Raw genomic sequence first — 213,721 nt, 5'->3', positions numbered from 1 at the left:
GGCTGTTATTCCTACCCCCTGGGTCACACAAGGTAGCAGTGACATGATGGAAGAACTTGGGCTCTGTCACAGCAGCTCATCTGTCACTGCCCCGCTGAGACCTGCAGCAGAGCTGGTGTCATTCTGTTTGGTGCAGAGGGGGATGGTCCCAGTGCTGCTCCACTGCCCACAGCAGGAGCTGTTTCTCATTAGGAAAGTGAAATGCTTTTTTCCACACTGCCAAAGGCCATCTGTCTATTTATTTGTTGTTGTCCACCCTGCTGGGAGCCAGTGCAGGTGTCCGTCCCTCCACGTTACTGTAAGCAGAGCTTTGTGCTTTGCCCTCTGCTACCAGTGCCTTTGGCATGGGCAGGACGTGGTGGCTGCAGCTGTGTGAGCTGGCACCTCTGCAGGTCCTGAGCAAAGCCATTCGGGTAATGTCTCTTCTTCCATGAAGACTGCTACAGGCTGACTTGGGAAGTGCTTGCCAAGAGATGCTGATCCTTCAGCAATTCCTGTTTTCTTTGGTCCCAACAGGAGGCTGCCAAGAGAAATGGACTTGACCAACACCTGAAGGGGCTGCTTTACCAGCTCTGAAGAAGTATCCCCCCTGCTGTGCTCCCAAAGCATGAGAAGGACTCTAATGCTATTCTGAGCCTTGCAAACACAGGTGTTGAGTTTTACTTCCACTCTGCTCCCTACTTGCTGGTCCATGTCTCTATGGGTGAGCAAGCAAAGAGCTGCCAGCAGACTGCACTGACAGGCAGAGCTGTGTGCATTCCTGCCCACACTATCTCAGGTTTGTTTGGGCTGGGCCAGGTAGGTGTGCCCAGGGGAGCTCCGGGGCTGTACCCGAGTGGCAGATTGCAGAGAGAAAGTGCTGCATTGTTCTCTGCCTGGAGTCACCTTGCCTGAACCCGGCTCTGAAGCTGGCAGAGGGGGATGTGAAGAGCTATGGTAAATGTTAAGGAGTAATTCTAACATGTATCAGGGAATGTCCAACATAGCACTGAACTTCTGAAGATGGATATTTTGGCTTGTTGTTCCCAGCACTGCGGAAGAGCAGTTTGCGTAGCTGCTGTGTCTGGTTGAGCCCATTGCTGTGGGCAGAGCAGCAAAGAGAGGGTTGCTATTGGACTTCTTCCTTCACTTCTTACTTCTTGAAGCCATGATTGCAGAGCAGATTCAATTTTTTTTTAATGTCAGAAGAAAGGCCTAAAGGCACTAGTTAGTACTGTTTAGTATTTGGCAAACCATGCTGGATTAGGGCAGGGTGAACAGTAGGAGAAATATTAGAAGTGAATTCTAATCTTGCCTTTTATATGGATTACAAGTTCTCTCACTACGGACTCATATTCCAAACTGGAGACAAGCAGCCCCTTGTGATTGCTGGTGAAATCCAGCACCAGGAGGGAGAATGGAGCAGCAGTCAGCTGGGGAGACAGTGCCTTCACAGGAGCTCCTCAGCTCAGTCCTGGTGCAAGTATAGGTCCCTGGTCACAAATCTCTGTGGTGGGTGTTTGACTCAAGGCCTGTCTTCTGAAACCTTTCCTCAGTGCTCCCAAGCTTCCCTCCTTGGCCATGAGCCAAGGAATTGGGCAAATCAACCGACAGAGCGTTTGTTTTTCCACCAGCTGTGTAAATTGTGCTGGTGTTATCAGTGAAACCAGGTCTGCTCATGGCCTCCTGCTCTGCAGGCGGTGGAGGGCTCTGATGTCCTGCTCCTGAGCTTTTTGAGGGTGAGGGAATGCCTTGCACAAGCTTCCAGAGCACCAAACACAAGGTGAGCACTCTGTGACTGCTTCCAAAGACAAGCTGGCCCTACCACAGCTGTGTATTTGGACTTGTAGCAGATGTGAAAGGGGTGGGACGTTATAACTTTGTGGTGGTGCAGCCAGAACTGCTGAGCTTTCCAGTGGTCCTGGCCTTGCTCTGAAATAAGGACAGGAAAATGCTGTTGTTTTGAAGGTGCTGTTTATCTGGTTAAAGTTTTGCTCTGGTCAAGTGGGATGTAACGAGGCTGGAGCAGTTTTGAAGAAGGTCCAGGTCTGGATTTTTGCTCAGATCTGGAGGAAAAGATCTATATCTTTTGATGGTTGGTTTAGTTCTGCTCATAGCCCCATAGAGGATTTACCCGTGGGAGATTCTGCCCTGTGCTGTTCTTCATAATCAACAACCATCCTTGATGTACACCCTGATAAGGCTCCAGGAATCCACTCACTCTGCTGTGATAAAACTACCTGTGCTGGTGCTCCAGCCCTGCACACCTGGGCACAGCCCTGGGAGCATGCTCTGCCTCTCTTGTGTGCTGGATTTGGCTCACACCCAGCTCTGTCTCTCTTTTGCTTCTCCCATCCTCACAAAACCAAACGCAATCTGCTCGTGTGTGTGCTTCAAGAGCCCTGCCAGGAACAAAGAGAAGTCCAAATATTTGTGTTGGGCTGTTACTCTTTCCATTCAGGTGATAAATGAGAGACTGCAGCAGAGTCTTTTTGTGCTCTGTGGGATTTCCACTGTACTGGCTCCAGCTTCACAACCTCACCAAGATGAAACACCTACAATCAACAGCTGGGTTTTAACTTGAAGGAAAATGACTGAGTGTGATTGAAATATGGCCTTTAAAAAAACCCCCACCAAAACCCCAAACAAAAACCCACAAACAAACCAACCACAAAAAAAACTGAGAAAAATCATCAGAGCTTCCCTGTGTCAGATGAGAAGTGCCTGGTCTCTGTGTGCAGATTCTTGCAGAACAGCATTTTCACTCTGAACTCTGGAGCTTGGTTGGTGATTTCTGTCCCAGTGCCTGGGACACAAGCTGTCAGTCTGCACGCAAATATTTCAGAGCTGCCTTCCTCTGCAAAGTTCCAAGCTTAAAGCCATGTGGAGCCCTGAATTTCCTTGGGACTGAACCTCCTTGGCTGAGATGACCAAAGGGATGAAGATGTTTGCTAACAAATCCTGAACTTCTGGGAAGCTGCTGGGCTTCAGTGCTTGGTAAACCCAGGAAGAGAATGTTGAGACAGCTCCAGGTGTGAGCTAGCTCAGGACACAAGCTGGTCTGGTGTCACTGGGCCTGTTAAAAACTCAGGATGAAGGAAGGAAAGGCACAGTCCAGCCTTGTGGGATTTCACATACCAACATGCCAGACAAATTCTGTTTGCCTTCTCAAGCAAATTTGGTGTTCTCTGCTAGTGCCACCATGAGTTTTCTCACTCAGAAGTTTCTTACCAGGAATTCATTAGCCCTGAAACTTTAAGGGTTGACTCTTCAAACATAAATACTCCCTATAATTACCTTCTCTTTGTGCTGTACTTTGGATGATATCTTTAGTGTTTCATTTTACACAGCAGACAGTACTAATATTATAACATCAAGTTAAATCTCATCTACTTTAGGCAACTGAAAAGCTATCAAAAGTGACAGGAGCTTCAGAAAAAAAAACTAATTTCAGAAAAAAACTAATGTCAGAAATCTTTCTGGCTTCATTTTTTATCCTATTTGTTACACACAGCAGAGACAAGAAGCACTGTTTGAGTCTGCTTCAGCTGCTGTTTCCAGGAAGGATCCATTTTGGCAGACTCTTTAAGCTCCTTCCTTCTTACTTAGTTCGCTTCTGAGATCATGTAAGAGCCGAGGAACCTCCTAGTAGCCTGTTTCTCTAAGTGCTCTGTCCTGTTTTGCGTCTGGACTCAGGCTGGCACTTGACAGTTATGCCTACCTGGACTGTAATAAAGTATGTATTAAACTGTAGATGTTCCAGGCAGAGAGTAGAAGGTGGATAGAATCTATATTGTCCACATAGATCTGCCTCAATTCAATTTGTTACCACAGCCTGACCCTAACCTTCACTGACTGACACCTTTGAGGAGTGGGTAGCAAAGAGATAAATCCTTTGCTGCCCTTGAGTCTTCATCACTGGCAGCTGGGAGAGTTCAAGGGTACAAGGAGAGACCTTTGCTAAACATATTTATTTTTTTAGATAAATGAAATATAGGTCTCAAACCCTTTGCCAAGGCTATGTGTGCATCACTGTTTAAAAACTGTTGATTGATAACAGTTCTTGAAATCAGCACAAGGAATTCTGTTGGAAATTTTCTGGAAAATAGATGTACAGAGCAAACCTGTTACAGCCAAGTGCATGATAAGAGGTATTACTCTTTAATGAAATTAGAGGGTAAACAGCAAAGAGGCCTTGACTTTTTTTTTTGGGGGGGGGGGGGGGTAACAGGGGAAAAAAAAAAGCAGATGGAGTGCAAGCCAGCAATGTATAAGATGGTCACTTTATGTAGTTACAGAATAGGTTTAATACTGCCTTAAATCATTCCTCATTGTGAATGTGAAACCTGTTCTCATTACTTATCTTCTCCTGAAACTTTTCATCTCTCCTCCCCTGCTATAAGCAATCAGGCAGGGATTCTGGCATCCTTGTCCACCAGCCCAGTGTTTCTTCATTCCCACTTGCAACCCGTGGCACTCCAGTGAGGAGGCATTTGTATGGAAACAGCCTAACACTGACAGGTCTGTTCTGAACGGCTGAGGGAGCTTTGCTACAGAAAAGCAATGGGTGACAAGCCGAAATCTGGGATGTGGGGTGCTGCTCAGGAGCTGTCAGCTGGGATGCTCAGTAACTCATGCTGTGATGCAGTGATGCCCTCACATGGCCCATGCCAAGCTGCTGGCCAGGGCCAGGCAGGACATTTCCTGTGTGATGCAGACAGCTGTGCCTCCTGGGTCATGGGGAACTGGCCAAACGATGACATGGGGGACACTTGATTTGCCATGTAACAGCAGACCCTCTGTGATTCAGATAAGAGCACACTTATGCTGTTAAAATGATAAAATTTGCTCCAGGACCTATTTGTGCATAGTCTTTCTACAGGAATCCAACCACAAGAATTTCTCTGATTAAATTAGGCAGGTTGGCTCGATGTAGGTGGGTCTGTGGGTGGCAGTTCTCATCCTCAGTGACAGAGCTGACTTGCAGTGCCTGGCAATGTTTGTGTTTCCATTGTTTCTGCTGTATTTTCTCTTTTAATATATATATTTCTTTAAGTGCTCTTGGGGCATCCTGTTTAAATGTGGGAGACCTTCCTCTGAAGATCACTGTCAGAAAAAACGAAACCTCCCATCTCCAAAGGCCTGTTCCTCCCCGCTCTCCCTCACCTGGGAGGATCAGAATGAACAAGCAGGCATGACAGGGAATGAGTGTGCACCTTGCTATGGCTGTTCCTACCCATGTCCATTGGCTTTTCTCTGTGTCAGAGTCACAGGGGACAGCTCTTCTGTGCCTTACACACAGGCTGTGCTCACCCAGGTATCAGCAGATTTCTTCCTTATCATGGCCTCAATTTCATGTCCTGTGACACATTAAATTGATGTCACAATGCTTACACATGTCTTTCAAGTTGATTCTCCTCCTAAGCATGTTGGCTGGCATTAGCCAGCTCCTCTGGTGTCAAGTCAGTGTAATTAGAATTGTTTCATCTGGCTGAGGGAGGCCCCAAGCTCCTAAATGGGTGCTACAGTGAATTGAGAATGGTTGAGTAAGGTCTGGAAACATACAGCCTGAGGATGATGAAGCACTTGGAGTTTTTCATGAAAGACATTATATTAATTTAAAAGATTAAGACTGTTGACAGAAAAATCTGATTCTCAATGTAAAATCTGAAATCTAAAGCAAGTTGTGCCAAGCACAAATCCTTGTCTTGCAAACCACAGGATAATGTCAATAAAAATAAACACGTTTTCTTAAAACAAGTAGTTCCAGTGTTCCTCTCTTTCCCCTAGCTGCCATTTAAACTCTATTCTTTTGCCTTTTGATTTCCCCTCTTTATCCATCATATATAGCTTCTGAAGGAGAAAATCTTAAACATACAATCAGTATTGCTGGAATGATACAATATGTTATTTAAACCAAAGAGACTGTGATGTTTTGAATGCAAAATGTACTACATTGCTCCCCAGGCTTAGGTCTGTAGTATTATGTCTGCACAAGAGAACTCAAGCAGGCCTTTAGGGTCCTGGATATGGGAAGGGTCAGGCTGAGACTGAATGCCAAATTAAAATTATGGGGCATTATCTATCTCCTGTAAGTCCCACAGTGGACAAGCTTTCCAAGATCAATTCCTTTGTGTTCCTCAGGAATTTAAATGTTTAACTAGCACAGTCCCAGGCTTTCCTATGGTCTCTGTTAATGCAGTTGATCACTGGCCCCACAATATTTAATGTATTTCATCCTCTCTACTCTGCAATTCCACTCACCCTGTTTTACAGAGGGACAGAGGTATGGAGGGGTTAGAGAAGTCTGTGCTTGACTTAATTTTGATTATGTTGTTGCTGATGAAGAGGTGCCCAGAGTTTCCCAGGAAATTAATTGCAAAGCAGGGAGAACAAATGCACCCAGGACTTTGGAAATGTGTGTTCAAACTCCCCTTCCATGCCCTGTCCATGGGGTCAGACTATTCTTTTTATAGTGTTAAGCAATTTCATAACCTTTTGGCAGAAGCGGAGACAGATAACCTTGTTTACTGTATTTTATCTCATGGTTCATTTGTGGCTCCATTCTGGTTTCCATGTATTTGTCTGATTTTGTTTATCTGCACTAGAATGGAAGGGAACTGCAATTAAATACAAGTGGTATTAATAGCTTGTTGCATGTGGTTCTGCTTTCTGTAACTGGATTATACTAATGTTGCTATTCAAGCCTCGAAGCTGCAAAAAATGTCCCATCCTAATTACATAACCCCAGCTGAGGTCCCTTGGTAATAGGTGAGTGCATAAAACTCTTCCTGACGAGTTTCTCACGAGTCAGAGGATGTTGGTATCCTGCTTATTATGCCATGTTAATTTTAAAAGCTCTTGTCAACCAATAACCCAATAACTTTTCTTCCCTCTGGGTTTTGTTAGGTTAATCCATGAGTCATGGAATATTTGACGATGAATTTGTGACTCATGGGAAAGCACCACAGCCATCACAGTCCTGGATGATCTTGCTGCCCAGTACTGCCAGGTCAAGTGTCTTCCCAATGCTTGGATGTACATCACAAATGCATCTTGAAACATTTCAGAGTATCAATAAACCCGAAATCCTCTACTGGGAAATACTAGTGTTAACCTGGCCTATTAGCAGAACAATTCTTGTGGCCTGTACCCAGCCCTGGGGAGAGCATTGGTGATGGGCAGAGAATTCAAAGAACCAGGGTCAGCCTTTTTTCTCTTGCTTTTATTCAGATATTTGCTTTTATTAGTGATGGTATCTTGTTGCATTTGACAAGGGACGAATGACAAATGCTGAGCCGTGTACATTTCTGATCTTTAATTAGGCATAGCCATCACTGAATTAGTTGCTACCAAAATCAAAGTAGTACAGAAATAATGATGAGAAATTAGGTCTTCAAAGGCCTTGTCATTTACACAGATGAGGGAAAGGGAGAGATAGCAGTCTAGGGGACTGAAATACCAAAATACTTCTCAGAAATGCATCTCTGATTTGTCAGGCAAGAGCTCAACAGCTAGAGATCTTCAGTCCCAGGCAAGTGCTTCACCTAAAGTGCATTTCTGGGAAATTGCTCTGTGAATTTGTGGAGATGACAAGAGCTCAGGTGTGCCAAAAAAATAAAAATAAAAATTAAAACCGAGTTATTTATTATCACCTTGCCCTTAGGTCTTCCTCTTTGCTTTGGGGTTATAAGTGCTGGAGTATAGATATGGGTGGGTGGGTCTGATGTCTTAGCAGAGCAGTTGTTTATATATATATATTTTTTTTTTTTTTTTAAATGATTTTGAAAGCACTAAAAACCCAGGAAACCTTTCTGATGCTCGACTGAGAACTTTTCTTGCATGCCACTAATTGCTGCAGGCTTTCATGTGGGAGAATTGTCTCTCCAGTTTTCTAGAAATACACAAAGACAAGGAATCATTGCTTTGGAGCGTTTGCAACACGGGGACAGATCCCAGCTGCTGCACCCAGCGGTCGCCAGGCTCACTACAGGGAGCTTCTGTGCTGCCTTTCATGTTCCTGTGAGCAGCCTGTCCTTGTCAGTTGAGAAAACTGGTAACAGGTCCAGAGGAAGAGCCTGCATTTTTCTTTTTTCAAGTGATTTTTCTTTGTATCCATAGGAGTGGTACTAGGATGATAACTTTCAAGGCCTGTTTTTGGAGTAACTCCTCATCTCGGGCTTTTAGGGAAACTTTCAGCCTCTGCCCGAAACCAAAACACTGAAAACAAACCACAGAACGGGGGAGAGAGCTGGGCATGACACAATTTGCTTGTCCAAGGACACAGTTTGTCCTCAACTGTGTCATTCCTGCCAGATGTTTGCCCAACCTGCCCCAGGAAGGCTCTAGCAGTGATCTGGGCAGCCCACTCCCCTCCTGAGCCCATCAGCAGGGGGAGAGATCTCCTTCATGACTAGCGAAGGTTCTTATGCCTCGTCCTATCTCCTGTGGCCATTCCTCGCTGTTATTTACACGTCTGTAAATAAAGGAAGCTATCATTTCTGCCCAGGCTTTACACTGGATGAGTAAGGCCTTGGCTGGAACAATGCCTACCTAAAATTGTATGTGCTACTGGTCTGCTTGAAAACAGAGACACCTCCGAGCCAGTTAGTCATAAAGAGGAAAGTTTATTAACAGTCCCTTCCCAAGGCAAAGCTGGAAGCTTGCTGGAAGCAGTTAGGAATCCCAAATGAGCTGGTCCCAGGAGTGAGGTGCTCCTGGCCATGCCTCCCTTCTCCTGGGGCAGCAGTGCTGATGCACCAAACCCCAGAAAGAGCCCAGCTGCAAATAAAGTGCCTGAGAATCCTACTTTTAAACTGGTGCATGTCCTGGACCTCCCAGGTTCATGACAGAGAGGAAGAAATAAGCGGCTTCTACAAGCCTGCATTCTTCTGTGGCTCTTTGCCATAATCCAGCAGTGAAATGGGGTTAAACCTGCTCTTAAATGGGCACCTCTTAGAGAAGGAAAAACAACAAGGCCTCTGATTCATAACAGGACAGATACAGGTTTCTCTGGGAAGTCACTGCAGACTTGTAATATTTTAGATTTCATTGGTGATTTTTGTCTCAAGGCTGCTTTTGAGAAGGACAGAGGCACCTGAGGTGACAAATGTGAATTCACTGTCCACCTGGATTGCTTTGGAAAGACTTTATTGCGCTGAAAGGTTCTTTCTGACCATGAATTTCAGCTCTCTCCTGGAGAAGGAGATGGTCCTTAAACCTGGAGGCTTCCCCTGTATTAATCATGCAGAGGCCACCAAAGCAAGGGCTAGAGCTGGAGCGTGTTGGAGCTGTTCCAGAGGATCCTGTTGACTTGAATGGACATTGGAGGGGATCCCAGAGCACAGGCTAAAGTGAGGCCCATGTCCCTCCCTGAACAAACCTTGCCTTCACCAGGACTGACACGAGGGACCCTATGGATGGCACACACCAAAGTGTGTGGGTAGCTGTGGAGGGAAGCTGAGAGTGGTGAGAGTGGGTCTGTTCCCAAGCAGGACAGAGACAACATCTTGTAAAGAACTGCACGATGAAACCTGCTGATTTATGGACAAGCAGTACTTGTTCTGGCAAAAAATAGCTTCCAATTAGCCTGAAAACAGACTGCTCTGGGTAGATTTGCAGACTCTTATTTATTGGCAAACTTCATTTTAATATAATCAGCCGCTTGACAGGCAGGTTAGGTAATGATCCTTGATGTGAGCACTAACAGATTTGAACACTGAGCACAGCCTTTAGTACCCAGAGCCCTCTGCCAGTACCTGAAATGCATTTGATATTAAAATGCCATGGGAACCCAGGAAGCCCCTTGCCAGAGCACCTTGGTGAGTACATTAAAACGCCACCTTCAATAATTCATAATGTCTGCTCAGTAAGCTGGTGTGTATGTGCGGGGAGGGGGGTAATAAAACATCTCAGACCTGGCCTGCCAGGATAATTCAGTGGCTAGTTAAATCTCTCAGCACTATTAATCAATAAAGTGGCTCACAGCATAAATGAATCCAGCATGTAATATGACAGGGCTGTGGAAGCCCATGGAAAGCGACTCTTCCTCTCCTGTGTGTGGTGCTAAGTGCCATACTGCTCCAGCAGTTATTTGAATAACCTCAATGCTCTAATACTTCAAATATTCAGACCTTCCATCTGTGTTATCTCATGTTTGAATGTCACCTAAATGTTTTAAACTCTGCTCTGTGTGGGATGCAGGGAGCTGGCTGTGAAAGTTAGGGAGCAGATTGCAGACTTCATCACTTAATTGAGTGTCTCGTTTCACTGATCAAGAGCTGATGTTTTGAGTGGAGGACCACTCCTTTCCTAAGACAAAAGCATTTTACCAGAGCTGGACTGCTCTTTCTGCAGATCCCTGGTGAGGTAGGAACAAATACTCTTGACACAACTTCTACTGCTGCTGTAAATCTGCAGGTGTTTTCCGGGCTCCAAATTAATCTACTCCTTCAGCCTCTGCAGGAATGCAGCACAACAAAGCAGTGTTCAAAACTCGCTTATCCTGGTGGATTTGGGGCAATTGTACTGTAATCTCTGTCTTATCCTTACTGTAACTGAGCCAGAATCCAGCCTACTAGCAGACATCAGAAACCTGTATGATTAAACAACATGATTTTAATTTTCCATTAAACTCAGCCTGTAGCTTCCCTTCTATTCATTAATGCCAGGCTAATATTTACTTTTACGATTTACAGATATTTGTAGACCTTCCACATATTTCTTCCACCAAACTGATCTTCAGCCAAGCACTGAATATTCTGTACCTTCACTCCTTCCTGATGAATCTGGCAAAAATTCCAGCTTTCAGGTTAGTGTTGGCTCTGCCCAGATACTGGCGATTGTGCTCAGCTATTAGGATGTTTGTGGAAAGCGGATGTGTAGCTGCCTTAACATGCCTGAATTTGCATAAGATTTTGAATCCACATGAATACAGTGTCTGCTTTTCAACCAGATGTACTCTGAAACTCAAACTCTGATCTTTCCTTCTGTGCTACTCTGTCCATCTTCTTTGGCTGTGAAGTATCCAGAATAAGTTTCAAGCACACATTTCTGTGAAGAAAATAATTACCGAGCAGCAGCACTACCTACAACTGAGCTACAGCACATGTTAAAGCTCATCTTCAGGCTTCAGCGCTCATTTCACACAAAGAGGAGATGTGGGACCAATTATAAGGCTCAGCCCATGTGCAGTAACATGTTCAGTCACATCTTGCTCATGCACCCAGGCTTCATAGTCCAGCACTTCCTCCAGAAATATTGATTTGCTGTCCTGGCCCTTAGTGCTTGTGTCCCTGGGGCAGTCGCTGTAATGAAAAGATTACACAGGAAGGCCTTGGAGATTCCCTCTGCATCGAGCAGAACTTTGATCTCAAAACAGAGACACACAGCAAGGGAAAGAACTTGTTCTTTGTGATTGTATCTGGGCAAGGATTCCCCCACGCCTTTCAGACACAGTGGTTCAATGGGTGGCTGCTGGAAGGCTTCCGATCTCTCACTGGGCAGTGTGGGGAACACCTGGCTGGAGCTGCTGAACTAGAAAAGCAAAGACAGCATCTTAGGAAAAGCTGTCTGGTCCACAGCAGATGCTTATATTAAGAAGCTGGAACTGCCTACAGAGGCATCATAAAAAGATAGAAATTTCCTACTGGAAATCTTTATTCTGTCTTTATTATAAATTGATACTCTTGAGTTTGCTTATGTAATTCCCTCACACTTCTGTAGCTTTAACCAATTCCCCAGCTCAGAGACAATTACATTGTGCCTCTGCAGCCAAGAGCTAAGGATGGCTCTCTTGGATTACAGGAGGTAGAAACAGCCATATTTATGACTCCTGATTAAAACATGGTATTGGAAACGAGTATTACTTGAGGATATCAGGATATCATTTGACCATCGTTTTTCTTTACATTTAAATTAGAAAAAAGAATAAAGTTGCATTAAATTAAAAAGAGAATTTCAAGACAATATTCCAAGGCTTCCCACAGTGGGTGTATTGTATGCTTATATTATTCTCCACCCATTGTAAATCTCAGCAGTAGATCTTCCCCTACTGATGTTTTGCATTAGTAAATTGAACTCTCTACTCTGTCCCCTCAAAGATTAATGCCTCCATCTGAAGAAGTAATTGAATACGTGCTGGCAGTAGTGCTTTCATGATTAGCAAATGGGAGGCTGCAGGAGGAGAACAGAATTTGCATGTGTTGGATGTTGGCCTAAACATACTCTCACTGAATTCTGGACATCAGGGAAGAATTGATAGAGCACAAGCTTTTAATCAGCAAACCACGGGGAAAAAAAAAATTGAAGAATCCTACATTTGATTAAAAAGCTTTTCAGCCCTCTTTGTTCCAAAATGCATAAATGTGTCTCCAAACATCTCAAACCCATATTTGCTGTCAAGGGGCATTACATTTTATTAGTGGTCCTGGGGGAAGTTTCTAAATTTTTGTAGAAGTCTGAAATACTTTCACCAACTTCGTTTTTTTTGAAGATATACACTTGAAAGACGTTTAACTGCTACAAATGTTAAACTGATAGTTCAAAGTGAGTGTGATGCCTCATGTGCCCATGGCATCCGGTACAACTTGGTCCTGATCCTTGTACAGACCTTTCTTCTGCTACCTTGAAGTTCCTTTTACTCACTAGAAAGCTACCCAGTGAGCCTGCTTAAAAACAAAACAAATTTGCCTACAACAAAACCAAAATGTCAGCAGAGAGGAGGCTGACTTTGCCACCTGGCTCTGTAAACAGCTGCATGCAAAGAGCTACCTTAGGACCCACGTTTAGTCAAATCTAACTTACGTTTAACTTTTTTTTTTCCACAACCAACAGCATGTGAAGAAACAAATAAGCACACTCAGTACAGAACAAAGGACATTCATCACTGGGATATTTTGGCCTCTAATTGAACAACAGTCATATCAACTTCCTCCTTCACCCAGCACCAGGACTGTGTATCTTTGCTGTGCTGGAGAAGGCAGAAACACCTGTGGGCACTGGAGATTTTACCACAGTTCTTGCAAGAGTGCACTTGCTAACCAGAGTGCTCTGGCTGCTTTCCAGCCAAGGCAGAGACAAGATTTTGCCTGCCTAGAAATCGTCTAAGTAGTTTCAAAACATTTTCTTCACTTCCTGCCTTAAACTTTTGCAACTATTACCTTCTGCATTAGAGACAGTGGCTTTTAACAACTGGTGAAATTAATTCCTGTGTCTGTCATTTGCCAAGTACCTTTTTTTTTGTTTTGAAAGTTTGATGATGTTTGACATTTTTACTGGTTTCAGTGTTACTATTTTAATTAACCCCCTATGATCACTGACAAAAGCCTGAAATTGTGGATGTGTGGATGACACAGAAGTGTGAAAGAAAACAAGTGGCTAAGTATATTGTTTGCTTTTTTTAAGCAGTTTTAAAATTAACTTCTGCTGAAATCACGACGGTGCTCTAGTCTTGTTTTGATTTAAAGGCTACTTCAAGAGAGGCAATTTTCAGATTCCCTCTGATCCTTGTCATGTTCACAGTTCCCAAAAAGCACTAAACTGCTGGAATTTGAGATGCCAATCACTACCAGTCAGGCGCTGCTACTTCTATATTGGCATTTAGTACACACTGTCATTTTTCCACTAAAATTTTAAGTGGAGGAAGGTACCTGAACACCAGTTATGAAGGAACCAAGGACAACAGACTACAGGCCAGATATCATATCAGTCAGCTACTGCCTTTGTGTAGATAACACGTCCTGACGCTGTGAAGTGCTGCTTGTGCCTAACTTCTGCCGAGAATGGTGATAACTTCAGCCACCCAGTGTCACGACACCGAGCACGCTCTGTGCTGGGTGTCTGCGGAGCCGCTGGCATCACCCAGGCAGCGCGTGTTTGGAATTGCAGTGCTGGCACAGGTCGATACACAGGTCGATACCGTGCAGTTGTGTAAAAACCAAATTTCAGACTGAGCGCGTGAGCGGCAGTGCTGCCCACGAGGCACGTTGTTTTCTCTGCAATTGGAATATGACGTCGTGATAAGTTTACAAACAGGAGCGACTGCGCAAGTGGTGTGGACGCTACCAGGGCTGGTGGGTTTGAGCAGCCTGGAGCAGAGGATGGGGCAAATGTGCGAGAGGTGCCTGCCACGGAGGGAATGACCTGTGAGCCCACACCCACGGGGCAGAGCTTGTGGGTCACTGTGCAGCAAGAGACTGGTGATGGACAAACTGCTCACCAGGCTCAAGCCAGGAAAGGTTTCTTATCGCAACATTGATTCCATGCCCAGCTTTGGAGCAGGACACTGAGAAGTGTGCATCAGAGGAGAGCTCCATGGAGGCACCCTCAGGGACTTCTGGAGGCCCAGTTGGCTCCCCACAGAGGAGCCGTGGTCCGCTGGCACAGAAGCGTGTGGAGAAGGGCCAGAGCCTGTGGAGGAGGAGGTGGGCTATGCTGGGGGAAAGGAAGGGGGGCTGGAGGTGCTGGGACCAGGTCCACTTGGACACTTTGGAGCTCCTGGGGTGAACTTGACCTGAACAGACCCATTTGTTTAGTTGCTGGAAACATCACTTGGTCTGTTCAGCCGGGAGGAGATGGACAGGAGACCTTATTGTGGTGTACAACTTTGGGGTTGTGAAGGGAAATGAAAGGGCAGGCACTGATCTCTGCTCTGTGGTGACCAGTGACAGAACCCCAGGGGATGGCCTAAAGCTGTGTCAGGGGAGTTCAGATTGGATATTAGGACAATGTTCTTTCCTAGAGGGTGGCTGGGCACTGGAACAGGCTGTCCAGAGAAGTGGTGACAACCGAGCCTGACAGAGTTCAAGAAGCATTTGGACAATGCTCTCAGGCATGTGCTGGGATTCCTGGGGCTGTGCTGTGCAGGGCCAGGAGCCGCACTTCGATATCGTTGTGTGTCCCTTCCAACTCAGAACATCCCATGATTCTGTGACTTCCCAAAGGCTCGGGCGGGTGGTTGGCAGGAGCCCTCCCGGCCCAGCCTCGGCCAGCGGCGCGGGGGCAGCGGGAGCGCGGCGCTGACTCAGGCGGGCGGCAGGCGGCGCCTTTAAATGTGCCGGGCCCGGCCGCTCCGCCTCAGGTACCGTCGCCGCCGCCGCCGCCGCTCTGCCTGCCCGCCTGCCGCCTCCCCCGCCGCGCACCGCGCCTGCGCCGCCCGGCGCGCCCGCTCCGCTCCGCACAGCTTTGTCCGGGCCCGGCCGAGCGAGCGGCGGCTCCCGCGGCGCGACCCCGGCCCCGCGACCCCGGCCCCGCCAGCGCACACAGCCGGGGGCGCGGGCAGCCCTTAAGGTGGATCTCGGTTAAGGTGGAGCGCTGCCGTGAGGCGGACCGGGCGTTAAGGTGGATCGCGCTTAAGGTGGACTCTCGGCGAAGCCGCGCCTGCCGGCGGGGGGGCCGGGGTTCGGCATGGGGAGCCCCGCCTGAAGCGGGGCCCGAGGAGCCGCGCCGGCCCGGCCGGAGGAGGAGATGGGGGAGGCCCGCTACTGAGGAGCCAGCTTCGCCCCGGCCGCTGACAATGCCCGGCTCCCGGCCGCTCGGCAGGAAGAGGCAGCCCATGGACGAGGGCGAGGTGGGCAGCGCAGCCCGGCATGGAGCTGCCGGGGCCGGCGGGAGCGGGGCTGCTCTGGCTCCCGACCGCTCGGGGGGGGGCGGTGGCGGGGGTTGTCCCCGTCGTGTTTGGATTGGGAGAGGTTTAATTTTCTTTAAAGGCAGCTCCTTCATCACCGCCATCCTCCTCCTCCTCCTCCTCCTCCTCGTCCCTTTGCAGCTCTGAAGCCGTCCCGGCCGCAGCCTCCCCGCCGGCCCCCGGGATCCCCCGGCGCAGCGCCATGGAGACGGTGGGAAAGTTTGAGTTCAGTAGGAAGGACCTGATCGGGCACGGAGCCTTCGCCGTCGTCTTCAAAGGCAGGCACAAAGAGGTGAGAATCCCTGCTTCCCCCCCCCCCCCCGCCCCCCCCCGGGCCGCTTCTGATTTTCATGTATTTATTTATTTACTGGTTTGGGCCGAGCTGGGGGCAGCGCGCCCCGGTCACTGCATCCCCGCCGGTTGCGGCGGCTGTTGCCAGCCTGGGCATCGCCTCGGGCTCGGGGTGCTTATTGTTATTTATTATTGTTCTCCTTGGAGTTTCTTCGGGAGCAGGCGTGTGTCCCGGCAGGAGCCGGGCAGGTGGCTTCACCTTGGGGCTGGGAGGCCGTCAGCTGCCTGTGGGGTGCCCACAGATCCACCCAAAACCCGTCCTCACCTCCAAAACAAGGGAGAAAAAAATCCACACGCTGTCTATGAAAGGAGCTCTTTAGTTTGGTTGGGATTTTTTTTTTTTGGTGTATGTCTGTGAAGTCTTCTCCACCTAATTTTTCCAGGAGGAGGAGAAATCTCTTACTGATAAATAAAAGGAAACCAATTCGGCAGTGGATTTTCCATCATTAGTGCTTGGGATAAGCCACGGCTCCCACAGTGCATTTATTTCTAGTGATTAAATAAGAGGATAATCATTGTATAAAGTAGTAACAAAAACCCAAACCTTGGGCTTTTCTCCTTGGCCTGACAGGCATAATTCAGGAAAGGGCAAGTCTGAACAAGTAAGGGGAAGGCATTAGGATGTGAAGTGAGAGGCCTTTACCGGTGCTGCAAGACACTTCTTTCAGTAGTATTTGTAATCTGTTAAGAGGCGGCTTATCCTAATGTGAATGAACAGTGAAATTTACATTTATTTTGTATTACATATGCACTGTTTCAGAAACCTGAGCTGGAAGTAGCTGTGAAATGTATTAACAAGAAGAACCTTGCAAAGTCACAAACTCTGCTGGGCAAGGAAATAAAAATTCTTAAGGTAAAGGCAGACTGACTCGTTTTCTTCAGTCTTTGTTCTATATGCCCTTTGTTGTTCCTATCTTATGGTTTTTTTTTTTTTTTTTACTTGTTCTAGGAATTGAAACATGAAAACATTGTTGCCTTGTATGACTTCCAGGTAATTACATTCAATTATCTCAAAGCATTCTAAATTTGGAAAAGGTTAAATGGAGTTTGTGAAATTTCAGTTTTTAACAAATGTTTGTATTCAGATGTGAACTCTGGGGGGAAAAAAGTCTTCTGATAAGTTAGGGAAAGATAAACAAACACAGCAGATCATGTGTTAGTTGTTGGCTGGACCACACAACTCATGTGCAGTTGGGAGTTGGGGTGGGTGTTTCTCTTCCAGGATGTTACACAGTGAAATGCAGGGTGGTGAATATGTCTATGCTGGAAGCTCTTAAGTTCTCAAAATGTTAGAAATAAAATGAATAGTAGTTATTTTTGGCGTGCCCACCTTTTTATTTTCTTTTTCTGGTCTGGATACCCTCCCTGAGAAAATTTCTTTTTCCTAGGCCGTGTAAAAATAGTGTGAGCATGACTTTGTAGCATATGATTGTCTTCAGCTCCAGAGGATTTTAATTTGCATTTTTCTGTTGTCCTTGTGGCCGTCACTAAGTGTTAAAAATTGCAGCAGACATTTTCAGATTACTGTGGTTTCCCACAGTTGCTTTTTCCTTCAAAGTCAGCGCTGAAGATCTAGAGGGGCTTGTGAAACGCAAATTATCCAACGAGTGGTTTTTTGGGTTTTTTTTTGCTTTGATTATTTAGTTAAATCCTGCTGGGTAACGGGGCAAGTTTTCTTTGCCATTCGTGATGCTTTTTAAAAAATAACGCCGCAGGATGCAAAGCCCAGGATGGAACGCCTGTGCTGGGGGATGAGGGGCTGTGGTCCAGCCCGTGCCACGCGCAGGGCGAGTGACCGCTGCGTGATCGCTGCGTGACCGCGGCGCGGCCGGACCCTCGGCTGGCCCTGGCGTGGCTTATCGGGAGTGTCCTGCCCTGTCGCTGATATCACGCGTCCCGCAGGCCACCGTGTTTGTTGACATTTCCTCCTTCTCCCGTGGATTGGCTCCGGTGGCCTCCACGTCACCCCCGCAGTGAGTCCCAGCCCTGGTAGCGCGGTGCCTGTCAGCGGTGCCTGCTGGGTGCTGTAGTCTGCCGGTGTCACCCTGTGTTCTGCAGTCCCCTGCCCTGGCACACCCCTGGGTCCCTCCCTGCGGGACCAGGGGACTCTGGAGAGGTGCCTTGGAGAGTGTTTAATGCCTGGCGTTGTTTTGGCAAGAGGGGGATGTCAGGCTGCTCTGGCGGGGAGCAGGATTGCTGCTTGGGAATATCCTGTGGATAGCTGTGCATTGCTGCTGAGCCAGCCTTCAGTGCTGATCGGGCAAAGCAGTGGCTACCTTTGGGCTGATGAGTGTTGCAGAGTGATGGGAAAGCTTCCTATGGGCACAGGCCACTTGGGGCATTACATTTCATGGTTTGGTTTTTTTTTCATTCTCTGTACCTTCTAAATTTACTTAATAACTTTTCACTTGAGAGAGTGAGTGGCTGCTCCTGTGCTTTATAGTTTGCATTTGTATGAAGCATTTATGCTGCTGGGTTTACTTACTGAGATCTTTCAAAACTTGTGTTAGATTCCTCTCCCTGCTTCAAATTACTGCTGAGTAGGAAGCAACTCAAAGACATTTCTGCAAAAGGAGCAATTTCATCACTGTTACAATTACAGCAATATGTTTTTCTCTTTTTGTGATGAGCTTTATTAAATTCTGTGTTTAGCAGTTTGGTGAGATTTTAGCTAGAAGCTGTGTAAGATACTACAAAGCAGGAACCTGAGATGGTCCCGGGCTCAAGGCATGCCCCGGTTTATATTTAGTTACTAGCTTTGTCACAGAGTCCTTGTATAACCTGGGTAATTTGATTTCTCAGAGAAAATGAGGTTATTTAGGAGGCATTGGGTGTGGACTCTCCGCTGGTGTGAGGTGATCTGTCACCAGACAGTCTGATGTCTGAATGTTTGGCCTTGCTCTGTGTCTGCTTAGGAGTTGTGTGAGAGTAAATTAATCTGCAAAGGTAAAAGTGCAGGTCTGTGGAAGGCTGGCTTCTGTCCACCTTTCCTTACTTTGTGGAAAAGACTACTACTTACTCACATTGCTGCCCTGATACCAGATCAGTAGCTTCATTCATAGCTGCATGTGTATTTATCTTCAAAAATACCGTATTTGCAGTTACTTGAACCCTTACTTGTGGGCTTTCTAAAACAGAAGATGTTTATTCTTGTATTACAGCATAGAGCAAAAGGAAAAAAATACTTCCTGTAAAACTTATTGTTGCCCTGTAGCTTTGTCTGTCATTGCATTTTGTGTCCTGCCTTCCTCTGCACTGCCTGTCAACAGTGACTCTAACTTTTACTCGTGTGCTTCTTACACACAAGGAAATGGTTACCAAAACCACAGTGGCTGTAAGCAAATGATTACACCCAATGATGCTTTCATTTGCCTTTTCCTGGTTAAAAACTCATGTTAGCCAGACCTCTCACAACATGAGATTTTTGATGCAAGGCTAGATTTGCTGCAGACAAACACTTTTGCAGTACTGATGTTTAGTGCTGACAAGGAGCTCTCACCCTGGCACCCTTAATTTACCCTTCAAATCCAGGAAAATTGCTGTGTTCCTTCTCATTTCACAGATCTTTGTGATATTGGTTCATAAATAATGACAAAATAAGAAGCTTCCTAGGAATAAATGATTCTAGTGAATGTTTGATGCATAAAAGTGCAGTGGCTGGACTTTTATAGATCCCCTTGCTGGAGTCCTAAGAACAGCAAGGGTATGAGAATGGCTCACAAAATGAAATATGCATATGCCCATTATTATGTGCTCACATATTAATGAGAGGTGCTGTTAATAGTTTAGGAGCCTAATGCAAGAACCCCTGCTCAAAAAGAGGATAAATCTTACTGTATCACATTTCTGAAAGTGCTGTCTATTTAGTGTCTGTATGGAGTTGTGATGTGGGTTTTTCCTAGGCACAGGAGATGTTTGGCAGACAGTAAAAGCTGTATTCCACCATGTGTGGGGTGTATTAGTTGCTACTGAGCACTACCTGACCCCCTCAGCTGGCTTGCAGAGGGGCTGGAGCTGGGGTCCCCAGTCTGCAGCAGTCGAGGGGAGTACAGCACTCCAGAGGGACTTCTGGGTACTCTGAAAACAGCCAAATGAGCTCTTGTTCCTTAAGGTGGAAATTAATAACAACAAATCATGGTTTCTGCCAAAGGAGGACTTGGTATGGAAATGAGGTTTCTTGGAAGACGGGTCTCCATGAGTCTGAGGATCAGCTCAGCTCTTCATGCTCATTGATAAGGAAAGCTTAGCACATGTGGTCTGGTGTAGGGGGCTTGCTTTGGTTTCCTTTGTGTCTCAGGACATTAAATCTGTGATAAGAGACCACTTGATTATGTGAGGAGATTCAGTGGTAGGAAGGGAACCCTTGAATTTGTCAGATCCTGGGAGCACTGTGTGCCAGAAAACTTCTTCCAGCACTAGGAAGAAGTTCCTACAAATGTAGCTAAGGTCTTTGGGCAGTGGGAGATTCTGGGTGTCTTTCCCTGCCTGTTCTGTGCCAGCTGCCCCAGGCTGAATAGGTGTCAGCTGAAGATCTCATATGTGGCTGTGTTGGTGCTAGGGCAGAAAAATCTGTTAAATCTGGACTATCATGCTTTGAATATTAGAAAGCATTTTCCTGCATGAAATAGGAAGAAGGATTATTTTACTGACACGTTTTCCCTAGCTGTGTGCTGTGAGCTGAACTTACTTCTTAAAGCAGCCTGGCTATGATTTGATAGGCTTGAGTGGATATCAGGTGGCTTTTGTGTTGGATTTTTTTCCCCCCCAATTTCTGCATGGGTGGGATGGACTGGTTGCAGCAACACAGCTGTTAAGGTCACACAAGGCACTGTGCTGTGACGTTTCTGGCTCAGCCTATGTTACCTGAGGGTCTGCTTTCTACAGTTTGGTGACAAGTTGGCCTGTTATACTCACCAGTTTGGGATGAGCTGAGACAAATGCTTAACTCAGTCATGTAGTACAGACTCACCAAAAATATTTCTGCAGTGATGACTCTATCACCTGGAGACAAAGAACACAGAGTCCTTGCAGTGCAGTTTTTCTTGTGCGTATGGATTAAGGCATGGGTGGCAGAACAAACACTTCTCAGCTTAGTGATCAGTCAGTCACCCTGGACTGGTCTTGAGAGCCAGGTAATAACAGCCTTGTTGTGTTGCTGCTGTGTAGAAAGTCCTTGTGATCAATAGAGCCGTGGCTGCTGGGCTGTGATGTTGTGCTGTGCTGGCTGCACCATCACCCTTTATCTGACACAGAGCCCTTAGATGCTACTCTGCATCTTGTGTACGTGCCTCCCGCTGTCCCCCAGGACCCCTGGAGTTCCATGGACAGCAGTGTCCTTCCGTGTGCCCTCCAGCACCGCTCACCTCTCCAGCACTGCACTGATGAGCGTGATGCTGGATGAATCAGTGCTGCTGCAGGGTCACCTCATGCCTTGCCACCTCTCGTGCCACCTCATGCAGGATCTTCTGTTCCTCAGGCACTGCTGTTTACATGCCCTGTCTCGGGAGACAGGGCTCCACTGAGGCACTTGGAATGACTAAAGAGGCACTCTGTGTCTGGGAGATCGCTCTCCTGAGGTCAGGCTGCCTGCTTAAATTCTGTTTTAATTCCATCCCCAAGCGAAGCTGGCAGGTTGCCTGGTGAGTGGGTGTAAAGTGCAGCTCTCTGAACTGCCAAGCAATCCTCTTTCTGTTTGTGCTGCGGACAAGAATGGGATGTCTGCTATCCTGCTCCGTCAGCATCCTCACATCTGTTGAAGGGAATCACTCTTACTGAAGATTGGATCTGGCTTAATTTAGAGCTAGAAGGGGAAAGGATGAAAACCCAGCCACCCTCTGCCAGTAGTTTTGTAGGGTAATGCTTGAGAGTTTACTGGACCAGCATGGCCATAGTTGTGGAGAGTTGAAAGTTCTGTAGTGTCAAACTTTTATTTAATGCTGGCTTCCCCAGCCAAGTATCCCACTGTGCAGGTCACAGAAACATCCAGCAAATGTTGACCACTAAATATAGACCTCAGTCATGGGCTTTTTTTAGAGGGAGTTGTCTTGCTGCATTTCTGAAGTTCTGGTCACTGTTTTACTCATGCTGTGTGTAAAGCACATACCTGTGTTCCTCTCACATGATTAAGGTGTCATGGAAGAGCCGGCGATGTGGTGGTTAATGGCCACCAAAGCTCTTGTGGAAGGCAGCATTACTCAGACTGTAATGACAGATTAAGGAATGTTTCCCAGGAGTAATTGGAAACTGGAAGGCTGTTGTGTTCGCAGTTTGATAGCAAAGCTCTGGTAGCTGCTGTTTGTGCTGCTGCTCTTGAAGCTGCACCAGTGTTTCCACCATGACAATTTCCACCGTGTAAATCTTTATGATGACTGAACACATTTGGAGTGAGCAAAGCAAGGGAGGTGAAGATTTGGATGATGGATGGGAAGAGGTGTGTCCTAATCAGTGGCTGAGTGGGATTGAATTTGGTGGAAAACCACTGTTTGAATTTATTTAAAATACTTATAGGCTCAAACCAGAGCCTAATTAAAATATTTAATTTTGTGGCTGGATGGAAGTTGCCCCTGAACTGTGGAACTGCAGTAAAGCTGTGTGTCTCAAAAGCTCATCTTAGTGCTCAAGCTTCTGTAGAGAATTGAGGGTACAGTTCACTTTTGTGTGTCTTTCCTTTTCCTCTGGCATAAAAGTCACCTGCCTTCCCACCTGTTGATACCAACTGAAAAGCTTTGCACAGCAGGCAGACTGGCAAGCAGAGGGTTGGTGCTGGTGCTAGGAATCCAAGCTGGATGGCTCTGGTTTGCTTTGACAAAACACCTGGAGAAGCTGGTCTTTGGAAGGGGATGTGGGTCTTCCATGAGGCAAACTGCCTCCATCCCAGAAGTGAGATACAGTGGGAATGAGAAGCACAGGGGTGGTCAGCAGAGGTGTTGGTCTTTGCAAAGGCAAGGAGAGGTTTTTGGTTTGGTTTTGTTTTCAGGATAAGTATATATGGTTTTGCTTGATGTTTTTTGTTGGCTGAGTGGTGTTTTGTTTTTTTTTTTCCTGCTGTTACTTACGGAATAGCAAATGGCAAACTTGGTGGAAAATGAACATGAATGATGTGGTCTTCCAAGGCAGAGTTTCTCAGGTGCAGACCTAAGCATTCTTTGCTTAAGAGAAAGCATCTTAATTGTCTTCAGATGTTACATTTCCTGTCTGAGAAATGTAATAACAAATGTTCACAGCAGAATCCAAGGACAAACCCTGCCCATAGATAGCTTTGGAACCTTGCTGTGATTAGTATATAGCAAAGAGGCACTTTAATTGTGCATTGTCTCCTGCTCTATAACGTGCAGACCTTTAATACTACCATAAACGTAGAGATGCTGTCAAAATGCAAAGTGAGGATCTCAGAGCTGCATTTGTTTACTAAGCAAGGTTGTTTCAAGGGGGGCTGATAGAAGTGAATCAAATTGTGCATCACTGGTTGCTTGGGGCAATAATGTTCAGTCTGGCTGCAGGAGCACCTGGCTTGTCTCCTAGCATCAGAATAACAGGAAGAATTAGGTCAGCTGAGCTGGCATAGTAGGGATCAACCAGACAGTGTGGTTCTGGTGGGGGGAATGAAAGATGCATAATTTTAAGTCATTAGAGATCCCATTTAGCAAAGCATCTTACACATCTTCGGGACGGGGGAGCCTCCCAGCCAGCTCTGTGTGGGTGGGAGGCATTGGTGGCCTGGGGTGTGAGAGCTGCTGGTGTGATGGGGACCCCAGGGACCGCAGGGAGTGGTGCCAGGCAGGGCTGGGAGGCAGCCCAGGGGCTGTCAGGTGGGCTCTGCATGTCCCCGTGGGTGCTGTGTCACCTCATGTCCCTGTGGGTGCTGTGTCACCTCACCTGCGTGCACCCCAGCCATCGGGAGACTCTCTTTCTTCATTTGCATTCGATGCTCTTTTCATTTGGTTGGCAGTTGTAGCCAGCATACTAAATATGTTAAAAAGGGCTCATTTCTCTGTTGTTTAAATACTGCAGATTCGAGCTCATGTTTCTCTGGCTTCCAGTTACTGGATTTTTTCCCTTCTTAAATTAAGAGTGTTTTTAGTTGAAAGAAAACTCATGCTTTTTTTTCTTTATACTCCTTGTTTCCACACCTTTGTGGTAACAAGTGTGTTTGTTTTCTTAAATCTGGTGAATGAAGTATGAAATAAATAGATGGAAAAGAAGACTTGCAAAGGCCAGTCACTCAGGCAGCTGCCATAGAAAACCCCGGGGAGGTTGGACCTCTAATTTTCAGAGTTGCTTAAAAAAAGAAAAAGCCACAAAAAACCCCAAACCAAAACAACTCTTGCAGAGTATCAGATTTTGTTTGGTATATACCATTAAAAAACAAGCAATTCCCAACTTTATCGGTGGGAGTACATTAATCGAACTAAAATCAAGCCTCAGGACTTAGTCACTTTGCTTGTATTTGCACATATCTCAATAAATTAATGTGTCTCAATGAGTGTGATTAAAACTGAAATATCCACCTCAACCCACAGCTCTCCCCCCACTACCCCTGCTCATTGGGCAGGCTCATAAAATGCAGCTTTTATGTATTCCAGTACATGTGACTGAGCTTAAGGTAATGGGGAATTCAACCTTAAATGTTCAGTTTATAGTATGGCTGTGATACAGGAAGGAGATGAGGAATAAATACAAAAAAGCAAATCTGATCTTGATTATTTTTATCATTGTTGTTAGAATTCTGAAGTTTCCTCTCTTGATAGCATTAACGTAATGCATTGCCATTTGCACAGGAGCTTGCTTTTGTTTGAAAAAGCTTCTAGATATTAATCTGCCTGTTGGCAAAGGGGTAACTACTTCCTTCCACCCCATGTCAGAAAGCCCAAACTCTTCAGGATTCTGCTGCTCTTTTATCTTCTACATTCTCTTATCCTTGCTGCAGCTGCTGCAGACAGATGTGGCCTGCATTCTGTGGTCTTGGGGCAGTGGTGTCTCCCCAGGAGCTGGCTGGGGGGGCCCAGATGCTGTAGGGAGGTGCAGTGTTACCCCCAGAGCAACGTGACTGCTGTAAGAAGGGATTGCTTCTCAGTGTTCCAGCAGCACAAGTCTTAATTTGCTCTGATGTGCATGTTTTTGGTCTTGCCTCAAAGCTCTGTGACCTGTGAAACCCAGCACTTTGTTTCTGTACCCCATTAGGACATGAATCCCATACTTTGGTTTCTGTGGTTAGGCTCGGTGGCGGCTCCAGCTGTGACCTGCTGTAGTGTGCTGCTCTGCAGAGGCCCCATCTGCCTGTGAAGGAGAGTCAGGTTTTTTCTGTCTGAGCTCTCTGCAAGTGCTGTAGCCATCAGTCATCCAGCAAGTGCATTGGGTCTCAGGGCTTTGGTCGAGGCCAGCAGTGCGCTTTGTGAAGCCCAGCAGCAGGGCTGTGACCAGCACCACCACTGCCCCTGCCTGGGGGGATGGCTGGGGCTGGGCTGAAGGAACCTGCTGGAAGCTCATGTCCAGTGGAAGGGATGGTGAAGTTTCTTCAGATCATTGGAAGGCTGAGCTGCCTCACCAGCCGTGCTCCTGTCTGGCTGTGGTGGTATGAGCTGCCTGGCAAAGAGCAGCTCCATGGACATGACGTTGTCCTGTTTATTTTCGAATGTCATGGAGGCAGACTTTAGAACTGTTGCCAGGGGGATGGGAAATACTCTCCCTCCCTTCCTGAAGCCTGTGTGGTACCAGGGAATGGTTTTCCTGCTGTTTTTAATCTGCCCTGAAGTACAACCTGTCCTGAAACAACTCATCCGTTTTACAACGGAGAGTACGGTAGTGCCTGGAATGGGGCGATGCTGACCCTTGGCATCACTGTTCTTCCAGTTCTACAAAAATCTGCCTGCTGCATGGCCACCCATAAGCCATTTTTGTGCTGCAGGGCCTCCTGCTTGCTCCACATCCTAGAGCAAGCTGGCAGGTCAGAAGGAAGCAGAAAGCAGTCAAGGGCCAATGCAGAAGTTTGTGGGCCTCGCCAGGTCTTGTTTCTGATGCTTACTCCATGGGATCTACATTAAGAAATTAGAAGCCCTCATTATTTTGGAAAGTCACAGATGTGCTGACTGTGGAAATAATGCTTTCCAGTCAGCAGCAGCAGGTTTTACCATTCTTCATCTGAGTTAATTGTTGTTTCCTAAATTGGAAGCCTGCTCAAAATGTTTTTGAGTTCCTTATTGAGGAGGTTCAGGAGGAGTGAGGAGGATAACGAGGGCCAGAGAACAGAAACACAGGAGGCTCTGAGACCTGTTTTTCTTTTCACTTGGGGTCAAAAGGCATGTGAATATCTTCTAGCTATTTGCTTTAGATTGGTTTTCCAAAGGGTGAGCACTGATAGGTTTTCCCACACTTCTGATTGATGTTGCTATTGTCCCTTATCTTGCTTCCGTTCCAATAGTTGCATCAGAAGATAATTCTTGCACAGCATGACAGTTTTCCTTTCCCTCTTCAGAGCCTGCTCAAGCCAAGGTGTGGCCCACAGTGAAACAGTACTAAGAGATTTTACTTTTTAGAAAGCTTTTTCCCCTCTCCTGAGAACGGCAGGTTTTTTTCCAAACCCAGTTGGCTTGGGAGCCCCTGCCTGAGCTAGGGACCTTCCAGGTGCCATTGGCCTAAGAACTGGCTTCCGTAAAGCAAAGTTGTGTTTGTTACGGACTGTGTTCATGACTCCAGTGCCACTGTCAGAAAGCAGTGACTGGAGACCATAGGTCAGAAGGGCATTGGCTCCATGAGATCCTGCTGGTAAAACAGGAAGATGTGGTGTGCAGTGGTTCTGCTGCAGTGAGTGGGGGAAGTAGCAAAGAAAAAAGAAATGGAAAAGCTTAGCTTTCAGTTGGTGTTGAGTTATCTTCCACTGTCAGACCCTCAGCTTTATGTTATGCTTCTGTTGTGTTGATGCAGTTGGTTAAGTCCTGGCCCTGCTTGGAGAGATCCATGTGCAGCAAATTATCTTTGCTTGGCAGCATCTCTGGGTGCTGTTGGAGAGGTAGTATTGAGCAGCTCGTGGGAGATATCTCCTGAGAGGCACAAACCAGGAACCTCTGCCATCACAGGGATGGCAGCAAACATCCAGGAGAGTAATAGAAGTAGTTTTGAGACCTGAGTGCATATGGTTCCTCTGCGGTAGGCAACAGGAGCCTTGTCAGGCCCACAGTGCTCTCAGCACATGGGAGTAACCCTGGAGCTACCGTCATCTTCAGTGTTCCTCCTGCATCCCCCAGTTGCCCTAGAAAAGAGGCCTTGTGTGAGGTGGAAGTCATTCTTTGCTGGTTTTACCCCAGAGTCCTACACAGATTGGTGAGAACACTGCACTGCTGAGAGAATCTGGGGAGTGTTGTGTAATCACATTTCCAGTTTTTTCCGTCCTTGAGCACCTTTTTAAACTTGGTGGCAGGCTGAGTGCAGGGGTAGAGTGCAGAGGAGGATTTTTCTAAGGAAAATTCCTCTCTGAGACTTTTTAAGCTGTGGTAGGAGGATGACTAACTGTGGGTACACCCAGACATTTCCCTTTGGACACACCTAAACACACTCTTTCCAAGAAGAGGATCATGCCACCTTCCAGTATGGGTGGAGAGAAAATTTAAAGGGGGACAGGACTGTTGGGTATTAATGTCCATAATGCCATGTCTCCTGGTGTCACAGTGAGGAATTTTAACAGAGAAGAGTCTTGGGGTGATTTATGGTGTATTGCCAAATGAGGTTTCTTCATTTCTTTGTCCTCCATCAGCAGATGTGTGTTATTTGTAGACAGCAGTGGCTGTTGCCTATTTTTACACTCAATTAAATTGTAACTTCATCACTGGGGCCTCTGCTGCAAGAACAAGTCAGGCAATGATCCAGACTGATTAATTATCAGCGTAATGCCTTTGGCAGGGGCGTTTTGCTGCTATTGTGGGGCATGGTCAGGGTACTGCTGCCCTTTGTGATGACAGGAAAAGTTAGGGGGTTGTGTCTGTTGCTGTTCCCTTCATTGAGTTTGTTTAATGACAGGATTAGGCTTGGCTGCACGGATTGGCACATGTGAATAAGAGGTCCAAAGGAAATTATTGGTAGCACTTCTTGAACATAATCCTCTGCAGAAATACAGCAAACTGTAATACTTTTCTGGATGTGAAAACGAGTGGGTTGGGCATTTTGCTCTGGTTTTCAGAGAAACCGGTAGCTTGCAAATTTTGGCTTGCAGTATTTTTTTCCTTGTTTTGTTAATGAACAAATCATAGTGGAAGGATAAAAATGGACAAGAAGTAGTTTCTGCTGCTGAATCAGCTTGGAGAAGTCCACCAGCCTGTTTGAGAAACCAGAAGTGTCTTTAGACAGCTGAATCTATTTTAACCACAGTAAGCTCTACTGGCTTTTTCCAAACGAGAGCTTGTTTCTGGGACCCTTCTTGAAATAAATGTTTTGTTGGAAAAATTTTACAAATCTCTTTCTCGTAAGTGGGTTTTGAAATGCTGAAACTGCAAACGTGTAAGTTTGTTCTCCCGGCTACAGGCATCCGTGGTCTGAAAATACCCTTGCTAGATGTTCCTCTGCTGCTGTGGGTGCAGTAGGGAGGCCAGTTCTGCCTGGTGAGGCTGAATTTTCAGAGAGTGCTGTTGCCAGTGATGGCTGGGGGAGCCAGACTTCTCTCCTAGAAGCCTTTCAGGCATTGCCCTCTTATCACACCAACACAGAGTGGAGAGAGAAAATCACCAACCACCAAGGTCATGTTGTTGTTGGGGAAGTCAAGCAGAGCATCTCCCTTGCCTGTGCAGGTCCTTGTTTAACCTTGGTCGCTGCACACACTGGCTGCCAAAAATCAATGAGTTCCTCAATGATGTTTGTTTGCAGAGTCTTTAAATAATGTAGAGTGGAAAAACAACCAAACTGCACAGTGTACATTAGCTGTTGGCTAATAAATTATTACAAATATCTGCTGGACTTGGTTTGTGTAAGCTCTGGTTCCTCTTCGTTTTCTCTGTATGTAAAAATACACTGAGTTTCCCCAAACCCTGCTGGCACTATACATATTAAAGTGCAGAGTTACTGAGCTGCAATGATCACAGCACGTTTAGCCAAGAAGTGTCCATGAAAACTGCTTCTGTGGCAGTGATCAACTTGGTCTGGGCTGCAAAAACCACTTCAGACACTTCCTGTGTGCCCAGCAGTTGCCCTGTGATGGGTTCCCTGAGCAGCTGCACTGCACTTCTGGTGTATCTTGTATCTTCTGGTACATCTGGGGCTGGAGTTGCTGCAGAAGTGAAAGTCCTGGGTGTCTTTTATCAACCTTGGCTTTTTGCTGTTCCTCCTTAGGACAGCAGGAGCTGGTGGGCTTTGAATGCTCCTGAGAATCCTCCCTTAGTGCTTTGTCATGTGCAAAGCTTGTGATGATGCTTGGGGTTTTCTTCTTGCACTGCTTCCCTGGGCTGGTGCTTTTAACCACAGACTGGTTTCCCACTTCATCCCAAGTGTGTATGAAATTGATTGACTTAATGCGTGCTGCTCTCAAATGCAGAGGCTGAAAAACAAAGCCTGTTTAAAGAAGTGTTTGTCATGCAAGGAAGTGCAAGAAACACTTTCTTGAAATATCATAGAAAATTTCTTTTTGAACAAACAAGGGGACTTCAAAAGGCTCAGCTGGACTTGGCAGTGAGAACAGCTGTAAGAATCGAGAGTGGCCTCGGGCTCTGGTGGACACTGGAGCCCTCCAGGGAGGGTGGCCACTTCCCCTGCAGCTGTGGCTGAGTCTCTCAAGTCACAGGTAATTCAGCTTCCTCCTCTCTTCCTCCAACCAGTCTTCAGCAAACATCTGGAAACCCAGATTTCACATCGTGAGGTTAAAAGAGAGTGGAAGAGAAAGCGAGAGGTGCTGAGGACTCCAGGCATTGACAAAGGCAGGGAATTTGGTACAGGCTTGATGGGAAGCAGAGTCCTGTGGGCAGACCAGGGTGAAAGGGCAGGGAGCAGACAGTGCAGACTACTTGGAAACTTTACAGCTGGTAGGGTGGATGCTGGGGGTTTTGAAATGGTTTGGGTCAGAAGAGGAATCAGGTGCTCAGGTATCTACACAGCCTGTGAGTAAAGTGATGCTGCCCTGGAGCCCTGGAAATGGAATCTCTTGCTCTGCCTCTGCTTTCAGGACTTCTCCACTCACCCAGGCAGTTGCTTCATGTGAGTGTCCCCAGCTGGGCCTTTGAGTTTAGGAGTGACTTCTAGCTTACAGGTTTTATGTAGTAGGTCTGCTTCTGGCTGACTTCTGTTTCAACAACAGGATTTAGTCCTTTGGCCTCCTGGGCCTACCCAGGGTTGAAATATTTGGCTGTTTTCCTGTCTGTTCTCTGGCACTGGTTTGGTGGCTCTGCTAGACATGTGCCAGGCAGCCAGTGGTGTCACCACGTGCTGCACAGCCGCCAAAGTTCCTACTGTGGCTCTGTGGTGCTGTATTTTTGTGGGACACATCTCTGCACTATCCTGTGGCTTGTACCATGGATATATGCACGTTTCCCAAGGGCTGGGGAAGAGGGTCAGCTAAGGCAGGAGGTGAACTCCCAAGATGGTAAGAGCATCACAGTGTAGCACCTGTAGTGAACTTAGGAAGATGAGCATTTGGCCTGGACTTTGCTGGTGTTGACCCCTGTTAGAATCCAGAAAGCTTTAGCCACCTGATAATGGCACTGTTAAGGCATGTAGAAAACTTGGTTGGCAAGTGTTATGTTTTTTGTCTGAGATCTTTCCTTTTTGCCCTCCAATGGAAGGTGAGTCTCTTGGGCACTTTTCAGCTGCGGGGTTGAATTGCAAGTCCTGAAGTTGTGCTGCTCTTATCTTTCTGTTCAGCCTAGTGCTGCTCATGTGGGCACTGCTATAAAGGGCCAAGTTAAATGTGGAAATGATTAAGGCTCTAAGATAGCAGTGTGGCAGCATCTGTGTTGTGTGCCACTGTTAATCCCTGGAGCCCAAAAGGACATGGAGACCCAAGGCACAATACAGGAGATCAGCTTGGTTAAACAGATGCACACTCACAAACCAATAACATGCTTAAATACCTGGCATTTTCAAAGTAAGCAGTCTTCCAGGAATTAACCTAATAATGTTTTTACCCTTTCTTCAGTCTGACTCATAGCAGAGAACAGATGATCTGTTTAAAAGGTAATACAGCAATTAAATGTCTGAAATATTTCAGTGCATAAATCCCTTATTTTTCCATTTTCTATTTCCCCAGGAACTGGCAAACTCTGTCTACTTGGTTATGGAGGTGAGTGTGTCTTTTTCTTTCTTTTTTTTTTTTTACCTCCTTTCCCTCCCTCTTTATCTTTTTAAATTTTTTTCAACTTGTTTTAAGCAGATGAGCGTGTTTCACAAGTGGTGCTTTCTGCTGGCAGTCTCACCTGTGAGGCTTTACTAATCTAATCTGCAGCTCTGGCCTTGGAGAGTGTGGGTGCAGAGAGCAGCCAGGGGATTTTCCATCTTGCTGCTCTCAGAAGGTTGTGCAGGCACAGGCTTAAGCAGTCAGACACTGAACCTCAGGCGTCAAAGGGGTGCCAGGGGGGGAGTGTGTGTTACAGACATACACCAGAGAGAATGTTCTGGACACAGCTTACCTGCAAAGCCTCTGAATGTTTCACTTCCTCTGCAGTTTTCACTCTGAGGTCTTGTTGACTTTTCTTAATGATGTGGAACATTGATGTGAGGAGTTTCAGTTTTCAGCTGTGTCCACTCCCAGGCTTTTCTCAGCCAGCTTTCTGAGGTCTCCAGTGGTGACCCCTCTGCTTTGTTCTGGTTTTACCTTTCTCTCTGATGTGCTTGAACATGGTTGTGCACAAAAGCTGCTTAATGCTGGTGTATCATCGTGCAACATGACATTTAGGAGAAATAGGGCAGGAGAGAAACCCACAGGAATGGAGTTTTCCCTGCTAACTTTTGAATATGTATTTTGACGTGTGATAATTTATGTTTAAATACTGTGATAAGCCTGCCATCCTACTGAGGTTTACTGGTTCTCTTTTTAATCTTTGATTTGCCCTGTATTAACTGAGCTTTCTGTTGTGTTTGCAGTACTGTAATGGCGGTGACCTTGCAGACTATCTTCACAGTAAGTACAACAGCATGGAGAATATCCTCTGTGAGGTTCACCCTCTGTAATCATTGGAAAACTGAGAATCCATGACAATAAAAGCTGGTCTAGTAGTCCTTTCTATGTAGGTCAGTAGTGACTGTTGTCAGTAGTTACATATTTTAGTTACAATGGCCTTATAGGTTAAACATATTTCAACACTGCTAGGGACATGGTTTGTCTTTTTTTGGTCACTGGCAAAAAGCTATTTATACTCAAGCCTTGCAGTTCTGTAGTGTTGGATTAAAATAAGATCCCAAGAGTATATTCTCCAAGTTTACCCCTAAGGTGTTCCCACATCTAGGGCAGAACATATTTCCTATTTCAGCACATTGAGGATGGCTGTGGTGTAGTCAGCAGTGCTGGGAGGGTGTCGAAACCCACTAACTTTAGGGTCTTCTGGAGGATATAGCGCAGGTATCTGGGACTGTGGTGCCCTGAAGAACCTTTTGGTGAGACTCAGGGGTGTCTTTGCCTTCAAGGCAAATGAAATATGCTTTGCAGGTCATCCAGCTGTATTGCTAGGACTCAGGCAGTCCCCCAGGGTGTCTTTCAGTGCAGCACAGGACCTTGGCCTTTGTGAAAATCACCTTGCACCTCAGTACCTAGAACAGGTAGGGGGATAACATGTTTAACAGTATACTTAGCTGCACTCAGACACAGCCCTTATTTTTAATTTTTTTTTCCCCCTGACTGAATTTTGTCCCTTCAAGTAGTTTTCTGGTTGTTTTGCATGTTAACTAGAAGATTACTAAATGTGAAGAGACAATTTTAATCTTATTTCATGTGTGGCTCTGGGTCATGGTTAAACAAAGTTTGTTCAGATTAAAAGCTAGTCAGCTGAATAATACTTCAGGCTCCTTATTGAGGTATGTGATGCCTAGAAATGGCAAAAATTGAGGGATTAAAAGATAAATTTACATTTGCCCTACAGCTAGTGTTGGTGTCCCTAGAATGATAATTTGGAGCTTGATGCAACCATGTCACACTCTTCCTACAGGGTAATGAATTGTATTTGTGGACTTTAATTTTCAGAAAGGGTTTAGTACTTGAAGGAAAAAGAAAGAATATTCTGCCTTTCATGTGTTCTGTTTGTTTAAAGTGTGGGTGAGATAGAAGTGACAGGCATTTGTTTTTTAAAATCCAGGTTTAGTGTGCTTTGTCTTAGATAAGTGTTTTGCTTATGCTGTGCTCTAAAAGGAGCATCTTTGGTGCTGGCAGAATGCTCTTATGAACACCAGGGGAGGGTGGTTTTGTATTTGGTACCTTTTTTTTTTTTTAATGTGAATGCAAATTTTATAAGTAAAATGCTTTTAAAAAATAGTGAAACTTCGGTTTTACCAGTGCATGGGCTTTGAAAGCTACACTTTTTTTAGCTTTCATGCACGTGAAGTGAACCTTGATCTTAAAGCAGTGGGCTGTGCACTTTCATTGGCAAGGCTGTGTGTCTAATTAAGAAATTATAGAAACAAATGACATAAACAAGGATTTATAGAAAATATTTTGGTCTGTACTACTACTTCTGTGTGTACATTGTTGTCTTTTTCCTTCTGCATCTGCCCCCCCCCCCCCCCCCAAAAAAAAAACCTAAAACACACCTCAAGTAAAAAAATTGAAGCATGCAATTAGTTAGGCTGTTAATACAGCTCACTTCCTGGTTTATCACTTGGAATTACTCAGGAAGTTGGTGGCTAGTTTGAGAAAGTGATGATGAGTTGCATTTTCCAAATAAAATTCAGTTTTACCCCAGTTTTGTTTGTTTGAGTGTTACCTGGTGCAAGACTTGATCTTCTTTGCCTGAGTTCATTTAAGAAAGTTAACCTTTTGCTCTGTTTTTACCAATAAAATATTTTGGTTTGGCAACTGTAAAGATTATTGTGACTGGGAAGTTGGTGCTTAGTTTTATTTTAACTCTAAACACTTGTGTGCTGGTTGCCAGTGAAGAGAAACCAGCAGGCACTGATTTCTGGAGGGAGGAGTCAGTAAGGGACTACAGCAAGAAGGTTTAGTTACTCCCATCACTGCCAGAGATCAGGGTCTTCCAGATCCCAAAGCCTAAATAAGAGTGTCAGCTTTCTGCATCCCACCACATGCTCCTCTTCCAGCTTCTGCAGGTGTCCAGGGTGCTTTTGACAGGAATGATTTTTCTCTGAAAACTCATCTTGGAAAGTTTTGATTTCTTCAGTATTTGACTGGTACTCAGGAGGCTCATCTCTGTTGAGCAGTTATTGTGCTGCTTCAGTTATTTTGATAATTGTGTGATGGTGTTTAATTGCAACATCTTTCCCACTGACTCCTTGGACCTTTGTGCTGGTAGTTCCTGTAACACTTAAGCAAGCAGCGCATGCAAATCCCCTGGTTCTCACTGAATGAGTTGCTTGTAAGCTTCCAGATCCATTCTGCCCTCTAATTACAAGCATTAGGCAATATGGTAATTCCATGTTGAATCCAAAGGCACTCTAATTCTCCTTGTCTTCATGACTGGAGGACGTGCATAGGTGCACGTTGCAGTGCACTGTGTGTTTGGCTGGGTTATAGTGTTGGGCAGCCCCATCCCTGTGATACAGCCCAAAAGCTGTGTGTTTGGCTGGGTTATGGTGTTGGGCAGCCCCATCCCTGTGATACAGCCCAAAGCTGTGTGTTTGGCTGGGTTATAGTGTTGGGCAGCCCCATCCCTGTGATACAGCCCAAAGCTGTGTGTGTTTGGCTGGGTTATGGTGTTGGGCAGCCCCATCCCTGTGATACAGCCCAAAGCTGTGTGTGTTTGGCTGGGTTATGGTGTTGGGCAGCCCCATCCCTGTGATACAGCCCAAAGCTGTGTGTGTTTGGCTGGGTTATGGTGCTGGGCAGCCCCATCCCTGTGATACAACCCAAAGCTGTGTGTGTTTGGTTGGGTTATGGTGCTGGGCAGCCCCATGCCTGTGATACAACCCAAAGCTGTGTGTGTTTGGTTGGGTTATGGTGCTGGGCAGCCCCATCCCTGTGATACAGCCCAAAGCTGTGTGTGTTTGGCTGGGTTATGGTGTTGGGCAGCCCCATCCCTGTGATACAGCCCAAAGCTGTGTGTGTTTGGCTGGGTTATGGTGCTGGGCAGCCCCATCCCTGTGATACAACCCAAAGCTGTGTGTGTTTGGTTGGGTTATGGTGCTGGGCAGCCCCATGCCTGTGATACAACCCAGGGCTGTGTGTGTTCTGCTCAGCACAGCTGCTGTGGTGGTGTTGTCCTTTAGTGGTATAATGCAATTTCCCTTCTGGGAGATCTCTGGATGTTGCTTTCACTGGAGGCCATCGTGTATTGAGCTGAGAGTGGCAGATCTCTGCTCTGCGTGGTAGAGCTGTGGGAAGTGTTACAGAAGTGACTGGCCTCTGTACAGGAATAACTGGAATTCTGTGTCCTTGGGTACTCAGAAGGTCAGAGCAGGCAGGTCTGAAATTCCTTCTTAAATTCTGTGAGTTGTCATTGGCTCAGGCTGTTATGGACACTTTTTAAGAGCATATTTGTGACCTTTCTTAAAGCTGTTGCTTTCGTATCATAACAGGGCATTTCTTGGTTTGACCATGACACATGCAGGGAGCTTGGATCTTTCTAGTCTATCCCAAGTGGTGCAGGGACCCTGTTGCAAACCAAGGGTGTGAAGCATTGCTCTGTAGCTTTTCTCCCTCTACAGCCAGGTAATTAAGGTCTAGTCCTATCACAGATGTATCTGCATTAAGTCTTCTGACTTGTACAGAAGATTCCCAGGAGTGTCACTGACCATGCTCTGCATGGGTAGCAGTGGGGTAGGTACAAGCCAGGCCCCAAACAAGTCAGCTTGGTCTCAGACTTCAGTGTGACTTGGATTGGGCCCATGTTAGAGATACTTGTGACACCTGTGGGTAAGAGGAGATGTTCTTTTTCCTAAATAACTTTTCCAAAATGGTGTTGTAATATAACGTCAGTGGGTGTACTCCAGTACATCTACTCTTGGATCAGCTGACAAGGGCTGTTTACTGCAGTTTACCTGGCAGCCTCCTGCAGGTTGAACTTCTCAGAACAAGCTGACCAGGGCACTTCTTAGGTGCTTCATCCTTTTTCTCTGCCTTAAGAGCTCACAGCATGTGGGCCCCACACTGACCCAGAGCAAATATTTGCTCTGATCTACTGACCTGAGCAGCCCAAGGCAGTAAGCAGAGTGCCTCATCACTGAAGTGGAGCCCGTGAAAATAAACACAGGGATATTATTGCTTCTCAGTAATGGCAAAGTAGGGCTTGTGAAACAGCATCCTCTGCAAGAATGTGTTGCTCACCACAGACATCCACAGGGATGCCCAGACTTTAATGCAGGTTTAGTATTTTGCCAGCAGTTTTCTGGTGAAGATGAGAATATCCTCTTTTGACAGGGACTAGACTTACAAGATCCCTGTTTGGGATGCAGCAAGGGAGGAGCATTGTTTTGTTCTCCACTTGTTTGGGTTTTCTTTGGGTTTTTTGATGGCCCCTAAATTCTGGATCTTCTCCTTCCTCTGCTGTTGGTAGCTGGTCTGGGAGAACTTTTGCAGACTAATGTCCTGAAGTCATTGAAAATGTCAGTTATATTTATGTTCCTGTCCTTCAGTTGCAGATTGCTGCTGTCACACAGCAGACTGATGGGCTGAGTGTGAGAGATAAGGAGTTTTGTTTTCCAGTGTTACAGCCTGCTTGTTAATGGAGGGAGGTAAAAGGGTATTGCCTCTACCCTCCCCAAGGAACTGACTACTCCTTCTCTGTTCCTGAGGGCAGAGCCTCAGTTTCCCTGTCCTGCCTTCCTACCTGGATTTGTGAGATTTAATGCTTCCAGAGGATCCAGCAGACTTCTCTGTCTGATTTTGCTGCACTGCAGCATGGTAGCTCCACTCTGCTACTGCAGTTGCCCTGGGCAAATATGTCTGCAGGCCCAAGACACCAGTTCAGATTCTCTGTGCCAGGAAAACAGTTCTTCTGCAGGGCTGAGAACTTTGTACAGACTTCTGTGAAGTAGAAAAGCTTAAAGTCTGCAGAAACAGGTAGTTTAGAAGCCCTATTTTCTATGGATGAATGGATTTTTCTGATCTTGGTAGCAATGTTGTTGTTTTCAATATTATAAAGAGTTAGAATTCACATTAGGGAGGCTCAGCTGGTTTGCTGAGGGCTGATGGCTAGTGCTGTGTTAGCCTTATAGCCACCAAATTATCTAAAGGAGAGGGTAATGCCTTAGAGCCATGGCATGCTCTTGGGACTGCAGGTCAGGACAAGGCTCTCCACAGTTCCTCTGCTAGAGGCAGAGTGTGTTTAGCCAGGAGCTGGTAATTGCCTTCTGCCTTAATAATAAGAATTACCGAGTTTCAAGTCTTGCTTCATGTTTGAGGGAGGGTGATCAGCCTGTCCTTTCCTGGGCCTGAGCTGAATTGGGGAAACAAAACCTTTTGAATTTCTGCTGTTTTGTTTAAAGGTGGTGTTTTAACCATTCCTGAATAGATTTCCTTGAGTATAAATTGCAGAAATACTGCAGAGCCCTTTTGTTGGAGAGAATATTGAGCACAGCTAAGAGATGCTGGACTTTTAATAGACAGAAAATGGTATGGGACCGAGTACATTGAGATATTTCAGCAGGAGGTTGGGGAAAGCGTTGTTAAAGATGAGGCAGTGCTTTCTTCAGAAGATGCAAGTCCATTTTGAAGACTTGCATCTGAGCTGCCTCTTAATATCCTTAAAATCCCTTCACAGAATCTCCCCCTTTTGGAGAGGAGTCTCGTGAACTCCAGCTGAGAGCCAGTTCATGAGGAAAAAGGCTCAGTGAGGGGAGAGAAACTCTATATACATGTGCACTGCTCTCACGTGTTATGAGTCCAGGACCACCTGATAGCCATGGTGACACTTTAGCTGTGCTTGTACCTCCTAGAACAGTGAGGCTTGGGAGTGGTGGGAGTTTAGTTTCTATTCTAAGCACTGCTTAACTTATCTGTGTCCCTTGCTGCTTCCCATCCATGTATTTTAAAAGTTAGATTTTTAATTTCCTGTGTTGTGTTAAAGCTGTGTGCAACCTCAGCTGTGTTTTCATAAGGATTCCTCCCTTCTAGCTGACTGAGTAGAGTGGTGTTTTGAAGCTCCTGCCAGCCTGTTCTAATGTCTTACTAGAGAACAGCTGGGAAAACTCTAATGAAGTCCCAAGTAATTTACAGGGACCTTTTACAAAAGAAATTATTTTATTCAAGTGGAATGGTGCTTGCTTGAAGCCTGACTTGCTCAGTGACTGACAAGGAGGCAGGCTGGTAGCACTGTTGATCCTGGGGTATGTTCAGCAAGCTGTTCCCAGCTTTGGCAAGAGTTTCATATGTATAGCTCTTAAAATAACGAGAGCTGATGTCGCGTTGCTCTCATTAGAAGAGCCAGCTGAAAATGATTTTAATCCCTTCAATATTTATTTTCACACTACGGTCCCTGGGAAGCCTGTATCTCAGGAGAGGCCACTTCAGAGCTTCTATATTGGCAGATTTTGATCACTAATGTATTCTTTTAAAAAACTTGACTTGTGAAAGCATTTTGAAACATTCTTGTTGTATCTGTGGATGTAGTGTGGAGGGTGTCAGGTGATGGTTTGCAGGGGTCATTTGGTAGGGTCTGTTGTTAAGTATTGGACCATGGTTGACCTAAAGACCGGTTTTGGGATTAGAATTCTGGTTTGGTGGTGATGCACAAGGGTTAGGCCTAGACTTGGATTCATACCCCAAAGGTACAGATCCCTGCTGGATGTATGCCCTAACCTACTGTGAATTTAACCTATCAACCCTTCCCAGGTCCCACATGAGCCTTAATGACTCTTGCAGGCGTAAATCCTAATCCTAATTGCCTTTCCTCTTAGCTCCACCTTTAGGCCTAGTCTTTGTGATAAAGCTCTGACCTTGGGTATCCAGCTGCTGTTGACCATAGCTCACAGGCAGCCACAGCCATGCCTGGTGCTTGCCTGGATCTGCCTGGCAGCTCTTGCTGTGGGAAGCCCTAAACCTCAGCAGATGCCACTTTTGGACACAGTTAATAACCCAGATTCAGCACCCAGTGCTGCCCTGAGTTCACCATGAGAGACTCAAGGCTTACAACAGCCCTGACCACAGAATAAGCTGGGAATGCAAATGCTCTCCCTTGTTGCCTGTAGGAATCATTCAGAAATGGTGTGTGGGGAAAAGACATCGTATGTGGGAATAAAATGACAAATTACAGCTAATTGCTGTGAAACTCTGCCCTCTGGGCTCCTCAGAGAACTGGCATTGTAAGTTTTTCATCTGTGGTTGTTTTTTTCCCTCCTCCTCAGCTATGCGGACACTTAGTGAAGACACCATCAGGCTCTTTCTCCAGCAGATTGCAGGTGCCATGAAAATGCTGCACAGCAAGGGCATCATCCATCGGGACTTGAAGCCACAGAATATCCTTCTTTCCTATGCTGGAGGCAGGAAATCAAATCCCAACAACATTCGCATAAAGATCGGTAAGACCCTGCTCCAAACGTCACCCGAAGCACTCAGGAGTTTGGTAATGGATAAGTGGCAAACCTCAATCTTTCTTTGGGGAACTGTCTAGGAGGAGAAAAGCATTGCTCCACTTATTTTAAAAACACTCTAATGTTTTTCATCCTTAGTTCCTCTGCTAAATGTAGCCTTCAGCTGCCTCCAAGCAGTAGGAGCAAAAGCTTTCTGCTCTGCCAGGACGCAGATTTAACACAGAGGAACTGGGCAGGCCTTGCTCCGCTCCCAGTTGAATGGTGCCTCCCTCAGTAAAAACAAAACACCAGCCTGCCCTAATTGGCTTGTAATCTCCAGGCATACCAAGAAATAAGCAGAAGTTGTGACTTTAGTCTTCAGCTTTTAACAGTGATGAGGTTAAATATTGTTGTCCGAAGACCTGACTAGTCGCTCTCCTGGCTGGCCTCAGAGAGTGCAGTGGGTTGTCAGGCAGACCCAAAAGTGGGAGTTTTCCCAGTCTGAACCAGACAGGCTTCTCAGTTGCATCTTGAAGAAATTCACATTCTGCACATCAGGCAAGTGGGACCAGTAGTTGGGACAAGTGCTCCAGAAATCCAGTTACAGAGCACACATATTCCCTGCAGTCCCTCAAAAATAAGATGATATCACCCTCACACGTGAGCTTTTTGGTTACGTTACAACTCAGAGCTGAAGCTGACACCAATTAGGTAAAACTGTTCCTCACCTTAACCTTGTGCTTTCCTTCAGCTGGGAAATGAGGCCCAGTGGAAAAGCTTGAAATGTTGCTGCTTGTTTGACTGAAGCATTTTGATGTGTTCTTTGTTTTGGTTTGGGTTTTTTTTTGTCAAGTGCAGAGTAATTATCTGTGAGGAAGGGATTGGGAGCTGTAAACACAGGCAGGAGGGCTGTGGGCACAACTGCTCTTGGGTGTGATGTAACCTGCAACCCTCCTTCTGCTCCCTGAGGAGTACATGGTCCAGGGAGAATCTGGCTGTACCAGTTCATTAGTGACAGATGACAGTGTAAACAGCTGTGTCAGTGTCCTAGCCTGAAATATCTGGTAACCTTGAGAGAACATCTCAGTATCATACGATCAGATGCTGAGTAACCTGCAGAGGTAATTCGTCTTAGTATTCCTTGTTCCTGGCCCTTCTACTTGCTAAGTGAACTGTGGCTCAGTTTTCTGTCCTAGTGCTGGTATTGGCACTGTTGGTACCCTTCTGAAGGAACAGAACAAGACTCATTTTGGTAGGGCAGGTCTAGAAATGTGGGTAGTGGTGAGGAGTGGTTCCTCCTGGATGTGTTTCACATTACAGCCTTTTCAATGGAGGGGAACTTTCAGTTCCCCAAATGAAAGGCTGAGATCCCAGCAGATGAACTGGCTGGTTATGAACTGGCACATTCTCACTGAAGTCAAGAGAGCTTTCCCAGCTGACATCTCAGAGTGCAGGCAAATGGGTACTGATCCCTGAAAAAGGGATGGGAGTTTGTTCATCTGAGTACTGTGGGGGCTTGGTCTGTGCTTTCGTGGTGTCTGTACTATGCTTTAATAATTAGCACAAGGATGCTGCTGCTCAAGAAGAGCTGTCAAAGTCTTGCTAAGGTGGGATAGAGGCTGCAGGATGGATGAGAAAGGAAGGTAAAGTAAGAAGAATCAACTGGAGAAAGGTGCAGGCTCTCTAGAACTGGTGTCTGCTCCTGACCTACCTCTTTTTCTCTTTGTAGCTGATTTTGGGTTTGCCCGGTACCTGCAGAACAATATGATGGCAGCAACATTGTGTGGTTCACCCATGTACATGGTAAGTGTGATTTGCCTACAGGTTTTTCTGTGTTGTTCTTGCTTTGCCCCCCAAAAGGACGGCTTTGTTTTTCTCTAGTCTTTCCCCCAGAGGTGAAATTTTATTTACTTGTCAGAAACCAGCTGTTGCACAGGGAGATTGCTGAAGTTCTGGCTGCTGCTAATGTCGGACAGCAGGTGCCTGTGTTGCTATGTAACTTCCAGGTGAGATGTGGATAAACCATGCTTCCAGGATGACTGCTTAGACTGTGAAACTGATGTGTATAAGAAACCAAACTGATCCCTTTTGCCTTCTTTGTACTTCCCACTCTGGGGTCGGGTTGTGATGAGGTGATCTCTTATTTGTGCTCATGGCAGCAGTCAAGGTCTCGGTGTCACATCAAGTCAGTAAAAGGAAAAATGACAAAACTAGACAGAAATAAAAATGTCAAAGCCAGACATGTTCCTGGGGACGTGGGTGTCTGAGCTCAAAGTAAAAAGGTGATGTGAGTCAATTTCAGTTGAAGTTTTTACAGGTGTCCTGGGGCAGGAGGCACCTCATTTCAGACACAGTCTAATCCACTCTCAAGTTTTTTTGTCTGTAGTCTTGGGGCAGAGTTAGGCTGGACTGTGCTGCACTGCACAGGCATAGTGCCTTTGGTAGTTCCACAGTACTGACTCAAGCAAAACACACTTCCTCTCTCTTTCCTTTTTTATAAAGCCTGATGTTTATTTGAACTATGCTATATGTGAAGATGATGTAACTCTCCTCTCCTGTGAGAGTTTCCTGAATTGTCTATTTTTAGTGATACTTTTTCTTTCAGAGTCTCTTGTGAAAGTAATTGAAAACACCCAGCTTATTTTTTGAAAGGGCGGGAGGAAACTAGTGATGATATTTTTTCTATTTGTTTTTTATTTTTATTTTAAACAACACTGGATGTTACAAGAAATTCCGATGTTTCATATTGTTCTCTGTTTATTGATGGATTTGAAGGAAGATGGGAAGGGAGGGTTCAATTGGGATTTAGGGAGTGTTCTGAATTCTGTCCCTACTGCTATTGTTGGTCTTGTGCAGGAGCCCTGGGAACATCTGCTGGCAAGGCAGGACTTTATTCCCTGCTTTAGCTCACAGCCTATTGCTGCTTTGTTTTATTTTGCTCTTTTAAAAAAACAAAGGTGTTTTACCCCTACCAGAAGGAGCTTTCTGTCTGAACCCCAGTATGATCCATGCCACGGCAAAGACTTGAAATCTCCATGTGCAGTTCTTGTCCTACTTCCTTGGCTTTGTTTGGTGTCATGCCTGCTTCCCTTGGGGACAGACTGAGCTCCTGTCCACAACTTGTTTGTTGCCTTTTTTTTTTTTCCATTACGTGTGGCCTTTACTTCTAACAGAGCTGAAAAATTGATCCTGTTCCATGCTGGCAGCACTGCAATGAAATCTGTAGTTATAAACACGTGGGATTAGCCAGCCTGCCCTCCTGTCCCTCCTCTGCTGCTGCTCCTGAGGCTCTGCCTGCTGAGCCAGGGGCTCTGGGGGCTTGCACTGTCTCCAGCTTCTGGAACAAGCCTGGGAGGGAGCAGCTGAGGGCACAATGTGGGATTAGAAACCAGAGTCTGAGGCACAGCAGGGCTCAAGCTGTTGGACTGGAACACTGCCTTTGAACCCAAACTGTGACCTTGGCCCCAGGCCCTGGAGCTTAATTAATGTGCTGCCATCTTGGGCTAAATGAGGGAAGTGCCCAAGTGGTGCAGCTCAGGATAGAGGCTGGAATTTACCTGTGCTGTGGGAGCCTTTGCTGCTCTTGGTGCTGTTTGTTGCTTTGGTTGAGAAGATCTGTTTATGGTTTCAGTGGGGCTTCTTCTGGTGGATTCAGCAGAAAGTGGTATACTGGGAGAAGGGGAAGTACTGGGTTTGCCCAAAATACACAATATATACAAGGATGTATTTTTGTCTTCTGAATGAAAGTGTCTGCTTCCCCCACTTAAATAGGGAAGTGGCCCTTTCAATGTAGTGTTAACAGTCTTACTGGGAGTAAATCTTTCATGGTTATTGAGGAATCTAGCTCAAGAGATTTTAAAGCATAATAGTGACTTCTCTTTCTTGGAGTTGCTTAAAAAAACCCAAACCAAACTACTTCTTTTTATAAAAGAAGTTTCCCTTCTCTCCCCCAAAAGGCACCAGAAGTCATTATGTCACAACACTATGATGCCAAAGCTGACCTCTGGAGTATAGGAACCATCATTTATCAGTGTCTAACAGGAAAGGCTCCTTTTCAGGTGAGTTGCTTAGATTTGATGTTTATGACTCTCTTGCTTTATCTCTTTTTTTCCCTTTTAATCCAGTTACTCTAAGGCTTCTGTCATCTCTAATATCAGCTCACACAGATCCAGCCTCATGAAGGTCTGGCTGCCCAACACCTCAACAGTGTTGTGTTTTGTATGTTGTAATGCTGGATGTGTTACTAGAATATGACTCTTCTCTGGGCTGTATTTTATTGAAATGCATTTCCCAGTTATAAGAGCCAAGGGAAGGGTCTCTTACTGAGAAAATTACCATGAATCAGTTAAAGTAGTGGGGTTTTTTTTAGGCCTACACTTAGAAAATCAGTTTCTATTTACAACTGTAACCAGTGTACAATTTATAATTGTAATTCTTTTGCATATAGAAGGAGTGTAAGATTGCAATTACTATTACAATATTATACAATTACAATAATATTCAGGATGATTTGGTGGTAAGTAGTGTATTGCAGCTAAATCAACTTGGTTTTCAGAGCAGTTAAGTAGGATCTTTCATCTCACAGCAATCTCTTCCAGCCTGAAATGTTTATGTTCATCAGATCCAAACCCCTCCAAATATAACACAGCCCTGTAAAGCTCCACCCTGTACTTAATGCCATAACTTCTGGATGAGCTACAGCATATCCTTTGTGAACAGCATTCTCTGATTTTAGGTTTTTGAATGGTGGAGAATTCACCACGGCCTTATGCCTGTTGCTTCAGAATTACTTCACATATTTTTCATCATCCATAGCTGGAATTCATCTAGACTCAGTGTATTTTTCTCATTCCCAATCATTAGCCACACTGTGTGTTACTTTAGTTCTTCCATCTCTGAATGAGATCAGCACTCTCCCTTGAAATTACTATTTTAAGGTACTGTATTTATCAGATTTTTTTTCCCCTTGCTTTTTCTGGTCCTCTCTTCTTATGTCCTGGCATCTCTTTATCCTGATTCCCTAACAAAACAAAATGGAAAAAATCCCCAACAAACTCCAAAAATGAATAAAAAGGAAACAAAACCAAATAGCACAAAAGAAAGTCAGTTGGAGGGAGATCTATGCTCAGGTAATCAGGCAGATTTTATGAAGTGAAGGACTTTATGAGCTTTAGTTCCACAGCTCTTTAGGATTTCACACAAGACCTGGAATGTTTATGCAGTTACATCATCAGGGAGGATAAAGTGAGTTCTGAATCTGTTGCAGGCAAGAGTGGGCAAATACAAGAGTAAATGAATGGTATGTTTTGGTTTTGTCTAGAGCCAAGAACACTTTTTTCCTTCAGGGTAATTCTTCCGTGCTGCTATAAGAATCTTCCATTCCAGTGCTTTATATTCTGTCCACCAGCTTCCTCTGTACTTAGAACAAGACTTCATTTCCTTTGCATGTTTCTTTTTTCTAAACCCCCACAAAATGCACTGAAACTTCTGAATGACTTCTGTTTACTGGCTGCATCCACTTGTTGTCAGTGGTGGTATCTTTGTTTGAGAGGAGAAAATGACTGTTAGGATGAAAGAAAACAAATACTTGTGTGTTAAGAAGAAAATGGGGGAGGAGAAAGCAAGCTTCGACTGCATGCATAGGGGAGCCTGGCATGAATTCTCCATTATGTTTTGGTGCCTTTATACCTACTCATTCAAATTATTTCACTACTGTTTAATGTGGTGACTTTATCATAGGGGTTCTTTGATTGAAGCATGGGAATACCCTGCCTTGGAGTGGGCAGTGAAGGGACACTTCAGTCCTTACCCAGCATTTCCTGACCCATGCTTTGTGCTTGCCTCACTAAATGGCTCTTTCCCAAATATTTCTGTTGGGCTGGGAATGGGGGTTATTGGCTTCTCTGTTTCAGTTTTCCCCACACCCTTTCTTCTTTTGGAGGTCGTATTTGGAAGCAAAATGCCCGGCCCTGTTTGTGCCTGCAGTAGCAGCTGTGGATGTGTTTGATCAGGGAGAGAGAGGAGCTCAGCCCAGATGGTTCTTTGTGCCCCATCTATTTGTTTTGCCATTAGTGTCACAAATTGCCTTCCAGCTTGAGATCCAGGTGAAAGAAGCCTGTCTAGGGGAAGCTGGTTAAAGGTTAACTGGCTTTCTGTCTTTGTTGGCATGACTGTGTTGTAAGAATTTGCTAATGGTCACTGAGCAGCAAGAAGCTGTTGTTTACAGGGCTTTTAGGAGAAAAGAGAGGTAGTGAACAGAGGTGATTGGGACACCATGAATAGGAATGAGTGCTTTTGGGAGGGATGTCTCCGAATAGGTGGGAAGGAAACAGGCAGATTCTACGTGGTGCCACCAGCAGACCCAGTTGTACAGGGAAGCCAGGAACTGGATTTCTGAGTGAACCTCTTCGGGCTAAATCCTCACCGTGCCTTCCCTCCCAGGCTGGCAAAGACAGCCCCTCATCTCTGTCTAGCTGAGATTCCCATGGGAATCTGGAGCTTGGTGACATGAAATATGCTGTGTTTGGGTGCTGTAGCTGTCACTGCCTGAGCCAAGGAGGCACCTTCAGGTGCAAGCAAAAAGGACTCCAGTGTTATCTGCAGTGAGGAGGAATGAGCTGCCTAAAAATAAAATAGGGCTTCGGGGAAATGGGTTAGATGGAAAAAAGATCAAATGTGTGGAAAGGCTGAGGCAGCTGTCAATCCTGAAAGTGCTTGTAAATCAAGACAGAGATGTGTGTATGTGTGTGAATGTGATTTCTGGCTGTCTAGAGTTAAAATTAACTATAGATGGGTCACCCAAGGCAATTTCCCAGAGCTACTCCTGTCCCTTCCCTGCCTCACTGCACACAGACAAGAAAGAAGCTGCTGATGCTCAGATGTGAACAGTTGGTAGGATGGCTGGTGAAGCTTTCTTAAGGAGCTTTTTGTATTAAACATGCCCATAAACGAAACAGTGAGACTGCCATAGGGATGAGATTAATGGGATTCATAATCCCTATAAACAGATTTGCTGAGCGCTGTATTAATGTGGAATTGTTAATTTGCCTTGCCTAATAAGTGGTCTGCACTCACATCTCTGCATTTCTGTCGCTGAGGACAGGACATGAGCAGTGCATTTCCTGCTCCTGCTGACCAGAACTGGGAAGTGCCTTGGGAATGTAGTGGTTTGCTCTTGTCCTTACCTGAGCTGAAAAGATTGGGACCCCATGCCCACCATGAGGTGGTGCTGGCTGTGTAAACAAGTGACAACCAGAAGCAAAACTGGAGGCAAGAGAAGAAAGATTTACACAAGGTCTAAAACAATCCAGAACCAATCTAGTACTTGTCAGATGGTGTTCTAAATGTGATTAGTTAAATGACCTCAATCTCCTTTTTCTTTTTTTTTTTTTTTTTTTTTTTTCTGTGTGGGAGGACTCACACTGATATTTCTGCTGGCTTCTGTTGTGTGACCCCTTTTAAATCTGGGCAGCTCTTGGTAAGCAGACACCCCACTGAGCACGAGCAGGTTGTGTCAGAGCTGGCTCTGGCAGTGGGACATCAGATCCTGCTAAATACATGAAACCTGTTTGTCTGCTGTCTGAACCTTTGCATGAATCTTCCAGCTTTTGGTGACCACAGTGCCCTGTATCTGGGGGAGAGTGAGCCAGGGAATTGACAAGAGAATAAGTAAGTTTTTCTGCCTGGTCTGGCAGCTCTGAAAGAGTTAACCTGCCTGTTTATGTTCTCATCCCAGCTAGCTGTTAGGTGAAAAATTAATTTCTAAGTCTGGTGTACCAAGTTCACTGTTTTAATTCTGAGTTAATTCTGTCTGCATAAATACTAGGATTGTGTATCACTTACAGCAAGTGCTGTGTTGTGAAATGGGCCTTGAGGAGCACCAGGAAAGGGCAGATTTTATGCCAAGAATTTGAACCCCTGGTTTATTTGTTAGGCAGCCTGCTCTTTGTTTCCCAGACCTGTTCCTCTGGAGTGCCCTGTGTGCATGGGGACAGGAATTCCTGGCACTGGTGGGTTATTCTGCTGAGACTGGGTGCAGTGACTGACTTGTTGCTGTAGTCAATGAACCACTGGCTTTTGGACCAGTGTTTGTTGGTCTTATGGTGCTCTGTTGGTGGTAGAGAGAAATCCATAGACAGCAAAAGAAAAAGGTTCAGGGGGTGGGCTTTTTGTTTGCTTGTTTCTGGTTCTTGGGCTTTCAGGTCCGCTGAATGCCAGCCACTTAGTTGAGGGAGCCTGAAAATACCAGAAAGTATTTTCAGCAGTTTTTCAAGCTTTTCCCTAGAGCTGTGGAGCTAGAAACAACATTACTTACTTATTTTTTATTTCTGACATATCCGAATCCCCTTTCTGCACCTCTAAATCCCCAAGGAAAGGATTCAAAGAACAGGGCAGATACCATACACCTGCTATGGAGTGTTGAGTAGACAGGGCTGTTTAGGGAAGGTGTGAATGTCTCTGGCCTTCTGTCTGAATGTTGGACTTTTGCATCCAGCCGTTTCCCAAGCATGACAAATCCACTGCTGAGTGCTTTTGGAAACACCACCCTGCCTGCTTTTCACATGCAATTCACTTCCAGGCAGCCAGCACTGAAGGGGATTTGGCAGGGTTCTGCTGAATGCCTTTGTTGGCTCAACATATTTCCACTGCTGCTCAGGACGAAGTAACAGAGTGGCAAGATTGAATTTGTCCAATTGCCCCTATATATAGAAAGGGTAGACAAAACCAAAATGCAGCTGCTGCATACTGACATGAGAGGGGGACTGAGGGTGTGAACTGACCTGCTGGTGTGCCTCCCGGCCTTAGGGAAAGCTGAACTGTCCATTCTGCATCCCTGGTTCTGGCAGATGGGTACTGTCCCACAGATAGAAGTTGGCTCTGTGAACCTTGAATGGTCTGGTTGTTACATGCCTAAAGTGTGCTTTTTCTGGTGGTTTTCTTGGGCAGGGTGTATCTGCCTGGAAGGCAGATTGCAAGTTAAGTTCTTAGCTTCCTGGAAGAGGGAATTCAAGTGACATTTTTACTGTATTGCAAACATTTCTGGTTTGTTTTTTTTTTCCATGATTCTTAGAGAAGCACTATTTATTGAAAGGAGAGGTGAGCAAAGTGGCTGAGGGTCCTAGTGCTTTATGAATTGTATGATAACAAGAGAGCAGTGGACAAGTTACTTGGAGCAGAACTGTGTGACTCAGTCAATTAATAATGAAGTTACATGAAGATGCAGTTGGTTTTGCTAAATTAGTGGTGATCCATGGCTGTCTATGCTGGACACTCACTAGAATGACTCTGTTCCCCTGGTATCTGTACTGGAGACCAGCCTTGAATCACAGACTCTTGGGGACAGCCCAAATGAGGGAGTGTGGTCTGGGTGGGGAGGAGCCTGACAGCCTAGTATGGTCCGTGCACGACAAGTAGGGGTTGTACTGACACAGCAGAATGTGGAGGAACAGCATCCCTGCAGGGACATCTCTTGAATTTGTACAAAGAGGAGGGAAAGTTCATTGAGAATTTTGTTTCTGTCCGAGCCAGAGCTTAGAAACCTCTAATGAACTGGGCTTCATACATGTGCTGCTTTGAATATACTCTGTCTTTATTGCCAGGAAAATTTCTGACAAAACAGTGTTTGAAGTAGATCAGAGCTTCATTGTGTTTGTGAAACAATTGAGCTGTTGCAACAGGAAATGACCAGAGCAAACAACCAAGGCTTGTATCTCTCTGAAGTGAATGAGCCCTTCCCTTCCCGTTCTGGAGTTCTGCCCCTCCTTGTACATTGTGTCTGTCAGGAATATTTGTCTTCACTCTGGGCAATGTGGCCAGGCCATTTGGTGAAGGGTGTATGCTTGCCTCCCTAAAGTTTGCCAAATATTAATTTAATTACATTCCAAGATCTGCAAGGGGAAGGTGTAAAATGGGGTTTTCCTGAATCAAATTAAGTGGCAGCAATTGGAAATGGATGCAGCTTGGCATCTGTGTAACAAGGTGCTCTGCATTAATTTTGATGTTTTGTGCCTTCTCTTTGGGTGCCTGCTGTGTCTGTGAATGGCAGAGGGTGTATTATTACAGAAGAGACAACCAGGATGTCTTTATTTCCTTCCTTCAGGAATCCAGTAGCATTTATTAGTACAAATCAACAGGAGAGCTGTGCAGCTTGTGTTAGTACGGCTGTATAAAGAATACTGCCCTGATGAGTGCTGCACAAGTGTGTTGATACTATCAGTTTTTGAGGCTCTCCCTTTGGTTTCTCTTGAGGTTTTTTTACTGAGCTGCTAGTTATCCTTAATTTTCATCTTCAGCCAGAGTAAGTAGGTGATGTTGAAACAGCATCTTATGTGGCTGCTTTTCCAGCCATACTGTGTTAGTGGTATTTTGATGGCCATCTGCAGATTGGCCTGTCTGATTTGCCCTTTTAAGCATCTTAATTCACCTTAAATGCTTCTAATTTAGAAATAGAAGTAGGTGGAAAGCTCGAGGGGTTTTTGAGCCTGCCCTGAACATCAGGAGAAGCTGCCTGTTGCCTCCTCATCCACGCTTTCCTACACACTCTGCTGCACTAATAATTGATTGCAGATGAATCCCTCTGATCTTCCTGCCCTGTTTCTGTGCCTTCATGTCTTGTGTTGTGCCAGCCAGCCTGCTCTGCCTTTAGTAAAGAGACTTTGCCTAAGCAGAAAAGCTTGAGACACTAGGGCTAATTTACTGGCCTGTATTATTCATGGCATGAAAACAAATGGAGAATTTATGTTAGGGGATTTTTACATGTCTGCGCTTCTCTACTGGTGATTTTATTTTTAACCTCAGCTGTAAGCCTCTTGTGCCTAGCCCCCACCTTTTTTTTTTAATCCCATCTCTCAGAATTTGGAATCTTGTCATCAACATCCCCCGCAGTTGTGTATATTACTGCACAAATAAAATAGGAGCTGCGGCTTGAGATCATCTGGCTTCCTGGAATTAAAGTAGAAAATCCTAATTCAGTTGCTGTTTCTCCATGTTCCTAACCTCTTCACAGATCCCTTGCCCATCAGCAGGCTCCCTGCCCTTTTCTAAATGCCCTGCAGCATTAATCCGTGTTCTCAGCAGGATCTGCCATTCATCATTTGGGACTCCTCACGTCTACAATTATTTAGTCTCCTGGGTGAGGCTATTAGGCCAGCTCAAACCTGAGCATCAGAGCCCACTGCAGTGAAGCTCAGCCCTTGGAAGGGCAGAGCAGGACAGAACCAGGTCAGGGACAAAATGGCAGCAGGTTAAAATACTGTATATTTACTGTGGCACAGGGCTGGCTTTTCAATGTAAAGCAAGCTGCAGGTTCTCATTGTCTGTGCTGGTCCAGCAATTAAAAAGTGCCTCTGTTCTTCAGAGCTACTGTGAAATAGAAATGCTAATCCCTTTCCTTCATTGTCAACTGCTTCATGGACTGGTTTCTTTCTCCCCTACAGGCCAGCAGCCCACAGGATCTCCGCCTCTTCTATGAGAAAAACAAGATGCTGATGCCTAAGTAAGCATTTTTCCAGTGTCAATGTTTGTAGGCACTTGTTTACTCTGTGTTTACAACTGTCCTTGCATGCTCCTGGCTTGTCACTTGGGGAGGTGACTAAAATATTTGGCCACCTGCCTTTCCCTATTCCTTAAACCAGCAGTGACGTGGCCCGGAGAAAGTCCGACGGCACCAGATAGCCAGGGTTGGGGTGCTCTGTCTCTCTGCAGACACTGTTGTTCTCCTACATTGCAAAAATTCAGGAGTGTTAGTGGTTCCAAGAGCCAGCTAGAGGTCCTGTTCCACACGTGGCTCCCCTGAGGCTGAGAGCCTCGGGCAGAACTCACGACAATTCTGGGATCGTTTGAGCAGCCGAGCTGCAGCCTCTCCTTAACCTGCCATACCTGACTGCAGATCACATTCCCATTTCTCACGTGTCAGGGCAGCAACTGCTTGTGTCCATCCTGCTATTAGGGGGAAATACTATAACCTCCCTGGAAATGGACACTACTGCAGTTTCCAAGGAGAAGAGAACTGCTCTCGTCCCAACGGGGTGTATGTTACCTCTGCTCAGTGCTGTGATTTGTCAGGGTATTTTGGTTTTGTTGCTGTGGTCTTTCCTTTTGATCTCAGAGCTCTTAAAGCAGAAGCTCATGCCTGCTCTGAAAACCTCAGCCTGGTACAGAGACAGGACTGAAGTTCCAGATTATATATATGGCCTTTTTTAACCAGAAAGTTAGCTCCCAGGTGGCAGAGCTGCTAATGCAGCCACATATGCAGGAAGTTCATTGGGTTGCTGTATATGGATTTTTCTTTTCCCTTGTAAGTTCAGACAGCTCCAAGAGATAACTGGAAGGAACCATCAAGAAGCTGGAGTTCTTATCAATGACTTGTGATATGCAGTTAATTTCCCTTAAAGTACTTCTTCTTTTTGATTTGAGGAAAAGGCAGAAATTTCTATCAGGATTATCTCTGGGGCACTTGGCTTGAACTGGAGGGTGTGATGGAGTAAAGCACCCAAGAAGAAACAATTTAAAGCAAAACTAGGACTGCATAGTTGGAGCCAGTCTGTGTGAGCAGAAAGTAGAACTTCTGTTTTTCCTACACAGCCCAAAACATGGCTGCTCACCTTTGAGGTAGTCCTTCTTACTAAATGAGAAATCAATCCATAAAACGAGTAAGTTTTCTGGTGTCAGTCCTGCTGCCCTGCTGTTGTTTGGTTCATGGTGCAGGCGAGGGGAGAAATGAAACTCAGCTGTAAGAGGAGAGCATGTCTGTTCTTGTAGGGATTAGTCCTCCTCTGAGTCCTTCACGCAGCCTGCATTTGCCATTTTCACTTATCTGCGCTTTTGAACTACCAAACTCCTCCAAAATTCAGACCCGAGCCGATTGTTTCTGTCACTGTGGAAGTCAGATCTGAACTGGCCTTTGTGTAAATGGCAATTCCCTCTTTCCAAAGTCAGTTTGTCTCTAACATGGGCTGCAATCTGTGCAATTCCTGAGTAAACATGAATAAACTGCTTGAGAGCCCTGCTTGCACAGGATGAAACACAAAACTACTCCAGAGACCTCCTTCTCAGACTGCAGCAGTGCCAGGATTTGGTTTCATTTTCCTTGGGGCTGTGCAAGCTGGCACACACTTCCCTGCCATGGCCAGGGAAAGTGTTTTGGCTTGGGAATAGGGTGGGGAAGCCATCCCTGCCTGCACTGCCGCTGCTGGCAGCGGTGGAGATGCTGTTCTGAGCATTCTGGGGAGCCCATGGCAGGAGAAGCCCAAAGGCACCACAATTTTAATAGTGCTGATCTAAATCATTAACATTAATTGTGCTGGTTTGCATGGTGAAGTACATCCCAGGTCACGGGGGCAAGGAGGCAGATTTGTTGCTTATGTTCAAAAAGATGGCCTTAGAAAATAATACTGAAGAGTAGCAAAGCTTGATGCTTCAGGCTTGGGAGGTAAGAGGGGACAAACAGGCTGTTAATCTGCACCCTCTGCATCCTGTGCTGTGCCTCTGAAGTTCGTGACTATTTCTTGGTTTTAAAACCATACCAAGGTCAAAGTCATAGCTGGGAAATGGGCTCATTTTGGATGAGAGCTTTATGTGTCACAGATAAATAAATGATGATGATAACTTTGCAGGGCTGCAGGACTCCAGCACTAATGCATTTTTCAGGAGGCTGCTCACTGTGGTATCTTTGGGTTATTCCCTTACACAGTGTGCTTCCAAGGGATGCCTCTTTTGATGGAAAGCTCAACCTGAGTCTCAATGTAACTGCATTCCTTCCACAGTCCTGGTGGCCTCCTCCTGTGTCAACCTGAGAAGGTGCACAAAACCATTCTAGCACCAGGGATGGAAAAGAAACTCCTCCAGAATAAACAAGGATGAGGGATGCTTGCCATCACTCTCTATTTTAGGAATTGCTGGGTTCAAATTCCTGCCCCAGCAAGGCCTAGGGCTTCACAGAAAAATAACTGGGTCGTACTGAAATGTGTAAACACATACCTTGCCTCCCATCTCCTGTTTCACTGAACAGGAGTCTGGTAGTGCTAGCCTAGCACCTTTTTTTCCACCCACTATTTTTGGGCTAGCTTCTGTTTTACCCCTGTCTGTGGCAGGGTGTCTTGGTGGAGATGGTGTAGGAAGGGCTTTTTCTCCCAGTGTTGGTCAGGCTTGGCCTCAGGGGGGTGAGTGATGCCAGAGCCACGTGCAGAGCCACTGAGAGCTAAAATTACTGTGCTGGGCACACATGTCATTACCTCAGCTGACCCAGCATGGGGAGAGGGGAAAGCCTGGCAGAGCATGAGGGCCATGCTGGGAACAGCCATGATAAACAGAGTTAATACCGAGAGGAGCTGCAGCCACCCACGCTTCACTGGGAGAGCTCTGCCCCAGCCCAAAGCCCCCAGCAGCACTTCTGGGGATGGAGGGAAGTCAGTAGAGCTGAATCCACTTATGCAAGAGCTGAACTCTGCTTTCCCTGCCTTAATCTATTAATTTATTCCCTGCATTTTTCAATCTGCAGGGGTTATGAAGAGCTGCCCTGGCCTCTCCCCCTTCTGCTTGTGGGGCGAGGGAGAGCCCAGTGCTTTACCAGCTCTTTTGTGTTGTAAAGGTTGTTGAAAAGAATATTTTCTTACTAACTATGCTGAAAAGTGGGGTAATAACTGCACTTTTAGCTTGCTGAGGTGGCAGTTGCTCACGTCTTAGTGGCCTTTGATTAATATATGCTGTATATCAAGGAAGCAAATAGACAAAGGTTATTTGCTAGTCTTACAGAAGCTGCACTGAAAAATAAATGCCTTAATAAAATAGTAGTAATTGGCAATATATTTCACCACCAGCATCCTAATTGGAAGGTTCCCCCTGGAAACTGCTTTGTTCTAGTGATCTTGTTCCCATTAAGAGTAAGAAGGAGTGATTTTATTTATTAAGTGTGAAATACTGCAAGTGGAATGGGCTTAGCTTAGAACCAGAGGGATGGCACTGTGAAGGGAAGGGTCTGCAGGTGCTCATGGGAGAGGCCACTAAAGCAAAATTAGCTTTAGCTTGAACAATGGCAGCGAGGACTGAAAGCCAGAGATGCAAAATAGAGACATTTCTGATCAGCCTCCCTCCAGTGAGCTCCTGGTGTTCTGGCCCAGCAGGCACAGAGTGAGTTTGCATTTGCCAGTTACCTTCCTGAATATGTAAAAGCAGTTTAAGTAGACTGCAAGCCTCTCTTACTTTGCTTTTGTTTTCAATCCTAGCATCCCCAGGGAAACATCAAGCCACCTGAGGCAGCTCCTTCTGGGCCTTCTGCAGCGTAATCATAAGGACCGCATGGACTTTGGTAAGGCCTCCTTCCAGTTTGAGTTCTGCTCTCTGTCTCTGTGTCTTTTGGCTGTGCACAAGCCTCTCTACTTTTGGCTGGTGCTAGGAGAAGCATCCAGACACCTGGATTTCACCTGTGCCTGGAGGGTTGCATAATCTCAGGGGTTTTAGTTTATGTGCTAGAAAGGTCAGTGCTGATTTCAGTACAGTTTTGTAAACTAAGGAGGCTTGGCACACCTTCGTATGTGTTTTACTTGCATTCCCTGTCCTGGCTTCTGTTTTTATAATCTCTCTGAACTGTGGTTAAGTGTGCTGCTAGGTAAAATGTGTCTTGTGAATCTGTCTTTTTTGTCACAGCTTTTCTGTCACAGTTCCTTTCCAGAGCTGCAAGCTGCATTGATTTCCTGAATAATCTGGTCACTACCCTCTGTTTCTCAGGGTTTGCTGTGATAATCTGAGCTCAGGAGATGTAGCTGCCTGCAATCCCTTCCCTCCTCCAGTTTCTGTGGAGGGAAGCCTTCTCAGGGCTCAAGCTGGCAATCTCCAAGCCTTTGTCTCAGTCTCCTGACTTGGCTGACACAAGGATTTCCTTTTTTGTCTTAATTCCTTCTAAACTGAGATCAATCACTGTGAGCCCAGTGATTCTGACTTGGCAGCATCTTACAGATGTGTTTTAGCTGAGCTCAAAGGTCTGAAGAACCTCCTAGGAAAGCCATGCCCTGGAGGAAAGCAGACTGAGGTGGAGCCTTTCCTTGAGTCCCTGAAAGGACCAGATCATCTAAAGGCAAACACCTCCTGTGTGTTTTCAGGATGTTGCTTTTGAGTGAGACTTGGGGTAAAATAGTTTGATATTTCTGGGGTTTGAGGGTTGGTTTTCTGTTGGGTTTTTGTTTGCTTATCTGCTCAGGTGGGTTGTTTCCTGCTGGGCAGCACATGCTAGCTGATCAAGGGAAATTGTTTTGCATCCTCTGTTATTCTTTTGGATTAGAGATACCAGGAAAGCCTTTCTGGGGATGGTTAGCTGGGTAAGCAGCTGTGGATTAACTGAGGCTGATCACAGTTATCCAGTGATGAATGCAAAGGACTGGTTACTGGGGTGTGGAAGTGAGAGGATGGGCCTTTTGAAAAAGTGAACTGTTGAAGCTCCTGACAGACTGACTTGGATAGAATCACCTGGCAGGGTTATTCCCTGCAGATCTTGTACCTTGGCTGTGGATCTCTACCTCTCCTATCATGCTGCTGTGCATTTCAAAAGAAGGTATCTTTGAGGTTCTTGATTCCCCGCTGTCAGAAATTGTCTGGCAAACCTTTTTAGCCCACATAAGCTGTTTTTGTACTGCTTGGGAGTAGGCTGCATGAGTCCATGTCTAACACTTGGAAATTCGAGGTAGTAGATTTTGATATCACTCTGGACAACAGTTACAGCACATGTTGCAGTATTGAGATTATTCTTGCCCTTAATCATGGGCAATAAATTGGCATGTCCCCAGAGGAGAGGGTTTCCTGCTGCTCCTTGTTCCCTGAGACCTTCTGCCTGGAGATGTCACAGTGACCTCCACAGAGCTCCCCCAGAGCTTAGTTGAGTCATACAACAGCAACCATCAGCTTGAAATTTCATTTACTTGTTGTGTATCTCAGCTGCTTTTCTGCCAGGAACTGATGCTCTCTGCAATCTCAAGATTATCTAGAGGAAAACCAGGAGGGTTTCAAGTTGCAAGTTTCCTGCTGATGATTACAAGCTGGGTTGTTTAAATTTTGCTTTGCAAGCACAGCTAATAAGCAGTTTGGAGCGGGGAGGGAGAAAAGTGAAAGAAATCATCATTTCCACCCCCTCAGTTGAGTCAGCTTGGCTGAGGGATGGTACCCTCCTCTAGTGCAGCAGGCTGAAAAAGAAGCAGGAAACCCCAGCAGCTGAGCAGCTCCCACAGGATGGGGATGTTCTCCATCCACAGCAGATCTAATCTGTGAGATGCCAGCTTTCCCTGCCAAAGATTTCCATTCCTTGTCTTGGGCTAAGCTCCAGACCACTCCACTCTGGCTGCAGGACCCTGGCATGGCAGTGGCAAGGAGAGGCTGGGAAGACAGGGATTATTTAAAGTTAAAAAGCAGACAAACAAAAAACCCAGTTACTACTTTCTGGAAAGCTCAGTCGCCAAAGAGGAGCTTTTTACAGAAGAAGAAGTTTGTAAACCTTGGGTGTTGCAACAGGAAATCCATTCTGGGAAAGAAGCTGAAGCACAGTAATCAGTGTTGATCCATGGCTGACGCTCCCAAAAGGCTGAATTGCTGATTGTGATAGGAGAGGGCTCTGGCACAGAGCTGCAATGAATCAGAGAGGAAGGAGTTGGGAGAAGTGGCTATTTGTGAGGACATGCAAACATGTAGGGAGTCTTCAGCAAGCCAGGACAGAAGCTTTTCTTGGCCTGGATCTGTAGAATGAATTCCCATAATGAGGGGAGGAAGCAGCAGTTGTGTTTGATGTGAAAGGGAGGCAGTTCTGGGCTGTGGTTCTGGGGTGGCCCATTAAAAAATGCATTTCTGCCCTCAGTGCATGATGGATTTGAGTCTGTGTGTCATGGAAGATCACTCAGTGGAAGTCTTTTTGTCCATCATTCCTCTTCTGTGGAGTGAGTGGCAGTGCAGTGTGATAAATACAGCTTTCCTGGATCCCTACAGTTAGGGTGATTCACCATCCTGATCAGCCAGGCATCCAGTTAATTTCCCATCCTTTTTTCATGAGGAGGTCCTACATCCAGTCTCCAGCCTGTATTCTTGACCACTTCTATATTCAACCACAGTCAGCCAGCTTCTATGGTTGCATGGAAAAATCACTGTATGGCACTGTAACTTCCTGTGCTTTAGCTGCTTTGTAAATTTCTTACAGTCACTGAGTCATTGTTCCTGATTTTTTTCAGATGAATTTTTCCATCACCCATTCTTGGATGCAAGTGCCTCTATGAAAAAATGTAAGTATTGCATTTTTGATTAGAACTCTTTCTGAGCCATGGCCTGACTTCCTTTGCTGCTAGTTCAAACAGAAAGAAAAAGACTGCTTTATGTTTCCTTAGTTATTTAGGCAGGGATTCAGTGTTTGTTTCTGTGTCACGTCCAGATTTTGCCATCAAAATGTACTTAATTTTACTGGGTTATCTTCAAAGGGATGATTAGGGGGTTATTTAGGAACCTAAAGTAGAAGCAAATGTAGCTTTGAAATGTATTCAGCTGCTTTGTGTGAAGTGCTTGTAGGTACACAGGATTATGCATCATGGTCTTGCTTTTCATCCTCATCTGTAGGACCATTCAGGACAGTGAATGGTGGAAATTGGCACTCTTGGCCCTGCTTGCCACATTGGCTATGCAAAAGCCAAATTTTGTGGTTACCAAATCTTGTTGCATCATTTACCTCAAAGTTCTTGATAAATCTTGTTTTAGAAGGGTTATATTTGGTACTCTGTGGGAGCTGACCAAAACAAAGACAGATTTCCATTGAAAGTTCTCCCTTCCTCCTTTTGGTTCAAAACTTTTGAAAAGCTGCAGCCACACGTATTATGGTTCAGAGGTTTGTTTTCAGTGGAAAACAACTCAGAATTGCTTCTAGTGTTTGAGGCATCATAGTTCTCTGGCCAGGAAACTTGGGTTAGTGGAATTATGCATGGTTGTCTTCTCTGGAGGGATTCTCCTGGACCTTTAATCTCTTGAGTAAATGACAGTGCCAAGAACCTTCATCAGTGACTAATTAGGGGTGTCCAGTGCAAGGTCTTGGAGGAAACATGTCCAGCACAAACCCAGTTTCCCTCTTGGACATGTGCCATGGGTGGACACTCCTGGTCTGATATCCACATCACTCCTGACACTCTCTTGCTTTCCCACTGCTGGAGTGGGATGTCTCAGTTGTCCCTGATGAGATTTTACCTGTGCACTCAGGTGATCGTCCTGCGGGCAAGAAAAGACGCTTCTGGTTTAGGGGCGCTTTCAAAGCAGCCAAGGCCCTAAACCCACCTGTGCCAGCGGGATGTGGGGCCAGCCCTGGAACACAGGGCAGGAAAGGGCTCTGCCCATACAGGGCTGCTCCTAAGCCAGCCCAGCTCCTGGCACCCCCTGTCCTGCGGCTGTGTGGGAAAAGCCCTTCGGAGTCTGATCCCCCTGTGGGCAGAAGATCTCCCCCTCAGGATGTTCTTGTATGCCCACCAACTCATCTCCTACCTCCAGCCGTCCCGCTGCTTCACTGGCCAGGGGAGCAGAAAACCCCGGAAAAACAGGAGAGGGTTCTCCTGACTTGGCCCCAGTTCCCAACTTGTGCACACCTGCTGTGCAGGAACCAGAGGTGCCATTATGAGCAGGAGACTGTAGCTCAGCCTTTGCCCCCAGCTGCACCAAGGTTAATGGTGTGGGGTCAAGGACCAAGAAGAAAAGCACCTTTACAGGCGGGTAAGGCCTGTACAAACTCCAGACCTCTCTGTCGCCCCGCTGATCCTCACCTCCGGACGTACGTACACAGCCTGGAGTCCTCTCCAGGCAGGAGAGACTACTGCTGGCTTTGAAGACATGGGAGAAATACCTCCCCATTGCTGGAGATGTTCAAGTTGTGGTGCACAGAAATCTGCTAGTGGAGGAGAGAGTTCTTGTAGTCTGCTGTGAGGTCTCTGCTACTGCCAGACGCCAGTGATGGATTAGAGCCTCTGGGAGGTGTGGTGAAGAGCCTGGAGGAGAAAGGCTGCATGTGGTCTTTCTGATTTCTGAATAGGAGAGAGAAGAGCCAGTGTGTCAGCAAAGGTTGGGTTATGGTGATCTCCGTAAGAAAAACTCACCTGAGGTGCATGGAATGCTGCCTAGCATGGCACGGTGCCTGACCCTTGCTCAGCTGTAGCTGAAGTATGTCTTGGCAAGGCTGCAGTTCTCAGGGGGTGACTCTCCTGACTCCGTATGCAGAGCTAGCATGAGTCCAAAACCTTACTGTGCTTCTTCATCTCAGCGTGTGGCTCAGCATCATGAGTGTAGGAAACACCAAAGAGAAGAAGAGCTGCATCTGAACCATGGTGGTTGTGCTCAGACTGAATTAGAGCCCTCAGGCCTACAGTGGAGAACTGGGGAAGGAACAGTGTGCCTTGTCTTCTTGCTCTCCTTGAGAGCTTAAATAATAACCACTGACTAAGTCATTCACATCTGAGTTTTTTTAATATTATGTAACTTTGGAATTCTGGAAGACTGGTGAGTCCTCAGAAGTAGATCATTCTCCAGGTGGATAATTTTGAAGCTGCTAAGGCAGGGGGATCCCCTTTATTGAAGTACATCTGCATGTTTTTCGACATGCTTCAGCAAAATCAACATTTCTTTCAAAAATCTTTCAATAAGACATTTCTGACAAGCACCTCTTCACTGCTGTCTCAAGGGATGGTTGTTCTTGTGTCCCTCCTCTCATCTCCCTCCCTGGAGAGTGTGTTCAGGGCACTTGGGCTTTGTTAACTAAGATGGTGTACTTTATTTTTTTTTTGTTTATTTATAATTTATTTTATATTGTGGGTTTTGTACCTGTGACTAAGCATGTACTTTAGATGTGTAAAAATTAATTAATAAAGTCTTTAAAATGCTGTGTCTAGTCAGACTGTTGTCTGTCTGTAGCCAGGTCTGATCAGCATATGGTATGGGGCTGTGTGTTACAGTAATAACACACGAGAAGGCATAATTAGATGCTTGTGCAAGTCTTCTCTCAGTAAACACATTGTAATTGGTACCCCTGCAGAATATTTTGGAGGTTTTTCTGCTCCTGCCTTTAATGAATGGGGAGCTGCTGCCTCCTTGACTCTGAGTTAAGAGAGCATGAAAGGTGAGCAGTTATGGTTCAGAAGTGCACAGGTGGTTCAGTGTCTGAAATATCTGTCAGGCTTAGCTTGACTTTTGCCATCTTTATAATCTTACTGTACATTAAATAGGTTAAAATTAGGTTAAAATAGGTTAAAAATTAGCAAAAGATCCCCATGATTTCTGCATATAAAATATTTTAATGCTGCAGACTTTTAAACTCTAGAAAGCAGCTTATTTAGGCAAGTCCTTTCAGAGTTTGCACTCAAACTTTATTGCCTTGTCAGAGATTGCAATTAAAAAGCTTTTTGATTAGTGGTTTTGATTGAATCCAGATAATCAGAAAAGTGCATCTCTCTAGTGCATGTAGAACTCAGATTCCAAATAAAACTTCTGTAAAACTTGAGGGTTAGATATTTTTAGGATAACTGAGGCCCTGGTAGGATGATGTGTCAGAAGTTATTTTTACAAGTATAGGATCCAGTATCAGGATCCACACAGCTGGAGCACAGGCTTGCCTTTATGGCTCCCAGCTCTCCCATTTTGAAACCAGTTGGCATTGGTTACACAATGTGCAGGATGACTGTTTTGTTGCTGGAGCAAGTTGGAGAGGACAATTATGAAAACAGACTTATTTACATTACAATTACAATCCAGCAATTTCTGGATTTGGGTGGGGGCCTACAATTCATGTTAACATTCCCCACATTCAGACTCAACTGAAAACATGATGAGCCAAGTGTTTGCACCTTTTTAATTTTGAGCTGGGAGTGCCTGGGTGTGTGGAGGAGATGGAAGCAGGCATCTTGCTTTCAAGCTGGCCTACATGGCTGACACTGAAAACTGCCCCAACAGGGATGTGGAGGTCAGAGAGGGTTTGTCAGAGCCAAACCTCATGGTTCTACGTGCATCAAAGTCTGTTTGGAGTGTCAGGACCTTCTGAGTTGGAGCTCACAGCATTACAGTATGAATTTGGGAGTTCAAAGGGATTTAAATAAGAACAGTGATTAATAGAGGCTGTATCTAAAGGAGTGCTTCATGCAGCTGAGGTTGAGTTTCAGATGATAATGGCAAAGTTTGCCAGCTTGTCTTCCCTCTTGATTAATGAAAAGCTGTCTGAAGCAAATAGTCAAAAATAGAAAAGTCTCAATTCTAGCCAGGTTTAAATCAATAATCACAGAACCAAAATAGACTGGAGGGGACCTTGTGAGAGAACTGGAATGACTCTAACAAAAATACTAGTTCCAGGAAAAATGAATGGTGATGGAAGTCTTGCAGCAGGCATGTGTGTGGATACAGTAGAGAATTCACTTACCTTTTTTTAAAAGCACCCTTCCATAACAGGAAGGTCTGTCTGTACATGGGTGAATCGTTCTGCAGCAGCTGGCAGGATAAATAAGGGGGGGAGACCTTTCTTTCCCTCCTTTCTAGTATTAAATCTATAGGGAAGGTCCTAGGGATTGCTCTGCAGGCTCTGTGGGAGGACTGTGGAGATCAAAAGCAGTGTGTGATAGAGGCAGGACAGAGCTCTCCATTTTACAGGCAAGTTCTCAGGCCTCTGTGTGTGTTCCCTGAGCATGGGGAGGGGAAGCAACTGTGCTGCCTGTGGGCAGAGTAGCTCTCCGTGTGAAGCCCCTGACCAACCTCCCAGAACACCCATCCTCGGGATCCCTCCATCCCCTGCTCCTCACTGGAGCCGGGGCAGTGTGTTACAACAGCACAGCCCATCAGGGGCACTAAATCTAGTGCAGAATAGATGCAGAAGCTAGAAAGTGTGTCCAGCCCCCTGCAGCCATCCTGCTGTGGATTCCTACTTGTTAATGTTGCCAAAGGCTGGAGGAGATCACTGTGACACTGCTTAAACTGTTAAAGTGGTCAGTTACTTACATTAAAATATGTCTTTCAAGTCTACGCTGCTTTGGCTTCTTGTTCCTGTTGCTGGATCTTGTTACATCTCTCTCAGCTCGAGGAATTCAGTGTCTCAGTGACTGTTCTCTTTGTGATAAAAGGCTCTGGTCCAGTCATCCTTTAACCTTCTTTGATAGGCTGCATGGAAAGACTTCCTAAAGCCTTTTATTAAAAGGCATGTTTTCCCATTCTTTTATCATTAGAACACTGTTTCAACAGTTAATTGCAGAGAGATGGACTTTTATTCTTCTAGCCTGTTGAATAAAGTAAATACTTTGTAGTATGTATTGGGATTAATGACAGAAGTAGTTTTACTTCAGACAGAAGCATTCTTCTTCTAGGTGTTATTAATCTCCCTTGTATTGGGTATGGAGTCATTAGTACAGGTAGTGTAAATGTAGAAATTTGATAGAAGGTGCTAGTTCTCTGCCAGCAAAATGGAAGAGCAGCAAAGTGTTCTCTCCTCAACTAAGCATTGTCTCTGATCCCTATCTTAAGTCATTCAAATAGCAGAATGGTTCCAGTGTAAAATCTGACTTAAGGCTGCCTTGAAGTGGGGATTTTGGGCTCTTCTGCGCTGTTCAGTCTTATGCAGGTGGACTGGGGAATTTGAACCACTGACTACTTCAAAGTCCTTTGAAGAGCCATTATTACCTTTGACTGTCTCTCTGCTTGGCTGAGCTGAGCTCTTCTGTTATTTACTGAACCTCACTTGCATAAGTCATTGGAGTTAAATATTCTTTTCTCCTGTGATGCCTTAATCATCTTTTCTGCCTGAAGGTCAGTGCTAACCAGGCCTTTCAATGTAAGCTTTAGGCCTCTGTGAGGGTTACAAAGGCCAGTGCAACAATGAAGTGAATAAAATTGGCAGTTCCTATACTGAACAATAAAACATAAAAAGAAGGGACGCACGAATGGCCTGTGCCGTGGAAACAATTTCTGTACAAAGATATTAAATGACCAAAACACGTTTAACTTGCAGAAGTGACCAAGTTGAGCTAGAGGAAGCAATGCACTATTTCCTTGAGGAAACCCCCTTGAGGGTTTTTTGTTAGGTTTTGGGGTTTTGCTAGGAGTGTGTGGCCTGGGATGCCCCAGTGGCTGTTTGGACAGCAAATACATAGAGTTTGAGTAGGCATGTGTTTAACTTGGCACAGACCTCCCGGTATTTGATGTATGTGTGCCAAGGCACGAGGTCTCACGAAGAGGAATCTGTCAGGGTATGGTCTAGCTCCTGAATTCTGCTCCAGACATGAGCAACTCAGTTCACTTTTCTGTTTCTCTTTCCCTGCATTTGCAAAGATGCTTTGGAGGCTCTTTAGGACAAAAACCATCTTGCTGCCTGGGTAGGTCAGCTGTTGAGTGGGCGTCAGACTTTGGTCAGGAGTTCTGAGACCTGTGAGAGTGTGCACAGAGGAATGGATGGATGTGAATCACATAACTGAAGAGAATGCTGATTTTCTTTTGTTCTCCTTTAATTGACCACATATGATACATGAGCTACATGATGGTGCATGAGATAAACCTGATGGGAAAAGATGAAGAAGGCTTTTTATTATTGCTTGATCTTGGTTTAACCACTTCTTTTGGTTTTGTGTCTTGCTGGTTTTAGCTGCTTCCGTGCCAATGCCTTCTTACCCCAGTTCTGGCTCCGGTAGCTCCTCCAGCAGCTCTTCCACTTCCCACCTGGCATCACCTCCTGTAAGTACAGCTCAGAGGATACACTGTTTGTGTTAATGGTTTCCCTGCTTGAGTCTTTGAAATGAGGTTTCTGCTTTTGCTCTCTTCTGGTGCAAGTCATTGAACACTGTAATTCTGGTTGGGTTTGGTGCAGTGTTCTCTCCAGTTTAGAGTTTGGATCCTGAAGGTTGGCTTGCGTTTCCCCAAGATGTATTTCAGTGTGCCATTGCCTGTTGGATGAAAAGCCTTTATGAAGGGAGTTGGTATACACCACTAGCTTGTCTTGGCAGAGATGGGAAGCTCCTTGGAACCCAAACCAGTTGCTAATTCAGGGTATAGCTCTGCTTCCTTGGCTGCAGGTTCTGTGTTTTCAAGCAGTCTCTGCAGCCTGAGAGTATATCCAGCTTCCTTCTGACCAGCATGCCCAAGCACCACAGAGGGACATTCAGCAAAGCTGTTTTTGCTCAGACCAGACCTGCCACAGTCCAGTGGTCTCATGAAAGATGATCTGAACTGGTGGGTTTTCTCTCTGGTTACCTGAAATGATGAAAACCTTTCTGGAGGGTCACAATATTAACTGACCAGTGAAGTGACATTCCTCCAGCTCGCTGAACTGAAAGCTTGTTTTTGAAGGCTCTTGGTGAAAGCTGCCTTTGACTTTGAACTCAGGAATGCTGGTGGTGTGACCGGTAAGGGAAGGGAAAAGGATGGGATTTTTTCATCCCTGGCATGACTGCTTTTTTACTCTGTTCTCTGAGTTTCCCTGGGCCAGAGTATCTCAATTTGGTGTGGAAAAGGCTGAGAGGCTCCAGCAGAAGTTGATGTAGGTGCTCATGGTGTGAGCTGGACAGAGAGGACAGGTCTTCTCCCTTCTGAATGTTTCATAGCTGTGTCCCTGAGAGCTTCCTCCCTGCAGCCTGAAGTAGAGGGTGGTTGGCTGAGGCCCTCCTGGCCATAAGACTTCAGGAATGAGCAGATAGTGTGAAAAGCAGACTCACTCTCCTGAGCTTTCCTGGTCTGGGAAGCTTAAGGATGGTACAGAATCACTGCCAGACTGGGAGGGGGTCCCATGTTAGAGGTTTACTGCACCTCTCCTGCTCTGCCTTTGGAGGTTTTGCTGATGGAGGTGTGCTGGCTCAGTCTGGGAAAAATGCCGTGTCTGCAGGGCAGAGTTCGCAGATTGGGTGGAAAAGAGACAACTTTGACAGCTGAAAAATTCCTTCTGCTTGTGTGAACTGCGTGTGCAGCGAGAGGGAGTCCCCACTGGTGCAGCAGGAGAGTCTCTGGAGGGTGAACAAGGTCTTAATGAGGCCCAAGTGAAAGCTGCTTCAAGTCTTTCTCAGCCTGGAAATGCATTAGGATAAAGATTATGATCTGCTCTGTGGGCAGTTCAGCTGCCTTAAAGCTTTCTTAAACCATCCGGCCTCCTCCATCTGTCTGCAACTCAAGGGGATTTGTGGGGCTATTCATCATTTAGCTGAAGGAAGCAGGAAAACTGGACTTTTTAGGGGCTGTCCTGCCTCTGACAGCTGTGAGCTGTTTATCTGCTGAAAGTTTAGTCTCCTTTGGGCCTTTCTTTAGCTCCTTAGCAGCAGTACAGCAAAACAGGGTGGTCTTGAAAGTTCAGGAACACTTATCTCCATGTTACCAAGTGCTGCAAAAGCACAAATAGAGACCAGATGGTTCTATGTTTAGGAACAAAACAGAAAAAACATAACCCTAAAGAACAACCAAAAAGTATCTTTGAAAGCTCCTCCTGGATTTCCAGCCATAGTAAAGTGAGTTGGTAGAAAATGCGTGGTTGATGCAGAAAGCCTCAGCAGAGGTATGCAGTACCTCAAGTGAATTTTTCTTATCTGTGGAGCATCAGACACACTGGAAGTATGTTCTGTGTAACAAAAGATGCGCTGTTCTGACAGCGACATAAAAGGCTGTTCCTTTTCAGTAAACTAAACAGCTGCTTCTGGCAAACCATCAGCCCTGGTTTATCAGCAAAATGTTGTTTGTAGCCTTGTACAGCTCAGTTTAAAGGATGGAGCAGAATGATGAAGTAGCTGTGCTGAAGCCAGTGTTTGTTTTCTCCTTGAATTAGCAGTCCCTTGGAGAGATGCAGCAGCAGCTGCAGGAGAAGGCGCTGGCATCTCCTACCCAGGATTCTCCCGGGTTTCTGCATGGATCCAAGGACTCTGCGGGAAGCAGCAGCAAGAATTCCTCCTGTGACACAGATGACTTTGTCATGGTCCCAGCACAGTTCTCAAGTAAGGTGGTTTCTGAAAATGCTGGTGTTCTGAGCAGAGGGGGATGTGGATGTTAAGAACAGGTATTGGAAGGTTGAAAGAGTGATTAAAACTTTCTGTTTTGACTGAATAGCAGGAATGGTTTTGTTCTCGAGCTGGCAGAGACATCTGGCTCACTGGCTAGTTTCATAGGATATTTTGTAATTACCTTTAAAGACAGGATTTGAGAGTAAAGATTACTTGAAGACCTCGATAAGAGATTGAACCTGGAAATCCAACTGGAAAAGAAGATAAATAGGCTCACAGGGAAAAGTCTTTCTCTCACAGAAGCTTTTACCGTGTTATCCTGTCTTCAGTTTCACTCAGCATCACAGTCCAAGGCAAGATTTCAGCCAGCAAGCTGGATTTTACACTTGAAAAAAATTCCTGAGAGAAGCTAAAATATGTTGTTTTTTTCTTCAAACACTCTAAATTTCATCTTAGCACCTTTATGTGTTTATACTTTGATAGGACTTGCTTGAAAATACAGATGTACATAGAACCAGGGCCTCAGTTGAGTCACATGTCTAAGTATGTTCATGCACAAGTCCTTACTTAACCAGCAGAAGTACTTTGTTCAACCTTGCCCATGTGTGTGATGCTTTGCTGAGTTGGAACTTGGTGATAAAAGCTGTGATTCCTCCTTTCACAGTTGCACCACTTGTATTAAAACAGGAATTTGGAGGGATAGAACTGTAATCTCTGAAAGATCTCTGCAGTCCTTATGATAAGGAGGAGCTTGTGTTTCCCTGGAATCAGTGGTGGGGCCAGTATGCACTTGCCTGGTGCTGGTCATGTTCCCAGTGTTCAGATGTTTGTTGTGTATCCAGGTGCCAGCTCATTTGGCTGCCCTGGATTTTTGCCATGGAGGACAGGGATGTCCCAAAGCCCTACAAGCAGCATGTACCACTTCTACACAGCAGCCAGTGACTTGCACCAAGTGGACATGGACCTGTTGCCACAAATGATTCTGTCAGGTTTTGGCCCCTTTTCAAGAGGACTTGCTTTCAGCCTAAATTTTCCAAAACTTCAGGGTGTACGGGTCAGTAGCATGCACCATGAGCTTCAGCTTCAGCCCACGTGTTGCAAAACACTCACTTCAGGAACAAGCAGGGCTTGGGGGAGCAGGAAATTCTACACAAAATCTCAATTGCTATGAATGTATAAAGATTTTTAAGAATATTATCTTGAATTAATATTTTTTCTGCACTTCCTTGTCCCTCAGGTGATTTAACTGCTGAGGCTGCAGGAGGGAAACCAATCCAGGACAGCCTGATGTACAGTGGGTAAGACCACCAAGGCACCTGAAATGGTCCAGCCACTGGAGCCTACTGGGTGTTTGGGACTGTGGGGTTCTGGTGGATGGGAGGGAAGATGTCCCTGAGTTAGCCTTTTTTTCAGGGCTGTCACCTGCCTGGTTCTGACCATTTTCAGTTTCCTGTGGTGGGGGCAGCATGACAGTCTCCAGAGCTCCCACAGCTCTGTTGCTGTGTTTTGTAGGAGGGAAACAGGGTTGGTTCCCAGGCTCTGACAGCTGGGTTCTTTCTGTTTTCCTCAGGAGTTCCCTGGTGACTTCAGCAGGCTTGGAAAGCCAGGGAAGGACACCATCCCCATCACCCCCATACAGCAGTTCTCCAAGCCCATCCGGGTAAGAAAAACTGTTTGGTGGTGTGTGTGCAACACTGAATAATTGAACACCCATTGACTTCCAGGGGGGATTTTACTGCTGTTGGTGTGCTGGGCAAGATGTACGTCTCTCCTCTTAATTAAAGGGTAACAGGAAACACCCAGGAGAAACTCCCCAGCCTTGGGCACTGATCAGTCCCAACTACTGAGCCTGTCTCTCCTTCTTCTGGCTCTCAGGAGGGGCTAGGAGAGAATGCAGGAGAGCTGGAATTAACTCTGTTCCCTGAGGGGGCAGGGATTGTTCTCAAGCAGAAGGTAAATGTACTCCTCTGGCACACGTGTGCTGCTCATCCCCCCAGTGCTCAGCCCTCAGAGGAGGGGGGTATTCCAGCTAAAGACCCTTGTTTCTAATTCATGCAGTGAATTAGAGCACAACACTTCATCCAAGGCTGAAGTTATGATGGACTTGAGTTACTGGACAAATGTGGGGGAGTGTTGCTCATATTCCTTTGCTGTTGAAGGACAGATGAGGGCCTGCTTAGTTGTTTGTGGTTTGTTGGAAAGCTTCTTGCACTGTGTCTCTAAAGTAATGATGATACTGGACCTTGTTTACTAACGGGGGACGCAGTAGGAGGAACATGTGCGAACAGGCGTGGTCGTGGGTTTAATTCCGACTAAACCAGTTGCTCTAAACTCTGTTTTGGCCTTTAGAAACGTTGTAGGTGACAGCTGCCCACATGTAACAGCACCAGCTGCCCAGTGGGGCCAGACACTTTTGTGCTCTGAAGGTGTTAATGGTCTGTGGAAGGTCATCCCCTTGACTCTGGGCCCTGAATCTTTAGGGTAGGTGCTTAGCTTGCAGGGAACTGGTGGTGTTGCTTCCCATCTTGTTCTTGCCTGCTAGGGAAGCAGGACAGCTCTCATCTTCTGTTCTGTCAATATGGCACCTGTCGGGGGAGGACAGTTGAAGGGGATTTCATACTGGGAGATGGATGACCCTAAAATCTTTTTTAACAAGAAAATATAGTCCCAGGCTATGTGTTGAACACATTTGTCATGTGAACAGAGCCCAGAAAATGACAAAACATAGCCTCAAAGCATACAAATTTAACAGAGAATAATATAGCTCAGAGCCTCGCTGACGTGATCAGATTAATTGGCAAGCGTGTACCACAGTGTGGAGTTTAATTGCATGAGGCTTCTCATGCCATCGCCTGCTAAGCTTTTTAACAGCTTATTCCTTAACTGATTCCTTTGCATTCTGGAGATCAGTCTCTATTAAAGGATTTGGCCTTGCTTCTGGGCAGCAGTGTGGGGAAATTCATGGAAGCTGAGTACAAATGCTGCCCACTTCTCACTGTGCACCAAACTGGCCTCATCGTCTTCTATGGAATCCCAAGGTGGCCAGTCAATGCCAGAGGCTTTGGTCTAAACACATTTCTACTCTCACTGCCTTTCCTGCTCATTCCCAGCAGCTTCTGTGGAGCAGATTCCAAACCCTCTAGTGCTACTTCCCACTTTTATATCTGCACTGAAGAAACACTGAAAAGTTCCTTTCTGTGCTGTCCAGGATGGGGAATAAGACATCACTAATGAAAGATTAGAGCAGTTACTGTGAGTCCAGTGCTCTTTTATCTGTCCCCTGAAAATGCTCGGAACTGGTGCCACCCAGGAGTGCCCTCACTGGGTTTCAGTGCCCTTCCCTGTAGATGGCACGAGACCTGTTGGTTCAGGACTTGGCTCCACTAGTGCAGAGGACTCCTGGTTTTCCCTCTGCCTGCTCACTTGGAAGCAGCAGTTCTCCCTTTTGTGTGTGGCTCCAGGCTAGCAAGCAGTGCTGGCTGCACTCCAACTGGGACAGAAAGCAAGGGCTGTTTCAGAGTGGCCAGCAGTGGGTTTTCCACAGGATGTCATGGTACACTCTAGGACAACTCTCCTTGCTCTTAATTAAGAGATTAAGGACTGGGCAGCATTAAAATACGCTGATAATTGATCCTTTTCTTAATTTTTTTTTTAAACACTTCCTTGAAGATGCTTAGTAAATCTAATGGAAGGTAATTTCTTGGATGTACCCCACAGCAGTAGATTTAATACCGTTTTCAAAGAACTTTTAATTACTGCCAAGTAATTAAACTCCTTGTCCCAGCTTTATCTCTTGGATTTTGCAGATTTATGGTCAATTGCATTCTTTAGGGCTTGAGGCCAGTTAGCAGGTTTAGTGTATGTCACCTCATTTGGATCATTGCAATTTGCACCATGTGAAGGAAATAGCTCTTGGGGAGAGGGAGGATCCTTTTACCCAAGAACTTCTGTTCTGATAAAGAATTTTGATCAGATAGAAAAAATAGCATTTGAAATATATGTTCAAAGGGAGTCCAAGGCTTCACATGAGCCTTGTTGGTTAAAGCTTTGCTTGATTTATGTCTATCACAACACCATGTTTTATACTCATGGAAGGCAGAGACACCAAAGCCTCACCTTTTTGCTGAGCCACTGGAAACCTTGAATACCTTTATTTTATTATGTGTCAGTGAAGAATCAAGGCATCCATGCTGCCTTTTGGAGACAAGGCAGGAAATTAGGAGTCTGTTTTCTTGGAGAAATAAGAGCACACAAGGAAGAATATATGGAACTTTAAAAAGTTGAGAGAGGAATGAAAAGATTGGAATCATTTGATCATTCAGCCTTGATGAAAGATCTCTTCCAGTTATTAAGCTCTACTGTGATGGAGGAGTGTCTTCACATGCCCTGTGTGGAGATCTGCAGACACTTTCCTGCAGGTCAGCTTTGTTCTGTGCTGTCACCATAAACCGCAGAATGCTACGATCTTCCTCAAAACAGAAATCCTGGAAATGGGATGCTTTGACCTGCCAAATAAAACACAAACTCTTCTTTCTTCCCAAGTACACATGTGTGTTCTGGCTGAATTAAATATATCCTTTCATCTCATGTAAAATATTTCCATTCCAAGTGTTAGACCCGAAGGAGTGATGCTTCCAGCTTGTCAGGGGCAGACCAAGGTGTGTGTCCTCAACTGACAGTGAGGGAGACTGCAGAAGCCTTCATTACCAATAAGATCTTCCTGTAACTGTTCAACATCCCTGCAATTGGTGTTGGCAGTTGCAAATAGCATTGCCATGGCAATTAATCCGAGAATTCTGGGGCCTTTGGGAAAAGACTTTAGGTGCCTACTTAGTTAAATGTGGTATTTGCATGGGTTTTGTACAGTGTGGTTCGTGTGTAGCCTGGTGGACAGGCCAGGAGTAACCTGGGGGAGCAGGTATTGACATGAGCCAATTAACCTGCTTGGATGGAAGGAGCCTGAAATTTGCAGAATGGACTTGTCCCATTTTGTGTGTGATGTTCTATTTTGCCTTTGATGGGTACGTGGATACCAGCTCCTGTCCCTCAAATTTATTTTCTCCTGAGTTGCCTTCTCCACCCTGTAGCTGACTTGCCAATACTCTGATCTACGCCACTACATTCCCTCCGTGGTGTGAGACTTCCATGGAGATGCCGTGGCTGCACCAGTGCCTCTGCATGAGTCAGTCACAAGCAGCTCTTGTCAGCAAAGTCTGTGCCGGTGTCCTTTGTGAGCCACGTATGTTTAGCCCCTGCTCAGTGCTGTCTGCTTGGCTGTGGATCTGAGCTGGTGGAAACTAGGCCAGCCATGGCCTGAAATAGCAGGGCTCCAGCTTTCCTGCAGGGACGGGTGTACGTTTTAACATCAGGCTGGGGGTGGGAATGGTGCTGGAGGAAAGGTGCCTGTTTCCAGGAGATGTGTGGTGCCACTTGCCTTTGATACGACTTTGAACCACCTCCCAGTGCAAACCCACAGCCCCAGAGCAGCCCAGGGGACGCTCCCTGCGTGCAGTTGCTTCATGAAGATAAAATCTCCAATTACCTGGTTGAAGGCCCAGCCCTTACAGGAGGTTGTCTCTGTGTGTCTCCTTTCCACAGCCGGCCAGGGCAGTTTTCCAGCAGCAAGTACGGGCACTCCGTGCCCATCCCGGTCCCCACGCAAATCCACAACTACCGTCGGATCGAGCAGAACCTGCAGTCTCCCAATCCATACTCCTCTCCCCGGTAAGTGCTGGGGCTGGGACTAGGGGAACTGTAAATAAACTGCTTTATACTTTGCTCTCTGTACCTGTATAAATTTCCCTGTGTGTTGGGTTCTCCCCCTTGCTGTAGGGAGCCAGGGTGGTGTGTTTTGGGGTGTTTTTGTGGTGGTGGTGAGATTTATTTGTTAGCACTGTAAATTTTGCCTGTGTGTTTTATGTGAGAAAGCTCCTGTCAGCTCAGAGAGAAGGCTGAGCTACTTTGAGTCTGACAGCTTTTCCCATGCCAGCTATGGATTGGGTGTCCAAGTGTCCAAGCAGAGGGAACCATCCATCTGGCAGATGCCTTTATAAAAGGAAAATTTGAGATAAACAACTAAAATGGATGGGGCTACAGAACCTACCTGACTTTACCTTAATTGGTTCCGGTATCCAGTCATGCCGTAGATGATGTGTTGTGCACGAGCTGCATATTAATGTGGTTATGCAGCCAGGACTGAGTAAATCATGAGCAATTTATGCCCATGAGGGAGAGCATGTTTTCTGAAGGCTGTCAGGAAGACCCTGATGCCAAGTCTGCAGCAGACAGCTGACCTTCTGAGTTCAGAGGTGATGCCTGCTACATCCAAGACATGTAGGGCTTCTATCTCTTCTCACACATGATTTCTGGTTGGCAGCAGCAGCCCAGGTCACAGACTGATGGGAAGGAGATCAGTACAGGATCTTAAAGAGCTTGTGCAGCAGAAGCACTCAAATAGAAGTGTCTGGGATGTGTCATGTCTTTTTTTGGATGAGTTGTGTTGGTATCTGGATTAGTTAAAGTTTAGATTTTGAAAGTAGGGTAATACCTACATCAGCCTAAGTTTGGGCTTCAGCCAGCCTAATTCAGGATAAGGCTTATTTGAAGTGGACCCAGAAGCAGAGACATGATATGCTGATATATCAGGGACAGGGATTAGCAGAAGGATTGGTTTGTGCCACTTACTTCAATACTGTTTTATGTTCACTTCCTTGAGCGTGTGGCAGGTTTTGTGGTAAGCTCTGTCCTGTTTCCTTCGTGCCTTGTGTTTTTGACAGCAAAACTTGTGGATGCCATTGGTTTTAGACCTCACAAGAGACCTGGTTATCCCTGTGAGAAGGTGTTGTGCCAGGCCCAGACCTGGTGATGGGCTGCTGAGCTGAGGCTCACAGCCCACAGCTACAGTCAGGGAGCAAACTGCCATGTTTTGCTGCTTTTAGTCACCACTGTGTAATGCTGAGATTGGCATGTCCCTGCACAGGAACTCGAGGAATGGGCCCAATCAGGGTGACTCACAGGCTGCTTTTAGCATCTTCTCAGCATTTCTGGCGTCATGTTTTTTCTGCCCCAGGAAGCCATACTTGTCTCTGGCCATCACTTCCTCTAATCAGCAGGTTCAGTAGACACCCTTCAGGAATGGCAGGAGAAAACTCCACCAGGCATTTAGTGTGTGATTCCACTTTTCCATCAGGTGTATCCAACAGGCCATTGCTGCCAAGTGCCCAGTCATGTTTGCTGAGTCATTTGATTGCAAACCTTGACGTGCACTCTGATGTCTGAGAAATGTCCCCCTGTCACCTGACTGGCTGCTGTGTGCCTGTGTAACGTGGTGTGGTTGTGGACAGATGTGTGGCTTGGGGAGGTGCTAATTAGGTGTATGTACCTCTGGCCACATCACCTGTCCTGCTCATCTGCTGGCTTACCCCGGGTCTCGTAGGGTGACATTTGGCATTCCACATCTTCCAGCAGCAGCAGTCACCTGGCAGCTTTCTTCTGCAAGTTCCTGATAGATAAAATTCAGCCTTCTGCATGGCTCGTGGTCTGGAGAATTAAAAACATGGCGGGGCAATACTTTCTGCCACTGAAAATCTACGTATCTTCTCACCTTTCTCTTTGGAAATTCATTTTGCTTTAGGGCCAGGCACTTGATGAGCATTAGCCTCTGAATCTGGAGCAACCTGAAGAGAAGTGATTTTTAGGTTAAAATTTTCAACTATTTCCTTTTTTTCCAAGCATGTGATTATAGCATGGATTTACTTGGCTGTGGAATGTGGTAACACACTGAATAGGGGCAGGGAGGGTGGCAGATCAACTACCTCAACTATCTCAACTACTGAAATAGATTTTTTCCAAAATTTATTTATTTTTCTGAAATATGGCATAAAGTGAAATATACACCTAGAGGTGTTGCTGAGTAGTTCTGCTGACAGTTCATCAGGATGATTCTTCCATTCCTGGCACTGCTGAAACCCATATCCTTTGTTCCTTCTGTTCAGGTACATAAGGACAGCTAAATGCAGCATCCCTGGCAGAGGAGGCAGGATACCTTAGTGACAGCATCTTTCAGTGGCTCAAACATGGAGGGGGTTTTTTCAGCATAATCATTGATTCCTGTCCAGAAAACCACCTACTGGTTGAGACTAATGTTCTTTTAACAAGAGAAAAATGTTTCCAAATTGTGAATAGAATTAAGGACTTGATGAAAAGGCTGTGTTCTCATATAGAGGAGTGTAATGGGAATCTTGGTGAAGGAGCCTGCAGAGGCAGAATGGCATGGCAGTTTAGTTTGTGTTCTTAATGATGGTGAAAAGAGTAACATATTGAGAAATAATTAATATGCAATAATCCTGTCTCTCTCCAGACTGATGGTGTGGATGTACTCACTTTCCCACTAGTTTCCTCTTCTGTTTCATTTTAGCACTGAGTAATACTCAAGGTTCCGGCACGTGTGGGCTTTACAAATTTATTTTAACTCCCTGAGTTGAGGCTTCACAAGGAATCGAAGGCATTTAGACAGGCAATTCTGACTGTCCAGCCCAAAGACCCAAATTCCTCTGGGTAGTTGTGAAGTGTTTCAGATCTGACAGCCACTCACTGTTGTGTTTTGTTGTTTTGCCCTGTAGCTCCTGATTTGAGTCCAAGCTCTGTTGCAGAGCAGTGCCGTGGCACACTTCACCTCAGCACTGAGCACAGAGCTTTCTGCCTAAAGACTGCTCTGACTGAAGGGCAAGTGGCTCAGCACAGGAGGCATACTTGAATAAAGCCCTCTCAAGGCATTCTAGAGACACTGCCTACAATAAACATCTTGGACATGGCAAGATAGGAAACTGTGTCTTGTTCAGGATTGATGTAGATACCTGAAAGCATCTAAAGTTGCTCTGAAAAATGACTGTGCTGCTTACAGCTAAGCTAACCTTGATTGTTCTTTTTATTTGAATTGAAACTCTTGAGAACAAGGATTATCACCTTACTCTGTATTGGTGGAGTCCCAGAACAGTGGGATTTTGATCCAGGATGAACAGTCATGAAGCTGTGCTTTTGTGGGAGTAGCTCTGTGTGTGTTGGGTGATGCTGTTCTCCTTCCTCTTTGTACTGGCTCTTGAGTAACCTGTGTGCTGCTCTTGTTTCCTGTAAGGTCTGCTGCGGTCCGGAGGTCCAGCAGTACAAGTCCTCTTGGTTTTCCCAAAACTGGTGCTTCCCCTCCTTATCCTGGAGAGCATGGATCTGTGCCCAGCACTAAAAAGCTCTCCTTTGGTGGTGCCAAGCCGTTTATGCCATCACCACAAGGTAAGATGTCAGCTGGCACATTGCTGTCCTAACAAAATCACTTGCCTCTTTCCTGTAAAGAGAGGGGTTTGACCAGCTGTAGCTTCCAGGTAGGGGAGAGTTCAGGTTGTTGTGTTCCCCCGTGGTTCTTCTCCACAGATTATTTGGCAAGTGTTTTGGCCTCAGTAAAATGGAGAGAAAAATACCTGTTAGCCCCAGGAGAGGCAAGCTTTGCTTTGGTGCCTGCATCAAACATTTTGCTGCCCTCAGAAGAGGGCTTCTGTAAGTGCAAAGTATCTTTTTACTGGCTTGGGTTGGGGTTAGAACAAATGTAAGCCAATTATCATCAAAGCAAAATTCTTTGAAAGGGCTTTGAAAGGGCTTGAACTTCCAGACTGAAAAGTTTTGACTAAATATCTGGTAGCCCGATCTAGATGCTAAGAAGCAATTCAAGTGGAAAGGGACAAGAGAAAACCCAGTGTGCAGTGGATGCAGTTTGCTGTTTTCAGTAAAAGAACAGACGGATAGAATGAGCTGTTCTATATCCCTGGTGTCTCCAATCCTGTATTTGTTAGTCTCTGCTGTTGGCTAAATACAGAATATTCATATTCTATTCCTCTGAACTAATACCATTGCAAAGTCAGACTAAAACTTGCTAAACTAATACCAGGCAGAGTTTTCATTACCTCCTTTTACAGGAGTTGAGGATCTTCTCACGACACAGCTAGGGCTGAGAAGATGGAAGAGATAACTGGCATCTTGCTATAAACAGGTGGTGCATAGTGCTGTTCTTGCCTATGGAAACTTAATACTGAATGAACTTCTTTTTGTTGCATTCCCTCACAGTTGGAACAATCCCAGAGCAGCCCAGCCAGACTGTTACCCCATCTTCTCTTGGAGCAGAAGTGAGAAGCCGTGTTCCTGTTGCCGGTGCGTTGGTCCTTACCTTCCTTCATTATTCCTGTAGATAAAGCCAGAACTGTAGTCTCAGGGCATTCTAGGTTGGGTTGGTTGCTCCAGCAGCTTCTCTGGATGCTTGGCCAGCCAGGATCTCTGTGTGCTGGTGAGAGTTGGGGTTGATCCATTCAAATCCTGTCAGCCAGCATCTTCAGTGCTGACAGACCCTGTGCCGCAAAACCTCAAATTTGGGACTTTGACGCCAATGGATGGAATGGAGGAAAAGCATCTCCAGCACCCTCTCTGCTAAGCGGCCTCTTTGATGTGTAGTTTCCTTGCTGCTGAGCTCTCACAGTCATGGTCTGTGTCCCTGAAAGGGCAGCAATGAAGGAAAGAAGCTGCCCTTTTATTTCCCTGTTGTTCATATCTCATCCTCCCACAGACTCAAAACCTGACCAGGCCTGGCAGTGCTGTGGCTCTGCTCAGTGCCATCCTTAGCCATAGAAGGTTTTGATCTGCAGCTGTTTGAGCTGTGGATCCTGGGATCAGGCTGTCTCTCTCTCTGTTAGAACCAGACAGTGATGTGGTTTGTCACTCTGTGCCCTCCAGGTTCCTCGGTGCCCGAACAGTCTTCTCGAGGGATGGGCTCCCGGCTCCACAGTGCTCCCAACCTGTCGGATTTGCATTCCTGCAGGCAGAAGATAACCAAGCAGCACTCTGATCCTCTTGTTGCTCACTTTGGTCATACCCCAGTCAGCCAGCCTCTGCAGATTCATGGCCTGCAGCACTGCCGGCAGCTCCGATCCTCACCAAAGCTCTCCGAGTTCATGCAGAGAAGCCCTTTGCCAACGATAATGGGCTCCCCTACAAAGGTATACCTAGGAGTCTGCTTTTGGGCCTCTCACACCGTGATCTTCTGGGTGATGTGGGGATGAGCTGCTGCATGAGCAGATAACTCTGACCTGGATTTATCAGCACTTGCTTCTATCCTGTGAAGGCTGAGCAGTGATCTGTGTGAAATGGGGTGGTGTCCTACTTACCGTGGGCAGCTCTGCCCTGGCAGCAGCGCTCAGCAGCTGAGCAGAGCCTGGGCTTGGGAGCAGGCAGGGGAAGGAGCTGCCCCGATGGCCGGTGGGGACACGGTGCCCCAGCTGTGACACAGGCATGTGTCCAGCAGGAATCCCCAGCAGAGCCAGTGACAGCCCTGTGCCTCATGGAGAGCAGGCACTGGGACAGCATTTGCTCTGCTTGCAAAAGTCTCAGCAGTTTGTTGTCCTTTCCTTTTAGCCTTTCTGGGATTAGGGACAAATAACTGTTCAGGGTGATTTCTACCTTTATTTCAGGTAGGTTGTTAAGTAGTTTAATTTTGATAAACAAATAGGGACCAAGAGGAACCTTCCCCCTTAATTTTAAAGACAGATCTCTGTTCTTTCTGTTCTTCTTAGGCTGTGTCCCCATTTGAGTTCCCCAAAACCCCAAGTTCCCAGAATCTCCTCACCCTCTTGGCCCATCAGGGGGTCATGATGACTCCAACACGGAACAAGACCTTGCCAGATCTGAAGGAGATGGGTCATTTCCACTGCCAGCAAACTGGGTTGGGATTGAGGCCTGTGGAAGAGATCAAGGGCAGGTGAGCTGGCGTCTGCTTCATACAGTGATGCTTCACTCCTCAATACAGGACAGATGGGGAAAATTTCAAACCCCAGCTAATGCTGAAGTTGTGAGGCATCTGTAAACATTGTGTAGTTATCTGCTAGCCTTTGGATTGCAAACAGCTATGGTGCAGATTTTAAAAGTCTTCCTCTAGAGGGGCAGGCCATGGCCTGTATTTTTAAAAATGAAATATTATCTGCAGCTTCACACCATGTTTAGTGTGCAGAGTTTCATCAAGTGGGGATGCAGGATTTTGTTGCCAGACAAGCAGTCACTCAGATGCTTGGCTTCCTCTCCGTGGGGTCTGTCATGGAGGAGAGGCTGTTCTGGGTGTTCCTCCTACATCAAACAGTGGGCACAGGTCTTCAGAAGAGAGATCTGTTGGAAGGCCACATGCTGGCTGTCATGAGCACTGCAGGATAGAAAGTCACAGCTGCTGCTAAGTTTTTCTTACGTGCCTCTCTGCGCACTGCAGCTTTCCCCAGTGTTCTGGAGGAGTCTTCTGATACTAATTTTCATACCTTTCAACGAAAACAAATTGTGTTGTATTAATGTAGTGAGGACTTGCATTACTGCAGTTAGTCGTGATAGTTTTGTGCTTTCTACAAGTAGCTGGAGGTGCTCCAGATGCTCTGTTGAAAGAGTGGTTTTTTCAGCTCCAGACTGTTTACTGTGTTAAGTGGCTGTGGACCAGGAATGGCACAAAGAAATGAAGTTAGCTGACACCTTGCACCTATTGACTTTCAGCATGATGTTGTATGTACTCTTTTTAGATCTCTGAGCACAGGCAGGCTCACTGACCTGCTTCTGAAGGCAGCTTTTGGGGCACAGATCTCGGAAGCTGGCAGCAGCGACAGCCTGAACAATGAGAAGCCAATGGAAATTGCAGGTAGGTGGGGAGGCCAGGCAGATCTGGCAGGATGTTCTGGGTTGGGGTTTGCATACCCCCCTCCTGCAGATGGGAGGCTGCTTTGCTGGTGGCTCTTGGCACAGGAAGCGAGTGCCGTGTGTGAGGAGTGCAGTGGTGTTTGCTTTCCCCTGCTCTGTGGGCTGTGTGTGCTGTGTAACTGCTGGATAGTGGTGTGATTTTCGTAGGCAGGGCTTCCTCTTCTGGCTCGTTCTGAGTGTGATAACCTGTGGAAGTGGTGACGTGGTGCCAGGCGGCTTGAGTGTGAATGGCTCTGCAGGGGTGGGCGTTCTGGGCGTGCAGGTCAGGCAGCGAGGAGGGAGAGCAACTGCAGCAGTGGCTGGTGCTGCCCAGGCTCTGTGCTGTGGCCTGTGTTGCTGGGGATGCTTCACTGGCCTGTGCTGGTACCCACTGTGTCCCAGGAGAGTCTGCAGGAACACACCCGCTGGGCAAGGCACCCGTGCTCTGAGTAACCTTCCTGTAATGCCGGTCTGCACCTTTCAACTGTCTCCCCAGCTCCCTCAGGTGCTTACGGAGGGACCCTGCACTCTGGTGCCCGGGCTGGGGGCTCTGCCAGCCCATCCCCAGTGATTTTTACTGTCGGATCCCCTCCCAGTGGAACAACTCCCCCACAGACCACGAGGACCAGGATGTTTTCAGGTAAAGGGCCGATACCTGCCTGTTCCAGTGGGAATGCCTGGGGGCAGAGAGATGTGTTGTGTTCCTTGCTTCTGGGCACTGGTGATGGCAGAAGGCTGCTCAGAGCAATCTGTAGAGCTCAGCTGGTCTCAGCACCTTTGAGGTTCTTGTGCTGGCTCCTGCCAACCCCAGTTATTGCTGCTAGCTGTTTGCACTGGCATTAGTGCCAGAGAGTGGTTTCCCAGTTCTGTAAGAGACAGACAAACTTCTACTTTATTGCTGTCTGCTTCAGGAATAGTGCTGCAGCTGTTCACAGAACCACTGTTGCTGAGACGTCAACAAATGTAAAGATTGTGTTGTGTTCTGATTGTTCTCCCCATGGATTTTGGATGAGCTATAAAAGATGAGTGTGACTATCCATGCCCAACAATTTCAGTGCACAAGGACTGCTGGGAAAGGGCCAGGATGGCTCTGTGTGCAAAACTATTAGTGGTGTTACCTATGCTCTGAGCTGCTTAGGTAGGAGATGGGGAAATGCACTCCTGCTTGACAGATACTCCTTGTAAGACACCCACCAGTGCTCTGGCCTCGTCAGCCAGCAGTTGAGGCTGTGGTAATTGGCCCTTTTGGGATACAGTGGCTGGGAGTTGGAGTCTATGTTCAGTTTAAGAAAATATTTGGACACATTTTGATTTGCATATTTGGCTTGTTTGGTTTTTTGTCTTGGCTGTTCCTCATCTCAATGCACTTGACTCTATTGTTCTCAATTACTGCAGGGAAAGTTTGGATGTGACCATGAATAAGATGCTTGACTGGGATGGGGGGACATGTGGGCTCAGTTCCTGTGTATAACTTGCATTTCCATCCTAACTAAAACCACTCATGTCTTTGATTGTCTGGCAGGTTGGAACCACAGTTCTTTCTTTGTCTCATTTATTTGGAAGGGGAGCTTTAAGACTCTTAAAAAGCGTGTGAGGGGCCTGTCGCGCCGTGGGGTTACTGTCCTGGCTACAGCCTCCAGCTTCTCCTGCAATGTGATGGACAGAGGATTCAGGCTTCCTGTATTGCTTTTGCAGGAATAATGGCAATCTGGAAGCATATCCAGGCACCAGATTTTAGCAAGCTGATACTTGGGTGCTCAAGGATCTGCCCAACAGTCAGGATGTCAGATGGGAGGCCTGGAATAGGAGGCTGTTGAAAGTGAACCTACAACAGACACACAGCGTTAGATCAATGTGACCAAAGCAGTGCTGTAGGACAAGCTTTGTTTATTAGGCCTGTGAGGAACTCCTCATGTTATAATTAATGCATAAAGTTAATGGTGGAAAGGGGAGATTTGCAAGCTGAAGCTTTTCACCCCCAACTGCTTGGACAAGCCATGAGTAAGGACAGTTCTAAAGGCAGAGCCTTTCTGTGAGTCATCATAACAGTTTCTGCAAACAGTCTCTTGGAATTACAGGGCATCCAGAATGAAATGTTGTTAGGTCCTCTCCTCTTTCCTGTCTCTGAGAGAACTGGAAATACTCTGCCTGTCTTTGATGATCCACTTAGCTTTGAAGCATTGCTGCCAACATGGAGAAAGCTTTGGGAGGAAAGGAGGCTGTGCCTGTCTACAGATCAGTTGTGCATTATTATATTGCTGAACCTTTTGAAAGCAGGGTAGGGCAGTAAATTAAACTTGTGGTTAGAAGAGAAACATCTTTCTCCAAAGGACCAGTGACAGTGGAAAACACCACCTGGGTAGAATTAGCAGAGTGTTGGAGCTGGTATTGTCATCCCCCACAGACAGAGTGTTTCCCTCTGTGGCAGTGTGCCAGGGGTAGGAAGCCCTCTGGAAGTGGTGAATGTCCTGTGAATACTCTGAAACAAAAACTCCTTTGTGCTCCTAGGGCAGATTCAGTGGTCAAGAAGGGGAAAAACTGATGGTGAGGGAATTGTCTGATGGACACCACACCTACAGGGTCTCCAGAATCCTGGGATTAGGGTCTTGACTCAGCTGGTCACTCATTCTCTGCCCAGCCTCTTATTTATAAAGAGGGGAAAGCAGAAGAGCAAGGATGTAATGGAAAGCTCTCCTGGCTTGCATGCAGGATGTTCTAGAACCATCACTTATCAGAGTGCTCATTCAGTGACAGTGACAGCAAACAGGCAGGGAGCCAGGGTTCAAACTGTGCTGTTCCTTGGTGGGGGAGTTGGCTATGACAGTGTATGATGAAGATCAGCCCAAGATGTTGTGGCAGGATTCAGAAAGGGTTTAGCCAAAAAAAAGGGAAAATAATTTCTTCTGAATTGTCTCCATAAATTATCATCATTCTGGAAGGTGCTTTAAATCTGCCTGAGCTTGTAAGCTGGTTTGCCTGACCAGCTAAGGAGTTTATGGTGGGGAATGATTATTCTGCATCCAGAGTCCTTGCATCTTCCTCCAAAGTACCTCTTGCTGGCTTCTGTCCGACCCAGGATCCTGAATCCTACAGAATTGTCCTCTCTCCTGTGTGAGGAATGTCTACCTGTCCTGCCTTTAATACCTCCAGTTAATTCCTTTGTCTGTTTTTCTTCACAGTGGGGTCTTCCAGCTCTCTCAGTTCTGGAGGCTCCTTCAGCGGGAGGCACTTGGCAGTGGGAGCTGCTGCGGAGGCTCTGGAGGGCCCCTCGAGTCTCCGGTACACTTTTGCTGATCCCATCACTGCCAACCTGGAAGGTGCTGTTACATTTGAGGCACCAGAGCTGCCTGAAGAGACACTCATGGAGGTGGGTATATCCCAGGGGAAAAGCACAGGGGAATAAAAGTAAAGCAAATCCAGACAGCTCCATGCTTGTAGTCAACAGAGTTGCTTCCGAAGGTGGAGTAAACTGTTTCCAACAGAGCAAGGCCAATGCAGTGCTCAGAAAGCCCAGGGCATATTTAGCAGCAAGCCCTTTAGTCCATGAGACAGCACAGCCCGTGACTGAGGTTAAAATTCCCCATTTCCAAAGCTGACATTGCAGGTTGGAAGATCAGTTATCCAATGCATTCTGTATTAAGGGCTTCTGAAGCAAACCTGCCTGCTTTGGGCCTCTCCCTTTTTAAAGGCTCAGCTTTAGTACTGGCTGACCTGAGAGCATAAGTAGCTCAGTGTGTCAGGTGCCTGCCTGGTGCACTTGGGGAGTCGGCAGTGATATGGTCTCTGCTGAAAGGACCTGAAAACAAAGTAAACCTGACACTTCTGTTCCTACTGGGGGTGGGGGGACGCCGTGTTCTGCACCAGAACAGCTGAACCAGATTGTGAAACTGAAAGGCTGCCAGGCTCCCCTTCTCTGCAGGCTGAAGCAGAGCAAATGCTGTTATAGCTAGATATATTTGAAATGTAGGTCAGGCTGCCCATTTGCAGTGGAGGTGGGAGGCAGATCCAGTCACGCTTTTGGCTCTGATTGTGATACTTCTTTGGGCTGTCTGGGACTGGAGAAGACTCTTTGTGTCTGATACTTGCTGGTGCTGCTGAAAAGCCCAAGATACCAACAGAGATATGCATACTTCGTTTTAAGGATGTGGGTTTGCTCTTCTACTTCAGATTTTGTTGAGCTCATTTTTTCTGTCAGTTCTGCATTGGATTGCATTTATTGGCTTCATTACCTGTAAAGCCACAGGGCAAGGGCTTCCAGCAATGACGTGATCACAATAGCAGTCGGTTTAACTGAGCATCCTACCTGTGTGAGGTGACAGAAGTTTGGGGCCCCGCCAGGTGCCACCACTTCAGACACTGGTCTGCAGAGGAGTGTCCTAAGGAAGTATCAGTTGATCTTGGAATAGCACTCAGCTTCTCTGTCTGTAATGAGTCATTTGGCTTCAGTCCATCGTTTCTGTTGAGCACAGGAATCCATTTGCATGTCACAAAACCTTTACAGCAGATTTCAAGACCTGTTTGTGCTCTGTGGAGTTGGCCAGAATGCAAACCTGGCAGGTTTTCTGATTTCTGCTCATCTTTCAGGGCACTGAAGTCGTACTGTTTAAGTGCCCTTGTTTATCTTGAGCAGCGCTGTTGTGTTCAGATGGGTGGTTCTTCCATCTTTTGTAAAAGTTTCTTTAGGTGCAGACGAGGCACACTGGAGGCTGGGGTTTAGTTTCTTTTGCAGTGCTCTAAATACAGAGATGGCTGTGGAAGATTTGTGATGGCAAATGAGGCCATAAATGCCAGCACAGTTAACAGAAGCTGCCTGTAGGCAGAGGAAGGATTGCCTGTTGGTTAGAGATAGGAGGCTGAGACCTGCAAGATCTCAGCAGTTTCCTGCTCTGCCACAAACTTCTTGTATGACTTGGTAATTACTTAATCTCCAAGTTCCTCCTCTGCTTTTAAAGAAAATTGAGGAGGATGGAGATAACACTTCCTCACCGTACTGGACTGTCCAGGTAGCTAGGTAGTGGGAGGAGAGATTCATATTCCAGATAGTCAAAGCTGCCTGAGCAGCCAAGTGCCTGAGCCAGTAAAAGAAAGAAAGAAGCTCTCAGATCTTGAGCATGGGGGTTCTGTTAAATTCATGTAGAAAACATCCTTACCAGCCCCCTTTCAGAGAACTGAGCCTGTGAATCTTTGAAGACCAAGCAGGTTACCCACTTCTCAACAGAGTACAAACAATGGAGTTAGCATCTGATTCAGGCAGCAATTCACTTTGCAGACCCACAAGCATTCAGTTTTTCCACAAATACTAACTTCCCAGAACTGGTTGCAGTGACTTAAGCAATTCAGCTTCCCAGAAATGGGATAATCCCCTTTGATCTGTAATAGAAGGGGAAAAACTACTCTGAAATGACTGCAGCACTTGGTGTGAGCACTTCCCTCACCAGCTGGACAGGAGTTGCAGAGAAAAGGTTGTCCTAGCTCTCTTCTCAGAGAACCCCACTCAGGGCTCACTGCACTGAACTGGGGGGGGGATGAAGACTGGGATGTAGGGTGGGAGACACTTTGTTGGCAGTTTTCTATGGTGTAGGAGGTTGTCGCTCTCATGAAATCCACACTGGCATTGCTGTAGTGGGAACAAGAGCTGTGCCTGTGGTGCAGATGGTCTCTCCTCCTTCCTGCTGATTTCTGAAAGAATCCCACAGAGCTGGGATCCTTCTTGGGAAGGGAGCTTGTAATTTTAGAGTAAGTCTCACCAGGTTCTCCAGGGAGCTGTCTAGAAATTTCTGGCCTGGGGCTGTAGCTGGCTGCTGTTACTGTGAAAGAGGAACCAGTGCAGGCTCCAGGCTGAGTTTGGCCCAATGCAGAGGTGTAGCAGGGTCTGGGGGTGAGGTGTTGTTTCTGTGAGCTGGGGGTGGGTTGCTGGCACAGCTCAGGTGAGCAGCTTTCCCTGTAACCCCCCCTTGGCATCCCTTCAACAGCAAGAGCACACGGACATCCTGCGCAGCCTGCGCTTCACGCTGGCCTTCGTGCACTACGTGATGGAAATCGCTGCTCTGAAGGGCAGCTCCAGTGACATGAGCAGCTCAGTGACATCTGAGTACCAGCTCCAGGAGAGCGTGGTGGCCGACCAGATCAGCCTCCTGAGCCGGGAGTGGAGGTAAGGACGGGCAGAGCTGCCCAGCTCCCAGGGCTTCTGTCGCTCCCTCCCACCCCACACGTCCTTATGTACCCGCAGTCCTTGGGGACACGGAGCTGCTGTCACACTGATCTGTCTGCACTGCACTGCTTTCTTTGCAGCTATGCAGAGCAGCTCGTGTTGTACCTGAAAGTGGCGGAGCTGCTGTCCTCGGGGCTGCAGATGGCCATAGAGCAGATCAAAGCTGGCAAGCTGTGCCTCTCCTCCACCGTCAAGCAAGGTAAGAGGCTGCTGCACTCAGGGGGCAAAGGACTCACCTGGAATGGAAGTATTAAAAGTGTCACAGAGGGTATGGAGTGAGTGTGAACCCCACTGGGGTGGTGGGAGCTCATTTGTGATTGTCCCCTTGTGCAGCCAGATCTTTATTCACACTGAGAACGTTCCCCTCTTCACCTTGACTTTATGTCTCAGAGCTATTGTCGTGCTCCTGTGAGACTCTTCACTAATTGTGAGGGGGGGATGTATCTTATCTGATTCCTTGTATATCTCTGTCTCAGGTGCTTATTTGTACTTGATGTAAGCCCAGCTTAATTACACAGTGCATGTCCTAGGAAGTGCTTACTTGGCAAAAGAGACTTGTCCTGGCAGCGATGATTTTTCAAGTGAAACACAAACACAGGAAGTGAAGTACTGGTAATGCCAGAGTCACTTCTTTGCTGGTGTTACAGCCTTACATTTGCATCTGGCTGGCTGTGGTGAGAGCTGGCTGTGAGTCAGTGATCAGAAAAAATAATTTTAAAACTCCCATTGTAATATTACTGAGGGAGCTTTTTGAAGCACTTGAACTACTTGACCCACCAGCCACCTGGTGAGATTTGTCTTTGCAAGTATTTGTGCTGCCTTGGGATGGGGTGTAAAAAAATGGATGTTAAATATGATGAGCACACATACGTTGTAGCAAGCAGTGTGGAGCAAAATACACCAGATTTAGCTACACATCTTCCACAAGTTCAGGCTAACAGGAAAGTTGTCATAACCCAAATAAATCACTCATTTTCAGAGCAGATTGCAGCTTCTAGATTTGTAGTGTCATTTGTCCTTCAGTGTGTGGGAATTGGGCAAGGCTGGCTTGTCTTGTCTCATGCAGCGTGGGGATTTTCAAATGTGCATGTAGGAGTTAGTACTCATCAGATGTTGGTGGGAGTTTGTGTTCAGTACTCTGCGTAGATCATGCCATTTAGCTAGGGAGACTCAGCCGTGGCATCCCTTGCAGTTTTGGATTGTTATTTAATTGCTCAGAGTCATATTTGATTCCTGATTCTCTATTCCGTAACCTTCCTGTGCGAGCTGCCGTGGTCCAGGAAAGGAGTGGCCTTTCACAGGCATCCATGTCTTTTCTCAGTGGGACAGCAGAGTCCCAGGAGAGATTCCCTTGCTTAGTCAGTGCTGCTGATCCACACTCCAAGAGCTCCCACGTGTGAGCCAAGCACTCCTTCACAGCACATCATCACCCATCAAGCAGCAGAAGCTCTGTATCTGCTGCTGGTGGTGTGTGAGACATCCTGTACAGAGCAAACTGCTCCTGCCTTGTGACAGCTGAGGGAAACAAAAATAGACCTGGCCTCAGGTGAACCAGAGGTGTGTAGGAGTTGCCATGTGCAGGCTTATAACTGGTGAAGGTGACAGAGGAAAGGGAAAAAACCCTCTTGGTGCAGGGCTTTCCTGCCAGTCCCTTGGTTTTAACATAACCCTGTTGTCTCCAGGTTAATCCTTCAGGGTCCTGCACGTGGAGATGGGGAGGCACGGGGAGAGCTGGAAGTAGTGCCTAAAGCATTTCTTTCTTTTCCTGTAGTTGTGAAGAAGCTGAATGAGCTTTACAAATCCAGTGTATCCTCCTGCCACTGCCTCAACATGAGGCTGCAGAGATTCTTCTTGGACAAACAGAAGCTCATGGATCGGATCAACAGCATCACTGCAGAGAAGCTCATCTTCAGCTACGCTGTGCAAATGGTAAAAATCTCACAGTGCCTGGGACTGGGGTTAGCACAGAGCAGTGTTAGGCATTAATGGTTCCTGCTGGTGGCCTTAGCAGGTGGTTTCCCTCATGATGCTCCCCTCTGGAAGCTGGGCAAGTGGGCTGTCCACGCAGCTGAGGGGCCGTGCTGGGAAAGCTGGATCTGCTCTGGCAATAAGCTCTTGGCACTGGGTTGTTGCCCTCAGGTGCAGTCTGCAGCCCTGGATGAGATGTTCCACCACAGAGAGGACTGTGCACAGAGGTACCACAAGGCTCTGCTGCTCATGGAGGGGCTCTTGAACATCATCACTGAACAGGGGGACATAGAAAACATCAGTAAATGTGAGTATTTGGTGACTTCCTGGTTTTTTCCCCTAGAATGTGTGGGATTTTTAGCTGCATGATCAGAAACTTCAGGTCCCAGCACCATTTTTTTCCTTTGGCTACATCTTGGTGGACACAGCAGAGATCTCTCAGCTTGTTACAGCTCCTCACAGCCTCGCCTCCTGCTTTTCCAACAGAAAAACTTAGGAATGCAGGTCCCTGTTTCGAGCCACATTTTGAGAGCTTCCCATGCAGAGCAATTGCCAGCACTTTGTTGGAACTTTTGATGTGTGAAAGAACTCTCTGAAGGAAGTGGTTTGGCAGCAGCCGAGGCCTGGGGTTGGTTTCCAGCCGGAACCATCCCTTTGAACAGAGCACTTGGGAACATGAACCTGCAGTGGCTGCAGGGCAGAGATGGCTGGTCAGCACAGCAAGGGCTCCTTCCAGCACATGTCTGAACCAGGACTGCTCACCTGCCTGGCTCCCCAGCCCCGAGCCTGGCTGGGAAGGCAGCAGACACAAACTCTTCTCATCAGCAAGTGCTTGCTGTAGCAGCGAAAGCTGAGCTCTGACCTGTGTGCTGTCGTTGGGCCTCCTCTCCCAGGGACTCTGCTACTCTGAGCTGTCCCCTCCCATACTCTCCCGGTCCCCTGAGGGGTGCTACTCTCCATCTGGAGGGGAAAGGACTGACTACTCTGAGCGTGCTTTCCCTGCACTTATGGCTGGGGTTCAGTCACCTCTGTCGCCTCTCCCAGTGGACGGTGGGAAGAGGGGATGGAGAATGACCATCATCTATAGGGGCAGCTTGGCTTGGCCTGGGCTCTGCTGCACCACAGCTGTCCCAGCAGTGTCCCTGTGGCCACAGGGGGGGCCACAGCTGGCAGACCATGTGCCTGTCCCCTCTGCTGGCCACCCACTGCCTGCCTCGGGCCAGCATCCAGAGCACTGGACGGCTCTAGTTGTCTGTGGAGGCAGAGCTCTTGGATAGGTAATGAGGGAAGAGATCTCTGGCTCCCAGGCAGTCAGTTAATCATCACCAACTTTCACAGCTGACAGGAGGCTCACTGAAGGAGAGCAAAGGGAAATGGGGAGGTGGTGTGTGGTACTGGAGGGCTAACTGAATGAGGAATACTAAGTAGTTTCTCTTGTGCTGTTTCTTACCAAACCTAGATCCATCTTTTGATCCAGAGATACAGTTGATGCATGTAATAGATTGCTTTTCCCAGTTGTTATCCTGGTATTGCAAGTTCCAGCTTCCTGATTGAGCTGTTCTCTGATAGGCAGTAGTGGGTGTGTTTCATTTTAGATCTCAGGTCAATGATTACATATTTCTGAAAAGTAAAATGATGAACCTAGAAGTACAGCAAGTGTTCCTATGAGAGGTGTGAATTCCACCAAACATTTTGCTTTGAAAGATTCTTGGGCTCAGGTGAGGAGAACGTGGCACTGATGATGCTGAGTGGGCTATGTCCCAGTGTAAGCCAAGGCATATGACACTGGAGGCCCTGAGTCATTTTACCTACTGGCAAAAGCTGCTCCAATAACTGGAAGTGAATAAATTCTTCCTGATGATACCTCTGTTAGAACTGCTGCCTCCCAGCTTTCACTGTCAGATCTCTGACTGTTCAACCTTTTGACCTGTCCCTTCCCAGCAGGGTGTTCCTGGTCAGGTCATCACTGGCCTGATTGGTACCTGGTAATGACTCTCAAAGTGCTGCTTAGATTTGTTGAAATTCTACTGCCTGTTTTTCCTTCTTTGTTCAATCTCCAGTCATGATCTTTATACTGCCAGGAAAAAAAGAGAAGCTGATTGCTTGTGCTGTTTTTTTTCCTCAGGTAAGCTGTGCATCGAGCGCAGGCTGTCAGCTCTGCTGTCGGGGTTCTGTGCCTGATCTCAGTGGCGTTGTCCTTCACGCACCTCGCCCCAGCTGATCGTTTTATTCCTGACAGCCTGTGCTGTGGTGGGAAATGATTCTGGCGGTAGGACACCTGGAGGATGAACTGCTCACTGTTCTGTACTTGGACGTTTTGGGAAGTTGTTCCACAGACTCAGATTCCTTTGTGGGGACATGCGACTGCAGCAAGCACAAATACTTCCCTGCCCGAAGGCCTGAGCGAAGACATAGCTGATGTGGAAAGGTCTCCCTCGTTGTCAGAGGGGGTGAAGGATAGAAGTCTGCTTCTTCCCAGCACTTTGAAGGATAAGACTGCTGCCTATCCCTCTTGCTTAAGAACAGGGTATTCCAGTGCTGTGTCCATTGCAGGCAATGGATGTGCTGAAACTGCTGGCTTCAGTTGATGTCCGAGTGTGTCAGACATAAAGGCCAGTTTGTGTACTTTCCCCTTCCCAGCTGAGAGCCAGGCATCTTCAAGCTCCCTGGCAACTGGAGGCTCCTCTCCACTCTCTCCTTTGTCCTTTCTCCTTGTGTTTATGCCTTGGAGTGCTTGGAGAGGAGGGAGTTGGCATTGTGAAGTAGCTCCCACCTCTACAGACTTGCTGAGTGATGCAGAGGACATGCAGCTGCTGGGAAGCTTGGAAATCCCATGGCTGCTGTGAGGGCTCCCTGTCTGCCTGCCTGGATGGGCAAACAACACAGGGAAAGGGACTGTGCAGGCAAACAGGAGGACAACAGAAAGTGTCACACTCCTGTGTTCATAAGAAGCCAAAATGAATCTGTTCCTCCCTTGGTCCCCAGGCTCAGTGGGATCAATGTGAAAGACTCCTGGCTGTTGGGCTCGGCCTGTCAGCACGTACCTACCTGGAGGAAGCATTAGCGCTGTCCTGCTTTCAGCTGTTGGCTCAATAACCCCTTTCCTGGAGCCCCCCAAACTGAAAACACTAGCTTTGTGAATCAAAGGAGCACTTTACACACTATGGGAACTTTGAGAAGTTGACTTTGCATCACACAACAACCCAGGAACATCACGACTGTTAGGAATGCTGTTCTTTTTATTCCTTTCCTTGCTTCCTGGTTGTTTTATTGCACTACGTGTGTGCGTATATTAATATGTATTCCTAAGAGTGAATATATATTGATATTGATATGGTTTGTGTGTAACTGTACGTATTTAACTGTACTGTATCTCGTGAGTGTGAGGCAAAGAGCACTGCAGAGTCTGTGCTGTTCCTCCTCCACACCAGGCAAAGCTGACTTGCAGTCTGGCAGTACCAAGATTTGTTTTTTATTTAAATGTTCTTTTAAGGACAGTCATTACAAAGCTCCGTGCTTTTTAAGAGCTGAAGAACAGGCGTTAGGATCCCACACACTTGGAGATGCATTTTATAAGAAGTTTTATTTGCTGCTTTGTTTTTGTTTGTTGGGGGTTTTTTTTTATAAAGATATCTCGTCGCGTTCAGTTTTATGTTCAGCATTTCTTTCAAGGAGACTCTGTAGCCAAATGTGACTGCGGGTGTGAGTGGCTGGAGTTCTGGGTGAGGCTTCGGGTGCTGTGAGCATGTGTGTGAGAGGGGAGCTGCCTGCCTTCCATCTGTCTGTGAGAGCATGAGTGTGACGTTCCAGAGTTGTGGCAGTATTGTGGTAGCGCTGGGCAGAAAAGCATCTTTGAAAGCAACTCGAAACCTCAGGCTTAGTTTTTGGGGATCTAAAACTATTTTGCACATGGTGGTTAAGTCCTCATTGCTTTTTTTTTCCTCTCAAGATTGGCACGTTCAGTGTGATATTTTACAAGGGTTTCAGGAGCAACTTCATGGGCTTTGGAGCTGCCACCGCGTTTGGCAACATAGGTGTTTCTGTTCACAGAGCAGAAATGCCAATAAAGAAATACAAAAATATTTCCAATTGCCCTGACCAGGGAAGCTTAAGTGTAGCTTTCACAAATGCTTCAGTATTTGGCTCACAGTCTGCTGCTTCTGTGGCCGCATGTGCTTGTGCCTGGGAAAAAAAAAGGAAAAATAAAGAAGACAGAAACAACCAACCCCCCGCAGCCTGTTGTGGACAGAAACGCTGAGGAGACCCAGACTGCTTCTGAAAGGCTTTGGCCAGCTGTGCAAAGGGCTACGCTGCAGGCGGGAGCACTGGGAGGCAGCACGGAAGCACCAAGCCAGGACTGACTCTGCAATACCAACCCCTGCACCCCAGAGCCTCCCGGCACAGCCCCCAGGGGCTCCTGGCCAGGAGAGGCCCAGCCCGGGATCCACGTCTCTGCCCTAGTGAGCCGTGTGTGTGGCAAGCTCAGCACTAACCTTCCAGCTGTACTTAATTACTTGAATGTATCAAAATCGTCCACATTCAATGTATACAAGTATATATTGCTCCAAAAAAAAAAAAAATTGTGGTTTACAGACCTACAAGCAGTATATATGTATGTGTTTGTGTATATACATGCAAGGCTGTGTGTGTGTATGTGTGTGCATGGGTAGAGATACACACACAAACACAAACGTGTATATATATGTTTTTTCTCTCAATACTTGAAACTTAGCCACTGTGCTTGAATTAAAAAAAAAAGAAAAACTAAAAAACCATCAAAAAACCAACAAAAAACCCACACAAAATAACCCCAAAAATAGGGGAATTAAAAAAAAAAAGAAAAACAAAGAAAAATCTGACAGGTGATTTATTTTGCCATCACTTTGGTGACTTTCTTTTTTATCTAACTGCATGTAGCGTGAAACCAACTTTTTTGGTGAAAAATATTTATTGCTTTGTAGACAATAAGGTATGCAAAAAAAAGGAAAAAAAAAAAGAAAGAAAACACCCCAAAAACCAACCCCCAACCATTGCTGAAGTTGCTAGTGTAGTCCACCTGCTATTGTCATGGCTTTGTTGCTGTTGCAGCGTTTGTGTCTGGCGTCTTTAATAGATTTCAAGAAACCTCAGTCTAATTACACGTACCTTCAGGTTTGTGAGAGCGTATGATGATGTTCTTTATAAGGTAATGCTTGATACTTTGTCAACATTTTTTATTTGTGTTTTGTGTGACTTTTTTTTTGGCTTTAAATTGTACAACACCAATTTAAGACAATAAAATTGATTTGAAATTGTTAGTGGCCTGTTTTCAGTCCTTCATTCCAGTTCATGTGGCATCTGAGTTAGGTCTTTATAATGCGTGTGGTCCTACCAGCCTCGACTTTTGGGGCAAAAAAGGGCTGTTGCCCCCTTATCACAGCAGGTGAAGCTTGGGACAGAAAAGCTACCTTGCCTGAATCCACATGAAACCTGTGAATTTGGGAAAAGTTGAAGCCAATTGCTGGGTGGGAGCTGTAATTGCTGGTTTCTCTGTCCATATGACCTGTCCTCTCCTCCTGCAGTGGTTAGGAACTGTCACAAGTTGATTGCAGACCCCTCCCCAGCCAGTTGGATGCTTAAATTCCATCCATATTTCAGTACTTGCGGGATCATACTGTCCGAGTCGGCAGGCTTGTTGCTGAACAAGAAAGGGACTTGAAGTGTGATATCATCATGTGTTTGTACTCACTGCAGTTTTGTTTTTTGAACAGAGCAGGCTCATGGCTTAGAATTCTCTTGCCCACGTAGCTTTGCAGAAAGTCACTGAACATGGCAAAAGGGACAGTGAGGATGCTGAGAGTGTTGGTCCTGTGAAGGACGGGCCCCTGCTCTGTCTGGATTGGAATGCTCTAGGAGGAAAAGCTAAGCCCTGCATCTGGGGCTGGGGAGAGGTGCTGAATTTACCAGTCCAGTCCTTCCATTCTTGCAGAAATTTCAGCAACACAGCTGCAAACTTTCATGAGCCAAATACTGTAATTGCACCCAACATTTCCCAAAACTTGCTGAACTCTGTGTGTTACTGTTGCCCGTGAGCATCACTGGGGAAAGTCCTGCCCACCAGCCCCTGTGTGATGCAGCATCACCCCACAGTTACTGCACAGTGTTGTGGTTTTGTGAGAAAAAATCTTCTTTCAAAATCACCATTTACCAAGAGCTGGAATTGTTTGGTTTTTTTTCTTGCTCTGCCCTGTTTATAATGTCTGTTTCCTGCCCCTGCCTTTCCCACACCAGGGAATTGCTCTGTGAGAACAGTCCTGCCTGGAAATGCTGGGCTCTTTCTGATGCTGACTCACATGCAGGGACAGTCAGTCCCTTCTCCCTGCGGAGCTGCAGCACCATCAGTGCTGGAGACAACTCTGAGAAACTGGAGCTCTGTGTGGTGAAAATGCGGTGGTACAACCTGGGCAAGAACCCACGGCAGCCCTTGGAAAGCTGGTCAGAGCTAAATAATTAAAAATGCTGCTGTTGCTTAAAGTTTGACAGCTCAGCACACTTGGGTCTTTTTTGAGGGTTTGGGGAGTTTTCTTTGTTGTTTTTTTTTTTTTAACATTTTTTCCATTTTGTGGAAAACCCTCATGTATATTTGTTCCCTGCAGCATGGGATAGCAGTAGAATATATAAATGTAAAAGTTTCTGATGCTGGGGGTGAGGGAGAGGGTTTCTTTTGAAGCTGCCCATGAAGAATTTCAAAGGTTCAGGTGAAAACACTGTAGCCAAACAAAAGAGGGACCACTGTGTGTCACATGCCTGTGTGGATAGAGACATCTCTGCTGAATGCATGGGACTCTCACAGGCAGCAGAGCAGAGGGGGAAAGTGCTAGCAGGGAAAACTTCAACAACAGAAATACACAGTCTCTTCTAAAAGCACTGCACCATGGGACCTGGATAGTTCAAAAGCACCAGTGGAAATTGCACAACTTTCTAGATGTCGCCTGTGACGTCATGCTGCTGTTGATTCTAGGAGAAAACAAACCCGAGCAATTCTCCAGGGCGTTTGGCTTTGTTCCCGCATTTTATATTTAGTTGTTGGTAAGTACGTCAGCAAAAACACGCTCATTCAACTCTGAAAGACCAGAGGTGACAGTGACATCAAGGAAGCAGAAACGGGTGGGTGTGTGTGGAACCAGGGCGATACAAAGATCAGTTATTCCGCTTCCAGCTCTTTTAAAGCTTTATTTCACGAGGAGTTAACTCCTTCACAGCACATTTCAGCATTCTGGTGTTTAACTCGACGTTGGCTTCTCTGCAGTGGCCCACTGTGCCTGGTCACCTCACACTCCAGGGAGGGTTTTTGCTGAAGGAGGGGAAGGGTTGTGTGCAGGGAGACAATACCCTGGCGTCCCTCTGCAGGGCAGGAGCTAATGCTCTCCAGAGAAATGCTAGCAGTTGGATTTATTTAGATTTATTGCCATAAATGTAGCACTGAGCATGGGTGCCATTCCCTGGGTGAGGAATAGCACGTAGTGCAGAGATACAGACTTCCCTGGGACATTTCTTTCTAAAAACAGCCGTTTTAGGGACAATAGAGTCAGAACCACCCCCCCTCCTGGGAGCTGGAACCTGGCAAGGGATTTGAATGCTTTCAGAAAACATGTTAAATAGTGTATTTCTAAGAAGGAGCTGAAGCAAATGTCAAACACAGGTTTCCCCTTACCATGGACAGAAGATAACTGAGTTCCCAAATGTGCACAATTTTTCTTCATGTTTCCAGCTAATGCCCAATACACAACTGCCGGGGAGGAGCAGGATAAGGTGCTCTTTGTCCCTCGAGTTCAGCATGTCACCACTTCCCAACATGGATGTAAATGGCTTTTAACCACAACGTTTGGCATCTCCTGAACTTCTAGTGCTATGCAGCAAAGCCCTTAACTCACTAAAGATCAGTTTAGCAGTTTTTTCTCCCCTTTAACAGAAAAAAATTGGAAAAAAGTGTCTTTCAAAACACAGTGTTTCCTTGGAGCCTTTTTCATTGATTTAAAAGGAATTTTCTCTGTGAATTGAAAGCAAATCCTCTTGAAGTAAATCTCTCCTTTTTCAAAGCAGGCCTTGGGGAGGAAGATGAGGAAGTTGCTGGAGTGACATTGCCACAGCAGAGCAGGAACAGGCCGCTCAGGGAGGGGACAGCCCGCTGCAGTGGGGCCATGGGCCCTGCTCTGCCAGCCGGAGGGGACAGCCCGCAGTGTCCCCAGGCTGGGAGGAGTGGGAGCTGCGTGCCAGAGGTGCCTGGCAGGGGACAGCTGTGGAGCCAGGGCTGTGCGTGTTCCTAGGACAGGCAGGGAGGTGCCGGTTCGCGTTGCCAGAGCCCCATCTGCAGGCGGCCGCCGCCCGGGCACCCCGCGCAATTTGGGGTGAAGAGTGACACTGACATCGTTACGAGAATTAAATTAACTGCCTCAAAAAACATGCCAACCCCCCGTCCTGCAGCCATGCTGCTCCCCGCTCGACAAAGGTCACTTGTCTGTGAGGCCCCAGATGGTTGGTACGTAGAGAGTTTTGACGGTGCTGATTTTAGTGCCGAGCGAACTCGAGACCTCCTTGAGCGTCTGCCTTCCCATCCTTGAGAGTCTGACTCCCCCAGAACGCACCAGCAGCAGCAACTCTGACAAGTCACTTCGGTTTCTCCTTGCTTTTGTAGCAAGATAAAATAGATAAATCTTATATAGGTCTTTCAACATAAAATAGATAAGTCTGAAAAGGGAAGAGCCAGTATGTGCTGCGGCAGGTTAAGAGCACAGCTTGTGCTGCCTGCTTTGAAGCTTCTTGGCTGCTCACAGAATGGGTAAGGAACTGGGATACCAAAGCTTTTTCCCTCATGGGATATCCATGCAAGTCTTTCTCCTATCCCATCACTGTTTTCCATATTGCCTTCTTCCCTCTCTCAAAGTTACTGAAATGAGCCAAACTCAGAAATCAGGGCAGGGAAGGAGGAGGAAGGGATGTGGTGGACAGACAGTGCAATTGCATAAGCTCCACTTCCTAAGGAAATGAGGCAAAAAAAGATTCAGACACCCTGGTTGCACTGATAGAGAAATTTGTATTCCTGTTTCTTTTGGCAGCAGCACTACACTGTGACGGGCCATCTTTTATCACTTCTCTAAACAAAGTGCAGCTGGGACCCTGTGATAAATCTTCCCATTGCTCTATCCCGCTCCTGAAATAACTCAGAAGTGTCAGTTCAAAAAAGGACGTGCTGCATTTCTTCCCCTTATTAGCTGAAATAACAGGTCTGCGATAATCTGGCCAGCTTGGAAGTGTCAACCCTTCCATATTCCATCTGAATGGATAAATGGAGCTCTCCTACACTAACCTCGCAGCGTGCCAGGGAACCCACATCCTCACTGGATAGCTCCATCCTACAGAGCACTGGAGAAAAAACTATTCCAGGTGCATTTGGCTTTTTGGGAGGTACATGCTGTGGCTTGGTAAGGGCTCCTGTTGTGCTCAGCTTCCCCATGAAGTGCATCACTACAGATAAAACTTGCCGCACAAAACATGAGCACGAGGACTGCGTGAGCAAGCTGGCTGGAGGAAAAACTGAGGGGAAGTGGGAATAGAGAGGCCCATGCTCGACACTGGCATGAACAGAAGGTGTGTGGAAAAGGGATCCAATGTGAGATCCCTCTGGGAAGGGAACCGTGAGCTTTTTCTGCAGACCTGTGTACCCTGTGAATTGTTCCCTCCCCCTTGTCCTCCCCTCACCGGGACTGTAGTGCTGTCAGTGCCTGTTTGCCCACGGATAAGGAAAAACGGGTTGCTTTACTTACACAGCCACCACGTACCACCGGAATGTATTTGTTCGTTTGCCTTTTCCCCTGCTCTTCCTTGATTTAACAATCTGCCAGACTTTTTGCGTGAAAGCCCGTGTGCGGGAGGCGGGGCTGAGCAGGGCAATACCCCACCCTGGTCACTGCCAGCACTGGAGCAGGGCGAGCTCTCCCGGCTGGGAATCCCGGAGCAGACCTGGCTCTACACGCCATCCCTTTTTAGCTCCAGAGGGAGATCCGGGAAGGGCTCGGTTTGCTGTACGGAGCCCTCACGGCGCTGCCCTCACGGCGCTGCCCTTTTTAGCCTCAGAGGGAGATCCGGGAAGGGCTCGGTTTGCTGTACGGAGCCGTTCACGGCGCTGCCCCTCACGGCGCTGCCCCTCACGGCGGCGCCCCGCTGCCTTCGCCCTTCCCGCCGTGTCCCCGCGCGGCCGCCGTACCCGGCGCACGTGTGTGTCCCGCGCGGCGGCGTCGCTCCGCAGCGCCCGTGTAAGTGGCGGCGGCGGCGGGCGCGGGGCTGAGGGCGGCGGGCGCGGCCTCTCCCGCCCGGCGGATCCGGGGACGATGCTGCGGTGGGGGCTCAGGGTCGTGAGCTGCGGCCTCTCCGTCCCGGGGAGCGCGGCGTGCGCCGGGCCGTGGCGGCGGCAGCGCAGCGTGGGTACCGCTGGGCCCTGCCGCACCCCGCCCTGCTCTGGGAACGGGCCGGGCCGGGTGGGCCCATCGCCACTCGCCCTGCCGGCCTTCTCAGCCGGCCCGCCGGGTGTCCAGGCAGCGCAGGCCCTGCCTTCCTTCTCCAGGGAATGGTGACACGGTCTAGGGGGAGGGACAGTGGTGCTCGCCCTTCCTGCCTCCGACTTGCTCATGTGCTGTCCCTTTCTGGGCCCCGAGGGATGGAGCTGTCGCTTTCTGCCCGAGTTTCATGCCATTCATGCTCATCCCATCTGTGGTTGTTTTCCTGCAGGTTCTTAAAATGGCTGAGGATTTAAGAGCAGCGGTTTCCAGCCAGACAAAGAGACTCAACAGCAGCAGCGAGGTGATTCAAAGGCTGGAAGAAAACGGGCATCAAAACAAAAGGTTGAAGGGTAATGCGGATGAGGAAGATGCAGAGGATCAGAATAAGAAGTCACCCAAAAGGAAGATTGTGCTCTTGATGGCATATTCTGGGAAAGGCTACCATGGGATGCAAGTATGTAGTTTGGCAAAGCAACATATCCAGCTTATTTTTTGTTTTGGAGTCTGTTAGGTTTATAACTGCAGTCACAGTGCCTGGGTAGGGAAACAGTTGAGCATTTGCAGTGTGAAAAGCTGGGGCAGGAACAGTGTATGGATGGATTCAAATGGCTCGGTAGTAACTTAATTTTAAAAAGTCAATGGTGCATCTCTGATGATTGTAGGGACTGTGCTTTGTCATAGCACCAGACCTGCCCGTGCAGGGTGCTCTGTGACACAGAGCTGGCAGCGAGGGTGATCCTGCTCCATCTGCTGCTCCTCTCCACGTACTGCAAGCTCTATACACTTAAGGAATACTTTAGAAGCTCCAAGGAATGACTGACAATCTTGCACACAGACAGGGAAGGGAGCCTTTTCTGTTTGTACATCAAAGGAGTTTTGTTCACCAGCAGTAAAACCTCATGCTTACAGGCACATCAGGTGAACTGAGCAGAAGAACCCAATCTAATTTCTGGAAGCAGAATTTGCAAAGGCTGGGTTTGGAGCAGCAGCTGTTAACTTGCAGGCGCTGGGACAGTATTTCATTGGTGCTCTTTCATGCAGTTGAAGGAATTGTCAAAAAACTCTAGAAGTGTTGCACAGTGAAATCAGAAATGAGCCTTTATTTGCCGTAGCAGTAACAGCTAGATAAGGATGATGTTTTATTAACACTCCCTGGTAAAATACAGTTAGTTTTGTTAGAGAATGGCAGTGCTCTTTAGGCTGTGAAGGGAAGTCTTTTAAAGAATTTCACAACAATGTGTGATTAACAAATTTGCTGTCTTCAGTTATCCAATTACTACTATTTGTTCTATTCCTTATTTTTGCTACATATTTCCTCTTAGAGAAATGTGGGATCTTCACAGTTCAAGACAATTGAAGATGACTTAGTCTCTGCCCTTGTTCAGTCAGGATGCATCCCAGAAAACCACGGGGAAGATATGAAGAAGATGTCTTTCCAGCGGTGTGCTCGAACAGATAAGGTACATTGGGTAGGGGCTGTGCTCTCCTAAACTCTGGGGTTTGCACACCACTGCTACTGGGATGGACTGGTAAAGCATTGTCCAGAGGGAGATCCAGCAGCAAGTGCTACTCACAGTGAATGTGGCTTGATACTTCTCCTTTTGTCCACTGTTAAACTAAAGTACAAGCAAATAAACTTGTTATTCAGCTATTTCAATTCTGCAGGTGCTATCCCAGAGCTTCCAAAGTACGTAATTATGTGGGGTTTTGTGTTTTATGGTTTTTACAGGGTGTATCTGCAGCTGGGCAGATTGTATCACTGAAGGTCAGGCTAAGAGATGACATCTTAGAAAAGATCAATAATCATCTTCCTTCTCACATCAGAATTCTGGGTAAGAGTACTGAAATGGGCAGAGAAAATGTTTTCAAGAGAAGCTTTCTCCTGCAGAAGGTCTCTCCCTTACCATTATAATTTTACTTACAAGTGGTTTAGTTTAACATGCTTCTGTTAGCTTAAAATCGGTGTTCTCTTAAATCTATTTTTTGTTTGTGTTTTACTTAAAAAATATTCCTGTTGGTAGGAGTGAGATCACAATCAATCTGTAACCTACTGATTGAAAAACCTAATGTCACTTTTAATTCCAGGCCTGAAGAGAGTCACTGGGGGATTCAATTCCAAGAACAAATGTGATGCCAGAACCTACTCTTACATGCTGCCAACATTTGCCTTTGCCCATAAGGACCATGTTGTGCAGGAAGAGCTTTATCGGCTGGACACAGAGACCCTTGAAAGGGTCAATAAACTGCTGGCCTGCTACAAAGGGACACACAACTTCCACAACTTCACGTCCCAGAAGGGCCCCAGGGACCCCAGTGCCAAGCGGTACATCATGGAGATGTACTGTGGAGAGCCCTTTGTCAGGGAAAATACGGAATTTGCGGTGATCAAAGTGAAAGGTCAGAGTTTCATGATGCACCAGATCAGGAAGATGATTGGGCTGGTGATAGCAATTGTGAAAGGTTATGCTGCTGAGTCCATCATGGAACGCAGCTGGGGAGAGGAGAAGGTCGACGTCCCCAAAGCCCCAGGACTTGGGCTGGTTTTGGAGAAAGTACACTTTGAAAAATACAACAGGCGTTTTGGGAATGATGGGCTGCATGAGCCACTGGAGTGGACAGAGGAGGAGGAGAAGATTGCTATTTTCAAAGAGCAGTACATCTATCCTACCATTATCAACACGGAAAGGGAGGAGAAATCCATGGCAAACTGGCTAAATACCCTCCCCATTCACGACTTCAACTCGTCTGCTGTTGAGATGCAAACCAGCAACAAAAACTCAAAGGTAATGACTGAAGCCATTATTTTACAAATGGAAGCTGTCAAGTTGAAGAAACGTCTCTTCCCTTTGTAACGTTCTTGTTTTCCATGAATGTGCTGCGGAAGATGACAGTCATCTGGAGTGTGAAATGTGTATAATCTTTTCTGTCTTTGTGCACTTGATGAACTTGATGAGCAGTGGAATGAACTGTACAAAGAAGTGTTCTCACAGGGTTTTACTGGGAGCAGTTGATGAGGGAGGAAGGAAAGCTTTAAGCACAAACAATTTACATAATCATAAACTGGCAACAAATTATGGACACATTGCCAGCCTTTGGGGTCTAGGTTTCAGGATTCCTTTAAATACCTGATGGCTTTTTGTATTCTCTGATTTTGGGCTAATTCTCATTTTGTGTAATTCCCTGTTACCAGATAAGGTTTGGGATTAGGGAAATTTAGGACCAGCTCTTTTAAATAAATCTGCCATGAGCTTGTAATAGGGCCATTAGATCAGCTACTGAATAACTGGGATATTGTGAAATTGGATTTGTGGCAACAGCAGCTCCTGTGAGCTGTAAGGTGCAATACAACAAAGGTGTAGAATACACTTTCAGCAAAATGGAAATTTCAGTCAAAGGCTGGCATGTCCTTGAGGGATGAATGATGAGCAGGGCTAAAACTTCTTTGCAGTTGAACTCAGAAGAGAATAGTGACCTTTTTTCATATAACAGAGTCCTTAAAATTAGCTTTATTTTGTGTAGCAGGTGGAGAATATTAGGTTTAATGATGTCTCTGCCTTTTTTTTTTTGCTTGAGTTCAAGAGTTTCAACACATAACATAAAACTTACAGCCTTGTTGAATAGCACAAGCAGGATACCATGAATTTCTCAGGGTTATTTTTTCTGAGTTCTGGAGCAGTGGGAGGGGTGTTTGTGACAGGAGGTCACGGCAAAAGCCACGTTAGCTTGGTTAAATGAGACCCAAAGAGACCTTGTGGCTCGGAGTCCTTCACCTGGTGATGTTGGCAGCACTTGGTGCTGCCAGGTTCCCAATCCCTGACATGTTCCTGGCAGGATGCAGGTTCTGCTCCCTGCAGATAGACCTGACCAAGTTTGGGTTTGGCTTCACAGTTAGCACAAGCTGTGTGGGAAGGATAAATAAGGCATGATATGACAGACTCTGCTGAGATTTTGCAGGCTGTTTGCACTTCAGTGAGCTGTGCTTGCTGGTATGAAGTCAGCTGTGTGAGTGTCTTGGAATTTGTTTTGTAGTAAGATGTTAAACTGCCAGTGTTAAATTTGTGGGATTTGGTGTTTTCAGCAAGTGGTGGTGAGGGAAAGAAAAAGGAGTAACTAAAGACATGTGGTCTGTAGACATATACCATGCTAGCTTCTCTTTATAAAAATACTTTGATATCAGTCATATCAGTTAAAATACTTACTTAAAAAAATACATAAACCCCCCAAATTAATTGCACCATATTGACCTACTCCTGAAGGAGTGGCTCGCAGAGATCTCTGACTTCCAACTTCTTTGTAAGTTTCTAAGTTAGTAGTTTTTCTTTAGTACTACTTTGTGCAAGTGACTTCACTTTTAAACAAGTGTTAGTGAGCCTTGGCATATCTGCAATACAGGTTGGACATAAATTCTCTGCAGCAGACAAAATTCTCAAATCTGGCTTTAGACAATGTAAAAAAAGTTGCTTTTGAGGGACTTGCATAAAAAAACAGTTAACTTGTCTCACCTGCATTTATTTTAAATATCAGCATTTCACGTTGCTATCCCACTTTTATGTTTCCCACATACTGCAGGTTGTAATTATGGAGTTGTAAATTTAAGTGAGAAGAAATTTCCTCTGCTGGCAATTGTAATCCAATGTGCTTTTTTTGCTACAAGAAAGACCCATCTATTGTAGTAAATTTTTGGTGGCAAATTATGCTAAGACATGAAGTTGGGGTCCAGGACTATTTTCTTATACTTTTTGAGAGGTTTAAAGCCAGTATCTTTGGTTTAGGTTGGTCTGTGGATGTAAATGCAGTACTGATAAACCATTTCCCATTTTTCTTTGCAGAAGAGCAGCGATCCTGAAGGCAGTGATGGTTGTGGCGATGATTCTGACTGAGCCAGCAAGTGGCTGGATGTGGGACCCTTGCTGCTTGCACTTCCCTTTGTCTACAAAAAAGTGGCCTTTCTAAATCCAAGAATCCAGTGAAGCAGGAGTTTGGGTGCTTGCAGAACGAGAACTGGGTGCCCAGGAGAAATTGGGTGGGGAAGACAGTGCAGCAGAAAAACCAGAAGCTTTTTATACCACTGATCGATTCACCTGACTGATATACTTGAAAACTGTAGTGAGAAAGCAGCTTCCTAAAAGAATCTTGAAATGCAGGATATCTTAACTGCTATTTGAATAATGTTTTAATTATGCTTACTTGGAAAATAGTATTTTAAATATGTATCATCTCTACATAAAGGTGGGGCAAATCATTTTAATATACTCTTTTATTATTAAGTTACGACTTCATGAGCTTTTGGGGTTTTTTTTAATCATTTATCTTTACTTAAACTGAATCTCTAAGCACCATTAAGCTTATTTTCTATGTTATCCATGGTTTTCCTATGGAATAACATAAATGACCCTGAGATTAACTCAGTTAGTTAGAGTGTGGTGCTAAAAATGCCAGGGTTGTGGATTCAATCCCTTTATGGGCCATTCTCTTAGGAGTTGGACTCAGTGATTCTTGTGGGTCCCTTCCAACTCAGAATACTCTGTGATTTAGACACGATGGGTTAGGAGCTCATTATTGTGCTGACTGCTGTGAACTCTTTTGGTATTGAAACAAATTTCTGTGTTTTCTAGAGCTTTTCAGGTCGAAAAGATAAATGATTCCCTACTCCGTGAGAGGGCTTCAGTTTGGAATGGGCTGAACCATCCATTCCAAGATGAGACCTTTTTTGTGGAAGGTGTCATCCTCCCAGCATTGCCCTCGTGCTTGGGCAGGTTCAAGGATATAAATCCACAGCTCCATGTGTAGTTGGGCCTTCTCTGCCTGAGGTGTAACCCGGAAATCCTCTTGAGCCATCTGCAGGATCCAGAGTTGAATGGGCTTGGCATGTGTGAAAGAAATGGTGCTGAATTCTTCTGGGCTTTAATCAAGCCTGGATGTGTGAACTCTTCAATCCCATCAAGCTGCTCAGAATGAGGAACGTGTGCAATGATATGGGAAGCACATGTCTGAGCACTGCCATCCTCTGGGAATCGATTTTAATTTTCTGTGTTTCCAGGAATTGCGTACTCTGGAGTTCGTGCTCCTTTTTTCCATCAGTGGTTTAACTTCTTGTTTCCAACTCGCCGTGGAGGTGGCAGAAGAAATGACACCCTCCTGCCTCACCAGCCTGCAGAACACTACTGAAGGGTTGGAACAAGGCTCCAAGCATTTGGATATTGGCACAAAGGCTTGATACACTTCCCTAGCCGAGTCTGTGTGGAGACTTGCTTTGTAATATGGGACTTACTGAAAATGAGGAGCCAACTCTTCATTCTCACATTTAGTGGTATTTGGCCAAAGCCTTTAATTTTATGGTTCCTTCTGGAATTATTCTTTTGGTTTTGCAGGGGTTTTTTTTGGGTTGGTGAGGATTTTGGGGGATTTATTTGGGGCACAGCTGTCCTTTAAAAAAGGATTCCCATGTTCATTTGATCTGCATTTTCTTTAGAGCTTTATATTTTATCATGAAGGTGTTACTCGATTTTATGAGAGCAAGTGTGTAGAAGTGCTCTGGAGAGGGTCTCTGCCTGGATTTTTATTTATATCCCTTGCTGGTCCATAATATTGACCCACCCTGCATTATCTTCTATCCAAAGCTCCGTCTTTCTATGCCTTTCAATCTGAAAAAATATTACCTTTATCTGCTTCTAATAAAGGCACCAAAGCTGTGATATGCACCACAGTTGGAAACCAAGGAGAAAATTTATTTGGAGAGAGAAAAACCATTAACAACAACAGTAATAATAACTACTTAAAGGTCGCGGCTCCCCCCTCTGTGCGGGTGGGGAGTGCTCCCCCCCCCTTCCCGGTGAGAGGCGAATGGTATCGCCGAGCGCCCGGAGGGGCGGGGCCGCCCGAGGGCGGGGCGAGAGGCGGCCGTGAGGGGGCGCTGCGGCGGAGCGCGGCGGGGCCGGGGCGTGAGGGGAGCGCGGGGGCGGGCCCGGGGATCGGGGGGTGGCACGGGGGGTGCGGGTGGTACGGGGCGGCACAGGGTGTGCAGGCATGGTAGGGGTGTGCGGAGCGGGCCTGGGTGTGCAGAGCGGGTCAGAGCGTGCGGGGGTGGCACAGGGTGTGCGGGCATGGTAGGGGTGTGCGGAGCGGGTCAGAGCGTGCGGGGGTGGTGCGGGGACACTATGGGGGTGGTACATGGTGTGCGGAGCAGCTCAGCGTGTGCGGGGGTGGCACGGGGGAGTGCGGAGCGGGGACAGGGGACATCCGTCGGTGGCGGAAGGTTCGTGCCGGTGCGGAGAAACGCGACACGCAGCGATGAGAGGGGCCAGGGCACCGCGCTCCCGGTGCTGGCCGCGCTGCCGAGCCCCGCGTTAGCGCCTGCTCTGTGCCGAGGCAGCGCTGATAGCCCGCGTACCGGGCTGTAATGTCCTTTACAGCATGGAGCATCCCGCCCCTCTGCGTTATGAAACGGGAGCTCTGGACCTGGGAGGAGTGACACCAGACATCACCCTCCTGTCACAGCTTCCGTCATCTCCCGTGCGTGTGACAGAACCGGCCTCTCTCCGTGACTGCAGCCCATGAGTCCGTGGGATGGAGAAAGCCTAAAGCTTGACCATCCTGCATCTTCTTCAAAGTACAAACATGCCCAGTCCAGACTCAGGATGTGCTGCAGGAACTCTCCGTGTCTGACTGCTAGAGATAAAGCAACTGGAAAAATCTGTTGGGATGATAAAGAATTCAAGTGGTTAATTTGGGTTAAAAGGTCAGTCAACTCCCTTTATAGTTGTGCAGGAAGCAAATCTGCAACCATAAAACCCATTCCATAGGAAAATAAAGTGAATGTAAAATTTAAATCAGAGGTAAGAGTGGATAGAGCTTGGGAAGTGGTAGTCCAATGCGCCGTTTTATTGATAACGAGATACTTTATTAGGTTAACTTTATTTCAGTTCCAAAATAGTACTTCACAAAGAGACTCATAATTAGTTCTGACAGCAATTAAAAAAAAAGTCTCAAACTTCAAAATAATGCTGATACGTCTAGTGCATATATTAATGACTTATGATTAAGTGTAAGTTTTAAGCTTTGTAATTAAAGATAATGGCTTTAATGAGCTTTTCTGTAATTGTAGCCTTATATCTAATACCAATTGTTACATGTTTTAAAAACCCTCTGGAGAAACTCTTAGAGATCCTAGTAAGTGCTGCACATCTCATTTTCCATGCATTGGGTTTAAATTTGTACCCTCTGAGCCTAATTTGTTGCTTTTCTTAATTAATGTTGTTGCATGAAATTTTTCCCTTTTGGTCATTTGATACCCTGATAGAGATTGGTTGTGTAGTTGTCAACTTTCTGCAGGATGTTGTTAGCAAAGATCTTGTCAGGTTGAAGAGTGGATAAGTACATCCTAGACTGGCATCCTGATTGAGTCACATCTTCAGAGCTTTCAGACAGGTGTATTGGTGTGTGGTGCAAAGTTGATTTCACGAGCTATATAATAGGCTGTATTTCCACTTTCTTTGGTTCTCTCTGTCATTTCACTATTTTCTTTACTGAAATTGCAATTTTTAAAAGTCTCTCTGCAGGTGGAATGCCTCCTGTCCTTCAAGTGGCTCAGCAGATTAGCTAGGAGGAAAACCAACAGCAAAATGGACCAAATTTGTCAAGTTTGCTTAATTCCTTACCCAGTCCACACAGCAGGAACCCAGCTCTGCCTCAGCAGGTACAACCAGCAGGCTGGGATAAGAACCATGTTCGTGTGGTCCCAGCTCCAGTTCCCTCACCACAACAGGTATCACATTTGTATATCAGCTTGCATGGGGAGTGTTGACCTTTGTGTTTTGTGTGGAGACTTTGTGGAGGGCAGAAACTTTTACTTCAACCTGGGGAGAAAGGAGCAAATAATTCCAGTAGTTCTTGCAGATGACTTTGCCAAGCCTGATAATTCGCTCAGCTGGGTATGAATCTTTCTTTACAATAAAACTTTGTGTTCATTTAAATTTAGAATGCTCTGTGGATACCTGTGTCTCTCATTTGGTTTTAATTAGTGCTGCACACATACGTGATTTTTCTTGAAGAAAGGAAAGGGGTGAGAAGGAATCAGATATGTTCTCTAGGGAAGTAGCACTTGTTCTTGTAATGAAATCCTAGAAGGAGAATTAATTAAACAGAATCCATTATTCTAAATTTTTATGGGCCATTTTAGAATAAGGGGGGAGGGGGGAATGACAATGAAAATTTGTGCTGCTTGTGCTGACTTGCCAGCAGTTGCAGGGTGCTTACATGTGTTAATAAAAATGCCAGAAACTAAATGTATTTTTATATGAACTTTTTAGAGAATTTTGGCCATCTGCCATCATCATATTTAAATTCTGTGAAATTTCTCACTGAACCAGCCCTGCACTTCTGATGAGATCTAGGGGTGCTATATTTTAGGAGAAAAAACAAAAGTTCTCAGGATTGAGTACCACTGCATCCCAAGCTTCTCTACTGATTTTTCCTATTACTGCTGCCTCACAAAGTCCTCAGAGACTTTACATAAAGCTGCACAAAATGCATTATTCATTATCTTTTAATAAGGTGTGACTTCAAACACCGTGGAATGTTTCCAAGGACTGAATAATCATTTCTATTGATCATCCATGTAATGTTTTAACATTTTTCACAGTGTCTTGGTTTTGTCTTGTGCAGTAGGAAACATGTTTAATTATGTTTACTTAAAGGAAAATTAAATTCTTCAGTGAATATCAGCACTGAGGAAAGAAGGTTTATGGTCTCTGAAACAAACTCCATGTGGTCCCACAGCACAAATCACACCATGATTATCTTTTTGGAAGGAATGCAGTGCATGGCAACTGATTTTTTTTCAAGAAAGAAGATGAAAGATGGTAACTGCCAAGAGAGTAATGTGAAATTGATATTTTCAACCAGAAAAGGATGGGCAGCATTTTCGTGGTTAGGATATGATCACTGAGAATCTGAGAGTTTGGGGTTCCCTCTGCACTGTTTATAAACTTTAGACAGTACTCCTAAAGGGATTGTAATTATTTTCTTTCTTTAGAAATATGCTTTTTAGATAGAATTGAGTAAAACCTTAAAATAATTTTATGGTTTGATTTTAGGGTTAGTGTGTCAAGGTGAAAATAGATGGGTCTGGAATGCCAGTTCTACAAAGGCAAATGTTTTAATCAGAAGCATTGAATTATCTGCAGAGCTTGTCGTTTGAGGGTGCTGCCCTGTTCGTGACTCCTGGTAACATGAGCATAATGCTCTATTTCCATGGTGTGGGTTGTTGGAACCTTTTAAAGTAACGACAGCTGCTCTCTGCAAAGTCACATGACACCTGGCTCTTCCACGTTCCACTTTAATTCTGCCATCAGCTGTGAGCTTTTTAAACATTCTCAGATACTGTGGTATTATTACCATTATTTTTTTAAACTGCAGCTGAATAGTAATAAAATATTTCTTTACTTTGTGGTGGTTTTTTTTTTTTCTTTTACTATAACTTAAGCACACAGACTGGTCTCTCTTTGATGTGATTGGAATGGAAAACCAAATTACTTGCTACGAAGCACAAATGCTGCCAAAACTGAAGCTAACTGGAAAGTTTATTGAAGAGATCTACTGCTCCCCTTGATCATCCAGACTTAAGCCGGGGAAGCTCAAACTAAATAGGTATGTAGTGTTCAGGTGATTGATTTATTTTTTATTAATTTGTTTTTTTTAAGTAACAGGTGAAAACAGGTCATATTTGTGAGGACTGAGAGGATTCGTTCAGAATTATTTGTTTCTCTTGTTATCCTTTTTTCCCAAACTGATCACTGCCAAAGACTGTATGCCAGTCTTCTGAGGGAAAGAGGAGGGCTTCTTATTCCTTAATAGTTGTTTTCATTTATGAAGGCTCAGTTTTGATCTTTCCTGCCACGCTTAAGAATTGAAGTCACTTGTGGTTTTGATCAAACACTGAAAATTGCTTCTGGAGTAGAGTTTCCTAAGCAGAATAATTAAATCTTCTCCTTCTAGTTAATTTTAAGTTTAAGATGTACTTGCAAAACACTTAAAGAAGATTTTTGGGGGGCAGAGGGGAGGGCAGGGGGAGGAAAAGATGTTAAATTTTGAGCTTGTTTGTTTTTTGCTCTTGAGTCTTCCCTCAGAAGAGAAGTTGGGAGGGTCCAGTTTTGAGTCTTGGAGCAAACGTAATTCTGCTGTAGAGCAATGTAGAGTTAAATCTTACAATAAATTAGCCTGATGTAAGCAGAGTATGGTTAATGAAGCCCAAGACAGATTGTGTGACACGTGGCTGTGACAGATGACAAGGAGGATGTCCTGCACTAGTGTTATTAGGTTCTTCTGCCAGAAGGGAGCGTAATTAATGTAATTAAGGAATTTAAAGTGATAGCTGAAGTATATATGTAAAACAGAAAAAGAACTCATCCTTTTGCTGTTTAGACATCTTTGGGTTCCTGGAAATGATGCACGCAAAATAGTTATTGTGAAGTCAGCTCTTACAACTGCAGTGGTTTTGAAACCATACCCATAAATAAGGCTTTGCTCCGTTAAGAAGTTTGACCCTTATTAGCATCTTTTGGAGAGTTCTCTTGCTGTCTCCAGGCTCCAAAGATGATTAAGGGATATGGGAGTTCTGTTATGCCCCTTCCATGTAATCCTTCAGAGATGACTGGAGCATCAGAGCATTTGGTGTACTTGAATTTTACAGTATAGCGTGTTTCTTCTGCATGTTGAGAGAAGCAGAATCCCTCCTGCCATATGCTCTTCAGCTGGGTACCTCTTTCAGCTCAGATTACTCACTAAAAATAATATTTTTGCCAGTAGGCATAGAGTAGGAAAGCAGATTTATTTTTCATCACAATACCAAAGCTAACATTTGTCCTTGTATCGCAAGTGTCAGCTTTTCTCCTGCTCTCTTCTCTTTTCATAGTCATTCATAGAATTCTTGCATGAATTAAATTATCCTTATTTTCAACTTTGTTTTTTGCATAAGCTTTATCTGGTCACAATAGATTCAGAAAAGAATTTTGAATTTAAAGGATATCCCAGAAGAAAAAAAGACAGCTAAAGGAACACCTGGACAAACTATACTTCTGGAATGAGCGTCGTTGTTCCAGAACCCCCCTGTATGGCAGAGACCTGTTGGAAACTTGCTCTTGGATCAGTGAAAGAAAAATCTCTCAGCATTGTTCTGCCAGGATTAACAAGTGGTGCTGGACTGGCTTTGCAAATTGCCTTCCATGTTCCAGCACTTCAGAGGTTCTAAGGATCCATTGCAGGAGCTCATTTTGACACTGAAGCAGCAACAGATTGCCCTGAAGGATGTTATGACCAGGTAATTGAGACAAATCCATGTGCAGTCTTTGCATGGATTTGATGGGTGTGTGGTACCCTCCTAACAGGGTATTTAAGTGAACAACTGTAAAATGCTAAATGCTAGATAAGCTGTTTTGTTTTATCCTTTTTGCAGGCTACATTCCTTTATGCTGAACCTATCTCAGATGTATAATTTTGGATCATTCTAGGATCTGAAACTCTCAGTAGTTCCATGGCAACTGTTATTAGTTATGTAACAATTCTACTTTATTTTGACATATCTTGTATTTGTTGTGTTAATACTGACAAAAAACGTACGAAGTGTAGTAAGCTTATCTTGGTAACTTTAGGGATAGTGGCAATTTCCTCTTCAGTGTTTTTGCATTTATTTGATGTCAACATAAAACTTCATGTCCTGATTTACTTTTTACATTTAGCCAGGTGCTTTGTGCTGCTTTGCAAATATTACTGGTTTTGAATAGTTAATAGCCCAAGCAGTTAAAACTTAGTATAATGAAGTTTTGATTTGTTTTGCAGAGATCTGTGTGTGTTTCCAGCTGTAGCTGTTGCTCCTCTATGTTTGCATGGAGAAAATCCTCCTTACACATGTACCCATGGAATGAAACTCTTGCAGTTCAGTCTCAAGGAACAGAGATGGTGCAGCATGACTCAGGTATTAAACACCCACCACTGGTTACACCTGTGTGCAGGGGCTTTCTCTAGTTGTGAGTGTGACCTGCAGAACCTTCAGGTTCTCCTTTTTTAACTAGGCAAGCTGGAAACTCTGGCTGGCCTACTTTGGAAGCTGAAAGTGGAGGGAGAGCAGGTACTGATTTTGACACAGGTGATTGCAATGCTCGACATCCTGGAGCTTTTCCTGAACTTCCATCTCCTCATGTGAGTGAGAGTTAGTGAGTGGTGCTCACAGCTGGCATTATCTGGTAAGAGGATCTCTTACTCAAGCTAGGAGTGAAGAGATGCTCATAGTGGGAGGGAAAATGCTAAAGGAAAGTCTAATACATTTGCAAGATTCATTTGCATAATTTCTTTACTTATTGAAGCAAATTATGTATGTAGCTGCAGCACAAATATGTAATTATATATGAAATATGTCGGTCATATTACTATTTGATGAGGCATCTAGGGTGTTTCCAAGGAGTATGCCACTAGTTATCCTATATTTATGAGCAATTTGTGCTTCAAATGCAGATGTTTTATTTCACAATAGCCATTTGATTAATTGTTTTTGCTTTCATTATCTGTAGCTATTTACATTGTTAGTACTTTAAGTGTGGTTGGTGTTTTTATCTTGGCAGTTCCTCAGCCTTACTCCAGGGGCTTCTGTTTTTCATAGAGTGCCCTGGCATTGCCTGAGGATAAATTGAAAGTATGCTCCTTTCCCTCCCCAGTAAGATTCTCTATATCCTCTGGGGCCTACAATTTGAGCAAACATTGACAATATAGTTAAGTTTTTCTTACTTTTTGCTCCAAATTGCATTGTTATGCTTTCTGCCAGATGCAGTATAAAACACAAAAGAATACTTTGCCTTAAAGCAACACAAGGCAGCACAACAGAAGGAATTTGATTAGACAACAGACAAGAAAAATGATGGAGCGCTACAGGAATAACAACTCAGGTGTGCTTAGTCATAGGACATGATGTGATTACTGTAATAGATCTCTAGATTTTTATCTAGCTGACTGCTCCATAAATTAATAGCTTTAATTGTAGACAGATTAATTATGAATTGTGTAGATCTGTAATGTGGGCAGTCAGATAACTTAAAATGTTTGCATGCTTAATGTAGGTTGGGGAAGTAACAAGAAAGCAATTTTTCCAACCTTCTCACTCTGTTAAGAAAAAGTTTATTTAGAGATGTATCCTTTATTAATGTGAATTTGTACCTAAGTTGCTTGTTTCCCCATTTTAGGAATTCATTAAAAACTTCAACCAAGGCAAGTGAGTCTTCTGTGCTGTCCTTTCTTCCCACACTCCTTCCACAGGTGTCAGTCACACAGATGTGATTATTGTTGTCTTCTGTGACATTGATTTAGATCTGCTGATGGACACAAAGACTAAGGGATGGTGTGACAAAATTGCAACAGGCAGAGATACCCACATTTACAGGTGACTTTCATGCTAAGAAATAGTTACTGGTGTATTAAAATCAAAAATAGAGAGAAGATGGTTTGGGGTGAAACTAGGATTTTGGGTTGAGGTCATCCTTCTAGTTTAAGTAACTTGGTCTTTTAAGATCCCTTCAAAGATTATATAATATTTCTTCCCTTCAGACTAGAGGGAAAATGAAAATCATGTCCTTTCCACACTGCCTCTTCTGTTCGTGTCTTTCCCTCCCACTTCCATCTAAGAAACCATCTGGACTTCTGTGTTAGGACAGCCAAAATAAACGTGGGTGTTTTCAGCTCTTGGTAAACAAGAAATGTCATTCTTGATTATCACTGGATTTCAGATCCACCAGTGATGAGATGCTGTTTGTGTAGTTCTAAGATGTACTTGAAAGCTTCTCCTGAGTGACTGTTTCTTTTCTTGGAAGGATGTCCTGAGAGCACAAGGAATGTAATGGGTTTCTTTGTCTTGCAGGCTTGTAAGTGGTAATTCTGTTGAAGAGAGGCTGTTGAAAAAGAGTATTGAACATCTGATTCAAGAACTGGCTGCTCACTGAGGTGATTGTTCCACAGACTTTTTGTCTCAGGTACTGTAACATTAAGAATGTGAGCAGTTGTTATTTAATGATACATAAAAAATAAGTGTTTTACTTGATCTGAGTCAGAATTTTGAACAAGTAGTGGTGTATTTGCTTCTAGGCTTGTTTGGGAACCAGTGATATATGTTCACAGTTAAATTCAGTAGAAATCCTGAACTGTCAGCTCATATAGAAAATCAGAAGGTAACAATATCTAGTAATAAAAGTTTGCTTGTTCCAATGATAAAGTTACCCTTTAATGATATTGTTTTAATCATTCAGAAGCAACATCTCCTGCAGCAAAAGCTGTCAAATACATCTGCAATCTGACTTTTCTAAACTTGATTTTAGGATGACTAAAATTTTTTTGACATCATGTCTTATCTTATTGAATACTTCAAAACATGTTTCCATAAGGTTCTTTGCTTTGCATATGGAAAAGAGGATTCTGTAAGAGAGACTGTCTGAGCTAAGAAATGCTGTAGATTGAGAGTTGTATGACACAGGAAACACCATGGCTCCTACTCAGTCAGAACAGCTGGCCAGCTTGGTGGACCAGGTATGGGGATTTCTCTGTTTTTATGTAAACCTTTAGAAAAATTTGGTATTTACTTTCCTGTACATCAAGTGGCTTCTGTAAAGTACCTTGTTTCCGATCCATTTACATCAAACAGTTCTGTGCAAATTTAAATACTGAAACACTCATGGCAGGTAATTTGAGCTTGTCGATAGATCTGTTCTTGTCCTGAAACATTTAAGTTATCAAATGCTCTCTTGAGGGTTGTGAAGTGCTTTGAACCAAATTGTATCTTGTGTTGTAAAACTGTTTCACAGTCCTGTGCTTTGCCAGGTATTTGCATTTTTTTCTTAAAGGTCTTGGATCATGTCAGAGATGTGGTTAACTCTTGTAACTATGTTTATCACTCTCCAAAGCAAAATCGTTACATAAAAACCATTGCAGGTCTGGAGGGAAAGATGAGTTGAAGTTGAAACATGCTTGCATTGTGAGGACTTGGGGGCTTCTGGGGTCTTTTATTTATTAATTTTTAAAATTCCTCATTGCTTTACAGTACTACACGAGTGTTTCTAAGCAGAAACATAACCATATTTTAGAATTTTGAATAGCTTGCTATACAAGCAAATGTTAGTAAATACCTTTTCCTGACAGTATGACTAATATAGCTTTTATTTATTACATTTCCATACGCTTAGGAATATAAATTTCCCCAATGTTATGACAATATTACCTTGGATGTATCATTTTGCACTACCAGTATGTTAAAAGTAAGGGAGGGGAGCTGTTTATTTTAAATGGCAGGATATGAATTGTCTTCAGTCAAGACTATTGATAACTATGAATTTTGAGACAGGGCATTTTTGATTATGTATTTTTGGTACCTAAGCCTTCACTTTGTATTTATTCCAGAACACAGGTGGTCATCCTCTTCGTGTTAGACAAGCCTATGCTAAAGACCAGAATTCTGAGCATACTCAAATCTATATGAATCACTTTGAGTTGATGACAATGACTACTAGAAAAAGAAGTTCCTCAAATAGGTTTCTGTAGGTTTAATTCTACTGTCAATAATTTTTCCCAGATTTAATAGTAAATCACTTTGGTGGCCTGATTGGTGAATTTTTTTTCTCTTAAGCGTGAATATATTTCGTGGGGGCCTTTCTCTTGTCAAAGGCTCTGTGATGACCTTTAGCCTTAAGGTAAAATAGTGTGTTTACTATCCAAGAATCAGATCCGTGCTCGTGCTGATGTAAAGAAAAGCTTTAAGATGTCCGTGCTCTGAGCCTCCCTGCAGGCACTGACAGACCCCATGGTCCCCTCTCAGCTGCCTCTTCTCGAGGCAGAATAGCCCCAGCTCCTTCAGCCTTTCCCCGTAAGAGAGATGCTCCAGCCCCTTCATCACCTTTGTTTCCCTCGGCTGGCCCCGCTCCAGGCGCTCCCAGTCTCTCCTGTCCTGAGGAGTACAAGCCCCGCGAGCTGCAAGTGTGGATTTTTACACCGTGTCTTGAAGAGAAGCGTCAGCCCCGCTCCCTGCGCGGACATAAACTACCCTTCACTCGGTCCTTGCCCGCCCTTGCCTCACTACAACAAATATAACTTAGAACCCGTTCCTATCGCGACAGGACCCGCGGGCAGCCTCCCCGCTGTGCGCAGGCGCGGCGCTGGCGCAGGCGCGGCGCGGCCGGTGGGTGTTGGCGCAGGCGCGGCGGGACGCGGTTTGTCTCCTGCCGGCGCTGGTAGCGGCGCCCCCGCCCGCGCTTCCTGCCCGCAGCGAATGGAACCCGCGGCGCCCGCGGTAAGTGCGGCCCGCGGGGCCCGCCCGGGCCCGGCTGCGCGCCCCGCTCCGCCCCGCGCGGCCCCCGGCAGCCCCGCCGCCGCACCGGGGGCGGCCGCGGAGGGAAGGGCCCGCCCGGCGCGAGGCGGGGGACGCGGGACGGGCAGGGCCGGGCCGGGGGAGCGCGGCCCCGACGGGGGGAGCCCCGGGCGGGGGGAGTCCTCGCGGAGCGGCGGCGGAGAGGCCGGGGTTCGCCCCTGGCCCGGGCGGGCCCACCGCCCTGCTCGCACACAAAAGGCGATCCCTGCTTCGGGACCTCCCTTATCGGCCTGTAATTAATTAAGTGTTTTCACTGGAGCCGTAAGTGTTAGTGAGGTGCGAGTAATTAAAATAATAAGACCTTGTTGCTGGTGGTATCGTTTGAATCTTAATTATTTGGTATCGGCGCTGTGAAATAACCACAATACCTCGAAGAATTGCAGTATTGTTAAATCTTTTGGAAAAGGGGCCTGTAAGGAGTGCAGTTTTTTCCCCTTCCCGCTCTGCTCAGGGAGCTCGCTTAGGTTTGAGCTCCCGGCAGTGGGAGAGGCGAGCCCCGCCGGGATGAGCCCCAGGGCAGGAGAGGCGGAACCGGCCCGGCGGGGTCGTTGTGCCGGCTGCGCTCCCAGGACCCCCGGCACGGCAGCTCCCGGGCTTTCGGCCCCCTGTCGTTGCTGGCACGTGTGTGACAGCGCTGCTTTGCTCCACCTTCCCGGACAGTCGCCTCTTTCCCGGTGCAAGGAAGGGAAAATCTCCATCCCCAGGGCTTGGGCGGATTGCTGCAGATAGCGCAGGACAGGGCAGCGGAGGAGCGGGAGAGCCGGCAGCACCCGCTGCATCCCGAGCTTCCCAGTAGTGCTGCCGTGCCGGTGTGCTGCTGCCTGTTGCCACTTGCGACCAACTTGGAGTTAGGAACGCAAAGGAGTGGCAGCATGTTTGTGTATGTTTGGCCTGAAATGCTAAAAATGAAAGTGTTGTTTTCAAAATAGGAGAGATTTTGGAAGGAGCAAAACCCCATCAGGTTTCGTTTTCTCTTGCTGCTGTTTCTGTGTGAATCCCAGCCCTGAATCTACCTGTCAGTGCATGTCATTGGAATTTTTGTCTGTGATTGAAATACAAAACCAGAACGTTTTTGGATTTCTGGGTAGCTTGACTCAATAAACAGCATTTTAAATAAAATGCAGATTTAGTTAATTTTCATCTCTTTATGTGTTCTGAAGGAAGGAGAAGGGAAAGTTAAGCATCAAGTACAGTAGTTTTACATACATTTAGATGATTTGGCCTTCAGTAGCTAGAACAATAAAGTTGAATAGTCTGTCCATATTCATGTTTTTGGTTACTGCTGAAACAATGGACTATATGTTTTAAGCTCTTACGTTTACAAGAACTTTGTATTAAGAGTTAAAGACACCAAAGTGCTGGGAATAATGAACCCAAAAAAAAGAGTAGGTGTCTTTTATACTGGAGACTGTCATTTCTTGAAGTTCTACGGCAAGGCAAGAAGTCCTGTTTGGATTTTTTTATTCTTTGAAGTCATTCTACCTAGCTAAGGGGAGCATAGCATTTATAAAACTATTCAGTAGTGTTATTAACTAGAGAAATTTATGAGGGTTTAAGTGAGCCTTTGTTGTGCTGAGGGTTTTGGATAATTTGAATCATTTTAAGCAACTGCAAAACCAGGATAACAGAGTTCTTACAATAAGGTAATCTTTCTAGTTGTAACTAAATAGTTTCAGTTGCAGAAGAGTTTTTACCTTCCCTGAATTTCTGTTTTTATGTATTTCTTTAGAGCATACTGTAAAACCTTAGATCAGTGAGAATGCACCATGGCAATGGTCCTCAGAATGCCCAGCGCCAGCTCCAGAGATCCAGGTCCTTCACAGGCAGCGAGGGAGAAGAACAACAGGCAAATTTACCCCAGTCCCCCGCAGCCTCTTTTGCGCCTTCTGCAAGTCCCTCTGCGCCGCAGTCCCCCAGTTACCAAATCCAGCAGTTTATCATGAGCCGGAGCCCGGTGGCCGGGCAGAATGTGAACATCACCCTGCAGAATGTGGGCCCGGTGGCCTCGGGCAACCAGCAGATAACGCTCACCCCACTGCCACTTCCAAACCCGACGTCTCCGAGCTTTCAGTTCAGCCCCCAGCAGAGGCGCTTTGAGCATGGATCCCCCTCGTACATCCAAGTCACCTCCCCACTGCCTCAGCAAGTGCAGTCCCAGAGCCCCACCCAGCCTAACCCGGTGCCGGTGCAGACGCTGCCCAACGTCCGGGCGGGCACTCCCGGGCCTGGCCTGGGGATGTGCAGCCAGAGCCCGACCAGAGGATTTGTGGATGCGAGCGTGCTCGTGAGACAGATCAGCCTGAGTCCTTCCAACGGCGGGCACTTTGTGTACCAGGAAGGACCGGGAATTGCACAAATTGCTCAAGGAGCTGCTGCACAAGTGCAGCTTCCATCGTCTGGGACGCCTGCCACGGTGAGGGAGCGCAGGCTTTCGCAGCCTCACTCGCAGTCTGGGGGCACCATCCACCACCTTGGGCCTCAGAGCCCCGTGGCCAGCGGGGCAAATATGCAATCTTTGACTAGCCCGGGCCACATCACAACAACGAGCTTGCCACCCCAAATCAGCAATATTATCCAGGGGCAACTTATGCAACAGCAGCAGCAAGTGCTTCAAGGGCAGCAGCTGAGTAGACCCATTGGATTTGACAGGACTTCTGGTGGATTGATAGCAGGAGTTGGAGGACCGAGTGCGTTTGGAATGACATCACCTCCTCCTCCCACAAGTCCTTCACGGGCCACTGTGCCACAGGGGCTGTCGAGTCTTCCTCTCACTCCTACAGCTAACACAGCAGTGAAAAAACAACCTAAAAAGTTGGAGGAGATTCCTCCTGCCAACCAAGAAACTGCTCAAATGAGAAAACTCTGTTTGGATCATCACCACAAGCAGATGGAAATTCTTAAGGAAACTTTTAAAGAATGTTTGATTGAACTGTTTTTCCTGCAACATCTTCAAGGGAATATGATGGACTTTTTAGCTTTTAAGAAGAAACATTGTGTTCCTCTGCAAGCATACCTGAGGCAAAATGACTTGGATCTCGAGGAGGAAGAAGAGGAAGAGCAATCTGAGGTCATCAATGATGAGGTAAGAAACTTTTTTGGAATAAAATCGTAGATGAAGTTGTAGCACTGGGATTGTGGAGTATTAAAAAATGTGATAGCACATGAAAAATAATTTCTTCTTGATGAAGTATGGCAGTTTTGCATAAAATAGTTGGCCTGAGAGAATGAACTTCTGCTGGGTAGTGTGATTTGATGGGTCAGTTTGAGTGTGCTGTTAGACTTAGGAATTTAAAATAAAAGAATAAGAAGTGAAAGGAGCTTTCACTGTCCTAGTTGCACACAAAGATGGTATTAGTGTGGAAATGGTTTTAAGCTCTTGGAATGGTTATAACTAGGAATTATAGTTTCAATTTCACTTAACTAGACTTGGACAAACAAAAAAGAATGAGCAAAAGCATTACAAGAGGTTAGCCTGACTCATTTGACTTCTAACCATAGATGTTACTGAAGTTCAGTGTTGCTGCAGCCAACAGAAGGTGTGAATTAGTCTAATTAGTGAGAGAGAACATGTGTAAAGGTCCACAGATACGCTTTAGGTTATTTAGGCTGCCCTGGAGCTCTGTGTATGCGTTGCTGTCTAAAGGATTAACAGCCAGCACTTAACAGACTGGACATTGACAAGTTCACTTTGTTCCTTATGCAAAGGTTTAAATTACTAACTAGCTTGAATTCACTGTTTATTAATGGCAAAGAACTTGAAAGAAGCTTGCCACAAACAGGTGCTGTGCAGCTTTTCCTGCACCTTTGTACCCATCCGTGGGTGCTGGAGCACTGGCCTGATGCAGAGCCTGCCCACAAGCCAACATGGCAAGTGGTTGCAGCAGGGTAGATAGAACTTCAGCCCCTGCACCACTTGGCACTCATAAATATCCTCTAAAATTTGTGAAAATATCTATGGATATGTAGTTGCCAGTTTGTAGAAGAACCAATACTATGTAAAGAACCTTGTGTTGCTTTGAATATCTTTTGGAAATGAGTGCCTTCGGTGAAATTTGATGACTCTTAGGTATGAATCACTAGCAATCATCTTAAACCCCAATTCAGTTGGAATTTGTGGGAAATTTTAACACAATAATGGCTGAAGTTTATTTTATTCATTGCTTTGTTGTCTAAACTTCTTACTTAGGAAAGATTTATTTCTGCTTGTGACAGTTATTGACAATTTTGAAGGAATAATTTCTTTATATAGTAACATAAAAGCTAGCCTGTTACTGTAATTTATTGACAATGGATATTCAGTATTTTTGTTTCACCTAGTTTGTGTTTTGTCAAATTGTTTAGGTGTTCTTGTTGGGTTGCGTGTTTGTCAGCTGAAATAACCAGGTATTTGTAACTACCATCTGCACACTTGGAGGGATCTTTAGTGGGTGTAAACTGTACAGGTTCATTGAAGTCAGTGGTGCTGCTACACTTTAAATGAGTTGAGGCTCTACCCCTCTGTGTTTCGGGTTGAGAATTTGCTGTACTTCGCTGCCTTCTCGTGGTGGATCCTCTTTTGTTTGTGGAAGCTGCTTGTCCCTGTAACTGCTGGAGAATTTTGCAGAGTGCAACAGCAAAAGCCTTAATGTGTTTTCAAGTGATGAATTCTTCTGAAAGATTAAGACATCTTTTGAGTATGTTCTTTGTATTTTTTTGTCGTCTTCTGTTTTATTTCCCCCTCCCCCTCTTTATCACTTTCTGCTAAAGCAACATGCTTCATCTCTTGCCTGGAAGGTTGATCTCTTTGGGAATTCAAGGGGAGAGTGAATGGTGGCTGTGCTCATTGCTTAAGTAAATGTTGAAGCTCTCTTACGTTCAAACTGTCTGTCATGCTAATTTGTTGTCCGTTAGCAGCAGCAATCATTAAATTTAAAACACACTTTTATGTTAACTGGATTTAAGAAAACATTTCCAGTGATGAGAAGTCACAATAAACAGTCAAGGCTGTGCTCTGTTCTGCTATAAAAAGTAAGACAGAACTCTAAAAATGGGCTGTGCTCGAAGCAAGCTGCACTGATGGTGGTTTAGTTATTATCCCCTCTTCAGTGAGGTGCCATCAGTACCAAAGGAGTGTGTTGAACAGTTAAAAAAAAAGAAAAACTTTTAAAAAGAAAATGATTCTCCCTTCTTTTTTTTTTCCCAAAATATTTCTCTCAGGTAAAGGTTGTGACAGGAAAGGATGGGCAGACTGGTACTCCTGTCGCTATAGCAACCCAGCTTCCTCCAAATGTTTCTGCTGCTTTTTCATCCCAGCAGCAACCATTTCAGGTACTTTTCAATGGTTCTAAAATGTAGTTTCATCCCAGATTTTTTTTCTTCATTCAGATTTGATATTTCTTAGATGAATTAGAATTTTCCCAAAAGCCCATCCCTTATCATCTAAACAAAACCAAAAAACCTTTGCAGTCTTCAAATGCATCAGTATAACTGAAGCCTTGAGGAAGTTAAAGCTTTGTCTCCAGGTTGCTGGCTTATTGCATTAACTTTCAGCTTGAATGTTTTCACTTTGGTTTGTTTGTCTTTTGTATCCCTAATGCATTTGGTTCATTTGTGCATTCTGCGTAGTGATAATATGGATTCTTTGTCTGTGGCATTGTAATTGTGGATTTCTTCTAAAATTCTTTTCTTTTTTTTTTTTCCCCCTTATGTATTAAAGGTTTTAAATGTGGCTACAGAAGGTTTTGGATTTGCCTTCCCTGAAATGTGTTAAACAACACTACTAATCCTCTGACAGAATTTGTTTTAAATAATTGACTGCTTTCCATTAGCTCTGCTGTAAATGTTGGGAAGAAGAAACAGAAGTGCTTATTTTTATTATAAAGGTCCTTTTTAACAATTTTTTTCTTTTTTCATGAGGAATGCTGAAGAAAGTCAAGAATAAATGTGATCATCAGTTAAAATTTTTGTGTATCAGTGATAATGCAACTTTTTGGTTCAGTGTGGTTTTATGCAGCTGCCTTCAACTCTGACATCACCGCATACATGCCTTGAGAAGTAATACACCCTAATTCCATCTGCAACTAAAATATTTACCTTTTAGCTCAATGACATGCTCAGCAGGTGTTGTGAATTACTCTGCTGTACCACAGCAGCTGTACAGTCTGTGCTGCCTTCATCTAGCTTTGGAAATGGGAAGTTGAATGAAATACAAGCTGGGTTGTGTTCCTGCGTGTAACAAATGGGATGTTCCCTGTGATACTGTACAAAGGAGTTGTGTAGTGAAGGGGATTGCACTGAGAGTTCTTCCTTATGGCCAGTACTGGCGTGTCTTGGAAGTCTCCTTAGGTAGTCAGGCTTTATTTAAGCTGTTTAAAATAGCTAATGTTCTATCAGGTTATTTATTGTAGCGATTAGGGTTACCATCAAGCTGTAGCTGCAGCAGTGATGATACTTTTGAAGGTGTTGTACCATTTCAGACCATTTTCAGAGAAATTGGTTCATGCTAAACATGTACAAAACTCTGTGTGACACTGACATTTTAGCACAAACTGCTAACAGAAAGTGGCGTTTCTTTCCATCAGTCTTGCTTTTTGCAACTGTTTATGGAGAAATAATGTGTCCCAATCAGCATCACCATTCAAATCCCAGTGCATAAACGCAGCACTCAGAGTGATTATTGTGTGCATGCTGCATAATCATGACCTCAGGAGAGCTACATTATTTTAATTAAAGTTGGGGCAGTTTTAGTCTAATATTAGTGGTATGTGACTGCAATTTATAAAGACATAACATGTCTGCTCTCTGAAGAGTCTGACCTAAATTACACGGTGATAATGCGGACAGCTAGGAGGCACGTTCTTAAGAAAATGTCAGTCAAAAATCCTAAAGTAGAGATACAGCCTGAAACTGTGAGTATGCAGTCATCCAGAGGGAGAGTGCAGGTGAAATAAATGGCATTTAATGTGGAGTTTGAGGAATGTACTTTCTTAAACTGATGTCCCAGAAGCATCTGATGCAAATGGGACATAAACTGAATTGGTTAGTCAATTCAGTAGCGTTTACAAAATCAGTTCTTGTGGTTTATTTTGAAAATTCTGTAAATGCCCAGGTCTGTGGTGCTCTGCCAGACACTGGCTGTTGGACCTGAAATACGCTGCATGTCTGCCTCGTGAGAAGACAGATATTTGAAAACTTAATCCCTATTGAGTGTGAAATGGCAGTGAACCATGAATATGAGTCAGAGATTCTTAAACCCCAAATTTACATCTTAAAGCTGTAGATGTATTGCTGAAGTGGCCACAAATGCCCTCAGAGCAGCAAAGAGATTAAGTGTTATTAATTCATAGCTATTGATTGAGTCTGAGGGGCATAAGATATATTCAGGTCAAAAAGGAGCATTTGAAACCCAGTCATTGTAGGTGATGTTGGCTGTGATTATTAATACCATGCAGTGAAGCACTGAAGATGCAGGATGTCACTGCTGTGATTTAACTCAATATAGGCTGGTGTTTACCTCCATGGATTTAATTTACATTGGTAAAATTTCAGTTAAAATCAGAAAAGAAAATACCTGTGAATAAAGTAAAAGATTCTTATGGGAAATTATTGTCTTTGTATGTTGTCCTAAAAAATTTTCACATTTGCAAACCCATACTGTACCTCAACATATTTAAGGTTCTCACCTTCAGAAAATTACACTTTGAGAACTAGAGTGCTAAATTAATTCATTTCCTAGGATGCAGAGACTGCCTTACATAAAGTCTGTGTTTGTATTTTCTGATGGAATCTTTTAAGACCTTTTTTTGGGATAGTCCTTATTTTTCTCATGTTAAGTTTCATAGTAGAATATTTGATACAACATGGCCAAATACTGAGGAGAATTTAAAAATGACTTGGAAACTCAGTGAAAGGAATTGGACTTGCACAGACACTGATGGACATTAATAAGTACTTGCCAGTATGCTGAGGCCCAAAGAGCATGAAAATTGTCATGTACACAAATTTGTTTGCTTCAGTAATCCTGTACATGAGACTGTCACCTGTGTTTGATGCTGAAAGGATTTTCTGGGATATGTTCTTGCCATCATTGCCAGTATTAAATGTAGTGATTTAAAAATAAAAGTTTGAATGTGCTGTGTAATCTTACTGAAGCTAAATTCCAACTTGCTGAATCAGAGCCCAGTGATTCCTTTTGCATCTCAGTATCAAAAATGCTCTTCCAGGCTTCTTAATTCATAGTTTGTGTGCTGTTTATCCTCAGACACAATGGATAGTAATTTCTGATGAGCTCTTATGTCACCTTAGCCTATGGCAATATTGTTTCTCCTCACTGAGTTTATTAATGAAACTCATTTTGCCAGCTGTGCAAACAGGTACAAGTCCACTTGTGTAACTTGGCTGAGGTTATTTATTCCATCTTCCCAGCTTTCTCCTGAAATATTTCAACAGTAACTCTCACAAAGCTCTATCCTGAGAGTGAAAGTGGTGGAGACTCAAAAAAGCTTAAACTGTTTTCAGGATGAGGATGAATTTGTGTGTTACTGATGTTCCACACAGATGTACTACACTAATGAAAATTTCCATTAATTAAAAAAAAAAGTAGCAAAAAATACTGGGCAGGTTTATTTTTTACATATCCCATTTTCCTGAGTTTGGTATCACTTAACAAAATGTAGGTGTGCATTATATATAACCAACTTCATCACTGTAAAATTTAAACACAACGAAGAGTATCTGTGCATTGTGGACAACTAAAACTTCATAGCAGATATTGAATGAGTCTTGTTTCCTTTGTTGTACAGCTGTTCTGAAGGACTCGTTCTGTGCTGGCCTCCTTAGATCCCTATGTAAATTCTGTCCTGGTGTTAGACCATCTGCAGATTGAACTTCTGTGATTTGTTTTCTTTTCCCTGTAGCAAACGCATACAGGGACTCCAGGGACGGGGACTGTGAGCACCATAGAGATTGAAGCTTTTAAGAGACAGCAGCAGGCCCTTGCACCAGCAGGTATGTTCCACAGGCACAATTCCACTTCAGTTCTCTTTTCTTTCCTTTCCAAACAGTGATTGGAGCCCACTGTTCTGTAACTGTTGAAATACATTTTTGCCTCACCTTGGGAATCGCCAGATCCTTAGGACTATCTACTGTGACTGGTGCTGTGAGAAGAGTGCACTCCACTCCCAGTAGATAGGCCTGGATTTGTCAGGCATGGAGACATTGTTAGGTTGATTGTTCTGGCTGAGAAGATTGGAGATGGCCACCTTGAAGTCAGAGGGACTCTGCCCCTGGAACATGTTCTTCATAAATGCTACACATGTACAGTAGTCGTAGCTTTCGGAGCTGATGTTGGAATCATGTGTAGTAGTTTGCTTTGTGAAATTGAACCCATTCCATTATACCATGCCATAAATGGAATTTGAATATCACAGATTCGTCTAAGAGACCACGAATTGAAGTGGGCCGTCATGGGATGGTTTTTCAGCACCCGGGTGTGGCTTCAGGAGTTCCTCTTCAACAGCTAATGCCAACGGCACAAGGTACTGTGTCACCACATGCCAGTTGCACATTAATTTAACAAGGAGATGTTGGTGATGGGACTAGAAACTTGGGCTTCCGGCCTGCCAAGATCCTAGTCCCACCACACACTTCTCCATGTAAATTAATACTTGGTATGCAATGCCTGGTTTGTTTAAGGAGCTGAGTGACGGGCTCCAAAGGTGCATGTGGGCATGGAAATACGTCACAGGTGCTGATGCAAAATGGCCAATCTGAGAATTCTGGAACTGAGCCAATGATTTATGAAAAGGAAACCACCTAATTGGAACATCATGACAAATTTTTATTCATTAGTCATGCCAAGCTTTAGAATACGTGTTAGAGTGAATGTGTTAAGAACCAAGTAGTATTTAGCCTTGATGCTGTTTTTTTAGGTTAAATTCCATTAGCTCACCAGTCCTTTTTTTTGAGTATACAACATTTAGAAGACCTATAATGACATGCTCTTTTATAGTTGCTGTGCTCCAAATTTTAGTTACAGTCCTGTGCATGAGCTACTTTGTTGTTTATTGTAATGGTGATTTATTTTGTGATTGTGATGTGGTATTTTCAAGTGATGGTGTCTTGTGGCAAAGTAAGTAACAAAACCACTCTATTCGCAGTTGATTTCCTCCTTAAATCAACAGAGAGCATTGGACATTTTAATCTCATCTGTGCCGTGTCTCCTCTTGCCCTGCAGGTGGAATGCCTCCCACTCCCCAGACGGTGCAGCTGACGGGGCAGAAGCAGAGCCAGCAGCAGTACGACCCCTCCAAGGGCCCTCCGGTGCAGAACGCGGCCAGCCTGCACACGCCGCCGCCGCAGCTGCCAGCGCGCCTGCAGCCCGCCAACGTCCCCATGGCGTCGCTCCCGGCCACCCTGCAGCTCCCCCAGCAGCAGCCACAGCTCGTGGAGCCTCCAGCCCAGCCACAGATCCAGGTGAAGATCCAGCCCCAAAGTGTGCCCCTGACGGCCGCTCCGCTTCCAGCACCGCTCCAGCAGCAGGTGCCACCAGCAATCCACGTGCAAGGACAGACGCCCAGCCAAGTGTCGCAGCCTCAAGCTACGATACAGCAACAGGTATGGGAGTGTTAGTGGGGTGGCAATGTGTTTGTTTCCATGGCCAGTAAAATCTAAGAACACTGTCTTCATTTTTTAATTCCACTGGACACTTAAATCTTTTCCTTGTAGAAATGCAGGTGTACGTTTGTTATTAAATTAAAGTCTCCATTATGTTCTGCTGTAGTGTAGACTAAGTATTGAATCCTCAACTCATCAGTAACCAGTGTGTTTCTTGAGCAGACTGTGACTCTGACACGACCACCTGCGGATCCTGCTCAGAGTTCTCAGCGTCTTGCGGCAAATCCACTGCCACCTACCTCATCCATTGCTCCAGCAGCGATCCCAGGCACAACACCGCCTTCTCCATACCCAGTGCAAACGAACAGGACCTCTCCAGCAACCAACAAGTCCCTGTCTCCCATTGCATCCAAGCCTCCTGGCTTAGCCGTAGCAGCAGCAGCACCTAAAACACAAAGTCCAGCTCAGAATGCAGCAGTGTTGCCACAGGAAAACTCTCAAGACAAGCTGGCTGAGCAAGTAAAGCTGGTAAGGTGTTTTCTGTGTCCTGCTTTTACACCTTTTCTTTTCCTGTCGGTTAGTTTAATGAAGTAGGAGCAGTTACTGTTTTCCTATGATTCTACAACTTCGCATGCGTTCTGCAGCTTCATTGTCATTCTCTGTACTTCTTTTCAAGGAAAATCAAATCCATCAGCGGATAGCAGAACTGAGAAAGGAAGGTTTATGGTCCCCCAGGCGACTGCCTAAACTCCAAGAGGCTCCAAGACCAAAATCCCACTGGGATTATTTGCTGGAAGAAATGCAATGGATGGCAACTGATTTTGCCCAGGAGAGAAAGTGGAAGATGGCAACTGCTAAGAAGGTACTTGAAAAACATTTTTTTAGCTCAGAACAATCAATGTTGATGTGACTCTCTTTGGCAGCAAAGCTATTGAGATATCTTTTGCTACAGATAGAAGTGATGGAAAGATGAGGTGCTAACTTTCACCTTTAAGAAATCATGTTGTCAGTTTTGGATATGGCATCTGAGACAGACTGGATAATTGTACAGATTGTGGATGCAAATAACAGTTTCTGGATTTTATTCCTCTGGAAATCAAATGGCTTGTTTAGGGACCCACTCAATATGTTGACTGGGTTATATTTAAATAAAAGATAGAGTTATCATGCCTGTCTCACAAATGAGTTATTTCCTCTCAATGAAGAGTAAATGTAGAATTTTGTAAATAACTTCCATTGGGTGTGGTTGTCTGTCTAGTTCTTTTTTCTTAATCTCAGAGAGAAATAAGAGTAAAGAGAGCAGTAAGAACATGGTAGAGAACTTTTTCCATAAGGAAAGAGAGCAGCACAGCAGGAATACAGTAGTGGAATGAAAATTCGTATGGTGTGAGATGAAATATATAAAATCTGTTAATTTACAATGAGCAAGGGTTTTCTATGGATACCAGCAATGTTGCATCTTTTTTTGATACATTTATGACCAGTTTAGGATAATGAAGAAGCAACTGAAGGACATTAGTTTAAATTGCCATGTTGTTTTTTACTGTATGTTCTGAAATGATGGAAACTCAGCAGCAAAGTATTTAAATAAGTGTATTGTTGTGTGCAACAAACATCTGCATTTTGAATATAATTTAAATCTGGATTTCCATTTGTGGCCAATGGTAGGTTTTTAAGAATAGGAGAAACAGGAAGGGCAAATGTGAAATGATCCTTCCCCTGGCACTATGCTTCAAACTTCTGGAAGTCAATGTTTTAGGGACCTCCTGAGCTAAAGGTTGCAATCAAGTCAGTCTTAACAGCCATTGACTGATCTTTCACTCATGTATGTACACTCTTTTTGAACTCGTTTTAGCTTTGGTCTCTGACATTTTGTGGTGTGATTTCTGTGACTTCATATGTGCTGTCTGAAAAAGAAGTTTTCTTTTGTGTGTTTGCTGCTAATTTCAGTGGAATTTTTTCTAATTTTTGTATTCAGAGAGTGAATTAAGAGTTTCCTACTTGATTGCTTGGTTATAGTTGTTGTATTTTTTTTTTTCTTTGAGTTTCATGTCTGTTGCTTTACTGGCATGGTTAAGAATTAGAAATACTGGAGGTAAGTGCTATGTGTGTAAAGCTATGGTCGACATCTGGCTGCTGATAACCACTATAATGTTAACAAATGCAGTGATATGTATTTTGAAGTAACCTAATCCAGTATTTCATGGCATTTTAGATGGTAAGAACTGTGGCTCGTTATCATGAAGAAAAGAAACTTAATGAAGAGCGAGCTAAAAGGGAAGAACAGAACAAACTGAGGAGGATTGCAGCATCCATTGCTAGAGAAATAGAGTATTTCTGGTCTAACATTGAGCAGGTGAAGTACCCACTCACTAAGACTTGTGTAATTTGTGCTGGTTTTCTCATCTTCACTAGTTTATTTGTAAAATAAAAGTGCTTTACTAGACTTGCTTTACATTTCAGGTTGTTGAAATTAAACTGCAAATTGAATTTCAAGAGAAAAGGAAAAAAGCTTTGAATTTAAAGAGATTTTCAAGGAAAGGTAATTGTATTCCATTTCATAAGAAATACAGTCTGAATTCTGATGTTATTGTTTTATATAATTTCACTCAGTGCAGGCTAATCTCATTGGCAATAAAATTGTGAGTTGCTAATAGGTTGTGAATAGATCTGAGTGATGAGTTATGGGGTTTTTATGTTTTTGTGCTAGATTTTGTTTATAATTCTTGTGTTTTGCTTTGAATACAGTTAGAAGTTCATGTAAGAAATGTAAAATTGCTAAGTGATGAATGCATGCATCAAGTGTAATAATTTTCCAGGTAAGGATACAAAAGAAGACCTTTATTTGGAAAAAGAAAGTGAAATGGTAAGCCTTTCTGTTTTTTGAAAAACCCATCAGATAAGTTTAAAAGTGACTACATATGTGAAAAAGTTTTGGTAAAGGTGAATTTTTTTTAAGTACATGGTGATGATAAGTAGATTTCACTGTAGTTACTGGCAACTGAATGTTCAGTCACAAGCACAAGCATAGGTTTTTTTTCTGGTCAGGAAGGGAAGTGGATTATGGTTGATACATGGCTTTAGTGGCTGTGAATCGTTCATTTTGAGTTTGAAGACCAAAAAGCTGTACAAATTAATTGCCAGACCTGGGCAGGAGTTTCATCTGCAGTAGCCAGGGCTAGACTTTGTGGGGCATGAAGCATGTTTTCAGGTGTTCAGCAGAGATTTATCTGCTGAGAGATGAAGGTGTATGTTACAGAATGGATCAAACTGAATGAAGCTTGGATATCTTTTTCCCTGGATGAAATGTGTGCTAGGAATCCTTGGCTGTGTTTGTGCAAATGGAAAAAAATGGACAAGGGATCTGAGGCCCTGAGCCATCTGTTGTGGCACAGCTGATGCCCATGTGCTGAAATACTCCCCCTCCACCAAGCAGAATGCCTACATCTGAATTTCCTGCTAGGAACAAGCCTTAGCATGTGTTATCAGCCAAACTGTGGCCCAGCACTGGCTGTGAGAGTTAATTGGCACAGGCTAAACAATTCTACAGAGTGCACTGGACAGCTGAGACAATTGTAGGCCTGTGCCATACCCCTGTTTTATTGACTAGTGAAAAAATTTAGTCCTTGAGCCAGCCTAAGTAAAAGTTTTGTATCACAGCTGGACCTGAATGGTTTGACCCATGAGCACTGGAAATGGCTGATTGCACACTCCCATCAATTCAGAAGCAGAGTTTCTGTTTCTCCATGACCAGGGAAGTGCTAATAGGAGTTAACTGTCTATCAGCAAATGCTTTTGGGACTGCAAGGCATGTTTTGTTGTCTTTAAGAACTAACCAAAGCCCCCTGCTTATCTTTGTTTTCTATGATTTTAAATATTATAATTATTTAATGCTAGGGGGGTTCATCATCTGGAAGGAAAAGAAAGGCAAGCACGTCTTTGACTGATGAGGAAGGTAAGTCACTTCTCAAAATTTTGCATCCATAGCATAGTACATGAGTTGACTATTAAACCCACAGGTTTTCAGTCTGTTACTTTCTGGGGGCAGTGCTTTTCACAAACCGAATACCAACCTTCACCTATTTCTTAGAAAGATTAGATAGTCAATTAAATAGTAAATTATCCCTAAAAGAGCTTCAGTGAAAATTTGAAAACAACATTTTCCTTGAAATTATACGGCCATTATTATTGGTGGATTTTAATTCTTTCTGTCCTCATTCCTTTGTTTATCAAGCCTTACTAATGGTCTTGAAGTTCTTTTGAAGATTTTAGACTGAAGTACCCATCTGCTTTGGGTCCTTTCTTGTGATAACAACTCCATCATGTTTCTGACAAAGGAACTCCCCTGTTTAAAGCTACAGAACAACATGTGGTGAACATTGTCAATCACCACTTAACTGCCTTTTGTCCTGAGGCAGAAATGCTTCTCTCCTTATCACTTAAGTACTACATATAGTTGCTTTCAGATTATCTTATTTTCCATACATGTTTAATTCTTTTTAAGTCTTGCAGACATAAAATATTCTCTGCTAGTTCACTTCAGGGCTATATAATTACAAGCCTCCTGAATTATTATACAATTTGAATTCCAAGATGTGCATTTGTTTTTCTTGTAGTTGAAGATGAAGAAGAAACAATTGAAGAACAAGAAGCTAAAGAAGGAAACATAAACCATCAAACTGAATTGTCTAATCTAGCCAAAGAAGGTAGGCATGTGGCTTGGTTCTTCTCTGGGCTGGGCTCTGAAACAACAGCTGGAAACACCCAGCAGTTGTATTTGTAGAGGATTGGAGGTGGGAAATTGAGTGTATCCAGATGTTCAGTCCTGTGTAGTCTGTACTTAGTTTTTTCTGTTTGGAAAGCTGCAGCAGTTTATGGGATGGTGATGGACATCTGTACTTTATAAAGCAGTCCTAGTAATCACACAAGGTCGCTTGAGAAAAAGCAGTTCTCTAGTGAAGCACTGCGTTAAAACCTTACACCAAGACTCTCAACCTGAGTTCTGGGAGTGCATGATAAGCACTTAAAACCAGTGTTGTATCAGATTGAACAGGGACATTTTATCATTTACTGTCTTGAGTATCTCAGAAGGGTTTTGTGACCGACTTGGTAGGTCCGAAAGGGCCCTTAAGTGCTGGTCTTGAAGGGGGGGTATAAATATTTGAAGATAAGGGGCTTTTAGGGACAGTGCTCTGGCTAGCAGCTCTCTCTCATTAGCAATGTAATTGCTGTGCTGAGCTTGATGTGTGCAAAGTACCCCATAGAGATGTGTCACTTACCCTGGTAAAAGCAGATTTTTAGAGGCAGGCTGCCCATTAGGCTGAGCCTGCCTGGCAATTAACATGCGGTTTCCAAATCTGTTTGGTTGGTCTGTTTGGCAGCTTAGTGGCTGCAGTGAAGTGGCCAGTTGGAGGGATTATAACCCTTGGCCAGTCAGCCAAGTTCCTAATGAGAATGTTTGCTGATTGATTGGCCACTGCCAGCATGTACATTCCTAGTTTACCAGCTCAGACAAGGGATCCTGGAGTTGCTGGTTAGAGGAGCTGAGGTACAACTCAGTTTTGAAACTTTTGAAGTCTTGAATTGTCTTCCAACCGCTCAGCTGGATTTGATGCCCGTACCTTCCCAACTGGGGGTTTTCTGAGGGTTGTAGGGTGTGTTTGTAATACAGTAAAAAGCAAGGTGTGAGAGCAAACTGCTTGGTGTAATGCCAAATATTCTCTGTAATCGAGGTTATTAAATAAATACTGCCATCATTCACCTAATAATTACCTCTGAAGTTAACTTCTGATTAGAGAACTGGCTTTATGCAATTGTGAAGAATGTAATGAGATGAAAATTAATAGTATCTATTGTTTCAAGTTTTGGTATTTTAAGACTTAAATCCTTTAATAACCTTCAGCTGAATTGCCTCTGGAAGATCTGGTAAAGATGTATGAAGGTGCCTTTGCAGAAAATTTTCACTGGCCCCAGCCGAAGCCTGACAGTGAAGAGGAGAGCAGTGAGGAAGGTAAATCACTCTTTGTTTAGAAGAAGTTGTGCTGATTTACAAGGTGAAATAAGTTCCTTGGCTCTTCAGGACTCTGTGAAAAGACATTTTGTTCTAGGGGAAAACACATATTGAGTGAATCACATCGAAAATTTCTCAGTTTGTGAAAAGAGGGCAGTGTTTGCCTGTCTTAAAGTGAAGCTGTGTGAGATTTTCAAGAACAATACTGAGCCTTAGAAGAGCCTCTCTACACTGAATTAAACAGCACACTTCATAGGTAGCTTTAATTACACCTCTGTTCTGTACTAATGTGATGATAGGTCTACATACTTGAAGACAGGTTTTAAGTAATATGATAGGACCTCCCTAGAAGCTGTGGAAAAGCTAATGGTCATGTTAGCCTAGCTATTACCGCAGGCCTGGGCCCTAGGGTATATCACTGTGTCCCGCAGCCATAGGGAGGAGGAGGAGAGAAGATCCAGCAGGCAGGAATTGTGCAGCAAGACTGATTTATTTAATTATTTTACAAACTCTTTTATAGACTTTTTTTCTTCATAGTCTAATTGGACAAAGGACCAGCCACCCCTTGGGGTGATTGGCTAAAATCCTAAAACACCCATTGTCAAAATATTTTTCTACTGTACCATAAACAAGACTTTTCAAGGTTGCAGGTGGCTTGGTTGTTTACATTCCCTGCTACCTCTTCTGTGAGAGAGAAAAGTCTCTCACGGACTTAGAAAATAGCAAGAAAATCCTTGCTAGCAGCATTCTACTGTGAATGTCCTGAATGTGTGCATGAACCTCAGCTTAGGCTATCTGCATTTTACTTGAACTAGCTTGAAAATCATAGAATTCCTTTTAAAAGTTAGCTGCCTCCTTTAGACCATGTCTGAATCCTGGTTATTTCAGTTCCTTTGTGTAACTGCTACTGAACCATGTTAGACGCCACTGTAATTTTCCTCTCTCTCCTAGAAATGGAAGACCATATGTCTGATAGGGAAAGTCCCCAGAAGGAAGTTGTCCTCATAGACTCCCTTCTCAGCATTGACCAGTACAAGGGCATGGACAGATCGAGTCCTCCCAAGAAGCACATGCGAGACATAGCGGAAGTCGCTGCTGCAGCGGAGATGTTGTTACCTAAAGGGAGCTCCAGGATAACAACAGCAGTAAGAGTCCCTATTTTCTGCTACTCTGTGTGCTGATGTTTACATAAAGAATGATTCATTTCTTCATTATTTTGTAGCTTTTAGCAAGAAACTGCGTTTTTTTTTTTTCAAGTTACCTATAGTTTATGCTTTATGCCATGCTCTGTGAATTTAACTCAGGAAAAAATATCATATTATTCACATTACAGGTAAAATACAACACTCCATCACTGTTGTATGGGTCTCTCAGAGAATATCAGAAGATTGGGCTGGATTGGCTGGCAAAGCTATACAGAAAGAATCTCAATGGCATCCTGGCAGATGAGGCTGGGCTTGGAAAAACAGTGCAAATTATTGCCTTTTTTGCCCATTTGGCTTGTAATGAAGGTAAGTTCATTTGGCTAACAGTTTTAGACAGGTACTGGGCCAGCATTATCTTTGTGAATTGTAGCCTAGGGTCACTTTTTTTCCCCTGCTGAACCATATCAGGCTTTAGTTAATGATGGGAGTAAGATTACGTCAGAATAACTTTCTCATACTTTGTGACATAGGGGTGCCATCTAGTCAAGTATAGTGTCTGATCAATCTGTTACCCCCTAGAGATTCTTCTGAATACTTGTGAATTCTTATTAGAATAGAAAAAGCCTTACAAATTCTTTAATGACCAGGAGCGGATTAGTCATTAGAATACCTCTGTTTGTTGTTATTGGATCTCATTTTCAATGATTAATTTAGTGCTATGCACTTCAAAAATCAAGGGAGAATATAAGGCACATGCATTGTAAAGAGTCTCTTTCCAGTGTTAACTGCTGTGTTTCCCCTTCTGTAGGGAACTGGGGCCCTCACCTTGTTGTTGTCCGGAGCTGTAACATATTGAAATGGGAACTGGAATTGAAACGCTGGTGCCCAGGGTTGAAAATACTTCTCTACTTTGGGAGCCAAAGAGAACTTAGGGCAAAAAGACAGGTGCTGTATTCTGCAACTCTTACGCTGTTGCCTAAGACCTTTAGCCTGTATTTATCTCTATGTTCCTTCCATGGTGATGTGATATGAGGAGTTTTAACACACTTCATGTTGATTTACAATGAGATTCACACCTAATGGTTCTAGATTTTCAAAGGCCTTTTTTGAACCCTTTGGCATTGAGCAATACTTGCAATACTTCACCTGCTTTCTGAACTGACAAAAATTCAAAGACCAAGACTTACTTTTAGAATGTGTTGGGTCATAGTGTCTTTTTTAATGAAGAAGTAGCTGGTTGTAAGATATTTGAGAGTTTTGTCTTAACTTTTCTGTCTCATCCTTTCTTTCCTTTTCCATAGGAATGGATGGAACCCAACAGCTTCAATGTGTGTATCACTTCCTACAAGCAGCTGTTCAAAGGCCACACAGCATTTATGAAAATGCGATGGAAATACTTAATAGTAGATGAGATGCAACAAATAAAGAATATGACTGAGAAGCACTGGGAGGCACTTTTCAGTCTTCGCAGGTACAGAGCAGAGAATTGATTTCCTGCTGGGAGTGGGTTTTTCTCTTCTCATGTGACACAGTTCCCTTCTTAAAAGAAAACTGATTAAAAAAAACCTCTTTTGACTTGGCCTGCCCAAATTCCTGAGTAACGTGCACCTGTAGAGAGATAACTTTATTTGAAACCTTCAGGATTCAGAGAAATGCTTGAGTTCTTTTTGTTTCCGCTATCATAACACTGTAATTCTTCTTTGCTGGTATTCTGTGCTCCCAAACAGATCCCCTGATGTTCTGATACTCTGTGATGAAGCAGCTAGTTTGGTGGTATATTCAAGGTTGAAAAGATACTTTATCCTAGGTTTAATTTAAGTATATCTACATGATTCTTCTGTGTATCTGTGTATCTGACAAACATAAAGGCGTAGTAATCAGTCAATTAAAAGTCCTCTTTTGTTCACAGCCAGCATCGGTTGCTTCTGATAGACACTCCTTTGCATAACACATTGATGGAGCTGTGGACCATGGTACATTTTTTGATTCCGGGAATCTCCAGACCTTACCTGGATTTTCCAGTAAAAGCACCTAATGAGGAGAACCAGGATTATTGCCATAAACTGGTCATCAGGTTGCACAGAGTATGTTGTCATTTTTTCTCATGTGTCCTACTGCAGAAGTAATGCTGTTGAGGAGAGGGGGAATAAAAATACGTGGTTCAGATCAGAATTTGTGTCCTTTCTTAACACTTTGTTCAGTTTAGACAGAAAATGCTGCTGAAAGCAGGGGGTTCTGCTACCAGAAGAGTCAGGAGATTTTTTTAAAAAATAATACAGGGCTCAGATTTTGAAGCATGATATGCAGAAATTAAAGAACAAATTAATGTCTATACAACTGTGTGCATAGCAGTATGATTATATATAGCATATGCAGTTTATCACATCAAATCTGTTCGGTGTGAATAGGTTTAGCTTCCTGTTGTAAACTCTTTGAAGTGAGAATTCTTTTCCTCTCAATTCTGAAACGTTTCAGATGATTCAACCGTTTATTTTGCGGAGATCAAAGAGAGATGTTGAAAAGCAGCTCACAAAGAAATACGAGCACGTGCTGAAGTGCCGTCTGTCTAGTAGACAAAAAGCCATGTATGAGGATGTCATATTACAACCAGGGTAAGGTCTTAAAACAGTAAATGTAAAATGCTGTCACTTTTAGTGCTTAGGCAAGTAAATAAATGATTGTCATGGTGGGAAGTGTTTTAGTGTTTCTCTGAAATTTTCCATTATGGCCCATGAATAGAATGTGATTGCCTTATAGACTAGAATTACAGCAGGTGATGCTGTGGCCTTGTGGAAAACATGCATTTACCTCTGGAACCTAAGAATTGAGTTATGATGGTCAGGTCTGCTGCTGCACTGTTTTAACATTTGTCTCTAATGAGTAGTTCTTCATTTTTTTAAAACCCAGAGTTTTTCCTCACCACCCCCCTGTCAGTGGTAATTGACAGGTGCAGGGGTGAAACAGAAACAAAGGAGGGAGAGGACAAGGGAGCTGGATAGGCTGTATTTGATTGTAAGGCAGACCTGGGTCTTTAAGTTCCACTTTTCCAAATTTACTTTTGGTACAGTGCTGCTTAAAATACTGCAGAAGCCCTTGGTGAAATCTAAACTTGTTTTGAGACTTTTGCATAACATACTGCATTGCTCATTCTCACCTTGCTGATTTAGGGACATTTCCATATAAGCTGCACATAAATCAGCTTCTTTCTGTATAATTTATTGGGTAGAACCCAGGAAGCCCTCAAAAGTGGACACTTCATCAGTGTCCTGCACGTCCTGATGCAGCTGCAGCGGATTTGTAACCACCCTGATCTGATAAACCCCCGGCTTTCAAGCTCCTCTTACGTATCAGAAACACTGGAATACAGAACAGCCTCTCTGGTGCTGCGAGCCCTGGAAAGGGATATTTGGAAGGTTGGTAGAAAATGTTTTTTTCCTCTCTTAGTGCCCTGACAGAATTTCAGTACTTACTATTGTTTTCTTATATGTCGTAAGTCTACCTGAAGTTTGTAAATAGAAGGAATTCCCTCTTCCATAACTGTGCCTACCAAGTGTGTTCTTGCTGCATCTCTTTCTTTTTTTTGTCATAGTGGTTTGAACTTTTCAAGTGGTTTGTGAACAGTAATTTTTCATGAACTACTTGGTCAAAGGGAAATTAGCTTTGCTTTCATCGTGCTCATGTTTTCAGGAATTTTCCAACACTGAAGTCACTCTGGGTAGCGCTGTGCTTATTTATGGCATTCTGCAATTTTCTTTTTGCTTTCAGTAGCTGAAGGAAAGCAAGATTTACTCTTTTTCACCTAAGAGTGAACATTCTGTTAAAGTGACTAATTAGTACCCTTCTGTCAATCCATTTGAAGTACCATTATTTCTGTTACTGTTAAACAAGCGATCGCACTCCTTGAGATGATTAAAAAATATAATTAAAAGGAGTATGAGTAATGGAGCAGCTGAAGTTTTTGTTTCATTTTATTTCCATCCTTTATATTTTTCTACTCCTAAATTACAATTTGGCATTTAAGCTTGATAGTTAACCTTCAAATAGTTCTATTTAATTGTTTGGAAACTACGATACATGAAGAATTGTTAAGTGTGCCTTGCTTTGGTTTCCATAAGTGGCTAGTGATGTCAGCTCTTTTTCTTCTAATGCTTAAAATGGGACTGTCAGTTTAAGATTTATTTCCAACTTTTCTAGACAGTTTTGACTAATAATTAATAGTTTATTTCTTAAACTTAAACTATTTCAAGTTAAAAAGTAAATATATATCAATTTAATTCAACATTGAACATAAAGAGGACTTAACTGTTTGGGTCATCACATAAAACAAACTTAATTTTCTGAAATCCCTAGGAATCGGACCTGTCTCTTTTTGATCTCATTGGAATGGAAGACAAAATGACTCATTATGAAGCACAAATGTTGCCAAAACAAAAAGTTACTAGAAAGTTGATTGAAGAAATCTACAGCTCCCCTCCACCACCGGCGAGGCCCAACCCAGTGAAGCTCAAACCAAGCAGGTGTGTGCACCTGCACTCCTTGGCTAGAATTACAGCAGCAAAACGTGGTTCTCTTGCAATCTTTACTGAGTTCTCTCTGCATCTCTGCTAATGTGATTTACACAAAAGCTCAGGCTTACCTTTGCATTTAATTATTCTCTTGCTTTCTTGTTTACCTCTGAAAACAAGAATTTTTGTTTTTTGAGGCATGGAGTTCCATTTGAAGTTTGTTAATGGATTTCCCATAGTCCTTACTGCACCAGCAGATGAGCTTTGTTCTTGGATCTTGTTTATGGCAATGGAGTGTTGTTTTGCAAAATTAACATGAGGATAATTCAAGACTTAGTTGGGCCTACAGTGTCAGGTGTGGTCTCACTGTTATGTAAGAGACATACGAAGTTTTATAACAGTAAATTTTTTCAAAGTTTTTCTCTCCTAGTGAAGTAGTGTTCTCAAAGTAATGTGGAACTGTTTGTCTAATGCAAGAGAGCTGCCTGATGACCTGCAGCATATTGATGTCTCTCTGGAGATTATATGGGAGCCCTTTTTTTCAGATATCTTCAGTATCTTTTTCCAGATACTGACCTAGCCTCTTTAAGGTGTTTGCTGTAATCGTGAAGCATCCTGCATTAAACTGGGTGTATGGCAATGAAAGTTTTCTTTCTTGGATTTAGCAAAATCATTTTCTACAATGTTTACTCAGGAAGTTTGTGAAGTGATGAGTCTTGCCAGCTTCAGCCATCTGCAAGAAAGAGATTAGCATCTGACATGATCAGTTTATATGTTCCTTGGGTGACAGAGGTTGTTTCTAAAGGCCAAGCTATGATCTTCCTATAGCCTTTGACTTTTCCTGTCCTTGTCAGGTTGTTCCAGCCCGTTCAGTATGGTCAGAAGCCCGAGGGCAGGACTGTGGTTTTCCCAAGCACTCAAGTCCAACGAACGGTGACCACGGCGACGGTGACTCAGCAGGGACAAGTGCGAGGCAGGTCCCCCATAGCTACGGTGTCTTCAAATCAAGGTAAGGGACTCAGTGCCACCTTGGTCACCTGCACCTCTGCATAGACAGATACAAATTAGTCTGTTTAATAGCACTCCTTTTCCCACTAGCTTAATGGTCTAGAGTACTAATGGCTTAAAAATACCAACAGACTAATTGCCAGTAAAATTCCCCACTAGTTTCTACAGTATGATCTGCCAGTGTAATGCAAAACTAAACTTTGTGTAACCTGTTAGTATTTGGAGTAAATATGCCACAGTTGGTATTTAAATCCTGAAGACGTGTAATGTTCTGTCAAAGATGGGATTGTACAGTGCTTCTCTGTATTTATTTAGCCTTTAAACAATGCTTTCCAAGTAGATAATGTTGTAAAAATAGGATGGAGTTAGAGGTGTGGCTAGCAATCCCAGTCTGTAAGGACAAAGCCGTTCTTATAGCCATTTGATTATCCTGTTGGAAGGTTTCTTTTTAATGCAGGTTGTTTAAAAGAGCGGAGTTAAAACCTCTAACAGCTTGCACAAACAACCCTTATTGATTGCAGCTGCAGCAGCACAGTTTCAGACAACTCAGGCTTCCACCAGTGCTCCAAGACACCAGCCCGCAGTGACCTTCACCACAGCAACTAGCGCAGCCAACCCTGTGAAACCGCGGGGCCAGACCTCTGCGCCGGCCCCGCAGCCGGGCCAGCCCCAGCCACAGCCACAGCCCCCCCCGCACACCATCCAACAGAGTGTGCTGCCTCAGAGGCTCGTACTGACCTCTCAGGCCCAGGCACGGTTGCCTAGTAAGTGGCCTCCCCTTTCAAGGTTTCTCCCACCTTTGTACTACAATGAGGTTAAGTTACTAGGCACCCTAAAATGTGTACAGAATCGTTGTTTTTTTTTCACTCTTCTGATTAGCCTTGCTCAGTATGTTGCTTATGACCAAGGAAAATCGAAAATTGGATAAGAAACAATAGAATTGCTGTGGACATACATTAGCGGTGTCAACTTAATCTCCTATTTCTGCATGTTTCTTCTGCTGGCAAGACTTCCTTCAGACCAAATGTTTTAGCTCTCTCCTAATTATTCCTTTCATGTTAAACACTAATCCATCTGCTAAAGGCCTCTCTGGCAGAGAGGAGCGTCGCCACTGTTAGGCAGAGAAAAGCGATGAGGCTTTGCTTTAAGGTTGTATGTGCACTGCCTATTAGCATGTGTAGAGAGTACTGAGCACTGATGTATTAATTTTATCTCTGGGGTAATGCACTGCCTTTACAAAAGCTGAATTTTGACACCAATATTTTTTCAGTATCGTAAAACTTAATGCTGAAATGCCTCTAACCTTTCTGCATTTAAATCACAAAAAGCTTGGTGCTTGCCACTTTGAAGCTTTTTGGTTTGTCTAAATGCAGATTGCTTGATATAAATCATGTTTCTTCAGCAAATTTCAGATGTGTATTGACTGTGCCACACATACAAATATTTTAATTTCTTCCTTGAAGCTTCCTTCATGCTCTTGAAAAGGCAGTGAAAATCACTTTAATGTCTATACTTGTTCTGTTACAAAGTGTCACATGAGTTTTCAGGTAGCTCTTAACTTTTTTGCTAATGAAAGTGGTAATTTCTAAAATGTTGATGTTCTTACCCTTTAAACAATCAGCTTCTTTCCAGTTTGTCCAACAAATATAGAAAGCAATACCTGCTTAACTTTTATATGACACTTTTGATGCACTAAGTATAATTATGCATGGAAGGCGCTTCAGCACCAGTTTACTAACCAAAATGTGGAATTGTGAATATTGAAAAACTTGCCTACCACTTTGATTTTTTTTTAATGCCTGTTTCCCTCCTTAACAGGTGGTGAGGTAGTAAAAATAGCCCAGCTGGCTTCTATAGCAGGAGCACAAGGCAGGATCGCTCAGCCAGAGACCCCAGTGACTTTGCAGTTCCAAGGGAACAAGTTCACTTTATCACACAGTCAACTCCGCCAGCTCACTGCAGGGCAGCCCCTGCAGTTACAAGGTACTTATTTCAACACAGGCAGTTTGCCATTATTCAGAATGCTCATGTTTTGATATGGACACCACGTTCCTTGTTGCTGTATGTTGTGGAGATTATTCCAGCTCCACTGGTTATACTGCCCTGCTCTTCCTATTTTCTGTGTGAGACAGGGGTGTCAAGGTAGCTCTGGTTTGAAAGATAAATGCCTATCAAATGAAAGACATGGTTACTTCCTTTTTCTGTATTGTATTTCAAAAATGTTATTATTTGATCTGTTTTCACACCCATGCAGTACAGCTAAAGTAAGGTGAGGCATTATTTCATATGAACTCCCTGCTGAGCAGAAACAGACAAAACTGAGAACATTCTTGGTTTGTTCTGAAATTGTGTAAATAATACTTAAAGTTTGGCGTGCTTCTGAATTTTTACCCAACTATTGCCCTGAGCTGAATGCTCTACCAACAATATATTTTGTTCTCAAATCTTCCTTGCTGGTGGTGTGTATTGCCAAATTTAGGAGAATCTGCATATCTTGATTCTCTGTGGCCAACAACATAAATAGAGGGACTGTTAAGTGAAGATTTTTTGTTTGATTGGATTTTGTCCAAATTCTGTATAAATACCTAGATTAGAATGATACCCCTATGACATGAAACTCCTCTTCAGCTGTGAATACTTGGGTGTTTCCCTCCTTTTTAGCAGATTGGTGTAATGAACGTGTCTGGTAAACTTTAACATAGTTTGAAGTAGTAATGATCTGTTTGCAATGGTAATAGATTCTGCTAGAAAACATGAATTCTTTCCCACTCTCTCCACCCTAATGTGGTTTAAAATCCTCCACTGCAGGAAGTGTCCTTCAGATTGTGTCAGCCCCTGGGCAACAGTACCTGAGGCCTCAGGGCCCCGTGGTCATGCAGACGGTTTCCCAAGCAGGAACTGTGCAGAACGCCCTGAATGCTTTAGGAAACCAGCACCAGGCAGGTGTCCCAACTTCCACTGCAGTCACACAGCAAGGTGGGTTTTCCAGCCTGAAGAAATGTCTCTGTCTAAATATTCAATTGCTAAAATCACATTCATATATAACTCAGAATTGTTGCAGATCATAATTCTGTAACTTGAGTTCAGAAGTGGGTAAACTATGAGGCAAATTCTTCCAGTTTGTACTCAATGTGTGCTAAAATTTTAAGAAAATTTTTAGTACAAACTTGGGAGAGCATGTAACTTAATTATAGGGGGATTTTTTGGTAGTTTCGCCTTTGGTCAAATTTTTGTGGGAAGAAGTAAATTTGAAATACTTCGTTAATTTTTGCAAGGAAAAATCAAGGGTGATTATTTTTTATACTGGCAGAGAATGTCCAGTAATGCTCTCCATTTTCCCACTCTGATTTTATCTAATTTCTTTCACTTCTCCAGCTGATCAAGCTACAGTTTTCCGTTTCTCTCTGTGAATGTTGCTTGGGTATTTGGTGCCTTACTGCAAATGTGGTCAGTTCCTTGCTTAAAAACACAACCAAGATATTGATCAAAAATAATAGAAAAATTAATGCATTTACAACAAAACAGCAGATTATTAAATGAAGGTAAATATAACACTTGGAGTTCATTCCCTGAAAATGGCCATCTGCTGTAATTTTCTTGGGATATAAACCATTCCTTCAAAATGGTGTGATGTTCTTACAGTGTAGTTAACTGTCTGGGAAAATACCTGCTAACAGTTGAATTCACAAGACTGCTACTGAGATTCCATCATATGATTTCACCAATTTGTAGATAACACTGAATTGATGTGTTTTCTGAAAAATCTGAGATGATTTGCTTAAGATAAGTTAAAACAATCTTTTCCTGAATTGGAACGTTTTCTATTTTCTATTGTGCTCATATTAACATTTTCTAAATGTTAACATGTATTGCACTGTACATGGAATTTTGAATAAAGTACAAATGCAGCACAGCACTTTGCTTTGTACAAAGCAAAGTAAAATTCCTTTGATCTATCTTGGATTTTTGTGAGAACAGTTAGTGTAAATATCTGTCAGAGATGTGGTGTATAACAAAGTACAAATTTACAATACCCAATGGACATTCAGACTAAAAATTTGTCTGCAACAGTGATGTGTTACAGCTATGGAATGTCTACTTATTGAAAATAATAAATGAGAGCAATTTTCAGAAGAATAAATATATAAACACAAGGTTTATCCTCAGTTTGTATTCCAGGTAGAGCTACAGTGACTAACTTGCCATCTGGTGACATGGGAGCAGTGTTAAAACCAGCACCTTTGCATGGACAGTCACAGGTACTCAATTTTTATTTTCTTGTGGGAGCACAACCTTTCTGAATCAATTGTAAGTCCACGTCATAGTTGGAAGCTATAATTTGCAAAGCTGGAATCAATTAAAAACTTTGATGATTACAGAAGAGGTAAATAGCCCAACTTCTGTCCATGTTTCAGGTTGACAGAGCTGATGCATTTATCCATAGATAAAATAAATTCTGGTGTATAAAAGCAGCTGACAGCTTTCTTGTGCTGTGATAGACAGGTTCTTGTAACTGTTACATATTTTAATTGTGTAGTGATGCATAAACAAAGAAATCATAAGTTCTTTTTTGTGTTTTGAACACAATGGCAAATTGGGCAAATTTCTATAGATTTCTAATCTTAACAAGTTTTTAGAAAAGATACTCAAGCAACTTACAAAGCATAGGGAAACATCAAGAATATATCAAAAGCTATGAAAATGTACTTTTAAAAAGCAAGAAGATACTAAACTAAGGTAGAATTGACTCTTCAATCTGAATTGAATTCAGCTGTAGTCTTTAGATTTTATCTGAAATTTATGCCTTTAGTAATTGGCCTAAGTAGCAGTTCTACTTGAGGATCTATACTCTGATCCTGATAGTTTCATTCTAAAGAACCTCGAACCCCTCATTTATTGTGATGGGCAGCAAATGTGGTTTTTATTCACCTTTTCTTGGCAAAGGAGACATATGAGGAGAAGAACCGGCTCTTGAAGGAGCGCCTGGACAGGATCTTCTCCGGCAACGAGCGCCGCTGCTGGCGGGCCCCGATGTACGGCCGGGACGTGCTGAGTGTTTGCTCTCTGGCTGGAGACAGGAAGGCCTCCCAGCTGCCTTCCAGTGAAGGCAACAGCTGGAGGTGGGCTGGCTTTGTCAACTGCTGCCTTTCCTCAAGTGCCTCTGGAGGCCCAAGTAACCCCTTGCGGGAAATGATCCTGGGTTTGGTTCAGCAACAGGAATCTGTAAAGGATCTTGTTAACAGGTAATGTGTGACTCTGCCTAGCATCTGGTTATTTCTAAAACACCTTTCAAAAAGGCTTAAGTTTCTCTCGATGAGCTTATTTGGTTTAGACTGGTTTATTTAGCAGTAAACGACATGCAGCATGAAAGTAAAAAGAAGCCACTTCTGTTTCCTTTGCATCTTTATAAGAAATGTTTTCAGGGTCTCTTTCCTAATTTCAAGCCCAAATTCAGCTGACCATACTTAGGCTTACATTTTTATGCTTTGGATTTACTTGAATAGGTACCTCTTGGACCCAACTAACAAGAGTTAAGACCCAGAGATACAGAGAGAAGCTAGTTTAGCCAAGACTGACTTTTATTGCTATGCCTATGATTATTGATAATCAATTTATGTGTTGCTTTTAAATTGGAATTCCTTGTTTTGATGCTTTTCACAGGGCTCTCTTTGTGTTGCCAGCTGCAGTTGCTGCTCCCCCATGTTTGTATGTAGCAAATCCTCCCCCTTCATACAGTCACAGACTGAAACTCCTTAAGCAAAGCCTAAGGCAGAAGGCAGCTCCACACTTGCATCAGTTGCAACAGCTGACAACTCCTCACTTGCTTCAGTTCCCTGACCTCCGGCTGGTGCAGTATGACTCAGGTAAAGGACATTTGCTGACAATATTTCTGTAATTTCCTGTGTCACATGAATGGAATTTCTGTATAAAACTCCTTATTGGTTTTTCTGTTTGAATTACAGGAAAATTAGAAGCTCTTGCTGTCTTGCTTCAGAAGTTGAAATCTGAAGGGCGCCGTGTGCTGATTTTGTCACAGATGATTCTGATGCTGGACATACTGGAGTTGTTCCTGAATTTCCATTTCCTCACATTTGTGAGGATTGATGAATATGCCAACCAGGAACAACGGCAGGTAAGTGTGCCCTACCAGCTGCCCACTGGTATAGCAGTATGTGCTGCCAAGGCTTTTATACACTACAACAGGGAAAGGAAATTTGCCTCGTTTTGTACTCAGTTTGAAACACTTGACTTGTTTTTATCTGGGTTTTTTTATTAGGCTGTAGTGAATTTGGTTTGGCATTTTATTTTGGTGTGTGGTTTATTTAGTCCTTGCTTTATTCTGTTCATGTAGGAGCTGATGAAAATTTTCAACAGAGACAAGCGCATTTTCTGTGCCATCCTTTCCTCTCACAGCCGTTCCACGGGAGTCAATCTTGTCGAGGCAGACACTGTTGTGTTCTATGACAATGATCTGAACCCAGTGATGGATGCAAAAGCTCAGGAATGGTGTGACAGAATTGGGAGATGTAAAGATATCCATATATACAGGTGATGGTGACAGTCAGTGTCTGCTCTTTAACATGTTTTAATGTAAGGTTATTTCAGACAGTGCTGCCCTGTATGACCTGGAATAAAGTGGAAACAGTGCTGAAAATCACCTCCCTTCAATAAAAAAAGTTGCCAGGATATCCTGTGAAAAAGTGGGGGGGGTTTAACACGAAGTGTAATGAATGAATCATACCTGCATGGGTTTTGTCTGTTAGCCTACATGGAATTTTATAACTTTTCCTTTATGTTGTTGATTTTTTTTTTTAATTAACATAAATTATTAAAAGAAAGCCCTACAGTAGCGGTGGTAGTGTGTTGTTTTTCTGGGCCTGCACCATAACTAAAAAAACTCCCAGAAATTATCACATTTTAAGAGTATAGTGTTATTCTCTACGGACAATTTATCTTTTTGTTTCTGAAAGCTGTTTTGGAAATGACTTACCAGATTTCTCTTTTTTTTTCGTTTTTTTTAGGCTTGTCAGTGGTAATTCTGTAGAAGAGAAACTTTTGAAAAATGGCACAAAGGACTTGATCAGAGAAGTAGCTGCTCAGGGAAATGACTATTCAATGGCCTTTTTAACACAGGTAAGTTAATATTCAGAATGCATTGAAACACTCATGTCTCAGTGTTTAATAAATTCAAGCATCTGTGTTGGAGTGTTTAGAAGCAGTTTAGTAGAAGTCTGTCTGGGCTAGAATTAATAAGGAAACATATTGGATTTCATGATTGCTTGAACTCTCAGTGTTGGGGCCACATTCTCTAAAATACCATCCATCTGTTTTGTTCTGTTATTTGCATAGTGATGCACAGATATCACCCATGACTTAAGATATTGTGATTTCTTCACCCTGCTGCAAAATTTTGCAGTGTTTGCAAGGATGAAGGTCTCAATAGCTTTAAAAATGTGAAATAAGAAGTTTGTGTATTTAGAGAGATAGGCTCTCAATTGCTGCTCTGAAGATGCATGAGGCAGTGACTCCACTGGTGAAGTCAGACCATCCCAGCTGGCACTCCCAATATAGAAAAAAAGTAGAATGCTCCCAGTAACTGAATGTATTTCTCTTTTTTCCTTCTATTTAACAAGCAAACAATTCAGGAATTGTTTGAGGTTCATTCTCCTATGGAGGATTCTGGATTTAGAGTGAAAGCAGAAGAATTTGTGGTACTTTCTCAAGAGCCGTCTCCAGCAGAAAATATTTCACCTAAAGTTGCAAGACCATTCATAGAGGTAATGATTAACACATACATTAAAAATACAGCTGTGCAACGTTAGTATTCAACAACTGACTGATCTTGTGTTATTTGGGTAAATTCTGTCTCTTTTTCTGATAGTTTTATGCTCTTTTGTCAGAGCCCAAAAGCCCAAAGCTGATACTTTCTGGGACTATTTCTCTTGCTGCAGCAGAGTCTTAGTCCAGACATTTGTGTGGCATTTCAGTGAACTCCTTATGGAGTTTCTTTCCGTATTTTTGAATTCTTAATTATTTTTAAAATGTATCTTTCTGAAAGGCCCTCAACAGCATTGAACGAGAGGATGAGGAGTCAAATGATCACATTCAAGAAATAGGATCTGAGTCAAGCATTGAACCTTTAATCTCAGAGCTCTGCGAGACAAAATACAATGAAGAGCCTTCACAGCTGCAGGAGTTAGTTGCTGTCGTGGATCAGGTACCAACATCTTCCCTTGAATATCTGGCTAAAAAGTAATGTTTAGTTCAAATGTTTCAATTTCTTTGCAGTTTGACCTTAAAGCAACTTTGTTGTCTATTCCATTAAATGGACAGGAGATCTCCCCCTGATTTAAGATGTTAAGATGAGTCTTAAGGAGAGCTTTGATACTTCATGTAACACTTGTTTTATTATCCTTAAAGTAACATTTTTTCACTTTGATACTGCCCTCAGCTGACTCCAATTGAGAAGTATGCTTTGAATTATCTGGAGCTCTTCCACGGTTCATTTGATGACAATGAGCCACGGTTGAGTGAGGTAAAACAAATCTTTCTTTTCCATGTTATTCTGTCACAGAACAACTTTTATTATATTTTCAATATGAAATGGAAGTTTCTCCAGTGATGTGGAATATATTGTAGGCACTTCTGTGATCTTTTCTTGCTATACCTTGTGAACAGCATAATGTCTTACAGAGAGCTTATTATTTTGGGATTCTCTGGTTTAAGCAGGTGTCAGTTCTTAATTTCTTTTTTTATAAAATGGGAATTACTTTCAGCCCAGCTCAGCAAATATTTGTTGTACTCCATTGATAGCGAGGGAAAAAATTTCATTAACTTCAGTGAGCTTGTGTTCTGGTTGTCTTCATTGTTTTTATGCCATGAAGATTTTTTGCCTTTTCTTTTATACCCCTGTTATACCTTTTTACAACTTCTGTATTCTTGGTGCTTTTTGCCTACATCCTTGGACTTGTTTGTTCAGCTAGGGGACTAAACATTTTAGAAGCTTTGTAGTTAAGGGTTAGTGTGCCCCAGACCCCAAGGTCCTCTCCAGAACACATTCTGTAAACCAAGATAGAACCATCCAGGGGAAGGTTCCTTGGGGAGAGGGGCTCATTCAAGGCTCTCATTGGGGAATTTTTGATAGATGTGCTAATTAGTAAAACCTATAATGTTATACCAGATCATTTGGGGGTTGTGCATTGTGGTGTGCATAGAGGTGCATTTGACCTGGACGTGTGCACCTAAAGATCCTTAAAATAAATACCAAGGTAAAATCCCTTTTTCCCTTCTAACCATGTTTGACTCTTGATTTTAAGACCAGGAAAAGGCATCAGTTTAACTGAAATTCTTTGACTGCTTTATATTGATGGTTTAAAAACCCTCAACAAAGGCCAAGAAATATCTTCTAAATGATTGTGAAAGTATCTGTTAAGAAATTGCTATAAGATTCCCGTGGCTGAAAATGACAAAGTTCAAGGCATTTATATGTTACTGTGTAAAGTTTCTAAGGAGTCTGACTTTCATCTAGATCAAACTGAAAACTGCAAAGAAAGCCTGGGAAGTCCAGCATATGAAGGAGTTAAAGGAAAGAGAGCAAAAAATGCTTTGGGAGGATGAAGAGGAACTTCTAACCTACACTCGGGAGGATGCGTACAACAAAGTAATTGCTGATTAGTCTTGTTTTTCTTAACAGTTACTCTGAGAATACCTGTTCCTTTCAGACTTCAGTTGGATCATTTGAATTGTGTTCTCTTTTTGCTGTGTAGGAGTATGTCTATGAAGGTCCAGATGGACAAACTGAAATTATGCCAGTAAGTAAAAGTAGCACCAGGCAGCCTAAACAGGCTTTTTATTTTATGAAACCTAAAATAAAGATCAGTGGAGAGTTAACGTTGCAGTAATCACAAATTTTGTTCTGTGCAGCTCTGGACTCCTCCTACTCCACCTCAGGATGACAATGATATCTACATAGATTCTGTTATGTGCCTGATGTATGATACCACCCCTATTCCAGAGTCTAAATTGCCTCCAGTGTACGTCAGGAAGGAGCGTAAACGACACAAAACAGATCCGTCTGGTGAGTGTTTCTTCAAAACTGTTCTGAGATTTATTGCTGATAGTTTAAAAAAATTGGAGGTTTTCATACCTTCTACATGTCTGGTCCAGTAAAGATGGGATTGGCAGATTTGAAGAGATGAAAATTTTTGTCTCACCATGGCCTTGAAGCAGTGGAGTTGCTGCAAGGCCCACTTCTTAGGGTGTGTCTTCTTTTTAGACATAAAAGTGTTCTTAAAAGGACAGTTTTAGAAAACAGGCGTTCCATTTTGTGAGTTAGGACAGGACTGGTCTTACTTTATAACAGGCTCTGTGTAGTTCCTGACCGTGCTTTTCAGAGGCAGGGGGGAGTACTCTGTAAGCGTAGGAGCATTTTGCAGCTGAGGAATCAAAGAATGGTAGTATCTGTCCACCAATAATGCTTTATTTTTTGTCTTGGCAGCAGGTAGAAAGAAGAAGCAACGTCATGGGGAGGCAGTTATCCCACCTCGTTCTCTCTTTGATCGAGCAACCCCAGGAATGTTGAAAATGCGCCGAGAGGGCAAAGAGCAAAAGAAGAACATCTTGTTGAAACAACAGACACAGTTTGCAAAGCCTTTGCCAACTCTTGTCAAACCAGCCACTGAAGCTGGACAGGATAATCCAGAGTGGTTGATCAGCGAAGACTGGGCACTTCTGCAGGTCAGATAATAGCTGCAGCTTCTGCTGTCGTGTTTTTATTCCTGCACTTTATCTCTTCAAGGTTATTTCTAATTCATAATGGCATTTTGATGACATAACTTGGAGCAGATTGCCTGTCATTTGTGCTCCTCTAAGGAGAAATTAAAGGCTAAACTACAAAATGTACGATTAAGTCCAACTGTTGTTTTAGAAACCACTTACTATTACTCAGAGTAGTTGTGCTGGCTAGACACTGGATAATGCAGCTAAGGTTCTTCCCCCTTTGAGAGGAGAGCAGCACTTGAATAGCAGCTCTCTGTCCCTCTCATACCAATCTCCAAGTGTTTCCCTGCACATCAATCTGCATAATGGCACCTTATGCTTGTTTATTCTCTGTGACTGTAGGTGAACACAGAGCCTTAGCCCTGAGCTGTCCTACTGTAGTAATGGTGTGTGGGCACATGCAGGTAAGGGAAGGTTCGGAAGATGGCAACGATTTGTCACCTGAAGCTTTTGTACCTTTCTCTGTTGCAGGCAGTGAAGCAGCTGCTGGAGCTTCCTTTAAACCTTGCTGTTGTGTCACCAGCACACACTCCCAACTGGGACCTGGTTAGTGACGTTGTTAACTCCTGCAGCAGAGTCTATCGCTCGCCCAAGCAGTGCCGCAACAGATACGAGAATGTCATAATCCCAAGGGAAGAAGGAAAGGTGAGTTCACGTAGAATGATGCGTCTTGTTTTTACCTTAAGTTGTAGAGTTTTTTTTCCTTATCTCCATAAACAGTTGTTTTTTGTTAAACGTTTCAACAGTGTAAATAAATAACTTTTAAAAGACTTTTTAAATTATTCTCATCAGGATTTCCACTTATTTTATGTGATTTCTTTGAAAAGAAAAAGCACCTGAACAAAATCTTCCACAAAAGATCATCTAACTTTCCTTCTTATTTTACAGCTAATGTACGAAGCTAATCCTAAAAAGAAGACAAAAAGTATTTATAAGGTGTGCATTGGTATTCTTTCAAAATCAAATCTAGACACTGTGGTATTTAGCAGCAATGGAGGTGGGCAGATAATTCATATGAGATCCATGTTGAGTGTTACTTGAGTTCTGAAACATCAATTAAAATTCCAAATTTATTTTTCCTTTCTTTGTTGATACAGTGGATTGACACCAGACTTCAGCTTTTGGATTTGATAGATAAATTTTAGATCATGCAAGAAGTTTGTGATTTCACTTAAACTGTAGTTGGCATTTTTCCACCAAACAACCACCATGTATCTTATCCTGATGGTACATAAGATCTGTAAGAATGAACTTCATGCTAGAGTCTAAGTGGATTACAAATATATAGTGAAATTGATGCCTGAAACACCTTTTAGTAAATGAGGATGATAGGATGCTACAGAAACAAAAACAAATTCCATGACTGTGAACGCCTTCTTCCAAACCACACAGCAATTTAGTGACAGAGTTGGGTGGAGAATCCAGACCTTCTGGCTGTAGTCCCATTCTCTGACTGCTAAGGAGGTTTGTCCCTGACTGGCAGTTTCTGCTTAGGAGAAGCCAAATGTTAGAGTGGCATGGTGTGTGGATGTTAACCTAGCTTTGTTGGGAGAGCAGTGCAGTGATGGTTTTATTTTCTTACGTGTGCGCTACGCATAACTGTAAACTAATGGGCTCTTGGTTTGGGTACTGAATTAAACTTGCAAAATCTAAACTAAAGCAAAGATTCTTTTTCAAATTAGAGTTTGCCATTTTGTACGTCCCCAAGTGCTGATGCCAGTGTGACCGTGAGAACTGCTCCTTATTTTGCTCTTTCTTTATATATTTCCCATAGAGTTTTGTGTGACAGTAAGTTATCAGTGACACGAGGCAGGAACCAGTCTGTGATAGATATGTTGGAGTATGTTTTTAAATAATCTACGAGCGCGCCTTGTGTTTAAACATAGACAAAATGCCCTTTTGGGTGTGTTTGCAATTGAAAGTTGGTTTGTTTTCTTTTTTTAGACTAAAAACAGTCGCCCACTTCGTACCAATCAGATCTATGCTCAAGATGAGGGTGCAACCCACACACAGCTTTATACTAATCATTTTGAGATGATGAAAATGATTGCAGGGAAAAGAAGTCCACCTATCAAACCTCTGTAAGTTTACCTGGGATCGTTTGATCTCCCTGTCACCACGGATCTCCTGGAAACTGTGTTCTGAATGGCTCTCAAAACCCAGAATTATTCCACACTCTGTTTCTCTGTTCTTGATCTCTCTCTGTGTGTTGTGTTATTGCAAACACCTCCGTATTTTGTGCGTTTGGGTCTCACTGCAGGAATTTGCTCTTTGTCATTAAGAGCAGAACAGCACTCGGGCTTTTTTTTTAATCTACTTTATATTCATTTGCCTGAATTGTAAACAATTTGGTGTCTGCTGTTTAGTAGTACATTCTTTTCTATGTATCTTCCTGCAGTTTTTCTGTATTTACTTAATATTTACTCTCTTTCTTAAATGTCTGTCTGTGTGCAGGCTCCAGTACTGATGGGAATATCATGAAAACTTCACCAAAACTGTAGTGTTATATGCTAAAAGATGTGAAATTAAATATTGGTTTTAAGGTTTTTCTGTCTCCAGTAATACAGTTTTGCTCAATTTCAGACTTGGCATGAATCCTTTCCAGAAGAATCCAAAGCATGCATCGGTGCTTGCAGAAAGGTGAGCACTCCTCATCTTGAAGGATATATAAATTGCATAAAAGTGAACTTTTTTTCCCCTTTCTTTAGGTTTCAGTTATTTTTAAATATTGTGTGTTTTGTCTTCTTACTGTTTCTAGTGGAATCAACTATGATAAGCCCCTCCCTCCTATTCAAGTTGCGTCCCTCCGAGCAGAACGCATTGCCAAAGAGAAGAAGGTATGGTCCCATCTCTGCTGCACAAATGACTGCAGTAATTCCAAAATTAGGCAACAGATGAGGTATGAGCAAAACTGCCTCCTGGGAGCAGTTTGGCAGTACAGTAGGTGTTATGAGCAGCTGCACATGGTTCAGGTACAGGGGTTTAGATAGCCAAGGCCCAAAGTGGGACCTTGCCTTGGGTCTGTTGTAACACTCAAACCCATTAAACACTGAGGAGCATCTTTTTGCAGAAGATACTAAAACATGTAAAAATCTTGTTTTATTCTTGACCATTCTGTAGCCTCATTTCTTATGTTATTCAGAAAGAGCTACTTATCCTTGTTTGTGGATGGTAAGTTGCTTGTTGTGCTATGCCCTAAGCCATAAAACCATGACTGAAGCTTGTAGTTTGAAATGAGTCAGGTTGTGTAACGTGGACTTGGAGAGTGAAGGTGGCTTTGTGGGCTGTCTCTGGTTAGAATTTAAGGGGTTTTGTGGTCAGAATTAAAGAGGTTTTGTCTGTTGCTTTAATTTGCTTTAAAAGAACCACATCTTGCTTGTTCCATGCTTGAAGACTGAAGGTGTTCCTTGCCTTGCAGGCGCTGGCGGAGCAGCAGAGGGCCCAGCAGCAGACGGGCCCGCAGCCCCAGCAGCCCCAGGCGGGCCAGCAGCCCCCCCAGCAGCCCCCCGTGCAGCAGGCCCAGCCACAGCCACAGCCACAGGCACAGGTAGTTCAGCAGCCACAGGCAGTGGTGCAGACTGCAGTCACTACTGTGGCCAACACAGCAGTATTGGTAAGAAAGGGAGAGCTCAGTGCCTCTGATGTAGTAACTTCAGTTCTTCTGTGTGTGCTGTATTTGTGTCGTGCTTCGTCTGGAAAGTGAGAATTTTAGGTCAGTATAGTGAGATAAAAGGTATTTTTTTCTTGTTTTCTTTCCCTGGTTATGCTATATCCTGGTTTCCTGATTTATTAAGACTGTTTGCACCATTGTAGCAACAGGTCTTGGCAATCTGAGGTGGAGAAACACCATGCAAAGATGATTTTTCCTTTTTCACTTGAGACTTTAGTGAAGTCTGAGTGAATAGATTCACACAGTCAATGAGAAGTGTTTTATAGAGAACTTGCAGAATACAGAGAATAAAAGAGAATGTAGCTGTAAGAACTACGCAGAGCTTAAAAACCGAAGATTTGTTAACCTTTGCAAGGCAAATGAAACGATGCGTCCTACAGGAAATACTGTGGTGGTTTTACTGCAAATTTGTGCAAATTTTTCCTTTAATCTAGAGTCTGTTTGAATGAATCTGATGACTGGTATGAGGCTTTTGTATTTAGAGCCAAGCCAGTTTGCATAGTGATGTGTGAAGGCAGTGGTGGTTTTCCTTTGCTTGATGAAGGGCAAGAGAACAACAGCTTTTGCAGAAAGACACAGAGGATGTGTTCTGACCCACCAGCATTGCTGTGTATGAAGTGCTCAGGGGTGTTCCTGTGTGAGTGGTTGTCTGTGGTGTGCCAGAGTAAGATATTGCTCCCTTCTTCTGCTAACAGGGATGTCCAGTGACCTGTGTTTACCACACACTTGGCTGGTCTACAATTGCTCGTTACTGAGGCAGAATGTTGATGCACACATTAGTTGTTGTGATCTATAGAGTCAATGAACAACTGCAGAAATCTGTGTGTTCCACTGCATTTTTCCTATTTTGTCACTTCTGGAATACAGCATTGTGTTAAACAGCATGGTAGAGTAAACAATGCTCAGTTTCCTTTTATTGTTTTTCTGAACTGTTACCTTAATTGTCTTCTAATTAGGCAGGCACCATTAAAACAGCAGTGACGGGGACGAGCATCCAGACTGGTAAGGAGACTTTATAATTGGGCATTGGAGGTGATGGGACATTGGGATTTTCACTTTCAGAATCTCCCATTTAATTCTGTCTTGCTTTCAGCTACAGTGAGTGGAAATGTCATTGTGAACACTGTTGCTGGGGTCCCTGCTGCCACCTTCCAGCCCATCAATAAACGTCTGGCCTCACCTGTTATACCTGGGACGCTGACTGTGAGTAGATCCTGTCACTAGTTGTGTTCCTGGGTTGATCTGGGTTGCATGTTTTAGCAGCATATCTGTTTTCTTCTTCAGCTTTCCATGTTGTCAGAAATTCTGCTTCTTGCAGATTTCATGTGCATCATGGAGTTCTTCATCAAACCCCTCTCTCTTACCAAAACATCAGAACACACTGGAATCGTTTATCAGAAAAAAATGCTTGATATTGTTAAAAATGGTTTATAGGCAAGTGCTGCTAAAAGCAATGTATTGTCATTAACGTTTTCAGCCTGTAACTGTTTAGTGCTTTATTAACTATGATCTTCATTATTATGTTAATGGTTTAAGACTATGGACGATAAAGCAAAATATTGAAAGGCACTAAAACCAAATGTCTCTAATGGAGTGAAGGATTTGGTAATCAGCCTGTTGGAAAAAGATTTAACCACATACTGATTTTAAGATGCATCCAAATGGACGTGTTAGACAGATTTGGGCCTTTTTGCATTTTTTCTGTTTGTTTATAAAATTGCTTAGTCCATTGCTAGAAGGTTCCATAGCTGTGTATAAAGCACGGGAATGGAGCAGTAAAGGCTGTGTTCTCTTGCAGACTTCGGGAGGCACCGCCACTGCCCAGGTGGTTCACAGCCAACCCCGAGCGGCCGCAGCGCCGGCGGCCTCCACCGAGCTGGTGACCATCGCCTCCACCCAGGGTGTCCGTGCCGTGACATCGGTGACAGCTTCAGCCGTGGTCACCACCAACCTAACGCCTGTGCAGACCCAGACAAGGTCTTTGGTGACCCAGGTTACACCGGGTAATGATCCTGTGTTTAGGGACTTTTTCTGGTAGTGCATGAAGGGCCCCAGAATTCCTGTAGGTTGTTTGACCACCGCAGCCCCACAGTACTGGAAGTCTGGAACACAGTTAAACGGGGCTTTGATTTTTAACTTGCTTTATTGTTGGTGCTCAGATTACGTTTTTCTCCTGTATTTCTGGATGAAGTGTTGCAATAGAGAGCTTGGCCCGTAGGCATTGCAATTTAAAAATATCATTAACAATCTAGCAGTAAAATATTAGAATTGACTGTCTTGACTAAAAACCATTGTGGAGAAAGGCCTGTGTATTTTATGATCTACTCTGCTTTTACATCATGCTCATCATAATGTGTTCCTATATGTAGTAAATTCACAAAGTGTGCTGAAACAGAAAAATAAGCATTTAACAGCTCGACTTCTCAGGTGAAATTAATGAACTAAACTGAATGTTGAAAAGTTTTCTTCTGAGCATTTTGTCTTTTCTTTATTCATAGCTACACCAACAGTCCAGCTGTCAGGCAAAACCATCACCCCTGCTCACTTCCAGCTTCTGAGGCAACAGCAGCAGCAGGCTGCTCAGGTGCAGGTCCCACAGATCCAGGCTCAGGCACAAGCCCAATCTCCGGCTCAAATAAAAACTGTAGGGAAATTGTCACAGGTGAGGCAATGCTCATGAAATAATGTGGCACGTTGCTGTCATTGTTACTGTAAGCTTCTTTAGCAGTGTGTGTTGTGTCCTGTTTTCTTGGGCTAGAGTGAGATGTATTTCTCTCTTAAATTTCATCCTACTAAAATGTCATGCAGGCAGTGACTCTGACAGCACTTTCAATAGTAGAGTAGGGCAGGATGGAAAGCACTTACTGTTACACACTGTAAGCCATTGTGTAAGAGAGTTACATTTTAGTTTCTTAATCTTAGCTCTAGTCTGGTACAGAATGTTTCTCCTTTTAAGCGTCTCTATTTTTCTCCTGTAATGTAACTGGTTGGAAACAATGGAAGTGTGTGATTTTTGCAGGAGCAGCTGATCAAGCTGCAGAAGCAGAAGCTGCAGCTCCCCCAGCAGCAGGCAGCACAGCAGACACAGCAAGGGGCACAGCAGCAGACAGCACAAGTGCAAGTGCAGCAGCAGCAGCAAACTCAACAGCTCACTGCTGTGACAGCCCCTCGTCCTGGCGCAGTCCTCACGGGCACTACAGTGACCAACCTGCAAGTGGCTCGCCTGGTGAGTTGGCTTTGACTGGGCAAAAACGGTCTCAAACATTTCTTGGCTGGTTTAAGTGAACTAGGCACTGATCATTCATACTCACGAGTGTCCTTTGCATTGCTTAGGCAGTTCAGAAGGAGCAGCTGTAACATAAACAGCTTTCCATTGCATTTACCAGTTGATACCATCTCTGAATTGTGTCACTGTACAGGAGCCATTACATTTAGAAATATTTACAGCTATCACTTTATAATCACGTGTTATATGCAGCAAATCTCTCTGTGCTGGTACAATAATCTTCATTCCTTACTGCTTAGACTCGTGTTCCTGCTTCCCAGCTCCAAGCACAAGGACAGATCCAGGCCCAAACCCCACAAGCAGCACAGGTTGCTCTGGCAAAGCCTCCAGTGGTGTCTGTTCCAGCTGCTGTTGTGTCATCTGCAGGAGTCACCACACTGCCCGTGACTGTTGCAGGCATTAGTGTTGCCATTGGGCAGCCACAGAAAGCAGCAGGTATGTGAATGCAAGTTGGAAATAGGAAGAATTGTATTTCAAAGCAGTCCCCTATAGTACAGAAAGATTTTTTTTTTTTTCCCTGTAGGAAGATTATTGTTGGAACACAAAGCTAGCTTACTCATGCCCTTTGGTAACAAATTTTCTCCACTGAAAAATCATAGGTCTTAAAATCTGTGGGTTGTTAGTGGTCAAAGCTATGTAGATGTGTAAGTCTATAAAAAGCAGAATCTGTGTTTACAAACTCTAAGTACGAGGACAAAGCAATAAACTGAAGACTCTTACAGTTGTAATTACTTCTGTAATTTTCAGGAGGCCAGACAGTAGTTGCACAGCCACTGCATGTCCAGCAGCTGCTAAAACTCAAGCACCACCAAGCAGCACAGCAGCAGAAAGCCATCCAGCCCCAGGTTGCACAGGGACAAGCTACTGTGCAGCAAAAGGTACTGTTGTCTGCTCTCCCATTCAGTTATGCAGTGCTTCTGTGGCTGTAAAGCTTTGACTCTGGATTACCAGGACACTCCTAGAGAGTCAGTCAGGATTTCTAGGGGTGAATCTTAAGTATATCTAGAGAGAACAGGTTCTCAGATGTTTCATTTTTTCTGTAAAGCGGTTGGTTGGTAGTTTTTAGTAAGTGCATTGTTGTGTGTGTTGTGTGTAAGAGAGAACCTTTTCATTAAATACTTTAATTCTCAATACTTGTGTAAATGCATGAAAGCTTTCACCTAGTGCTCATTTAGTTATTGCTAATCCTGGGAGAATTTTTTTTTTCAATAATTAAATGTAATTAAACTTGCTATCTACATACATATTCTTTAAAATACAGGTATCTTTTATAGTCATTGATGCCTTTTTTTCTTTTCTGCAGATAAATGCTCAACAGGTTACAGTCCAGACCCAGCAGCAGACTTCACAGCAGCAAAAAGTAACTTATGCTACACAGCCTGCCATTAAAACACAGTTCTTAACGACTCCAATTTCCCAAACCCAGAAACCAGGTGGAACCCAGCAAGTACAGGCCCAGATTCAGGTACAGGTAACGCAGGTTACACCTTTAAACTATACTGGCACTGGAGAATTGCAAAGATGACAGGTGAGGTAGAATTCAGCACCCACTCATTTTAATTCTAGTCACACATTCATTTAAATTGACTTTTTAATAAAATTCATTGGTGCGGAATATGCAGTCTTACAGCAGGTCAGAGGAACTATGAGCTGTAAGTTCACCTTTCCTCTTTGAAATAAAATAATTGAGTCACTCCTTTTTGTTAGGCAAGGGATTCCATACTGTGCTTACTAAGGAAAATTCAGCCAGAGATTTTCCTGTTTCTGGTGCTGCCTCACAGCCTAATTTCTGGCAGCCAAGAGTAGGTGACAACTCACGTATTTTCTTTTCTGTGTAACTGCGTCAGTCTAACCAAGGAAAAAGAAGGGGGTTAGGAGTTGGAAGCCTTACTCTTTCAAAAGTGTATGCCAGATAATTTAACCCATTGGAACTTGTGTGCTTTTCTTCAATTTTATAGGTAGTTAGGAGGAAATGAGTATGTTGCAGTTAAAATTGAGAATATGTCTTCTCTTCCTCCCCTAGTTAAGTTCTTCAGTTCACGAATCTAAAATGTTTCCCAAACATTCAGCTTCACTGAAAGTGCCAGGCTGCAACTTACCATGAGCAGGCCTTTGGAAAGGTTTTCCCTTGGTAGAAGTTTTGCTAGGTGTGGTGTTTTGCTGCTATCAGCAGCTTTTTATTTTGATCCAATCTTTCTTTATTTCATGTCACTGCAGGTTGCAAAACTCCCACAAGTGGTCCAGCAACAGGCTACTGTTGCCAACATTCAGCAGATGGTTTCAGTTTCCCAACAGGTAGGTTTTGCTTTTGTCAAATACATCACTAGAAACATGACCCTTAAAGCAGCTCATTTTTTTGAATGTGTGTATTTTTCACTTTATGTGTGGCATAGGTAGTATTTTTAAAGGATATAACAAGTGCCTTTCTATAAAAATAAGTCTTGAATACTGAATCAGTTGAGGTATATTTTCTAGTCTAAAACTTTGGTAGATGCAGCAATGCTTGTTCATCACTGTAGATAAGCTGAAAAACAGATTTAAAAAAATGTTTTCTAGAGCTGAAAGGATTTTTAAAAATTGGTTTCTGGTGATGTATAGTCAATATAGCAAATAATTGAATTAATGAGCACCATCTGAGCTTTTTCTACAAAAACTAGGACAAATTAAAGGTTACAAGTTGTTCTGTCTCAGTTCATAGAGCTGTGCCAAGTGCTCTGTAAAAGTCAGAACAGTGAGGTAGCTTTTCCAAATGTGTGCTGGTAACAGACAGGGCTTAGGCAGGAGAAGGTCAGATGGTTTGATTCCCCTCCCCTAATGACCAAACAGTTTAATTAACACTGTTTAGAACAATGTTGTCCAGATCATTAGCAACAGGCGTAACTTAGGCAGTTGATTAGCAGGAATGATTTAACTTTGGAGGGTGGATGAAGTTCTTGCCTTTGGTGCACAAAATTCTGGGCCTTTTGACTCTTAATCTGCCACAGTTTACAGTGCAGTGTTTTAGTGCAGAGTAAAATCTGTGAGCGTTTATCTTAAAGTGGTAATAAAGTGGTGTAAGCTGTCTGATAATCACCTCAGATGTCAATGCTTCAAGGGCAAAGTAGACAGCAGGGAGTAGAAACCTCATCAGCCAGCACAAGTTGAGTTGCCCTCTGTAGTCAGGAAGAGCTCCTAGATCATTTTCAGAAGTCATCAGTGGTGGCATAACTCTAGGACTGTTGAAGTCTGTGGCAAGAAGACAAATAGTTTTCCTCCCATCTACACCAGTGACTTCAGTGGCAGCAGGTTTAGGCCATGATAAATATTTTTAAAACTGGTCTTTATGTGTATATGGCTTTCTTTTTACCTGCATTTTTAGTGCTTCCCAGTGGATTCCTTTTGGATCATTCAAGAGTTAATTTTTCCCCTGGAGAAGCCCTTGTAGCTTTGTTTGGCTTCTGCATTGGACAAAGTCAGCTGAAGCTGCTTGGTTTTCATTACCTTGTTCTCTGAGCAAGGAGATGTTGGTTTTTTTTCTCCCTTGCTCTGGGTAGAGCTATGAAAATTAGAGTTCTGAATGGAGTTCAAACTATTCTACCCTAAACTGGCGATAGAGACTGGCAGCTGTTCTCTGAAAGAGTAATGGCAGAGACTGGTGGGAAGCCTCAGTGGCTGTATTTATTGTCACAGTATGGGTGCATTTTAACCTTCTTGGTCCTCTGGCTGCCCCTCTGTTCTTTTCTCTGTTCCTTCACTTCTGCAGTACAGGAATTTTTCTGTATATCTAGTCGGGTTTCTATACCTTTCATCTGCCTCCTGAATGTATCTGAGAGCGTGTCCTTGGATTTGCACTGCAGAGACCTGAGTTACAGGCATCTTGGCTCTTAGTTCTGATTTATAAGGCTCTAGAAAATGTGACAGAATGGTGTTTCTCAATGAAACCACAGAGCCTGTGTTCTCAGAATCTTTGTCTGAGACGTTTGTCAGTAGCAAATACCTAAAGTATGAGTAGGATTCCTTCTGTAGAGCAGAAATGTAATGAATGCTCAGTTTAATGCCAAACTATTCTTTTGTAACTGCCTTTTCATCCTGATGTCTAGGTACAAGCTCAGCCCCAGACTGTGACCCTTTCTCAGACGACAGCAGGTCAACAGCAGGTTCAGGTGATCCCTGCAACCACTGCTACTGCTCAGGTCGTGCAGCAGAAACTGATACAGCAGCAGGTGGTGACCACAGCATCTCCCCAGGTTCAGGCTCCAGGTGTACAGAACCCAGCCCAGACACCAGCAACACCTGAAGCCCAGAGTCAGCAAGCAAAAGTACAAATGAGGACACCAACTGTCAGATTAAAGGCACCTACTAAACCAAGTTGAACTGTTGCAATAACAGGGAAACACAGTATTTTGTGTTTGCTGAGACAAGTGAGAAGCTACTCCAAACATCCAAATGAAGACAAAACACCTCTATTTTTTTTTTTTTGTAGCAGAAGGTTTCTTGCTGGTGAACATTTAAACATGGAAACTCACATGTAACTTCAGTGTATTAGCAACTGTTCAGCACTCAAACTCTGTACAAGATGCATTCTGCCTGTGTTCTCTGTGCTCATTCAAACCAGATAAAGCAAGCATTACTTAGGTTTAAATTCTGCCCAGCTTCTCAAAAGTGGAATGGTGATCTGCCATAAATGTCAGTAAAATCCACCTGTGTTGGAATGCCACACCTGCCTGTGGGAATATGCAGCTCCTTGCTGTAGTTCAGTGTGTGCTCAGTACCCATAGTGAAGCCACACAAAGAACCAGGTGTGGCTGATACAGCACGGTATTTTCCATCTGTACAAAAGCTCTGTGTTGTTCTTCCCTGTGGTAAATACTCCTGGAAGATCTAACACAGACTTGAAGTGCTCCCTGCAAAGTTTAGCCAGTAAATGTGAAAACCTGTAAGTATATGTAATTAAAAACGAAAAAAAAGTTTCATTCTCCATTTTTGTAAGTCTTTTAAAATGTTTGTTAGTAGTTTTTGTGTACAGTTTACTGAATCACCCAACCTGTGTGCTCATTCTCATACTTCACTTTAAAATATGGATATTTTAGGCATGAGCTGAGTAAATACTGTGTTGATAGTAGATGTGTATTAAAGTGTAGCCCATTTTTTTTTGTAAAAGAGTTGTTCAGTAGATACAGCTAAACAGATGATCCATAGCTGTTTCTCATGGGACTTCTGTCACAAAAATTCTCCAGCTGATAAAATCGAATCTCTCAGTTTCATTCTGCTCTTGCAACATGTTTAAATGTTCAGTACTTTTTACACGGCTTTCAGCTTGGGGGGTGGGGGGCTGGGGGAAGGGGAGAATAGTGAAATTAAATCTAAGACTTAATTCTTCAACTGTGTAAAGAGTAAGATCTAACTTTTGTACTATTCTTTTACTAAAGCTAACGATGAATGTATCTTCAGGTGGGTATTTTGGATGTGAATAGAGCGTGGCCTCTTCCTCCAAATCAGTTTGCCTTATTGTTACGGAGAAAAAAAAAGCAAAAAGCTGCATAGAACTGTGGGGGGTTTCTTTACTTTTCTTGCATACAATGAATAACAGACTTTGCAAACAGCACTGACTGAGGAATCAAAAAGCCCATGGTGGCTGGAAGGGATTTATTTTACTTTGGCCATAAAACTGCACAACATGTAAAATCCAGACAAAATTACAACATTCCTTTTCTGAAATGGTTTTAAAGTTATTTTTCCATTCTGTGATCTTTTTACTCTTTTACGAGGGGAGCCTCTTTAAGGGCAAGAAAAGCATATATTTAGTTTTTACCTCTGTATGTCCATACTTGGTACTTGGCAATACACATGGCTTAAACAAGAAAGAATTCTCAGCCAGCTCCTCTGCCTTAGTTGTGATAGGTACAGCCCATTCTGTTCAGATCACAAACGTAAACATTGGCTCAGGCAGCATTCCTGTTGTTTTTTTTTTTTTATTTTATACCTCTGTTGTCCTGCATCCTTTTATTCTCTGTCAACAAATACAAGGGCATTTTGATTTTTTTTAAGCTGTTTTTGCATGCAGTAGTATTCCCCTGACCCTGCTAACCACTGGCATGTGCCATCCCCTAAACTTTACGGCCAGCCAGGGAGCTGGCATTGCTGGCAGCGGAGTAGTTTAAAATGCAAAGCAAATGCAGTGGTAATGGATAGTGACACTGTGTACAGTATAGCCTTGCTCATCCAAAAATATTGCTTAGTTAGCCCCAGTTTTACTTTGTAAGTGTTTAGCTTTTATGATGTGCATGAAAGTCGGGGTGGGGGGGAACAGATCCAGCAGTGGGAGAGCTGTTGGCTGCATCGTTGTACTGGTCTGATTTGGTGTCTAAAGAGGCGATTGTTTCTTGTTTAGGTCAGTTGATGAAGATAAAAAGTCACCTTTTTTTTTTTTTTCTTCTAATTATTTTTTTTTTCCTTTCGATGTGTCTTTCTCCCAGGAGTGTGTTAGGAAGTCAACCTGTACATAAGTGATGAGCATTTGTACTCGACCCAGTAGGATGATAAGGAATAGTGCTGTATCCTACCTGAAGGTGTAATAAAGTGTACATTTTTATACCGCCGCCTCGTCCTGCCTTCTGTCCTGGGGAAGAAGGGCGGGTTGGGCCGGGTTACCCCGCGGCACGGGCGGCGGTGGGTGGGAGGACGGACCCATCCCGGCCCCGGTCCCGCCTGCGGGCGGAGCGGCCGCGGCTCCTCCTCTCTCCTCTCGCCGCCCGCCTCAGCATGGCGCGGGAGGCCGCGCTCGCCGCCTGCCTGGAGGCCGTGCTGGGCAGCCGCTCCAGCGCCAACCGCGTCTTCGAGCTCCTGGAGCCGCTGGCGGTGCGGGCCGGGCCGGGCCGGGCCGGGCCGGGCGGGGGGAGCGCGCTGAGGGAGGGCAGCGGGGCCGGGCCGCCGCTCTGACACGCTGTTCCCCAGGGCCAGGAGGAGCCGGAGGACATCGTGAGCGCCGCCAGGACCTGCAGCCGGCTGTTCGGGGCGCTGCTGGAGCGGCGGGAGCTGTTCGTGGGGCCGCTGCCGGACCAGGACGCCTCTCTGGCCGGTGAGCACGGAGCGGGGCCCCGCGGCGCTGCCCGGGACAGGCGCGGCCCTGGCCGAGCCCAGCCTGTCGGTGTGTGTCTGTCCTCACAGAGAGCTACAGCGCCGAGGACAAGTACAGGATATGGATGAGGCACCGCTACAGGGACTGCGTGGGCTGCCTGGGGGAGCTCATGGGGCACGACGCATTCCAGGTCAAGGTAGGTCCTGAGCCCGCTGCTGACCCACGGCTTCACGGCGGGGGCGGTTCCTTGAGGTTATCGCCCCATGTTTCAGTGTGGGTGGACGGGCAGTGCTGTAAGACAGCCCTGGTTCTCTGGCTCACCAGCTGCCAGCCTGCAGCTTTCTCAGGGAATAATATCTTAGTTCATTCTTCCTCCTTTTGAAAGTTGCCTCTTTTGGGTCTGCCCCCTGGTGTCCTTGTTTAGGTGGGTTTTTTTGGTGATGTTGCTTTTTTTTTTTTAAAGGAGTTGGCACTCTGCACGCTCATGAAGTTTGTCGAGTTGGAGGCACAATATCCATTGATCAAAATAGAGTGGAAGGGAACATTAACTTTTCCTTGTGACCTTCTTAAGGTAAGCTGCAGAACTGAAAAGTCCCTTCTGTCAGTGACCTGATGGCACATGAACTCATGTCCCCTCAACCATCTCACTCTCTGCTCCAGTGGGGTAAGAGACTGACTTGTTGCTTTCCTTTCCAAATCCTTTGTTAGGTAGTTGTTGATGGTTTGCTTCCCATCCACGAGGACGCCTCACTCCTGATCTCCCGCTTTCAGGAGTACATGGAGTACGACGATGTGCGGTACTTTGTCATGAAGGCTGTCACTGCCAGCATTGGGCAAGTCATGCAAAAGACAAAGGAGGTAACGAATTGGTACTGGTCAGGTGGCTCTGGATGAGCTGCTCTGGGTTGTGTATCCTGTGGGTGAAGCAAGGTGGGATTAGTGGTATATGAAAATATTTGGAAGCCAGAGAAAGGAATGTGCCCATTGAAGGCGTTGATTTTTCTTCTTGTGTGTGTCAGTATGCCAAGACTGGCTTTACTCTGAAACTAAAAGTATTTCAAGACATATACTGTTGTTCTTTCTGGTCTAAGCTGTAGCTTCTGTTTTACCCAAATCTCTACAGTTTGGGTGACACACAGAGAACTTTACTTCTCTTTACTCTGGTGCAGAGGAACAATCTGTTTCCTTTACTGGATCCACCAGTTTTGTCAAACCAGAATTAGTACAGAGACAGGTTTTGTGTTGAAGAAACAAGTAATACTGAGTTAAATGCAGCAATGGAGAATATACCAGCATGTAGTTCAGTCATCAACACTTTCCCTTTCTCTTTCCTAAATATATCCAGTACTTGGAAACAGGGCAATATTGAAGCCCAGCATCCTGCTGTCTGTTGTGGAACTTGCTTCATGTTTGTTAATATGCTTTTTTCTCAGAGGCCGCTGCCTTTTTACCAGCAGAACGTATTTTCCCTCATCTCACCCATTAACATGCCAAACAAAGAGTCTGAGATGGTCAAATTTATGGTCAAGCAAGGTTAGTAAACTCTGCATGATGAACTGTGTGTGAAGAGGAAAATCAGGTTTAAGATTTTTAGTGTGTAAATTTATTATTGTTTGCTGATGAAGAGTATCTGCTTCTTTGATCACTTGATTCTAAACAGTGTTAAAAATCCACGTTACTCAGTCTACAGAGGGGTCTGTCATGTAAAAAGATAAGTACTTCAGCCAAAACTTTTAGCATAAATAAAGGTCATCTTAATTTTTTAAACATCCATTTCAAGTTCAACATCTGTTTTCCCTTTCTTCTTAGATAACCGTGAGGAGTTGAAACTTTCAAAGCTGCAGGTAACTGTTCCTTCGGTGCATTAGAAGTGAAATTTTATCTGCTTGAAATAGAGCTTTGTCTACAGCAGTGTGTTTAACTGTGTTTGCAATTCTGTTTTAAGGCACACAGGCAGGTGTTTGAAAGAATGTGGCTGACTTTTTTGAAGCACAAGGTGAGTGTTACTTCTGCCACTGATCTGCATCACTCTTTAAGGATTGCTGCTCCCTAGCAATTGTGTCCAGCCTTGCACAGAGCTGCTGGTAGGACCCCAGTTTTGAATGTTGGATGAGAACATCCCAGTGATCATTTCACTCTGCCAAGAAACACAACCTCATATTTGGCCTGTTTCTTTCCTTACTCTCATCCTTTTTTCCCCACCTTAAGCATGTGTGCCCATAAGGGTGATCTGCAGCATAACAATGTCTGCTCACAAGCTGAAGCTTCCCCAGCCTTTCTCCTGGTGATTTTCCCCATCTGAGTGATGACACTGTTACTTGTGAGCACCTGCTTCTTGGGTGAACTTAAGTTGGTGTCACTTGTAAACTCTCCCATTTGGGAACTGCTGCTGCAAGCTGTTCTGTATTGTCCTGGCATGTTCCCTTCTGCTTGTGCATTGTCTTTTTAGCCACAGGTTGCTGCTGCTCTCCGAGTTCTCCCTGCAGTGCTTGTTTCACTGTGTGGCTTTGTCCTTCACAGCTGCCCACTGGCCTTTACAAAAAGGTTCTTGTCATTCTGCATGACTCTGTCCTGCCTTACATGAACGAGCCCACTCTCATGATGGACTTCCTGACAGTGGCTTATGGCATAGGTGAGTGAGAACAGCCTTTTATCCTTTGTGGTACCTGCAGTATGGGACAGATGGACTTGGAAGCTCTGCTGGATGCAGCACCACGGCCTGGATGATGGAATACGTGTACTTTGGGCTGGGATGGAGCTAAGGAACTAGGGTGAACTCCATTGTCTCTGAAAGTGAGATGATTTTACCTGTGTTTGTCAATGTGATTGCTCCTTGTGTATAAGGAAAATCATATTTAAGGCTTTGGGAAGAGTAGAATACTGGAGTGATTTATTTTAAATATAGGGTTCAGCCAGTGCTGCTGATACCTGGGCTGCATCCACAGGTTCCTACAGAAATGTCCTTTCTGAGCAGACCTTTGCCTCCCCAGTGTGGCTTTGTTGAGGAATTAAAACAGCACATTCATGTGTCTCAGTCATTGAACATTTGTTCTGCCAAGCTACAGCTTGATCTTTGTAAGAAACTTGAGAGCCTCTGTAAGGGTGTAGATGGAATTGTTTCACCTTCCAGCCATCACACTGGCTCTAATTTCAGGTACTCAGTTTTGTGTTCCTTCTGGTAAGATTTTATTATATAAAAAACTTGAGGATGATTTTTTTTTTCTAATTATTTTTATTGTGTTGATATCTGCCTGCTTTCTTACAGGTGGAGCAATCAGTCTTCTAGCCCTAAATGGGTTATTTATTCTGATTCATCAGCATAATCTGTAAGTAAAAAGAGCATTTTGTTTAAAGCAACATGGGTTTATGTCTTTATGTAAGAGGAACTGAAATGGATTCACCACACCTTCAGGCTTTGAAATTCCCCCATGAGAAAGCCAAACTGCACAAGAGGCTCAGCTGTTTGGATGCTGAGCTTTTTTGGCTGTGTGATTTCTTTTACAACTGAACCTAAATATCCTCTTCTCTAGACTGTGGTTGCTCAGCACTTAAAAATCGATTTCCATTGATCTGATTACAGAGTGAAGCCATAGTCTTTGGTGTCCCTTTCACTGCATCCTGTACCACTTGTGGTTGGTGGACATGGCTTCACCCCCTGAAGATGGCTGGGCACTGCAAGAGCCATAAATTCACCTTGCAGTTTGTTTTCAAGTGGTGACTGTAGAGCGAAGCCTAAGAGAGCTAAACAGGGCGCAGCAGTGGGCTGGGATGGGCTTAATGAAAGCACAAAAACATTGAGACACAGTTCCTCTGTACATCACTAATGGATGTTGTATTTTACCTTTTTTTTTCAACAGGGAGTATCCTGACTTTTACAAAAAGCTGTACAGTCTGTTAGACCCTTCCATCTATCACGTGAAGTACCGAGCTCGCTTTTTCCACCTGACCGATCTGTTTTTGTCTTCATCGTAAGTAGCATCTTTATTATGTATGCTCACATATTTTCCTCCTGCTTTTCTGTTCTTGAACAGTCTCCCACATGTCTGGGTATAATGTATTCAGTGTGCCTGCTGCATTAGATACATTTTTACAGAGAAAACCGAATCCAAGAGTGTTACTTAGTGGCGTGTAATTTTTCATGTGCTATTTTTGAAGATTTGCCTCACAGCCATAGATTTTCAGAAAGGAAGAATTGCAGTTAGTTATCAGAGTTTGAGCTGCAAGGGCTTATGGATGTGTTTTTGATCTCTGTTCCACTTTGGCTGGAAGTTACGAATTTGCTGTCTTGTCTTTGTAAATATGGAAAAGTAAAATTTGCAGGCTTTTTATAGATTACAAAGCTGTTGATAAATGGATGACTTTTTGCAGACATAAAGCACTGAAATGTGAAGTGTTTGACAGCCTGTCTTGATGCTGTCAGTTCATTGTACACAGGGAAGAAACTGGATAGTCAGCTGTTCATACAGTTGCCATCATATTTTATAAAATAAGCCAACAATAACACAGCACTAGGCACTTAATATCCAACCCCTTGTATTCCTGGTGTCCTTTGGAGAGTGATAAGACCTGTGAGGTGACTTTGTTGAACCTTGCAGGTGTAGTGAAGTCTGAGTGACTGAAAATTGTCGTCTTTTGTCCTGACTCTTCTGACGTGAAGAAGGTGCCTAAATGAGCTGATTGCTGTTAGAAATTTGCATTTTTACCATCGGGGGTGGGGGAAAGAATTATGCTGCACATTTACACTACACAGCAGCTTTATGTTCCCATTAACAGCTGCAGTGCTTGGAAGCGTTATGTAAATTTAACACCATGGCCTGTATATTAATTAAACTCACAAAACAATGGCAGAAGAATATAACTAAGGTTGCCTGGCCAAGCACTCAGAAGTTTATAAAAGGACCGAATAAAGTTTGCCATGAGAATGGACTGTGCTTGGCACAATGGTACCACATGTCAGGATTGAATCTCACAGTGATCTGAGATTATTCATGCATTGAATGTAAATTCCCCCAAAAATTTGTTCCAGAGAGCACACAAGACCCTATACTGCTGCTTGAAAGCAAGATTCCTAAAGCTTCTCTTTAGTCCATAGCAAAAAAAGTCTGAAGAGCCCCCTGATCTGTAAGCTGACATGCTGTTAGGGTGGCTGAGGCTGCTGGCTCCCTGCCAGGACTTTAACAGGCTGCTCCCTCCTGTGCCTTGTCCCCAGCCACTTGCCAGCGTACCTGGTGGCGGCGTTCATCAAGCGGCTGGCCCGGCTGGCCCTCACGGCCCCTCCCGAGGCTCTCCTCATGATCATCCCCTTCATCTGTAACCTCTTCCGGAGGCACCCCGCCTGCAGGGTGCTGGTGCACAGACCAGGAGGGCCAGCAGGTAAGAGGGGAGTTGTGTTATGCCTTTAGACAGCATAAAGAGCAGCATTCCTGTAGAGGAAGAGAGGAGATCCCAATTCTGAGGTTTGGAAGGATCCCTCTGTCCTGTCCTTTGAGTTTGTGGAAGCTCCTGCTGTAAGTTCAAGGCTATTCCAAATGCCCTACTTCCTATGCTCCTTAAAAGTAACATGGTTCTGTAGTGCTGCCAGCAGTGACTCTTGGGTCGTGCTGGGGTGTGTCAGCTTGTTCCTGGACCATAAAAGACTTGGGAAGGAGCAGCTCTGACTGCAGCACTGGTCCTCTGTTCCCTTTGGGTTTACATTCATCACGCAGGAGGTATTAGCTCTGTATCTCCTATTTCCTTAGATATGTCAGAAGATCCATATGTTATGGAGGAGGAGGAGCCGTCTCAAAGCAGGGCTTTGGAGAGCTCTCTCTGGGAGATTCAGGTATGTCGTCCCAAAATGAGCATCTGGGTCTGGTATGGGTCTCTTCCACTCTTGCTGCTTCCTTGACACGTGTTGGCAGTGGGCAGCCCCTCTCATAAGAACCTGCTTGACATATGTCTTGCAAATGAGATGAGTTCTTTTACTGTGCATCCTTTTCTGTCCTAGCAAAGGATTCCGTACACTGGAGAAATTGTACATGCTAATTAGTGGGGGGCTTGTGAGCACACATTTGAGCTTGCAGTTCGCAGCTGAAACAGACTAAATAGCTGTAGATGCACCAGGCTTCTCATTTGCTTGGGATGGGAGAGAGGAACTTGCTAAGCACTGATGGAAGTAGAGCCAGGTTATCCTGTAGAAATGGATCGGGGGGGTGCGTAGGGGGCTGAAGCAGCAACAAGAATGATTGCAGGAGCTGGAATCCTGGGGAGCTGGAGCTTGGATGTGGCATGAGAGCCCTGTGAGGTAGCAGAATTGGGTTATGCAGTGTAGGCATGCCCTGTGGATGAATTTGTCTTGAGCTGCATGTGACCATGTGAGAGGAGCCTTTGACATATTTGAAAGATGCCTGAAATGAGGATTTCTTGAAGCTCTGTACTAGCACATTACAGCGAACTTGGCTCTGATGGAATTTGGTGTTCACCAAAGATCTGACCAACAAGGGGCAGACACCTGTGTGGGAATGCAGATGGGTGTGTGTTACCCTGCACTTAGATTATCTCCTGTTTGTCTTGCTTCCTCAGTCTCTCCAGAACCATTATCACCCAGATGTGGCCAAGGCAGCTGCTGTCCTGAACCAGTCCCTGTCGGAAATGGAGGATGACATATCAGGGCTCCTGGAGCTCTCAGCTTATGAGGTAATGCTGCTGTGCCTTTGTGAATGACTGGAACCAGAGAAAAGGAGATTCTGGAGGCAGCAGCCACGTCCTGTTCATCTGCCTTGCTGCTGGGGAGGGAGCTACACTGATGTGGTTACCCAGAACCAGGGCAAACCAGGAAAATGATCTGTTAAATAATATAGCATGAGCAACAGTGGTGATAGGGCTGGCTTTTATTTGAAGGGTTTGTTTGCTGGATGTTTTTAGACTTTAGAGTAAGCAGTCTTACTAGGGTGAAGAGCTTGTACTGAGTTTTGACAATATTTTCTGGTTTTTATTTTGTAGCTTTTTGATAAAGAAGTAAAGAAAAACGCTGTTGATGTGCCTCTGGAGTTTGAACAAGTACGAGGTTTGTTTGGAAAGAAAAATGATATTTTTGCAGAGCACTTCAGTTTAGACTGATGCCATATCTTATCAGAACACATCTGTCAGCAGTTGGATCTTAGGGACATGCACAAAGCTCCCATGTGCTCAGCAGCCCTTCCCTGTGAGGAGAGCTGGACTGCCTGGCAGAGCTGCAGCTGTCTTCAGTGACCCTTGGCACTGCCCCTGGATGGACTTTGCTGTGTTTCTCACACTTGCATACTGCCACCTGGTATTTGGGAGGGATTTTTCCTCAGAGCAGGGGTTTATGGACTTGTTCCTGACTGGGATCCCAGCCCTTCCCCCAGAACTGCTGGTGCTGGCTCTGACCATCAACAGACTGCATCAACAGACATCTCACTCCCTCCATGGGACTGAGGGAAATTGCAGTCTCTGACTGCTCTTATTTTTCAGATGTGTTACTCTTACATGAGAGCTGACAGCCTTTTTGTAATAAATGTCTTCAATACATAAGTGTAAACACCTGATGTATTATAATTATATTTTTATATGCATTTTTAAGCTCATCTTTAGAGGGATGTTTATCTTCCTTTTACTCAGCACTCCCACATTCAAGGCATTGAAACTGGTTTGTCTAACAACTCAGGGATGCTCAGTAAATCCAGCTATGAAATGCTGCTGGTGTTCCTTCATGTACATCCGTCTCATGCTCTAAGGTTGCTGGATTCCAAAAGCTCGTGAGCTTTGGAAGTGAACATAATCCTGGTGCCTGCTGTAGCCAGGGAGGCCAGCTGATGTGCAGTGGGAGGCTAATCCTTGAGTTTTGCTTCAGAATGATAAGCAGCTTGGTGTGGTTTTGCTTGCAGCCTGCACGTGTTTTAGGAGCTCTGGCCAGAGTGTATCCAGGGGCTAATGACTTTTTAACTCCACTGCTACTGGATGCTTTTGTTAATTCAGATTTTTCATGCACTCCAGAAGTCATGCAAAAATTCCATTTGATTGGGTTCCCCCCAAGGTTTTAAGTTTGGGATAAACTCATTGTTAACAACACAGACAAACTCATTTTCAAAAACTTAATGTTACCTCTTTAGATTTAAACTCTGCTTGCATAATTTGAAATCTTACTTTGTGGAAGAGTAAATTACAGTCAAGAAAGCGGAGGCCAAGAAATCCAATTTCTGGCAGCCAAGTCTGGTTAAGTCAAGGAGCACTGCAGCTGTCTTGGAGACACTGAAGTGTTACATTTTCTTCATCCAGTTTTTTTCATGCTTTCCAAACAGTGGACGTGTCCTCACAGTGTAGAGCTCTACATCTTTTTTTTTTTTTTTCCTTTCTGATGCTTTTGAATTCAAGTAAGGTGTTTCTGGGGATTGATATTTTTCCTCTTTATCTTTGGAAGTCTCTTTCTTTGTTCTCTGGTGAAAAGGCAATGCTGCCTCCTCCCTGGCCAGCCTGCTTTTCTTCTTTCTTCGACTTCTGGTATCTGAGGTAGAAAGGCAGAGTGGTTGAAATGTAACTTTCAACTTGAGAGACCTCAGTTCAGGTTCTCCCAAGCCTTGTATTTCAGCTCTAAGATGTATCTCCTTGTGCCATGGGGTGTTGTCTGTATGTGTTTGGTAAACATCTTGAAGTGCTCTGCAGTAGCAATGAGGACCACATGGCTCACTTTGACACAAGTCAGTGTATCATCTTTCAGATGAAATGAATCAATATATTTAAAAGAATGCATGCCTATGTTGAATGGCTTTCTTGGCATATTTTTGTTTTATTCAGGTTGGCCTGGGTTTTATCTGTCTGTAATTGCTGGTGAGCAGTGTCATTCACATCTGTCATGATTTTGACACTCAGGGGTATTGAGTTATTTTTGAAAGCACAGGTATTAAACCACTTGGGCATGGGGCAAGTCCAGGTCTCATGGTGCTGAGAATGAGGGATTTTGGTTGGGTTCTTCTATGTGGACAGAGGGTAAAGAGAGTATCAACAAGGGCTGTGTGACCTGTGTGCCTATTTGTCCCTCTGAGGTCTCCTGGCACCAAACAGGGACACCCTGCATGTGGGGCAGATGGAGCTGGTGGGGAATATTGGAAAGCAGCAGCTCCTGCATTGTGGTGTGGCCCTCTGCTGCCTGTGGGCAGAGCCTTGTATGTGAGACCAAATACCACAGACTGTAGCATTATCCAAGCACCAGGAAAAGGGATGCCACTGGAAAGGGGTGTTTTTCGGGAGGAGGACTGCAAAGGCACCACCAGTGTTGCACCAGCCGTGGATCCCAAGTACCACACTGCAATGAGCAGTGACTGGACTGGAGCAAGATGCAATTTATGTTTTCCAGAGCATTCCCAGTGCCCCGTGTGCTGCCCATGGCAGCTCCTGCTGACACCGAGGCGGAGGCTCAGGCTGACACAGGGTGTTTTCAGATTCCTCAGCACATTGCAGCGCTGAGCTGGAAATGCTGCTGTTAGTGCTTTACTTGAAGTATGTGCAGCTGACCTGGAGTGACTTAATTATTTTGTGATGATGCCTGGCAGTCTCAGCACAGTCCCACTGTGCTTGGTGCAGACAAGTGAACCACAGACAGCTCAGAGGAGCTTACAGCTGAAAGCCTGGGTGCACTTCAGACAAGCCTCGAAGGCCTTCCAGAGACTTCATTCCCCAGCACTTACCTGAGCAGCATTTTTAAATCAGCTCTTAGGTGGAGATAGCTTTAAGCCCCTACCTGTCCTTGGAAAAACATTCCACCTGGTCTTTCATCAAGCTTTTATCTTTCAACTTTCACCCCTTTCCCCTCAATAGGAGGCATCAGGAAAAAAAATCAGCAGTTATAAATATTAAAAGTTTCATCTGCACAGAGCGAACAACCCTTATCAGGCTGCGCACCTGCTGTTGCTCCTGCTCTACAGGTCTCCACAGACTGTAGATTATAGATGCTTTAATCATGGGGTGTATTAACTGGAAGGCCAGATTGAAGTACCAGGCAGAGAGTGCATAAGTCACTCCTGTTATTATTTGATTTTTATCAGATGTGGGGAGGAGGGAGAGGGCTATTCTGGGGGTTTTTGTTCTTCTTGTTGGGCTATTTCAGTGAGCATAAAAGATAGTTTTATGAAAATATTGACATAACCCTGCAGCTTCCCCACCCATCACTCCCTTGGTTCCCCAGCGGAGGGTAATGGTACGGTCTCTATTTCAATGGACTGCCCTTGGTTTATTTTCCTGAGCTTCCATTCAAAGTCATCCCAGCCTGGCTGCAAAATAGAGCTGCTCATCAAGAGCATGATGTGATTTATCTGGGGAGTCAAAGGTTGAGGTGGCCACGGTGTTTGTTAATCAGCTTAGATTCTTACTTTTAAGATATTCATTGGGAGATAGAGGGAAGTGCAAATTTACATCTGTAAATGACTGCTGCTATTAGCATTGAGGTGGTTTCATATCCCTGAGATAGGGAGAGCTACAGTGCAGCAATAACCTCTGTGTTTTCCACTACCTAATTTTGAAAAACGAGCTCTCAGTTAATTTACAGCCCTGCTCAGGTAAAAAGGGCTACAGGATCTCAGTTCAACTGACACCAGCCTTTTCCAGCACTATCATAATCAATATTCATTAACTGATGCCTATTGGATTTGGAGATTTACTGCTATTAATAAGCCAAGAGTCTATCTTTGTGTAGTTTATGAAGGAAGTTTGAGACTTGTTAATAAAAAGAGTTGCTTTTCTGCAGTTTCTTTGCCCTGTCCCTGGGCCCTACTTGCACCTCTAAAAAGAGAGTTCTGGAGCGTGTGAATTGAGCCAAAAGAGATAAAAACAGAGTGAAACTGCCTTCCTCTTCCAGAGAAATAAATCCCAGCAGACAGGATGCTCTGGTTGATGGTGCATGCAGAGATGTGAATGTCATCTCTGTCCTAACAGAGTTAAAAGCTGCAGACTCCATGTCCTGCTGGTTATCCCCATTTTGTTGATAAATGCACAGAGTGTGAACCTTATCAAAACGAGCAGGCTGCAGGCCTGCTAATGGAGCTGTGCTTGTGCTGAAGATAATTGATGCCTCAATAATGCCACACGTTATCCGGGGAGCGGCTGGAGTGGTGTGTGAGGAGAAGCATCAATCACAGGTGCTCGTGTTTAACTTTTATCAAATATTTAGGTGGGTGGCAAGGTGCATTCTTGGGCTGCTCTTGGGGAAAGAGTGTTGGGCTCTGAGATACAAAGTGAGTGAATCATCACATCCCTTTTCCTACATCAGTTTCCTGCAGACTGGGAGAGTGAGGATTTACATTTTAGTCATCTCGGCTGGAGATACCACGTGCTGAAGTGTTGGAAGCAGAGGTTTGATGGCCAAGAGCTGCAGTTCCCAAGCGGGAGACAGTCTTGCTGGTGATCGGTGTGACGGCTGCAGTGTCGTTCTCGCAAGGATGACAGTCCCATCTCACCTGGATGGGAGAGGCGGAGGGGGAACCGCGCTGCAGTGCGGGCACAGCGCCATGGATGAAGGGGGCTGCCCCGGCTCTGCCCGCTCCCCCTGCCCTGTGGCCAGTGAAGCGGGGCCGGTGGCCACTAGAGGACGGTGCAGACCGGGCGGCGGTGCCCGCTGTGCTGCCGCGGCTCCGCGGGGTTCTCTGCCAGTGCCGGAGTCTGCTTCCTCACACCTTCCCTAAATCGACCTCTTCCTGCAGCTCCGCTGGGAATGCCGGTGCCCCCCGGGCTGCAGCATCGCCCTCGGGGATGTGTGACCACGCAGGAGAGCAAATCCCGCAGCAATTCAAGGCGCCGTGCGGGTTAGGTGCACCTGCGGTGGCCCTGCCCAAGGAACTGATCCCGCAGCGCCATGGGGATGGTGGCTTTGCAGGGCTGAGGATGATGGAAAGAGCGAAAACCAGAAACCCCAGAGCAGCCGGCTGCGGTGGGGAGTGAGGGGACTGCGGGGAGGTCAGTGGGGGTGACCGCTGTCCACTCGCTGGGGCTGCCTGGCTGTGTCCCAGCAGGTGCTGTGAAGTGGCGGCAGGAGATGACCACACTCTTTTTGGACGGACAGTGCCAATCCTTCCTCCCAGCCCTGCCTGACAGGCTGTGGCCGGGCGGACTCCGGGCGTCCCTCGGCGCTGGTGCCCCGTGTGTCACCGGTGGCAATGTCTGAGCCCCTGCAGTGCTGGCTGACACTGCTCTGCTGGGGGAGCAGCCTGACAGCCCTCCCCTGCTTCTGCCCGAAGCAGCCACACACGGCCCTTATGTTTTCAAGCATGTCCTAAACGTTTTCAGTCCCAGTTTAGAAAAATATTCTGATTCAGGATAGCATTTAGGTATTTATATGCTTTAAACGTCTTGGCAGATGAAATGTAAATTTGTGCTTTAGAGCACTTGACTGTCTTTAGCACTCCCCTGAACTTCTCACTGAGGAACTCGGCTGCAAAGCGCCCACGAGAGAATGTCTGAGCAACACCCTAACAGGGCGAAGACTGCAGCCCCAAGCACCAGGCTTGTTCTCAGAGCTCCCTTCAACCTACACAGCAATTCCACCTCCAAAAACCTTATGGCAGGACAGAGGACTCAGTGCAATCATGCAGGAAACCTGCTGGAGAGGCTCTGTCCCCAGTGCTGCTGGTTGTGTAGGAACCCCTTTATCCCTCTGTAATGCATCATAAAGGCTCTCTTGATATATTTTTTACTGCATATAGCAAAGCAGATTTGGATTCTGTTTCTGTTTCAGCTGGTTCTAACACCATTCATCATTGCTGTACCTTAACAGGATCTTACTTTGATAATAGGACTCCAAGCAGTGATGAAATAAAGTGAGATTAAAATAACTACATAATAAAGTTCCAGTTTAATCTGAAACTATGGTAAATCTTTCAGGGCTGGAGAAAGGCAATAGCTAAGCTGCACAGACTCAGTGTTCAGTGAATGACTGTGATAAAATGTGTTGATCCACATTATAGTTTTATGTCTGTTTAGGTATAATAACCATAACTATAGTTCAGCTGCAGTTTGACACCTAAAAAAAAAACCTCCTTTGAATTTGTAACTTGTTACATGTCTTTTGTTTGGCTTTTAAAGTCTTCAAACAGTAAAAAAAAAAAATTATAGGTGATGGGTATTGACTCAGCACAGGAGCTGCTAAGAAAATGGGAAGGACAGATTCCTCTCCCCTGTTAGGAGCTCTTTGCTTGTCTTGAATGCAATGCTGATTTCAGAGTGTAGCTGTAAAACAGAGGGAGGTGGGGGATCACAGGGCTCTGCTGGTGCCAAATCTGAGGCTGCTGAGTCCCCTTCGCCCCGTCTCCCACACAGAGCTGGGTATCCCAGGTTTTAGAGCCACGCAGCTGGGCTCTTGTCCCTTCATGGCAATCTAATGGCCCAATCAGCCTTCTGGCCACTGATCCCATGAGGTGACCCTTGGCTTTTGGTTGAGGGCTTGTCATGGCTCCATCAAGAGTGGATTGAGGCCAGGGAAGGTGAACACAGCGTTGGGAACCAGGGGCTGCCCGGGCCCTGGGCTCAGCTTGGGCTGCCTGTGCTCAGCCTTACACAAGAGCTGCAGTTCTGAATCCCTGCAGCAGCAATCCGGGCTGCAGCTCCTTCTCAGGCACAGCATTTGGTTCAGGAGGAGAGAGGCCTCCTGCTCTCATCCTGCTGAGCTCACAGCACAGGCTTGCAAACCTGGGAACTGAATTGCTTGCTGAACAAATTGCAGATCATGTTGCTTTATAGAACCAATGGTATTTTTGTATTCTTTGGATTTACTGTTCCTTCTTTCAGTTCAGATCAGTGATCCGGCACCTGGCTCTGTTAGTGTATTGATTAGTCCAGAATCCCATCTGCCACTTCACTGCAAGATATTGTAAAGCTATCAGGAAGCCCTGAAACATTTCCGAAGGAGTATCAGAGCCTCGTGCTTTCTGTGCAAGTAGAAGGTAGAAGAGGAGGAAGGTTGCTGGGGCAGGCTTTTAAAAGGAAGAGTAGAAAATATTTAGCAGGCTGATCCAGCCAGGAATCCCCCTCAGCTTGGGTCACATCAGCCCTCTTGTTGCTGGAGTTTTGCTCAATGAGATGAAGCCTCTGCAATGGCAGAGTGGCACAGCACGTGCTGGGCTCTCCTGTTTGCAGGATGTCTATTGTGCTAAGCCCATCCCTTTCCCATTCCATGGCTCTGGCATACAGCAGCTCTAGAGCAGGGACCTGTGTGTTCCTTGAGGCCCAGCATGGAAACCTGAGCATTGCCAAAAAACCCCAGGAGCCTTGTACAGGCCTTGAGCAGGGATAGAAGGGAGGATCAGACTGCAGAGCTGGCTCACAAAGGGGTTTTTCTCCACCCAGGCAGGAGTGAGAGGATGTGCCACAAGAAAGGGCACAGCAGACACGTCACATGCAGAGCTTTGAATAGCTTGAGTGACCTTAATAGAGAGGACTTTTGTTCCACCTGCTTTGCACTGCTGCAGAGCACTGACTCTCATCCTCTGGGATGGACCTGATGGGCATTGAGGCTGCTCCTAAGAGCCCAAACATCAGGGATGGACAGACTGATGGACAGGGCTGTCATCAGTCTCCCACTCAGGCATGTGGGGGTAAGGCACAGTGGTCAAATCCTTCTCCCCCAGTGGAACACCCCTCTCCAAGGACCCCCCTTCTCTCCAGCCTCAGAGCTGCATTTCAACCCTTCTGAACCAGCTGATGTTAGAGAAGGAGTCTTTGAATTTTGAACATGCAAGAAATTGCCCCTGTAGGCTTGAATTACTTATAGAGTATAAATGATGCCTGAATGTTAATGCACGTTCCAGCACACGCATTCCAGAGGGGATGATAACTTCACTAAGTGCAGCCACGCTGCACCAGAGATGAATTCAGCCTGGGGTGTTTGCTGGCAAACACACCACTATCCATCCCTGCTTATTCGCCCCAAACCCTCAAGTTTGTGTCGACTTGTGAGCCAGGAGGACTCCAGAAGAGAGGCAGGGAGTAGGAAATAACAAAGATATGTCTGTACATCAGAAAGGTAAATTGCTCCCTCGGAAAAAAGTGATCCTGAGGGTTGGCAAGTCCCTGGTAAGCAGAGCAGCAGGCTGGAGCTGGAGAAAGTCGCTGGTAGATGAGAGGATCAAGTCTGGAAGGCTGCTATCAGACAGACTGGCAGGACCAGGGTCTCCAGTGATCCGGGACTAATCCTGACCCTGTCTGCCACAGGCCAGAGCAGCAGTGGGTACAGCGTGGCTGGGAAGGGAAGGTTGATTTGCCTGGCAGAATGTGCATTTTAATTGCTCATTTTCTTGCCTTTTATATGTGATTTGATTGTGAATTATGTTTTCTGCATTTGTAATTAGAGGGTAGAGCAGATGGCGAGGTTTTGTCTGAAGTGATGTAGCCGTTGCAGTAACTCATACTCCTGGCTGACGATTTCCTAGGAAGGGAGTGTTGTGACATGAAGATACCCTGGGATTTGCTCTAAGAGAGATCCACTTTCTAAATAGTCTGGGACAGAGCTTCAAATTATAGAAACCAGCACTGTTCCACTGGAATCAGCATCCAGGCTGGTTTACACCACCTATGGAACTGATCACGGGGGAGAAACCAGTTTTCCCTTACACCAAGAGGTGCCTGCTCTCAGACTGTGCCTGCAGTGAACTGTGCTGTATTTATTTACCTGTGACACATGCCACAGCCAGCCCACAAAGTGTCGGTGGGGTTTGCTTGTGAATCTGAAAGGAACTGGATGGTGAAAGCTGCTCAGTGCTTGACAGAGACTGTGAGCACTGGATTTTCCAGGAGGCAGAGGAGGAGGAGGATGGTGAGCTGGATCTGGGAGCTTTCCAGCCTTTCCAGCTTCACCTTCTGAGGCTTTGGCTGCCCACACCCTGCCACAGCCACTCACTCTGCCACGGCCTGCTGGGGCACACGGTTCAGACAGAGCATTCTGCACAGCCAACCCTTCCATGGGGGACAGATCTTCACAGCCTTGGGAGATGCCCAGCTCTGCCTTGTCCTCACATCCTGCACTGGGAGGCAGTGTTTTGTAATTCAAAACTTCCCAAAATTACAAAGTTGAACTTTGGGAAAGAAAACTTGGAAAGTTGTGGGAGTTCCCTGAAGGGTGACATCACTTTGTGACTCTCTCTGTCAACCAGACACTTCACTCATCAGCTTCCCACTTGGTTGGTGATTTGCAGGCTAGAGCCTCAAAACAGAGTGGATCCTGACTATGTTTTCAAAAAAGAGAGAAGATCCTTCCTAGAAAGTTGCTTAAATATACTTTAGCCTTTCATCCATGTCTTCTTTTATCAGACACAATCTTTCAGTGAAATGCCAGTAGGCAGAGCTGAGAGCTCAGCTAACAAACAGCTCCCAAAATAAGCTGTTCTGCCACCTTCTAGCCTCCCACCTTGGAAAGATAAGGTGTTTCCCATCCCACTGCTGTTCTCCACGCAGTCAGACCTTCTGCTTCCCTTTAGAAATCCTTGGCACAGTGTGAGTCTGGCTAATGAGGCTCAGGAAATGCTGACACTCAGTTCCTTTCTGAAGGACAGTTGTTTATGACACTCATTTATGATACATGGAAGACATATGGAGTGTCACCCACGCTGGCTCTGGGGAGCACACACTGAAATGCAGGTGGGTGAGCGTCTCACAGCCCTGGCCTGCCTGTCCCACTTTCTAGGAATGCTGCTCCTTGGGCAGTGCCACCCCTGTGTGGGCTGGCACAGGGCAGTGCAGTTTAAGGTGAACTCCAGGCTCTGACTACATAAATCCCTGAGGATCTGGGTTACTCCACAGAAGCATCAGAACCATCTTGGTGTATCCTGACCTCCCTGCACGCCCTTAGCTCTAACCTGGCACCTGCCCCTCGCTCTGGAGGCAGCGCTGATGCACGAAGGAGCACTGAGAAGGTCCCTTAACAAATCAAACCTACCTATAGGGATGTGTGCCTGCTCTGACAGGGATCTGGGAGGAGGGATGGGAGGTTTCCAAAGGGAGTTTGCTGGCTCTGGTGGCTGCAGTCAAATGGTTTGATAGCATCCTTCATCTTCTGGAGGGGTGCAGTTTCTTACCTGTTCTCTCTGGCTGGTGCTTGTAAACACTCACAGATTTTTATTTTACTCCTTAATACAGCAACACTGTGAACTCTTCCATTTGTAAAATCTATCTGAAGAGAAAAAAAGGAAATATATTTTCAAATGCACTCGCAGGCACACACATATCATTTAAGACAACAAATAACTAGGAAAGAAGGGGCAGTAGTAATTCACTCTTGGTTTTCCTCTGATGTTTTTAAACGCCTCAAGTTTTCCTCTTATGGTTTACGATGTTATCATGCTCCTGTCTAAACTACCACCTTAAAATACATTCTACATGGTTATTTTCTCCATAAAATCCTGACAATAATAATTTCCCCTGTACTCCTACTTGCACTGTAATTTTGGATCTGCCAAGCCATCCACACCTGTTTGATGGCCAGCAAATTGCAGCCTTGCAGGAATCTGCTATCCCCTACCATCACTCGTGGGTCACATTGCTCCACTCCGGTGACGAATTCCTGGAGCTGGAGCTGGCAGAGGTGGGCTTGGATCACCTCAGATCACCAGCAAGGACTGGAGGATGTCAAGAAGTTCATTTAATGAATTGTGTCCTTTCAATATCAAGGGTGCTGCCCTGGGCCAGCTCATGCTGGTGACCTCAGACAGGGCCTCGCTAACGCTGGTGGGATGGCACATGCCAGCTGTCCCAGCTGATCCCACGTGTCCCTTGGGGTGTTTTGCAGCCCACATGGCTGCCAAATGTGTCATGCTGGAGCTGCAGCAGCAGCTTGTGCCCAGCCAGGCTGGTTCTTGCCCTGCTCCCTCCTCCAGCTGTCACTTCACTGATCCCTGGGCAGGGATTTGGGCCAGGAGCTTCCCTGACCAGAGCTGTGCTGGGGCTGCCTTTCAGCTGAAACAGAAACCATTTAATGCAACAGTGCTTTTCTGAGAGCCTTCTGCCTGAGCTCCCAATGAGTGCCCAGGAAGTGCAGCCCTCTCTGAGCAGCAGCTCCTGCCCATCCCAGGTGGACCAGAGGATGGAATGTAGACCTTGAGGAGGAGCAGGTCAGTACCCAAAGTCTTGTAATCTGTGCTTAGTAAAACCAGAGGTTTCTTGGAGAAAAATTCATCATGTATAGTAACCTGGTGGGTGTTTCTTCCCATAACTTTGGAAAGCATTGCCACATTAACCCTGCCCTGGTTAGATTTGAAGCAAAGGCTTTGCTCTCAATTACTGCTCTTGCCAACTCATTTGTAGCAAGGTAAGAAACCCCGGGAGTATTGCCAAACCATGAGAACATCCTCACAGAGCCTGACACTGCTACTGCATGATATCCTTTCTCCTCTAGGTTGTTCCAGCTCATCTGAGATAAGGGCAAGATTACTTTTTAGGTTTTTTGTTTGTTTGTTTAGGTTTCAGTTTGATTTTTATTTTGAACTTTCAGCTTACTGCATGGAACATTTTTGGATCATCTGAGGTGCTATCTGGTCTTATCTCCAAAGCACACTGCTGAAAACCATCAGGGAGTGGGTCTGGCTTAAGCAGGAATTAAGTGGCTCTCTGGATTTTGAGATAGAAAAAGAGTGACATCCTGCTGCTTGTGTATATCACTTGCTTTGTCCAAAAGTTGCTTCAGTCTAGTCTGGTGCAAACAGAAATTCATCTGCTTAGTTCAAAAGTTTTCCATGTAGCCCATTTGCTGTGCGCAGTGACACTGCATCCATGCACTAATGCCTTGCCCAGCAGTTAGTATGGTTAATAATAATAATAATAATAATGATTATGGTTGTGCCAGCCTTTACAGAAGGGAGGGTAAGCAGGGGAAATGCAGACACTGGTTTGCCCAGGTCTGAGACCCTCACTTCTCCTTGCACTTCGGTGGAAATCAGGAGTGGTTGATATTGCTCCTCCCTTGCTGCCTCATGGCTGAGGTGGTTATTCCTGTGCAAGCAGAAGAGGAGGAAGAAGAGAAATAGGAGGGCAGAAGCCCTGTTTGCTCCAGTGCTGAGGATTTTAACAGCAAATCAGCCCCTACTTGCAGAGGAGCTCAGGGAAGAGGGGCTGCCGGGTTCAAACCTGCTCTGTTCCAAAGCCATTTGTTTGTTTGCTGGGTTAGGTGACAGAGGGGAAGGTGCCTGGGTGGGTGCAAAGCAGCTCATCGGAGCAGGAGAAGGGGCAAGGGCATCCATTGAGAAGGAAAATGGACTGTTTGGAGCACAACGTGGGGATCTGTGTGTTAAAGCTCCTGCTTTGTCTCAGATTAACTTCACTTGAGCTTGCACAACTGAACTGAGCGAGGTTTTCTCCCTCATTTTGCCCTTGAAATGCTGATCCAAGGAGAAAACCTGTCTGCTACACACTTTGGGCCATGCTCTCTCTTGGAGGTTCCTCATTCCTGTTCTTTCTGGGACAAGCTGTCCATCACCCCACAGGACCCTTCCACTTTCTCCCTTTCTTTCCATCCTTCTGTTTGTTTTCAGAAAGAAGTATTCCAGTAATAGCTAAATCACACACTGGTGAAGTTTATCAGTAGTTTAGAACAGATATTAGTAACATATTTGCTACAGAGTCAGTGAGGGGAAGTATATTAGCACATGGATGAAAATGTGTATTTTTTTTCCCTTTGCTGCCTAGTTAGCTCTTAAATTTCTCTTAAAATTAAGTTGACATGGAACATCAGAGACACTCAGTTTCTTTCTCTTTTTTTTGCTCTTTCTCTTTATTATATATATTAAATTTATTTATAATATGTACAGTAGATATAGAATATGTAGTGTTTATATATAACAATACATAGGCAATATTTATATAGAGATATAATGTATATAATAATTGTATTACAATACAATAAAATAATATAAATGTAATATAAGGTATTAATATAATATATAAACAATAATGTAATATTGATTAGGAATAAGACCAAAACTATCATCTTACTCTAATCAAAGATAATTTTCAAAGGAAATGCTGCAGTTTTGTCTTAGGAGTGTAAGTCTAAAGACCAGCACAGAAGCAGAGGTTACAGAAAAATGAGACACAGCAGGTCAGGGTTTTGTTGGTTTTTTAATTTTTTTTTTTTTTAGCATGGCAGTAGCATTTGCATTTAATTTTTCTGCTGTGAACATTTGTACTTGTCACTATTTAACAGGCATATTAGCAATGAAAAATGTGAATAAAAAAGAAATACAGTGCAACCACATCGCAATTATCCCATTCTCTCTATAATGATACGTCTTGAGGAGTTCCCCATGCAGTGCTCATTTCAAAAACTAATTATAGCAACTGCATTATAAACTGCACTGTTGGTGTCTGCTGCCTCCACATGCAGCAGATGAGTGTAATTGTTCCATCCTGGAACTGACCTGGAAGAGAGTGCTGCATTAATGGGGGAGAGGAGCAGTCACACAGAGCCAGTGAGGGTTGGTCCTATGGCAGATATTTTTCAAGAGTATTGTCATGACAACTGAGTCAAGGAATTCCTTTCCCTGCCTTTGTTACAGCTGTTGTTAGGTGAGGATTGAATTGTGCCATTCAATTTATGTTTAATTTCTGTCCATGCTGTGGATGTGCTCCATTTCACGCCTTGCACTTGATACAGGAGCTGTCAATGTGAACACTTGGCATGTCACTGTATCTGAGCAGGTTCCTCCCAACAGTTTGGAGGAAAGAGTCGGTGTGGTTTGCCTGTTGTTGTTTTATTTTTGATGGGTTTTTTACCCTCCCGATGGAGGTGTCCTGGCACAGCTTTGGCCACAGTGTGGGATGGGAGGGACTGTGGTGAGGGTGGTGCTGGCAGCAGTGTGGATGCTGCAGGAGCAGGTCACACTGTTGGGGTCTGTGCCGGAGCCAGGGATAAATACAGACTGTGCCTGTCGCTTAAAAGGGCCAGTGAAGCACCATGGAACCAGTGCAAAGTAACCCTGTAGCTGGAAAGGTGATGTCCAAACTGATTTGAAGGGTGGGAAGGAAGGGCAAAGACACAGCTTTTATTTGTGCCAACACGCCCATGTGTCATCACTCTGTAGCATCATCCTTGCCCACAGGCAACCTCTGTACTCTGTCTCCTTTTTAAAGTGTTTGCTTAATTATTTATTTAAATTTTGCCTGATGCTTCATTCTGATCAGCTGGCAGGGCAGGGCAGTGCTGCCTTTGCTTCCCTGTCAGCTTGCTGACGTGTGCTGGGGCTATTCTTGGCTCACAAGCATCCAAGTGACCACAACAACCACCGGAGCATCTGGAGTGCCAGCTGCACCACCAGCCCTGCATGGCACTGAGATGGCTGCCTGGCAGCTCTGCACGTCACTGTGCAATAACAAAGGGTCATTTCCAGAAAGGGAGTTTGTTTACAAAGGAATAAAATAAGGTGGAGGTAACAGTTTGTGCCAATCCCACCCAAACTTGGAATTCAGAAATCAGGAGCAGGATGTGTTTGCATCGCATGTTGCTTTGGTCATCAGGGAGGCACTTCTTCAGATCTCTGCTCCTTGCTAGGATATCAGGATCCTTTGTTCACCAGGTGTATTGAAGCTCCGGAGAGTTTGTTTGCACTGAGAACTTTGCTCCCACCTACAGAGGGATCAGGAACTTTGAATGTCTGCAGGGACTGCCAATGCTCAGCACTGCGCTGCATAAAGCCTTGAAAAGGCAAGGAAAAATGAGGCAGAAAATGTCTTTGTTAGCCTGGGAAAAATGCTTGGACTACTGAAAGGGTAGAGCATAAGCCCCAGACACGAAGCAGAGGCACAACAGAGGAGGAGCAGCCTGTGCACGTGGGGTTGCTGTCAGGGTGATGTGTCCTGGGAGCACGTCTGATCCAGCAGCCAGCCCTGAGCCAAACACCCCCAAAGGCACCACGGCATCCTTAGTTTTGGAGAAGATTTGTCAAAACTAACGTGTACAGCCAGATTAAGGGTAAACCCAAAGAAGCAGGGGACAGAGGCACAGAGCAGCAGCTCCTGCACTTGGTGGGGTGTTCTTCAGGGTGTGCTGCTTTCATCCTGCTGTCACTGCTGTAAATAACCTCGAGCTCCTTCCAGGCTGCGGCTCACCTCTGGCAACATCCTCCCGGGAAAATCCAGAATTACTGCAGCTCCTCTTTCCATTAAATGTATCCATGCTCCCAGTCTGATACACAATGGTCTGTTTTTCCTCTTTTAAAACTTATTTTCTTTGTTTTCAAAATAAAAATTAACTTGCTGCTCATCTTTCATTTCCTTTTCATGCTCTGAGCAGTGAGTAATTAGAGCTGCATCACACTGGACAAATTACAACAATATGATGTTTCTACAGTTAAATCTGCATAAGTATAATATCTTTGAAAAATAACAAGCTGCTCTAGGAGAAATTAATTATCCCATCGGGACGGTCATTATGCTGAAACAAAAGCTCTCAGTTTTCTTTGCCCACTTGCATTTTGGGCATTTCTTTCATTTTAAGTATTGGCCACATATTCAATCCCTTTTCACTGTGGCTAGAACATAAATAATAATGTTTTAAGCAGTGTAAAGTCTGTCTTGGAACCTATTACAGATATGACAAGAATATTAAGCAACTTTAAAATTAAGTCAAAGTGCATTTTACAAATCTGTGTTGGTGGCTATATATCATTACTGTTCATCAAGCCAGTTCAGCCTCATTTTCCCTGTTTTGGTTTTTTTTTTTTTTTTGGTGAGTTGCTGCCTCTTTGAGGAACATGGCTGCATTTATCACAATAAGCATTTATTATCACCATATTCTCTACCCATGCACAAGAATTGTATTTGAGATTTTTTTTCCCCAAAGGGGATGGTACTGCTGTACCTGGTGGATCCCTGTTTTTGAGAAACCCCCTCTCCCCAACACCCAAAATCTATCATCAAGTCTTGCATGTGACTGCAATAGCTTTTGCAGTCAAGGTGAATTACAAGGATTCTTGCTGAATCCCTGACAGATACAAATACCTGGTTATCCTTGGCTTTCCTGCTGAACCTAATCAAAGATATTGTTTATTAAAATCCTATTGTCTCTGCAGTGAGGAACAAGGACAAGTTGCTCTGGAGTGATTTAATACTTCCAGCAGTTCTGTGTAAAGATTTATTATGGCCCAGAGGAAGAACAAACACAAAATACCTGAGTTGCTACTTTTAATTTGCCACTTTTTTAAAAATATGTATACACAAGGCTAAAACCTTCTCTACAGTTCAGTGTGATCCCTTATCAGCCAGGGGAACAAACCAAAGCATAAACCCTCACCCTTTCCTTCAAACAGAGGGAGGACATGAAGATTTAGCCTTGGATTTAAAGGCAGACCACCATGTCTCTGCTTAGCCTAGTGGTTTTTAGAGTTTTGAGACTAGAAACTGTAAAAAAAGAAGACGTTATTAGTTCTGATGATTAAAATTATCAGTTCAAATTATCCAGTTGTACCTGTGCTTCTCTCAGAGGTGATCCAGAGGAGATAGTGCTGCCCACAGAGGGGCTCAGCCCTGCAGTCAGTGTCTGAAGCTTTGCCCCACGCCTGGGTCACAGCAAGAGCCCTTTGTGCAGGGCCACAGAAACTGAACTCATTCAAAGTGGGAATGTACATTTTTTCCCAAGTAATGAGCTTTTCTTTGTGATTCAATTTCATTAAGGTTTCAGGGACTGTATCATAAGTAAAGCACAAAGATAAATGAGTGAGCATAATTAATAAATGCTACTATTCAGCTCTCTGAGCTCTTAAACTGCTTATCTAATCATACGTAATCTTTAGTCACAGTGTTAAAAACCACCACATTACAACAGTTGTAATCAATTAGGCTTTAATGGTTTAAAGAAGGTAAAAGGCAACGTGTGCTTTTCCAGACTGCCCGTGCTCAGGTGAGGGGAGCTCTGGCTTAGCAGCTCTGCTGAGGACCAGCACTAAGTATGAAAGATGATCTGTGAAGGAAAGCTGCTGCCTTCCCTCCCCTGTGATATGGGAACCCAGATCCGGGAGAGAGATGGGAGAAGAGAGCACCAACATGCTATTGCACAATAATCCAATGGGATTTCACTATCTTCCATGGCTACTTTTTCTGCAGCCTGTTAAATCACAGCAGTCAGACACTCAACCCAAAATCATCTTATCCTTAATTATCCCACAAGTCCTAGTCGGAACAGCTTCTTATTAAGTGAAAGGAGTTTTATCTCTGACATTTTAATATTTCTAGTATTTCTGTTCCCAGTTCCTTTCTTTCTCACTGCTAAAGCCATGAAATTTACATTTTAAAAAAAAGCCAACCACATAATCAGACATGTCTTGGCAGGTTTGGTTGTAGGCTCCACACTCTGCTGAGTGCCAGGGAAGGACAATATTGATCTGAAGGAAGTTCCAAGCCTGCCCTCATAGCAGGAGCCTGGCAGTCCTGGGACTGCACCCAGGAAATCCAACCATTCCTGATGGTGCCTCTTGACTTGGAGCCTGAAATGCCCTCTTTTCACTATCTTTTAATTTGCACATAACTCTTGTGGTGAGATACCTTTGGTTTAGGTTTCATGTGTCTGCTTATTGGATTTAACAGTGTTTCCCCAAGTAATTTTCACCAGCAAGCTGTAGAGGGCTGCCTTCTGCCTGACTTATTCCCAGCTGCCATTCCCCTACTCCAGGCCTCCTGCACAGGGAGTAAAAATGAAAGCAACAGCCCTAAAGCCCACATCTTCTCTGCCTTCCTGCTGCTGCTTCTTCATTTAACAACTCACAGATTTCTCTGAGCACACGGATATTTATTTGCCCCAGGCTTTCAGCTGCAAGAGAAGCTTTCTCTTATTGTTGGAAAAACAAAAAGACAGGTCTAAATAAATAAAAAAAACCCCTCTAAGTGTAACAAACAATGCATTCACTCTCCCAATGTGCATCTCTCCTCCCCATAGGTGAGGAGCCTGGAGCTGTCACAGGTGGCTGATGAGTGATGCTCTGCCTGGTCCAAGGGGCTGCCTCTCCTTCAATCCTTCTAAAGGCTGAAATTTTACATGGTTTTTCAGGTAAAAGAAAAGGAAAGTTGTTGCTTTGATTATGTTTTATCTTTTTGTCCTGAAAAGTTGCTTTGAAAGCAGCTTGCAAGCTGGTCTATGGACACCTTTCTCCTGTAATTCCGCTGTGACCTTTTCACCACCCTTCCACAGGTAACTGAAAAAAAAAAAAGAAAAAACCCCAAAGCCAAACAAAAGGATTATAAACAGATATTTTCTTTTTTCTACCTTCAGAGAGTGTGGGGTTTTTTCCTCACAAAACATGTCCTTGCTTTACAGGCTTCAAATCTGATGGAATCAGAACAAATGGTCAGAGCCATGGCAGCAGAAAGCTTTGGGCTGAGCACCAGAGAGGTGCAGTCTCAAACCAGTTTGCACTAATGAGCAATAAATTTTTTACCTGTGCAAAAGGTCACACTTGAATTTCTATTTGGTGTTAAGACACCCTGGAGAAGTGACAGATATCTGTTGGGACAGGAGTCAAAGGGATAATATGAATATGAAGAGGAAAAATGAAAAAGCCCCCAAACAATCCAACCCTGAAAATGAAGTGGAATTTTTGGCCAAATAGAAATGCATTAAAATCTTCACTACTGATGAAATTTTGAACACAAGCTTAAAAGGAGTTCAGGGGCACTTTCCAGATGTGACTGAAGTATATAATGTCTTTTTGGTCAGATCTGGAAGCTTTGAAAAATCTTGGAAAAGGAGAGCTTGTGAATGGTATTTCATTCTCCTAAAAAATTGAAAAAGTTGTGTAATAAAAGCTTCCTAGTATCAACTGCTTTTGTAAGAGCACTTTTTTCCCCTCACAGGGTGTATTTTCACATGCTGTGTAAGGTTTCTATATTTTTGCACAAATACACACCTGACCTGTGTTCCATGCTTTCTAAAAGTTCACTGTCCCAAATCTATTATGTGCCTGAAGCCAAGCTCCAAGCTCTGGAGATGACACAGTCACTGGTATGGATAATTTGGCTCCTAAATGTTTGCTTTGTGCTTTGAAAAAAACATCTTTGAGCAGTTTCTTAAATGTCATTCCTTGCAGTACACAGAGCAGGCAATAAACAATAAAATTATTCACCTTGAAGAAACCATCTGCAGCCTTTAAGGACATCACCAGTTTTTTCGTTGCTCTAAATGGTCCTCTGGGATGCTGTAAGTGTCATTTCAGCACTGTGTTTCCCATCATCTCCGTGCCAGCCTCATTTTGCTTTAGAAACAAAAGTGATGATGGGCAAATTAAGAGGAAATTCCACTCTCTATTAGTTCCTAAATTTCATTTATTTTTGTAATTGTCTAACGTAATGCTTGGCACTTGGAATTCTTATTTGGAGGCAGGATCAGGACGATTTATGCCTGGAAGGAGCAGTGCTGTGGGTGCAGCAGGGTGACCCAATTGCAGGCTCTGCTGCCCGTGGTGATCCTGCCTCGTTCCACGTGGAATTGCTGACCTGTGTGATGTGCTCAGCACAGCAGCCTGTGATGCTCAACTGCAGCAGAGCAAGGTTCCACTTAGTCCAGGCACATCTGGCACCATTTTTCTCCCTTTTTTCTCATGGATGGAGCAGATGTTGCCATTTTCAATGGAAGCTCAGCTCCCTTCGCCCTCCTCTTCCAGGTGACACCTCTGACAGCAGCAGTGTATTCCTGTGCACGGGGACATCCACCACAGCCTAAAGAGGACTGATCTCTGGCTTGCTCAGACAGCCATCCTTAGGGAAAGGCAGGTAGAGCTGCTCCCCCTGGCCTCTTTCCTGCTCCACACAAAGTCTTAGTTCTTTTACTGAGTTTTAAACAAAAAGCCCACTAGTGCCCCTTAAAACTCCATCCCCACTTCAGAGGAAGAACCTGAGGCTAGAGATAGAAGTTATGGAAAACACTGAAGGAATGTCCATCTCAAAAAAGGCTCTCACTGTCCAGGACATCAGATTATGGGTGATGAAACCCATCTGCATCTACCCCCAGAATGAACCTGCTCCTAGCACAGTCCTTGGCATGGACAGGCTCCAGACAGGGTGATGCTGCTGGGCTGGGGGATGGAGCCCAATTAAAACTCGAATAAGAGCCTGTTTTACAGAGAACAAAGGTTGAGAGATGCATTTGGAATGGGCTGGGAGAAATAATGTTTTTTTTTAAAATAAGGCTCCATTGTTTTAAATGCTGTATTATTCAGGATGTGCCAGCTTCCCCCTAATGAAAGCCTGCAAGAGCCAATCCCTGATGCAATGGTCTCTGCCTTGCAGGGTTCAGCCTTAGTTTCAAGGTTGTGAGGTTTATTTCTGGAGGCTAAATTTACTGTATAAAATCTTTCCAAAACCTAGCTAATGTAATGAAAAAGAAATCAAACTTTAAGAAAGAGCCACTGCAACTGAGACAACCCACCATTATTAATCCAGCTAAAACCAAAGGCTAAGGTCTGTCAGCCTTAAAATGAAATTAATTCCTTCTTAGCTCTACAGCCTTTAATTATTTTTACCAATCGATGAGTTATAAAAATATAAAGAAAAAATTTCAAGCTAAACCAGAGCTCCTTTTAAAATGAAATGAAATGAAATAAAAGCACAGTGAAACAGCCTGAGTTTGGAGTGACACTGGTTTTGCTGTTGTGGTTTCTGATGTCAGAGCACTGTGTGATGGGATTATTTCTCCATGCCTCACGATCCATCTATTACTGTACCCATATTGTAGACTTCATGTCACAGTCAACAATAAAAAACACCCTTGGCAACATCCATTACCTCCTGCAGTTAGTTTGTGTTCTCACAAAGTGCTTTTATTTACTATGAGTGATAATCATAAATATGCATGAGACCCTAAGTGAGGGAGAATGTGCTTAGGAGCTAATACAGTGGGAGGTTTGCCTAGAAGAGATGTCAAAATCAGTTCACTTTTGTTATATATGAGTAATTTAATTTCCTCTACAGTGTTATTAGGGCAAGAAAGAAGTAACATTCTTTAGTGTAATTGAAGCAAATCCTGGCAAGACAAGAGGATAACAAAGCTTTTCCATCTCATCATGTCAAACTCTTACCTTCTATTCAGTGCACACAGACGGGTTCTTTGTGCTGAATTAAATCATCCAGTTGAGTTTATTAACTTCTGATGTCCCATGACCTTCAGCATATTTACTGCTGGATCTTAAAACTGTGTCTTTCATTTACTCCTTCACAACTGACCTCGTTTTTGTGTCAGATCAGAAACACTGGTGGCACTCAATCCTTTCTCAGGTCTTGATTTTCAGCAGCATCCCTTGTTAAACCCTGGAGCATGGAGCATTTCCACTGCTCCCTAACAGATTATAAACCAAGCATCCAAGGAGTCCTGGGACTGGGAAGGAGACGTGGGAAGTCAGTTCTTTCCTCTCCCCACATTCCCTGACGTAGCAGAGCGATGCTCACAGGCATCGAGGTTGTAGCCCAGGGAGCCAGGGAGACCAAAGCCTCTGAGAGCTGTGGAACAAACCTGCTGCTGGTGCCTCTCAGGGGTGGGTGACTTAAGCAAAATGTAATTGATTTCAAGCTGTAGTATTCTCCAAAGCATAAACTGGACCTTTTTCAAAAGAACACGTGAATCACAGGAAAATCAGTTATCTGTAGGTGAGGTGGGCCATGATGGCTGAGCCCCTTGATATTTTTTCAGTATTTCCAACCCTGCATTGCAGCTCAGAGCAAATCCTTTGACTCCAGAGCTTGGTGGCCATGTACCAGGGGCTGGGTTTGCCAGCCCTGCACTGCAGGCACTGACTGATGGCCACCCAGCAAAGTTTCCCAGTTTCCCAAGTGCCCTCGTGAATCTCACAGACCCAGCCTTGCTTGGGGGCATCTCAACATCACATATAGTTCTGAATTACCCATATTTGGCCTAAATGGGAACTGGAGTTGTCCAGCTCACACCTGAGCCCAAAAAAGGTAAATTTTGTGTACAAACAGCAATTCCATCTGGGGATGTGGGACAGATGAGTGCTTGTGTCCATCCCCCTGCTCTTTTTCTCCTGTGGTAGGAGGGGGTGTGAGCTCCCACCCTGGGTGATTGTGTGATCCCCAGATTTCAAGCCATGAGGAAATTATGGGAAAAACAGAGCACTGAGGAAAATTATGGATTCTTCCTCTCCCCATGCCTTTCTGAAAGGTACTTTAGCTCTTCTTTAGTGGCAGGTAGGGACACAGCAAAGGGACATTTCTCCCTTGCTCTCTAACTCAAGGAATACAGATGATCTCTAGCCTGCCTCTGGGTCAGTCCAAAGGGATGGATGTATATTTCCAGACCTATAATCTGATACAAAACTTGCCTTTGATAGTTACTTGACACTTACCAAAATATTGGCATGATCCAGCATGGCAAAGGCACATCTCACTCTTGCTAACCCTGAGTGACATTTGGCTCTCCTGCTACTGCCATTCCTCTTACCTCATCTGTAAAACAGGAATAAATGCTATTTGTGCACCTGGGTAAAGCATTTGAGAGCATCAGAGGAGAGGTACTGCGCATGTGGCTGTGTTACTAGGTCTGTTCATACAGGGCAAAGTAAAATGACAACACATAAGCAATTTGCAACAACTCCTTTTAGCACTGTTTAGCCTGGGAAGGTCATTATGCACAGCTGCTCCAGAGAGAGAAAACTCCCCTGCTCTGAGCAGAGCTTGCCTGGAGGAGGAATATTCCATACACCAGGCTCAGGCAAGCCTCAGCTCACAGATCAGCTTATCTTGGCCGTGCACAAGTTACCCTTTTCTCACACGGCATTTAAACACTCTTCAACTTGTACATTCCTGAATATGTGAGATAAAAACAAGTCATTGCAGGATGAACCTCGGTTCCCTAAAGCTCCCCAAACAGGAATGGAATGGATAGAAGCAAAAAGAAGGAGATATTTCCCTGGTGTATTGGGTGGAGCCACATATTTGCTGCAGATGTTTTATGTCTCATTTATCATATTCTTCTACTCTTGGCTTGTTTTTAATTGTTCTCTTGAAATATTATTGCTACATAGCTGAATTTTGGGACTGCTTAATTGAGAAAGGCGGTAAACAGGAGTCATTCCTGGAAGAAAGTAGTAGATAAATAGCAGCAAAGGTAAAATAAAATTGAATATCAGCAAGCAAAGCGAGGTTTTCTGAAATTTCTTACAGTGATAAATCAATGACAAACTCCTTCATATCCAAAGAAGGGTAAGTCATGGAAATTAGGAGTAGCCTGCTACCTTTTCTTGGACTTAATGGATGATCTACCTTTAGGTATTAGACATTATCCAGGTGTTCAGGATAATTCAATCCTTCAGCCTTTGGACAGTTTGCTGTCCCCTCACCCTCGAGCACAGTGATGGGGATCACTTCCCCACAGGATATTGAAGTGAGCCAGGGAGCTCATCTCACATTTAGCAAAGGAGAGTCAGGAGGTGCTTGGAGCCACTTGGGTCCATCAATAATGTCTCAGTTTAAAACACACTGCCTGGCCAGTTAAAAAAAAAGAAAGATGAGTTTTACCCTGTCTGCTGTGCCCCATATCAGTGCCAAAACTGCTGTGTCCTCACTGTGCTCCACACATCCAACCTGAAACACACCTTCAGGAAAATTAGGGGCGTGTGTTTAGAGCACAGCCAGAGCTTCTTGGTGGACTTAATCGAGATGGGAAGAGCACTGCACTGTGCTTCTGTTATATGCACTTAAATTGATGCAGCGATTCTGAGATTTTTAAGGCTAGAAGGAAATATGATCATCTGATCTGACCTCCTGAACCACATGAGGTCACCCACAGGTAGTAGGGGCTGTCTGATGTTGGAGGAGCATAGCAAAGGTTCCATCTGTGATTTTACCCCACTGTAGACCATTGTTGGTGGAACTGAAGTGGAAACCCTTGAACCCTGTCAGATATGGAAACTTTTTTCTGGCTGGTGTAGGCAAAATTTAGCATTAAGTTAAGCTATAGATGAAATTATTGTTGCATTCATTGTGAGGGCTGCTATGACAACAAATGAATGCTGCAGGTAATTTAATTACATTTCTGTCAGCTCCTGTGCCTTCCAGGAGGCAATGCAGAAGCCAGCAGCATTTTCTTTTAATACCGCAGGTGGCACAGAAAATGTCAAATTCTCCTCCAGAAGGCCTAACAAGAGCATTTCACTCGAGTCACAGAATGTTATTTAGGTATCTTGAAGGGTCAGTGTTTTTTCCCCAGCATTTCCAACTCCATGAGTGTTCCCTTCACTCTGCTCACAAGGCTGTACCACACACCTAGAGCTGAATCTTGGCACAAGCTTTCTGCCCACCTGCCCACCCCCTCAAAAACCCAGATTTTTTCACCCAGAGGTGACCCTCCATATCCCTTTCCTGCTTCTCTGCCTTTCCTGGGTGTTTTTGGAAACCACCACCCCCTTGGCTGCATTAATGGGGAAAAGCATCAGTGGATGGAGGGGAGAAAAATTCCCTTTTTCCTCTGATCATGAACTGTGCAGCAGGGAGAGGGAAACAACTGCTTTAAGGACAAGGTATTGACTTACAGAACAGAGAGAAGTTAATAGATATTGACTCCCACTTGCTTCAAGTAGGTCACACAGTGCAGGATTGTGTTGCACAGCCTCTGAGGGTTGGGGGTAAGCAATTCTTGCCACAAGGACCAAAATTTTGAATGTTGTTATGTGTGTGCCATTCCCCACACCGAGGGACAGTATTTTCCTATGCAAAAGCCCTAATTTCTGTAGAGCTGGGTGAAAGCCTGCTCTGATGGACTGCACTGACTTCAGTGGGCACTTTTGGAGCTCAGTGTGACCGGAAAAGTGATCTGTGTCTTACCAAGGCTGGACCCAAGATCATTAAAATAATCTTATAATTTACATTAATTAAAGTAGGAACATGGCAATTATCTATTGTTTATCTGAGGAGACTAACTGAGGAGCAATCCTTCCATACCAGGGCATAAACTCAGTTGCCATGTAATTAAGTCATAGCTACAGAAGCACTGAACAAATGTGCAACAAGATTCAGATAATACCTTAATGTGATAAGAAATACCCAGGCATTTAGCTGGCATTGAGGAAATTAGCCACACCAAATTAGATATCAATGAACACATTTGCTACCATGTCAGTTACCATTCTGAGTATAAATTGAAACCTAATCAATTATTTCTACAGAGCTCTTGCATAAACTCAGATTAGGAATTGAAAAAATACTGTTATTTTATAATATTATAAGTGTTATTCTATAAGGATGTGTTTTATGACACTGACAAAGATGATATGATGACATCACTGCCTTCTCCCCTGTACTTCTCTGGAATGAAGAAAGAAAGGTGGAGTAATAGCAAGCCATAGTTTAAAGTCAACACTGAAGGTAGTGGACAAAGCACTGAAGTCTTGGGACACCTGGCCTTTTTCTCATCTCCTGAATAGCTTTGTGCCTTGATTTCTCCTTTGGCATGTGGGGGTTATGACACTTCCGTTGTAAGGAGCTTTGAAATGCCTCTTGATGGAGAACTCTACCAAATGACAAGGATGTACCCAAAGCTGCCCACAGGCTTTCCTCATCACCTTCCTCTCACCATGCTCAAGGAAGAATTTCTTGGAAGTTCTAATAAAGCTCTTATTGCCCAGTGTCTCCATCCTGAGGCAGTGAGGGGACTCTCCTGAGGATGCACTCCAGGATCAGTGAGCTCGTTTGCGTGCGTGTTGCAGTCCTTTACAATTACACAGAAGCATCTAACCCACTAGATTTTTCCATATGCATCTTCCCTCAAACACAGTGTGCTCCATGTCCATGTGATCATCTCCTAGCATCCCTACAAGATCAGGACCCATTTTCAGACAAGTTTCTCAAAAATGCAAAAATTGCCTTTTGTCATCCTACCACCACCTCCCTCTCTCTGTGAGGCACAGCCTCTCACTCTGACTGTCAGTTCTTACATGATTATTCAGAGTGCCTTTATTCATCCTTCAGAGATCACTGTCTGGCATCTTCCAACCACCAATTTCTCTCAGGGTCTGTATTTTTCTCCGATGAAAAGGAAATATTTTGGTATGTGCATCCAGCCTTGCTGCTCAGACAGTTTAATGAATACATCAATAAAGCACCGACCAGCGAAGGAGAGGGACGTGCACAGTCATTAGGATCCATCATTAGCATTTTGCACACCACCACAAGCTTTTGTACATGAGCAATTAATACAGCAATAAATACCACAATGAGCTGCAGAAACCTCACTGAGGCTGGGAAGTGTAAACAGTGCCCTCCACTTAAAATAATTGAGAGAATATTTTAAGAACCTCCACAGAAAGGAAACAGCTGAAGCTCCTTCTGCAGGCACAAAAAGCTACCCCTAGACATGATGGAGAAACCTTCCACCGTCTTAAAAAGAAGCCATCTGAGGGAGCCAGAAGAAATGCTGGCCATGTATCACACAGTGAAGCAAATATCTGGAGCATCCTTCCAGATCCATATGCTACCAGCCCACCTAAATGTAAATATTAGGTTTAGAGAAGTGTAAACAGCGCGTTTACTCCAGTCAATTTATTCCCAGACGTGAGCTAGAGCATCAACTGGTTTATTCTGGCTGCATAAAGAAGGACTGGTGACACCTGATGTGTTGGTACACAGTTCACTCACAAAGAATTCCTGAGCACTCCTGAATGATGCGTTGAGTTTTTGCAAGGAAAAGGTCTCTCTGCATATTTTTGACTTGGCATTACAAACCCTGGTGCTGGATTTGCTGTCCTGGAAGACCCTGGCTGGAGATAAGTGTGATAATAATGTAGGAACGTCCTGTATGGCCAGAGACAGGGCCTGGCTCTGTAGGATCTGTCCCACATGGAGCCAGAATCCTTGCATTCATTTCAAACCTTTGTCCTTGGATACATTTCTTCACCCATCTAAAACACCTCACGAGGTTAAGTTTGCCCAAAGAAAGCACAGGCAGAAAGAGTCCTCTCCCACAGTCTTCTTGTACACACTAGTTACCAGCAACTTTGTTAATAACACATTGCCCATGCAAATTAATTCAGCTTAGAGAAACAAGTCCTGATGATTATAAAATGCTGCAATCACAGTATTGCTTCCGGCCAGCTGAGAGTAAATTCATCAAGCATTTGTTATTTAAAGCTGCTGTGGTGATAAATGCTTGCCTTCATTTATGATTGTACACCAAGACAGAGAGTAAATGGAACACATAAAAATGACTGCATAATGGGAATCCCAACAGAAACCACCCGAAACAAAGGCGAGGAGATGGAATCTCTTTCGTGACCAGCTGAATGATGCTGATATGCAGCCACTCGTCCTCCTGTAACGAGGTTCTGTTAAAACAAAAGCAACAACAAACACCAGTTTTGCTCAGACAGAAGCACTGAGTGTGTCCTTGTTGGCTGGATCTGATAAAAGCCTCATTATGCCAAGGTCAAGGACAGGGGTGCACTAGTGTCTCTCCTGCCCAGCAGTACACACAGAGCAGCTGTTATGATTACAGATGCTCCCTCTATGTGTGCAGAGACTATAGAGAGGAGGATAAACTCCTCTGAGGTTTTGATAACAGCCCTGCTGCTGCTGTGGACCTTTGCTCTGTATATGACATTACAGTAAAAACAAAAGGATAATGAATCCAACAGTAAATACCCACAATTACACCGCACTAATTGTTTTAATGGGTTTATGTGGAGTCAACATTTCAGGCAGTGCTGTCCATACAGAGCAAACAATTAACTCCATTGGTATTCAGAGTAATGGCAATTAAATACAATGAACTGTTCTACTAATGAATGTGGTGAGAGCAGTGCAAGTCAGGGAGAGTTAGTTGTAACTTTTAATTTGATGAGCTCTGCCCAGCTGCCTCCTGGCAAGTAGCTGATGGCAAGTCGATCAAGCTGATGATCATGGCAAGTCTCAAAAGCATCTGAGGGTGGGAGGATTGCAGAACATGGTCAGTGGCTGTTTTTCCACATTTGCTGTCAGGACTGACTTTGTCCTGTGGCAGCCACAGGATATCTCACCAGCAGGATGCTGGTAGTAGCAGCAGTGACCTGTGGCTGACTGGCTTTGTGAGTGTCTTTCCAATAGATGAGACAGTAAACGTGTCCTTGTGCAGTGTGGGGATGTACAGCATCCTGTAACAGGTCCCCTGGGCAATGCTTGATGAATTCCATCTGCACTGTCCATGGGCAGGGAGGAAATGCTCCTCTGGACTGGGCTGGCACATCAGAGAGTCCTGGTCCCAGGGGGAGGGAAAAAAGAAGATCTAAGGACAAGAAGAAGCAGAAAACACTTGGATATAAACCTCTTGGCAACCTGTGTTTGCCAGACAACTGTTGTCATTTATCCTAGGATAACATCTTAGAAAAAGGAGCTGAGTTCCCATCTACGGCTCTATAAGGAAATGATAAAGCAGCTATCTATTTTTTCATTAAAATTAAATAATTGAATCTGTCCAGATTCATGTACTTTCCCCCCATGAGATATCCAGGAGAATTAAGTTTCAATTGACTTTCCAGACCTTGGTTATCATAGGAAGCTTTTAAACAATCGGGACATTTGGCAATTTGAAATTCAAATAGGTTTCAGTCAATATGTTTACTATTGCTAGACAGGCATCTTTGTCCCCAGGGTGTTTAATGCCTCAATAAGTAATTGGTCCTTTCATCTTTTATAGGCACAGAGTGAAGAGTTTATGGCTCATACAGTGAATTGTCAATACAAAGGATCTTTGCACCAGCTTTAAATAACCCAGCTCCCAGCTCCATTAAATCCTGTTTAAAATTCCCCCCTCCCTCCACACACCCACAACTAGCCTTGAAGCACTTCTTCCCTCCCCTGATTTCAATGGGATCGTTAAAGGGAGCTCTGCTTCACTCACCAAGCCCAGACACAGGCAAGAAGGGAGGTGAACACCAAGAATAAGAATCTGCCCCCAACAGACTGGAATTCTAAGGATTTCCAGGAAAGCTCTTAGAGTGCCTTTATCCACTAGGTCTGAAATTCAAAGTAGCCAGTGCACCCATATCCACAGATTCATCTTTAGAGATAGGGATACAACAACATCTGTTTTGCATGAGCATTTTCATATGAAAGTATCTTATGAGACTACAGGTACAAGAGCAGTGCTGTCTGCAAAGCTGAACTGAAATCAGAATTAGTGTTTTCCATGAGATTGTCACATTCTCATCTTCTTTTGTGGTGGTTTGTGTTTGTTTTTGTTTGTTTGGTTGGTTTGGTTTTTTTTTCATATGGTACTGCCCCCCAGTTGAGGATATGGAGGAAGCCTAATACCAAAATTTGCATCTGGGTTTTGGGCTGTGAAGAGTTGTAGGATGTGCAGTTCAGGCTAAGTTTCTAATTCAGTCAGTCTAAAAAGGTTTGGGAAGTCCCATTTCTTGAGGCCTTCAACCCAAAGGGCTGCCATGTGATTCTGATCAGTCAATGCTGCTTCTGAAACACAGAGATTTCCCCTGAGTCTGTGGACAAGAAAATATTGAGCCTTTTCACAATGGATCTACTCCATTACCCTTGTCCTGGCATCTCCAGAGACAAGGAAACAACAGTATCTGCTGTATTGAATGAACACCTTCTCCCTCAGCTCAGCTCTCCATCCCCTCAGCTCCATTTATCACTCACCCTGTGGCCTGTAGGGTGGAGCAGCTACAATATTGGATCAGCAAATACCCTGTGAGTATTCCTTAGAGTTGTGTTGCAGCCTCTTGTATTTAGTGGGTGTGCTCTCTGTGACATGGAGCATTTTGTCACTATCTGGAGGTGACTTAGGAGGCTGGACATTTATGCTGAGGTCTGCAGCCAGAGAAGAAAGCAGTGTGTAATCAAGGACAAATGCAGGTAAACTGAATTTACCCACTTGCAGTACAGGAAACATAGAGCTTTCCTCTCTATATATGTCAAAGTTGGAGTTTCAGAGTTTTTTTATATCCCACTATGCTAATACTGATGAAGGAAGTCTTCCCAGATTCAGATCAGAAACATTCACTGCTGTTAATTGCTCATTTTTATTGCATATGCCTTTATTGAATTTAATTAAACTTGGCCCACAAGCTTTGCCTGTGCTATAATGAATAATAGTTAACAGTCCATTTCTCATTACTTTTCAGTCAAAGGATGCCTTAATGCTCTACAAAACGTATTGCATGTAGGTAAGATTTCTTCAGCCAGCTGTGAAAGAGTTATCTCATGATGCCTGGTAGCAAATCTTCAGCAGTGCAAAGAAGCTCCCCCTCACCTCAGACTTGACTGGGCAGGCACCAGGCTCACTGAAATGGCCCTCCACTGGGGATTAGTAAAGTGGCTGTACTGATTGATATCACAATCTGGCAAACTGCTTGCAAAAACAGATTTGTGTTCTGTGAATGGAGAAACAACTCAGTGTTACTTTTCCTTATCGGAATGGCAGCATGTCCTCTTGGCAATGAGAGATCAAATGCATCTACAAGTAGCAACTTTCTTATCCCCTTAGTCTGTACAGCCAGTCAAATTCAGACCCCAAACTGATCAGGATGAAAAAAGCCTTCTCTTCTGTTAGTCATTTTTTCAGTCCATACTTGCTCAGCCCTCGGAGGAGTGAATAGAATATAAAACAACTTCCAAAGGAACAGTCCTTGTATCAGCTAAAATATGACAATGAGATGTTTAGAAGCTTTGCTAGGTATTTGGCTAGTTGGTGACCCCACTCTGGGGCTGTGGCAGCTCTCAGCCTCCGCTTTCTGAGCAGTCACACTGTGTTTATCCTCATGGGCTCCTGCTGCTTGTGCTACTGCAATTCTGCATCAGCTTCCCGTGGCTTGGCATGAGAAATGTCTTCTCCTAGGATTAGACAAGGCAAAATTAATTAATAGATAAGGGTCCTCACAGTGGAGACTGATTTGCTTTCTTACCCAAAAAGCATTGCAGATTAAAAACTGGAACTTAGCAACTCATAGAAACCTGAAACTGCTGGAGTGTGCTTTCATCCTTTGCAGATTAGGGAGACCCTCACCTGCAATCAGGATTGCAAAATTTCCCAGTCCAGCATGGCCACTAATCATTCCCTTTGCTTCATTCAAAGGAGCACAAAGGGAAATTTCCTTCCCTGATCAGGAATGTGGAGAAGGCAATCACTACCATTTGCATTCAATCAGATGTTTGTTCCCCATGATAGAAGAGCATGAAGACTACTTGAAAAGCACCAAAAAAAGTGCTGTGCCATTTCACTAATTAAACCCACCCTCCTGCTCTGAAATTGATGAATAACGACATAACTTGACTCATAATCCCTTTGCCTTCTATTATTTACTCTTTTTTAACGGTGATTTATGGGAAGGTAGTGCTTTCATTATTCTTGTTAATTACCTCTGTTCTCTACTTCAGCTCGTAGAATGTAATTGCCTGAAACATAAATCTAGTCTTGCCACCTATGTTCACACATCATTAATATTATTCTGGCCATTCCTATAAAATCTTTATAAAACATAATTATACATGTGCCATTAAGTGCCACGTTGTGTTGAAGATGCACTAAGCATTTTCTGAGGGCTAAAGTGGTTGTGTGTGTCAAACTTCCATGTTTGTGCTATGTGTTTGTGTTTCCCTAAGGAAAAAAAAAAAAAGCAAACAATATTAATTGGTCAGTGACTGTAGATCCAACTAACAGCCCCCCAGTAGCCCAAGCCCTGCTAAGTGGCTACTGACACTTCTCCAATGACGAAACAGAGGCAGCTCGATGAACAATGAGTTCTCCTTCACTCCCCAGCCCTGGAAACAATAATTTCATTGGATTCAACAATGATTACCAGCCAAGAGGGCAGCAGACAAATGCAGCAGCTACTCACTTGAATGATTATCAAGTTTCTTTTTGTGTGTAGGTAATCCCCAAACAAATTATTTTCATCCTCTCTGCACCTGATACTTCGAGTCAGACGAACGGCGAATCACGGAGAGCAGACAGCGGCTGTTTCTTTCCCATTGTAATTTTTTAGTATTGCTTATGATTATATGTAAGGAAAAATCTATTAGAAGGAGAGGAAATGCATTATTCCCAGTTTATTGTTGACATGATATTAGCTCAGTATTTGTCAGGTTTCTGGTAGTGAACAAGTTTATACGTAGCACTGCATCTCTCCAACAAAACACTCAGCTATATGAACAGCAGTAATATCCCAGCTGAGCTTGGTGAGAAACGTCTTTATTATCTCTCTCAACAACAAAACCAACCAAAAAACCCCAATTCATTTCTCACAGATTCATCTGCTGCATTATTACCTAAGTGTGCTTTTGGAGGTACTGGATCAGCTAATGGAAGCCCTTCAGCCAGCAGCTATTATCAAGTGCATTTCCATTAACTTCCATTCCCCACAATCATAGAGAGGACAGCCTATAAAACACTGCAATTGCATTTACAATTGTTAATTACTGTAAATTCAGTGTTTGAGATAAGAGCATTTGCTCTCTCCAGGTTTCCTACCTGATGGATCGTGGCTATTATAGCTCTTACTTGGATTTGTAGCGACGAGGTCCTGCCTGGGGGTTTCTCCTGCCTTACACCACTGTGCAAGATCCAAATCAGACCTTCCCAGCACTGCAGCCCTGTCAGGGTCAGGACTCTGATAACTCAAATGACAGTGCAGATCTGAGAGGCACGGGCCAAAGAGAAGCAACAGGGTAAAGTCTGATAAATGAAATCAAGATATTTTCTCTATCTTTTTCTTTTCTTTAGTTGGCTGCAAGGAAAAATATTTCCTTCCTGACCCCACCTGGGGTAATGGCATTCTAATAATGCATTTTATCTGAGGAAAGCTTTGTAACTTGGTTACTTTGGAGGAGGGAGCATGGCAACAGGATAAGAAGTATGAATCTTTAAATCAGTTTTGTGAATTTATGCCAGACTGGGGCAGGGAGCATGAAAGAGGTAAGTCAAAGGCCATATTCACCACAAATTACAGTTCCCAGAATTAGGCAGGTTTTTTTTGTTTTTTTTTTTTTTTATTCCCAAGGAAACATTTATTTCTTAAAACCAAGTCTGTCTGATATAAGTCATAGAAGTAAACCAAGTCCTGGGACTTCTGAATGCAGATGGATTACAAATGCGCATGTGCCCTCTGGAGATTTCAGGTTCAAGAAGAGTGGATAAATCCCACTCCAGTCCTAATTTAAACTGCTAGAACTCCCCAGCCTAAAATAGTAACCCAATAGGGTCAACCATGAGGCAGTCAATCCCATTTTTGGCTAGTTTTGTAGGAAAAGTTGACTGACTTGCTTCTTGGCAACCTGTTTTTCTCCATTTAGACATCTGAGATGTCTGCTGAAAGCTGAAATACTGCCCTGGTGGTTGAAGCCCTGCATTTGGGAAGTGCATCCCTGTGTCTCCTGCCGCCTGACCTCCCCACCAAAGTAGATTTGGAATGCAAGCATCCAGCGTGGATGGTCAGCAAGGAAGGTTGTACCACCAGGGACTCCTTACAGTCATCCACTGAATATATTTTCATGCCAAGCAGGTCCCTCTGCAAGTGATTTAATTAAAACTTCTGAATTAATAAGCTTATCCTTCATTAGTAGTCAGAGTAATAAAAGCAGCATGGAACTTCTCTTTAATGCAACAGAACATACCTAAAAAGAGAAGAAGAAGGTGAAGAAGCAGCTGTAACTCTGTGAGCTGCTTTTGCTGCCGTTGGTGCATCATTGTAATGACTACCAGGCAACTGCTGTGTAGGTTTTAGGGAGAGAAGAAAGACTGAAAAAAGTAGTGTGAGTCAGAAATAATGGAATCAACTTTGGAAGTTAAAACCACAGGGATGACAGAACACTGAGATCTGGTGTTGCTCAGTGTTCTTATAAACCAAAGCAACTCAGGTATGCAGAGGTGGTTAGTGTAAGGCACCTAATTATTTACCAGGAGTGCAGTGGAGCAGATTAACCAAAACCTTTTCTCTCTTTGTCTTTGTGAGGAAAAGTCATATAAACATGGAGATTCCCAGACATGGCAGATACTGAGACCAGATCACAAGGTTGTGCATCAGGCTCACCTTTAATTCTGGTTGCATCACACACCACTAAATGCCTTTTGTCTTTTCTTAAAGTTTTCTGTTGTTTCATAATTTTGCCTAAGTTTTACAGCCTCCTGTTACAAACACAACGTGATTGTATCTCCTGCACAGCTGGGGCTTCCTGAAGCTGGTTTTCTAAAGAAAATGTATTTTCTATCCATTGCCTCCATGAGCCTCCCTACCGAGAAGAGTTTATGCTTAGCTACACTAAGGACATAACAAATGCAAAAGAAAGGGACATAAAGTGGGGATTTAAAGACCTGTATCAAATTTTATCACTGGAAGGTCTGGCAATGAACACAACCCTATTTTTTTCTGTTTAGCGCATTTTAGAGTTTGTTTTTCACAGAAACCTCCACATCCACCTAAGGGATATTTTTTGTTTTTATTTAAAGTACCTAAGTGGGTGAACTGGTCAGACTCTAATTGTGCCTGAAAGGCTGCAGCTGACACACACTGGAGACTTAATTATGTAGTGTGTGGCTCCATCTGTCAGCTGCAATATCTTTTGTTCCCAAGAATCAGGCTGCCATAGAAGATGACGTGACAGATTCAATTTACTTTCACAAGGATAAGAGTTATGTGGGCATTTGAATGATGCTGGAAATGAGAACTACATTTACAGTCTTTGTGAAAAAATTGACATGCTATGTACAGCAGAGTTTGTCCAAAATATGAAGCTGAGATTGAATGGGTGGCAGTCAACACGAAGCTGAAAACCAGGAAGCAATTAATTAAAATATCATTAAAGGGAGGATAGACTTGCACAAAACTGCCTGAGTGAAGATGCACCCCTACACACAGAGAAAAATTCTGAAGAGTGCTTTTGTGTTAAATTCGTGTAAACAGCACTTGTGCTAAAATTCAAGCACTTTTACAGCAAATTTGCAAAATGCAAAGGTCATGAAATTCCATTTGGGAAGGAGAGAGGATAAAGTTTTCCCCTAGAATAGAAATATTTTACCTTTTTCAACCTATTTACTATAAATATTTTTCTAGGCTGATGCAGATTACTGTAAAATTCTTTAAACATGATGGCTGTAAGTGTCTCTTTCCTTCCTGCCCTTGTAGACAGCTCACAGATCACACAGTGAGGTACACATAATTTTTTCATAATTTTCCTTAATACACACATCTCTCATTTCAGTTTATGAAGCCCAAACAGACAACATGGGAAGAAGGAAAGCAACCAATGGCAACATAATGGCATGTTTACAAAGAGAAAATACAGAAGAGTGAAAAATATATTATAAGAGATTTTGTTATTTGCTCTAAAATGAAGCCTTGTTAATTAGGAAATGCTTTTCACAACTGATTTAATTTGAAACTGGAGAGGACCCCCTTTCATTTGCTTATAGGCTGCAATATATTTCAACTGATGAACACCAACATTATTTTTAGCAAGCTATAAATTCATCACAGAGCGATGCATCTGGCAGTCTAACCTGCCATTAAGTCAGTAGGCAATAAACAGTTTTGAAAAACTCTCTGTATTTGTCAGCTTTTGAATTCAATGGTTGCCCAATTACCCCTAAAATTGTTATAATCTTAGTTTTAGGTGAAAAGCTTTTATTGAAATTCTTCTAGTTATCTTCCATAAATGTTAGTCATAAACAACACCACTAAATCATAAAAGTATAACAGCTTGTGATTAATTTGGAAACAGACTTATATTCAGTTCTAAATGTTCTCTCATCCCAGCACCCAACAAGGACTGATAAATTGAATTAGCTTACTTAGTGTGAGTTTGCTGAGAGCTTGCTTGTAAACCTCCCCGGATTTTCTATTTTAGCATCCTGGCAGAAGTGTGAAAATTCAAAATCCAAACCAGATTTTCTGAAAATGGCACCAGTTTGTGAGGATCTTACAGAATCCTCTCTGTGCACTCTCTTGAACACGCCTCTAACACTCACATTGGACTCTGTGCCTATGCAGGTTTTACTTCCCAAAGGCCAAAATAACCTGATGCCAAGTAAACCATGATTTCTCTGTAACTGCGTCCTATGTCAAGCCCACCTGTTCTGATCAAACTGAACCTCTTACCCTACTCTGTGTTTAGGTTTTCAGTGTGAGCTACAGCCATGAAACAAACAGGAGACACAAGCACAAGGGGTGGGCACAAGGGCAATGTTCTGGGCTGGTCACAGCTGCAGCTCAGAGCCAGGATGAGTAAAACCGTGACCTTATGGACTCCACCAAGCATATGTGGATGCATTTTCCATACTAATTTGTACTTTGCAACTACTAAAATACATCCCTTTCTCTTCAACAATTATTTCACATCCACTCCCTGTTTGACAAACTATAACTGAGCAAGAACTAATACTGGTTAATGGGAATTCACTAAACACTGATTGGAATATTGCTCTTATTTGCAGCCTAACTTCAGAGCTGCTGAAGGAATGAAGCAAATCTAACCCATAAAACCAGGGCACCAGTGCCGCTGGCTTAGAAAAGAATGGCTGAAGGGAGGATGCTGCTGGAGCAGCTGCAGAAATCTGCTCTCCAGTGGGCCTGGCAGGGAGCTGCCCAGAGGGCCAGGGCTCAGGGGGCTGCCTGTGGCCCAGGGCTGCTCCCAGCTCCCTCCTGGCAGCCTCTGAGCTGTGCTGGGGATGAGCCATTCCCTGCAGAGATCTGCCAGCTGACAGAGCCAGCCTGTGGAATTAACACCAGCCAGCTGGCTGCAACGCTGGGATGAAGGTGCTTTTATTTCATGCCCGTATTTATCTTCTCAAACACCTCCCCTTTGCATCCTTGCTAGCAGAACCCCCAAGGCAACCTCAGGGCTGGTGGAACAGAGCAGTGGGAGATGCTGGAGGATCCCAATGGGAAAAGTGGTAGATGCTCTACAGACAGTTTTGTTTAACAGCCACACAGGCACCTCAATACCTTTCACATGCAGACAATGTTTCTCGCCTCCCAAATGTGCAAATGAAGCAGAAAAAAACCTCCAGACCTTTCAATGAAATCCCATCTAACTGACACCACAGGAGGTTTCTGACCAATGCAGAGAACTGAGATATGTTTTGCTTCAGTAAAATGGGTAAATAGTTTCTGCAGCACACCAGAAAAATGTAGAAGACATGCAAACTTTAAACCGCCATTTGGCATTAAATACTTGTAAAAGCCTTTTTTCCTTAGATTAATATCTCATGTTTATCTGCACTATACATTTTGGAGACATGGTGAAAATTGCTTATTTCTAATAAAATGTAGCAACAGTACCCTGAGGAAAAATTACTGTGTTATGAGATATTTTTCCCCTCTACCACAGCCAATTTAGTTTTCATTTAAAATTCAATAACTGCATCATACTCAGAATCTTCCATGACTGTCATAATGACTTTGAACAAAAAGTGTGCTGTAAACAAGGAAGATTAGAAAGACATTATTGAGGTAATTTCTCCCCAAGTTTCTCACACACAGTCAGGGATGCAGAAAACGGATGCAACAGTTAGCGTGAATATGATTTAGAAATAAGTAGGAGAAAGTAAGCACTTTGTTCTGCAGATACTTTGGTAATAAAAGCATTACTGCTCCCATTTTATTTGAGACATATTTTACTGCTGGGTGGAAGGGAACACTGTTGTTTTCTCACTGAAACGTCGATGTAAGTGAGGAAGACAAACAGTATAATATTGTTAGGAAAATGCTGCCTACTTGCTGTAACATCTTCTTTCCTTGTGTCTCCATAAGGGGCTCTGACAGCAGTGCTGGGATGGATCTGCTGGGCAGAGGCTGCTGCTCCAGACTCTCCATCCTGCACCCTGTTGCTCTGTCAGCAGCATAATTTCAGGAGAAAAGGGAGAAAGAAAAGCCTTCCCCATTTCTCTTTGCCTGGTGAGTGGCTTGTGCACCCCCCCTTACCTTTTAATTACCTGCTCCTCCCTTCTTTCTCTGAGGCTGCACAACAAAAGTCACCTGAGTAGCTGCCTTCTCTCTGAAGAAGGACCAAATGCTCTTATTTAACAGAAGCATGCAAAGACAATTAAAAAAATTCTGGTCAGATTCTTTGCCTCTTGACTAATCTAATCAATGGATTTTAAAATGCTGATAGCAAATTTCTAGGGCTTGCCAGGTAATTAAACCAGAGGAGGTCTCTGTAGGCCAAACCCCGATCACATTTATACCAGACAGTCTTACTCGTGTTCTACAGACACAGGATCATGTTAACACCATTGACTTTCTCCCCTTTTCATCCATCAACATTTATATTCCAGGAACTGATAGGCCATTTGCGAACAGAGGTAGCTTTTTACACAGCTATGGCACAGATGTCTACAAAAAGTACAGGAATCTTTGGAAAAATGGACTATGAAGAGCAAACAGAACTTTCAAAAAGTAAAGCAAACTCCTGTAAGTGAGCAAGAAAGTACTGGTGTGTTCTCTGACACACACAGTCTCTCATTGCACAGGACTGTCCTCAAAAAATAATCTACTACACCTATTTTCCACATCTCTGTGGTGGGATGGTCTCTATCGGTCATAAAGTATTGGTTCACTCTCTGTTCAGTGCACTGCTGGATCTGTTATTTGCTACAAACACTTGTCCCCAGCCCTCAGTTTTGAGGAAGGTAAGAAACAAAAGATGGATTCTGCTTCATCCTCATGCCATGCTTTTGTGCAAGAGGAAAACAATTGTGTGAGTACTTTCCTGCAGCCTGGCCACGCCACGCTGATTCAACAGTTGGTATTATGAGATAAAAGGATGCTGTTCAGACTGATTAATCAAACCCCCTTATGCTTGCCAAAGCCTAATTATTCTTTGATCTACATTAATGACTTCAGAAAGCATAGCACACCTGGTGGGAGTTCTCAGTGGGGAGCATTTTAGACTAAAAGGAAAACTCCTCCCTGTGTCACAAAAACCTAATTTGCTTATATCAGTAGAATCAATTGCTTTATACAGAACTGTGTCTCCCACAGGTACTGTTGGTTGTGTCGAAAGATAACGTAGGCAGCTTTTACTTTTATTTTATCAAAATGCTATTGTTTGACAAATCGTGAACTCCAGCTCAGGGTGACTTGAAAAACCACATTGTTATCACAAACCGTGGCTATCTGCAGCTTTTTATTGAACAGCCTGGCTGTAACTCATGTGAGCACAGAGACCTTATCTCATGGTTTCTGCATTCTCTGGGAGATGAGTGAGTGGCTCATACCCCAATTTAAAACTCAGCAAGAGATTAATTTACAATCCAGATCCAGAAGCACTCACATGGATAAGGATGACACAGCATCACAAAAGAAATAAAATATAATTCTGAATAAAGCAATTCACCCAGCTCGACTTGATTTTAAAAAATCCCAACACTGAGACATCTAAAATGTTGAAAGCATAAGGTCTGTGCTTGTGCACTGGGAATTTACTGCATCAAATGATTCTTTATGATCATCAAACAGGGTCAACAGAAACACCTAAATAGGACAGAATTTTCTCTAGCAAATCTACCTGGAACCGCATCAATTTCTAACAGAAATTTTAAGATTGGCATGAGTGACACAAAACCAAAGAGGTGTATGTGAGCACCACAGACTCAGTAATAGAACAAAGGCTGAAAGAACAGCATTTGCAACCAGAACAAGTTATGGTAAACTGATAATGCCCACAGGGGTCTTGTTTTGATCTCTTCCATGGTGCTGAGGATAATCTTGGGAAGAAGATATCCTTTGCTTTACAAGGAATATATGCTCAAGTCCCAAAGCGAGGAATACAATTTCCTGAGCATTTGTGGATGAGACCACACTGACAACCCTCTACATTTTGAGAAGCTGACACTCTTTACTGAAGAATTTAACAAAGGAAACAAAGAACAACTTTTTTATATCGTAAGGAAGCGCATCAAAACAGGTGTTGTCTATGCAGAACTCAGAGGAAGCGAAGAAACCAACAATCTGGTGTTTCCCTGGGCATATGAATATTTGAGAGGCCTGGAATAAATTAGTGCTGGAGTTTTGCAACAAAATGACAGGCATGAGTTGTGTTTGCCAGATAATCTTGGAACATACCAGTTTCACAGCATCACAGGGAGAAGAGGAGCAAATCTGCGTGGTACCAACTGTCAGCCAAACCAGAGCACATCCCCCAAGGTCCCTGCACTTTATTTTAGGCCCTTTGAATTTTAACGCCCTGGGCACAACCTGTTCAAGGTACCCATGGGCCACACTCTGTGGCAGCACGTGGCTGGGAGAAAACACAGCATCTGGAAGAGATGTTTGTCATAAACAACATTTTCCAGCCACAGTCATGAGGCATCTAAGTACCTGCACACACCACATTGCATGGAACAATTGCAGTATTGAGACTCACCCTGCCAGCCCAATTCAGGGGACCAAGGCTTTAGCTGACATCCATCTAGCAACAGGACTTCACTTGTAAGAGCAGACATCCCTGCCTTGTTATGTTTGCTTTGCACTATCACTTTCTTCTCATCAAGAAACAAACTCAATTATACTTCTCTCTGCTCCAGGCATAAGTAATCAGCAGGCAACTCCCTCAGTAAGCCCAGCCATTTCAAACACCTCCTCACACACACAGATATCTCAAATAAGAAGTGTTACTTCTATACCCCTCAAGGGTTGAAGGCACAGTCATTAATCTTTCTTTCATCTCACAGAATGCTAATAAAACAATCACCTCCCTATCCCTGAATTGGGTAGGTCCTAATTAACATGCTAATTGGGCAGATCTTCCCTAATGACTCCCAAACCTCAGCAGTAATATGTTATTTAGATAGAAAAGAGTTATCTAAAAGATAGGTAGAATTAAAAAACTGGCAAGACAGAGCATAGTTTGGATAGGCAAAATACTGAAAAGGACCTTTCTGCTGTGAGAATTAAAATTCTCCACCTGTCTATGCTACAGATCACAGATCCAGCACCTCGCAAGGTTCAGAGCAAGAATTATTTTGAAGGTAATATACAGCTGTAATAAAGAATATTATTCATACAGAGAGAAAAACCATATGAGTAGCAGTGACTTTAAAAATATATTATTAAATCTGTTCATTTTAATATCTAAATAAATATGGCTTTTATTATCTGACACATAAATGTACAAGTTGTTTTGCAAACCCAGCAATGCCAGCAGTTCTGGCACTTTGTATTCATGAGCAACTTCAAGGTGGATAGTTCAAGTCTTAATGGAATTAGTCCACTGGGGCTGGTATTGTGTTTATGCAGTTAGAGGCTCAATATAATCAAATTTCTCAAAGAGAGCATTTTCTCTCTTCAGAAAATAGGACTCAATAATAATTTAAATCCCACATTAAGCTAAAATGAAAATATTGGCAGATGCCATAAAAGTCATTGTTCTGAAGTTTTCTTTCATGCACAGCTTGCAGGTAAAAGCAGAGTTCTTCTAGCAAGAAATTAGGTTTGGATCTTATAAAAGAAAATCTTTGATGTGTATTTCTTGAAATATCCACTGCAGGAATCCCTTCAAACCTGGTCTTGCCCTGCTGCAGCTCCAGTGAACACCAAAGTGTTCTGAAAATCAGCATTTCTGTACATCCCACACACACAGCCAGGACAGCCTCACACCCCAGGCCTGTGTCAGGAAGGACAAACTCTGTTTGTCAGGACCCCACAGCAGCAGCTCACCCTGGTCCAGGCAACTGAGACAAACCTGAAGCTTGGCCCTAAACTGGAAAACCTCAGAGGAAAAGCAAAATTTTTTTTCTTCCTTATGCTTTTGGAGCACCAAAAATAAGAAATACTGGCATTGGGACACCATGGCATTATTTTGTACAACTTTCTGGACTTTAGCTCTGTTAAAAAAGCCATGAAAAGGAGTCAAAACATTTAACTGAGATATTTTGTTTTCTCATGCAGAACAGTATTTCATTCAAGGATTTTTTTACAAACTGCCAAAACTAAAATGGAATGTTTTTTGTCCTGAGTTCTGCTATTCTTTCCAGTTTGGGTTTTTATGACCCTTGTTCATAAAAACAAGATTCTTTTCTCTCCCCCTTCCTCATTTTACAATGTCTACAAGTGAAAAATAATATATCCAACTATTCATATGTTCTTCCTGCATATGAGATAGGGACAGGCAATGTAATTGTCATTACCCATGACTCTGACAGACTAAGAAAAAATGAGTACAGCTGAGCTTTTAAGAGTTCAGGCCCCGTTTTTCATCACTGCAGATCTCCTCTCACTTCTGAAGGCCCATTTGAAAAAGAATTTGCTGGTTTCATTTACTGGCAACTGCAGTACAAATAGTGGCTTTACAAGTGCTATCAAAAGTCCTGTTAGGGGGGTCAACACCCTGCTCCACTAAAGTCAACAAAGCACTGATTTAAGCAAAGCCCCTGAGCTCCTCTGGTACCACACTGCTGCTCTTGCTTTCACATGAGGCAGTTAATAACACACATTTAGATAAAATACGGAACAAGAGCCATCAGTCTGAACAGATAAGACAGTCTCAGTGATATAAAATACAGCCTAAAAGAAATCTACCCCTTTTTTATGTATGCAGTACTGAAGTGCACGGGGTCACAAAGACACGTCACTTTTCGTATCCATTGTTTTGAACAATATCGGGTGTTTTCTTAGGAGCTGTTGACAGAAAACAACATTACAATGAAATCACAGCAGCGTGTCTGGGGCTCACCTGTGTTTCTTGTTGGTGTTGTTCCGTGGCATCAGGGGGCTGGAGAGTCCTTGGGTCAAAACTGCTGCATTACAGAGCAGGCTTTCAATTCACAGCAAGGTCTTATGGAACATTCTCAGCTCTTGTGAGCACACAGAACGCTTTTACAGCACCATTACAAAGCACCTACTTACAGTGTCTTTATTCATCAACTGATAAGGGGCCTGCCAGTGATGGCAATGGTATTTAGGTCTCATCCCTGGATGAATTTGTAAAGCTGACTCATGCTCCACCCAGGCATCAGAAATCAGATATTTTGCCATGTGGCTGGATAGGAAAAGGGACAGCTTTGTACCTGTATTTATTTATCTATAAATACCTGTAACTGCATAGATACACTGTTCTTTCTGCTATAGAACCTCTTCAGAAGAGAACATGAATATTTCTGTGTACCACACCATGGCAAGGAACCACAGAAGCTGGGCTTGAGGAAAAGGCAGTCATGGAGAAAGGCTCTCAGACAGAGGCTTTAAAGTAATGTAGCCAAACAGCTTTAGGGTGAGGTATCTTACAGGGGGTGTTCTTCTGACAGAAACACATTTCCTTCAGCTGTATTCACATCTTCTGCACACTCACATCATGGTTCAGTGATATAATTTATCCATCTTAGACCAAACCTGCTGCAGCTGTTAGAGCACTGACCCACTATGAATTTGCTCTGCTGATTCAAATTTTTTAGAGAAAGAGTTGAAAGGTTCAGTTT

General features: G+C 44.3%; 4 protein-coding genes and 1 non-coding gene across 29 annotated transcripts; all 5 read left to right on the top strand.

Moving 5' to 3' along the window:
* The first annotated feature begins 14,030 nt into the window (after positions 1–14,030).
* Positions 14,031–92,685, top strand: ULK1 (unc-51 like autophagy activating kinase 1). 5 transcript variants are annotated; one of them, XM_032127637.1, is made up of 29 exons: positions 14,031–14,402; positions 15,746–15,896; positions 16,716–16,808; positions 16,905–16,946; positions 31,173–31,205; positions 32,006–32,042; positions 39,368–39,541; positions 41,262–41,335; positions 43,489–43,590; positions 50,968–51,026; positions 54,754–54,836; positions 57,733–57,783; positions 64,137–64,225; positions 66,297–66,462; positions 67,706–67,766; positions 68,039–68,128; positions 72,067–72,192; positions 75,602–75,753; positions 76,579–76,662; positions 77,239–77,501; positions 78,075–78,259; positions 79,056–79,171; positions 79,706–79,849; positions 82,389–82,576; positions 85,182–85,360; positions 85,501–85,619; positions 87,192–87,349; positions 87,560–87,695; positions 89,514–92,685. In XM_032127637.1, exons 1-29 carry the CDS (start codon positions 14,293–14,295, stop codon positions 89,567–89,569), a joined length of 3,321 nt encoding a protein of 1,106 aa, XP_031983528.1. In that variant the 5' UTR covers positions 14,031–14,292; the 3' UTR covers positions 89,570–92,685. The 5 variants fall into 5 exon arrangements, with proteins under 5 accessions (XP_031983528.1, XP_031983529.1, XP_031983527.1 ...); XM_032127638.1 differs by lacking the exon at positions 14,031–14,402 and adding an exon at positions 15,174–15,547 and having other exon boundaries at positions 15,687–15,896; positions 66,300–66,462; XM_032127636.1 differs by lacking the exon at positions 14,031–14,402 and adding an exon at positions 15,174–15,547 and having other exon boundaries at positions 15,687–15,896.
* A 4,891-nt stretch (positions 92,686–97,576) lies between these two features.
* PUS1 (pseudouridine synthase 1) lies at positions 97,577–104,637 on the top strand. 4 transcript variants are annotated; one of them, XM_032128116.1, is made up of 6 exons: positions 97,577–97,680; positions 98,153–98,377; positions 99,246–99,383; positions 99,653–99,755; positions 100,009–100,706; positions 102,753–104,637. In XM_032128116.1, the coding sequence occupies exons 2-6, from the start codon at positions 98,162–98,164 to the stop codon at positions 102,801–102,803; spliced, it is 1,206 nt and encodes a 401-aa protein (XP_031984007.1). In that variant the 5' UTR covers positions 97,577–97,680; positions 98,153–98,161; the 3' UTR covers positions 102,804–104,637. The 4 variants fall into 4 exon arrangements, with proteins under 4 accessions (XP_031984007.1, XP_031984008.1, XP_031984006.1 ...); XM_032128117.1 differs by lacking the exon at positions 97,577–97,680 and adding an exon at positions 97,714–97,763; XM_032128115.1 differs by lacking the exon at positions 97,577–97,680 and adding an exon at positions 97,756–97,845.
* A 490-nt stretch (positions 104,638–105,127) lies between these two features.
* EP400 (E1A binding protein p400) lies at positions 105,128–162,889 on the top strand. 18 transcript variants are annotated; one of them, XM_032127575.1, is made up of 63 exons: positions 105,128–106,687; positions 108,407–108,570; positions 109,944–110,239; positions 110,758–110,893; positions 110,991–111,161; positions 111,737–111,857; positions 112,152–112,348; positions 112,823–112,934; positions 113,343–113,484; positions 117,045–118,397; positions 120,512–120,622; positions 124,210–124,300; positions 124,723–124,830; positions 125,529–125,908; positions 126,131–126,436; positions 126,585–126,770; positions 128,124–128,264; positions 128,372–128,450; positions 128,728–128,774; positions 129,806–129,863; positions 130,525–130,614; positions 131,811–131,918; positions 132,870–133,063; positions 133,252–133,429; positions 133,872–134,008; positions 134,365–134,534; positions 134,973–135,147; positions 135,539–135,675; positions 136,290–136,476; positions 137,414–137,580; positions 138,423–138,577; positions 139,098–139,340; positions 140,395–140,559; positions 141,385–141,552; positions 142,744–142,835; positions 143,521–143,819; positions 144,238–144,440; positions 144,540–144,709; positions 144,929–145,125; positions 145,599–145,710; positions 146,211–146,354; positions 146,636–146,794; positions 147,029–147,112; positions 148,106–148,237; positions 148,344–148,388; positions 148,501–148,654; positions 149,075–149,313; positions 149,827–150,000; positions 150,244–150,291; positions 151,300–151,436; positions 151,939–151,995; positions 152,114–152,192; positions 152,774–152,968; positions 153,982–154,027; positions 154,119–154,228; positions 154,824–155,028; positions 155,524–155,687; positions 156,045–156,251; positions 156,551–156,746; positions 157,059–157,189; positions 157,615–157,782; positions 158,529–158,606; positions 160,391–162,889. In XM_032127575.1, the coding sequence occupies exons 10-63, from the start codon at positions 117,075–117,077 to the stop codon at positions 160,661–160,663; spliced, it is 9,402 nt and encodes a 3,133-aa protein (XP_031983466.1). In that variant the 5' UTR covers positions 105,128–106,687; positions 108,407–108,570; positions 109,944–110,239; positions 110,758–110,893; positions 110,991–111,161; positions 111,737–111,857; positions 112,152–112,348; positions 112,823–112,934; positions 113,343–113,484; positions 117,045–117,074; the 3' UTR covers positions 160,664–162,889. The 18 variants fall into 18 exon arrangements, 17 of the variants coding, with proteins under 17 accessions (XP_031983466.1, XP_031983470.1, XP_031983468.1 ...); XR_004243609.1 differs by lacking the exons at positions 105,128–106,687; positions 108,407–108,570; positions 109,944–110,239; ... (4 more) ...; positions 112,823–112,934; positions 113,343–113,484 and adding an exon at positions 115,130–115,237 and having other exon boundaries at positions 160,391–161,741; positions 162,767–162,889; XM_032127579.1 differs by lacking the exons at positions 105,128–106,687; positions 108,407–108,570; positions 109,944–110,239; ... (4 more) ...; positions 112,823–112,934; positions 113,343–113,484 and adding an exon at positions 115,130–115,237 and having other exon boundaries at positions 142,756–142,835.
* On the top strand, positions 111,536–111,674 carry LOC116453287. The gene has a single exon (XR_004243741.1). It is a non-coding gene; the product is annotated as a small nucleolar RNA SNORA49 (small nucleolar RNA).
* Positions 162,890–163,013: 124 nt separating the features above from the next.
* NOC4L (nucleolar complex associated 4 homolog) lies at positions 163,014–170,942 on the top strand. The gene is made up of 15 exons (XM_032128161.1): positions 163,014–163,148; positions 163,245–163,368; positions 163,458–163,564; positions 163,832–163,939; positions 164,077–164,226; positions 164,802–164,901; positions 165,178–165,212; positions 165,314–165,364; positions 165,889–166,000; positions 166,634–166,694; positions 167,226–167,336; positions 168,578–168,741; positions 169,107–169,189; positions 169,930–170,043; positions 170,350–170,942. The coding sequence occupies exons 1-15, from the start codon at positions 163,053–163,055 to the stop codon at positions 170,464–170,466; spliced, it is 1,533 nt and encodes a 510-aa protein (XP_031984052.1). The 5' UTR covers positions 163,014–163,052; the 3' UTR covers positions 170,467–170,942.
* Positions 170,943–213,721: the final 42,779 nt, after the last annotated feature.

The sequence above is a fragment of the Corvus moneduloides genome, chromosome 18 (assembly GCF_009650955.1).
Source record: "Corvus moneduloides isolate bCorMon1 chromosome 18, bCorMon1.pri, whole genome shotgun sequence".
Taxonomy (NCBI): domain Eukaryota; kingdom Metazoa; phylum Chordata; class Aves; order Passeriformes; family Corvidae; genus Corvus; species Corvus moneduloides.
This window is presented reverse-complemented; position numbering and strand designations above follow the sequence as displayed.

What these genes read in the sequence shown, in the direction of transcription:
- ULK1 (XM_032127636.1), top strand. Translation starts at nt 15,494, where the DNA reads ATGCCCGGCTCCCGGCCGCTCGGCAGGAAGAGGCAGCCCATGGACGAG. An exon ending in GAGGACCAGGATGTTTTCAG is followed by an intron (nt 79,850 to 82,388) that starts GTAAAGGGCCGA and finishes TTTTCTTCACAG; the next exon opens with TGGGGTCTTCCAGCTCTCTC. An exon ending in CTGAAGAGACACTCATGGAG is followed by an intron (nt 82,577 to 85,181) that starts GTGGGTATATCC and finishes TCCCTTCAACAG; the next exon opens with CAAGAGCACACGGACATCCT.
- PUS1 (XM_032128115.1), top strand. Translation starts at nt 97,756, where the DNA reads ATGCTGCGGTGGGGGCTCAGGGTCGTGAGCTGCGGCCTCTCCGTCCCG. An exon ending in TTCTCACATCAGAATTCTGG is followed by an intron (nt 99,756 to 100,008) that starts GTAAGAGTACTG and finishes TTTTAATTCCAG; the next exon opens with GCCTGAAGAGAGTCACTGGG. An exon ending in CCAGCAACAAAAACTCAAAG is followed by an intron (nt 100,707 to 102,752) that starts GTAATGACTGAA and finishes TTTTCTTTGCAG; the next exon opens with AAGAGCAGCGATCCTGAAGG.
- EP400 (XM_032127575.1), top strand. Translation starts at nt 117,075, where the DNA reads ATGCACCATGGCAATGGTCCTCAGAATGCCCAGCGCCAGCTCCAGAGA. An exon ending in GCATCGGTGCTTGCAGAAAG is followed by an intron (nt 151,996 to 152,113) that starts GTGAGCACTCCT and finishes TACTGTTTCTAG; the next exon opens with TGGAATCAACTATGATAAGC. An exon ending in GGGGACGAGCATCCAGACTG is followed by an intron (nt 154,028 to 154,118) that starts GTAAGGAGACTT and finishes TCTTGCTTTCAG; the next exon opens with CTACAGTGAGTGGAAATGTC.
- NOC4L (XM_032128161.1), top strand. Translation starts at nt 163,053, where the DNA reads ATGGCGCGGGAGGCCGCGCTCGCCGCCTGCCTGGAGGCCGTGCTGGGC. An exon ending in AGCTCCTGGAGCCGCTGGCG is followed by an intron (nt 163,149 to 163,244) that starts GTGCGGGCCGGG and finishes GCTGTTCCCCAG; the next exon opens with GGCCAGGAGGAGCCGGAGGA. An exon ending in GACAGTGGCTTATGGCATAG is followed by an intron (nt 166,001 to 166,633) that starts GTGAGTGAGAAC and finishes GCTTTCTTACAG; the next exon opens with GTGGAGCAATCAGTCTTCTA.